Here is a 288,358-nt window from a genome sequence, read left to right as displayed (position 1 = left end):
TACATTTCTGTTATGTGTAAATCTTTGGCCGGCGTTTGCAAAGGGAACTGACAGGGCACGATGAAGCTGTTGGGTATCACAGTGTCTGAACCATGCACCTCTGCACACACAGGGAAATGGAGCACAGAGAGGTTCAGACACAGACACTGAGGTGGTCAGGTGAGCAGTTTCCCTTCAAGTCCAGTCACTGTTTGAGTATTGTGAAATGAAATAAATGGATTCTAATAAATGGCAAGGTAAATCCCTTTCAATCTCTTGTCCTGGGAAAGATGAACACTAGAGGTATATCTACACTGCTAAATAGAAGAGGACCAGGGTTCACACCCAGGCACCTGACCTCTGATCATCCTGCCTCGGTTTTGGCCATCCCCAACGAGCTCTCTCAAAGACACTTTTGCTCTAGAAGTGCCTGGCACCGAGAAGCAGGGGTGCAGGCTGGCTAGCACCACACAGCCTCTGCCATTGAATAGTATGGACCCAGTCTAGGTGTCCCATTGGGACCATATATATAGCATTTTGCAATTATGCATCAGCTACCTGCGGTACAAACTTCTGATTCTAGCTTTGAAATTTTCAGCAGCGAAGTAATAGAGGATGGGATCAAGGCAGCTGTTCATGGCAGCAAGGCAGAGAGTGACCACCAGTGCTTTGTGCATGGGCAGGTTGGTTTGGCTGCAGCTGCTGTGCATGAGGTGGACAGTTCGCAGTATGTGATATGGCAGGAAACAGAGGAGGAAGAGGATGAGAGTGATGATGATGGTTGACAGTGCCTTCTTGTGACAGACCGCCTTCTTGCGCTGTGGAGTCTTGGACTTGAGCAATGCTTTGATTGCAAAGACGTAGCAGACAATAATTGTGCAAAATGGCAGAATGAAGCCCACAATGAGGACAAAGTTGTTCATCATGAGGAGCCTGCGCGTGCTGGAGGGGTGGAGGTCCAAGCACTTCTCTGGGCTGCTGTACCCAGCGATTCCCTTGCTTAACAGAGGGCTGGAGGCTGCCAGCACGAAGACCCATATGGCTGCGCATGTTATCCTGGCATATTTTATGTTGGTTACGTTCCAGTGTTTGAACGGGTAGACGATGGCTATGAAACGAACCACGCTGAGCACGGTGAGGAAATAAATGCTGCAGTACATGTTCACATACAAGGTGTAAGTCATGATCCTGCAGACGATATCACCAAATATCCAATGTGATCCCAACAGGAAATATGTGGCCCGAAAGGGCAAAGTGGTCACAAACATGAGATCTGAAACAGCCAAGTTCTGCATGTAAATGTTTACTGAGGTCTTCCTCTGTGAAGGCTGGAAGAAAACATAAATGGAGAGGCCATTTCCAACAGCACCCAGGAAGAAGATAGAGAGATACATGATGGGATAAATGACTTGCTTGAAGCCGTCAATCGTACAGTTGAAGGAGCTGTTGGTGAAGTTGTTGTCTAGTGCCATCTTGCAAATATTCATAGTCTAGAGCCAGGCTCTCTGTCTTTCTGCCAAAGTAAAAAGAAGTGGTATGAGTGCTGGGTTACAAGCCAGGCAGGGAGTTCAGCTATTCAGGACTATTTCTCTGAGGGCAGAAACTGAAAGATGCAGAGAGCAGTGGAAAATAAAGGTTTGTTAATGAGTAATCACTTGTGATGTCCCAGTAAATACACATCTCAAGGCATAAAGACCCAAGTTATCTCTAAACAGTTTCAGTATTACAGCAGCTGGTTGTTGTCTCAACCTATGAAAGTGCTGCCTTTTAAAGATGAGTGCTATGTATGTGTTTTAATGGCAATTCTCTGATCTCCTTGCAAAACAAGCCAACTTGCTGTCAGCCATTTTGTAGCAGGAAGGTTTTGAGTCCCCAGTTACCTGCCATGGGAACATCAAAACCTGATCAGAAAAGACATCACTGTCTACTGGTAAGTCAGTGTTTCAGATTAGGATAAAAACCCAAAAGAACTGAATTTGCTGACTGGAACTAGTGAAATTTTTCTGGTACATTGTCTGTTGTTGGCAGCATGTCACTGAACTTTCCCAAGCAATACCACAGGTATAGTGCTATTCCTCAGAACCTATAAATTAAGGATATTTTGACCTTAAACACTGCATAAATACTGTGCTAGTTATGCATAGTTCCTTTTTTAACTTCCTCCTCCTTACACTGTATTTCTTCTTTCCTTTAAGTTTCTGATGGCTTTCTATGCCTCTTTTGTGGGGCCTTTGATTCATTTACAAATTTCTCAATCTTTTTTGTGCTCAACTGCTCTGCATCAGATAGATAGTCATCTGCATGCACTGCAGCTTCCAGGGCAGCCCACGTTTGCAGCCCTAATGAAAATGGTTGTGAGAAAATGGGCTGTGTTCACAGGAAGTGACATTTTTTCCTCCTATGAGGCTATAATTCAATCAAATCAAAACCACTCATCACTAAAACACTCTAAATAATAATTTTTTTTCTCATTAGAGTCTATTTCCTTGCTGAACTCCCGATTTCTTCTCTCAGCTGACCTGCAGCTAGTAGTATTTTGAAAGGAAGGTTTCAGTATTGTTGCTTGTTTAATAGTGGCAAGCAATTCCCTCTCTGCATCTGCCAACATATTCTAGAGATGGGGCATGGAAAATTTTAGCCTAAAAACTAGAACTACATGGCTTTTTTAGATGCACAAAAAAGAAGCTTTTAATTTGCCTCAGTGAGAGTGATAATAGGTCGATGGTACATGACTGCATCTTATCTCTTATTCTGGACCTCACTGTCTTCATGATTTCAAATTAATTTATTTGCACAGATGGAGTCTCCCTAGGGGGAAACATAGGCTCTAGATTTGGGTGCTCTGGACTCCCAGTTACCCAGTGCGGTATTCCCAGCGTGCTGTAAACGGGAACTAATTTGTGAATTCAAGCCATGGTGTGGGAGCCTGAGCTATGTTCAGAGCAGCCCATAGTATCTTCAGGGTGGTGACTCAGAGTCCGTCTGAATCCTTTAATATAGCAACCAGATGTGCCCCAGCAGTCGCCTTTTATCTGGCCCCACTGCGATGGGGAGCGTGGGAAGCGCAATCCCTGGGCTGGGCTCCCAAGGAGCAGGATTTACCCTCCTGTTGTGGATGGGAGCATGGCGGCTTGGGGAAGGGGGACATTTGCTCACACTGTCGTCATTCCCATCCCTGCAGTGCCTGAAATTATCCCTCCAGAAAATAAAGATAATATCTATTGAGCTTAGGAGTGCTGAAGACTGGAAGTGGGCAAACTGGGTATTGGGGCTCAGCAAAGCCCCAGACTCAGTAAACACGTGCTCCTAAAGGAAATCTCCTCCTCATTTGAGATCCTCTTTCCTCATGGAGGGGAAAGACAAGTTACACTTCCTAAGAACAAATCTTTTGCAATCAGAGGAGTTTTGAACGATTTTGGTTTTCTGTACAAAGCGACTGTCTGACATACACATTTTCTGTATAGGATCAAGGACCAGCTTTTCTCCTGATCTCCCCATTTTGCAGGGAAACATCGCAGATCGAGGTACTGCAAAGGGAAGAACCCTTTTGACTGTGTTTTGCAATGGCCCAAGCATCCTTGCCTTTAGAAACCCCAAAACACAAGAAAATATCAATGAAGAGGTCTGCCACCTGTTGAAGCATTCCATTGCGTGTGAAACCTGTGAGTTAGAGGAATCAAATGAGGATGAAGAACTTGGAGTGTGGGCAAATTCAAATACCTGCTGAGCACTACAAGTGATGTCTTCTGGTCCAATGCTATCTGCTGAAGGACGGGATTAGGGCAATGAAAATTCAGTTGATGAAAAGCCTTTGGGTCCCTGCACCCTGGGGAGACCACTACAAGTACAGAGGCTGAGGCACTTTGCTCAGGCTCTTCACATGAGGTTATCTAGCTAACAACTACCATTAAAGCTATTTTGTGCTCCTCATTTCTCCTTCCAGCTAAAGACCCTTAGGAAACTAAATGCACATGTGTAATGTGCTCATAATGCGTGCCAGCATCCTTGGACCTGGCAAGAAAGCCAGTACTTAGACTCCTCTCCAAATTATCCAAACAAAACTTTCAAGCTGTTATGGGATGTCTAAGAGAAAGGAAAGCTGTTAACCACCATGCTCCTATTAGTTGTAACACACAGATCAATGCAGAAAGGAAGATGCAGTGAAAGATATATATCACACAGGACTGCCTCAAGCAACCACAGAGGAGAAGGGGAGAATTTTATCCCTCCTTGAAGCCAAGAGCTGTTCATTAGCCAGCTAAGGTGAGGAGATGGCTCCTAGATAAACAGAAAGAATGACATATCTAAAGACAGGCAATAAACTTTGTTTTCAGCAAGAGCATCCAGACTGTCTCCTGGGTCAGGAAAAAACAGGGTGGGTTTCAGGTGGGATATTGGACCTACAGGGTCCCCTGAAAGACTTCAGAAGGGAGACTGGCAGTAAGATCTAACATCCCTCTGAGAAAAAAGAGGGAGAGGAAGGGACAATCTGAAATGGGAGTCTCTCTCAAGCGGTACTGCAAGAATTCTCTGATGGAAACTCCCTAGCAGGAGATTTTTTCTATATATGAGTTTCCCTGATGGAAGCTATCAAGTAGAAGCAGCTGACATGTGTCAAAGGCTCTGACAACCACCCTGGAAGGAGAGAGAGAGCACATCAGCTGAGCAAGGAAAAAGGAGGCTTTTCTGAAATAACTGCTGTGTAAGTAGATTAGATGTAGAGTTGGGGGGAGGGATTTCTTTTCTTTACCTCTGTGAAGCCTTTCAGAAACATTTACAGTTTGATTAGTATGGATTTTATAAATAAAAATTTACTTTTTATTATAAATTACATATATTATAAACTACATCTATTTATTATGAATAAATGTTTTGCCTTTTGTCTTAGCCTGGCTTGAGTGTGGTTTATGGTAAGGACATAACAGAAAGGCATTCCTTGCTTAAGGTGAATCTAACATCCTTAACAAATGGATGGGTGTGCAATCCAGGTGGGGAACTGATAGAGCAAAAGTAAGAGGATTTGTTCAATTGGAGGAGATACTAAACTAATAAAAGTCCCCCAAAATTATAAGATTTTAATCTCAGGATGCAGGTAGCAGTCTAGCAGCAAAGTGGGGGCTACCCCATAAACTGCCCAGCATGCGACATGTATGGCCGCCTGCAAGGGGCAGGTTTTGTGCATGTGTGCAGGGCAAGGGGCTGGGGACACAGAGGGCAAGGCTGGCTGTCTTGAGGCAAGATTGACTCAGCAGGAGCAGGGCGGGAGCAGATCTGCCCGTGGAGCAGACCTCATGAGATGTCTGTGCAGATGGTGGCTGTGGTCATTGTGGGCACCAGGGATGAAGGTGGGATCTTCAGGGCTCAGCTATGAGGCAAGAGAGAAGCTCAGGTCAGACCCAGTGTTTCAGTGCATGGATGAGACAGTCGAGAGGAGAAATTTAGGTATGTAAGGAACTGAGGGATCTTTTGGGATAAAGGCAAGCGATACAGAAATGACAGTCTGCGCCGTACCCAGAGTGGAGCCAGGCTGCTGGCACTGCAGAATGAAAGGTTTGCAGAGCAGTATTTCATTAGAAGTAACACAGGAGCTGATGGGCATGGGAGAGCAAGTGGGCTGGACTGATGAGACCTGCAAGGGCAGTGAACTGACATCCAGTGCACCTCTGACAAGGCCAACAGAGAAATAAAGCCTGACTGCAATAACTAGGGAAGGCAAATCCAACTGCCCATAAATCCAGTTGGCTGGCACGTGCTATCTTGAGTGACTGAGCAAAAGCAAATCTTACATGTAATTCTGCACTGATGCTCAAAGCCCAAAATGAGACGGCAGAGCTGCAAGGCTTGGCATGAAACAGCAACCCTGGTGCGAGGAGAACCTCAGAGACCTGCAAGAGGGAGGATAATCCATGGGAACCTGTGTTGCCATGCTACCAGCTTTATGGTAATGATAGTGTAGGAAGCACAGGTGGAGGAGTGGCACTGTGCATGAAGGACTATATAACTTGCAACAGCATAAAAACATTATGGCTAAAGAGGAGCACTACAGAGTCCTTGTAGGCAGATATCCCATACTCTAATAATAAAAATATAGTACTAGGAATGCACTACCAAACTCCTCATCATGATGATGATAGTCATCAGAAAATGCTAAGTGGGAGTAGGAAGCTGAAAGGCAGGTAACAATAGCAGGAGATTTTGGGTGCCTTTCTAAAGATGCAATGCTGCAGCAGAACGAGATATAATGTCTATATGCAACAAATGCCTGACCCCTAGAAAAATTAGTTCTGCAAACAAATCCACAACACAAGATACTATTCTACATTTCATCTTTAGTGCTACACAGGTCCTAGGTCAAGCAGTTTTTGGTGGAGGGAGCCCTGTACTGGCAATCACAGTAGAGCTAGGTTCGGCAGTGTTGTGGGACAGAGAAACAGTCCCAGAAGGAAGAAGCCTACATGATTTTGGGGACTGTTTAGAAAAACAAACAGAAAATTCAACAAAACCTGTGTTAGAAGCCTACATTCCAAAAGAAATAGATATTTTAATAAATATTGAGCCCTATGTCTACCAGTAGAAAAGTTAGCAGGACAATTATAGGGAAAAGATCACCATTTAGAAAGCAGAAGGCTTGTCCAAATGGGGAGAACAGGAAAGCCTGTATAATGGCAGGTCAAATATGGAGAGGAAACTAAGAGCATTAAAAATAAAAAATGTGAAAAGCACCCTGTAAAGGATGCTCAAGCTGATAGTAAGTTTTGTAAACCCACTGAAAGATGAAAGACTGCTAGGGAATTGGCAGGGCTGCCTGATGGCAAAAGATCTCTTTGGGACAAGAAGACCGTAGCAGAGAAACTCAGTGAATTCACTCTTCCCCGCCAAAGATGTTGGGGTATTTTCACACCTGATGCAGCAAACAGGTCAGAGAAGCAAGCTCCTCTCGAGGGATGTGCGCAGGAAGTATTAAACCAACCAGATAAGCGAGAGGCCAGTAAGTAATCAGGACCAGATGGCATTTACACGAGTATCCTGAAGGATCTCAACTGCCGGCCAAGGCACATAACCCACCATTACAATCAGGTGCTGTGCCAGGGGACTGGCGTGTCACCAGTGCAGCTCTCATCTACAAGAAGGGCTTGAGAGGGCAGCTCGAGGGCCACGAGTCAGTCGTCTCAGTCCTGGGAGCTACCGACCACTGAGACCGATTTCCACTTCTGGTACATGGGGGGGGGGGGGGGGGGGGCGCTCTGTAATGAAGAACAAAGGTGCTGAGCTCATTGAAACGCCAGTCTGCTGAGAAAGAGTCAGCACGTCTTCTGAAAAAGGAGATCCTGCCCCACTCACCTGCTGAAGGGCTGTGAGGATGATGGATAAAGGGGGCCCAGCGGTCATTTTATATGTATATATGGATATGTATGCATTTATAGGGTTGCATTTGTCAAAGCCTTTGACGAAGCTCTGCACCAAGGGTTTCTTAAGGAACTAAGTTGCCAGAGAGCTGGAAGGCATGTTCTTTTATGGACTGAAAGCTGGCTGAAGGTTAAGAAGCAAAGTGTGGGGCTTAACGAATCAGCAATGGGGTCCTCTGGGGTTTGGTACTCAGACCAGATTTATTCCATATCTTTATCAATAACCTGGAGAAGACAGTTATCCAGGCTGGCAGATGCCATGCTGAAAGGGTGGCAGATGAGCATTGGTGTATTTTAATGTGAGGTGATACGTGCTGGGAAAAATAACCTAAACCAAGCCTACATGATATGAACTTGAAACTGGCTGTTACATTCAGGAAAGGGCATTTGGCATTGGCATCACTGACCATTTACTGAAGTCATTTCTGTATTGTCTGCAGCAGCAGAAGCAACCAAAAAATGTCAGCAAAATGAAGGGCATAATCAAGAAGGCTATGGAGAACAAAGTAGGGTATCACTTTTATAAAACCTCCATGCATACCCATAGTGAGCAGTTCTGGTCTCTACACCCAAAAAAGAGATTATGAAGTTAGAGAAGGTGCAGAGAGGGGCAAGTGAAATGATCAAGGAGAGAGCAAGAACTAAAAAGCCTGAGACTCTTCAGTACAGACAGGAGGAGGCTGAAGAAGGATGTGGTCAACGTTTACAGAGTCACGAAGGTGTTGGATGGTATGAATGTGTACTGTTATTCATAGGGTTCTGCAGTACTGGGACTTGGGGTGCTCAGCAGAGTTGTTGAGAGTCTGCTTTCAAACAGATAAAAGAGGGTGCTCCTCTGTACAGCGAGGAGTGGGCAGCACCAGGAGCCTGCTGCCGCAGCAGGCAGTGAGGGCAGGCAGCTCAGCAGGGTCAAAACAGGATCAGACAAATGCAAGAACAATAAATGGGAAATAAAAGACTGGGCAGGGATGTACTCTCCAGCAGCCCTGGACAGCAGTCCAGATGCTGGGAAATGCAAAGGGAAAGCACTCTGGAAGGTGATCAGGCTCCCGTGTTGTCTCTCACCAGCCTCACTTATTGCCACCACCAGAGACTGAATATTGGGCCAGAAGGACATCGGTCTGAGCTGCCAGCACATTTCTTACAGTCACAATTTGCCCCTAGTTCCCGGCAGTGTAACAACCACAGTTGACTTCACTGTGTTACTCCTAATTTCTGCTGGTGAAGTGAGACCGATGCCTGTAGTGATATTACTACAGAGATTCCACCCTGTATGTCAAAAAGCTGTTACTGGGAAAGCGGAAATAGTCAGCAGCCACGGGCTATCCCCAGTTCTAGTGGAGGGCTAAACCAAGAGTGGTCAATCAAGTCATCCAGCATCTTAGCAGACAGTGGGATCGATTTCTATGCCATGCCTGGACAGAAGGACATGCTCCTTTTAGAGAGGTGTGGTGGAGGGGTGCTGCTGCTAAAGGTGTAAATATGAAACCTCTACTGTCACTAAAAGTGTAAACATTAAACTCTCCGTTTCCAAACTGCTGATCTCGGATCTGCTGCTCTGAAACACTCCATTCACTATAACATGAGGAACTACCAAAGAACCTATTTTTAATAAGGTGTTCTGCATATGCAAAGTTAAATAGGGAAATCAGGCTGTTCATTCAAAATAGAGTTCTTTGCTATGTTAAGCGATAAATATATAGATCCTTTCATGCCAGGAAAAAGAGATGGTCTGTGCAATAACACTCTGTCTGAAGAGGATCCCGGACACCAGTCTCATGTTCATTACCCAAATAGGAAGGCAGTCATGATATCGCTGCTATATAGGAGATCACTTGCATTTGCTGCTGCACTTCTGAGGAAAACAGAAGTTCTCATGTTTTTTTAAAGTTCCCATTGGCTTTCTTTCTAGCATTCACTTTGTGTTTCAGGAGCAGCGTTACCAAGAGTAAATGTAATAGAATGTAATACTTAGAATTAACACTGAATTCATCAAAACTTGGCATTGCATTAACCTTTCTACATGCACAATAATAATTTTAAAAAAATCAAGAGTCTGACTTTTAACATCTTTTAACAGTTTGCCATAAACCAAATCTATATTTTTCATCTAGTTAAAAAACGAGACTCACTTAATCAGATCCACAACTTGATTATTATCTTGCATCTGGCAAACATTCCTAGTTACATAAATTCACCCTTTTTTCTGCCAAAACAGATTCTCAAGACCAGCTTTGTCATAGAGAATTTTAGTCAATGATCACAGCTTCTGACAAATAAAAAGCTTACTGTGAGTAATAAGAAATAGAGGTAGGTTGTATTTAAATTATAGCAATCATTTTTATCTACATCAGAAAAAGCAGACAAATCTTGTCCTACCTCAGCTTGTGTGCCTTCTGGTGTGCTCGGTATTTCCTTCTTCTGCTTGCTGTAGCTCACAACTTTCAGTTTTGTTAGTGGAAAGGAAAAACACAAAAACTTGAAGCAAAACCCAAGTGCTATTTATGCAGAAGCCACAGAAAAGCAATGAGTAGTAGGAAAGGGAAGTAAATCCTGGTTAAAAGATCTTACATCTTCTTAAAAGAGAAATGTTCTCAGCTCAAGAAGTGGTGCTAGCAATCACATGGCAATCTTTCATAATTTTCACCCAATGAAAGAGGCTCTGCAGCTACGTGGCATGTTGGGAAGCTTTCTGGATTTCTGTATTGGGCCCACACTTCTATATATGTGCTTTCAATAATCAGGGTTGCTCAAAATATTAGAGGAGATCCCTGTATAAGCTTCACATGGATCATTAGAGATGTAGTCCTTGGAATTACGGAGAGGACACGTGTCGGGGCTACTTCCCAGTCTTCATGCAGAAATCACAGGAAGAACAAAATTATAAGCAGGCTGCTAGGAATCGATGCATAATCTCATTAGCTCATAGTTCGAGGGTGAGCTTACAGAGCTGAGGGACTAATTTTCCTTGAATTTTGATAGGAACGGAATACGTAGCTCTGTTAGGCCACAAACAAGTGGCTGCAGTGAATGCCTTACTCCCCCATAACATTTTACCACTTGTCAGTGGAGCAACACTGATTGCACAGATGGGTGCTCCTAGTCCACTGCAGTTGTGAAATAGGTATCCATACATACTATAGGTATAACAGCTTGGTTATTCCTCTTCTGTGCTGTCAGCACCTGCAGGCAGACCAGAAGCATACAAGTGCTTCCTGGCTGCTGTGCTGTATTTTGCATTGGCAGCAGGTTAGGAGTCCACACACGGCTGCTTACCACATCTCAGTGGATGGGGAGTCTCCCAAAAAACCTTCTGGCCACCCACATTTATAACTGTCTATGCCCCAAAGAGCTTTGGATAATAGCATTTGTAATCTCTCCTCCATTGGCCACTTGTGCCTGATTCTCATTTATCACAAGGGCTCTTCACTCTGGTTGTACACATGGACTTGAGAATGGGTGAAATAGTCCTCTGGGTGTGCTCCCCATGGGGGGTCATGGTGGCAACGTGCAGCGGCTGTGAAGACTCATGCCACCAGGGCTCACAAATCCCTACCCCCAGGGAGGAGCTACGTACAGTTTGCAAGCAGCTCCGTGGGTGTTTTTTTTAGCATGGGGCTAAAAAGGGACTTAGAAAACCAGCTTAGCTAGGAACTAGTCTAACATCTTCGGTCTCCGGGGTAAGCACAAAAATCCATGAATGGTGTTTTTGAACATTTGCCTACGTTTCCATTGACAGTGCAAAGTAAGCTTAAAAAGCTCCCTGGTAGGGACCCACATCAAGTGAATTTTCAAGGTGCAGCGTGATGGTGAATTAGGACCCTCCTGAGTCCACTCCACTGGTGCCAAACTTAAACATTGCCAGGTCTTGTGGCACCAAAGCCCATGGATAGGTGTCCTCTTCCAGCTGTGGTTGTGCTGGCTGCTTTGGTTACTGTCCCAGCTGTTTCCCTATCTGCCAAGGTCTGCCTGCAGAGCGGCTCATGTGCACATCCCTAACCCCGTTCAGTCACTGAGGCATCGTAGACACCTGAAACAGGAGGTCTCTGCTCACCCAGCCCATGTGAACTGAAGCAGGGTAGAAATGACCCCATGAGCAGCTTGGTGGGCAGACTAGGCCTTCGGGAGGAAACCGTGACGTGCAGCAGGGAGCAGCGCAGGGTGCAACTGTGTCAGCCAGGGAGACCACAGCCAGAGGACAGCTATGGCCTCGACATTCACTCGGGAGATGTCCCATTAACTCAGACTGCATCTTATCTGCAACTGGCAGAGACTAATTTAGGTATTGCAGTAGCAGTCTGATGACATCTCTATCACATGGCACGCTGCGATAATCACTCTGGGACTGATAGGCAGGCTGTTCTCAGATATGCAAGGTCAGAGACCGAAACATGTGGAAAAGTTAGACATTGATCACATTTTTTTTTCCTGAATGTGTTTTGAGAACATCTCTTTCACCATATGATACAATTATCTCCATTGCCTGGATAATTACCTACATTCACCTTCTTAAATGCCCTGCTTTCTGGAGAGTACCGTTTCCTCCCTTTTGTAAACTAATTCTGTATTTTGCTTTTAGCCTGGCTTTGAATAAATGGGGTTGGCTGCCAACTCACCCTGCACCTGACGAGCTAGATCCGGAGTGACTGCTTGGGATTTTTTAGAAACAGTCACTGGATGACTCAGCTTCCGAGGGGAGTTTATTATGTTTCTTACTAATAAAAACGTCAGTAATTCTGGAGAAGACATCTCAGAATATCATGAAGAATCTAAGACTTTCATTACAAGATGCTGTGCACATATCACACATTCAACATTTAACAGCCTAGATTATTTCTGGATTTTGAGTCCCATAACATGCATAGACAGTCCAGGATGCTGCAGAGTGCAAACCACCCCTCTAGGCTGTAGCTACTCTGTCCTGCCTCCATTTCTGTTTCCTTTTGCGTTTCTGGCTCCATGACAGCCCAGTTTCAAGACAGAAAAGCAGGAGGGGATGACTCATCCTTTTCCTTCCCCTTCCTCACAAACTCACCTCCCCTCCAGCCCTGTGCAGGGGCACTGCCCACGAAGGAGGGCTCCACTCCCTCCAGCCCACAGCAGCGAGCAAAGCCACCGCTGCAGGCTCTGAATCCTCATTGTGTGAAGAAGCTGAACTTCACACCTGAAATAAGCACTCCAGGCCAGGTAGAAGCAAAAATTTGGACTCTCCTTCCCCTGTTCAGCTTTTCCTATAGGCTAGTTCAAGTGTCCTTATGGGCTGAGCACTACCTGATGGGAGTGCCAGTCAAGGAGCCTGTCTCCCACACTCACTGCATAGGGCATCTTGGACATCCCAAGCACAGATCATGCTATCACGTGCTCCATAGGGCCAGGCTTCCCCCCACAGCAGTACTGTGTCACCCTGAAGTCAGGTGAGCTGCTGTCTGAGGACGGTCCATTGTCTGGTGCATCCCTCCGTTGTTGCAGTCTCTCCGCTTCGCACCGCAGCAGAGGGGGCTGAGAGCTGCTTGAAGCCCACCCGGGTCTTGATGCATGTGCACAGCCCAACAGACCTGTTCATCATCAGCCAGCACTCTCATGGGGCATGGAGGGAGGCATTTGCACGCCAGCTCGTGCAGCTTGGCAGCCCCACTGCCACAGGGGCAGTGCATGGGAGAGGTGACAATCCCCAGCACCAGGGGAGCTGGGGTGAGACACCAAGTGTCCCAGGCAACCCAGAAGGAGTCTGTATATTTTTCCCATCACTCAGTCAATGTTTTGCTGTCTGCAGGCGTGAACTTCCAGTGGCAGAGTTTCACTTTTTTCACGCCAAGAGATTTTTGGTAAAAATAGATCTGTGAAACAAACAGAGGGATTACCTCTATTGAAGATTTTAGCGCCGCATGCCTTCAACATGGCAGTTTAGCCTACTAACACATATCTATTTCCAGAGACTGAAATTACAAAGCCTACATTCCTTTTCTGTGCAGGCCAGAAAAAAAACAGCATCCAATGTTAGTAGCTCATCTGCTGTCAGCCATAAGGCTGGATAGATGGGAAGATGAAAGTGACGGCTGCATGAAGAAGGGGGAAGAAGCAAGGGCGATTTTAAGAGGAATTATTCAGAAAGGCAAAGCACAGAAGGTTTTCAAGCTGTTTCTTTTGCAACTTTAGTAATGACATCTTTTTTGATCACTTGTGGTCCTTAACTGTTTGCTCTTCCTCATTAATATACTGATGAGGGCAGAGGGACATTAATATATAGCTGGAATGAAAAAAGGCACCTAATGTTGTCTCTATGTAAAATAAACTGTTCTTTTTTAAGTATGTAAAAACTGGTTTTTTTGCCAGCCCCTCCAAAGTTGGCTGTGGGCCTTGGGAAGAACTGATTGTCTCCAAAAGCCATGGAGCCAATGGCAGCTGGGATCATTAATGCTCTTCCCAAAGAATAATCGATCCAATCCTCGACTCTGAAAAGACTGAACCGGAGCAGGACAAAACACCAAACACATTCCTAAGGCCTTCATCTAAAGCCCATTGAAGTCATTGGACAGAACAGTGCCTTTTTGGATTAAAACCTAAATAAGACAGCCTCAGAAACTGTGACTGGAAAAAAAAAGAGCTCCCTTTTATTCTTTTCAACTAGCTAAAAACATTTCAGATCTAACACGTGCAAGGTTGTCAGCGTGCCAGGTATATTCTCCTTCTCTGTGTAGCCTACCTTTCTAAGCCTTTCTCTCTCTACTTCTGCAGCCATTTCTCTACCTAGCAGTAACCACGATGATGCTGAAGTGACTTTCTGCTTGCATTATGCATTTTGAATAATTGCACAGTCTGCAATTTTAACCTTTCTTATTTCTGGTTTGTGTGTTAGACATTACAGGATCGTAAACTGAGGGGATAACAAAAATGCAGAATTTGAAGGATTTGGCAATGAATATAGTTAGTTCTATCTTAAGATATGGTCTCCTAAAGACTTGTCATTTATATATGTTGGCAAAAGTACGCAATTCTACAGTTTCGTATGCACACAGCGCTGTGTTTTGGTCTGTGTGTTTATCACATATTAAATGTTCTGTAAATCCTGTGTTACTCTGCTGAACTCTTCCTTCATACAAATATAGAAACTTGAAGCAAAACAAGCTTCCTTTCTTCTTTTTTTGCTGACTCTTTTACAATATCCTGACCCAGCAGCTGGATAAAAACCAACAACGTTTGAAAATCAGAATGAACAGATTAGGTGCTCTGCATCTCATATCCAATGGCTAAACACCACTGTAAGATACAACCTGCAAGACCTTCCACATAAACTCCAACTACCGCCAAATCTACTTTCATATTAATGTAATCATTGCTAGTACTTAGCAAAAACATTACCACAGACAGGACCATGCCTTGCTGCAGCTCCATTCCCCAACCCCAGCATCTTCACGCATCTTTTTTTATCGTAGTCCCTTTTCTTTCTCATCCAATGCATTTCCAGTGCTATTTCACGCTCTCTCTGTATGTGGGAGTGTTTGTGTATGTACACATACAACAGGTATATGTGCAGGTGCATGTATGCATTTATATGCATGCACACACAGAAGTGCATTCAGATGCAAGCACTTACAGAGAACCCATTTGTGTGCTTACGTATTTGTAATATAAATGCATATGTACATATACATGCTTGACAAAAAGGTTGAACTCGAGCGTCAAGGCTAAATTGTGTTGGCCAGAATTTAGGGAGCCATGGGAATAAGTGTGGGACACAAGTCCTCCGCTCTTTTCATCCAAGGCTGATGGCTTTCTTGTGCTGGAAGTCCCTCTCCCTGGAGTATGTGGGACGGTCTTCCTCCAGGCACTGGACGCAGCTGACATAAAAAATAAGTTTAGGTTTTAGTCCTCGGTCTGGATTTTAACAATCTTTCTTCAGATAAAACTCAGGTGCAGTTAGATCTCAGTGGCCGTATGTTCTATTCTATTGGCTTTGGGAAATGGTTTAGGGTACTGTGTGCTGTTTGATACTTTTTAAACTGTATTTTAAAATACCATATAAAAATAGTCTATATATGTGATTTTGAAGAAGGTAATAACACGACCTTTTGTCCTAGCTTTTTAACTCAGAATTTTAGGAAAATACCTAAGTGTCTATGATGGGTCATAAATACATTGTCATCGTGGTTTAACCTCAGATGGCAACTGAGCACCACACAGCTGCTCGCTCACTCCTCCCCTCCCTGGTGGGATGGGGGAGAGAATCGGAAGAGTAAAAGTGAGAAAACTTGTGGGTTGAGATAAAAACAGTTTAATAACTGAAATAAAATAAAATACTACTACTAATAATAATAGTAATAATAATAATAAGAAGAAGAATATACAAAGCAAGTGATGCACAATGCAATTGCTCACCACCCACCAACCAATGCCCAGCCAGTCCCTGAGCAGCGGCCCCCCCCGGCCAGCTTTCCCCAGTTTATGTACTGAGCATGACGTCACATGGTATGGAATGTCCCTTGGGCCAGTTTGGGTCAGCTGTCCTGGCTGTGCCCCCTCCCAGCTTCTTGTGCACCTCCAGCCTTCTCAGTCGGTAGAGCATGGGAAGCTGGAAAGTCCTTGACTAATGTAAGCATTACCTAGCAACAACTAAAACATCGGTGTGTTATCAGCATTATTCTCATACTGAATGCAAAACACAGCACTATACCAGCTACAAGGAAGAAAATTAACTCTATCCCAGCTGAAACCAGGACAATTGTGAAAAATGTCCATTTATAAATGAAATTTCCAGCTTTGAAAATTGCTTGGATTACATATTTCTTTTGCAATTAATTTGCAACCAGTGTCCCCCCAGATAAAAATGAGAACTAATTTAAGTTCATCTTTGTCACAGACTACATGCTTTTGTGACACGACTTAGTGAAATCCTCTTTACTGCCACATACTGAATACAAGACTGTCTGAGCGGGGCTGGATGTGGTGGTGACGAGGGCAGCAGCGGATTCCTCCACTGTTACAGGGTGGGGATTGTTCAGTGCTAAGGGAAGTCCATCACCCACACATGCCACCTTGCCACGCACTGGGAAGCTGCCATGCTGAGCTGATTAATGCAGACTTTGCCATCTACCTTAGGCATTTAAGTCTGAACACCGGGTTTCTTTGCAGAAGACAAGGGAAGCCCAGGGTGTGCTGTCACCCCACACATGCCTGAGCACCAAGCCCAGGGGCACCTCAGCACCTATCTTTGTGGTTGGTTGTCACCAGATGGCCTTGTTCACCAGCACAACTAGTGCTTGGGACCAGTCTGGAAAGGTCTGAGCAGCCTGACGTGGGCTGGCTACACAACCGGGTGACTGTCAGTCAACAGCTTGCATGGGGTTTTAGGAGAGGGAGATAGCTCACTCCGTCTTGATTAAACTGCGTCATGTTTTGCTTTCAGAGTCCTCAGTGCAATGAGGACAAGCTGGACAAAGGCTAACTGGTCTTTTTCTGCAGGAAGAAAAGAAAGGGAAATACACGGTTTAATTCAGTTTTGTTTGGCAGAGATGTTTCTTCCACTTTGTTGTTGTCGCTACAAGACCAGAGCTGTAATTCTCTTGAAATCCGGAGCATGCCACCAGAGAAGAATTAGCACAATGGTTTTAGTTTTATGTAACATTCCCAATACCCAGAAACTGAGTGCTTTGGAAAAGAATAAACAAAATGAAGTAAGCAAGCTGTTTGTTCAGCATGTTCCAACACTTATCCATCTGCCTCCCTTTGTACTCGCAGTCCCTCAGCCACAACTTTTCTTATCCGCTACTGTCAAAAATATGACTCATTTTTCACATAATAGACTGGGGGAAAAGTAGAGAAGTTTTTATACCTAATAAAGCTTTCTCTTGTCCAGGATCTCCTGCATCAGCTCTTTTACTTCTCATTAAAAAGAATGACACAATGAAAATGTACTTTTTCTAGCCCTAGTTAGCTGCAGTAGGACTCCCTGTCTATGCCACAATTAGCTCTGCTTGACTCTTCACAGAACCAGACAAATTAAGCTTTGGTATAGCTAATTTTAGGACAAGGAATTTGTCAAATTCCCAGGCCATGAGGGGACTAAGTGTTAGTACAGTTTATACCATTAGTGAATTTGGTGAATGGAAGAAAGTCTCCTCCCCTCTACCCAGGCATCTTACAAGCTCTGCTAACACGCTTTCATGGCTGCAAAGGAGAAGCCACTCCAAAGTGGGGACACTGGCCAAAATGTCTGCCCGTGTGGCTCCATCAGGTTTTGAATCTGTGTTGCGTCACCATAAAAAACATATTCCCAAGGAGATGAAGTGTTTCCCATGGTAAGGTTCTGTGTAGTCTGCCCTACTGGTGACACCTTCAGTAACCATCCCTTTTCCATGGCGTCGTGCTGCACTCTGCTAGCAACAAGGCTGATCCTGAATTCCCAGGTTAAGGCTGTGTTTTCCTAGCACAGAGCTCTCTGCTCTTGCTTTCCATATGCTAGACTGGTTTTAACAATGCCTCGCCTGGCTAATAGACAGGAGGCAAAACACACAGCAGGCCGTCAGCAGATTTCCAATTCAGATGAAATCTCACAGCTTTTTTCACACAAATTTCACGCTTTCCCACAATGAGACCCTCATATGCATCAGACAAGAATTGCTGCTGCAGGAATCTCTCATGTGTTAGACCAATTTCCCTACAATGAGAACATCACTTGCCAAGCAGGTGGGGGGAGTGATCCAGCAAACCCAGAGGTCCCCTCCCAAGTCTGCTGGAACCCCTGACCCACACGTGTGGTGAGTGCAGCATTGCGCTGGGGTGAGGAAGGCTCTTACCAGTGTAAATGATCTCTAGTCAGCTGGAGGATGCCTCTGACCAGAAAACTGATCTTTTGCATTTCTCAGTGCTGAGAAATGTAATTTTTCTTAGTTCCTACAATCACTAGTATCTGTCCACAGGACAGGAGTGGGACTGCAGCCCATCACATCTGATGGAGATGCTCATAAACTTTGCCAGGTTATTTTGTGATGCTTATTACAGAAAGTCACAGGCTTATGTAAAGAAGAAACAAGATAAAGTTAATATGCTTTAAAATCAAGGCAGCTATTTACCTTTTGGATCTTAACATGACTTGATAGAACTACATGATGCAATCTCTAAAAAACATCACTTCGAGGAAAGCTCCAAAGAACAACACCTTTAATATGTCTTTTGCACTTCATTTGCTCTATTCTACACTTTAATTTCCTAGGCACCTCTTAAGTGCATTCAGTAGGATAGTAAGTATAATTCCTATGAGCTAGCTAAATTACTTCTAGCAAATTTGTATCAGCACTTAATACTGTATTAGCATCATTACATTATAATTTAAACCTTTCATTTCACCACTAATCAAAGGCATTTCTAGCAAATAACCCAAACATTCTAATTTCACAACAGTATCATGTCTTACTTTCTTTTTTAATAATCAAGCATGGTCACTATAACCTCTATAGGTAATAGAGTAGTTTCTACATAACAGTATAGCAGCGTTGTTCCCTTTTGTCAAGCAAACTTCCTAGGTTTAAGTATCCTCTGCTTGCATCTCTGCAAAGCTTAAATACTTCTGCAGGGTCAGCAGTCTTATGTACAATATCCTCCAGATACATCCCTAGAAAATTCTGCTTCCCTTTGACAGGCAATCCTGAAAACATCTGCTAGTGTAAGCAAATTGGCTGTGGGAACTGCACGCTCCCACTTTAGGGATGTTTTCTGTTTTTCATTTTTCATCTCCCTAGTGCACAGATCCATCACCTGTACTGCTGAAACATATTAGAACTGGAATTGCGAGACTGAAGTGCTAAAATTAGCCAAAAGCTGAAAGCACAATTTTACTGTCAAGAGTTTGCAAACGGGTGATAGAGGCTCTTTTCTGTTTGATACGGCAAACTGTAGTAAAGCTAACACCATATTTTAAAATGAAAGCTTCCTTTGCTTCATCATAAGAAATCTTAGCCACAGCTAGGATTCACATCTATAAAGATACCATCCAGATTATGTTTGACTGTTTCTTGAGATAAAACACATAATGTTTGCAGGTCATAGCCATAGAAACGTAAATATTTTGCTTCCCTTTATGCAACTATTCAATGGAAGAAAAAAAAAAAAAGGAACTCGTGATGAAGAGCTGGCCAATATGTATCAATACACTGTTAGGTGACCGTCAGGTCATGCTTGTGTTCACCAGCAACATGCGAGACCGTAGCTAGAAAGTAGTGACCACCTTGGTAGTGCACAATGGTAGCCTTATTTATACTATGCAGAATGATAAGCTATACAATAAGAATTAGACTTGCATCTCAGCCACTTGTGTGTGCCTGGGTAAAAGCTCTTTCTGGTGTCAGAGATGAAAATGTAAGAGCTGATATATCCAATATACTGCTGTCAGTTGGCTGTTTTAAAGAAAATTTAAAAAAGCTTTATCCTGAAGGCCAGGTTGTGGAAGATCAAACCTACAGATGTACACACACATTCTTCACATCATTGCAAGAGAAAATCAGATGTCAAGAAAGGCCACGCAAAATCAGTCAAAATGCTCACTTTGCCTGGCACCCTGCCTGTGACAGGGACCAATCAAGGACGCCTGTGGAGCAGTTCAATAAAAAGTCAAGTATGTAGTGATGCTTCCCCAGAATAGTCTTTCAGCTGTCAACAATTCCTGCTTAAGGATTTGCTGCAGGAGAACTGCCTGGAGATTTAATAACCCTTGATGGGTTTTTCTTCAATAAATTTGCCCATGTCAACTTTGGCAACCACAACTTCTTGCACAGAAGAGTTCCTTTGCAGAAGTATGTATCATGGAAAATATTTGCTGCAGAATTAGCTCATGTACATTAGACATATGTACATTAGAACTACCTGCATGAAAATCATATCCTTTCATCTTTTTTGAACCTGCTGTCTGCTAGGTTTCTTTGGTACTCCTTACTTCTTGTACTGAAAAAGGGCAGGAAAAAATTGTTTCTTCCTACACACGAAGAAAAGGTGGGCTGATTCAGAATGAGGATATACCTAGAGCAGCATCCTATCTCCAACAGGGGCTGACAGAGAAGTGTAGGAACAAACTTACATGGTACTTTCCCTTAGTATTCTCCCACATTACAACTATTTTTAGCAGAGAGAGTTTATTTTGTTTATTTTGAATCTGGCTCCCACTGACTTCCTTTGATGGCCCCTCCTGTACAGAAAAAAGTGGTGCATTTGGAAGACAACATACAGCTTTCTGACATTACCATAGGTGAAAGGTTTCCTTTTATTTCCAAACTCGATGTGAGTACAGTCGATCCGTATTCACCCTTTCCAGGCCACGTGTGGTTTTGTGGACCTTTGCCACATCCCCATGTCATCTCTCTGCCAGGCTGAAGAGTCCCAGCCTACACACTCATTACGTGTACGGAAGCTGGCTTGCACACCTTGGTCATTTTTAAACCTAAACCTTATCCGATTTAATATCCACTGAGCAGGGGAGCTCAATGCTGCACAGAATGTTAAAAACACTGGTGCATTATAGATTTACACAGTGGTATAGTAACACGTTTTTTTTGTTTGCTCCTGAACATTAAGCTGAAGTCTTCATAGAATGAGCTCTCATTTTTGAGAGATAGCAGTCAGCTCAGAGTCCCCCCATCTTATTTATAAAGGTAAAACTGCTGGACAAGGAGGCTTCTGATGTGAGTCATTTTGCATCTGTCTCTACTAAATTTCATGTGTCATTTAATTGCTCTGTTATTCATACTCAAATGGTGCTTTTGCAGTTTTTCAAAGTCAACCCTCATCTTTGCTATTCTGCACAATAGCAAAGTATTCTGCATATCATCTTCAAATTTTATCTCCTCACTTTTTACCTTCTTTTCTAGATTATTTATTTATGTGGAACAATAAAGTCCCAGCAAAGACCTCTGAAACACGCTGGTAGCAACCTCTTTTCACTCTAAAAATTGATCATTTGCTTCTACCCTCTCTCTCCTGATTATTCATACAAGGATCTTCCCTTCTATCCAATAGCTGCTCAACTGCTTTAAAGGTCCCTTTAGATTTAGATTCTTTAATATCTTTTGAACATTGTCAGGTACACTCAATGCAAATCTCCTTTATTCTCATGACTTTTCATTCAGAGGACTCCAATATATTTGTGTGACACAATTTCCCATTGTAAAATTTCTTACTCACTATAAAAAAGTTCTTTCTCACGACAAAAAAGTTCTTCCTCACTATGTCTGGTTTACGTATCTGTCCACTAATTCTCAATGGTTCTTTAATAGCACTACTAGTAATTTGCCTAGTACACATGCCAGGTTTCCAAATTAGTGGTTCCATTTTTCATATTAACTATCTTTCATTCCTTTGGTACTAAGACAGCTGTAAGTGCAAAGTTATACATTACAGTGAGAACTTCAGTGGTTTCTACCTGGAGCTCCTTTGGTGCACTTTGGATAAAGACCATCAAGTAATGGGGACTCATTAATGTTAATTCTGTCTGTTTATTTCAAGACATTTTTTGTTACAATTGAGACATGTCCACTGATAAATCCTCTGCAAGAAGGGCTATCCAGGCTCTTCTTCAGTGGACAGATCCAAAAAGTATGAATACATTTGTTTTTTCTGTCTGTGGCTCTTTCTTCCCTGCATCTTTCACACTTTGATCATTGAGCTACCCTAACAATCCCATGACAGGCTTCCTGCTCCTGATGTGGTTTTAGGATTTGTTAATAGTTTTTAGTGAATAATTCCCTGGATTATTTGGATTTTGGGGGGGTTTGGAAGGGATTTTTTTGGCCTGCCTTGCTACATTTTTGCACTTAATTACAGCTTACAGATCTTTCAAGTCACCCTATTTGGGCAGGACTTCAGCTGTTCGAAGGAAACCTTGTTTTTAATAGCATTCCTTTCAATGATGTTTATCTATGCTGCCTTCCTTCTGTGCTTTCTCAAATCTTGTTCGATTAGCAGAAAGCATTTGCTTTGTTTCTCCGCTATAGTACCCTTAACTGGTCCTGAAGTTGTGTGCAGAGATTCAATGCCCTTGTAAACACCTTCTTAATAGACATCCTCACTTTTGTTTAGTTCCCCTTTGTAAAACTTAACAGCTGTAAGGGGTTTTTACTTGTTTCATTGGGCTTTCTTGCTTCTTTTGATCCTGAAAATGTTGTAAATCCAAGTGCATCATGGTCACGACTACAAAATGGCTTTTCCACGGTAACAGTCACTATATGCTATTATTGTTCCTTCATGAAGTTCTGGGCAACCTACTCCAGCTGACCCTGCCTCGAGCAGAGGGACTGGACTAGGCAATATCCAGAGGTGCCTGCCAGCCACAACTGTTCTGTGATTTTATAATATAATATTACGTAATAACAATAATATACTAGAAAATAATGTAATATGAGTATAATCACACTCATAATATGATCATATAATATTACATGCTAATACTATATTTTTCCTTCATAAAGCTGGATTTCAATCCACAAAGATTCCACGTTCCTTTGTGAACACTTAGTTAACGTGACTAAAGTTTTCTGTAACATAGAGCAGATCTCCTCCATTAGCATAGGTCTCCTCATCTTTCAGGAATACTTTGCGTCCCATATCATCATGAGTCTCATCAGGTTTCTGATATACCTTTTATACGGATATCCTCATTGAAATTTTCCACTCTAGTCTCTCTGTCCCATTTTCCAGACTTCAGCTGTTCTTCCACATTTCGTATTTGAATATTGCAATATTCTTCCTGTCCTTCACTCAGTAACACAGAGTTTCTATGACTTTTCCTCTACTGGATGCTACCTGTCAAACCACGTGCACTTCTGTTTAAATACTGATCTGTGACCTTCTTAAGTTCATAGAATCATAGAATAGTTTGGGTTGGAAAGGACCTCTAAAGGTCTATGCCATGGGCAGGGACATCTTCAACTAGATCAGGTTGCTCAGAGCCCCGGCCAAACTCACCTTGAAGGTTTCCAGGGATGGGGCATCCACCACCTCTCTGGGCAACCTGTGCCAGTGTTTCACCACCCTCAGCGTAAAAAATTGCTTCCTTATATCTAGTCTAAATCTACCCCCCTTTAGTTTAAAGCCATTCCCCCTTGTCCTGTTGCAACAGGCCCTGCTAAAAAGTTTGCCACCATCTTTTTAATAAGCCCCTTTAAGTACTGATAGGCTGCAATGAGGTCTCCCCGAAGCCTTCTCTTCTCCAGGCTGAACAACGCCAGCTCTCTCAGCCTTTCTTCACAGGAGAGGTGTTCCATCCCCCTGATCATTTTTGTGGCCCTCTCCTGGACCCGCTCCAACAGGTCCGTGTCTTTCTTATGCTGAGGGCTCCAGAGCTTAAGTGTCAACAGCATGATTACCTTATGGTTCAAATAAAGTTCATCTGTCTGCTATGTGCTCCGTTTACTCTATAAGTATCCTCTGTTCCCAAGGAATTTTTATGCCTCCCCGTTATACCATTTTCTCATGCAATTATTGGAATCACATCTCTGCCTCTTTCTGGTCTTGCACAACATGCCAGGAGCATTTTGGACAGTACAGCCAGAGAAATCCTGATACTCTGCTTCCTACCGAACACAGGTCACAAGTACCAACACCTCTCCAGTATTTCCTAGAAGCTGATTCAGATGCATTTTGAAGTTCACTTGGCAAACAAATCACTGCTATGAGCTCAGCTATTTATATGGGTGATGATCAAACTGACCACTGCTACAGCTTTTCCTCTTTACAGCAGGTATCTCTGCCTCCAGAGGGTTAACCTTATGCAAGCAGCCTAATTCTGAGATATACGACTTGGGGAGGGAAGGGGGAGGAAGGCAGCTACTTCCTTCTAATTAGGAAGGGAAATACAACAATATCAGGGCACCCCTGGGAAAAGATTCAACTTCTTGTGGTTTCCACCTTAAGGTAGAAATATTTCAGTATTAAGTTACTCCTGAAGGATTTATTTAAGGACTTAATAAAGGACTTAATTCCTTAACTTAAAGACCAGGGGATTAATTTTAACCTGAAAGATATATGTCTGATGCAGGAGAATCTGTTTTTATAGAAGCACTAGTAGGCCACACCTGGTCCATGCTGGAAGTGAAATGCCTTCCTAAGTGAGGTTAAAACTCCATGGGGAAAAAAAGGAAGATGATAGCCATAAGGAAATTTTAAGAGAGAAGAATTCTGAAAGGCTGCAAGGGGTCTTCATGAAGTGCAGGAAGAGACAAAAGGAATCAAGGGAAAAGGGTGGGTTTTTTTTAAATAGCACAAGATGATTAATTCAGACATGTTTAGTGCTTGTCAGACTGTAACTAGAAGGGCACAGGAGGTAGGCAGAAATGTCTTCCAGTGGCATCACTAATCAATAGATAAAGACAGGCTGAACAGCAAAGCACACAGATCAACACTAAGACCTGAACTGACAGAGACGAGGAATTCTCTTGTAGGAATTATGGCTTATTCATAACAATGATGCCCACTTACGTTTGGAAAAGTATTAATAAACCGCGGACAGCAATAGAAAGAGGTGGACTGCTGCTAACACAGCTACGAAAGAATACTGAGATTTCAAATGCTTGTTTCTTCTCCAGGGCCTAGGCTGGTAAAGCTGGGCTTGGTGAAACCCTTGGATACTGTCATTCAGAATAGTCCTGGGAGAGGATAAGGCCTCTGGTGTGCAGATTAATTCAGAAGGAGGAAGAGTCATGTCCTTTGAAGGTTGTCTTGGGTTTGAGCATCTGATTGCTGCCCCCAGGAGGACAAGACCCAAGGCATATAAATTGTTGTTGGTGAACTCTTAAATCAAGAAACAAAGGAAAGAATGGTTTTGTTAACAGATTTCATTCAGGTGTGGGAAGGGTATCAAAGGAAGTCTGCAACAGGTAGACAGAAGCAAGAAAATAGCAGGTAGGCAGAGACCAGCAGGGAAGGATAGTTGCTGTGCAGCAGGAGAAAGGAGGTCCTGACGGAACGTGATGCCCAGTGGGGAGAGAAGCAAAGACAGAGTCATTGGAGAGGTAAGGAAATCGTCCCCTGATGTCGACTCTACCACCACACGTTGGACGTTGGTGTTGGCTCCTGGCTCGTAGGGGGCGGCGCATGGAAACTGGACAGGATGGGGTACACTGGGGGAATCCAGTGAGAATAGAAATATCCTCAGCTTCTGAGACAGGGGATGACTGGCAACAGGGTCATCAGCATACTGTGCACTCTGAACGCCATCCCTGGGATCTCATCAAATATAGAGATGAGGAGGTTCTGACAGCAGTTACCAATGGCTCTGTGTATTTAAGATTTGAGATGAGTAGTAAACACTAGTAGTATTTACAGTAGAAAAAAAATGTAAACCTTAGATGTTATTTACTGGAAAAATCCCCATTGGGAAACCTGATATACCGAGATCCCTGGGAAGAGCAAGAGTCTATGAAACAGCTATTTTAAGAAATACAGGCTATAATTATAAGAGTGAAATAATGCATACCCGGAGATGTTCTCAGACACCAGAAATGTTCTCAGACGGTTTACAGTGTTAAATGGTTAAAACAATCTGGTACTGGGAGGGCCAACCTGTGCTCTCGCAATTTCCATGCATGATTTGGAAGTTACCAGGGTCATTGCAATAGGTCGTTTGGAAAAGACAGAGGGTCGGAAAGATTGAAGGGGTCAAAGCTTTGCAATATGGACCTGGGCTGTTCAGTTCAATGTAAAAGAATGGTTCAGCACACTTATTACTAGTATAGCTGTAGCCATGGGAATTGCAATAGATCCGGGAAATGAGCTGAAGAATAGGAATGACTAAAACCTATTATAGCAGACTCATCTTCTCTGGTAATACAAAGATTCAGGAGAACAGATGAAGCATGATCTGGTTGGTAAACAGAAGATTTCTGAGTAAATAAAAAATGAGTTTATGAGAAAACAGACAGATCTGAATTGAGGGAAAGGCTCCTTGGCCACAAAAACAGTTTAGGGTGGCTTCTGAAGCAGAGAAAAGATATTGAAACATATACTAACAATTGCCTACCAAGCACAGGTACCAACACTAATTGTAAGGAATTGAGCATTCCTATTTTTAGTATAAATACCTTGCCCAAGGAGTAGATTACAAAGAGATTTTACAAAACCAGTGCCACTTTGGCAGGGCATGCATACTGATTCAGCAGTAACAGGGGTTGAAATGTTTCCCATTAAAGGCAAAAGAGAGAAAAACTATGTGGAGATGTCCAGGAGAAGAGAGACTTTGCCGAAGGAGTTGCTTTTGTGGGAGACATTACTAAATTGTACCTCAAATCAATGGTGACGAATGAATTAGCCAATGAGTCCATATTCCCTTTTACCCTCAGTGCAACAAATGGGCAGAGAACACCATCAGGGCTATGATCTTGTTTGATTCCATTGCAGCAGAGAAAACAATATCAGAATACCAATAGACAATATTCCAGTTAATATAAAGCATGCCTGTTTACACTTCGTTTCTGGTCATGCACAAACACTTATCTGCTGGCATAGGGCACTGCTTGGAGTCTAGTTAAAGAATAATTTGCCTGAGCCAAGGTAACCTATGGAGCTGGGGTGAGTAAGGTATTCCAGAAGTACTAGCAAAAAGTACACAAAGGAAAGCGATGGCTAGTCTTACAACCCACCCATCTTTGGCTCTCCAGTCTGAAAGACCAGGTATTTTATTTATGTAAGCTTCATTTTGACTCCAGAGCAAGGCTTGAACTGACACTTCTGTGTCTCGTCTGTGTGACTGCACCTTTGTCAGGTAATGGATATTTCACTAATCAGGGTATGTGCACAAACCCAAGTATACAAGATGCAAATTGCTTTCTTACATAAATTATTATAAAACTCCCAAAAGAAGCTGAAGGACCAGCCGGAGTTATTTTAGAGTGCATCTGACTCTGAGGAGCTGGGCTACCTATGCTAAACCAAATCTTTACTGAAATCCACCTGGATGTTTTTTGTTTGAAGGCTGGTTGTCCTTAGCAACTTATTAGCAAAAGCAACAAAAAGCCTTCAGGAAATGGCTTAATGACTTTGATCTAAGCAATCAGAAAGCTAAAACTCTACAGATGTCTAGTGTATGCATGGCCGAATAGGAAAGGTTCTCTTTTTAAGGCAAAATTACTTACCTATGCAGTAACAGAGGTTCTTTGAAGTGAATCAATATTCATTCATTTCTGGTACACATGAACATCATGGCCTCGCCAGTGAGAAAATCATGAAAGTGAATAAAAGGTAAGGTTATTAATTTTGAAATAAGTTTGGGCTGTTGTGTCATTATGATCGTATGCCAGAAGAAAGTAATATTTGAGGCACTTTGTAGAGCTTGCCTTTCCGGTCTACTAGTGGAAAGAACTTCTACTAAGCAGTCATCTTCATAAAGGTATAGAAAACAAGTCTGGAAAATATCAAGAAATAGCTAAAATATATCTATTTAGGGAAGTATCTAGAAGAGTTTTCACTTAGAGCTCTTCCTTCCAACACTCTGGTGTATTGGTAGCAGCACTGCCTACCTGAAGTGTCCAGGGAGATGAAGATTGCAAAATACAGAAGTGTTAGTTAAGGTAAAGGGACACTGATTCTCAAATGCAGTATTTTCTTTTTAAATGTATGTGTTTCTGGTTATTAACTATGGGTAAATTATATGGCACCTTAAATAGTCCCTCCAGTACCATTCTATTGCAAGTAATTGTTATACTGCATCCAGCACGTCAGCTCCCAAGCCATCACAGCGAGACTTGAGGACAATGTCGCAAAGGTTCATTATGTGTTTGCTCTCTCTCCTTACCAGGTGCTAATGAAGAGTGATGGGCTTTGCTGGTTTTATTGTGGGTGAGATGATATATGTCAAGGATGATCTGAGAGGTGACAAGTCCCTGACTGTCAGAAGGGACAGAGTCTTCAAGCCAGTACTTTCTACTAGTGTCAGAAGGGAGCCCAGGAGTGCTGCAGCCCCCTGAACTGAATAGCCCAGCAGAGCTGGAGTGCTCCAATGGAACTAGACTATGGCATTTCGATTTTAAAGGGCCAAAAATGTGGGCGGTGGACTGTACCAGTCCACTGGAGAGAGAGGGGGAAAGTAAAAACTCTCTTAGTGACCGGCCGGGAAGAGCAGTCATGGGGACCCAGATGAGCATTCTCCTCTGGGTCTCCTATCTAGTGTGGTGGGTGGCAGAAGACAGTGTTCTTTGCATTTCAGGTCTCCAGTTCAATAAAATCTCCATGTAGACAGAGGAAAAAAATCTGAAAAGCAAGTCTCCATGCTGATTTGAGCGAAGAACTGGAAGCAGGGTTATGATTTCAGGAGATGCATCTTAGTGTATCTGCAGTTTTATGAACCAGCAAAATAAACATATGCAGAGACTGCATTAAGAAGTACTTCAACACCCTCTACAGGAACCAGAAATGAAAAAGAAAATAATCTATACCTGCAGTTAATTCTGATGAATTGAACAGACAGACTAAAATTATTTTGGATTACTCAGGTAGTCCTGAGAACTCTCATTTTCCTGACCTGGTCAATAAGTGCGTTTATACCCTAGCAGCTATTACACGTTTTGTTTTTGTTTCAGAAAAGGTGTTGACATGAATACAAACCTTCCTCACCTTTCCACTTGTCATTGTATATTTCTTCTTTCTCAGTTTTAAGAGTGGATTGTTACCATCATGCAGTTTCTGAAGAACTTTATAATGTCAATGTCTGAAAGTAAATTTAGTCCAAGCTGTCCATGCTATATCTAAAAGTCAAGTGTGCCTCTTGTCCAGCATCTACTAACACCATTGACAAAAAGTAGGTACAGCTCCCGAGTAAAATTCTAATCCCTGATTTATTTTAGAAGTGTTGGGAAGGGCTTACTCCATCCCCATTAGCTCATATTGTGCCTCAGCATATGAGATCATTGTTTTCACCGAGGTGGCTGCCTCCTGCCACAGAAGAAGAGACAACAAGAGCAGCTGGCCATGAGATAACGCAGACTTCACAGCCAAATCACCAGCACACTAAGGACTTCTTCTGGCATGGAGTAAAGGCCTGAATGCCTTCTTCCACAGGAGCTTATGAGCCTCAGACAAAAGCAGCACAACTCTGGAGCACCCACAGACACTACAGACCACTTGCCTAGGGTATGGGAGAGGGGGAACGATTGTCCTCAGGGATTTATACTTTGGTGTGAGGAAGGAGCGGGGTGGGATTTGGGAGCTCTAATGCAATGAGTCAGGATGCAAGGCACACGTAGTCAAGCAACACACATTTTATTTCTGCTTCTGCTGCCAGGTTTAACACCCCCGCTCTCCTTACTCACAGACACCGCGGGCAAAGCCGGAGCTCTCACAGACAGTCTCCGGAGAAAGCCCTACAGAAGCCACACAAGCCTTTGTGTGCAGTCTGTCATCCTCAGACACCGAGCACACAAGGGGTGTCTGCCCAGGGCAATTTGGCAGGAGACAGGTAATATCAAGAGAAGCTTTGATGGCTACCATTGCGGATGGAGTGAGACTGCACTTCACTCGTAAAAGAGAAGCAACAATACTTTATTGATAGAAAACAGTGAGTTAAAGCGTGAATTAACAAAGTTCAGTGGTAAATGCGACAGTGAACAAGATTCAATGGCAAGGTACACTTGATTATCTACTGCATAGAGGAAAGGGTCAGACAAAACTGTCAGGAAGACCCTCCCGTTGAGTCATGAGGTTCAGAAAGGACCCCCTTGCTTTCTAAACTTCTCAGAGAGGAGTTTAGGTGCGGCTGGATCCAATCCTAGTCCCAGTCTTGGTCAATGGTTTATGTCTAAAGGATTATATATGCACAATTAATCCTTTACATCACTTCGCTAAGATTTCAAAGTTTAGCATGTTATTAGTCACTTACCGAGTATCTGTTGCGGCAAGGAATCTCTCAACCTCAAGGAGTAACATTAAGAGGCGTCCCTACTCAAGGGGAGATCCCGCCGTGCAGCCTGCTGCCGTGCAGGAGAGCTCAAAGGGCTCTTGGGCTGCTCACTATTTATAGGGGTAAGATGATTCACTCATAGTCATATTTACATATGGATAACTGTGGTTAGGTGGGCGTATTTCTCACAATAACCAAGGGCTATTATGTTGTTATCTGGCTCCCCAATTCACTTCGTTAATGGATGAAGTATCACCGTCAGCATCCATTAACGCCTGCCCCTGGTAGTTATCGCTTAAGCAGGGTTACAGGAGATAAAGGTCAGGTTGGGCAGGGGAGCACTCCGTCCTCACAGACCTTGCTGTGCCCCTGGCCCATGGCCCATGGCACAACGAGGCTCCCCAAAGAGAGATGCACACTTCCCAGTGTGCCCAGATGGGACATGCAGGAGAAGTTGGACACCAGTACACCCAACCCACACTTCAGGGGAAATCACCAGGGCAAAATCAGGGTTTCTTGTTAAGATTGCTCTTGTTCAGGTGAAAACCTCCATGTGTTCTCTAAATCTGACCATGTGCTGCAGAACTCTGTGCCCCAAAGGCCTGTCCATCTGGGCTGCCCCTGCCAAGACACTGGGAGGGTGATGACACACGTTCAAGCCAGGACAAGCTGTGGCTGTGAACAGCAGCTGCTCAAGCATAAAATCTCTTCAGGCACATACCTGTTGTGAAGTAAATTTGAGTCCCTTGGCACTGAAGCAGCACTGAGGCAGGAGATGCCCAGGCAGGGTGGTGCAAGGTCTGAGCAAGGCCAGATATGCCAGATGTGTCCTGTCCGGGAAAGCCTGTTCTTGCCAGCAGCAGTGGGGAGCTCAGCCATCCTGGTGTGCGGCAGCACTGGGACAGCAGGGATGGAGCAGACTTTGGTCTGGGGTACTGCTGGCAGCGTGGTACCAGTGTAAATACAGCCAGAATGCCTGCACATGCATACACAAGCTTAAATACCTCACATAAAATTGGATAATTCATTAGCCACAAACCTCCTCCCCTTTCTTGTAGCTGGCTTTAATAGCTTTTCTTAACAGATTTCATGTAATGCAAGCCACGGGATGGCAAAGCCTCCATTAGACAGACCTGTTCATAGTGAAGCTTCAGTTCATCTTTGAAAAGGTCAGACTTCTCCCTTGTGTGTTTGGAAAAAAGAGCGATCGTGTTATAAAAATACTAAAAATACCTACAAACTGACTTGGAATTACTTCTCCAAGAGATGTCAATCCACTTGCAGAGTGAATTGGTCTTGTGTGAACAGGGAGAGCAGGATTTCAGGCATGCTGGTTCTTGCACTATCTCTTAATGAGTTCTTTGGATGCCTATTTGTCATATAATTTTGCCATTTCCTATTTGATTAAGGGTTTTTTAACCTTTCCAGTAATCTATTGAATTCTGTGTGACCTGTGGGTGTGAGCATTCTTTGATCTCCATTTATATGTACAGAGTTTGCTAAAGACCCTGCCAGTTCTTGTTAAAGGAAGAAAGCAAGTTGTTACCTGTAGAGTGGTTCATATGACACTTTGCAGTCATCTGGATTAAAACAATACCTTTTGTTTACTGAAGTGGCTTCAGGAATGAAATCCCTCAATGAAGCCGTTTTCAGTCTGAACTCAAAACTTCCTTTTATATACACATGTATTCTCTCTATATATAATATATGTGAAAAGAGAGACCAGGGAGTCTTGTTATGTCATATGATTGAAGCATGTGGGCTATTTTAGGGACACTGCAGTGTCACCGCAGGATGGCAGAAGACTGAATGTTCCCCATGTCCAGAGAGACGCACATGCAGTTTTATTTGCAGGGTCTGTAGCTGATGGCTTACATCGTCTCTAGTGCTGAAAGTTACTTTAGGAAGAAACAAAAAAAAAAAAGCCCACCACTGGAGAGAGAGGGGGAAAGTAAAAACTCTCTGAGTGACCGGCCAGGAAGAGCAGTCATGGGGACCCAGATAAGCATTCTCCTCTGGGTCTCCTATCTAGTGTGGTGGGTGGCAGCGATGATAATTGTGTTATTTCCCAACAGGTACACACACTTCGTTGGGACTCACTTGAACACCCTACTACTTGTTCCCGTTCATGATGCTCTTAGTGCTGATGGGAATATGCCCATTAGATGCAAGCATTGCACATTTACTTGTTGTTAAGTTTCTGTGCATGTATATTATTGGCCAATATTTATTGAGTATTTAAATGATTGCTACCTACTTTATTACAAACTATATTTTGGTTTTCTCTAATGTAAACTAAAAAATCTACAGAATGAGAGATAAGGAAGAGGGGAAATAAGGTGTTGGTCTCATGCCAGTGGTAGTTGTTTCCTGTGAAAACCCATCATAGCAATGCCTGGGTTTGCAGGTGCAAAGCCATGAAAAGACCATGAAAAATGACTAGAGCATGAGGCCAACAAGGGAAAACCACTGCTTTAGAAGCTCTGAAATATGCTGCCACAACAGCTTCAGTGAGAGGTTGCAGAACTGTGAGTAAAAGGTAGGCTGCAGGGCTGCAAATAGCAGGCCCTCAGCATTACCAAGGCTGTGGTATTGAGGTACTGAAGGTGCAGAGCAACACCCATCCTAGAAGCTGGGCAGAAAAGCATCAGGTCCGGGGCACTGACACCCCCTGCAGCAATGCCACCTCCTCCCTGTGCCACCCAGGCAGCTGCTTGCTGCTGAAACAAATCTCAGCATCAAAAGAGTGAGCCACAGACAAATGTTTTCAGTTCAAGGTTGCCAATGGGGAATGAGATCCTGAAGGAAATCACAATGATACAAACTCTGATTAACCTTCAGGTATGCTGCAAAATCCTCCTTCTTCTTTCAGCACTCCCACTTGAAAGGCCAGAAAATCCCACATATTTCATGTAAACGGGCATGTTCCATATAACAATAATAAAGCATAAAGCAGGTGTAAAAGACATACTAAAAAAAGGAACATCTGTAGAAAGCATCCTGTACCATAAAGTCAAGACTGTGTGAAATATAATAGCAGTTGGTGAAAGTTAGCAGAAAGGAATGCAAAGCTGGGTCTTGACAAATACCTATTTCAGGGGTTTACACAAGCAGTCATTAAAATAAAATTGTGAAAATAAGATCCATGAAGAGAAAGGAGTCGTCTTAGTAATGAAACACTGGCGCCATCTAGAAGAGGAATAAAACACGCACCAAACAAAAGTTAAGTGAACCATAAAAAGCAGCTCAGCCTAGTTTACAAAGCGTAAAAGGGCATTTCTCATCCACAGGATTTTTATGAATTACAAGGACACATTTCAATGAGGAGTGTTCTCCACTTTTCCAAGCCTCGGTGATACTAAAAATACTTTAAAGTGTTTTTATCCTGTTTTTATTCATATTTTTCATATGATTTAGTCCCTGAATGAGGTCCCCCCCATGAAGTGGGGATTCTTAGGGCTGACTTAGGCAGCTGCTGCTCACCCTTTCCCTGTCTGTGAGGGCCACAGTGAGGCTTTGCATGTGGCTGACAGAAGTGCCCCGAATTACAGTGGGGGGGGTGACTGTGGTTTGCTGCTGGGCAGGCTTTGGAGGGGGAAAATGATGGGGTTTTTCTTCCTATGCCACATGCAATAGGCCATTTAGGGCAGATGAGGAACCATTTCCAGGTGGGAGAGCAAAGGTGGGAGAACTGCACTGGTCTTGCTGGCATGTTGAGAAGTAACTCTTCATGATGCCCTCATTGCAGTCTGGGATTCATGAACATTTTGGACATTATGAAACCTTGTATTTCGACATGACAGTTACCACTCAGGTGCATATTGGACACGTGGAGTCTCTCCCCGTTACTTAGAAGGGAGATGCTGCATGGCATTGGTGTAACATGGAGATACAGCAGCTGCAGCTTGTCGTGTCTGCTAACAGAGCAATACAGGAGAAAGATCGGGCCAGGTGAGCCATAGCACTGCTCAAACTAGCCTGATCATCAGGAACCAGGGGATCAGGTATCCGGGATAACCTATTAGCTGGGAATTCCCACCTATGACTGCCATTTCTTGAAATTATCTACCCGAGCTGTGTTTCTACACACACATCCTTAATTTTGCAGTCTTCTCTTCTCCGTCATGTGTAGTTCTGTTAAAGACAGAAGAACTGACTGCTTTTCATAGCTTCACCTTCAATAAATGAACTATCCTGTCCTTCCACTAAAAAGGACTACTCAAGGGCATGAGACTTCAGCAGATGCCCTCTCTCAGGAAAGGATCTTCGCTAAGGTTTATACTCCATCTGATATCTTCTTGGGTTCAAATGACTTCTGGTTTGATTTTTTTCTTTTGTGTGCTTTAGTGGGCACGGTGTTTAGTTTTTAGTGGGCATGGTGGTCTTGGGTTGACGGTTGGACTCGATCTTAGAGGTCTTTTCCAACCTTAATGATTCTATGATTCTATGCTCGAGTCAACAGATTTCATACCTTTGGTAGAAATTGTCTAGCATGTTTCCACAGGACTAGACAGGCCATGATTTTTGAGCTCAAAACCTGCCTGCACATCCATGTTACTCTGAGAGCATTTGTTCCACCAAAATTAACTCAAAAATGGAAAGAGAAAACATAAGACACAAACGTTTTATAATCTATGGTTCCAATAGAGAACATCCAGACAAGATGGTCCTAAACAGGGAGAGCTTTCACATGCCTACTTAACAGAGGGCTTAGGTGTGATTTGTGTGCCTGATTCATTCATGGGGGGAGCCAGCAAAACTCATGGCGGAAGCCTTGAACGAGGTCATTTTATAGGTCATATCATAGAGTTAACTAGTAAAAACACCAGCGTCAGTTTTACCAGCAATATGGGAGAAGCTGAGTTAAAGTATGAAAGATGCATCTGCCTCTATGGTTGCCAAATTACTGACTTGATGAGGCTGTGGTTTTGAGCTGCATGCTGCTAGCCATGTCAGTTGGTCATTGCTGTGGTGCAAACAGTGCAGCTCGAGAGGTCAACGCAGCTGAGAAATTATTTCAGTTGTAAGGGAAGTATTAGCGATCTATCTTTGAAACAGATGAAGGCGTCTGTTGGATAAAAGGCAAGAAAATTTTGTGATGTATTGATTTCTCAGTGTGGAGGGATTTAGAGAGAGATCACAGTGTTTGATGCTGAGTGGTGCAGAGGCTGTGATAAGGCATTTGAGAGTTGGGGTGGCTGCTGCACCAGCAGCTCTGATGAGATATGTGTAAGGTCATCGGGACCTTTCAAGATCTTGGTATAGCAATGCTATAATGACATAGATATAAATGAACTGATGCTTGACCAGTGGGACACAGAAACAAAATGTACTGTAAATTAGATTATTTGGGCTTTAAAAGGCAATGACTGAGGAATGCTTTTGGAAACGCCCCCCAAGCTCATTGCCTCTACATCTGCTCTTTCTCTTCTTCTGGCCAGAAAAGCAGGTTGTGAGCATGAAAAACATACTAAGCTAATACAAAGTTGCTCTTTGTGTTGTTTTGGGTTTTTTTTAATATATTTTAGCAATTATAAACATTAACTCTACCTCCTGATTTCTGTTTAACTAAGCTTATGACTTCAGTGTTACACTCTTAGGGCGAGTGATCCAAATCATTCCTAGCTAAAATAAAATAACCAGTATTTATTGGGATGATGTCCAAACTCAGTCTAATCAGATGGAAATCTGTGTGTTTGATTCCAAGAGCAGTGGGATTAAATTAAAATCCAGAAGAGGACTCCCAACTTTCTGGCCTCTGAATTTTCAAAACATTCAGACTTGAGTCAAGATGTTGATATGGAAAACCTGAAATGTAGGAAAGTTGGCAGTCATGTTTGATTCTACCTCTGAACTTGGAAGGCTGGCATGCTTTTTTCCCTGTGGTAAGCGTAAGTAATAGCACTCATGGCATGACACAAAGCCCACAGGGCCAATATTTTAACAAGGTCAGGCTTTTCTTTGGATGAGAAACCTACAAGCAAAGCCAAAATGCTACAAGAAAAACTACTGCAAGTGGAAGGTAATTTATCTGAACCAGAGTTCCACCAAAGTGCTGGAGCTGACCTACACACTGCTGGATGCGCTACCTTTCAGCTGTAGCTTCAAACAGGAGCCAAGAGGGTTACTCACTCCCAAGATATCTTCCTTAAGGAGATTCCTGTAAAGAGCTATTCCTGGGAGACCCTTCCGCTGGACTGAGGTAGCTGAGCAAGGGAAGGTCCCTGATGTGGCTCAGGGGAATGAAAGCCCAGACTGAGGTAGCTGGGGAAGTGAAGCGGGCCAAGAGGAAGGGAGACCTGGAGCAGGAGCACCTGGACTAATAGAAATTGTAAGCCAGACTGATAAATGGGGCAAGGGAAGGAGAAGATGGCTGTACAGTTCAGCTGACTGAATGCTGCTGTGGAGAAGGAAACTCTGCCCTTCCAGGAGAGAGGATCCTGTGAGGTTCTGGGCTGGTCACCTACACCAGAACCCTCACAGGGGCTCACAAAGTGCATTTTTCTGGGCTTGTCCTGAATACTGTGAGCTGATCTGGAGCTCATGTATCTATACAGAGCTACAGCCAAAGGCAATGAGAGCTCCCTCTTAATCCATATATAATGCAAAGTACACCAAAATCAAAATTAGCAGATTTTTTTTTTCAGTGTTACTCAGGGTCTCAGCTCTCAACAGACAAATTAGAGTTGTGTTATCCCCTCATTTTAGAGGATCTTGAATTGAAAACAAGTTATAATTTGTGAAGCATTCAGGCACTGAAGTAACATGTATTGTGGCAAATCACGTAGGGAAATTAAGCATTGTTTTGAGAAGAGGAGCAGAACAAGGTGCTGTAAACAAGGCTTATGGACCGGCTTTGTTTCACCTAAATAAATACCCACTTAAAATGCATGATATAGGCACTTATTCACCTTAGGCTCCCTGCTGCAGAAAGGAGAGAAAGAAACACTTCCAGAAAGTAACTCAGATTTTACACTGAACTGAAAAACTCCGAGGAAGTGCTAATGTCTCTCCACTGACTTCAGAGGGAGCCTTGGACAACTGTCCCCTAATTTCAGTGCGAGTAAACCAGGCCAAAGGCTAAAGACTAAAGCAGGATAAAACAAACTGCTGAGGAGCAGCTCTTGAACAATCAGCGCTCTTCCTCTTTGTGCAGATTAAGGCAGAAATTCTTTGGAGTAAAAATAACTGGGGAACCGATAGCTAAAGACCGTATTAGAACATGTATGTACAAAGCTGAAAAAATAAGGTTGTCTTTGTAACTTTTCTCTGGCATTTCCTAACTTTTGAGAGCTTGGGTCCAAAGCCTTCATGCTCTTTTAGCATAGATTGCTGTGCAAGATGTGCAGATAGCTCTCATTTATTCAGGATATCTCTGTTGCTAGACTGAAATACATCAGTCTCAGCTTCTTGGCCAAAATGGTGATCAAAGACCAGGAATAGTACTTTGCCTTTTTTCTTTTTGTTACATTTCCAGTTTCCATTTTCAGTTTTGATTGGATACGTGATTTCTTTCACCTTCAGAAATGCTCAATGAACCTGTGAGTTAGTTTTTAGATGATGCAATCTCTTATTTAAAACATAGTATGCTTTTATATATATACACACACAAGTATATGATAGTACACAGTATATTTAGAAACTTTACGTAATCAAAACATACCTAAAGTGAACAGAATTTTTTAGGGGGAATAACAAGATGACTGCCATGTCTGGATTCTGGTTTTCCTTTAGGTTGTGTGAGAGGATGGGATGTGGCTCTGACAGCCCCCTTCCCCCCTGTTCTGCACCCATATTAAAGGCAACTCAGTTACTCCCTGTATGTGGCTGAAAAAGAGGTTACAGACAACCCCCCTAATTCAAGTGTAGGCTGTTTCTGGAGAGAATGTAGAGTACATCTCTAAAAGCTGGCACTGAGCAGCTTCAAAGGGAGCTTTTGCAGGAGCCACAGAAATGTCCAGCCTGCAGCAGCACCTCACAGCAAAATGCCTTCGGCCAGAGCTGCTGATGAGGTACCACTTCTCATCTTTCCTTTTTCCTGCAGCTCTGGGTGGAAAAGCCACATCACAGCATATCCAGAACATGCATAATTATATATGGAAACATTATTTATAGAGTATAATTATGTAAGTATCACTGTCTTTGGCATGAATTGCATACAGTATCATTCTTCCTATAGTCCTCTCTACTAAGGGAATTAGCTGCTGCAATGATTTACACACTTAAGTATGAACATTTGAGTTAAACCTTTGAGTTACTAACGTTATTTTAGGAAAACAGCCATGTTATACTAAGCTATTTTGGTGAAGTTTCACAGGAATAAAAGATACTCTAGGAAATGCTTTTGCTCCCATTTCCAATGTCTCCCATCATATATAAGTGAACAGAGTTACAAGTTATGGCTATTGACACCTGATGACACCCAGAGATTGGTATAGCAAACAGTGCCATGTTTCACAAAGCAAACACAACATGCACGGTGTCATGCAACCTACCTGTCTTATGTTCTTTCCTGTGCTCCTTCAGGAACACAATGGGGATTATCAAATTACATTCTCCATCACCACTACTGTGCCTCTTTTGCAAACTACAGGTAATTAATTACAGGCAATCTAGAATACAATCTAGAATCAATTATACACTTGAAGCTTTAGTAAAATTAAGGCTGCCTTCTTCCTTTACTTATTTTCTAAATCTACATCCACCCATGGTCTGTCAAAATTTGTCTCCACAGTTGAATTACTGAGTAGTTTGTGGCTAGAAGTCAAACTTTTAAACATTTTTCCTCCAACTCATAATTTCTTCCTCTGCAGTAGCTCTAAGCGTGGGCGCTGCTCTCTTGGTTTTAGTCATTTCAGAATGAATATCATATTACATCCATGACCTGATTCCATTTACACATACCGTTGACTAAGGTCACAGGAAATGTTCAATGTGTCTTTTAATTCTAAGTGGTAACTCCTACCTAAATGGTATCTTGGCACGAATTCCAAGAAAACTGGAAGACACTATTATAGTAATATTTAAAAATGATAATTTGGTAGTAAGGTGGCACTATTACTGAAATAGAATTCCTGCTAGTGCCAAATTGTACACAACTTACAACCTGTGTAGTTTTACTTACACTGCATGCTTTCTTTACAGTAAATGGAGGGAAGCAAGCATGTATAAGGCAGCGTATCTGACCTATTTTAGATATTTACATTAAGATGAAAGGAATCATCCTCCAACACTGCTGTCCCTCTCTAGTGACTATATCACAACTAGCTCAGACATAGACATTGACATGACACTAATTTGATCAGAAGGATCCAACCCAAAAGGTTTAGCTTAAAAGGTCACTATATTAAAAGCTTATACCTAAGTGAAAATAAAGGCTTGATTGTGCCTGTACAACCCGCTGAGAGCAAAGGTAGAGTGTGGGTGCAGAGCCCAAGGGACAGGAACTGGTTGCTGTTGACAGAACTGGTCCTGACACTATGAGCTCCCTCTTTTCTCCTAGGTGCCACAGCTGCTTAGATGTGTGATCGCATGAGATGTGTCTTTTCATCCCTCCCTGTGTGTTTCTTCAGGAGCACAAACAGCTTTATCGCAACACATTATGGCCTAAAATCCAGGAAATCCAGAAAGGCTATTATGGCCATGGTCTTATTTTTCTTTATGTTGGTTCACGGTCTTTCAGGAAGAAACCATCACCTCTCTTGGATTATTTGGAGGAGTTTTTAACAGCAAAAAATTATCACCATGTTCTTACATCTTATGTTGCTAAATTCAAACCAGGTATTGGTTTCAGAGCTTCTGAACATCATCAACAGTTCAGAAACTTTTCTTCACAAAGCAAATGTATCTGGTCTGATTTTTAGGACCAATTAAAAATTTAAAGAGGAGCAGCAGCCAAAATAAATCTTTCCCCTGTGACAACTCTTGCCTGCAACTAGTCAGCATTTGTTCCTAATCATATTTTCACACATTGCAGTATCTCTTCCTCTGGAGAAACATATGGAAACAGTGTCTAGTAATACTTTCCAACAACCCATATTTTTCCTGCATTATGGCGCACACAGTTTAATAGAGGCATCTCTGGCAGACAAAGAATCTATCAGTGAAATTGCTCACAGTAATAGTATGCCCTGCAAGCATGGTTATAGCTGCTGCTGTTTGACTTGCAGGTGGGCGTTTGGAGCTGATGTATGTTGATTAGGGAAGACAACAGAAGCAGAAGGTGGACAGCCACAGGGCAGATTCCCAACAGAACCCATCTGCTTTTCTACTTTCAGTCATCCAACGCAATCACAAAACAATCCTAATTGCACTGTTAAATTGGCCTAATGACATTTTGTCATTGGGATTAATAAAAGCATAAAGAGTCCTGGGTGTTGTCAGCATATGCCCATTATATTTGAAGTGACTGGGCCTAGCATCCTGGGCATAAATACCATCAAACACATTCTCTATAATTACTTTTCACTGGCAGGGGACCTGTGAGACCAGAGATGATGAAATACCATGTATCTGTTGTACTTTGCTATGAACAAATAAATGAATAAATAACATGTGATTCTCTTGCCTACCAAACCTGACATCCCTACGAGAGAACAGATTCACAACAAAATTGAAAGCAACAACTTCCTACTTCTTTGGTTCACTCTCAATGCATCTAAAATTAGTCTGCAGACTGCTTTAATTTGCAGTAATAAGCCCATGTCAGCTGTACATTGCAGGAGTGGGACACAATTCTGCCACTCCCTGAAATAAAACTGCCAGCACAAAGAGGTTTTGAATTAGGAAGTTTTCTCCAAAATCTTTCCACTATTTTAAACACACTAATCCACACTAACTCTTTCTTCTAATTTTGCCTTAGGCTCTCTTTTCTAATCCAGAAGACATAAGTTTTGAGGTCTGAAACCTATTCAGCAAGCGGGACACAGCACACTGTTTTCTTTGGTTCACTGCAACTTTGGGTCTCCATCAGTCCAAACACAACTATCTGCCTTACAATTTGTGGTTTAAAACATAAAAGGCTGTGATGACTGAAGTAATTACAATATATGAAACTGTCTGAAAAAAATAGATCATTTCCATTTATGAAAAAAAACCAACTAGTTTTTGTGTCTAAAACTATTCTAAGTGCACATAGAAAAGAACAATAGGAAAAAAGGTAGTTAACCTTCAAAGTTTAGCAGCACTTTATTGAAAGATTGTGTTGATGCTACCCAGCAAATAACTCGGTCCACCCCAATACTAGATTATGAATTTGTAAGAAATCAGTTTCATGGCTGTCTATGTGATGAGGATTAACAAATATTCTTTTTTAATATTATTTGTCTCTTCCAATTGCCGCAAGTTGTAACAAAGTGATAGTTTCAAAATATCTAATTTTCACTGCCAAGATGAGGTAAAGAATGTTCTATGGGCATATGAGCATTAATAACTTTTCTCCAGGAAAAGAGGTCAAAACATTGCTGTGATCATATTAAAGGAAGCACAAAGACAGACAAGTATCTGATAGGCCACAAACTCAATCATGGTATTGGGGGAGCACAGCTATATTGCTCCTCAGAAGATCAAATTCTTTTTAAGTGCAACTAGAAACTGGAAATGTCTGCATCAGGACACAACTTAGAAAACAGCATTACAGTATTCATGGAACCATAATATTCCATAATATGGTCCATAATATTGCCTCACTAAGAAAAAAGTATGGAATGATTTCATGGCTTTGAGGTTACAATCTGATTTAGATATTAGACTTGTTTAGAAACTGCAAAGCTTGAACAAGACTTCAGTTAAACATAAATATTTCATATGTGCTCTCACACCTCTAAATCTTCTTAATGCTTCTGAAGATAGATTTTAATCCTTCTAAATATAGGTTCTAAAGATATCGCAGAACACCTTATGTTATGATACCATGAGTGCCACAGGCTGTAGGGTTTGGAAAATGGTGCAGTTTATATATATTGCACACACTATATTAACAACAGGCTAATAACAAGTAGAGCCAAGTGGAAAACAAGAGCTCTACTAAGGGAAAAGACTCAAGTTTCATAGGATGAAGAAGATGATTTGGAGGTTTCTCTGACATTTTTTAACAAGTATCAGAGCTTTGCCTCTTCCAAATGGAGTCTGTTTGGGTAGAAAGAGTAATACTTGTGATGAGGGTTGCAAAACTCCATATAAGGAGCAAAGCATCTTCTAAAGACACACTGGCCTCAAATGTGGCCTATGGTAGAGCAAATCTCTCTTTGAAATCTTGCAGAGAGACCACAGACAGCTGTACTCCCAGACTTGCATGTTCTTACTGATGCTATCCTCCTCAGAATCAATGCCCTACACACAAAAAGCAGGGGGGTTCAAAAGCATGGAAAAGAGCAGGTCAAGCCATTTACTCAAGGAAAAAACACTTTCAAATTTATCGTAAGAACCAGATGAAACCCGGGACTGAATTACTGATGCCTTCCCAGAAGAATGCAGTTGCAGCCAGCCCCCTTCTAGAAAAAATAGTTACAGTTTTGAGAGGGGAACTGCTTACCCAGTTTGGGTTAGAGCCTGAGCATCTCACAGTTTGGGTTAGAGTCCAAGCCCTAGAGCGGAGGTGCAGGTGTGCCCATTTGAGGACCTGCGGGTAGCTCACCTCATGCTTTGCCACAGAGCAGCTCCCACGACCAGGCTCACATGGATCACCCCACAAGCAGGACATCCAGGCAGGGGGTCGTGATAAGGCTTTCAGGATTCACCATAAGAGCTTCAGCACCCGATATTTGAATTTTCAGAGAGGTTTTTACCCTGTGTATGGATGTGTGCCTGTGCCTGGTGCTTCTCCAGACAGCAACAGGTTTCTGCGCGGGGCAGACCAAGCCTGAGACTTCTTCCATCTCATACAAAAAATGTAGCTGAAATGACTGCATTTGTGCAAAAGGAGCTTTAATTTCAAATAATTGGCATTTTGTGATGACAGCCACTTTGGTGAAAAGTTCTTGGCTGTCTCTGTTCTTCATAGAAAACTTTATTGAATGTTTTTTTGCTTTTGGTTTGTGTTTCATTCTCTCTCTTGTTCATATACACTTGTACAACATCAGGCTCAAAGAGGCCACAATCCCACTTGGGGCTTCTACATGTGAAAAAATGTAACACTAATTGTGGTGCATACAAAGTGTGTGTCATTATCTGTCACAGAAATAGCAGCCTTGCTTCTGAGTTCACGGAGTTTGGATTAAAAGTCTTAGATCACTTTTCCTGGAATTTTACATACTTTTCTTAAAAATGCCCTGAAAAGCTTATTCTGAGGCAGTGAAGAAGGTCAAACAGACTTTGTTTTCAGTCTGTTTGCATATTTGGACAAGTTTAGAAAGCTCTTCTCAGTTCGTTCAAAGAGGGTAAAGCAAAGAAAAATGAACCAGGAAAAAAAAAAAAAAAGGCAGACAGACAAATTGCTTCATGAATGATACAACTAATAGGTAAATCAGACTTCTTGGTTTGGGTCCCCTCCTTTCATCTGCACCCTTATACTCATCCTACAGTAACCCAAATCCCCCCCAAGTCCCCTTGGGCTCCTCCAAGGACCACAAAAAGTGCACTCTGGGGCAGAAGCAATGTTTCATGACCCAGGTCTGCTTGTTCGTCCATCAGTAGAGGCATTTGTTCAGCTCTCTCCTCTATCTAGCTGTCAGTCTCCACAAATCTGGTAGAAGCATAATTAATTTGGAAACCTCTATTCCTCCATTTCATTTGGTTGAAACAGGACAATGAGTTTAAAAGTCATTTGCTGAGGGGATGTGAGGGGGAGAGGTCAACAAATGAAGTGATCATATGGACCTAATTTTTTTTAGAAAAGCTGGTTTAGGGAAGGCAGGGACAGGTGACATTACAGTGGGGGTCTGCTACAGGCCACCTGACCAGGAAGACCGAGCAGATGAGGCCCTCTATAGACAGACAGGAGCAGCCTCACGCTCACAAGCCCCGGTCCTCGTGGGGGACTTCAACCACCCCGACATCTGTTGGAGGGACAACATGGTAGGGCATAAGCAATCCGGGAGGTTCCTGGAATGTGTCGATGATAACTTCCTTCTCCAAGTGATAGAAGAGCCAACGAGGAGAGGTGCTATGCTGGACCTTGCTCTCACCAACAAGGAGGGGCTGGTGGGGAATGTGAAGCTCAAGGGCAGCCTGGGCTGCAGTGACCACGAAATGGTGGAGTTCAAGATCCTTAGGGCACCAAGGAGGGCGCACAGCAAGCTCACTATCCTGGACTTCAGGAGAGCAGACTTTGGCTTCTTCAGGGATCTGCTTGGCAGAGTGCCATGGGACAAAGCCCTGGAGGGAGGAGGGGCCCAAGAAAGCTGGGTAATATTCAAGGATCACCTCCTTCAAGCTCAGGAGCGATGCATCCCAACAAAGAGAAAGTCCGGCAAAAACGCCAGGAGGCCTGCATGGCTGAACAAGGAGCTCCTGGACAAACTCAAACACAAAAAGGAAGCCTACAGAGGGTGGAAGCAAGGACAGGTAGCCTGGGAGGAATACAGAGAAATTGTCCGAGCAGCCAGGGATCAGGTTAGGAAAGCTAAAGCCCTGATAGAATTAAATCTGGCCAGGGACGTCAAGGGCAACAAGAATAGCTTCTATAGGTACGTCGGGGATAAAAGGAAGACGAGGGAAAATGTGGGCCCTCTCCAGAATGAAACGGGAGACCTGGTTACCTGGGATATGGAGAAGGTGGAGGTACTCAATGACTTTTTTGCCTTGGTCTTCACTGGCAAGTGCTCGAGCCTCACTGCCCAAGCTGCAGAAGGCAAAGGCGGGGACTGGGAGAATGAAGAGCCGCCCACTGTGGGATAACATCAGGTTTGAGACCATCTAAGGCACCTGAAGGTGCACAAGTCCATGTGACCCCATGAGATCCATCCGTGGGTCCTGAAGGAACTGGCGGATGAAGTTGCTAAGCCACTATCCATTGTATTTGAGAAGTTGTGGCAGTCCAGAGAAGTTCCCACTGATGGGAAAAGGGGGAACATAACGCCCATTTTTAAAAAGGGAAGAAAGGAAGACCCGGGGAACTACAGGCCAGTCAGTCTCACCTCCGTGCCTGGGAAGATCATGGAACAGATCCTCCTGGAAACTATGCTAAGGCACATGGAGGACAGGGAGGTGATTCGAGACAGCCAGCATGGCTTCACCAAGGGCAAGTCCTGCCTGACTAACATAGTGGCCTTCTATGATGGAGTGACTACATCAGTGGACACGGGAAGGGCTACAGGTGTCATCTATCTGGACCTCTGTAAGGCCTTTGACGTGGTCCCCCACAACATCCTTCTCTCTCAACTGGAGAGGTATGGATTTGATGGGTGGACTGTCTGGTGGGTGAGGAATTGGTTGGATGGTCACATCCAGAGGGTAGTGGTCAATGGCTCAATGTCCAGATGGAGATTGGTGATGAGTGGCATCCCGCAGGGGTCTGTATTGGGACCAATACTGTTTAATATCTTCATCAATGACATAGACAGTGGGATCAAGTGCACCCTCAGCAAGTTTGCAGATGACACCAAGCTGAGTGGTGCGGTCAACACGCCAGAGGGACGGGATGCCATCCAGAGGGACCTGGACAAGCTCGAGAAGTGGGCCTGTGTGAACCTCATGAGGTTCAACAAGGCCAAGTGCAAGGTCCTGCACCTAGGTTGGGGCAACCCCTGGTACCAATACAGGCTGGGGGATGAAGGGATTGAGAGCAGCCCTGCCGAGAAGGACTTGGGGGTATTGGTGGATGAAAAGCTGGACATGAGCCAGCAATGTGTGCTCGCAGCCCAGAAGGCCAATCGTATCCTGGGCTGCATCAAAAGCAGCGTGGCCAGCAGGTCGAGGGAGGTGATTCTGCCCCTCTCCTCTGCTCTGGTGAGACCCCACCTGGAGTACTGCGTCCAGCTCTGGAGCCCTCAGCATAAGAAAGACACGGACTTGTTGGAGCGGGTCCAGGAGAGGGCCATGAAAATGATCAGGGGGATGGAACACCTCTCCTATGAGGAAAGGCTGAGAGAGTTGGGGTTGTTCAGCCTGGAGAAGAGAAGGCTCTGGGTAGATCTTACTGAGGCCTTTCAGTACTTAAAGGGGGCTTATGAGAAAGATGGGGACAAACTTTTTAGCAGGGCCTGTAGTGATAGGACAAGGGGGAATGGTTTTAAACTGAAAAAGGATAGGTTTAGACTAGATATAAGGAAACAATTTTTTACGCTGAGGGTGGTGAAACACTGGCACAGGTTGCCCAGAGAGGTGGTGGATGCCCCATCCCTGGAAACCTTCAAGGTCAGGTTGGACGGGGCTCTGAGCAACCTGATCTAGTTGAAGATGTCCCTGCCCACGGCAGGGGGGTTGGACTAGATGACCTTTAGAGGTCTCTTCCAACCCAAACTATTCTATGATTCTTTGATTCTATGGTTTAAAAACCCAGGAAAATGTAGACAGTGAAGAACTCCCAGGAAATAGGAACAGGGAGAAGTAGCACTAGGCTTATTGACCAGAAAAGAGAGAGCTAGTCAGTGACAAGGATAGATACCAATAATTAGACCTTCAGGTTTAGGATTTCAGAAAGCAATTTGCATTTTAAGTAACACAGTACATATTGAAACTAATAATATCCAATGACTTTACATTTTTATTTTTGATGCCACTGTTCTAAAGAGAGATCAAGATTTTTTTTTTAGTTACTTATGTTGTTTAATATCTTAATTGTAATTTACATGTCCAGAAAAGTTATTGACTTAAATTTAAACCTAAGTGCTCAAAGATTGTGTTCAGCTTTTCCTGACGGAGCTAGAGAAGAGACATTACTAATTCTTTGTACAAATCAGAGTAGAAAAAAAATTAAGTGTGAATGAAAGCTATTTGCTCTGATGAAAATCACCTGAAAACATCAGAGTTAATTTTTCCTGATATCATATGTAGTTCACTACCGTAATACAGTATTTCTACACACACCTCCAAATAGACAACCTCAAGTTATAATTATCAAAAAATCATCCAGTAGCTCAACCATTTCAGCAGGTTATCATGCTATTGCTTTGTAAGCAGCCATGTGCCCATGAAATCTGAGCAGTAGCCAGTGATGGATTTACTCCATCAAACAAGGATTTCTGTGCGAGTCACCATCCTAAATTCCTTCTGTAATCAGCAGAGAGGAAGAGACATTGCCCAGATTTAATTCATCTTGTCCTACAGCAGACATCTAAAATAAAATAATTCACCCCTCAAAATTATGATTATTCTCCACTGTCCATAAAGGATACGTGGGTGATTGTATAGGTCTAGCCTGTAGATACCTACAGGTAGGAAAGATGCTCCCACCTGTGATGCCTGCTTGTGTGGGGACTGGATCCGGCCTCACTGAGGAACACAGAAATTTCTCTTAGCTCACATCACTATAAACTCCAGTCCCTTCTTAAGAGGTCGTGGCTTTTCACAGCATGAAAGAAGGAATATTTTAGATTCATTATAAAGGGAAGATATCTGTACTTCTGTGAAGCCCCTAGCTTTTGGGGAATCGAGCCAGATTCCTCTTGATATCCCACATTATGAAAAGACTCACTTCTAGCCTGGCATTCTTCACATAGGTTTACTTCTACCCATATCTATTTGCTTATGCAATCTTTGTCTGTCTCTGAAATGTTTTCCTGTAGAGCAGATGGCAAAGCATGCATGTGCTGGGAAGATTAAGGTATGATTTGAACAGTACTTTCTGATTCATAATTTAATTCTTAATTATCTTGCTTCATAGAACTCCATCCTATCAAGGTTCCTGTTGCTCAAGAAGAGCAATGAACAAACTGAAGCTTCAAATATAATTTAAAACTTCCTTAATTTAGGCTCTGATACTGAAGTTCAACTGCATCCCTAATTTATTATCTCCAAAGGCAAACCAATATTAGTTTTGTTTTTTGCTTCACTGTAACTGATTTTTTTCAGTTAACTTATGGGTTTGATTAGCCATTTGGATTCAAAGAACCAGGAGGCAGAAGTAAAAAAAGGTTAAAGTTTTATTTTCAGAGGCTGAGTAGAGGGTAAAAAAGAACAGGGTTAGATAGGATTGTAACCGTATCTCCTCAGAAAGAAAGAAATTCCACTAAGAAGGAATAAAAGCCAAAGAAAGAGCTTCTGAAGAACAATTCTCTATATACAAAGCCCTTGCAGGGGACAAAAATGCACAAAGGTAATACTTTTGGTAAACTGGTGGCGGGAGAAACTCCTCTTGAAATTTTGAATAGTTCCACCCCAGCATTCACAATATGAAGCTTGCACCCAGAAGTCCAGATGGCTTCCAGATGAAAAAATATCTATTTTGACCACACCCCACTTAGCCCCGTTTTCCTTGTTTTTCTGTTCACTGAACCGTGCTAATCTGTACCCTTATCCCCGCTGCATGTTCTGTCACTTGTCAGGCAATACACTTAGAAGTCGCAAGCCTTGCTTCAGTCCCTTGGCAGCAAATCAACCAGTCAGCTGGCAAAGCTGGATAATTACTGCTTAGCCCTAAAGAGCTTAACATTTGTTTGCATACACTTGTGTCCTGGCAACACCAAGGCAATGAACCAGAGGGCAAACTTTCTTTTCCCTGAACATTTTCTATAAGGGACTTTAAGACAGACAGAAAATGGTGGTTACCAAGAAGGATTACCAGGGACTGAGATATGTGGACTATCCTCTATGGTTGACTTGCTGTCATTATAGTGTAGAAGAGACTGCTGGGCTTCATTCTTCCTTCTTTTATGCTTTTATAGAAAACTGTACATGGCTCCACTGGTCTAAAGGTTTTCTCGGAATTGCCTTTGCAGAGGTGCTTAGAAGAAGGCCTGACAAATAGGCTGTGGTAGAGACAAGAGAAAAAGCCAGCAAGGAGACATCAGGTTACACATTCTAAGTAAAGCTGAAGTTTTCTTTGTTTATTCAGTGCGACTTGCTTATGAGGACTTCTGGCTTTTGGGTTTCTCCTGATTGTTGTTGCTGTTCTTCATGACTGAAGCATCCTGACTGGCTCCATCTGGAAGAAATAACACTAATCAGGATAGTAAGGAAGGTGCTTAAGTAAGACTGAGCCACATTCAGCACTGTTTCTGTATTGAGCTGACTGCAGCCTTTCCATGACGTCGGTGTTCAGTGTGTAGGATGCTACATCGGAGCAACGACAGCAGCTGCAGAATGGCCACCCTACATGTCACACTCATGCATGAAGTAAGGTGGTCCTATGACCACAGAATGGAAGTCTTGAAGGACTTTCTTGGTCACTAAATCATCTTGAAAATGCTGGCAATACAATACAATCCTGTTCGTGGTCTGAAAGCTAAAGTATCAAAAGAAGCTTCAACCTAACTACCCTCATTCTTCACTGTTATGTTGCTTGTACTCCCATTTAACTCCAGTAGCACTTACGCAATTGCATTTGCATTGCAACCTGATAAGCACTAGGGTGATTTAAAGCTGTGTTAAACATGATGGATGCAGAGAGACAGAAGTAGCAGGACACTTCAGAGTCCAGTGTGAGCATCGTCAAAATAGTGAGGGAAGCTGCATCCTACCCCATTAGTCAGCACTGCTCTGCAAGAGCAAACATAAACCCAACTTGGGGCTGGATTTTTAGCCTGTTCATAATAATCTGTGGAAGTCTTTGGAGGCAGCCTAAATTGTATGTCCAGGGAAAACCATACCTACTTTCTCAGGGTGTTCTCAAGACATTTATCAACCCTATGAACCAGCCCTGCTATGCCTGATCTCTCCAAACCATCTCAGTTAGCTCACATGGCTGAGAGACAAACTAGTCCATGGTCTTTCCTGGAGGAACGCTGACCATGCCGTCGGCCAGGGCAGATGAGAAGCATAAGCAGCCTTAAATTAGGATGGAAGAAATGTGGATGTTCAGGCAGAGATTTCAGAAATGCTTTAAGCTTCAGGATTGCAGGAGAAACTTCAGAGATCTTTAGTGGTTTTTTAAGGCTTTGAGAGGCTGTGGTTTGGTGTGCACCCCTGAACCTTGAGACTTAGGTACCCTAACCTCTTAATCTAACCACTCCAGAGCCTAACCCTCTTAATCCAATGTCATTCTTCAAGTATATTCTACCTATGTCCCCTAAAATGTCAGTGAGGCCACAACTGTGAGGCGATCAGAACTTGATCTCTGGCAACCGATGGTACTCAACTTCTCATAGATCAGATTCATGACTTAGAGATACATTTTATTTAGCATTTTTATGTGACTGTAATGTGCACAACACTCGTTATGTGATATTCCAGTGCAAGCTTCTATTACAGTGACAATACCAATTGCAGCTTGCAATGTTACTGCGTTTCTCCATTAAGAGCATGTTCCTTTTTTCTATTTCAGGTGGGGGCTCTTTTTTTTTGAAAGGGGTGTGAGGGGCAGTTGTTGCTTTTTATGGATAAGTAGTACAACTTAAGCACCCCACAAATCACTCTTCCAAAACATAAAAAAACATTTTTTTAAAATGTGCTAAGGGTAGTTCTATTCTCTATGAATGGTGGATGATCTGCTCGGCCTGGTGGCAGAGCTGAAGGAGGAGGTGGAAAGGTTGAGGAGTATCCGGGAGTGTGAGAGGGAGATAGATTGGTGGAGCCGCACCCTACCGTCCCTGAGGCAGAGGCAGCAGATGGAGGCTCCGCGAGAAGCAGAGGATCCCCTGCCTTCTTGCCACCAGGTAGAAAGAGGGGACCTAAGCGACGGGGGGGAATGGAAACGGGTCCCTGCTCAGCGTGCCAGGTGAACCCCTGCCCGGCCTCCCTCACCTTCCCGGTTGCCTTTACACAACAGATATGGGACCCTCAAACTTGAGGGCGAGGCAAATGAGGATGTAGACGAAGGTCCATCCAGGGGGTCGCCTAGGGTGAGGCAGTCAGCCCCACGCATTATGACTGCTGCTGCTAAGAAAAAAAGGAGGGTAATTGTCATAGGCGATTCCCTTCTGAGGGGAACAGAGGGCCCGATATGCCAACCGGACCCGTCCCACAGGGAAGTCTGCTGCCTCCCTGGGGCCCGGGTCAGAGACATCACTAGGAAGCTCCCTGGTTTGGTACAGCCTTCTGATTACTACCCGCTGCTGGTTATACAGGCTGGCAGTGATGAGGTTGCAGAGAGAAGTCCTGCAGCGATCAAAAGGGACTTCAGGGCACTGGGGCGACTGGTTGAAGGATCGGGAGCACAGGTAGTGTTTTCCTCAATCCCTACGGTGGCAGGGAAGGATACTGAAAGGAGCAGGAAAACACACCTGATCAACGCGTGGCTCAGGGGCTGGTGCCATCGGAGGAATTTTGGCTTTTTTGATCATGGGGAGGTTTACATGGCACCGGGCCTGCTGGTGACAGACAGAGTTCAGCTGTCTCACAGGGGAAAAAGGATCATGGCTCATGAATTGGCAGGGCTCATTGAGAGGGCTTTAAACTAGGTTCGAAGGGGGAAGGGGATAAAACCAGGCTCACTAGAGATGAGCCTAGGGGTGGCGTGCCGATGCCGGGGGCGAAATCGATAGCCCAGCTCAAGTGCATATACACCAATGCACGCAGCATGGGCGGCAAGCAGGAGGAGCTGGAAGCCATTGTGCAGCGGGAGAGATATGACTTAGTCGCCATCACAGAAACATGGTGGGGTGACTCTCATGACTGGAGTGCTGCAATGGATGGCTATAGACTCTTCAGAAGGGACAGGTGAGGAAGGAGAGGCGGTGGGGTGGCCCTGTATGTTAGGGAGTGTTTCGATTGTATAGAGCTCAGCGATTGTGATGATGGTACGGTTGAGTGTTTATGGGTAAGGATGAGGGGGAAGGCCAACAAGGCAGATATCCTGCTGGGAGTCTGTTATAGACCACCCAACCAGGATGAAGGGGCGGATGAAGCGTTCTATAAGCGGCTGGCAGAAGTCTCTCAATCGCTAGCCCTTGTTCTCATGGGGGACTTCAGCTTCCCGGACGTCTGCTGGAAATACAACACGGCAGAGAGGAAGCAGTCTAGGAGGTTCCTGGAGTGTGTGGAAGACAACTTCCTGACCCAGCTGGTAAGTGAGCCTACCAGGGGAGGTGCCTCGCTTGACCTGCTGTTTACTAACAGAGAAGGACTGGTGGGACATGTGGTGGTCGGAGGCCGTCTTGGGCTTAGCGACCATGAAATGATAGAATTCTCGCTTCTTGGTGAAGTAAGGAGGCGGGGCAGCAAAACCGCAACCATGGACTTCCGGAGGGCGGACTTTGGCCTGTTCAGGACGTTGGTCGAGAGAGTCCCGTGGGAGACGGTCCTGAAGAGCAAAGGGGTCCAGGAAGGCTGGATGATCTTCAAGAAGGAAGTCTTAAAGGCGCAGGAGCAGGCTGTCCCTGTACGCCGTAAGAAGAACGGGCGGGGAAGACGACCGGCCTGGCTGAACGGGGAGCTCTTGCTGGGACTCAGGAAAAAAAGGAGAGTTTACCGCTTGTGGAAGAAGGGGCAGGCAACTCAAGAAGAGTACAGGGATCTCGTTAGGTCGTGCAGAGAAGAAATGAGAAAGGCAAAAGCCCAGCTAGAACGCAATCTGGCCGCTGTCATTAGAGACAACAAAAAAAGTTTTTACAAATGTATTAATGACAAGAAGAGAGCCAAGGAAAATCTCCATCCTTTATTGGATGCGGGGGGGAACATTGTCACCGAGGATGAGGAAAAGGCTGAGGTACTCAATGCCTTCTTTGCCTCAGTCTTTAACAGGCAGACCAGTTATCCTCAGGGTACTTGGCCCCCTGAGCTGGAAGACAGGGACGGCGAGCAGGATGAACCCCCCGTAATCCAAGAGGAAGCAGTCAATGACCTGCTACGCCACCTGGACGCTCACAAGTCTATGGGGCCGGATGGGATCCACCCGAGAGTGCTGAGGGAGCTGGCGGAGGAGCTCGCCAATCCACTTTCCATCATTTATCAGCGGTCCTGGTTAACGGGGGAGGTCCCGGACGACTGGAGGCTTGCCAATGTGACGCCCATCTACAAGAAGGGCTGGAAGGAGGATCCGGGGAACTACAGGTCTGCCAGTCTGACCTCGGTGCCGGGGAAGATTATGGAGCGGTTCATCTTGAGGGCACTCACAAGGCATGAGCGGGACAACCAGGGGATCCGGCCTAGCCAGCACGGATTCATGAAAGGCAGGTCCTGCCTGACCAACCTAATCTCCTTCTATGACCAGGTGACCCGCCTAGTGGATGAGGGAAAGGCTGTGGATGTGGTCTACCTGGACTTCAGCAAGGCCTTTGACACCGTCTCCCACAGCATTCTCTTAGAGAAGCTGGCGGCTCATGGCTTAGACAGGTGTACTCTGCGCTCGGTAAAAAACAGGCTGGACGGCCGGGCCCAGAGAGTTGTGGTGAATGGAGTTACATCCAGTTGGCGGCCGGTCACGAGCGGTGTTCCCCAGGGCTCAGTACTGGGGCCGGTCTTGTTCAATATCTTTACCAATGACCTGGATGAGGGGATCGAGTGCACCCTCAGTAAGTTTGCAGGCGACATCAAGTTGGGCGGGAGCGTTGATCTGCTCGAGGGTAGGAAGGCTCTGCAGAGGGACCTGGACAGGCTGGATCGATGGGCCCAGGCCAACTGTATGAGGTTCAACAAGGACAAGTGCCGGGTCCTGCACTTCGGCCACAACAACCCCAGGCAGTGCTACAGGCTTGGGGAAGAGGGGCTGGAAAGCTGCCCAGCAGAGAAGGACCTGGGGGTGCTGGTTGACAGCTGGCTGAACATGAGCCGGCAGTGTGCCCAGGCGGCCAAGAAGGCCAACAGCATCCTGGCCTGTATCAGAAACAGTGTGGCCAGTAGGAGTAGGGAAGTGATCGTGCCCCTGTACTCAGCACTGGTGAGGCCGCACCTCGAATACTGTGTTCAGTTTTGGGCCCCTCACTACAAGAAGGACGTTGAGGTGCTGGAGCGTGTCCAGAGAAGGGCAACGAGGCTGGTGAGGGGTCTGGAGAACAAGTCTTATGAGGAGCGGCTGAGGGAACTGGGACTGTTTAGCCTGGAGAAAAGGAGGCTGAGGGGAGACCTCATCGCTCTCTACAACTACCTGAAAGGAGGTTGTAGCGAGGTGGGTGTCGGTCTCTTCTCCCAAGTAACAAGCGATAGGACGAGAGGAAATGGCCTCAAGTTGCGGCAGGGGAGGTTTAGATTGGACGTGAGGAAAAATTTCTTTACTGAAAGAGTGGTGAAACATTGGAACAGGCTGCCCAGGGAAGTGGTGGAGTCCCCATCCCTGGAGGTATTTAAAAGACAAGTAGATGAGGCACTTAGGGACATGGTTTAGTGGACATGGTGGTGTTGGGTTGACGGTTGGACTCGATGATCTTAGAGGTCTTTTCCAACCTCAATGATTCTATGATTCTATGCTCCCTTAAATCTGTCTAGAAAAATAGATTGCATCTTAATAATTCTTTTGGTCATTTAGCAAATCCTGCAATGCTGATACAATCTTGTTTTATTCTCTTGGCTACTTAAACTATCGCAGGAAGAAACATAAAACTATAGTGCTTCCGTTAATGATGCGTGGGAACGAGTAATAAGCACTTAACTTTGAGAACCTCAGAGAACTTGTGTACTGAAACTAGGACCTGGGTGGAATGTAGGTTCCTGACTCTGAGTTGTTATGAAAATTGCCACAAAGCCACTGCCCAGCCTCAGACATGAGTGTCCTGGAAGAATGAGCTCAGGTAGATACACACCCTGTTGAAAGGCCCGGGTTCTCATTTGTTTTTTCATCCTGACCAGCACTCACAGGGACATGGACAGACTGGTGTCCTGTGCACACTTCCAGATGGTCATTTCAGGGGTTCTTTGGGTTTGCACGGTCCATCTCATCCCAAAAGGGAAGTAGCAATGGACATGAAAGATGGACAAAGTCTGGCTCCCTGATACGGGGAAAGAGGTCTCCAGCCTGTGCTGCCCTACACTGCTCACAAGCAGACCTCCTTCTCTCAGGTGCAAGCACAAAGCTTACGTCTGGCATCTGCTTTGGCCCAGGTGTCAGTGGACTGGGAGCCATTGGACCCACAGGCATACTGGTGATTTGGAAATGGCATCTGGATACAGGTTGAGAAACACAGTCAAGCCCTTGAGAAACTAGACCTTTGTGCACAGTCAGAGAAGTTACTGAGATGCAAAAAGTATTCTTCCCCTTGCCTGGGAACAGAGAAGGCTCCTCAGGGAAGAGCTGCTGGTCTCAGAGAGAGTGTCTCTAGCTGAACATGCAAAGAAGCCCCAGCATTTCCTGCCTAGTGGCCATTTTCCAAGTGAGCCTTTCTACTCAAACCCTTTCCATCCCCTACAAGGATGGAGCCCAGAAGAGCCTGGTTGCAGTGGCTAGAGCGCAGCAGCTGGAGTGGGGCACAGCTCTGTTGCTTATCCCCTTTCCTCCAAATGACAACTTTGCATTTCTTTTCCACTTGATCCTGCTGCAACTCATCCACCTAGACCCTGGGACTTGGCAGGAAGGAGCAAATCAAGATGTGCTCCATCTGTGTTCTATGTTCCTGGAGGGGACTGTTCCTATCTGATGGGCTTAAGTAACTTCAGGGCTAAGACAAAGCCATGAAGTTGCACCTGGTTGCCTGGCAGCTGGAGTCCTACCATCTGGTTGCACATACTAGCTTTTATACACATATATTTTTAGGGTACTTTTTTTTTTAATCTGTCCCCCTTAAAAATTATTTAATGAGCTGTGGGCTAAAAGGTTGTTCTGTCATAAAAGTCCTCCTTCACATGAACAGAATACCTTTAGTGATGGTACACCTGATTTACAGATAAGAAGGGTTTGGGCATGGAGCAGTGACAGAAGTTTGCCCTTTGAAAATGGAGTCAGTGGAATGCATATCTATGAAGTGAACTTCTGAATCTTATATATGCAGGAGATCTTAAGGATTTCTGTGCTAAGCTGATTGTATCCATTACCCAAAACTGTACTACTTTGCTAGCCTTCTTTACAAATTAATACGTAGAACCAACATCCACATAACCAAGCAGTGTGCCAGATGTTGATAACACTTTTCTGAAGTTAGAAAACAAGGGAAAGACTGAACAGTCTGTATTTAAGGCATTGAACTCTTTCTCAGAAGGCCTTTTTACATTTTTGGCTGTATCTGAAACCCTTTGTGATTTTGTCGAATACATTTTGTAGTTTAGTCTCTGTATCAGTTTTGAAAAAGAAGGGAGTGGAAATATTTCACAGTGAGGATGTCTAACATTGTGGGATCTAAATGTTTTAGATAACAAGAACTACTAATCCACCGATGGAAAATAAGTTACTTAACTTAGGGTGATTAGACTTCTTCCAGAGGATCCCAATTGAGATACAATTCTTGAACAGTCAGGACCAGTTGGGACCCTTCTGCCTTTATCTCAAAACCATTAAAGAGAGAACACCGCTAACCGCCAGTAAAGCTGTGATGTACACAAAGCTGTGTGACCTCTGGTACTGAAAGAAGTGGAATTGACCATCATATGGAAGTTACTTGTATTCCTTGAACATTGACTTAGGAGAGTTGTGTGCCCCAAATTTGATGTTTATACCACACAGCATGCTTACGCATGATGCTCAGACCAAGAGGAAGTACCAAAGAGGAGTGACACCTGAAATAGTAACTCTGTCTTGGTGCTTAATTACAGGTCTGGGCTAGGCACTCTACTGAAGAATGCTATTTACATATCAAAAGTGCTTCCTGGACTTCTGCATCTATTGTTTTTAAGAAGTGGTTTTTGTATTATAGTAGAGTGGTCAGAGCCCTGCTTTGGGTGTTTAATGCCTAGACTGCAGGCAAGATTGGGTTGAAGCAATTTCACCCCATCTGTGAGATTTTCAAGGAAGACATACAACACTTGAGAGGAAGGGGGCTGGGGGAAAAAGAAGGAAAGGAATACTGTAGAACATGTGGTGTATAAAATGTGTAGAAGTAATGAGAGAAAAAAAACCATAGCCCTGAAAGACAAACAAGTTAAAAGTGGAAAAACAAAAAAAGATGGAATTCACTTTTCATGCAAATCAAGAATTTCAGATGAACTATTCTGTCCCATTGCTAAACTTTAAAGCACAATTCATATCTACAACTCCAATAAATTAATTTTACTTAAATTAGGACAAAATGAGCATTTTGGCAAGGCTTCTTTATTCTTCCAACTTCTCTCCTGATAGCAAATGCTCCCCTGAATGGCAGAGCTTCCATCACACTTTTTAGAGTCATCTTCATTTTTCCATTGGAAGAGAAACTGACAGAGTGATTGATGAACTGTCACACACCATGACTTGCAGTTATTGAAACATATGAAAAAGCTATGAAGCGCAGTGTGAGCTATTCCCCAGTCTACGAAAAAGAACATTGAAAACCTTGTGGTGGTCCAGAGACCCTTGTCACTGGAAAAGATTGAGGATTTCAGGAATATTTCAAATGAAGCTGAGAACTCAGCGGCTGGGCTGAGGAACTCCAGTTTATAGTTCCAGCTTTTTCCCCTGAGCAACTTGTTTATTTTCCTTTCCCCATATATTGTGAGGACTAGTGGTTACACAGCACTTTGGGGAAAATATAACATGAGTTTAAAAGCAAATAATAAATTCTATTTCTATATCACATGTCCTCCAAAGAGTGCTAAATACTGTATAGAGACATTGACTCAACAGCCATCTGCTGACATTGGACTAGTTGAATTAACTAAATATTTTGAAGTCATTGATGGAAAGGATGAAAAGATTTTAACGCAAGTATACATTGGTATATTAAGATCCTGAAGCATAAACAGAAGGTGCATAACAAGGCACATGCTTAAGGTATACAAAATTAGAAAGGTAATAGAGCAGGTAAGTCTTCTTTGCCTGTTCACTTGTTCTCAAAATGCAGGTTAATAAGGCTATGAAGAAGCCGAAAAAACCCCAACTTTAAGATTGCTAATAAAGACAGATACTTCGGGGATGTTCACCTCCTCAAGTAGACCCAGACTTGTTGCTTAATTGATTCACCTTCATTTCAAATTCTTGCTTTATTTTTTTATATTGTCGTTTAATACATATGACCACCTATTCCTCTCATGTATAGCACTCTCTAAGTCATCTTTAGAGCTGATATATCACTGACTAGTGCAGCATTTTAAATGTATCAGTATCTATATATGGTGTACATACTCTATAATGTGTATATAGTATAATACTACAACATTTCTAATGGCAAGATAATAATTTACATTTATACAGAATACATTATATGCTTCCTTTTTTAAGCTATTAATTTCTGTATGTTTTAGTATAGTATATATAAAACACATTCAACGTTAGATTCAGTGTGCGTTTGGGCATGCCCGGCTGCCCAGCTAGTCTTGCATCACATTTCCTAGACTAGTCCAAAATCTTCAGCCCCTCTGACCTTAACAGAGAATAGTCCTCACATCAACAAACTGCAACAATGCTTCCGTTAAAAACAAAACACCAAAAAACCCCAATCCCAGAAAGCATTGAGCATTTCCTCACAGGAAGTAAAAAGTGCATATCAGTATTATCTCAAAAGCTAGACACATAATTAAACATCCTCTACATAAGGACACAGAATGAAAAAAGGGCCATAGAGGGTCAGGCCAAAGTTTTATCAAAGCGAGTGCTTTCTCCCCAGCACTAACAAAATCTGTTCCCTGGTAGAATGTTAGAAAAGAATGGGCTAAGTAAATATGAAACTTCGTTTAAGTATTCTCCTAATCTTTGAACATTTGTAGCTCAGAGACTTCCTGAGCTGGAGGCTCTCTGTTGAGCAATCTCAGCTGATTGCTCCCCCTTGACTTGTTCATGCAAACTTTTAACACTCACAGAATCTTGTAACAGGAAGTTCTGTGGGCTGAATTGCAAGAGGAAACCCTCTTTTTGTTTGAAATGTTAGGTCTAATTAAAAAAGTTTTCTGTTCTTCTGACAATTAGTTTTACAAGTTCACATTTTAACAGTAACGATAAATAATGTAATATTGCTCTTTGCTTCTGATAAAATGCTCCTATCATCTATATCGTTCTTTTTAGCACGTACTCAAAGAGCAATTGTGTGATTTTATGTAGCTTTTCAACAGCCTGTAGAGTGACTTGCAAATTACTGCCAGTGAAAAAATGCATACTGCTTTTAAGACATTTGTGTCAAGCAATATAAATCCCACAAAACCTGAGATATCAATGTCATTATCTGTTATAAGGTTACTGTATATATTCCTTGCCACAAAGTTATATAAGACCAATGCTAAAGCATTTGCTTAAAATTAGCAATTTAATAACACAGCTACAGATTTAAAGGCAATTTAATGAAAATTGTACACTATATCACATATATGCTACCATAATTTTTACATTTTTAGTATAGAACCTTAAAACTGCTTTATTCATTAGGGTCAAAGGAAATGTCTCTAAGATGTCTGCTCTGTAGAAAGCAGATGATGATAATGGATATGATATACTATCCATACATAGCTTTCACACTGCCTTACTTATTATTTATTGCTAGAGTCCAATAATGGAAAATCAATCTACTTTATCCTTGCCATTACTGGATTCAGTGTAACCAATTTTGTTTTGTTATGGAATTACAAATCAAGGATGCGAGTTCATTTTCCTGTTCCACAAACACTTCAAAATTTTTACACACATCCTCAGTGAGTGACACAGATAATTACATCAATGTCACCTTCTTTCAGATGCCTGAATAGCTTATGCAGTCAGCACTGGGTTGCATGACTTGAATCAACTCTTGGCAAGAATACTTTATTCACTCTCTTCCAGCCTAATTTGAAAAAAAAAACTTTCATTCTGTTTCAGATTATGTTTGCCTGGATATTTTTCTGAGGATACCTTCAGGATGTGCATGCAAAGTATACCTACCCACAGTACACCAGTAATCTTTTTTTTTTTCAAATTCAGGTCTACACATGTACCTTTGCCTAAAGCCTTGACCTCCACGTTCTTCTTTCCTCAGGCCTTTCCAATAGAGATAAAACTTAAGGCAAAGCCTTAGTTAGACTCCATAAACTCATCATAACCTGGACACACAGCCTGAACACTTCACCCCTGAACATTCAGACTGCTTGTTAGCTGACTTCCTGGCAGACTTGGCCTGTGTCAACTAGCACAGTTCAGGGATAGTGCACATCAAGCAGTTTCCAGTGGGCTCTATGGACAACACTGCTCCAAGTCTGCTCCCTACAAACCCCCTCAATGTTATCTCAGCAGGCTTTGCACCCTCAAATACTATGTGCGTTCAGTAACGTGCCTTAATTTTACTTTTTTTGAAAAACTGTGGGGAAGAAAACTGTGGAGTCAAAGCCTTTAAACAAAAGGCAATAAACAGTCACTTTCAAACACAATGAACTGAAAAAAACCCCACAGACATAAATAAGTATTATGTCTGAAGGCCACAGGATGTTAAACAGCACAGAGGATCTCCAGGGCCAAGAGCTATGTAGTGTCGATTGGCCAGTCTGATCTTAAGGGAAATACAGCCCTAAATAATACCAACATGAGTTAGGCTATGCCTCCAGGCTTCAGGGCCAGAGGCTGCATCCTGGCCATCTACTATTTAGTAGAAGCATAGTCAAATATGCCTCCGATCTTTGTGTGAATGAGAACCAGAATCAGCTGTATGTAAGTGATACCGCCTGTCTCTTATCACTAAAGTAAGTAGGTAACTCCAAAAATGACAAAAGTGGTTCTGTTAACTGAAAACATGACATTTCAATAAAGTAAAATTCTTGAACGCAGTCTCATTTTAATATTAGTTTGCAAGGACAATGCTTTAAAGCTCCTTAGAAAGTGCCAAGTTTCTTCTGACACCCTTCCAGGACAATTCAAGTCCAGGTTTGCACTGAACAATTAGATCCTACATGAAGTCCCACCTTCTCATCTAAAGCTATTTTAGAAGCTTACTGAAATCACTGAGACCACAGCAGACAATGTTCTAATTGAAATATTGAGGAACATGCACCCTTCTGGGAATTCCCAGTTCCCAGAATGCTGCACATGTATTGCTATTTCATTTACTGCTCCAGACAAAGTTTAAATGAAGGGAAATGGACAATATAAAATCTTGCATCACATTATAACCAAATGTCTGACTTGCTGAAACCTTTGTCTGACAGGATGAACACAGTTAGCCAGATCACACGTGTGTTAATTATAGCAAAAAAGACAACAAAATTATAATAGTTAAAACAAATCCTACCAACAGGAAATGGTTATCAAGCTGTGATAAAATGTTTATCAGGAAATGATGTTATGCTATCCAAAACATTTCCTGTCTGTAACGTTTTTTGTGAGAAAAAGAATGTCTGTGGTGCTAGAAATAGCATCTTTGCAAGGAATTAAATAACAGTACTTACAGAAAATGGTAATAGTCACAGTTCTAGTTTCTGTTCTGTTTTCTTCTTTGTACGTAGTATGAAATAACTGAAAAAGAAAACTGCTTTCAGAAGTTACATGGGCATTCATTAAAGTTTGAACTTCAATCATTAAAAAATAATTTAAAGCTAAATTTTCATATGTAGTATCTAAGTGATGTAATCATGCAGGTAGTGAAGCCCTGCTCCTTCTCTCACTGAGACTGATAGTGAAACGTTATTTCTGTTAGTATATCTTGAAAAGATCAAAAAGGATTGAAAACCAGTACTATTGAACATGTTAAAAGAGCTATACCCAAGGGGAAGGGGAGCCAGGGATTATCTATTGAAATGTTTACTCAAAACAAAAATTATGAAGAATTATATTTCCATAACCATGACTTTTCAAAATTAGGAAAAACCTGATTAGTTGTAAACATAATGGATAGTATCACAAAATCACAACAAAACTGACATTTTGATATAAACAAATATTTGCCAGGACCAACCTATAAGACATTACTGAAGATGGAAGCAAAATATATGATTCTTTCTAGACTTGTTTCTCTATCAGCTGTGTGAAGACTAACTTGTAGTCTGTTATTCCATTCTTAAAACATTCCATCCCAAAAAAAGAATAGTGACCTTCAATGGATTTTTGAAGGAAATTCAGCCACTAAAACTGCTTGAGTATTTTGAATAATTAGGTTATTGTGAAGTAACCTTATTAACATTTACATGAAAGACATTTTGCTGTGATTAAAAACTGCTATTTGTTCCTATTTTACCTACAAGTTGTATCACTTTTATTAAAAATACTTTGTAATTTCCTGTACAGTAAGTGGAAAAAATGACAGAACCCTAGAAGTGGAAAGGACCTCAAGAGATGTGGTTTAACCCGGCAGGCAGCTAAACACCACACAGCCATTTGCTCAGTTCCCCCCCCACCAGTGGGATGGGGGAGAGAATTGGAAAAAAAAAGGAAAATTTGTGGGTTGAGATAAAGACAGTTGAATAGGACAGAAAAGGAAGGGAAAATAATAATAATGATAAAAGAATATACAAAATAAGTGATGCACAATGCAATTGCTCACCACCCACCGATCGATGCCTGGTCAGTGCCCGAGCAGCAGTCGTTGCCCCTGGGCCAATTCCCCCCAGTTTATATCCTGAGCATGACGTCATATGGTATGGAATATCCCTTGGCCAGTTTGGGTCAGCTGTCCTGGCTGTGCACCCTCCCAGCTTCTCACTGGCAGGGCATGAGAAGCTGAAAAGTCCTTGATTTAGTGTAAGCACTGCTTAGCAACAACTAAAACATCAGTGTGTTTTCAGCATTATTCTCATCCTAAATCCAAAACACAGCACTGTACCAGCTACTAGGAAGAAAATTAACTCTATCCCAGCTGAAACCAGGACAGTATCCACCCCTGATTCTATACCATCTACATCATGCCCAGGTCCCCACACTTTCCAATACATTCCCATTAATCACCACCACTTTTCCTGTCTTTTGAGATATATATACACACAGATATCATTCCCTTAGTCTATGGGCCATCCCTGTAAAATGTTCATTGAGTTCATTTAGTCCGTGACTTTGGGCTCCATCTGTTGTAACAGTCCTTCAGAGCAGGAGAGATGGTGTGTGGTGTTGCATTGTTGCACGCTGAAGCCAGTTTTGGTCCCATCACCGCTGCACTTGTCCAGTTCTATCATCACTGCACTTTGCTCGGTTCCAACAAAGTTCATTCTTCATTAATCTAGGGGATTCTTACTGTAATACTGTTGATATGGGATATAGCCACCATGGAAGTGATGATATACAGTATTATGTAGCAATTAGCATCACACAATTCAAATCATTGGTTATTCTCACCCAAAATCAAATCCCCTTGAGGTACACATCGGACTTCCCCATCCTCCCGCATGACTCACCCAGTGCACCCAGGTCCTTGAGCAAAAGCAATCCCACAGATGGGTTTGCCTTTTTCCCAAGGCAGGAATAACCCAAACTGTTTTCCCCAGCCTATTTTTTATGGGCACTACAGGGACTTTATTCCCTTCTACAGTACGTAAAAGTTTTGACTGGGCAGGGCCAGCCCGATTGGCAGATACCCGAGTGTTGGCTAATCAGGTGGCTTTTGCTCAATGTGTGTCCCAATGTTTGAACGTCCCGCCACCCATTGCTCTCAGCGTAGTCTTTAACAGTCCATTGTATCGTTCGATTTTCCCGGAGGCTGGTGCATGATAGGGGATGTGATACACCCACTCAATGCCGTGCTCTTTGGCCCAGGTGTCTATGAGGTTGTTTCAGAAATGAGTCCCGTTGTCTGACTCAATTCTTTCTGGGGTGCCATGTCGCCATAGGACTTGCTTTTCAAGGCCCAGGACAGTGTTCCGGGCAGTGGCATGGGGCACGGGATATGTTTCCAGCCATCCGGTGGTTGCCTCCACCATTGCAAGCACATGGCGCTTGCCTTGGTGGGTTTGTGGGAGTGTGATATAATCAGTGTGCCAGGCCTCCCCATATTTGTATTTCAGCCATCGTCCTCCATACCAGAGAGGCTTTAACCGCCTGGCTTGCTTGATTGCAGCGCATGTTTCACATTCATGGATAACCTGCGCAATAGCATCCGTGGTCAAGTCCACCCCTCAATCACGAGCCCATCTATATGTTGCATCTCTTCCTTGATGGCCTGAGGTGTCATGGGCCCACCAAGCTACAAATAATTCACCCTTATGCTGGCAGTCCAGATCTGCCTGAGCCACTTCAATCTTGGCAGCCTGATCTACCTGCTGGCTGTTTTGATGTTCTTCAGTGGCCCGACTCTTGGGTACGTGAGCATCTACGTGACGGACTTTTACAACCAGGTTCTCTACCCGGGCAGCAATATCTGGCCACAGTGCGGCAGCCCAGATGGGTTTGCCTCTGCGCTGCCAGTTACTCTGCTTCCATTGCTGCAACCACCCCCACAGGGCATTTGCCACCATCCATGAGTCAGTAGAGAGATAGAGCACTGGCCGCTTTCTTCGATCAGCAATGTCTAAAGCCAGCTGGATGGCCTTTACTTCTGCAAATTGGCTCGATTCACCTTCTCCTTCAGCCGTTTCTGCAACTTGTCGCACAGGACTCCACACAGCAGCTTTCCACCTCCGATGCTTTCCCACAAGATGACAGGACCCATCAGTGAACAGGGCATATTGCTTCCCATTTTCCGGTAGTTGATTATACAGTGGGGGCTCTTCAGCACGTGTCACCTCGTCCTCTGGCAATATTCTGAAATCTTTGCCTTCTGGCCAGTCCATGATCACTTCCAAGATTCCTGGGTGACTGGGGCTTCCTATTTGAGCCCATTGTGTGATGAGTGCGACCCACTTACTCCACCTAGCATCGGTTGCATGACACGTAGAGGGGATCCTGCCTTTGAACATCCAACCCAGCACCAGCAGTCAGGGTGCCAGGAGGAGCTGTGCTTCAGTACCAATGACTTCCAAAGCAGCTCGAACCTCTTCATATGCTGCCAATATCTCTTTTTCAGCTGGAGTATAGCAGGCCTCGGATCCTCTGTATCCCCGACTCCAAAACCCTAGGGGTCGACCTTGAGGGTCCCCTGGTGCTTTCTGCCAGAGGCTCCAGGTGGGGCCATTCTCCCTGGCTGCTGTGTAGGGCACATTTTTTACATCTTGTCCTGCCTGGACTGGCCCAAGGGCTACTGCATGAACTGTCTCCTCTTTAGTTTGTTCAAAGGCTTGTCGTTACTCAGGGCCCCATTTGAAATCATTCTTCTTTTGGGTCACTTGATAGAGAGGGCTTACGATCAGACTCTAATTTGGAATATGCATTCTCTAAAAACCCACAACACCTAAGAAAGCTTGTGTTTCCTTTTTGCTAGTTGGTGGAGACATGGCTGTTATTTTGTTGACCACATCCATTGGGATTTGATGACGTCCATCTTGCCACTTTACTCCTAAAAACTGGATCTCCTGTGCAGGTCCCTTGACTTTACTTTGTTTTATGGCAAAACCGGCCTTCAGCAGGATTTGGACTGTTTTCTTCCCTTTCTCAGAAACTTCCTCTGCTGTGTTGCCCCACACGATGATGTCATCAATGTATTGCAGGTGTTCCGGAGCCTCACCCTGTTCCAGTGCAGTCTGGATCAGTCCATGGCAAATGGTGGGGCTGTGTTTCCAGCCCTGGGGCAGTCGGTTCCAGGTGTACTGGACACCCCTCCAAGTGAAAGCAAACTGTGGCCTGCACTCTGCTGCCAAAGGCATTGAGAATACAGCATTAGTGATATCAGTTGTGGCATACCACTTGGCTGCCTTTGACTCCAGTTCATATTGAAGTTCTAGTATATCTGGCACAGCAGCACTCAGCGGTGGCGTGACTTCATTCAGGCCACGATAGTCTACTGTTAGTCTCCACTCTCCATTAGACTTTTGCACTGGCCATATGGGACTGTTAAAGGGTGAGCGAGTCTTGCTGATCACTCCTTGGCTCTCCAGTTGACAAATCGGCTCATGGATGGGAATCAAGGAGTCTCGGTTGGTGCGATATTGCCGCCGGTGCACCGTGGTGGTGCGATCGGCACCTGTTGGTCTTTGACCTTCAGCAACCCCACAATGGAAGGGTCCTTTGAGAGACCAGGCAAGATAGACAGCTGTTTAATTTCCTCCGTCTCCAAGGCAGCTATACCAAAAGCCCACCGGTACCCTTTTGGGTCCTTGAAATACCCTCTCCTGAGGTAGTCTGTGCCAAGGATGCACGGAGCCTCTGGGCCAGTCATAATGGGGTGCTTCTGACACTCATTCCCAGTTAGGGTCACTTCAGCCTCCAATACAGTTAGCTGTTGGGATCCCCCCATCACTCCAGAAATACAGAGGTGTTCTGCCCCCTTATAGCTAGATGGCATTAGGGTACACTGTGCACCAGTGTCCACTAGAGCCTTATAGTCCTGTGGGTCTGCTGTGCCAGGCCACCAAATCCACACAGTCCAGTAAACCCAGTTGTCCCTTTCCTCCACCTGGCTGGAGGCAGGGCCCCTCTAGTCCTGGTCATAGTATTCATTACTCACTTCTTGTAAAGGTGAATCAAAAGTCCCTTTATTAAGATCAGAAGTAAAATCAGCCCTTCTACTCTGTCCGGGGAACCGCTCACTGGAAACTGGAGCAGCAATTTTCCTGGAAGAACCCCCTTTTGTGGTTGTTTTCCCTTGCAACTCACGTACCTGTGACTCTAGGGTCGAGGAGGATTTTCCATCCCACTTCCTCATGTCCTCTCTGTGGTCACGCAGGTAAAACCACAGGATGGCCTGTGGTGTGTATCCACTATATCCTCTCTCTTGAGCAGAGGGATGCTTACTCCTAATGGCTGAGATACTGGTCTGTACAGGTGGGGAGTAGGACCTATCCTCTTTGAATCGCTGGAACTCCCGGGACAGTTTCTTGGCTAACATGTCCAGCAGTTTCTCCACAGCTGAGACACAGGCCCGTAGGGAGGAAGAGAGACTTTCTTCATGTTGTCAGAGTTGACCAGCCAATTCATCCACCGTTTGTTCCTCTCTGTCTTTCCAGGTCATTACCGCCAATGAGTTGGCATATGATGATGCTGCGCTCCGTACAAACTTCCGCCACACGGGTCGTGTGCACTTGACTTCATCTGGATCTTTGGTTAACTGCTCGTTGTTCAGGTCACAATAAATCACCTCCAGCATGGCTAAATTCCCCCAGGTACTGGATACCTCTCTCCATGGTGGTCCACTTGCCTGGGTGACATATAACATCTTCCTTGAAGGGTTGCCTTTCCTTCACACCTGACAGGAGTCACCTCCAAAGGCTGAGGGCTTGTGCCCCTTTTCCAATCACTTTGTCAATGCCCCCTTCCCTGGAAAGGGATCCCAGCTGCTTGGCTTCCCTACCCTCCAATTCCAGGCTACTGGCCCCATTATCCCAGCATCGGAGCAGCCAGGTGACAATATGCTCTCCTGGACAACGACTGAAATCTTTTCGCATATCTCGCAGCTCACTCAGGGATAGGGATCGGGGGGTCACCATCTCATTTATGGGTTCTGCCTCTTCCTCCTCCTGTTCTTGTGATGGCCCTGGTTCATCTTCATCCCTTACTAAACGAGTTGATTTTCTTGTCTATAGGGGCGACTGATACCAGCATGGATTTGTTCTCTGGTTCAGCTGCAGTGCCTGTCATCAGGGTTTGAGTAGCTGCAGTGCCTGTCACTCGGGCTGGAGTAGTTGTGGTGCCTGTCGCTGGGGTTTGACTAGCCACAGTGCCTGTCAACAGGGTTGATCTCTGAATGGTATTCTTAAATAATTGTTTAATCTTAAACAAGACCTGAACCACATTCAGGAGACATAGCAATAGGACCATGCTGGTTTGAACATCCCAAGGATATTCAAAATTCTCAAGAGCTGTTGTAACTAGCCTGGAGGAGAAAGGGAAGGGGAAGGAGCAGGGGAAAGTGTCCCCCCCCATCTCCCCCATAGATTGGTTCCCTGAGGAGAAAAGGTAAAAGGTGTAATTATTAAGAGTTTCCAAAATGTGGCTCCCGAGGTACGGAGATGACAGCAATGCCGAGTACACATACAAAAGTACAAATACAAAAATTAGTCTCACCACCAAAAATTTTATCACATCATAAACCAGTAGTGTTACACAGTGCAGCAAAATGATATCCTTGATCCAGCTCCCAGAGGTGATAGACAGCACAACAGGGAACATATACAGCAAGTAAGGTGCTACATAACACAACTTTGAGAGCAAGCGTGACAACTTTGAGAGTAAATTAATCAACATTGTGACCAGCAACTATTAAACCAATATGGTGAATGCTTATAACAAATTTGCCTTAACACGTTCTGGTCAGATCTGTCGTTATCTCAACCCTTCATGTGCCACGTTGGGCACCAAAAGGACTGTTGCGATTTAACCCAGCAGACAGCTAAACACCACACAGCCGTTCACTCACTCCCCCCTCACCAGTGGGATGGGGGAGAGAATTGGAAAGAAAAAAAAAAGTAAAATTTGCGGGTTGAGATAAAGACAGTTGAATAGGACAGAAAAGGAAGGGAAAATAAAAATAATAATAATGATAAAAGAATATACAAAATAAGTAATGCACAATGCTATTGCTTACCACCCACCGACTGATGCCCAGCCAGTTCCCAAGCAGCAGTCACCGCCCCACCAACTCCCCCCAGTTTATATACTGAGCATGATGTCATATGGTATGGAATATCCCTTTGGCCAGTTTGGGTCAGCTGTCCTGGCTGTGCCCCCTCCCAGCTTCTCGCTGGCAGGGCATGAGAAGCTGAAAAGTCCTTGACTAGTGTAAGCACTACTTAGCAACAACTAAAACATCAGTGTGTTATCAGCATTATTCTCATACTAAATCCAAAACACAGCACTGTACCAGCTACAAGGAAGAAAATTAACTCTATCCCAGCTGAAACCAGGACAACAGGTCGTCTGATCAACTTCCATTACCTGAATTAGGATCGACAAAAGTTATTTTATTTCTGATATACAATCTCTAATGATGGAAGCTGCAATGTGAGCAGGCAATCTACTCCCAACTTCCTTATTATTACTGTGAGAGCAGTTTTCCCTATTGCCAAAGCTGAATCTCCTTTACTTCAATTTTTCTCCTGATCATGCAGGGGGGAAAAAAAATCCCCTTCCTCTTTGCAATAGCATTTTACATTCTTCAGAATGTTCTTTCCCTCAGTCCTTCACTCTAAGAAGCCCTATTCCTTCAGTCCTTCCCCAGGTCTGTTTTAATTATTTACTGAGTTTAAATTTCCTTGAACTACTCAGTTGCTTTACAATTTTCTTGAAACACAACTTTCCACCACTGTTCCACAACTTTCTGCAGCTCCCATAACTGGAAACAATATTCTGTTGAAAGTCTCTCAGTACCAAGAAAAGGGCAACGTTTCTTTTCTATCTTAAGATACTCCTTTTAAGCACCCTAATATGAAGTTTACCTGTTTTGCAATGACACGATGCTACCGTACTAGCTAAAACTGTTCTGTCTTCCAGTGCACTGCCAGTCCTTCCCAGCCAAACCATTCAACCAAAAATGTAATGAGTATCATCCAGGTCATTAATGAAAATATTGGAAAGAACTGGACCCAGACAGGCTTTACAGAGGTTTATTAAATACATCTATTTGGATAGAGAACCATTGCTAACTACTATGAAAAAAGTTGTCACCACATATGGCAATGAATTTTGCCCTTCTGTTAATTGAGTAAGATTCAGAGCTATGAGTGTCTGTAATGAAAGACATTCTGATGTGAAATGTCCTACATATTATCAGAAGCTACAGAAATATCTCCTCTCCTCTGTATTTGACTGGTGTAGCTGTCAAACCATATATATCTGTCAGTTAGAAGGTTAGAAACAAAAATAACTGAAGAAAGGCTAGCACTGCTAACTTTACACTATTAATATTTTTGCTAATTTTATTTTAGTTTATGGTAGTAGGCTATTAATAAAGCATAGATTAACAAGGCAAGTAGCAGGGAACAGGGCAGCACTAAGATAATATAATTAGTTTTAAGGATTGCTTGGATCTTGGTCAACTTGAGAATAAAAAACATATTAAAAGGCAAAACAGTCAAGATAAAGCTACTTAACCACAGTAAACCATTTCATTACAGCAAAATGACTTGATGTATTGATCCATAGTGACTATAAGGTACTTCATGCCCAGGTCTTCCCTTGAATTGAAGCAGGGACGTGGTCAGAACACAAAACCAGACTTTGAACCAGAGTTTGAAAACTCATGGATCCACCAGCGTAACTGAGGCTTCTCAGCCTTTATCTGCTAAGATTCTTTTTACTGCCGGGAATGTAACCAACCAACCTCAAAGCACACTAAAATGTTTCATTGCTTTTTTGGACCTTTGTCCAACAGAAGAAGACAACTCCTGTTAATTATCTGCTTCTTGGAAACTTCCCCCTTCTTTAACTTGCTCTGTCTGCTTCAGTTCTAACAACTTTATATAAACCCAGCTCTAAATCTCTTAAAGTTCCTCTCATCTCGCACCTGTTGACAGAACTTATCAGCCTACAGTTGCCTTCCACTTATATTATTTTGCTTCCACAAAGGTTAAAATGGGCTTCTTGTGCTGTCTATTAACTCTGCAGGCAACAGCAGTTTCCCCTGATGTTCATAACTGAAATGTCATCCCGCAAACCCACCACACAGGTAATGGGAACCCTGCTACTGAGGTCAGAAGCTGTTTTTATTTTGACCTGAATGGACTCCTATCTTTCTCACTTCCTTCCTGCTGACAGACTTTCTAAGAAACAACACAACACAACAAAAGGTTTACTCAGCACCTTTATTTTGCAACCAAGTTTAGCAAACTAAGTCTGTACCTCTGCCACCTCTGCCCAGCAGTGCAGTAGTTGGGCTCAAGTACAGAAGTTGTAACTACTGAATGAGAACTACAAAAGTCCATGTTTTTGTAGCAAACCCCAAAATTATTATGTCAGTCCAAAGCTTTCTTGCCATCTAGGAAGTACAGAAACCCTTCCCAATGGTTCAAATACTTCAGGGAGATCTGTTAATTAATGTGAGTTCAGTCTGCTTGTAACTATATTTGATGGAGCTGGAGGGATGGCAGGGGCAGCATTCAAGACAGTATGTTTTGACGTGCTCTGACCAGAATTCTGTAGCTGATTTTGAGCATCAGATTACCATGAGTTCAAGATGACAGGGGCAGTAGCTCTGGATGCTACTGTGGGAGGACAGTTTGCCTGTGAGAAGAGATGATGCTTCAGAAAATACAGAGCTACCATTTAGATGTTACAGACAATAATTTTATTAAATGATTTTGAAAAAAAATATTACTACCTCCAAATATCTCCACTTTTACCAACTGGGTCTCTAAAAAAAACTGCTCTGCTCTCTGTTTCCTCTTTGGCTTCCTCTGGTCCTTAGTAGTAATCCCTCCATCCTTCTCCTTGTGGTATGATGATTATACCAAGGTGTAGCAGACAGAGTACTATAAGCCAAGTGTTCGGATGCAAAATCTCTCCCTGCCTGAACTACATGGGCTAAGCCCTTCTTTGTGGTCCTGGAGAAGAACATGGCCATGCTCTGTGCTGCTTCTAGTTTTGTAGTCACAGAAGAGCACGATCTCCGAAAGCACCTGGGATGAATCTGTAGCCTCCCACATGGAGGAATTCCTGCTTCATTCTCATTTAATGTCTAATTATATTTTTACAGTGTACAAAATAATCCTGCCAAATTAAAGTAAAATAAACATCAATTAATCGGAAAAGAAAATCAGGTCAATTTCAATCAAGTTATTCTGAAGACCAAGGGGGAATGAAAAAATTCAAATGAAAAGTAAATTAAGAAAGAGATTTGAAGCTTAAACTGCAGAGGCCAACAATACATTGCTAGTAGAAAAAGAAGGAAAATACAATCCTGGTACATACTCACAAGAGTGTTTTTAAGACGAGAGAGGCACATATTCCCTTCCATTCAGTGCTGTTGAGTTCTAAATTTGGCATTACATTTAGGAAAGAAGAAAAACAAACTGGAGACAGCTTAAATGAAAGGAAGAAAATGAGACAGGTGTACAACAACTGGCATGTAAGGAAAGGCAGAAATAACTGGATCAGGTTTTTACTTGAAGGCATAAAAAATGAATACCACTTTTCACTTTCACTGTCAGAAATCTGTGCTCCATTTCTGATTTGAATTCCTGTGGCTTTAATTTCTCTCCATTGCTTCTTGTTATGGCTTTTTCCATTAAATTAAAATGCCACTCTGTACCTAGTATTTTCTCATTGTGAGGAACCTCCAAACTGTAATCACCTTTAAAATGTTTTAAACAAACTAAACAAATAATCTCTGAGTATCTCTTATTTTCAAACCATTGATCATCTTCATGCAGCCTATCCCATTTTCAACTTCTCTATCAAAATGTATAGTAGCATCATATGCAGTGTGCCACTAGTTGGCTTAAAATACTAATTACTGGAGGCAAATTACCTTTTAACTACTGTTGATTCCTCTCTTTATACATAGGAATGACATTAGCCTTTTTCACTTCTACATCCTCTGGCATTACACTTTCAGTTATTGTTCACTGACCTCAATCCTTTAGCTAAATGTTCCAGAACACAGTTTCTCTGCTTGTAGATCTACATCCATTGCTTCTAGATTTAAGGACTTCACTGTATTAAACTGCACTTTGTTTCAATGGGTCAAATACACCGTCTGTTCCACTGATTCTAAGTGTGACCTTCAGCCTAACACAGTACACAGCACTTCCTTCAGTTAAATAGAGCATAACTTTTAGAAAAGTATCCAATACTGTGTTAAAATGTGCACTGAAGAATCAATAAACAGCTCACAGGCCAAGATGAAACTTGTTTTAGGGGACAATTACTCCTTCCTTTACTGCCAGTCTGAAAACGAATAGCTTCAACTTCCATTGGGTCTTGCTACCACTATCTACTTGACTGAAATTATCAGGTATATTATATTTACACATGCATCTGAGATCCAGCAAGTTTTTTCCCCCTGAACTGTGTTCAGGAAAACAGAAAACTGGGAAGGGAACATGGTAACAGACAATAAGTTGCTTTGTGTTATTAAGTGATCATTTTATCCTATATAAAGAGAAAACAAAACTATCGGGCACCACATATAGTCCTTATTGAGCCCAGTGACCCAAAAATTCATTGCCTTCCATCCCATACTCTACACAAATCATTATGGATATCTCTTTCGAAGATAAGAGATATCTTCCTAGCAAAAAATATGCTCAATTTTATCTTGGAAGAACCAAAGTGACTGAGCCAACAAAACATAAAACAGATTTTGCAGATTACAATGCATTCAGTATGCATGCATAGAAGTTGAATGCATTCTGAAGTGTCAAAAATAATCGACAAACAAAAAGGAGATAGTGACTCGTGAACACTACAGTCAGTGGCAGAGAACATGCATGCATTAGGGGACCACATTAGGAAAGAGCATTGGTAGTCGGTACAGCAATACAGGTACTTAGAATCATAGAATCATAGAATCGTTTAGGTTGAAAAAGACTTTTAAGATCATCAAGTCCAACCATTAACCTAGCACTGCCAAGTCCACCACATCTACATGTCTTTTAAATACGTCCAGGGATGGTAATTCCACCACTTCCCTGGGCAGCCTGTTCCAATGCTTGGCAACCCTTTTGGTGAAGAAATTTTTCCTCATATCCAATCTAAACCTCCCCTGGTGCAACTTGAGGCCATTTCCTCTCGTCCTATCGCTTGTTACTTGGGAGAAGAGACCGACACCCACCTCGCTACAACCTCCTTTCAGGGAGTTGTAGAGCGCGATGAGGTCTCCCCTCAGCCTCCTTTTCTTCAGGCTAAACAACCCCAGTTCCCTCAGCCCCTCCTCATAAGACTTGTTCTCCAGACCCCTCACCAGCCTCGTTGCCCTTCTCTGGACACACTCCAGCACCTCAATGTCCTTCTTGTAGTGAGGGGCCCAAAACTGAACACAGCATTTGAGGTGCGGCCTCACCAGGGCCGAGTACAGGGGCACGATCACTTCCCTACTCCTGCTGGCCACACTATTTCTCATACAAGCCAGGATGCCATTGGCCTTCTTGGCCGCCTGGGCACACTGCCGGCTCATGTTCAGCCGGCTGTTGACCAACACCCCCAGGTCCTTTTCCAACAGGCAGCCTTCCAGCCACTCTTCCCCAAGCCTGTAGTGTTGCATGGGGTTGTTGTGACCCAAGTGCAAGACCCGGCACTTAGCCTTGTTGAACCTCATACAGTTGTCCTCAGCCCATCGATCGAGCCTGTCCAGGTCCCTCTGCAGAGCCTTCCTACCCTCGAGCAGATCAACACTCCCGCCCAACTTGGTGTCATCTGCAAACTGACTGAGGGTGCACTCGATCCCCTCATCCAGATCATTGATAAAGATATTGAACAAGACCGGCCCCAGTACTGAGCCCTGGGGAACACCGCTCGTGACCAGCCACCAACTGGAGTTAACTCCATTCACCACAACTCTCTGGGCCCAGCCATCCAGGCAGTTTTTTACCCAGCGAAGAGTACACCTGCCCAAGCCATGAGCAGCCAGTTTCTCCAGGAGAATGCTGTGGGAGACGGTGCCAAAGGCTTTACTAAAGTCTAGGTAGACCACATCCACAGCCTTTCCCTCATCCACTAAGCGGGTCACCTTGTCACAGTAGGAGATCAGGTTAGTCAAGCAGGACCTGCCTTTCATCAGTTCATGCTGACTGGGCCTGATCACCTGGTTGCCCTGTACATGCTGCGTGATGGCACTCAGGATGATCTGCTCCATAACCTTCCCCGGCACCGAGGTCAGACTGGCAGGCCTGTAGTTCCCTGGATCCTCCTTCCAGCCCTTCTTGTAGATGGGCGTCACATTTTCTAACCTCCAGTTCACTGGGACCTCCCTGGTTAGCCAGAACTGCTGATAAATGATGGAAAGTGGCTTGGTGAGCACTTCTGCCAGCTCCCTCCATACCCCTGGGTGGATCCCATCCATCCCCATAGACTTGTGTGTGTCTAAGTGCTTGTCGTGGTTTAATCTCAGTCGGCAACTAAGCACCACGCAGCCGCTCGCTCACTCCCCCCCACCCGGTGGGATGGGGGAGAGAATTGGAAGAGCACAAGTGAGAAAAACTCAAAGGTTGAGATAAAAACAGTTTAATAATTGAAATAAAATGATAATAATAATAATATGATAATAATAATAATACACAAAGCAAGTGATGCACAGTACAATTGCTCACTACCCGCCGACCGATGCCCAGCCAGTCCCCGAGCAGCGGCCCCCCCCGGCCAGCTTTCCCCCAGTTTATGTACTGAGCATGACGTCACATGGTATGGAATATCCCTTTGGCCAGTTTGGGTCAGCTGTCCTGGCTGTGCCCCCTCCCAGCTTCTTGTGCACCTCCAGCCTTCTCAGTCGGTAGAGCATGGGAAACTAAAAAGTCCTTGGCTAGTGTAAGCACTACCTAGCAACAACTAAAACATCAGTGTGTTATCAACATTGTTCTCATCCTAAATCCAAAACACAGCACTGTACCAGCTACTAGGAAGAAAATTAACTCTATCCCTGCCGAAACCAGGACAGTGCTGTAGCAGGTTGCTAACCATTTCCCCTTGGATTATGGGGGCTTCATTCTGCTCCCCATCCCTGTCTTCCAGCTCAGCGGCTGGGTACCCAGAGAACAACTGGTCTTACTACTAAAGACTGAGGCAAAGAAGGCATTAAGTACCTCAGCCTTTGCCTCATCCTTTGTCACTATGTTTCCCCCCACATCCAATAAAGGATGGAGATTCTCCTTAGCCCTCCTTCTGTTGCTAATGCATTTACAGAAACATTTTTTATTGTCTTTTACGGCAGGAGCCAGATTAAGTTCTAGTTGGGCTTTGGCCCTTCTGATTTTCTCCCTGCATAACCTCACGACATCCTTGTAGTCCTCCTGAGTTGCCTGCCCCTTCTTCCAAAGGTCATAAACTCTCCTTTTTTTCCTGAGTTCCAGCCAAAGCTCTCTGTTCAGCCAGGTCGGTCTTCTTCCCTGCCATCTCGTCTTTTGGCACATGGTGACGGCCTGCTCCTGGGCCTTTAAGATTTCCCTCTTGAAGAATGTCCAGCCTTCCTGGACTCCTTTGCCCTTCAGGACTGCCTCCCAAGGGACTCTCTCAACCAGTCTCCTAAACAGGCCAAAGTCCGCCCTCCGGAAGTCCAAGGGACCAGTTCTGCTGACCCCCCTCCTTACTTCTCCAAGAACCGAAAACTCTATCATTTTGTGATCGCTATGACCAAGACAGCCTCCAACCGTCACATCACCCACAAGTCCTTCTCTGTTCACAAACAACAGGTCTAGTGGGGCGCCTTCCCTCGTTGGCTCACTCACCAGCTGTGTCAGGAAGTTATCTTCCACACACTCCAGGAACTTCCTAGACTGTTTCCTCTCTGCTGTACTGTACTTCCAGCAGACATCTGGTAAGTTGAAGTCCCCCACAAGAACAAGGGCTAGCGATTGTGAGGCTTCTCCCAGCTGCTTATACAATATATCTTCTGGAATATTTCATCCTGGTTGGGTGGTTTATAACAGACTCCCAGCAGGATATCTGCCTTGTTGGCCTTCCCCCTGATTCTTACCCATAAACACTCAACCCTATCACCATCATCATTAAGCTCTAGACAATCAAAACACTCCCTAACATACAGTGCTACCCCACCGCCTCTCCTTCCTTGCCTATCCCTTCTGAAGAGTTTATAGCCATCCATTGCAGCACTCCAGTTGTGCAAGTCATCCCACCATGTTTCCATGATGGCAACTGTGTCATAGTTTTCCTGCTGCACAATGGCTTCCAGCTCCTCCTGTTTGTTGCCCATGCTGTGTGCATTGGTGTAGATGCACTTCAGTTGGGCTATTGATCCCGCCCCCTTTTTGAGTGGAGAAGCCCTAATTCCTGCATGACCATTCTCAGGCGCTTCCATGGTTTCTAACACATCCATAACCCTTGTGTCTTTGCTGCCGCATGGATCTCCATCCCCTACCTCCACTGAGATGGCAGACTGAAGGACCTTACTGGCACACCGTCTGTCAAACATTGGTGTGTCGCCCCCAGGCTTATTTCTAGCGAGCCTTGTTTTATCCCTTTACCCCTTCAAATCTAGTTTAAAGCTCTTTCAATGAGCTCTGCTAACTCCTGTGCAAAGATCCTTTTTCCTCTTTGAGACACGTGTACCCCGTCTCTTGCCAGCAGTCTTGGTGTCATGTAGACCGACCTGTGATCAAAAAGCCCAAAATTCTGCCAGTGACACCAGGCTCGGAGCCAGGTATTGATCTGCTGGCTCTTCCTGTTTCTTCCCTCATCGTTCCCTACAACTGGAAGGATAAAGGAGAACACTACTTGTGCTCCTGATCCCTTGACCAGTCGTCCCAAGGCCCTGAAGTCTCTCTTGATTGCCCTCACACTTCTTGTTGCAACTTCATCACTGCCTACCTGAAAAAACAATGATGGATAGTAATTGGAGGGCCGTACCAGGGTAGGAAGTTTTCTCTTCACATCTTTAACCCAGGTCCCAGGGAGGCAGCAGACTTCCCTAAGAAGTGGGTCCGCTCTGCATATTGGGCCTTCTGTTCCCTTCAGAAGGGAGTCCCTGATGACAATGACCCATCCTTTTTTCTTTATGGAAGCAGTTTTGATGCAGGGTGTAGGCTGACTTAACCTCGGTGACACCTCCAAGCTAGAGGAACCATCATCCTCGTTATTGTTCGGTTCCACTTGCAGAGCCTCGTACCTATTATGCAAGGGCACCTGGGAAGCTGGGGTAGTTGCAGAGGAGACGTGCCTGCTGCGTCGGGCAGGAACTTGTCACAATTGCCCCCTATCCCTTAAGTCACTGTCTTCAGCCAGGCAGAGAGAGGATAGGGAATCCTCCATATCATGCATCCTGTCTGCCTGTTGGCAGACTTCATGCATTATATATGTGAAGAACAGGATGCAAGGCACATGCATCCTGTCATACACGAGACTGTCATACAACGCAGCGAGTATGGAGAACATATTGTCTCTACTCCTTTGGTAACTATGAAGACAAGTTTTTGCTACTTTAGGTACTTACACAAACCTCATTTTTGGACATCCAAAGTCTTGTATCCAAGTACATCAATCTTTAAAATATCAAAACATCCTTATGAGCTTGTGATTCCCACAAGAAAAATTGAGACCTCCCCTAGGAGATAAAGGAATTTAGTTTTCAACAGAAAGTTAGTTCCTTATCCCCAGAGCAAACTTTCTCCTTCTGAGTAAGGTTTCCACAGCAATAACCTAACAATATCATTGAATACAACAGCAAAGCTCTCTGAACATGTACCACAACAAGATAGCAGGGTATTATCACACTCAAGGTAAGAGACATAACCAAGCATAACAGCCATGTTGTTGCTTTTAGGAAACCTTTTCAAGTCTATCCTTTCTGGGAGTGCTTAATTTTAAACATAAATCTTAGGAGAAATAGAAAAATACTTATACCCTCTCACTTCCCTTGGGAAAAAAATGATTGCACGTTGGAACAGCATAGTAATATTTGACATTCCCTTAACAGTCGTCTTTGATCATGTGTCTCTCACTATGTGGTGTTGTCATGTGTATTTAGGCCCAGGCAACAGCTTGAGGCTTGGTGGAAAGTGGTGTCATCTTCCTCAATGCTGTGCTTGCTCTGAGCACCTAAGTCTTCCCAAGGAGGCCATATCATCAAAAGAGATGGGCCTTGGCAGAGAAGGTACAGAAGGGGTTCTCTTGGCCTCTCTTCGCCTCAGCTCAGCAGAAGAGAAGCACTCTCTGGTAGAAAGCAAGCTACTCTGCAGTTAGGGCCAACCCCCGTGGGGCAGCCTTCTCAACAGCCGTGTCTACGCCGGGCTCGGAGGACAGAGGCCGCCGCTTTCCACCCTCCTGCTGCAGTAGGTGGATCCCTGGGAGGCGCTAACCCCCTTCCCTCCTCCCCCCCTCCCTCCCTTCGCAGTTGAGGAGGCGGCTGAGCGCGGCGGCATCTTCCCTTGTCTCATTGGAGGGAGGAGGAGCCGTCGCCGCCGCTTGCGGGGAAGGTAAGCTACGGAGGAAGGGCATCGCCGCCGCCGCCGCCACCTGCCCCCCCGCCCTTTCCGCGGGCAGAGCCCTGCCCGCCTCCCCGCTGAGGAGAGCGGAGGCGCCGCGCGCGACACCGCTGCTGTCGGCCGGGCGGCGGGTGAGACCGTTACGCTGGGCTCCGGCGGACGTTCCCGCCCCGCGCCAGCCGCTGGCGGGGGAAGGGGACGGGAGGGGCGGGAGGGGCGGGCGGTGCGCTCGAGCGCTTCCCGCCCAGCGGGCGCCACCGTTGGCTGTGCCCGTGCGGCGGGGCGGGCCGGGCCGCCGGCAGGCATCTGGGGTGTGCCGGGCCCACGGCCTGCGGGAGCCTCAGCTCGAAGCTCTTCTGTGTGGGGGCAAGGTGGCTTTCCTCCCCCAGGCTGCCGTTTAGCCACCCCGCTCGTGGGCATGGGTGGGGAGGGAGGGTTGGGGAAGGGTGCCGTCGCCTGTTCTGCGTGTGCTGGGCCGGTGTGGTATTGCATTCCCCTGGGTTATGTTTCCCAGGCACCTGGTTCGTAAATGGCTGGTGACAGATGGTTTACAACTTCTGTCGGGGGTTAAATTTGTATGGTGTTGGAGAGGTCTGCCCGCAAGCGTGCAGAGGAAGCGTGAAGCTCGCAGTACATTGGACAAGCTAAGCTTGATGGCCAGTTACAGTGTTAATGCAGAGAAAGAATACTTGGGAAACCAAGGATTGTTAATGTGTCAGAGATGGGAGGATTACGTTGTATTTCCTTGTGGAGACGAAAGTTCTAATATTGATGGATAAAAAGAGAGGGCACAATTAACAAAGGGATTTTACTCCAGGTTATGAACTGAGTAAGGTCTGCAGACAGTTGTGTTTGTGCACCGTCAGAAACCATTTGGGCTCAACTAGTGGTGAAGGATGTGAAAGCAGACATGGAGCAAGGGAAACATGGAGAAATAATGATGCTACTGAACGTGGGGTAGGAGAGCTAATACTGTCCAGGTATGAGAAATAAATGTGACAGAATGACACTAGATGTGAATGAAGTGATGGACTGTAAACTAACAGGAAGAGATTGTGTGGATTAAAAAAAGAGTCAAGTGTATCATTGCTTTGAGAAAAGAAAACTGTAAGAGCTTTTGATGGTGTCTGCCATAGACCACAAGCGTTGGATTTGGATATCGCTTACTGAGACATACTATCAGGAATTATGTCGCAGGTGGATTTCTTTCTTAGATACAGATAACAGCATCATTTGGGAAGGACATATAGCAATCCAGTTGTTCTTACATACAACTGCTGTAAGCTTACCAACTATGCACTGAATTGCTTTAGACTTGCTCTCAGTAAGTAGTGTGAAAAATTCTGAGAAGAGCTGGTTTATTAGTCAGCTTGTGATCTTGGATCACATTTTTAATTAGATTAAATAAATAGAAATAAAATAGAGGACTAAGCAGAGACAGGTTTGAAATTCTCAATATTAGAAGGGCAAACTTTGAAAAATCAGGAGGATTAATTAATGATGTTAGCTGCACTGGAGTCCTGAGGGCCCTGGAAGCAAAGAAGGTGTGAAGCTGTTTTATGCCAAAGGTAGAATCTATTTGGAATTTATATTAAAAGAATGAGAAAAGGTTTATTGAAAATCACTTTAACCCATCTCAGAAAGGATTTTAGGAATAAAGACTAGAAAAAGGGTGGATATATATAAAATATATATACAGGTATATAATACCTGGTGGGTGGGTGTGTATTTATATTTTTTTTAGATATGCATTTATATATATGTGTTTGATGTATATACCTAGGCAAATTCTGACTTTGTGTCAGGGAAAGATTGCACCATTCTCCGACCCGCCCAGGCGTTGCATGCTGGGTTCATGGGAAGTGCTCTGGCAAGTACCCAATGTTACAGGGAAGCGTAGCTACAGCCAGATTCATGCTGGAACCGTGCTAGACATCGTCTTGGAAAAACTCTTCTCTTGGTGACCCAACATGTAGCCCTCTTAGCTGTAGGCAGGAGCCCTTATCATGGACCAAGCCTCCAATGTGCAGAAAGACTGTGCTAAACTGAAGTAAGCAAGGAATGTAGAAAAGAAAGCCAGGTTTGGTTTAGTAGTGCCTATGGGCTTGTTTAGGTTTTTTATTAAGGCTTAGAATGTTGTAGAAGATACGTTTTATAAATTAAAGCTTTTAGTCTAAATGAGGCTAGAATGTCCTTCCTTGGACATCTAAGGAAGTGATTAAAGGTTAGAACTGTCGAAGCTGTGAATATTTCTTCTTCAACAGCTAGAGCAGACTGTGAGGTCAAAGATCCAACAGCTAGACCTGATATATAGCTCAATGTTTGGCTGGATCAGGTAATTGCAGACTGCTAAAAACTTAGGCTAGGTCAGATCTACTTAGAGGGGGCATAACAAAATGTGTGCATTTGTGTGCTGTTTTTCAGTGAATGCAGTATCGTATTTATGATTACATAATAACAAGAGTTCTTCCCTGACATGCTGTTCCTATGGCATTGAACTGATGTCCAGTCAGGCTCCCACATGCAGGTGCAATGCCACCTAACACCTAAAGCTTGTGCATGGTTTATCCTGAACAACTTGATGACCTGTTAGTGTTTCTTAAATTTTAAAGCTTTAACGTTTTCTGTACTAAGATTCTTTAAGTTTATAAAAATATAATAGCTGTTTCTTTTGCATATTTATTGCATTATTTTGAATTATTTTGCTCTCTTACATGGTTAATATTTTTAATAAAGTTCTTTTAAAACCAAATCTTTGGAATACTTTTGTTTCCCTAAAGCCGGTTCCTTGAACTCTTATGTCGGAAGGTCAAAATGAAGAACCAGTCAGTACAAGTTTCAATTCTACCAAATCAATTATACAGTAACTTAAATTTTATGTAACATTTAAAATAGGCAAGAGCTAACAATTGCATCAGTTGTATTTTATTATGTTTGTGTGTATGTACGGATTACAGGAACTGAAGTGTGTTTAGAGTTTGGCCAACAATTCAGCAAAGAGAAAGAGCTTTTCAAGTTAATTTTCTGAAAATCTCAGATCAGCCACATTAAAAAATGTCAACAAATGTTTTTCTTCAGCGTCTCAGGTTAGATTTAGGTTACATTAGATTACATTAGGTTATTAGGTTAGATTTAGATACAGGAATGACATCCTGTTCCCAAGAGACTGTCTAACAAAATGTTTGATTATTTTAATACAGTTCAAGGTCTAGAGATAATGCTCATTATATTTTTTTTCTTTTACTGCAGAAGTAAACCACTAATTATGTGAAAATGACTCCAGCATCCTCCTATAATGCTTTTCAGCCTTGAAAGTAGTTCTGGCATTGTTTCCATGATCTGAAACACTTGATTGCCCTCAAAAGGTATTTTTGCACTTGCAGAAAGAAGTGTAAATATTTTTAAGTGAAAATATTTTTTGATTGACACCTTCTTATCAGGCTTTTTTAGCTGCTGACCTTGACATTTCAGTAAGTCTTATTAGAGGCATAATTTTAGTATAAACTTCATTACTATTTTCTAGTCTTTGTATTTCTGGCTTTCATTGGTTTGTTATATAGTTTCTCTTTCTTATTAGTTGTTAGTCACTTTATTCAAATCTTCATTTTTTTTTCAGTCAAGTAGATGGATAGCCAAAGCTTGGAAATTATTTTTTCAGGGTGACTGTAGGGTTTGTAGAATGAGAAAAGAATTTGAGATTTTTTTTCTTCTGCTTTAAACATTTTCGCTCTGGTGGATGATGATGCATTTTTTTCAGTCACTTCCACTCTTGTTGCTTGCTGGTAAACAATACACCATTCTACATCAATGATGATGATAGACAGCAGTTCTAAGGGGAGGAAAAGTAATTGGAATAGGAATGGGAGAAATAAAGAAACTTAATATGAGCAGGGTGTCTTACCATCTTCTAGGACTTTTAAAAGTCCTAGATGATTTTATAAAAATCAAATTAGTCAAATTGTCTTGCTAGCCCAAAACCCCAAGGTGGGTTTTTTTGGAGGTGAGGGGAAGGTGTCCCAGGAATCTACATACAATTTTTCAAAGCAATTCTGTCACTTAGGGCAGAAATTTCGCACCAGACCCTAACACTTATTTTTAAACCATTGGAGAGTTGAAAAATCATGCCCTCTGTTTTCTTTCCTGTCTTCTCACTTCTTTCAAAACATTTTTCCCTGATACATTTGCTCTTTATCGCAGCAGTATTGAACCTGTATTGAAGGATGGTGCTAAGTGTGGGTAACAGAACAGTATTCCCATTATCTTCCTTGCATTTCATGTGCCCATGTTTTCTTTTTTGTGGTGTTTGCATCTTATCCTTCACTGCTTTCGTTCTTGGCAACCAATTTCTTTTTGGGGGCGATGATGTTACTGAAAAAAAGGCCTTTGCAAATAGGTTTCAAGCATCTAGCTCCAATACAGCATGCTGCATGTAGATGAACCTCTGGTAACTTCAGTGGGGTCATGCTGGATGTCCATCCCTGGAGCCGACAGGTGGAACTGGATGTCATGCCAAAAGAGAGGTGCCGTCTGACAAGATGTTTTTGGCTAAAGTTTTTTCTCTGGAGACTGAGACAATAAAGCTGTCTTATCTCAGATAATTTCCATTAGAAATTTCTGTAGCAGTTACCTACTTTGCAAGGTCAAGGATGTCAGTCTTTCAGACTGTAAATGCTCCAGTCCTTCAGAGTTTCTTGGATCTAGCCTCTAAACTGCATGTAGATTTGCTCTTGCAATTAGTAGGCAGCCAATGGAGCTTGCATCAGGAGCCGAGAAGTCACAGTCTGGTGTCAAGAAGCAAGAAGGGAACAAGAGAAGACTATGCTTTAGTTGGAGATAGCAGTTTTTCAAACAATCACTTACTGTTTCTCAAGGTCTGCAATTTCTTGGTAATGGAAAATGCTGCATCAATGGAAGAATGAATGACAAGCTGAGTTCTGTCAGTTTATTGTCAGCACTGGGTGGAGTAGTAATATTTCACTGTTTGGACATGAAGAAGAAAAATAATTTTGAAAATAGACTGATCCGTTCCTAGAAAGGGAATGTGACCTGTTCATTAGGAATAACTGACAATATTACTGGTCTGTTCTCTCCTGCAAGATCGCTTGGACAAGTTAGCATCATTTCATGACTACTCCGGTAGGAAACTGCTGAGAAATCAAGAATATCAGAGAAGGTTAGGTTCCTTTCCTAAAGATGTCAGCAAGTCCCGTTTTTCTGTGACTTTTTCCTCCTAATCTTTCCTACGCCTGTGGTTAGAGTCCATGGGGAAGAAGCTCCAGACAGACCTTTGATTCAGTAGCTGAGGTTCATAAATGCTCAAATTAAGTGGGAGGAAATACTAAGTGGAGTTCTGAAAATTTTTGTTTGCTTGCCAAGTTCCTAGAGAGAGAATCTACAAGAATGTTTACATTCAAATGAGTCAGTGAACCTGTTTAAATATTTAGGATTAAATGGTCTTAGACTGCTAATAGAACTTGGCTGTATTTGTGTTCCTTAACTCAATCTTACCTGTACCACAGAAGCATATGTACCTTACCCAAAGACCTATCATGGTTGGAGTGGAACCAAGGTCAGAACTTTCAAATTCCAAGACCTAAACTCAGACTGCCAGAGTATGCTGTCCAGATTCTTAAATTGCACTTGGATTCCAGATAAGAGATTTGTGAAAGTTTAATATAAATATTTTTGTATTAAAATGCTGTGCACTTCCTCAAGAAATGGATGTTTACAACAATGAAATTTTCTCCTTTAGATCTGCACTTCAGAATTTTTTTTGAAACACAGCTAGTGGAAATGTATATAAAGTTTTAATACATGAGAAGTATTTCTTGCTTACATTTTTATTTTCTAAAGTAAGTATTGAATTTTTTTTTTTTAAATGTAGTGGGTAGCTATTTTAAAGTAAAGTTTCTTAGCAATTATATGCATATTATAAGATTTAGTCGATGAACAACCCCAATAACTTGTCTGAAATAGCTAAGGTATGTTTTTCTTCTGTACCTGAAGTACTCAGATATACAGTTTTTTATCTTTTAATTTTTGATGAAAATACTGTCTTTTCTTTGCTTCACTCTGTATATACAATGGTTCTTTTTCTGGAGGGAAAATTCCTACAAGTAGGCAAATATGAATCATCACTAGTTTTTTAAAGGTATACAGATAAGAATGATTCTTAAACGGGCTTAATAATTCTTAGGCAGGCTTAATAATATTTTTTTTGTCTTTATTTTCAGGATCCCAGGGTGAATAGGTACTCTTAAATCAATTACAGGTTTTTAGAAAGACATGTGGCAATCAGTATGTACTTTTATTAGAATACATTAATTTGAATAAAAGAATAAACTGGTGTAATTTGAGCCATCCCATGTACTCCTATAGGGCTGCTCAGAAATAAGGTGTCTGTGTTTGCCGAACAGCTTGAAGAATGGAGTTGCAGGGTAATTTTCTCTTAGTTATATGTAAGATAAAACAGTTATAACTTTTGACTTGTGAGGACATGGAAGTGATCTTTGTTCTTGAAAAGTTAGTGCAAACTGTCAGCATGTTTGTGGGACTTTGAAATAGTAGTGGGCTGGAGAACCTTTTGTTAGGTATCTGAAACGGTCCATCCTAACGTATCTTTCTTTATACTAACAAACTGCTTTTCAGGTCAAACTATGCTTTTGTCTAAACAGAAGCAATTGAATTGAAATATTAGAACTTGAAGAATCCTGAATATCAGTTATGTATCAAATGGCTTGAGGAAGGAAATACAGAATTCTGCATTTATTTAAATTAGAAAATTCATAGTTAATAGTTATTCTCTTGGGGAACATGTCAGGCCTGTGGGCTGAATGTAGGCTAAAGATGGCCAAGAAGTGGGTAACATATATCAGCATTGCTAGGGAGTGCTGGAAATTGATGCTGCAAAATACTGGATAGCCTTGATGTTCAGTGTCACAGTAGGACTACTCACATACTTGAAATTAAATGTTTCAGAATCGCAGTTCGGTAATATAGTCCTGCTCAGGCTGTGGTAGTGCCAAAGGCCTTAATTAGGTGAGTTGTTTCTAGTTTAAATAGAGATCATGTACACAAAATCAACGGGTTGCATTCTTGTTTGAACAAGTATGTTGAAAAAATAAGAAAATAACGAATCACTTAGCAGCAAGAGCTTAACAAGTTACCCTGTACCCATTAAGTTGCAAGGCTTGGTAAATGGCCATGTGTACTTATTCAGGGCTCTTCAGCTGCACATGCGTAACTGTCTCGTGCCGTTTAGTTCTTAGCTTCTGCTCCAGCATGGCATGGATACCCTATAAGTCCTGTATGATATCTGCCAGCCCCGTTTGGTGTCAGGGATCCCCAAGGTCATCTCAAATAGCAGTAGGTGTTAATGTGTGGGCAACTGAATCAGCCCTTTAGTCTTCCCTAGTTGAAAGGGAATATGACTTAGCTTCAAGTTATTTCAGCTTGGTTGTGTGTTTGAGCCTTAAGCTTACAGTCAACATGGAGAAGAAAGTAGCCGGACTTTCACACGAGCTGAATTTATCATTTAATGTCTCAAACTAAATGTATAAAATACACTGTGTGTATGTAGATTTGTGAGTTTTGTTAAAGCATAAGCTTAACAGTGTGCATATTCAGTATAGTTGAGCTGCAGCAATTGTTTGGTTTTTTATTTGTTTCAAGTAAATAAAAAGAATTTTTGTTTAGTCAGTAAATTAAATCATATTTGTTAAATCATTAGCATTTATAATATTTAAATCTCATTAATTTCATGTATTCTGTGTCCTTGGCCTAGGTCTTATGGCACGAAGTCTTACATAACAGACATGTTTAGTAGTAAGTTAGGTAGTTTTATAAAGCTACATTTGATAATTCTTTTGAAGTGTGGTATGCCTCTGAAGAGTAACTAAGTAAAATGGTAAATTCTTGTTTGTTGGATGTTGTTCTGCCTGTAGTCAGAATTTTACAGACATTTAATTTTCAGTGAGAAGTGAACAGATGTTTAGCATTGGCTGAACCAGCGTACCTCAAAGAAAATTATGTGTACAACTTTCTCACTTGTTGAGTAGAAGAAGCTTGCACAGCTTCAGAGCTGCTTACTCATTTTTGCAATTTTACTAAAAATGGAGTTGCATGGCTTTATGCTAATATTGGAAATAATTCATATGTTAATATGGAAATAGTAATTAATATGTTAATATGGAAATAATTCAAGGATAGTAGATTTGTGCCTATTTATTTGGGAAGAAACATCTGGTCTGAAAATCTGTTTCTATTGATGATGCATGTCATAGAAATTATACAAGTCATTTACAGGGCTGGCAGTATTTTCTGAAACAGAGTGAATATTTTAAGAATTCTCAGTAAACCTGAAAAGATCCAAATGTTTTTCTAACATTGGTTTTCAGAATGGAACTGGAATATTTGAAGACCTAAGCCAGAAATGGAAAGCTCCAACCAGTGTACTTTTTCTTTGCTGAAAGAAATGTCTTGAAAAATTACATCAGCAAGGTTCTAAATTTATTTTTGCTGCAATAAAAAGACATTGGAGTATTGTGTTTAATAAAACTTCTTCCTTTCCAATCACAGTATGATTAATTTTACTACTTGTTTTCAAAAAATGTTTTGTCCAAGAATTATTTGTTTAGGTAAGAATACAGAAGAGCAGAGTCTGTCTAACTGATCACTGTACAGTTGAATATAAAAACAAAATTGACTGAGCTTCATGTTTCTTGTTTTCTCACCCCACAGAAGCAAATAGTTCTGGCTTAATATTAAGTGTGTATACTTCCATAAAGTATTGCTGCAGCAATATGATATGGTGATTTTAACCACAGTTCTCTCTCTGCAGGGGGACACAAGCACAAATCCATATGGAGGATGAATCTCCTCCTTCTCAAGGAGTCAGTGTCAAGGTCAGAGTGTGAATTTGTGTTGAGAATTCCGTACTGCTCTACTCAAAAGGAAGAAGCTTGGTTCCATTTATCAGTAGCTTAGTACATGCTAGTAGCTTTCAAAATAAACAAAAAACCAAAACTATAGGTAGGAAAATGATCCTAGCGAAAGAAATGTTGCTTATGTGATCCACAAAATATTAGAAGAACAAGATATTCATTTTAACTAGGTTGAATTGCTCCTTTGGCTTACAAGGCTGGTTTAATTTAATATTAAGTTCTAAAGTTACATGTTCCAGCCTAATGTTTCAACAACATAAACTTGTTAGAATTAACTTTTGTAGCATAATTTGATGTAAAAACTTCCTCCCATTTTTCTCTTCTATTTGCTTTGAACGCTCTGCATGTAAAACTTAATGAAACATCATACCGATTTTGAGCTTAATGATGATGCCTTTTAAGGTGATCTGTATGACAAATAAAACTGAATAACCAGCTTTCAAACTGATTGCTGAGGTCAAATGAAGTGTAGAAGTTTTAGGAATTCTTGAGGCATAACTGGTACACCTTTGGGATAGGTAGCTGGACCATATGAAATCTCAAATTCTGGTAGACCAGAAAGACTCTGTCTTTCATGACTTTGTGCAACATAATGAGGGAACTGATCACTTATGGGACATAAATATTGGCAGGCTGATAGTTCAAGCTGGTTTTTGTATTTTTGGGACAAAATATAATGGAGAGGTGTGGGAGAGGAGAAAATCTTGAAAGGTGAGAGAATATCTCTTACTGAGTTGAATGTAATAATTCCAGAGACAGGATTTAGATTATGGGTATTTTTTAGTCTGATAAAGTTTGTTGTTATTTCTATTGTAAAAAAAAAACCAAAACCACCAGTATCATAAGTGTTTCCTAGGGTGCTTTTTATAATAGTGGATTTTTTTCCTTCAGTGTATTATTTTAGTGTTAAGAAATGCTACAGTTTGGGGGTTTTTAACCTGTTAATTATGAGGGTAAAACGTCAGTCCTTTGTAGAAGGAGGTTACAGAAAAAAACCTGTTCTATTTAAGATGAATGCGTTCTGACCCACTGTGCACTTGGAATTTAGAGCCCACATTTTAAAGAAACCAGTATGTTATTCCAGTAAGGGAATCTGTGCAATTGAAGGGCATCCTGACTGTCCTTTTGAACCTCAGGCTCCATCAGTCTTGAGCAAAAGTGGGATGTAGGTTTGTTGATGCAATTGGAAGACTAGTCTGTGATGCTTTCAGTATTCATTGTCATATTTTAAAGTGCCCAAAATCCTCCTTAGAATTAATGCTAACTTCTTGACATAAAACAAATTGTTCTGTGAACAGCAGATGAATGATCCAATTCCATACAGATGCATGTCCTTCATCCATTACAACCCTGCTATGTGTCATGGAGGACAGCATTTGCTAGGACTAGTGTGGACCTACTTGCTTGCTGACTTATTTCATGACATACATGTCTGATTGTCCAGCTGCCTACTGCCAAATGGATTGTGTCAGCAGAATCTTACTTCCCTTTCACTTGCAAATTTGGCTGAAATTGGTCAGTTATTTGGTGTGAGGAGATGGGGAAAGAACTAGTGTGATCAAACCCACAGCTTTTCTTTAGGGAAGATGGCCAACCCTCCTTTTCCTTCCTCAGAAGTATACTATAAAGAAATGTGTGATTAACTGCTATTTGTGTAAAGATTTTAATTCAGGATTAATTTAAGGATCATATCTTTAGTTTCAAACATTATCTAGGTTTCTGTGTACATTTTTTCATAGTAAGTGATACTAATCAAAAAAGCAATATCCTTATGACTGACATAACATGCTTCAGACTCCCAACTAGAATTTATTCGCATCTTTATTTCAGTCAGAGGTATGAAAAATTATATTCTATAGCAGATCATTTTGTAAGTCTGCTACTTGCTAGAAATAAACTAATGATGCATTCCTCACTGTTACGTGGTGAACTACATAATGCCTGTGATAGGCAAAATCTGTTCTTGCTTACCTTCTGATCTGGCAAGTAATGCTGCTTTTCTTTCATGTCCAGAGCCTGTTTTAATTTCAGTAAAGAAAATTTGGTGCATGCTGCATGCAAAATTTCCTACTAAATTTTGATACTGCAACATTTTTCTGATTCATGCTATACTAAAGCAGTAGAAATATTGCATGAGATTCAGACATTAGCTTGACTAGTTTTAATGTGAGGAGAGATATCTGTTTTTCTTTTCCTTTAACTATAAACTTGTCATTTGTCCTTTGCTAAGATGGAAAATGCTCAATTATCTTTTTTTCTTTTATTATATGTCTATTTATATAAATGCAAATATTTTTAGGAAGTCCCAAAGATTCAATAATTGTTGAAACACAGAAGTAAATTTCAGAAGTAAAGGAGAAAGTAAAAATTTTCTCAACTTTTCTCAAGTTTCCATTTTCAATGCATGAAAACAAATGTGTATATTTTTCAAAGATAAGTATATTCTTGGGCAGATTTTTTATGGTTTCTTCTTTTAACAGTAATTTTAGCACCAGAGGAAAAGACACAAATTATTTTCAAGTTTTGAATGTATACTTTACACTTTGTATTAGAATCCTCTACATTGAATTATATAAGTTAGCAGTTATGTTGTATGAATATAGTGAAAATACGATCTCACCATTTAACTTCTTATATGATACTTTTCTCCATGCATATAGATCCTTTCTTTCCGGATCACGATATAGTTTATTTGTTTATTTTAATGGCTTCCTTCCAAGTGTTGTTCTAGAATTAAAATACTGATTTGTGGTTGAGAAAGGAGATGGTGGTGTTTCTCTAAATTTATCCTTTTTTACTGTGCAAAGGTATACATTTCTCTTTGTCTAGGTATTTGATATCATTTTTTATAATATCAGGTCTTGGAGGCAACATTATTGTCAGCCCTGAAGATGCTGGATGTTGGGAAATGGCCAATTTTTTCTCTCTGTTCCCAAGAGGAGCTCAAATTAATTCGTCAAGCCTGTGTATTTGGCAGTGCTGGTAATGAAGTGTTGTATGCAACTGAAAATGACGAGGTAATTGTCCAACAGTGTGTATGAACATGACATATTTAGTCATTTATGTATCAAGTTATTCTGAAAGCCAGTACTATGATAGTATACCTAGAAAAAGTTGCATGCAAAAATGCCTGATCATTTGGATTGCTACTAAAACATTTTCAATTCAAATTAATGGCTTCCTACCACAATTAGAGGATAAAGAGAAGATGGAGTTAGACATTTCTTGGAGGTGCATGGTGACAGGGTGAGAGGCAATGGACACAAAGTGGAAGATGGAAGATACTGATTCAGTATTAGGAAAAAAAATGACGATGAGAGTGGTTAAATCCTGGAGAGGTTGTGAGATCTTTTCCTTGGAGGTGTTCGAGATTTGGCTGGACATGGCCTTGAGTCAACTGATCTATTTAGATCCTTGTTGATCAGGGGGTTGGACTAGTTGACCTTTGGAGGTCCTCCATTCCAACCTAAATTATGATTCTGTGATTCTTTTATAACAGGTTTTTGTGCTTGGCATGAACTGCAGCGGGTGTTTGGGAACAGGTGACATGCAGAGCACTATTGAACCAAGGAGGTTAGATTCTCTATGTGGCAAAAAGATAGCCTGTCTGAGTTATGGAAGTGGCCCTCATGTTGTACTTGCTACAGAAGGTAAAGTATGATCTGAATACTGCTTTTTCAGATACATCCACTTTAATTAGTCCAGCAGGTGTGAAAGTTCTGTGCTGGTAACGTAAGAGAGGAATTGGGATAGACATTCTGTGCTGTCAAGTCCAACGTATTTTCATTGGTGAACATGACATGTCAGCTAGCTCTGTTCATAGCTAGTTCTTTTCAAAAGTTTTTCAAGCTCTGCTTTGATCTTGTTACTACTTCTGGAAGTTTTTTTTTTTTTACTTTGCAGTGAAGTTTTGAACTTCTGATTGCTTTTGAAATGCATTAGTGGCTACATTATACCCATATGTTCTTGTGCCAACATTTAGCTAAAATGCATCTTTTGCCTCCTGTACCTACTTTTGGATATGCTTTAAAGACCAGTTACATTGCCTCTCAGACTTTTGTTTTCTGTTGTCTCATTGACACTCTATTATCCACATCATGCTAGTGGCCCTTCTGTTCATAATCAAGTACGTTATTCTTGAAGACAAATGACTAATATCATGTTCCCAGTGAGGTTCTGTTAGAGCCTGATTGATGATGTTAAAATTTGTCTCTCTTTCTCCATTAATGAGATGAAATCTTTTTGAGTGGTCTAGATTAGATGACTAAGGGTAGATGAGGGGAATTGTATTGTAAATGTGTGACTGTTCTTTATATTTAATTACATTCCACCACTTTCTCCAGTCTTCAGGGTAAACCATTCTGGATGCTTTTTATATATGTATTTGTATTCTTCTGAGCTTTGTTGCTGGCAGATCTCACTGACACACTCATACTCCATACACATGAACTGAAGTATTGCAAAAGAACAGGTCCAGCACTGATCCTTAATGATTTTTACTTATAATTTCATTTGCATGAATAACTTCCATTCAGCACAGCCTCTTTTAACCTACCTTTCAGACAGCCCTTACGTATTTCACAATTCTTGTGTTAATTACTATCATTTCCAGTTTATATTGTATGTTTCTCTGTGGCTGTTTCACCTGTTTACTGAAATTTGTATTCTCATGTTGGTGAAAGGAAGAGAAGGTTGTTTGCTTTTGACAGGTTAAAGTAATTAGATTTAACCTGTTATTGTAGAGAAATACTGGTTTAGTGTAGCACATTTTGCCTTTGTAGTTCTAAGGGAGCCCTTCTTAGGGGTAAGGAGTTTGGTGATATTTTTAGAAATCTGATGGAGTTGTATGTCAAACCTAGCTCTCCTGCAATAATGGTGTAATTTAGGTTTAGCAAATGATGATGATGATAGACCAGATTAATGTAGGACAGCTATTTTTCAAGTCCTGCACTACTGTAACTAGAGGACACTTGATTTAAAACAGATGAAAGAAAGTGAGTATGAAAGGGTGTTAGCTTCATGGATAATGGGCCAATATATGTACATTAAAGAGAATCAAAAGTACCTGGTAATATCTGTACTCTAGCGATTGTAAATGCTTGGGAACTGCAAAAAGTGACCAGGCTCATGTTTCCCTTAAAGAGCAGCTTTTTTCTATTGTCCACTGGAGACAGAATTTTGCACTAGGTGGACCATCAGTCTAAACCAGTCAGACATTTCTTGCATTCTTAATTTTACTAGCATGTTTCTCAAAATACAGGACATGAATAGTATGTTTAAATAATAAGTAAATAATAGTATGTTTATTAATAAGTAATAATGAGTTTTTCTTACAAGCATCTTCATGTATACTGTAAAGGAATGAAAGCTTGTTATTTGAATTTTCCAAAGTGGGAAACAGTGCCAAGGCATAGACAAGAAATTTTGATTGATTGTCAGTAACAAAGAAATTGAAATGGGGACTCCTGACTGTCATTTCATCCTTTTCTTTTCTGCATTGCACTATGTCCTTTCTTTTAGCTACGTGATTTCCTTTACCAAGATTATGGTGGTACTATCCTTTTGATCAACACTATGTGAAGGTAGCATTGGTATGTCCATAGGCTTAAGAGCCCCAAAGGGCATATATGTTTATACACACTTAAATATGTATATTGTTACTCAATTTGACTTTTCAGTTTGTAATTTTGTGTTGTGTACTCATTGGAAAAACAGAGACTTTAAACCAGCTTTTTACATTTTTATTATAGAAGGAGAAGTGTATACGTGGGGTCACAATGCTTATAGTCAGTTGGGCAATGGTACAACAAATCATGGTTTCATTCCCTGTCAAGTCTCTACTAACTTGGTGAACAAGAAAGTCATTGAAGTTGCCTGTGGCTCTCATCATTCTATGGTGTTAACATCTGATGGAGAGGTGAGAATAGCTGAAATAAATCTCTCTTTTCTCTTAATGAAATTCACTTATGTGAGAAACAGGAAAACATTCTGCACCTAGAGCATTAGACCTTTCTTCTTGCTATCCTCACAGTGCTGATGCAATGCAAATGTTTGATAAAAATGGAAAACCTGTTAGGGTCCAACTGCTTTGAAGTGCATGCAGAACATTGATTTTTGTACCATATCTGCTTGTAATAAGAAATTATAATTTCTTTCTAGAGGGCAGCCAGTTCCTTCCTATGCTATACTCTACTGTAAATGCTTAATGGTGTTAAAGCCGGTATTAATATAAATCATGTTCATGTAAGGAGTTCTACCCACCAAAGTAAAATGTTTTCTGTCATTTACTTTGAGGTGCCATTTGTGTCCAGTTAGCCATTCTACTTTGGGTTCTGAAAAACTAGCAGTGAATTCTTCCAGCATTAATGCAACTGTCATGTTGCCTCTTACCTTTGATTGGAGGAACGTAAAAGAATGGAATATGTAAATATTATGAGTGGCATATTTTTGATAGAAACAATTAAATTGTAAACCTATGTATCTGCCTAGATCTTTAAAAGAATACATCCACTTGAACTCAAAATGTAATTTTTTATGCATATAACTTTTTTCTCTCTTGAATATGTACTTTGAACTGTATGTTATATAGCCTTCTTTTATGACAATTTTCTTGCAACAGGTATACACGTGGGGTTATAATAACTCAGGCCAAGTTGGATCTGGTTCAACAGCTAATCAACCAATTCCTCGAAGAGTTACCAGCTGCCTACAAAATAAAATAGTAGTTAATATAGCTTGTGGACAGATGTGCTCTATGGCTGTGGTGGAAAATGGAGAGGTAAGAAACTTTAAGTGAATTTTCTGACTGAATTTTGTTTTATGTAATATCATGGGATGTAGATAATTTCAAACCTGTCAATAATGAGCTGCTACTCAGAAAACAAGTATACCTTTCCAGACTCCCTCAAATCCACTTGCTCATACTGCTTATAAAAACCTTTGTCATAAGTTGTCTTGCACATTCTGACATACGTAAGCACATCTTCCTATCCATGCTGATTATGGTTTCTTCTTTAGAAAGGAGGTGGAGTGAAACAGGGAAAATTGTTCCCTAATATTTTGTTTATGGCTTTTTGGTTTATGAGATTACTCATAAAATTTAGCAGCTATTACTTTGTATCAGCTATTGAAGTTGGCTTTGAATTGAAAGAATTCAAGTATCAAATGTCAAATTTACTTGAAAAAACAGTTCTGAAGTAAAAATAGCATTGTGAAGGTCAGGAGATTTTTACAAATTTTGGGATTAAATCAGGTTCCAGAGAGAAGTCCTGCAGTGATCAAAAGGGACTTCAGGGCACTGGGGCAACTGGTTGAAGGATCAGGAGCACAGGTAGTGTTTTCCTCAATCCCTACAGTGGCAGGGAAGAATACTGAAAGGAACAGGAAAACACACCTGATCAACACGTGGCTCAGGGGCTGGTGCCATCGGAGGAATTTTGGCTTTTTTGATCATGGGGAGGTTTACACGGCACCGGGCCTGCTGGCGGCAGATGGAGTCCAGCTGTCTCACAGGGGGAAAAGGATCATTGCTCGTTTGGGCCCTCATTGAGAGGGCTTTAAACTAGGTTTGAAGGGGGAAGGGGATAAAACCAGGCTCACTAGAGATGAGCCTAGGGGTGGCATGCCGATGCCGAGGGCGAAATCGATAGCCCAGCTCAAGTGCATCTACACCAAGGCACGCAGCATGGGTGGCAAACAGGAGGAGCTGGAAGCCATTGTGCAGCGGGAGAGATATGACTTAGTCGCCATCACAGAAACATGGTGGAGTGACTCTCATGATTGGAGTGCTGCAATGGATGGCTATAAACTCTTCAGAAGGGACAGGTGAGGAAGGAGAGGCGGTGGGGTGGCCCTGTATGTTAGGGAGTGTTTCGATTGTATAGAGCTCAACGATTGTGATGATGATACGGTTGAGTGTTTATGGGTAAGGATGAGGGGGAAGGCCAACAAGGCAGATATCCTGCTGGGAGTCTGTTATAGACCACCCAACCAGGATGAAGGGGCGGATGAAGTGTTCTACAAGTGGCTGGCAGAAGTCTCTCAATCGCTAGCCCTTGTTCTCATGGGGGACTTCAGCTTCCCGGACGTCTGCTGGAAATACAACACGGCAGAGAGGAAACAGTCTAGGAGGTTCCTGGAGTGTGTGGAAGACAACTTCCTGACCCAGCTGGTAAGCGAGCCTACCAGGGGAGGTGCCTCTCTTGACCTGCTGTTTACAGAGAAGGACTGGTGGGAGATGTGGTGGTCGGAGGCTGCCTTGGGCTTAGCGACCATGAAATGATAGAATTCTCGCTTCTTGGTGAAGTAAGGAGGCGGGGCAGCAAAACCGCAACCATGGACTTCCGGAGGGCGGACTTTGGCCTGTTCAGGACGTTGGTCGAGAGAGTCCCTTGGGAGACAGTCCTGAAGGGCAAAGAGGTCCAGGAAGGCTGGACAATCTTCAAGAAGGAAGTCTTAATGGAGCAGGAGCAGGCTGTCCCCATGTGCTGTAAGAAGAACGGGCGGGGAAGACGACTGGCCTGGCTGAACGGGGAGCTCTTGCTGGGACTCAGGAAAAAAAGGAGAGTTTACCGCTTGTGGAAGAAGGGGCAGACAACTCAAGAAGAGTACAGGGATCTCGTTAGGTCGTGCAGAGAGGAAATGAGAAAGGCAAAAGCCCAGCTAGAACGCAATCTGGCTGCTGTTGTTAAAGACAACAAAAAAAGTTTTTACAAATATATTAATGACAAGAAGAGAGCCAAGGAGAATCTCCATCCTTTATTGGATGCAGGGGGGAACATTGTCACTGAGGATGAGGAAAAGGCTGAGGTACTCAATGCCTTCTTTGCCTCAGTCTTTAACAGGCAGACCAGTTATCCTCAGGGTACTTGGCCCCCTGAGCTGGAAGACGGGGACGGCGAGCAGGATGAACCCCCCGTAATCCAAGAGGAAGCAGTCAATGACCTGCTACAGCACCTGGATGCTCACAAGTCTATGGGGCCGGATGGGATCCACCCGAGAGTGCTGAGGGAGCTGGCGGAGGAGCTCGCCAAGCCACTCTCCATCATTTATCAGCAGTCCTGGTTAACGGGGGAGGTCCCGGATGACTGGAGGCTTGCCAATGTGACGCCCATCTACAAGAAGGGCCGGAAGGAGGATCCAGGGAACTACAGGCCTGTCAGCCTGACCTCGGTGCCGGGGAAGGTTATGGAGCGGTTCATCTCGAGGGTGCTCACAAGGCATGAGCGGGACAACCAGGGGATCAGGCCCAGCCAGCACGGGTTCATGAGAGGCCGGTCCTGCTTGACCAACCTGATCTCCTTCTGTGACCAGGTGACCCGCCTAGTGGATGAGGGAAAGGCTGTGGATGTGGTCTACCTGGACTTCAGTAAGGCCTTTGACACCGTCTCCCACAGCATTCTCTTAGAGAAGCTGGCGGCTCACGGCTTAGACAGGTGTACTCTGTGCTGGGTCAAAAACAGGCTGGACGGCCGGGCCCAGAGAGTTGTGGTGAATGGAGTTACATCCAGTTGGCGGCCGGTCATGAGCGGTGTTCCCCAGGGCTCAGTACTGGGGCCGGTCTTGTTCAATATCTTTATCAATGATCTGGATGAGGGGATCGAGTGCACCCTCAGTCAGTTTGCAGATGACACCAAGTTGGGCGGGAGTGTTGATCTGCTCGAGGGTAGGAAGGCTCTGCAGAGGGACCTGGACAGGCTCGATCGATGGGCTGAGGACAACTGTATGAGGTTCAACAAGGCTAAGTGCCGGGTCTTGCACTTGGGTCACAACAACCCCATGCAACACTACAGGCTTGGGGAAGAGTGGCTGGAAGGCTGCCTGTTGGAAAAGGACCTGGGGGTGTTGGTCAACAGCCGGCTGAACATGAGCCGGCAGTGTGCCCAGGCGGCCAAGAAGGCCAATGGCATCCTGGCTTGTATGAGAAATAGTGTGGCCAGCAGGAGTAGGGAAGTGATCGTGCCCCTGTACTCGGCCCTGGTGAGGCCGCACCTCAAATGCTGTGTTCAGTTTTGGGCCCCTCACTACAAGAAGGACATTGAGGTGCTGGAGTGTGTCCAGAGAAGGGCAACGAGGCTGGTGAGGGGTCTGGAGAACAAGTCTTATGAGGAGGGGCTGAGGGAACTGGGGTTGTTTAGCCTGAAGAAAAGGAGGCTGAGGGGAGACCTCATCGCGCTCTACAACTCCCTGAAAGGAGGTTGTAGCGAGGTGGGTGTCGGTCTCTTCTCCCAAGTAACAAGCGATAGGACGAGAGGAAATGGCCTCAAGTTGCACCAGGGGAGGTTTAGATTGGATATGAGGAAAAATTTCTTCACCAAAAGGGTTGCCAAGCATTGGAACAGGCTGCCCAGGGAAGTGGTGGAATTACCATCCCTGGACGTATTTAAAAGACATGTAGATGTGGTGGACTTGGCAGTGCTAGGTTAATGGTTGGACTTGATGATCTTAAAAGTCTTTTTCAACCTAAACGATTCTATGATTCTATGATTCTAAGTACCTGTATTGCTGTACCGACTACCAATGCTCTTTCCTAATGTGGTCCCCTAATGCATGCATGTTCTCTGCCACTGACTGTAGTGTTCACGAGTCACTATCTCCTTTTTGTTTGTCGATTATTTTTGACACTTCAGAATGCATTCAACTTCTATGCATGCATACTGAATGCATTGTAATCTGCAAAATCTGTTTTATGTTTTGTTGGCTCAGTCACTTTGGTTCTTCCAAGATAAAATTGAGCATATTTTTTGCTAGGAAGATATCTCTTATCTTCGAAAGAGATATCCATAATGATTTGTGTAGAGTATGGGATGGAAGGCAATGAATTTTTGGGTCACTGGGCTCAATAAGGACTATATGTGGTGCCCGATAGTTTTGTTTTCTCTTTATATAGGATAAAATGATCACTTAATAACACAAAGCAACTTATTGTCTGTTACCATGTTCCCTTCCCAGTTTTCTGTTTTCCTGAACACAGTTCAGGGGGAAAAAACTTGCTGGATCTCAGATGCATGTGTAAATATAATATACCTGATAATTTCAGTCAAGTAGATAGTGGTAGCAAGACCCAATGGAAGTTGAAGCTATTCGTTTTCAGACTGGCAGTAAAGGAAGGAGTAATTGTCCCCTAAAACAAGTTTCATCTTGGCCTGTGAGCTGTTTATTGATTCTTCAGTGCACATTTTAACACAGTATTGGATACTTTTCTAAAAGTTATGCTCTATTTAACTGAAGGAAGTGCTGTGTACTGTGTTAGGCTGAAGGTCACACTTAGAATCAGTGGAACAGACGGTGTATTTGACCCATTGAAACAAAGTGCAGTTTAATACAGTGAAGTCCTTAAATCTAGAAGCAATGGATGTAGATCTACAAGCAGAGAAACTGTGTTCTGGAACATTTAGCTAAAGGATTGAGGTCAGTGAACAATAACTGAAAGTGTAATGCCAGAGGATGTAGAAGTGAAAAAGGCTAATGTCATTCCTATGTATAAAGAGAGGAATCAACAGTAGTTAAAAGGTAATTTGCCTCCAGTAATTAGTATTTTAAGCCAACTAGTGGCACACTGCATATGATGCTACTATACATTTTGATAGAGAAGTTGAAAATGGGATAGGCTGCATGAAGATGATCAATGGTTTGAAAATAAGAGATACTCAGAGATTATTTGTTTAGTTTGTTTAAAACATTTTAAAGGTGATTACAGTTTGGAGGTTCCTCACAATGAGAAAATACTAGGTACAGAGTGGCATTTTAATTTAATGGAAAAAGCCATAACAAGAAGCAATGGAGAGAAATTAAAGCCACAGGAATTCAAATCAGAAATGGAGCACAGATTTCTGACAGTGAAAGTGAAAAGTGGTATTCATTTTTTATGCCTTCAAGTAAAAACCTGATCCAGTTATTTCTGCCTTTCCTTACATGCCAGTTGTTGTACACCTGTCTCATTTTCTTCCTTTCATTTAAGCTGTCTCCAGTTTGTTTTTCTTCTTTCCTAAATGTAATGCCAAATTTAGAACTCAACAGCACTGAATGGAAGGGAATATGTGCCTCTCTCGTCTTAAAAACACTCTTGTGAGTATGTACCAGGATTGTATTTTCCTTCTTTTTCTACTAGCAATGTATTGTTGGCCTCTGCAGTTTAAGCTTCAAATCTCTTTCTTAATTTACTTTTCATTTGAATTTTTTCATTCCCCCTTGGTCTTCAGAATAACTTGATTGAAATTGACCTGATTTTCTTTTCCGATTAATTGATGTTTATTTTACTTTAATTTGGCAGGATTATTTTGTACACTGTAAAAATATAATTAGACATTAAATGAGAATGAAGCAGGAATTCCTCCATGTGGGAGGCTACAGATTCATCCCAGGTGCTTTCGGAGATCGTGCTCTTCTGTGACTACAAAACTAGAAGCAGCACAGAGCATGGCCATGTTCTTCTCCAGGACCACAAAGAAGGGCTTAGCCCATGTAGTTCAGGCAGGGAGAGATTTTGCATCCGAACACTTGGCTTATAGTACTCTGTCTGCTACACCTTGGTATAATCATCATACCACAAGGAGAAGGATGGAGGGATTACTACTAAGGACCAGAGGAAGCCAAAGAGGAAACAGAGAGCAGAGCAGTTTTTTTTAGAGACCCAGTTGGTAAAAGTGGAGATATTTGGAGGTAGTAATATTTTTTTTCAAAATCATTTAATAAAATTATTGTCTGTAACATCTAAATGGTAGCTCTGTATTTTCTGAAGCATCATCTCTTCTCACAGGCAAACTGTCCTCCCACAGTAGCATCCAGAGCTACTGCCCCTGTCATCTTGAACTCATGGTAATCTGATGCTCAAAATCAGCTACAGAATTCTGGTCAGAGCACGTCAAAACATACTGTCTTGAATGCTGCCCCTGCCATCCCTCCAGCTCCATCAAATATAGTTACAAGCAGACTGAACTCACATTAATTAACAGATCTCCCTGAAGTATTTGAACCATTGGGAAGGGTTTCTGTACTTCCTAGATGGCAAGAAAGCTTTGGACTGACATAATAATTTTGGGGTTTGCTACAAAAACATGGACTTTTGTAGTTCTCATTCAGTAGTTACAACTTCTGTACTTGAGCCCAACTACTGCACTGCTGGGCAGAGGTGGCAGAGGTACAGACTTAGTTTGCTAAACTTGGTTGCAAAATAAAGGTGCTGAGTAAACCTTTTGTTGTGTTGTGTTGTTTCTTAGAAAGTCTGTCAGCAGGAAGGAAGTGAGAAAGATAGGAGTCCATTCAGGTCAAAATAAAAACAGCTTCTGACCTCAGTAGCAGGGTTCCCATTACCTGTGTGGTGGGTTTGCGGGATGACATTTCAGTTATGAACATCAGGGGAAACTGCTGTTGCCTGCAGAGTTAATAGACAGCACAAGAAGCCCATTTTAACCTTTGTGGAAGCAAAATAATATAAGTGGAAGGCAACTGTAGGCTGATAAGTTCTGTCAACAGGTGCGAGATGAGAGGAACTTTAAGAGATTTAGAGCTGGGTTTATATAAAGTTGTTAGAACTGAAGCAGACAGAGCAAGTTAAAGAAGGGGGAAGTTTCCAAGAAGCAGATAATTAACAGGAGTTGTCTTCTTCTGTTGGACAAAGGTCCAAAAAAGCAATGAAACATTTTAGTGTGCTTTGAGGTTGGTTGGTTACATTCCCGGCAGTAAAAAGAATCTTAGCAGATAAAGGCTGAGAAGCCTCAGTTACGCTGGTGGATCCATGAGTTTTCAAACTCTGGTTCAAAGTCTGGTTTTGTGTTCTGACCACGTCCCTGCTTCAATTCAAGGGAAGACCTGGGCATGAAGTACCTTATAGTCACTATGGATCAATACATCAAGTCATTTTGCTGTAATGAAATGGTTTACTGTGGTTAAGTAGCTTTATCTTGACTGTTTTGCCTTTTAATATGTTTTTTATTCTCAAGTTGACCAAGATCCAAGCAATCCTTAAAACTAATTATATTATCTTAGTGCTGCCCTGTTCCCTGCTACTTGCCTTGTTAATCTATGCTTTATTAATAGCCTACTACCATAAACTAAAATAAAATTAGCAAAAATATTAATAGTGTAAAGTTAGCAGTGCTAGCCTTTCTTCAGTTATTTTTGTTTCTAACCTTCTAACTGACAGATATATATGGTTTGACAGCTACACCAGTCAAATACAGAGGAGAGGAGATATTTCTGTAGCTTCTGATAATATGTAGGACATTTCACATCAGAATGTCTTTCATTACAGACACTCATAGCTCTGAATCTTACTCAATTAACAGAAGGGCAAAATTCATTGCCATATGTGGTGACAACTTTTTTCATAGTAGTTAGCAATGGTTCTCTATCCAAATAGATGTATTTAATAAACCTCTGTAAAGCCTGTCTGGGTCCAGTTCTTTCCAATATTTTCATTAATGACCTGGATGATACTCATTACATTTTTGGTTGAATGGTTTGGCTGGGAAGGACTGGCAGTGCACTGGAAGACAGAACAGTTTTAGCTAGTACGGTAGCATCGTGTCATTGCAAAACAGGTAAACTTCATATTAGGGTGCTTAAAAGGAGTATCTTAAGATAGAAAAGAAACGTTGCCCTTTTCTTGGTACTGAGAGACTTTCAACAGAATATTGTTTCCAGTTATGGGAGCTGCAGAAAGTTGTGGAACAGTGGTGGAAAGTTGTGTTTCAAGAAAATTGTAAAGCAACTGAGTAGTTCAAGGAAATTTAAACTCAGTAAATAATTAAAACAGACCTGGGGAAGGACTGAAGGAATAGGGCTTCTTAGAGTGAAGGACTGAGGGAAAGAACATTCTGAAGAATGTAAAATGCTATTGCAAAGAGGAAGGGGATTTTTTTTCCCCCCTGCATGATCAGGAGAAAAATTGAAGTAAAGGAGATTCAGCTTTGGCAATAGGGAAAACTGCTCTCACAGTAATAATAAGGAAGTTGGGAGTAGATTGCCTGCTCACATTGCAGCTTCCATCATTAGAGATTGTATATCAGAAATAAAATAACTTTTGTCGATCCTAATTCAGGTAATGGAAGTTGATCAGACGACCTGTTGTCCTGGTTTCAGCTGGGATAGAGTTAATTTTCTTCCTTGTAGCTGGTACAGTGCTGTGTTTTGGATTTAGTATGAGAATAATGCTGATAACACACTGATGTTTTAGTTGTTGCTAAGTAGTGCTTACACTAGTCAAGGACTTTTCAGCTTCTCATGCCCTGCCAGCGAGAAGCTGGGAGGGGGCACAGCCAGGACAGCTGACCCAAACTGGCCAAAGGGATATTCCATACCATATGACATCATGCTCAGTATATAAACTGGGGGGAGTTGGTGGGGCGGTGACTGCTGCTTGGGAACTGGCTGGGCATCAGTCGGTGGGTGGTAAGCAATAGCATTGTGCATTACTTATTTTGTATATTCTTTTATCATTATTATTATTTTTATTTTCCCTTCCTTTTCTGTCCTATTCAACTGTCTTTATCTCAACCCGCAAATTTTACTTTTTTTTTTCTTTCCAATTCTCTCCCCCATCCCACTGGTGAGGGGGGAGTGAGTGAACGGCTGTGTGGTGTTTAGCTGTCTGCTGGGTTAAATCGCAACAGTCCTTTTGGTGCCCAACGTGGCACATGAAGGGTTGAGATAACGACAGATCTGACCAGAACGTGTTAAGGCAAATTTGTTATAAGCATTCACCATATTGGTTTAATAGTTGCTGGTCACAATGTTGATTAATTTACTCTCAAAGTTGTCACGCTTGCTCTCAAAGTTGTGTTATGTAGCACCTTACTTGCTGTATATGTTCCCTGTTGTGCTGTCTATCACCTCTGGGAGCTGGATCAAGGATATCATTTTGCTGCACTGTGTAACACTACTGGTTTATGATGTGATAAAATTTTTGGTGGTGAGACTAATTTTTGTATTTGTACTTTTGTATGTGTACTCGGCATTGCTGTCATCTCCGTACCTCGGGAGCCACATTTTGGAAACTCTTAATAATTACACCTTTTACCTTTTCTCCTCAGGGAACCAATCTATGGGGGAGATGGGGGGGGACACTTTCCCCTGCTCCTTCCCCTTCCCTTTCTCCTCCAGGCTAGTTACAACAGCTCTTGAGAATTTTGAATATCCTTGGGATGTTCAAACCAGCATGGTCCTATTGCTATGTCTCCTGAATGTGGTTCAGGTCTTGTTTAAGATTAAACAATTATTTAAGAATACCATTCAGAGATCAACCCTGTTGACAGGCACTGTGGCTAGTCAAACCCCAGCGACAGGCACCACAACTACTCCAGCCCGAGTGACAGGCACTGCAGCTACTCAAACCCTGATGACAGGCACTGCAGCTGAACCAGATCAATCAATGGGCCGAGGACAACTGTATGAGATTCAACAAGGCCAAGTGCCGGGTCCTGCACTTTGGCCACAACAACCCCATGCAGCGCTACAGGCTTGGGGAAGAGTAGCTGGAAAGCTGCCTGTCGGAAAAGGACCTGGGGGTGCTGGTTGACAGCCGGCTGAACATGAGCCGGCAGTGTGCCCAGGCGGCCAAGAAGGCCAATGGCATCCTGGCCTGTATCAGAAATAGTGTGGCCAGCAGGAGTAGGGAAGTGATCGTGCCCCTGTACTCGGCACTGGTGAGGCCGCACCTCGAATACTGTGTTCAGTTTTGGGCCCCTCACTACAAGAAGGACATTAAGGTGTTAGAGCATGTCCAGAGAAGGGCAATGAGGCTGGTGAGGGGTCTGGAGAACAAGTCTTATGAGGAGCGGCTGAGGGAACTGGGACTGTTTAGCCTGGAGAAAAGGAGGCTGAGGGGAGACCTCATCGCGCTCTACAACTCCCTGAAAGGAGGTTGTAGGGAGGTGGGTGTCGGTCTCTTCTCCCAAGTAACAAGCGATAGGACGAGAGGAAATGGCCTCAAGTTGTGGCAGGGGAGGTTTAGATTGGACGTGAGGAAAAATTTCTTTACTGGAAGAGTGGTTAAACATTGGAACAGGCTGCCCAGGGAAGTGGTTGAGTCACCATCCCTGGCAGTATTTAAAAGACGAGTAGATGAGGCACTTAGGGACATGGTTTAGTGGGCATGGTGGTGTTGGGTCAACGGTCGGACTCGATGATCTTAGAGGTCTTTTCCAACCTTAATGATTCTATATTGAATCTATATATGTATACTTAGCATTTCATACTAGCTTCATTTTCTCTATGTAAAAAAAATTAAGTTTGTATCACTGTTTTACTGATTTTTAAAGCCGGTATTACATTCTAGCAAAAATGAAAGTGCTGATTAATACATTATCCCACTGCTGTCTTTAGCATTCATAGAAAAATAAATTATTGTCTATACTAGAGTCTTAAGTATCAAGAATGTGAGAATAATCACTGAACGCTATTTTATTTTTCAGTGCTCATATATGCACACTTCATCTCAAGAGAAAACAGAAAATAAAAGTACATTGCACATATTTGTTCTACTGAAGTACCCCTTGAATCCCTCTCATATTTTTTATCCTCATTGCAAAGACACAAAGAAGTTGTAGTGTTCTTGTTGTTTTAGTTCATATGAACTGAAGATTTTGGGCAGCCTACATCCTCTCTAGCTCCATCGCTCCAAGCGTTTCAGTTTAGACCTAAGTAGGTATTGACTCTTCGCAGTAGAATGCACATCACTGAAATTATCAGAGCTCAGTGTTTTCCCTTTTTCTTATGTTCTGCATAAAGCTGTTAACAGCCTACTCAAATTATTGTGCATAGCTTCCAGTTTATACTTGTTTTAGTGTGTTTTCTTTTCTGTTAGAGGATTTTTGAATGAGAAATTAGCTCATTGAAAAAGGGAAGTATTCATGCTGAATTTGCTCTGTGCTGGGAAACAGCCATATGAATCGCTTATTTTCTATTATTCGTATTAAAATATTGTAGTCTTACAAAATCTAACTCTTAAAGAGCAACATGAATATGGAGGTTTAGAATTTTAGTTGAGCATGCTGTTGGTATTTTAAACAGAAGCAGCATCCAAAATTTCTGGTACAGAAAAACATATACTTGTGTGTGTATGTATATTTATGTATATATGTGTGTGTGTTTGTGTGTATCTACATAGAAAGTACAGATCCTGTGGTGTGGGGACAGGAAATATTGAAGAAAATTATTATTGTAACTCTGAAGAAGCTATGTTGCTTTCAAAAGAAGTAGATAGTAGCAAACAGTTAAAATCCCTGTCTTTGTTTTTAAGGTCTATGTCTGGGGTTACAATGGTAACGGCCAGCTTGGACTGGGCAGCAGCGGCAATCAGCCAACACCATGCCGAATAGCAGCTTTGCAAGGCATTCGTGTACAGCGGGTATGTGTGTGATGCTCCATGTCAAACCCTTTATGAACAACTGAAAATATGCTAAGGCATATTCTACATTTATCTCTTTGTTTAAAGTGCCATTTATCAGAATAAAAACATGTATCTTAAAATGGACCTCTGTCAATCAGGGAGAAACTGACCCTGTGGAGTTCAGTGGGAATTTTGCCATTGATTTCAGTGAGGTCAGGTTTGTACTTAAAGAGGACTAGGGCATTAGAAATGTTTGGTCTTTTTTTCCTGTGAAACTTAATAAAAAAAAATTCCTGTTATTTTAGTAAATAAGAAAGTCTTCTTAGGCTACCCCATTCTTCATTAACCCCTGTCTTCTTTTCTGGGGCAATGCTGCAGTTTAGCATTTTGTCTTTCTGCAGACTGAATATCACTTTTAGAATTGCAGTCCAGTCACAGGGGTGTTTGGAGTCTGAACAAATAGTCTCCAACTGCTTTTGGTCAACAGTTGGTATGATTCCATGGTTGGCCTTGATCTTGGGTGGTTATTACACTTTACCAAATAACTGGGCTGCCATCAGTGTAACTAGCAAACTGATAACTTCCTTTGACTGATAAGAAATATTTTAAGTAACTGCAGAACTGATACTGAAAGCTTTTAATTGATTTATCCAAAATAGAGGATACTGTCAGGAAAATGGCACATTCTGTTAGAAAACAGAATTGTTTTTGTAACCCAGTGAAAATTTACAAGAGTGTTTTGCACTTTGGATCCTATTTATTACATTTACTCTGGGAAGTTACAGATTTTTTAAAGCTTTTAAAATAAACTCATTTAATTACATAGTTTTACATTCAGTTCCTAGGATGTAGACAGTAGCTTTGCTGGTAACAATTGCTGTTGGAGAATAATGTAATAAGTAAATATTTTTTTCCCCTGTATTTGTTCTCCTGTTTAGAGGGTATGAGTGCTCCAGTAAGTTTGACTTAGATCCTATTTCCATCCACTTCATTTGCTTGATATCGATTAATACCAAGTTGTAGACCTCCAATCAGTAAATAACTTAAGGATTTATTTCATTTAAAGCACATCACATGCTTCACGGATGTCAGTGATCTACATGTACTATGGTATATCTGTTTTGCAGATTATATAAAGATACCTGAGCTAGTTTTGAACAAGGTTAAGTTGGTAATTGATAGCCATCTAGCTATAATAGGTTACATTAACTCATGCAGAGCAAGACTGTTGCTGGTAATTTTGCCACTGTGTATCTGTATGTGGGGCGTGTGCTGCATATATAGATTGTAAAGTGGATATTCAAGCAACCGTATGCAGGGTACCTGAGGAGGCAGCTCAGCAGGACCAAGTGGGTTTTCCACAAGAGGGTATGAGCTGACACAGTTGTGTGCTGCCACCAAGTTGGAGGGTTTCATCTCTTCACTCTCTTTCCTGGCTGGCTGCTCCTGTTGCTTACCTTGTGTGGGCACTGGTGGTCCTCAGGCACAGCTGTGGAGAGTTTCTTTCCAGAGGTGTAAGTTACCTTGGCAGAGGGTCCGGTGAGCTCTAGAACTGGCATAGGGAGGGGGCAGTTTTTTGTGGCTGGCAGCTGGGGAGGAGAGGAGCAGACAGGGAGACCTCGCCTGTTTTTACAGTGGTAAGCTGTTCATGTTAGAGCAGTTGCCCATAGAGCAAGGTCAGTGCAAGACAATCTGCCTTTTTCTGCATTTTTTCTGCATACTGTTTATATTTGTCATATAGCTTTCCTTCTTTCTCAATTTCTAGCTATTCTTTTGTTGTACTCTTGAGATTATCTGGCAGGGTTCCTCACTGACACATTTTTTCCTCAAAGTCACCTCATCTACTTTGCTTCCCTTTTTAATAAACTTATGTGTATTTGTAATTTCTGTAATTTTTACACTGGTATGGAATCAATAACATTAACATATAGCATAATATGTATCTGTCTGTATTAACTTACTGTTACATAAAAATGAGATTTTTCTTTTTATTATTCCTTATAGGTTGCCTGTGGCTATGCACATACGTTAGTGCTAACAGATGAAGGTCAGATTTATGCCTGGGGAGCCAATTCATATGGCCAGTTAGGTACTGGGAATAAAAGTAACCAGTCTTACCCTACAACAGTTATTGTGGATAAGGACAGGTAATACTTGTAATCTAGCAGTCAGACATTAGTTGGCGTACTCTCAGAAGAGCTACAGAAAATTATGGCATTTTTAATCTGTTTTTTGGAAGAAATAGTCTATAATTTTTTGCAATGGTTCTTCTGCTAAATGTGAACAGAATTTTCACTGAAAGTGCTTGAATCTGCCCCATAACCATCCTTGTGAAAGAGAAACTGAATGTTCTGAGTAGCCCGAATGTGCTATTTTCTGCTTTGGCTCACACTTCATAGGCCTTAATTGCGGTTTCTCTTCAGTGGTGTAGTTGCATTGTTTGAAGTCAATGATAAAAGCTTTATTGTCTCTGAATATAAATTGTATTTTAATATGCTACTTTTGACAAGAAGTACACACAGAAAAAGTGAAGAGTGGACATCTGCAATTTGTGTTATTCCTGCTATTAAATCCAGCTTATAACCCAGGAGAGAGAAAGGGAGGAATTCTTTCTTGGTATTGTTGCCTGAAAATTAAGCTTAGATTTTTATAAGTTAAATATTTTCCTGTAAGTCCTTGGTGGGTAGTGGGGCAGTTATTTCTATTGCTAATGTAAAGCCATGTATATATGCAGCCAGAAATTTGAATCTATTCCTTACTACTGAGGTCTTGATTTTGGCCTCCTATTGTGAAAAATAAGAAAAGTGAGACGTCCCTCTTAAACTTGTGTCTGTTTACATTATTGTAAGGAAGAGGCAACTCCTCCCTGGTGATGAGATCTGTCCTGTTTTTGAACATTGCTATTTCTTTATGTGTGTTTGTGCTTTTGCTTAAAATGTAACTGAATTTTTTCCAGACACTTTGGCTGCAGTTAAAATATTACCACATTTTAACAAACATTTTAATGTTGTATGCTGCCTTTCCCTTTTGTTGGCCAGAATATGCATTCCTGGTGTCAGTGAGAATATTACCTCACTAGAGCCTGCAAGATTTGTATGTAGAACTTTAAACAAGTTGTTTCCCAGCTATTTTCCCCAGGCAGCTGGGAAAACAAGTAAACAAGCAGTAGTTCAGACTGCAAAACAGTGGATTGTGTAATGTTGTACACAGTGAGAGTTTTGAAATCCTAAATCAACTTTAGGATTAGTGAGATAGCCTAACATAGCTAAAATCAAAGCTTAGAAACAGCTTTTAGTGCTGTTTGGTTCTAATTTTTAATTTTCAAAATGAAAGTCCATTAAATGTAAGTAATAATAATTGTATGAGTAATGACACTTCATTATTTTAATTAAAAGAAGTATGTTTAAATTGTTGGTTTATAACTGTTACCAATAAGTAAGCAGGAAAAATTTTTTTTTTTTTTTTTTTAAATTTTTTTTTTAAACGCCTCCTCATTTGTTTCTTCATCTTCTCCAAATACCCCTTCTCTACAGCTTAATGCAGCCACTCACCTCACTGCCTAGCACCAGCGAGGACATTCAGAGGCTTGAAACTCATCATGGCTTTGTTTGAGGGAGCCGAGGGGGTCAGTAGAGCATGTGCTTGCAGCTGCTCTGCTGCAACAGTGTCTCCTCACTCCCAAGATGCTTTTTCACTGAGAAACTTTCTGAGTGCACACTATTTGAAGAAACATTGATAGCTCTTTTAATTTTGCTATGTATGATAGGGAAACATTCTTGCAATTGGAAGTGCATGCATGCTTACAAATATGTTTTGCACCAGAGAAAGACAGGAGGTAGTGAGCTTCTTCACTGCATTTTGTTCTTATGAGAGTGACTTGCTTGTTTTCTTTGTTTGCTTGTAAATTCAGAGTTATAGAGATTGCAGCCTGCCACTCTGCTCACACGTCGGCTGCCAAGACCCAGAGCGGCCAGGTGTACATGTGGGGCCAGTGCCGTGGGCAGTCAGTGATCCTTCCCCACCTCACGCACTTTGCCTGCACTGACGATGTGTTTGCTTGCTTTGCTACCCCTGCCGTTATGTGGCGTCTTCTATCAGTAGGTGAGCTTAAATATTTTTTGTTTTGACATCTTCTGAATAGAATCATTAGTGCATAAAACAGTTGCATGTATTTGAAGCCTAAACTTAGTTTCTGGCAAAAATTTATACTGGCAAGCATAATCATATATTACATATGTGTAAATGGTAATATGAATCGTAAAAAATTGCTAAGGCCTGATGGCAGTGCTAAATGATTGTCTGTTTTATTGACGTGGTTTATTTCTGTGGGGAAATGCCAAATTCCCATGTTCAGAATTGGCCACAGGCACTTAGAGTCTCATCACAAGTGATCATGACCTGGGCTTCTGAAGAGACAAGTTGCTGGATCTCGGATATTTGATTAACATTAAGGTCTGTCTTGCTGACCTTGACTAGAAAGAGTTAAGCGTATAGCATTGTTTAACAGAGAGTTCATTCTTCAGCTACAAATTCAATCCCGTATAGGTTGCTAATGAAGTTACTGGCTTTGCTGACCTAATCAAAGATGAGACACTTGGGGTTGTCTGTAGGTGTCATCTGGGAGCTTAAGCTAAAAGCTAGAATGCAGCAACTTGTTAATTTGTAATTTGAACTGTATTGAGTCCATCATGCTTCCATTCCACTTCCGCACTGCCTTTGTAATTGCTTTTGTGTTGCTGTATGCTTTTGTCTGGCAATTGTAGAACACTCTTTGCTCCCTTGGTACCTTCTGGATGCCAAGGTAAGGAAATTACATTAACAGTACTCAAATTTCAGCTTTGAGAGACTAGGGGATTAAATGGAGAATCCTGTTCTCAGGAAACTGCTTTGCCAAAATTCATGTTTTAGGGCACAGTCCAAAGACCCCATTTGCTCTACGTTGAGGCAATTGTGCTTTCTAAGGTGGCTTGTTCAGAACCGTAAGATATATGCTTAATTACTGTGGAAATTCTTAATATTCTTAATATTTGCCTACTACCAATTAGATGTAAATTGTGTTGCTGCACTAAAATCCCAGGCAATGGGGTGGTTCATTGCATGTAAATATGTGTTTGTCAGTTGTAAGTTCTACATAAAAGTATCTGTAGTTTGTTCAGATTTTTCTTTCATAAGAATCAGTTATTTTATGAAGGAAAGGGGACATTATTAGTATATGTAGCTTAATCATAAATTCAGTTATATGTATCTCCTTATGTACATTAGCAGGGTTCTGGGGCTCTTCAGCTTCCATTTCTTCTTGCTCAGTTAAAATATTATTTCATGCTATCAGAATTTCCCCTTGTCGTGGTTTAACTTCAGTCGGCAACTAAGCACCACGCAGCCGCTCGCTCACTCCCCCCCACCCGGTGGGATGGGGGAGAGAATTGGAAGAGCACAAGTTAGAAAAACTCGTGGGTTGAGATAAAAACAGTTTAATAATTGAAATAAAATGATAATAATAATAATATGATAATAATAATAATAATACACAAAGCAAGTGATGCACAGTACAATTGCTCACCACCCGCCGACCGATGCCCAGCCAGTCCCCGAGCAGCGGCCCTCCCGGCCAGCTTTCCCCAGTTTATGTACTGAGCATGACGTCACATGGTATGGAATGTCCCTCTGGCCAGTTTGGCTGTGCCCCCTCCCAGCTTCTTGTGCACCTTCAGCCTTCTCAGTCGGTAGAACATGGGAAGCTGAAAAGTCCTTGGCTAGTGTAAGCATTACCTAGCAACAACTAAAACATCGGTGCGTTATCAACTTTGTTCTCATCCTAAATCCAAAACACTGTACCAGCTACTAGAAAAGAAATTAACTCTATCCCTGCTGAAACCAGGACAATATCCACCCCTTATTCTATACCATCTGCGTCATGCTCAAGTCTCATATTTTCCAGTACATTTTCATTAATCACCACCCCTTTATATATATATATATACACACACACACACACACACAGAGAGAGATATCATTCCCTTCGTCTGTGGGCCATCCCTCTAAAATGTTCGGTGAGTTCATTTAGTCCATGACTTCGGGCTCCATCTGTCATAATAATCTTTCAGGGCAGGAAAAATGGAGATGGTATGTGGTGTTGGATTGTTTCATGTTGAAGTCAGTTCTGGTACCATCATCACTGTGCTTTGCTTGGTTTCACTGAAGTTATTCTTCATTAGTCTGGGTGATTCTTATTGTAATAACATTAGTATGGCATATAATATTATTAGTATTATTAGTATATCTGTGTATTATTAGTATAACTATTATAACTATAATTAGTACTTAACATCACATAATTCAGATCATTGGCTATTCTCACCCAAAATCAAATCCCCTTGAGGTACACATCGGACTTCCCCATCCTCCCGCGTTATCCATCAAGTGCACCCAGGTCCTTGAGCAAAAGCAATCCCATGGATGGGTCTGCCTCTGCCTGAGGCAGGAATAACCCAGACTGTCTTCCCCAGCATATTTTTATGTGCACTACAGGAACTTTATTCCCATCTACAGTACGTAAAAGTTCTGACTGGGCAGGGCCAGCTCGATTGGCAGATCCCCGAGTGTTGACTAACCAGGTGGCCTTTGCTAAATGCGTATCCCAATGTTTGAACGTCCCGCCACCCATTGCTCTCAGTGTAGTCTTTAACAGTCCATTGTATCGTTCGATTTTCCGGGAGGCTGGTGCATGATAGGGGATGTGATACACCCACTCAATGCCGTGCTCTTTGGCCCAGGTGTCTATGAGGTTGTTTCGGAAATGAGTCCCATTGTCTGACTCGATTCTTTCTGGGGTGCCATGTCGCCATAGGACTTGCTTTTCAAGGCCCAGGACAGTGTTCCGGGCAGTGGCATGGGGCACGGGATATGTTTCCAGCCATCCGGTGGTTGCCTCCACCATTGTAAGCACGTGGCGCTTGCCTTGGTGGGTTTGTGGGAGTGTGATATAATCGATCTGCCAGGCCTCCCCATATTTATATTTCAACCATCGTCCTCCATACCAAAAAGGCTTTAACCGCTTGGCTTGTTTGATTGCAGCACATGTTTCGCATTCATGGATAACCTGGGCTATAGTGTCCATGGTCAAGTCCACCCCTCGATCACGAGCCCATCTATATGTTGCATCTCTTCCTTGATGGCCTGAGGTGTCATGGGCCCACCGAGCTAGAAATAATTCACCCTTATGTTGCCAGTCCAGATCCACCTGAGCCACTTCAATCTTAGCAGCCTGATCCACCTGCTGGTTGTTTTGATGTTCTTCAGTGGCCCGACTCTTGGGTACGTGAGCATCTACGTGATGGACTTTTACAACCAGGTTCTCCACCCGGGCAGCAATATCTTGCCACAATGCGGCAGCCCAGATGGGTTTGCCTCTGCGCTGCCAGTTGCTCTGCTTCCATTGCTGCAACCACCCCCACAGGGCATTTGCCACCATCCATGAGTCAGTATAGAGATAGAGCACTGGCCGCTTTTCTCGGTCAGCAATGTCTAAAGCCAGCTGGATGGCCTTTACTTCTGCAAATTGGCTCGATTCACCTTCTCCTTCAGCCGTTTCTACAACTTGTCGCATAGGACTCCATACAGCAGCTTTCCACCTCCGATGTTTTCCCACAAGACGACAGGACCCATCAGTGAACAGAGCATATTGCTTCTCATTTTCTGGTAGTTCATTATACATTGGGGCCTCTTCAGCACGCGTTACCTCCTCCTCTGGCAATATTCCAAAATCTTTGCCCTCTGGCCAATCCATGATCACTTCCAGGATTCCTGGGTGACTGGGGTTTCCTATTTGAGCCCGTTGTGTGATCAGTGTGACCCACTTACTCCATGTAGCATCAGTTGCATGATGTGTACAGGGGACCCTCCCTCTGAACATCCAGCCTAGCACCGGCAGTCGGGGTGCCAGGAGGAGCTGTGCTTCAGTGCCGATCACTTCTGAAGCAGCTCGAACCCCTTCATATGCTGCTAATATCTCTTTTTCAGTTGGAGTATAGCAGGCCTCGGATCCTCTGTATCCCCGACTCCAAAACCCTAGGGGTCGACCTCGAGTCTCCCCTGGTGCTTTCTGCCAGAGGCTCCAGGTAGGGCCATTCTCCCCGGCTGCGGTATAGAGCACATTTTTTACCTCTTGCCCTGCCCGGACTGGCCCCAGGGCTACTGCATGAACTATCTCCCGTTTAATTTGTTCAAAAGCTTGTCGTTGCTCAGGGCCCCATTTGAAATCGTTCTTCTTCCGGGTCACTTGATAGAGAGGGTTTACAATCAGACTGTAATTTGGAATGTGCATTCTCCAAAAACCCACGACGCCTAAGAAAGCTTGTGTTTCCTTTTTGCTAGTTGGTGGAGACATGGCTGTTGTTTTGTTGATCACATCCATTGGGATCTGACGACGTCCATCTTGCCATTTTATTCCTAAAAATTGGATCTCCTGTGCAGGTCCCTTGACCTTACTTTGTTTTATGGCAAAACCGGCCTTCAGCAGGATTTGGACTATTTCCTTCCCTTTTTCAAAAACTTCTCCTGCTGTGTTGCCCCACACGATGATATCATCAATGTATTGCAGGTGTTCTGGAGCTCCACCCTGTTCTAATGCAGTCTGGATTAGTCCATGGCAAATGGTAGGGCTGTGTTTCCACCCCTGGGGCAGTCGGTTCCAGGTGTACTGGACACCCCTCCAAGTGAAAGCAAACTGTGGCCTGCACTCCGCTGCCAAAGGGATTGAGAAAAACGCATTAGCAATATCAACTGTGGCATACCACTTGGCTGCCTTTGACTCCAGTTCGTATTGAAGTTCTAGCATGTCTGGCACAGCAGCACTCAGCGGTGGCGTGACTTCATTCAGGCCACGATAGTCTACTGTTAGTCTCCACTCTCCATTAGACTTCCGCACTGGCCATATGGGACTGTTAAAGGGTGAGCGGGTCTTGCTGATCACTCCTTGGCTCTCCAGTCGACAAATCAGCTTATGGATGGGAATCAGGGAGTCTCGGTTGGTGCGATATTGCCGCCAGTGCACTGTGGTGGTAGCAATTGGCACTTGTTGGTCTTCAACCTTCAGCAACCCCACAACAGAGGGGTCCTCCGAAAGACCAGGCAAGGTGGACAGCTGTTTAATTTCCTCCATCTCCAAGGCAGCTATACCAAAAGCCCACCGGTACCCTTTTGGGTCCTTGAAATACCCTCTCCTGAGGTAGTCTGTGCCAAGGATGCACGGAGCCTCTGGGCCAGTCACAATGGGGTGCTTCTGCCACCCGTTCCCAGTTAAACTCACTTCGGCTTCCAATACAGTTAGCTGTTGGGATCCCCCCGTCACCCCAGAAATACAGATGGGTTCTGCCCCTATATAGCTTGATGGCATTAGGGTACACTGTGCACCGGTGTCTACCAGAGCCTTATACTTCTGTGGGTCTGACGTGCCAGGCCACCGAATCCACACAGTCCAGTAAACCCGGTTGTCCCTTTCCTCCCCCTGGCTGGAGGCAGGGCCCCTCTAATCCTCATCACAATACTCATTTCTCATTTCTTGTACGTACGAGTCAGAAGTTTCTTCATTAAGATCAAGAGTAAGATCAGCCCTTCTACTCTCTCTGGGGAACTGCCCGCTGGAAACTGGAGCAGCAATTTTCCTGGAAGAACCTCTTTCTGTGATTGTTTTCCCTTGCAATTCGCGTACCCGTGCCCCTAGGGCTGCGGTAGGTTTCCCATCCCACTTCCTCATGTCCTCTCCGTGGTCACGCAGATAAAACCATAGGGTGCCCCGTGGTGTGTACCCTTTATATTCTCTCTCTTGAGCAAAAGAACGCTTACTTCTAATAGCCGAGATACTGGTCCGTACAGGTGAGGAGTAGGACCTATCCTCTCTGAGTTGCTGGATCTCCCGGGACAGTTTTTCGGACAGTTTCTCCACAGCCGAGACGATGGAGGAAGAAAGACTTTCCTCGTATTGCCGGAGTTGACTAGCCAATTCATCCACTGTTTGTTCCTCTCCATCTTTCCAGGTCATCACTGCCAATGAATTGGCGTATGACGATGGTGAGCTCCTTATAAACTTCCGCCACATGGGTCGTGTGCACTTGACTTCGTCTGGATCTTTGGATAGTTGTTCATTGTTCAGGTCATCATAAATCACCTCCAGCACAGCTAATTCTCTCAGAAACTGGATACCCTTCTCCATGGTGGCCCACTTGCTTGGGCGACATATGACATCTTCCTTAAAGGGATACCTTTCCTTCACGCTTGACAAGAGTCGCCTCCAAAGGCTGAGGATACGTGTCCCTTTTCCAATTGCTTTATCAATGCCCCCTTCCCTAGAAAGGGATCCCAGCTGCTTGGCTTCCCTACCCTCTAATTCCAGGCTACTGGCCCCATTATCCCAGCATCGGAGCAGCCAGGTGACAATATGCTCACCTGGACGGCGGCTGAAATCTTTTCGTATATCTCGCAGCTCACTCAGGGATAGAGATCGGGTGGTCACTGCCTCGTTTATGAGTTCTTCCTCTTCCTCCTCCCCGATCAGCGGCCGGCTCTCCTCCTCCCGTTCTCGTGATGGCCCTTCTCCAGGGTAGTCGTACAGTTCTTCCTCCGGTTCCCTTTTAGAAGAAGCTTCTTCCTCCCTTACTAAACGAGCCGACTTCCGCTTCCAAAATTTCTTCTTGTGTACAGGGGCGACTGATACCGGCACAGGCTGGTTCTTTGGTTCAGCCACAGGGCCTGTTGCCGGGGTTGGAGTGGTCGCAGTGCATGTCGCCGGGGTTGGAGTGGCCGCTGTGCAAGTGCATGTCACCGGAGTCCGAGTAGCCGCAGGGCCTGTTGCTGGGGTTGGAGTGACCGCAGTGCAAGTGCATGTCACCGGAGTCTGAGTGGCCGCAGGGCCTGTTGCCGGGGTTGGAGTGGCCACAGTGCAAGTGCATGTCACCGGAGTCTGAGTGGCCGCAGGGCCTGTTGCTGGGGTCTGAGTGGCCGCAGTGCATGTCGCCGGGGTCTGAGTGGCTGCAGTGCATGTCGCCGGGATTGGAGTGGCCGCAGTGCATGTCGCTGGGGTCTGAGTGGCCGCAGTGCATGTCGCCAGGGTCTGAGTGGCTGCAGTGCATGTCACCGGGATTGGAGTGGCCGCAGTGCATGTCGCTGGGGTCTGAGTGGCTGCAGTGCATGTCACCGGGATTGGAGTGGCCGCAGTGCATGTCGCTGGGGTCTGAGTGGCCGCAGTGCATGTCGCCGGGGTCTGAGTGGCTGCAGTGCATGTCGCCGGGATTGGAGTGGCCGCAGTGCATGTCGCCGGGGTCTGAGTGGCTGCAGTGCATGTCGCCGGGATTGGAGTGGCCGCAGTGCATGTCGCTGGGGTCTGAGTGGCCGCAGTGCATGTCGCCGGGGTCTGAGTGGCTGCAGTGCATGTCGCTGGGGTTGGAGTGGCCGTAGTGCGTGTTGCCCGGGTTTGAGTGGCCACAGGGCCTGTTGCCGGTGTCTGAGTGGCTGCAGGGCCTGTTGCCGGGGTCTGAGTGGCTGCACGGCCTGTTGCTGGGGTCGGAGTGGCCGCAGGGCGCGTTGCCCGGGTCTGAGTGGCCGTAGTGCGTGTCGTTTTACTGTCAGAGCCGGAGACCTTCCCTTCCCTTTGAGGGCACTGAATGGTGTTGAACAGGGCTCGGTAGGCATGGGCCAGGCCCCAGCACGTTGCAATGATCTGCATCTCTCTGGAGTTGCCAGGGTGACAGCATACTTTTTCCAAATATTCTACTAACTTTTCAGGATTCTGCACTTGCTCAGGGGTGAAGTTCCAAAACACTGGGGGTGCCCATTGGCCTAGGTACTTGCCCATCTTGTCCCACACACCCTGCCACTCATAATTATTCAGCCTTGGGGCAGATCTCTGGATGATATTCTTAAATTGCTTACCAACTTTAGACAAAACCGAAACAGTATTCCCAAGAAGTATTAATAGAAGTATCTTAACTGCCCAAGGATGTTCAAAATACTGAAAAATTACTGTAATGAAGGAGGAAACATTATAGAAGAAGGTAGTGACCCTGCCATTCTGTATTTCCTCCGTAAAAAAACTCTCAGAAAAGTTACTGCAATTGCTAGTTGTCTCCACGAAATGGTCTCCATGGTACAGTAACGGCTTCATTGCGAAGTTTACATACCACACTAACGTCAAGGTCAATGTTCTAAAAACAAACCTCACAAGCGAGACATTACTATTCACTGCAGACCACAGCAAACTGCAAAACCCAACACCAATCTTTAACATGTACAGCAGGAAAAAGAGCGCGATGCAGATTATACAAATCAATATCGAGAACAGAGAAAACAACATTGTGACCCACAACTACTAACAGATATAAGTTCTTTAATACATTCCGGTTAACCTGTTATTATCTCAAACCCTTCGAGCCCCACGTTGGGCGCCAAAAAGGACTGTCGTGGTTTAACTTCAGTCGGCAACTAAGCACCACGCAGCCGCTCGCTCACTCCCCCCCACCCGGTGGGATGGGGGAGAGAATTGGAAGAGCACAAGTTAGAAAAACTCGTGGGTTGAGATAAAAACAGTTTAATAATTGAAATAAAATGATAATAATAATAATATGATAATAATAATAATAATACACAAAGCAAGTGATGCACAGTACAATTGCTCACCACCCGCCGACCGATGCCCAGCCAGTCCCCGAGCAGTGGCCCCCCCGGCCAGCTTTCCCCAGTTTATGTACTGAGCATGACGTCACATGGTATGGAATGTCCCTCTGGCCAGTTTGGCTGTGCCCCCTCCCAGCTTCTTGTGCACCTCCAGCCTTCTCAGTCGGTAGAACATGGGAAGCTGAAAAGTCCTTGGCTAGTGTAAGCATTACCTAGCAACAACTAAAACATCGGTGCGTTATCAACTTTGTTCTCATCCTAAATCCAAAACACTGTACCAGCTACTAGAAAAGAAATTAACTCTATCCCTGCCGAAACCAGGACACCCCTCCACTTTTTCTCTTGCCTTTTCTTCTCAGTTTAGTGCAGAGTATTGAGGAATTTTTCAGAGGGTGGAGGAAGGCAAGAAGCAAAAACTGCCTCTTTCCTTATTTCATTCCTCACGGAGAAGACAACTGCTTGAGCGAGAGTGAAACTGTCCGTTACAGTTTTTCAGTGCTCCTTTCTGCAAATGCACCTTTTCTTACCTTCTTTTACAAATGCTGTTTTAGGTCAGAAATGCTGTTTTAGGTCAGCTAAAGGAGTCCTGAGTGGGATTATGTATGATCATTCATGTAATTATCACCTTTATACTGAAGACTTCCAAGTAACCCATTTATTAATAAGCATATTGCTCATTAATACTCATAGATATTCACTCTCTTTAACACAGTGTGGTTAAGACTACATTCGTAACTATTTCCCAACCCATCTTTTATCACCACCTTCATTGTCACCATGAACAATACACCCAGGCTCCTTGCACTGCTTCACACCTCGGGAGTAATTTTGGACTATAGCAGCTCCTTTTATTATTTTTTGACCTTGACTTCTTGGTCCCTTTGGAAATAATATGTTGCTACAGCATTGCAACATTGTACCAAAGCACAAGGTGAAACCTTACGGGAGGAAAAGGTTATTTTATTTTTAAACAAAACTAATTTCAGATGCACTTTCAAACCCACATTCTCATATGTGCCAAGTGGTCTGTCCAGCATCCTGGCACTAAAATGTGTATTCAGGTGGTGTGAGCAGGGTTCCTTGTGATGATACAAGATAAAGTATGCTAGCTATCAGGCCGTCATCATGTGTCCTGGATTCCTTTTAGTTAGGTGACCATGTGCTTGTTTCAGATGTGCCTTTTTGCATGCTCTAGGAGCTGAGAGTGACTAGTCTCTCCATCACGTCCCACCTTGGCGAGTCATCAGGACTGACTCATGTTGTTTGTCTCCTGATCTAAGTGTGGTGAGAATCATCAGGCAGCTGCATCCTAGGATCTTAACATCTGCTGAACTAGGTGCCGTGGACAGCTGCCACACTTACAGCCCTTTTCCATCTTGTATTCTGGTGCTTCCGCACCCAGGCATTCCCCTGCATTCCCCATTCGTGGCAGTTCTAACATTTCTATTACAATTCTTAGCACTGACTGCTGAAGTTTTCTTGGCTTTGTGCCTCCTCAGTGTGAACTGCCTCTTCATCTCCTTCCTCTGGTTGCCCCTTCACTGCTGTAACAAATAAAAGCACCTATTTTCCCTCTAAGAATTTCATAACTGAACCCCGCTGTATTCAGCTTACCTCTGCTGGCTGTAGAAGTTATCTGGAGATGCATATTGATGGACATCTGAATTGCCAGTTAACTTTGAAGATGATAGGCTTCACAACAGGATAGTGCAGGATCCTTTGAACTATTACAGTAGAGCTTCAGCTTTGCATTGGTTGTTAAAATCACTATACTTATTCGGATAGCAGAGGTCTGAATAAATAAACCACATTCTACAAAATAAGAACTAACAAAGTATTTTACAGTATCATTATTTCAGAAGGATTTTTTATTATCATTACATTGACTTCTCCCCCTCCCCCCAATCCTTTTACCTGTAATCCAATGCACTTCCATAATTATTGCCTTAATTGGGTATACCTGAACGTAAGTGATATCCTCTGAATGAAATGGAAAATAATTGTGCTAAACAAGGTGTAACAGGATCAAATTGTGTGTGTTAAGTTTTTTTCTAGAGCTTGTGGTGAAGGTCTTTCTATTTCCAGCGGAATACTGTTCTTATTTCTAGCTTGGTAGGTTACAGGACCTAGCATTTATGTAACTTTCTGTAGAGAACAGCTTGTTACTGACCCACAAAATTTGTATAAACCAATAATGTGTACTTATATGGTAAGAAGACAAAATTTTTTCTGGGTTAAGAATGAGGTTTCAGGGGGTTAATTACTTAGTAGTATTAAAGAAGATAGTTCTCTGAGGCTATCAAATATGATGGAGATTTGGAAACAGTTCAGGAGATAAAAATTTGTATGCGGACAATGGATGACTTTTCAAGGCTGTCTGGTAACTTTATAATGCAAGTGTCACATGCACATACATACATATGACACAAACAGGAATATGCAGACATTCACACCAAGAGTGCTTCTAACACCATAAGTCTACGGAAAACACTTTTTGAATAGACTTGTAACTGTTGGTATTCACCTTTAGGGATATTGTACTGGGCAGTTTCACTGCAACCAATATGTTGGTTATGTAATAGCTTTATTTCTGCTGTAAGAGAATGTCTTCTCATAGGAGTATTCTAGACAATCTTACTGTGATTTTTATTGACCTTTTGAGTATCTTATAATAACTAACACTTTTCATTTAGAATAATTTACTCAGTAATGACTGATAGCATTTGCTATCAGAATCAGCATTAAACTTCTGAGACTATGTTAATTTTCTTTTTTTGGCCTTATATAGATGAGTTAGAGGAGTGGGACTTTTTTTTTTAATAGGGATATTTGTTTGGAGCAGGAAACTAGTAAGGACTGAAGAAATCTGGCCTTTATTTGCTTTTCTGGGAGTTCATACTGAACACATAGTCTGCTGGGTTTTTTTACTAGCCTTAAAGAGATGTCGTATTTATTAAGTGTTAATTGCTGACAGATACCCAGGATGTTATCACGAGACATACTTGTATTACTTACTACTTACTATTAATTCCCCTTTTTATTCTAGAGCCTGATGACCATCTAACAGTAGCCCAGTCACTAAAGAAGGAATTTGACAACCCTGAAACTGCAGACCTGAAGTTTCTAGTGGATGGAAAATACATTCACGTTCATAAAGTTCTTCTCAAAATTAGGTAAGGCACAAACTGTATAGTTTAATATAAACTGTATCGTGTAGTCCACTGTGCTGAGTAATTACTGCTCAAAATTCTTGACTTATTCTTACAAACTCCTTTTTCCCTCAGCCATGTGATTCACCTGCTATTCTTCATTGTTACTTTCTTTTCCTTATTTCCTCGCTGCTTGGAATTACCAAACATGCTGCTTACTACCAGCTTTTTCATCACGTTCCTCCATCTGACCTGTATCCTCCTTCATGCCACCTAAATGGCCTTGACCCTGATTTCTAATAGGAAATTAGAAATTCCTCAGCAGGAAAAGGCTCACTTCTTTCTGCTGCGTTCACAGTAGTTTGAATCAGTTTTTCCTCCTTTATATGCTTGGCTTCCTCCACTGGGATGATTTGAGGGTTTTGTGTTTATTCTTGCCTGCCTTTCTTTCTTTCCTTCCACAGGACCCTTCACTTGTTTCAGCAACTTCTGTAGATGCTCTTCAGATTATCTTTTTTTTACTTTTTTATCAGATTTCTTATCCTGCTTGTTTTAAACCCTCTTATCAGTGAATTTGAATTTTAAGCTGGCTTCTCTTTTCGTTTTTACAGCTTTTTGCAAATTAACACCACTTTACAGTGAGATTTGACATATGCAGATCTACAGAGTAATCACAGTGTTATTAACATGCAGAGATTAGTTTGTCATTGCTAACACAGTTTCTACTAGGATATTCTAGAGACACTGCTTTAGATCTCTTCTGTCTTGCTAACTGCTTCTGCTCCATCCTTCTCATTGTTACAATAGTTTTTTCTCTTTGCTATTTTCTTTCTCAAAATGCTTGGCTATCTCATCCTGCTTATCACCACTTTCATCTTCCTACTTTTGCTCCTGAGTCCCGTTAGTGATTTCTTGTATATTACTGCATAAAATTAAAGTTCCTTGTTAATTCGTGCCTGCCCTTTTTTGGGTCTTTTCTGCTCTCCTCTTACTATTCCAATTACCTGTATTACTATTTTCTTCCCTTTACTGGTTTCATTACTTGTACATTATACTCGTGCCTATAGTCCCCCCTCTTTGTGTGGAATGCCACATGTCCTTCATCAGATACACAAGATTTGAAGTGGTATCCCCAAAATGTTTCTGAGGTTCTTTTTCCTGATAATCAGACTATACGTAACTTTTCCGTATTTCTTTTTTCTTGCTCTACTTTTCTCAGATTATATGGCATTCTGGGAAGGAAATGTGTCTAATTCTAAAATGGATTTAAATGTGTGGCATTATCAAAATAATATGCAGGAATAATAAAGCATCAGGCACAGTCTGTAGAATTAATATTTTCTTTAAGCCTTATAGTTTCATGATGCAACTGGATCAGAGGATAATGTATTTAACATGGTATTTTGCAGCATTCAGCCTGTTCCAGAGCATTGTCATGAATGCAGTGCTGGTAAAAGTTCCTTTTCATCATCCAGTCATTTCTTTACCACTTATGAAGACTTTTTTCCATCTTGTTCTATGCCTACTGTTGAACTAGATCATTTTGGTGGTGGTTATTAGCTTGCAATGGTGGTGAAATGGCAGGGCAATGCCCAGCTCAGTGAGGGGCTGGCCAAGCAACATGCTGCCTGCAGAAACAGATACATACGGATATGTGGGTGGGATTCGTTTGCCTCTGCATTTAGCCAGCCAAAATTAGGTGTCTGGTCTGTCTCTACTGAGAGAGAGAGAGAGAGGGAGAGAGGCACTCCAAAGGATGAGTCACTCCAAGGTACTTTGGAGGCTGAAGGATGAGTACTGACTGATTTTTATTCATTTACTTATTTATTTTTAAGGGAGCAATGTGCACCACCTTCTCTTTCGTGTGGTGCCATTGGGGCAACAGACCATTCCCAAGGTCTGTTCCACAGCTGGATGGATAGCATGGTCACCACCACTTAACATGAGGCACAGCGGAACAAAGCAAGGGGTTTGGTCTGCCTCTTCCAATGCCAGAATGTGGTACAAGATGTGGCGGAAGCTACATAATGACTTTTTAATTATTTATTAATTTGACTTGATGTTTATTTATTTTATTAAAAAAATAAAATACTAAGAAAAAAAAATCTTTAAATAACCAGCAAAATAAAATGTGGAAAAGGTAAATTAGGTGATAAAATAAATAATTATTTTTCATTTGTATCTAAGTTACGCTGTCTTTACAATGTAGACTTGTCCCAGTGTCATTAAAAGGAAACCAACCTACCTTTTACATAAAAGTTTTAGTAAAAAAAAAGCAAATTCTGATGTGGGAGAGTTAGAAAGTAAAAGTAGTATAGTATAAAAGAGTCCAATTAAATTGTGGCTCTTAGAGGAAGAGTTACCTGAGGCGGTGGTGTTCATTTCCATCAGCAAAAATTTTGAAAACAATTCAAATGTTACAGGATGTTTTTTAGGGAGCGGTAAGTTACAGTGAGTTTTAAGTTACTGTGAACTGTAAGTTGCAGAGTTCAGCTATCAAAGGCAGTGCTTTTTCCTTGTTTGTGTCTTGTCCGTCACAAAAGTAGTCAGATTTATAAGAAAAAGGTGATGAAAGATCTGGGTGAGAGTGTCTTCACTTTAAATATTTTAATCCCCGAGTATAGCGTTAGATTGAATCATTAAATTATGTATGGACTCTGACACTGGAATGAATGTTATCTGAAATATTAATAATTTCCCTCCTCATTAGGTCATGTTGGAGAAAGCAGGTTGAAGCGTGAGAGTTGTCTAACTTAATTGTAAACTTTATCTGTTACAAGCCAGGTAATAAAATTCATAGTTAATGTATAACGTATTTAAGAAAATGACATCAAAAACACATGGATCATCCTTAAAGCTATTGTAAGTAGAAATGGAGCCTAGTATAAAATATTAATAACAGAAATAAAGGAAAATTCTGAATTATATTTATAAGGCTTATAAGCCTCAGAAGGCTTAAAGAAATTAACGTGTTCAAACCAAGAAATCGTGTAGCTAGAGTTTATGGTTGTGTATTTAGTCTGTTATGACTGATTTTTTTTACCAATTGCTTGCTGCAGCTCATCTTTCAAACTTAACTCTTTACAGTATACAATCTTTGTTCACCTTTTGTAGGTGTGAACATTTTCGTTCCATACTGAATAATGATGATGAAATTATAGAAATGAGTGAATTTTCTTATCCTGTTTACCGAGCCTTCCTGGAATACCTGTATACAGACAACATTAGGCTCCCTCCTGAAGATGCAATAGGTATTTGCCGTAAATGGAAATAACTCTAGGTTGCTGTTTCTGAAAAGTTGGATTTGTGTGTCATAACAGGGTGAGGAAAGCAGGGCTTGTTAATTTTAGTTTTATTAGCACTTAAATCTTGAGTTTGGCAGGTGTCAGGAAGAAGGGATGTAGTAGCAGGAAACATGCCCAAGGAGAATGAGTGGTGGGGATGCAATAAGATCAAAGATGCAAAGTGTTCAAAAAGAAATTGTTTCTCATATTAAAACCTTTTTTTTCCTTAAAAAGGCGCTAATGCCATACTAAAACGTTTCTGTTTGAGTAGCTGTGACAATTTGATCATGAGTGAAAAGGGAGCTGTTCCCTGCATGAATTTAAGAGGATGTAAGTCACTAATTGATGCCTTGAATAAGATAGAATCATAGAATCATAGAATCATAGAATCATTGAGGTTGGAAAAGACCTCTAAGATCATCGAGTCCAACCGTCAACCCAACACCACCATGCCCACATGTATTATATACATGTGAATACAGTGAACAAGAAGACAGAACACTTGCATAGTAATAAAAGGGTCCCTTTTTGATATGTCTTTTGAGGACCTTTAAAAATGCACACATCATCTAGGGGAAAAAAGTAAAACAAGTCTTGGATTAATTCAGCCTAAAACAATAGGGCAATTGATTAATTTGAAAAGAAATATATATGTTTTTCACCAGGATAGTTAAAGCTGTATGAATTTTCACAGGACTGCTAGATTTGGCAACACTGTATAGAGAAAACAGACTGAAAAAGCTTTGCCAGCAAACGATCAAACAAGGCATTTGTGAAGAGAATGCCATTGCTCTTCTTTCCGCCGCTGTCAAATATGAAGCTCAGGTAAGGAGAACTTCTCTTCAGGCAAACAGTTGTTTTCTGAGAAATGAAACTGATTAATATAAACATAACTGCATTTAACTGATGAGGCATGATTACTGCAATGTCCCTTTCTGGCTTCCCAGAAGTTTGTTTTCCCCTTTTTAAGCTGTACAAAAATGCAGCTACTAGTGTTTTCTTCCTGGCCTTTTGGCTTGCACCTGTGAGTCAGGATTCTTAATCTGCTTCCTGCCTTGTCATCTGGCACGGCATGGCATGCAAATTTCTCACTGCCGTTTACTTCTCCACCTTTGGATTTTGCTTTGCCTGTTCATTTCCTGAGCTCTCCACCTGATCATTTTGTCTGCCGGTGTCTGGTACAGTCATTCTGGTACAGCTTTTAACAGGCAGTGGGAGAATTTATTTACACTTGTGCTTATATCAAAAATCCACTTTCACCATGTTGTTTACAGTGAATCGTGCTGACATGCAACGAATTACCTATTGTTATTCCTCTCCCCATATCCTGTCATCTGGTCTGCCCTTGGCTCTGGAATGTTTCGCTAACACTCAACCTGTTATCAGCAGTACTGCAAGTGCTGTTTTTGTAAACGGACAAATACTTTCAAAGACATTTTCCTTTTCCTAACCTCTTAGTGCTATGCTGATTGTGGAAATAATGATGTGGTGGTTTTTATTATTCAAGAAGTCTGTGTATGTATTTTAGACTTAGTAGCCGTTGTTACAACTGAGCATCTTAGTTGAGAAGTCCTCATCTTACTATTCAAGATTTCTTCTGCTTTATAAGAATGAAATTAATACAGCCGGAGAAGATTACCTATTAGAAGAGCCAAAATAAGTAGCTGGTAACAATGTTTTTTAAAAATAATTGTTCTGTGCTTTTGCCTGGCTGTGAAATATAGGATGATGTTTTAAAGCAGGAGAGGCTAGAAGTGTAATACGATGGATTGATAAACACTTCCGGGTGTAGGAAGCAAGTAGAAAGAAAGGACGGAAACAAAAACTGAGTTAAAAATGTTGCAGTAGCCTGTGCTGTATGGAGGCAGCGTACTAGATGAGATGAATTTGTGTAGGAGTCGCAAAGAGGAGGCCGGAAGTCAGTGAGTTTTGTAAATCGAAAGAGGGGATAACATCAGATTAGTAGATAATAAGATTATCAGCTGCTGGTTACAAGGCAGTTGTAACCGAAGTGTCAGTAAGGGAAGGCATGAACAGCTGAGGCAAAGAGGAATTGGACTTTCAATGTGTTGTGGTGGTAGAAGCCCAGCTTATCAGGGAAGACTGGACAGGAAGGGAGGACCAAATGATTTGATTCTCCTAACAGCAGAAGTTTTCATTAAAAGTTTATGCTGGAGTTTCTCCTCTTACAAGCTTTTCAACAGTTTTGAACATTTCCAAAGCAGAAGTACCTTTAGTTGACCTGTCTCAGCGGAAGTAGTTAAAGAGTAGTTAAAGATACATGTAGGTGTATTGTGAAGTAGTAAAACTAGCCTGGACAAAGTACTAGTTTGTAATGGCTAAAACACAATAAAAGGGATTGGCTAGATGACTAAATATATGTTGTCCTCCTCTTCCTTCTATGATTCAGTGTTTTATTCTGTACACCTAGTATTCTTTCAAAACATGTAATATTTTAACACGATCATCAGATGATGAAGTGGTTCACCTGCCCCAGGTGCAGCATGTGCCAAACTCAGGAGTGCATTGTTGCCCTCCTCCCTACATCGACAGCTCAGAAAGGGATATAGTAGAACTGCTTCAGAGAAGCGCAGCAAAGACTTCTTTATCAAAGACATGGGATAGTCTCTGTCTAAGGAATCGTGAAGTAAGCCAGGATCTTTTAGCGTACTACATTAACATAGCAAAAATTGGTTTGAGAACCACGTGCAGTGTATCAGCACTTCAGTAGAAAACTGTCCAAAGAAGGATTATGAAAGAGGCCTGATATTTTGGAAGTTTGAAAAGATAGAATTAAGTCAATTTTTTGTCATTAAATGTGAATATTGCAAGTGAAAGATTATAATGCTGTGTCATCTGCCATTAACATATCAAATTAACTGAAGACTGGTTTAGCTACTGTGTGCATCTCTTGGGATTAAAAATGCTTGAAAATATTTTGTCCTATCCTCAGAAAACACAAAAAGTTGCTGCTACAAATTATTTTAAAGCACATTTCTAATACACACTGTAGCAAATATTAGGTTAATCATCTTCTATATAACAGAATTAAAAGCCAGCATTTCTTGAAACTGCAAAATTAGTGATCAGAATTCTATGATATCTATGGTCCTCTTCATAGATCAGTACCAGAAAAGGCAGCCGCTGTTCATTTTATTTAAAGTAAAAGTTTGCACATTGACTGTAAAGCAACCCAGGTTCTGGCAGTAGCATTTCAGAGGTCTGCTGAAACTTAAGCTGTCAGTGTCTTTGATTTTCTACATTTTTTATGTCCTTTACGTTTTTTTATTTCTTCTACTACTACTCTCATTCATTTTCTTGCTTTTCCAGCACTTTTTGATGAGAGATACAATTTACTTCTGTGCATTGTTGCTACCTTATTTCTTTTTAAAGGACATTTTATGCCGCTTGGCCTCTTGTTAAAGCTTTAGGTAAATCTTGACAGGGGCAATAGACTTGAAACATTCAATCTAAGGAAAAGGTTTCAAAGGGAAATGCACAGGTATTCTGCTAAATTTCTTTCTACTACTAAGCCCTGGCTGCAATGTTTGTGTAGTTAACATAGAATAAAACTTGAATGGATTAAGAGACCTCCTTTTGCTGTGACCCTTGAAGAGTTTATAGATCATGGATCATACTGCCAATTTAGGCTTGCCTCGCTCCTGCCTCCAGCTCTGCTTGCTGCAGAAGGTAATAAATTTTCTTTCAACAGCAAGTTGTTGCATAGGAACCAGCTAAAGGGGATTGACCCAGTGCATGGAGAGAAGGATGGCCACTGTTGTGAGGAGTTCGAGTGTGCGAAATTTGCTGTGTGAAATCATGGTTGTATGGCCTAATGGCTTGTACCTATCCCGTGCTGAACATCTGAACATCCTGTTACAGCAAGACCAGGACAAGACAGAACCATTTTTGCTATCTAGGAATCCCAGTTCCTAGATAGGGACATACAATTCCTAGGTTCGCCACAAAAGACACAGGTATCCTAACATCCGGTTTGTGTTCAGTGAGCATCATCGAATATTACATCACATTTTGCTTTTATTTTCAACAAGACTAGGATATCTGCTGTTCTTCAGAGGACCACTACTGAATTCAGTACAGGGAGGAAAAGAAAGGAGTTACTGATGCTCTAGTAGTTGTATGTGGGGAAAGTTGATGGTTTCACTTATTAATAACTTTTCTAATGAGCTCAGTAAATGTGATGGAGTTCTAGAGTTGATTTAGGTGGCTACTCCTGTTTTCTCGGGGGGGTGTTTATTGAATAGTTTGTATGAACAAATTTCATCCTATCATTTGTGATCTAGTCAAGCTGATCAGAAAAAGGACTGGTAATGTGAACAATCTGGTATATTCTCTGCTAATTAAATGACAGATTTGAAACAGAAAAATAATAATAATTTTGCTATCAGTCATTCATATTACAAATTATCTCAATTTGTTCCTAGGACTTGGAAGAATTTTGCTTCAGATTTTGCATAAACCATTTAACTGTTGTTACACAAACTCAAGGCTTTGCAGAAATGGACCACGACCTCCTGAAAAACTTCATTAGCAAAGCAAGCAGAGTGGGAGCATTCCGAAATTGAGGTCTACCACCAAGCTGAAGAGCACGTCCTCTTCCCTCCCGGAAATACTTCTCCCTTGGAGAACTTATCCATGGTCAGAATGTGCAAAGGTTTGGAAAGAGAGACTCAGTGGCCATCAGCTTAGGAAATGTGTAAAAGTCTGCTAACATATAGGTTTCGTAAAGATGGCTACAGTGTAGATGTATGGTGTGAGTTCATGGCCAGCAGTCAGAATTTAACAACAAAAATCTAATGCCGTAACTACCCTTTCCCACTTAAAGTCAAGCAAACTAAGCTGTCATTATCTCTTCTGTCTGTTTTGAGCTTTTTCTTTTTTTTCTTTTTTTTTAAACAACCTGCATTTGGATTTTATGGGACAGTGACCTGTTTGCTGCTAAAACTTTCATAGTATACTTTTAGCACCAAACTAAGTTAATATGCCATAGTGGGCTTCTTTTTGCCTGGTTTATCATCTGGTAAAGATACAAACTTGTTTTTCTGAACATATGGTAAAGTAATATAAATTCTTTAGGATGAGAGGCTTTCTGATTCCGGTAGGAGGATATGTCTCACCTGGTGTTTATTTGGAGTGTAAATACGTAAGCCATGAAGAGCTTCAGCTGGATATTACAGTTTTGAGTTCCTGGCACTTATGTCCATTGTTCTAGACAGAATTAAAAGAATCTTCCTTTCCATTACACCAAGCACATTCCCTGGCACCCCAATGGGCCAGGAAGCAGTCACAGCATTTGTCTGGACGTGAATTATTGTGCTGTTTTGGTACTGAGAAAACCATCTGGTTTCTTGTTACCAAGAAAAAGAAACCCAAACAAAATCTCAAGGAAAGGGAAGTTCCACTTGAGGTTTGTTTATTCCTGTCTTACTACCTATCCCCAGATAGATCACCTTAAGAAAAACAGAGAAAAAGATAGTTTTGAAGTGATAAAATGGGTCTTACAATTAAATCGTAAAACTCACATTATTTTCCATGTGGCAATAAGGACACCTTGTCCACATACATTGTTTCAGGTTCTCCTTTGGTCAGTGCTGCGAGGTGACCATACCACTTACTTTACATGCCTGTTTTAGGTGAGAGGAGTTGCTCTCTAGACATGTCCCTCTCTCTCATCACTGACCATCGGGGGGACCGGATGGCTATGGTAGAGTAGATGCTTAATTTCTAACTGGCTGAAGTGAGTTAGGATGAAACCCCACTCAGTGCTGCACGGAGGGAGGTTTGCCCCATTACAGAAGATGCTGAGCTCGTGAAGCATTTACTGGAATTTTGTAGTAGGCAACTGTGAATTGACCCTGAGAAATTATTTCTCTTAAAATTTTGACTGGGTGAAATGGCTTTAAGTGCCTTTTGTAGTATTTTACAAATGGAGAAGGCAAGAAGCTGGATAACCAGGCTCAGTACACTAATATAATTAGTCATGTGACCTTCCTTCAGATCCTTGCTATGCCACAGAATCCTTCGATGACTTTTTCTAATCCTCAAATGTGGTTTCTAAGAACCTAATTCCCTTAAATGATCACAGCCTCATTTCCTCATTTCTAAAGTAGAAATAACTGTGCTTTATTATATTGGAGGATCATTTCTCAAACAATCCTGTTCCGTGAGGAGGAGGAGGAAAAGGAGACGCATATCCTCAGAGAAGAAGATGAGAAGAAGATGAGAAGTAGTGAGTAGTGCCTCTCGACATCAGTCCCTGCGGGTGTGAGTGGAAGGCTGAGGCATGCAGACAGCAGAATTTACTTAGGAAGAGGGCCATAAGCACGTTATTTTGGAAAATGCTGTAGTAAAAAATTACTTGTGTTTGAGACTTTTGCCTCAGACTCTCACTAGAAATATAGTGGATCATCTATTGCTAGCAAGTGTGTTCTGCCACCCTCTCAGTGATTAGTACAACTTCCTCCAGCAGCGTAAGTTGTGTCAGTATTTCATATTCAAACAGAACTGGTCAAAAACTTTCCAGTACATAATGCAGTTTCATCAAAACCACAACTTCCCTGGGGGATAAGATCAGTTTTGACAAGTTTGTGCTGAAAAGCACTTGACTCAGGCACACAGACAGCGGTTAATGCAGGCAGTAAAACAGTATCGTGGTAGGGCACAACTTTACTGCAAACCTTGTATGATATAGCCCAGCACAAATCATACCAAAGCACAGACACGGGCAATTCTACGTAAGCCAAGGCTGGGTAATTCCAGATGTTTTGATTAAGCCAGGGATGGCTGGAGTGAAGTCTGCCCCTTTCAGTCCTGGGCTCAAGAACTGCCAGATTCACCTGCCAGCATTGTCTTAGCCGTAGCAGCACACAGAAAGAGGGTGTACCGCCACAGCCCGACCTTTGGGTAGCAGCTTGTACTGGATCCTGCCCCACATACACAGCACTGCGCTGGCACGCAGCCAGCCGCACTAGGAGATGGAACCAGCTGGGCACCCGTGCCACCTGCAACGGCCTTTCGGTCACTGGCCTCCGCAAGAAACGTGCAAAGAGAAAGGTCTCTCCAAATGTTTCTGTTGTTCTACTTAAAGAACCAAACCAAAACTGTAAATGTGAAATGGGTGTTTTTAACTCAACATCTGATCAAAAACATTCTCTGCTCAATGAAGAGCCTGGTTCCCTGGAGACACCACTCCCTGGAGTGATAGCACTGGAGCGTGATGCCACTCTCCTTAAGCTGGCTCGAGTTCATAACACAGTGGTTCGACAACTACTGTCGTCAAAATGGCATGCTTTCTTAGCAAGGCATTTTGGGCTTAATATAACCAATAGTGCCATTTTTTTTCAATTTATTTCCTTCCTGCTCATAATTGCCAACCTACTGTACACGTTGAAGCCTAGCTGCAATTTCAGAGTAATTGAAAAAGCCTGTAATTTTGAGAAAAAGCATCTCTGGAGTGAATGAGGGCGATTCTAAAGATCCAATGTGTCAGCGTTGGCTTTTATTCACACAATATGTATCATCTGACCTGGATGTGATAGCATTACGTCCCTAGAGACATTTATTTATTTAATTTTTTTAACTTTCATTTGCATGCACTTTCCTTGGCACTTAAAGGTCAATGTTTAAAAAAACATACTGGCTTAGGTGGTTAAATGTTGATGCATGTATATAAATATGTGCTTGAAAACCCAATCATGGGATGTTTTAGAAGAAATTAGGGGTGCATTTTACCATTGTGAGATGGTCTGCAACAAACTTAAGTTAGTGGATCTTGTAGGTTAAATACTTTACTAAGTATTAAGTATGCAAGTATTGTTCTGTTTTAGGACACCACAGACAATAAGGTATTTGCTAAAAAGTGAAAATAAGGTCAAGCATAAACTGTATCTGGGGTTTACATAGAGAGGGATGTCCCACTTTGCAGAAGGGGAACCAGGTGGCTAACTTTGTGAATCAAATGGAATTTGAAAGAAAAAAGACATGACAGGGATTAGGGTCATTTAAAGGTTAAGTTACTGAAGCTAAGAGCCAGCACGGCATTGTCATCTAGTACCCACCTCTGGAGTTTTGTTACAATGCCTGATGATAACTATGTAAACTGCTGGCTTTATATGATCTGAACAATTTCCATGGGCTTTCCTTGTAGAGCAAAGCTTTTAATTACCCCATAGAGACAGGCCTCATTGGCTACCACCTAATGATGTAGAAAGCTTACAGCCTGAACATAAAATTATGTTTTGATTTCTTGTTTCTTTATAAACTTGCCTGGTTTTAATAGACCATTAATAAAAATGTAATATTTAAAAGTATGAGTGGGATTTTTTTCCTTTCTCTTCAGTAAAAGTGAAGAAAGTCTGACACGTGTAATCTGAGTTGACTATGTAGTTAGTAGTGTGGGAAAAAAAGAAATAAAACAGAGATAGTATTTCAAAGAGATATTTTAAAGACTATTTGTGTTCTTCAGGAAATAACTGCCATTAGATAAAGTATCTGTACGCAGAACGAAAACCGAGTCTGCAATAAAAGAGCTGGAGAATTTGTGTAAGTGTATTTCCACCTTTCAAATAAATTAATGCCCTAGTGACTTAATGATTAATAAAACTGTCCTCAAAACTCCAAGAATTGTTTCTGAAGCAAATGTACATTATGACCAGCTTATTTGTTACATTTTACAATATATATTTCAACTTGTACTTTGCACCAGCATCACACAGCTGTAATCTTCTCCAGCTCTTTCACGTTTGACACAGGGATCTTCCTGCAGCCACTCCTGTACCTGAAAACGTGCAGGGTACACATCCTGTGACATGTAAGAACAAGCAGCGTTTGGAAACAGGGGACAGCAGCCCGAGATTAAGGTATAAAACTGCAAATAAAGAGGCTGGGAGTCAGCTCATCCGTCTCGAGATGGCTACACAGCCAAGCCAGTAGATTAAATTCCCCTTAGCGTCAATGGAGAGAAACAGGCCTCTCCGAGATGCGTTTCACATGACCTCATTTTACCCATACAAGTTTTACAAGACAAGTTTTCTCCACAAATGTACGTTTCTCCACTGTGACTACAAGAGTTTGATCAGTGGTGCGATCTTTACCATTAGGCACCTGAAACGCCCATCCCATTTTCTGTCCAACTCTTCTGCTCTGAATTCCAATTCTCTTTTTTCCTGAAACAGTATCAATATTCCAGCCCATTTTGAATACAAGGTCTCGCTATAAGAAAGGTACTCTCAAACACAGTAAGATTTTCAAAGCTGATTAAAAGCCGTTAGTTTCAACACACATTTATTTGCATATGTATCTGCTTAAAAATAAGACTCTGAAAATGTGTTTTCAGAGGGGGCGGGGACTGGCAAGTCAGCCGGTGCACTTTGTGCTCTAAGCATTGTCACGAACGCCGATACTATAAATAGCACTGCAAGTTCAGCAGTCATGAGTCACAAGGCACCTATGGACTCTAATAAAGCAATGACAGGGAGCCTGCGAGGCTGACGTGCCTACAGCCAGATACCCGGCCCAGAAAGCCACGGCAGCTTACACCGGAGTTTTGACATCCTGGGCTGTTTTCAGCAGCTCCGAAAGCAAAAGAATCGATTACGAAAAGCAGGGTGGTGAAATGATGGGGACGCTTCTAAATGCTTCTCTGCAGGACTGCCTCAAGCACCTCTACAAGGGCTGTGACAGCATCCCAGACCACGATACGGGCCTGCGTCTGCCAGAAGTGTTACCAACGGTGACCCTGGAACAAAAGGGCGGGCGAGAACATTTCCAGAACGTCCTACGGAAACTTCTGAAGGTAACGCCAAGCCCAACAGCGCAACTATTTGGACCTCTGCACCAGTGGGGAATCACTGGAGGTGGAGTGACCTCTGCTTGTACCAGCTGCAGAATCATGCTGGAGGCGTGATACAGCAGGACATCATTACCGTATGAAGTCGCCTTCTCATCTAATAAAAGAAAATTACCAACTATAAATCTTTTAAAAGCTATTTTATTTATCTTGAAAGGAGAGAAACTGATTAGTTGTATAAAATATTATCATACATTTGATGTAAAGCCTTCAGTCTGTCTGAACAAAAAAATACGTTGTCACAGTAAAGAAATAATACAACTGCTTAGGTCCTGGACTCTGTAACGTCACCCCTCTAGCCAAAGGGTCGTGGAAGAACCTCAACAGCTGTAACAGAGCTTACAGTCGGTGTACCCCAATGTTAACCTACCTTCTGTCTGTAAAACTGCAAAAGGTGAGAAAATAAACATAAGGTACTCTAACACTTCTGTACATTTTTCAGGAAGAAAGTTCAAGCCATATTGAGACTAAAAAAATAACTCAATTTTATTTTAAAATTCATTGACAAATCAGTGTGCTGCTCGTAGAATTTTTAGTAGCTCTAGGATTAGCATCCGTTCAAGGCAAGAACTGATCTTTAAAATGTACTAGTGTAAGTATTCTAGGTTCAGCTAAACAATTTCTAAATAAGCTACCTGGAGAAGATGTTTTAAAATGTTTGCATAATGAATAGCAGGCTTGTCTACTATAACTGTTTTAATTTAAGTAGCTGCGAAAGCTAAATTTCATAAAAATGGGTAATTTTAAAGCAGGACTTCATTTATTTACTTACATTTTAATCCACTGGAAGTAAAATGTGCTTTCCTTAACTGACTATTTTGCAAACCCTTTATCATTGCAAGAAAAATGCCAGTATCTGAATCGGTAACTTACAAACATGTAAGCTGAAAAAAAGTTGTGGGGTTTGGGTGGGGGGTTTTTTTTGCTAGTTGTGAACAGTTCACAAGTTGCCTATTAAACTCTGCCTTTTCAGTAAAAGAAGGCAGACTGATTTTCCCAACATGGGCTCATCAAGTTCGGCTTTTGTGCAGTCGCTGCAGTAAGGCCAACGGGAGATGCCCTGTGCTTTTAGAGACCAGGCTACTCTTACCTGGAACCCAACTGGAGACACTCAGCTTTCAGCTAGAGGAAGCAGGTTTGGTGCCTGTTTCTCAAGCTGTTTGGCTTGGCTACAGCTAGGTGGAAACTTGAAGAAATCAGGAAAATTCTACATCATTAGAATTTTGAAATCTTACGTGTACCAGGTGGGATGCAGGTTTGGGGTTCTTTCTTCTTTTTAATAATTGAGATTTTCCAAAATACGAAAGTGCACATCGAGTACTCTGCATACGGGAAGAAGCTTCGGCTTCTGGGAGGAATCTCTGCGGGATTCATATTCCATGAAATTCAAACCGATGGACAGCGTACCTGCCCTCTGAAGTTACACTGAGGCGAGAGCTGGGGAAGGAAAACTACAAAACGCTAAATATCGGTTTCAGTAGTACGGCTCCATAATGAGTTCACTTGGAATTCAGGTTGTACTGCTAATGCGAGGCCCTGACTCTGCGAGGTCTATGACTGCTGTGCAGTTTAAGTTAATGGGAATTTGATGTGCTAATTATATACAGAGACAGAAAGCTTTGCAGTATCTGGCCCCTCATTTTCAAAATTTGCAAGTACTGAAAATCTAAAAAATGAAATCTAAGAAACAAAATTAGTGCATTTCAAATCATTCTAGCTAACATTTTGTCTTTAGACAGAAAAATTCAATCCAAGCAGACTGAATTGGCTTAAATCAGTAATGTTGCAATAGGAAACTAAGACACCTTCCAAGTCTGTTTTTAAAATCCTCAAAAAAATATATAAATTAAATTCAGTGGCTTACATTGTATATATGCTACATCATAAGGCAAAGTATCATGAAAAACATGTAAAAATTTAAAAAGTCCAAATGCTTTCAACTAGCAGTTCGGAATAAAAAGCAACTAAAAAGGCAACTCAATTAATGAAGGCTGTAAAACAAAAACAAGCTAAGAGGGCCTGCAGTGCAGCCCCTGGTCCTGAGAAGAATCTCACTTTTCTTCACTGGCTGAGGTATCGCTTCCATCATTCAGCTTCTGCTTTTGCATTCTTGTTCGAGTAGATGCTAAAAAGAAATTAAATGCTTTCTTCAGAATTACTTCGGACATGATTATTTGTCGTAAAAATTGGTAATGACACAAGGAATTGAATTACACTATTCTAAATAAAACAAATCCCACATTTTAAAAGTAAACACGTAATTCTGAGTTGCTTCAGCAATTCCTGCTCAATCTCACACATCTTGAATTCGTTCCACCCATTCACTGAAGTTCTCACTGCTTCTGTACCCTCACTTGGCCTGTTTCCATCCTCAGGGCGGGCAGATGGACCGCTCCACGCAGGGATCTCGTCTTGTTGCCAGGCAGATGCAATGGGCTGAGCAGTCCCCAACGTCCCACAGCCAGCCTGCAGAGGAAATGCCTTTCCCCCCGCAGCGACACACACTAACACAACTGGACATGAGATAGAACATCCCTTCTCAACCTCTGCCACAAGCAAACACGGGAACACTTCCCCTATCCTAAAATAAACAAGAGGTGCCTAGGTCTGCCCTCATACCTATCTTGATGAGCAAACACTCGCTAGGTAAGAATTTTTAATGGACAAATCTGCTCGGCTACAGAGCTCAGATTCCACCAGAGAGTGAGAATGCCTGGTCAGACCAAGTGTGTTCCTTCTCAGGAGTGGAAAATACAACCCAGATGTGGGGACGGGGCCGTTTTGCTTTTCGTGAGCTAGATTTGAGTTTCATTTGACAAACAGAAAAGTGATCCCATAAAATCCAAAAGAAATGCTGATCCGCGGTAGAAGAAAAAGCAGTCTCAGGCATGTTAGTATAGAAGACAGCAAAGCAACATACAAAATTACATACAATTTTCCTGTGTATATAATTTTCCTTTACTATACTGTAATCGCCTAAAACGGTGTTCTGGTCAACTAAATGCTGCTGCAATTACTACTGATTTCTACCTGCAAGCTCTCAGCTAAGGCTCTGTCACTGGAACAAATGGGAAAGCCTTGGCAAGCATTTAATACCATTTCAAGAATTCTAGCGTTTAGGAAGAATGTGTCATCCTCATTTTCTTATTCACACGTAATACAGCATCTTCTATGCTGCTGTGCCATTTAATATCCTCAAAACGGCTTTTGAGGATTTCCATTTTATAATCTGCATTTTCAAGATTAAATGGAGCAAGTACAAAAAACTAAGCAAGTTACTGAAATGACATCTATGTTGAGCAATGTTTTTATCTGAGTGGGCATAAACTGTTTTATCCAAGGCACTCATTGCTGTGCAATTAATGAAAAAATAATACTCACTCATTTCTGCAAGCTTTTGTTGGAACTTGGACTCCTGGGGTAGGTGTTTGCTGCAGACAGAAAGCATATGATTAAGCGGAAGTTAAAAAAAATAAGTTTTTATCCTCATAACCTAACTTTAAATCAATGTTAGTTCATTTCAGTGTTCTTGCCTTCTCTTACAAAGATGCAAGCTCTTTTTTCCTCCACACTAAACAATCAAGAGTTGCTTGATTTCTCATAGGTCTAAAAAATTTGGGTTTTGTTTTTTAAAAGACTGACTAAAGACGACAGCATGGTTTAGCACTCAGCAGTAACACTGGATCGCTGGATGTACAGGCACCACATAAATCCTTGCTTGTGACATCAAAGCATCTAATGGAGAAGTATTATGTTACCATCTCTCATTTAATATACTTAATAAAGTTCACAAATTAACAGAAGTTAGGATGTCAGGAAGAAGTTAGGATGGAAGGCCCCGAGAACCAAATGTACGCGAGTTTACTGAAAAGCAGAGAACTATCTCTTACCTTCCATCTGCTTCGTCCTGCCCTTCTATATCAAAGCGCAGCCTCTTCAGTGGCTTAGGAGCAGCGCTTACTTCTGCGCTGCGTTTTAGCTGGCAGTCACTGTTGCACACCATCTGGTTTATTTTTTGAAACTTTTCAGAAGTCTGAATTTACAAGAAAATAAGGAAAGAATTGCCAATAAATCCTGAAACTACTCAAACTTTCCAGATTATCCACTAAAAAAAATTAGGAGTTCTAAAACTCTGCAGTTTAAGAACTCTATTTTCTTTCAAAGCAACTAAAATAAAATGCAAAACATTTTATAAGTGAAGTCTGGGTATTTGAAAGGAGTTAACAGGACACCCCTCTAATCTTTGTGCTTACAGATTCCATAAAACGCTACGTTAAATTAGAGACACTCTGGCCAGTTCTACAGGTGTCAGCAGGCTACCCCATTCCTCCAAAAGTTACATGCATTCAAGACCAGACATTAAAAATGTTAAAACTCACCCCAAATGATTCACCAATCGACACCAAAATTCTGTCAAATGAAGAAGAGAAGTGTTTAAGATTACGCTACATTTAACAATGATAGATGCATCCACTAATTTGCACAGCTTAGCGTAAGACATTAACAAAGTCTCTTCCCTTCTCTCCGCATTAACAGTGCAAACCCAGACTGCATTTCACTATGTTGAGACCGTCCACGTTTCCATTCGGGCCAGTGAATGCTGAATTGCCCAATCAACCGTACCATGCAGATGGAAAAGAAACTGTGGCGTGAAAGAATCAGAGGCCCCCACAGTCCGTCCCGTATCAGCAGGAAGACACTTCAGTGCTGGGTACCCAGATAATCATCCTTTTATCATTACCTTTAGGTGTTTGGTAATCAAAACCATGCAGGACTTCAACCTAAAATGCACACAGTGGGCCAGGTGCAATGGGACTCACTTGATCCTAGTTTGAAAAACCCACTGGAGACTTGCACATTTGCCGTCATCCTCGTCTGCTAAGAACTAGTGACCAACGGTTTGAAATCTTCTGCTCAGTCAACTGAACACTCTGAACCATTTTGTTCCAAAAAAGTATTTTCTCTTTAAACAAGTGTACAAAGCTCATCTATGTTTTTCAGGAGTGTGATCCAGAGTCAAGCCAACAACATTTAAGCAACTAGGTCAGAAAACCCCTCTTGGATGTGACTATTCTGAAAAAAAAAAAAAAGAAAAAAAAGAAAAAAAAACCCCAAACTCCTTGAGCACGCTGACTCAACTGAAACAGAAAAGCGCTCAAAGATGAATAAAGATTCCAAATACAGGACAAAAACTTTTAACCAGAAAAGATATAATAACCACAGACTACTGACAAACTAGACTGCGCCGTTTTCTAATTTGCTTCCACTAAAACCCCCAAAATACCTTTAATTTAGTCAACAAAATGCTTGTCAGCAACCTACCTAGACCTTGGAGTCATCTTTGTGGGTGACTGAAACCCATCGGAGAATTTGTATGGGCTCTTCAAGGGTGAGATGTAGATGTTATTGCCAGCAGGGACACGCCGAGGAGAGTTGGAAAACTGGTACGGGCTGCGAGGAATGTGTGGGATAGGTGACAGAGTGGGAGGCTATAAAAATAATAAAAGAATAGTAAGGTTTTATTGTCTATCTATTCCTGTTCTATTATATAATTAATACTGAACACAACTAGCAGCTTACCCTGTTGGAGGCATACTGCAAAATGTTCGTTTTCAGCTTCTGCATAAACACCAAGTTGTAGAAGACTATAATGGAGTCATACTGTTCTTCCCTGATAAGAACACGTTTGAAAGTCTACATAGAGTGAGAAAATCATACACAGTAAAAAAAAAAAAAAAAGACAATTTTACATTTGACAAACTCATAAAGCCATTCAAAAAATCTGTGTTAGATACAAGCTAGGATGGCATATGTATTGTATGCAAGCCATTGTAATTACTATTTAGAACTGTTTTAAATTGTTTCTTTTTTCCAAACGTGTGAACATCAGTAGAGGCACCTACTTAATTAACTGGCACAGCCCCTTAGTGCGAATGCAGTTCATCAGTACTTTAACAACGTTTTCCAAATTTAAGCTCCATTTACTTTCACACACACAATTGTCAAAAAAAGGCTTCGCCACTGTGCACACCTTGCAAGGCTAAAAAAGTCATTACTGACCTGATGTTCAAGTGTAGTTTGGTTTTTTTTTGTTTTAGACAAACAGAGAGAAACAATTAGTTTATAGCATTTTTATGGAAGGATGACATTAAAGAATTTCCATACCTCTTGGTTTGTGTTGGGAAGCTCCTTGTATGCCGAAACTATTATTTTAAATCTAAGATCTACATTCTTTACTTTGCATATGCCATACATGGAACACATCATAATCTATTAAAGAAACAAGAAAAGACAACCGGAAATGCAGAAAATGAATTCAGCTTCTTCATTTCAAGTTAAGAAATCAATTGATAAGCTTTCTATTACTGATTGTGCTCTGCAAACTAGCATGCAACTCAACTACATAAGAACTTCCAGAATGTAAGTCAACTACTGTTCCCTCCATTTCTGTATGACAATCAACTAATTGGATCTGATATCTTCTCAAACTCATTTCACATGCTGCAATTTTAGGGTAGAATAACAAAACATTTATCAGCCACACGTATTGTCTTCCCAAAGAAAATCAGTATTTTCTATTTTCTTATGCAAATTATTAGAAAATTTGGTGTGTCTTCATTATTTTGAAAATAGCTGTAAATGGTATTTGAAGATCCCACAGTAACTGCCAGTACTTAAGAAAACTGAGATGATAGACTTCACTCTAAATTAATTTCTCCTTTGAGTGATCAGTAGAGAAATAAAAACTCAGATTACAATTTCTAATGGCTAAAGAATGTATAAGGAACATTTTGTTAAGGAGAGTCTTTTTAAACGTTTTAAAACTTTTTTGTCAATGTTACCTGGTCCAAGTGCCTGTCTCTCATAAGTTCATACTCATTTTGCAGGGTGTGCTGGAAGAGGGTCCAGATCAAGGGTTCCAGGTCAGGATGTTCAGAGAGAAGCCGAAAGAACAGGGTATGTAGTCGAAGATAGGCCAGTAGATACACTTGAGAAAGAGAGAAGAAAAATAAACTGAAATGGTAATAATAGGGGTATACAAAATAAAAGGAGCATGATGGAGGATGGACAGCAATTAAACGTTCAGCGTCTCCCACTACAAGAATTACGAGCCATCAAATAAAGGTAGTGGAAGCCAGGTTCCAAATAAATGGGAAAGATTCTTCAAACAACAGGTAGTGGACACACGGAAGTCCACACCAAACAATGCTGCACACGTATGTCTATGTTGATTCAAGAAGAGTCTGAACAAGCATTTGGAACACAAATCTACTGAGAGTTACTAAGTGCACATCACAAAAGGCTCAGGAAAACCCCTGAGCTGGAGAAAGTCAAAGCTTGGGAAAGCATTCAGGGGAAGCACCATATATGCTTGCCCATTTCTTAAGCTTCCTGTGACATCTATTTATGGTCACTGCTGGAAAAAGGATACTATGACAGAAGAACCCTCCATCTGAGCCCATATGGCCATTCTCACAATCAGTAGATAAGTGTTCAGTTCAATCTTGCAGCGTGCAGAACGCGTGCGTTAACCTGCTGGCATCGTTTTACTATTTCTTCCAACGGCAGCTGAGGGTTTGCATGGTGTTCACTACAGATTCTATTATAATCTTTTAAGAAATGTTGAGCTCCAAAACCCAAAAAGGATAAACAACGAGAGGTAACTTTGCAATTTCAGCACGTACAGAAGCAACAAACCTTTTTTGTAGAACAGAGAGAGGGAGGTAGATTTCTGTGGTTTCTGTGTTTGGGGGGTCGCAGCTGGCTGACCATCTGGAGTGGAAGTAGCACTTAGAGGAGGTGCTTTCTTCTTAGGAGATCTCACAGGAGAAAGATAGCTGGAGATTCAGCATATATTAAGCATTTCAACATCACAGGATAAAGGAACAATTTTATATGAATAATACTTGCAGGAACTCTTCCCCCATTAGAAGAAATTAATTGCTACAGTAACCTGTTATTCCCCTATCAGGAATTAAAAAATCAAGTTATTGATTAAATACCTGATAAAGGGACTTAATTATTCCTAGACAAGTAAGAAAACAGTTTGCAACTACAAGTTTGATAGGGCTTGGAAAAAAAAATTTCAGAATTTGATTTAGCTAAATTTACATGTATAATAAGCAGCGGCAAATACAACAGTTCAACAAAACCTAAGTACCAAGCCTAACAAGTAGGAAAACAGAATACAAGTGGATTTAAATATTAAGGGCAGTATTAACTTCACATTTTACTAGACCTCAAGCACGCATGTCACTTACAGGTCTGCTGCAGTGTGATTATGTTGGAGAGGCAGATTGAGAGTGGAAGGGGGCTCAGGCTGATCAGTTTGGCCTTCTCGTTCTTTTGACTGCTTGATAAGATGGAACAGAGGTGACCCCTAGAAAAATGACAGTAACAGTACATTATACTGAGAATAGACAACCACACTGGATGGATTTTGTTCCTTCTTCTCTAAAAACAACCCCCAAACTATGATCCTAAACAGAAGATTAATCCTTTGAAATACTTCAGAACACTCATATTTTGCCAGATAAATTTGAACTATTTAACTGACCAATTTTACCTATTAAATACCAAACACTTTTTCTGTTTCAATAGCAGTCCATTAGATATAGGCTAACTGCAGAGTTGAGACACAGTTGTATTCTAGAGTCTCTTATTAATTCCTATTAAACAACCATTCCTGAAAAGAAGAGCAAACAATACAAGAAAATACATAAAAGGTCACATTTCCAGAAAAAAAACCACATTGGTGACTAAAAGTTACTGCTGTATCTACTGTCAATCCATTTCTGCTACAACATCTACCCAATATTTTACACATGATAATATACAAACACGGTCATAACTCATCTAACTGCACTGGGGACTATTCAGAGCTCTACAGTATCACGTTCCAGAGCTACCTCTGGCAAGAGTTATAGTCACTCACATTAAGTCTCTGCCCTCATGCCCAAAAACAAAAAACATTTTTATTTTAGGTCAATTATCAGTATTTTAGGCAAGGCAGCTGGAATACATCTGAACCTACTAAGAGCTTGAGGTAGGAGGCGATGCAGGGAGGATGTAAGTGGAATGGAGAAGGTTCTGGCTGAAGCAACATTAGTACTACTGCTGACATTAGTAATAAACAGCAGCCTTACAGAAACAAAATGTCAGGCTTTTGCTGCCTGTGTGTGATGTACAGAGTAGAATTATGCTGAAACAGCAAGACTGCATGGGAAGATATTTTGGTACCGTATTTATAATTAATTTTGAAAACACAGGGTTGCTGGCTTCTAGTTTTTTATTTTCTTTAGACAGGAGACTCAACCTAGAGCATAAAGTTGCCTTCCAATAGTGCAGCATCAGAACTCCAGAAGCAACAGAAGAACATCCAATTAGCAAATATCTGCCTTCTCGGGGGGAAAGCAGTGTCCATAAGACTGGGAATGAAGTGGGCAAAACCAGACATGCAGGATTTTCCTCCAAATGATCCCCTCAAAGACAGCAGTAAAATCAATGAGCTCAACACTTTGTACATAATGCATCGTCTGATTGTCCAAGGTCTATTTGATCCTACAAATGCATGTTACTAATATTAAGATATGATGGCACAGATGACAAATCTGTAGCTGCAATAACAAACAGGAGCATAGCATGCATGTAAAGCAAGCTGCATCACCTGGCTAAGGCAATAAGAAAAGGCCTAGTAAAACTCGACTAGATTTACTAGAATTAAAACTAGCATTAAGACTTTCCCCATTTAGCCTTATTTCTAAAAAAAGAACACTTTTCTTCTGAAGTGCAACAACTAAAAATTCAGAGCAACAAGATGAGAGTGACTTGAGATTTACAATTTTTCACACTGTGTAATTTTTAAATTATGATTTTGGCAATACTGGAGCTGTTTCATCCATAACAGAAAAACATCAGTTACTGACTCATAACCACATAGTTATTTCTCCATCATTTCTGAACCAGATCAGCTCTTGGGCTGGTTTGCATCATCTTTCCCTGGACTTCGGAGTGCACGCACTTCCCACTTGTTTCTTTCAGCACTGCCCTTGCTGGAAATGCAGAGACATGGCCTTCCCCATTTCTCATTCTTCCAGCCACTTGGCCTCTTCCTTTTTATTATTCCCATCAGCGTTTCACTATGCTCTGAAGAATCCAAGTTTCTTTCCCAGAGCAATCACTAATTCATTGCTGAAACGTCTCTTGATTCCTTGACTAAGAGTGAATTCCGCGTCATTCATTTCACATTTTAGCTATTAATGACTGAGGAAGTATTGTTTTCAGTGAAGCATCAGTAGGAGGAAAAGGGGTTGATAAAGAGGAATGAGAGGTCAAGAAACAGAAGCAAAAGTTACTATTTTTGAAGCCAGCACTTAAGACCAGCAGTTCCAGGTCCTCTCTCAACCCTGCTCCAATTTTCACTACACAGAGTTTGATTTCATTAGATAAGGTGAGGCGACACAGCAGCTTGCTACCTATGGAAGAGACCTGCCTACTTTTGCATCATTTCCACTCCTCCTCTTCCACTTGCCAGCCTTGACAATCAGTCAACCTCCGCATAAGTCGATTCAATGCACTAAACCAGCAGAAAGTTAACAGAAAAACCAAAACCAGATTCAAGCCAGCTCTGCAGAGAATCACAAGCAAAGCCAGACAGGCATTAAGAAAAGGCAGGGCAGCAACGCCACGAAGGTTGGGAGCAAAGCAGGAAAGAGCAGAAAACAGGGAGTATGAGATGTCCCGCATTTACTGACAACAACCTGTTCAATCAGCTGATTGGCATGCAAAACTTGACCCTACAGGAATTTATGAAACCTACCGCTGCTTTCCATCAGTTAGATGAACTACAGTTAGCAAGAGGATATTCTTTGTATAGAAACATCTACTTATAGAGACCGAGTAGCAATGTGTAGCGAGTCCAATGCATCTTTTTTTGGCTCCTACAAATACTAATTGACACTGTGGTTAAAAATGTGTCAAGATAAACAGGGTGTTGTCACCCAGCTGGTCCCCAGAAGCACAGACCAGCCAGCATCAGCAACAGTGAGATGTGAGAAAGCACTGACTCAGTGCGTGCCCTTGGGCAAACCACAGGCAGGTCGCCTACCCTGACTGCACAAACTTTGTTAGCGCTGAGGTTGCATGAGCAGGAAAAGGTTGTTTAGTTTTCAGACTTGGTGAAATTTAAGGTGGGAGTTCTGCCAATCACAATTGCCATCTTACAGCTGATAGGACTTTAGACGAAGCCCTCTGTGCTCTTTCCCCAGGGACCACTACCACTCTCGCTAGTAGCTTTCCAAATGCAAAGCCATGTAGTTGAAGAAAAGTAGGTGCTACACTGACGAGACTGGTGCCTCACAAAAAAAACAGACTATGCCATAATGTAGAAATATGCAGAGGCGAGCTTTCTCAAATGCAGCTACCCCCCACCCTGCAAAACTGATGGGTTTAATTACAACCTTGCCTCCTTTCTTTATATTTAAACATGAAAAAGACTTCTATTTAGTGAATCTGAAGCGCATTCTGCAGCTTGCAGGGAGTTTTCAAGCTTATCAGGGCAAACTCTGTTCAGCTTCAGTCCCACTACTTGGTATTCAACAATCTACCTCTCACTCTAATGAGCGAAATATGTCATTAACCAGACAATTACCAGTCCTCTAAGTAATAGTCACAGAAGAACTTTAACCCCCGGGTCCAGCTTTATCGAACAGGAATGTTTATCAGTAACTTGTTTCTAAAGCAACATTATTCACACTCTCTTTTACAAATTTTATATTGCTTTTTAAAGCTTTTAAGCAGCATTTCAGGTTAACAGGTCACCTCCACTGCATTCCTTTCACATGAAAGGAGTTTTGCACAGCTTTTACTTTAATTTAATGCTCAGTAAGTGATTAATGTTACTAGATGCAGCCACAGAATAAATTTTACCAATTAAGCGAAATGCTGCTTTTCACTTGAGACTTCCCTGCAATGGCTAGAGAAGCCCCATTTTATTAGTGCAAAAAGGGAGAAAGCAATTAAGGCCTAAAATTTCTCAGGGTCAAACGGCCACTGTTGAAGAATGAAGAATAAGACTGAAATTTGACCCAGTCCCCTCTCATACTACCCAGGGCTAACTATAACTCTGCAATGCTAAACTCTGTGAATTGAGCAGGACTTCATCAAGTGAGCCTCTGCAGGATGCTTCCCTGCAGCAACACCTGCATCGCAAGTGTCTGTGGTGATTTTTTCCCCAATCTGAAAGCTCCTTTTATGGACAAAACAGGCAGAATTTCTTGTTGGCTAATCTTTATTTGGCTATGGTGAAACTACAGGACACACAGGTGCTTCCCAGCATCCTGATCTTTACATCAGCTCTGTCCCAACAACATGTTTAACTGGACTTTGGTTTCCATGAAAAGATTGAACGAAAGACCTAAATCCTTAAATACGGAAAACAGCTACCCTGGGGTTTGGGTGTAGTCCACTGACTACAGAGGAAGTCCCTGAGCAGCTTTACTCTCAGCAGTGCTAATGAGCAGTTCGCAGTATTTTAAAAGCTGCTTTTGTCTTTGTTTTCCATTGCTTTATGTTTTTATTCTTTATAATAATTTCCTAACAGATTTTCAGGTTCTAGTTATCTGTCCACAATAAATTTTAATGCAGCTCCCTTGGGGTTATTTTTGGGGGTTTTTTTTGTTTGGGTTTTCTTTTTTTATAATCAACACCACCTCAAATTATTGAATCAGTCAATACGATACATAACGTTCAGAAATGTTCTTCGTAATATGCTAAAAGGTGGCTGTGAGTTTGCAAGGCAAAACAAAGCCAATTTAGACTTGACAGCTTTGGAATGGAAGTGCAAGGGCTGGATTGGCGTGAGCTATTTCCACTCCTCTTTCCCATGACAGAATTACACACCCACATAGTTGACTTTTGCTTGCAATTGTATTTTCAGAAGCTTCACATGAAAATTAGTATTCAGATTTCTGAAATAAGTTAGGCCTGCCAAAACAAAATATACTTCACAGTCTAAATTTAAATAGTATTTACCATGAAAAAACAGTACGATTAAGGACCATGTTTTAATTTCAAACATATGAGTTGTGTTATATAAATTATGATCGTATTAGGGCTTGTTCTTACAAAATTTATAAAGAAAAACATTAGCAACTGCGGCGTTAATGGTTTAATTCATATAAGAATACTGTCAGATCTGCTTTTAACTCCTTAGAGCAAATACATGTTTAATACAAGTCCTATTCCTACCTTACTGATCACCATCATTTAAACTCAAGTAATACTGTCATCAAGCTTTGTGAGGATTTCCTTTTATCTAAATGCGTAGTATGCAGAGGAAAAAAAAAAGCAGAAAAGAAACAATGACTGTTAATTAGTTCTGGTCATTTGAGAGTGATACTTTGATGGGTTTCTCCTCCTCACACAAGAGGCTTAGAAAGTCATAAACTACGGAGGAAGCACATACTGATACACATACAAATCATGAAAACTCTTGACTATTTGAAGTCCTTGACATGAAGCACGTGAGCAGCTGACCTGAAAGCAGGTGTCCTAGTCTCAAGCGTGTTAGGAGTTTTCAAGTTCAGTTCTCTCATGTTCCAGTTTCTTAGAAAATAAAATAGCTATTGCACCAAAAAAAGAATAACTGCTCTGCTTTGGCACGTAGGACCCACTGTGGAAATGTGGAACTGATTTAGGAGGTCTCTAGTTTATATACATACATATTAATATGAAATCAAGCATGTCTAATGGGAGAAATAGAGATTTCCTATCGAAAGTTATTTGAAGGCCTAGTAAAAAAGGAGTTCAAATCTCTTCAGTCAGAGAAAGAAAGCCAGGTCACCACAGCATGGATATGCATCTTAAACTTGTGTTGCTCTAAATAATGCTGCAAATCCATTGTCTATGCAGTTTTGCAATAATCTAGTCTCCCTCAAAAGCCTCTGGAGAGACCTGGCAAGTCTTGGTAGAATTCAGAAGTCATTTCAGAACAACCAATACCACAATTTTCAACCCCTCTACTCCCAAAACTCCTCTTCACCAGATGGTTTTATATCAAGCAATTATCTACGTTTTACAGGGTCTCTCAGCAAAGGTCCATGGGGCCACCTCACTGCAGGGTACAAGAGCATCATCAAAATATGCTTCCTAGCAATGGAGAAGGATGCATGTGAAAATAGCCATCAAACTTCTGAGAGGCCCACCACATACGTGTCTTCCCCAGAAATTACAGGAAGGTGTGGGGACAGATGAAAAAAAAACTCAAGCAGCATATCACAGCAAGACAAACAGTTGACAGGCACAATGAGATATTTGGGGTGACAGCTGCTTTTGAAAACAGCAGCAACAAAGTCAAGCTAAATTAAAAAGTAAAGCAAATTTAAAGATGACCCAGGGATTCCAGCAACTTCAATTTTTTTCTCCAGTTTTTAAATTATAACCATAAAGATGATAGACCTTCTGTGTTAAGATCGTCCCTAATACTGCTGGTATGTTCAAAAATATGACACAGACTGATGATAATGCTCTAAATAGGGAAACTACTGACACAGTTATTGCTTTGTAGCTCTGCAAACCAATTACCATTTGAATATTGAAAAGAAAAATGAACCACGGTCCTCAGGACTGCTCCTATTTGCCAAGCCTGTGAGACTAACTTTTTAAAAATCGCTTTGAAAGGAGTTTTAGAAGACAGTCTACAAGCAGAACTACATTTTTATTCAACTATTTTCTTTAAACTACTCAGGATGACCCTGGGAAGACTGCTACTACACAGCTTCCAGCAGGCTCTTGCACCACTTCCTTCAGCAGTTTTTCTGCTCAAGACTCACACAAATTACAGGGCTTTTTATAAAGGAAAAACAAAGGCTCACTGAGTAACCAAGGAGTTAATATTCAGCACATTAAAGCCTTAACTACACAAATACTCTAAGTCAGTACAAGGCAGTATTCCACCAAAAGACACAGTCCCAAACTTCTCCATCTACCTGTGGCCCCCCCTCCCTCCCTCCCACATCCCCAATCCCTCCTGTGTCAGCAGAGTCGGAGATCTGGTCCAGGGAACTGAGGTTTTGTCGCCGTTGTTGTTTTTATTTAGTTGGAGGGTTTTTGTTGTTTTATTGGCAGGGGAGGCCTTAGCTTTCCACTCAGAGCAGCTGCCCTATCCAGTTCAACTTATGGCAATGCAAGTGTTTGCGTTTTGTCAAATGAAGAGACAGAAACGAGCAGCTGGAGGATGACATGAGACACCATCTTTCAGTGGCAGTACCAGGGCAGAGAAAGGGAAGTCATGCCTCACAAATTCCCAGGTTTCTCCTCTAAAGCGGTCAACACATCTTTGAATGGGGTGATCCTGCAGAAGACCTCCAGATCTTCAGATCAGAGGCTCTGACAAGCTCCTTCAGGTAAGGCTCTTTAAAAAAAGTGCTGCCATAGGGCAGATGGGAATGCAGTTATTGGCTAAACAACAGATATTGAAAGTATGACTAAATGGTCAATTTTCACAGTGGAGAGAGGTTATCAGTGAAGTCTCATGCTCTCTGCTGGGACTGCTGCTGTTTAACATTCACAAATGACAGGAGAATGTGGCAGGGGCAGGGAAGAGAAGGCTGCCAGAAGCACAAAATTATTCAGTTTTAGGAAAAATAAACTCACTGCAAAAAGATCTCATGACTTTCAATGACTGAATGAAAAAATAGCTATTATAGTCAATGATGATAAAAGCAAAAATAACGAACAGGGGAAAATTACCTTAACTTTACATTTTAATAAGGGCTCTAACGTTATCATTATTTAAAAAAAAAAAAGATATTTAGAGTTAGTGTAATTCTGAAAACACCAACTCAATGCTCAAAAGTCAAAACTTAAAGAGTTATTAGCAAAATAATAAAACAGAGTTATCATTATGCCAGTACAGTAGCCCATGGATTATCAGAGTCACCAAACTAAATTACCAGGCAATAGGACCAAAAGCCAAACCCAACTACTTTATCGTACAGCCCGAGTGTTCAGCTGTGGAAGTAACTACTACAAAATCTGAATGTGAAAAACCCACTTTGCTTCAAAAGACAACTGCACACGTAGGTCCACAAGGCACTACAGAATACAATAATCCTTACTATGTACTTTTTGCTGAACATTATCCAAGAGAATAGCATTGTAGGCTCATCCTCCACATGTTTTTTTCCTCAAAGCAATTGCTACGAGCCTCTTCCAGATACATCGGTGGTCTGCACTGGCAGTGATGCTATAGAAACAATCTGTATCTGAAGTAATTACCATGTTTATACCTAGCTCCCCAGTGTAACCAGGCTTCAGTATGACTAATTCTTGGACGATCTTGCTTCTCAAGATTTTTAGGCAAAAGCCAAAGGTCTCAAAGACAAACTGAACTGATACCAGTTTTCCCCCCTCTCCACACAAGAAATTGTGTACAATACATAAACTAAAACCCACCCAATGTGAACCATTTGACTGTTGGAAATGATAATATATCAGTCAGCAACAAAATGTCCTGCCAAAAATCTTGAGGCTGAGAATTGTATCAACAACCTTCAACTGTGAAAACACTACAGAGTGTGAAGACTTTATCAGTAAAGGAGGTAGAGAAGAGATGCTTTAAAGGACCATTACGTTAACTGTCATCACACAGTATTAAGAACGACACTTCTATAGTTATTTCCATACATGAAAAATTACTACACTCGGGAGAAAAACAGCACTCAAGCACTTACTTTCTTCAGAAGAACTTTTAGGTCACAAAATGCCTCTCTCAGTAAAGAGAATTTATTTATGTAATTACTATGGTAACAGTCAAACAGATTGTCACAGTACCGCACCATGCTTTCTAGCAGTTTCATTTCTAATTGACTTACACGGTCCCGGTTCCCAGAACAACAATGAAGAGCAGTTCCTGGAATTTTTTTTCCAAGTACAAGTGGAGACATGACAATGAAGCGCCTCTTTGAGATTTTCAGTTAAAGCCAGTAATTCAGTTTCAAGTCTCGTGTTCTTTCCGGTTTCTCATTAGCTGGACAAATTTAGGTACAAGGTACCACCAACAATTCTCTTAACCCAGCTAAAACTGGTCAGTGTGCCAGGCAACTCTGTAGACAGCAGTTTTTGAAAGAGCAGGACAGTATCTTTTACCAACATAACCAAGGAGTCAACAAATTATGAACTGAACAAAAAAGGATACAACGGATAACATGCAGAGGATGAGGATGAGCACGTACAGAAAGACCAATTCTCTAGAAAAAGCAGTATTAGCTAGGAGATGGTACATGTCCTGAAACCATTAAGAGCAGACTGCTCTGATATTTAAGAGCAAAAAGGACTATAAGTGTCTTGCAATGTGTTTCGTATAATCTAAGAGAGAAAAACAGGACAAAGAAATTGGAGTTCCAAAAACAATATGCCATGTTTCATAACAAAATATGGCAACGTGAGCATGAAAACTGTTTTATGTGATGGATTTATCAACCACTTCTACAAAACGTTTCAATCTGAAGAAAATTACACATGACAAAGAGAAGAAAGAAAAAACTAAAGTTGTAACAAAACGATCAGTGTAACAACATTTTGGGCACAAACCCATCCCTTAAGAAGAGTTTTGATCTTAATTTGAGTCAATACTTCTGTGACTTCCATTACAGAATATCTGAAGCCCAGTTGCCTCGGCCTATACCTAGTATTTGCTCAAGGCAGACAAAACCTGGCAGTCATCGTGTTGTGCTTAGCTTTCAAAGCAGAAGCATATGCAGAGCTTCTGAGTGCTCAGCTGACAGAATTTAACAAGACATCTCCAGTTAAACATTTCTGCCTTACAAGTGGTTATCTAACAATCAGACAAAATACAGTATAATAGAGGTAAGGAGTAGTGCACTGGAAATCAGATTAACAAGAGAAGATTAAAAAAGTCTTGGGCTATTATTTAAGTCTTCATTAAAAATACATTCTTCCCAATCTGAAAATAAATAATTGAATTTTGACAGCGTGATACAGAACAGTATAAAAATCACCCAAAACACCCCAAACTTTTCAATAACTTGTCTGAGCAGATCTGAAACAAAAACTTGGAAGACGCTGGTATTTATATTTTTTGATGCTACACCCATTTCATACCTATACTTTTTAGTAATTTTACAAATCTAGTATTTTAACATTTACTAAGTGTTTTTCCCACTGTTTTCTCTCAAAGTTTTGCCACTAGCTCTGAGGCAGATATTACAGTGCTTTCTACTAAAAAAAGTTCTGATCTCCTTACCACCCCGACTTTTTTCTGGTTATCACTTCACTACCCCCCCTCCTCTTGAGGGCAATTTCACTGATCTACAGCATTAGTTGGTTTCCTGAACTACAAATTGTGAATTTGTATAACCATACCAGAAACAATTCTAAAATCAGTATGTCAGCATTAGCTTTTCATCGATCTGAGACGGAAAAAATGTACTAATACTGTCAAACACTTGAATATCCCTCAGTAAATGATGGAGTCAGAAGTGTCTTACACTAAAACATGGGGAGTAACCATGGAGTTCCTCTAGGATCCTCAAAAAGGCTAAAGAAACCTTAATACAATGCAGGTTTTGTATTGTATTATTTTCCTTTTTTTCTAACACCAAAAGATGTAGCTGAGCTAGCAAAGAAGGGCAAAAACATTAAAAAGGGGCAAAAAAAATCTAAACAATCTACATAAGATCTAAGTGAGTGTGTCTATGTGGTAAACTATAGTTACAGCTATGGTCACTTGGACCTCAGCAACACCTGCAAGAAGCTTGAGCTAACATTTCCCCAAATTAAGCCAGTATTATTTTTCAGAAAATAATATGATATTCAGTGCCTTTCCTCACGGCCACCCACAAAAATCTTTTTTGAAGACTGATCACTGAAGGCTAGCTCAGGCTCTGGAAAAACATGCTGGAAGGCAGAACATTTCCCCTTAGATATTTAGAGCAAAATGATGCAGGTAATTACTGATTTATAGTGCTTTAAAACACTTTGTTTCCAGTTTACACCATAAGGTCAAGCCTAAATGATTTTCTGTGTAAATACAACGGCCTAATATACAATGTATGATTACTGGATGTCATAGAGGACAACTGCTGGTCACTACTTCATATAAAATGAGCTACTTCAATTCACCTTGCCAGTTTGGGGGATAGTAGAAAGAATGGATGGAAATAATGGCACGCTGTCATTCTGAATTACTTGACTAACAAATAACAGATATGTAGAGAGTTGCAATATAGCCAGGTGACAGCACCGTAAAATTTTTGTTGCCAACTCAACCTTCTCATTTTTAGCTTCCTTCAAGCTTGTTAAAAATTGGACCGAGTTATTTTTTTTTTCTTAGCTGTCTGAATTACGTAAACTACCAGAGTAGAGCATAAAGGTAAGCGACTTTAGAGAAAACATGGTTTTGGACAAAAATGCCTGAGTGCTGAAGTACAAAAGCAAGTTAGATCCTGCTGATGCCCAGGGAAATGACACAAATTTGTGTTTAAAACTCAGAGCACTTCTATTTGGATCTAGGAAAGCAATGTTAATCTTCAAGTTTTAAAATCAACAGTTATAAAAAGACAAAGATCATGGGGGGTTTCTTCTGAAATACCACATACCAGATCCTCCACTTCACTCTGGGGAGGGGGAGAGTGATGAGTGGCTGAGCAGTGCTCAGTTGCCAGCTGAGGTTTAACCACGACAGTCCTTTCTGGCACCCAACGTGGGGCACGAAGGGTTTGAGATAACAACAGATTAACCAGAGCTCATTAAGGAACTTATATCTGTTAACAGTTGCAGGTCACAATATTTATTCATCTGTTCTCAATATTAGTTTATCTGATCTGCACCATTATCTTTTTTTTGCTGTATGTGTTAAAGATTGGTGTTGGTTTTTGCCATTTGCCATGCTCTGCAGTGATTAGTGATGTTTTGCCTGGGAGGTTTGTTATTAAAACACTGGCCTTGAGCTTAATCTGGTATTTGAGCTTTGTACTGAAGCCAGTACTGTACTTCAGGTACTACCTCGTGGAGACAATTAGCAATTATAGTCCTTCCTCTGAGAGGTTTTTTATGGAGGAAATACAGAACAGCACCTTCGCTACCTTCTTCTATGATGTTTCCTCCTTCATGACAGTAACTTTGCAGTATTTTGAACATCCTTGGGTAGTTAAGATACTTCTATTGGTATCTCTTGGGAATATTGTTTCGGTTTTGTCTAAGGTTAATAAGCAATTTAAGAACATCCTCCAGAGATCTGCCCCAAGGCTGGATAGCTATGAGTGGCAGGGTGTGGGATAGCATGGGCAAGTACCTAGGGTTTTGGAACTTCACCCCTGAACAAGTGCAGCATCCTGAAAAATTAGTAGAATATTTGGAAAAAGTATGCTGTCACCCTGGCAACTCCAGAGAGACACAGATCACTGCAATGTGCTGGGGCCTGGCCCATGCCTACCGAGCCCTGTTCAACACCATTCAGTACACTCAAGGGGAAGAGAATGTCTCTGGATCTGACGGTAAATCAACAGGCCCTGTGACCACTCCGAACCCGGCGACAGGCCCTGCGGCTGAACCAAAGAACCAACCTGTGCCAGTATCAGTCGCCCCTGTACACAAGAAGAAATCTTGGAAGCAGAAGTTGGCGCGTTTAGTAAGGGAGGAAGAAACTTCTTCTAAACGGGAGCCGGAGGAAGAAGTGTACGAGGCAGACTACCCCGGAGTAGGGCTATCACAAGAACAGGAGGAGAGTCAGCTGCTGCCCAGGGAGGAAGAAGAGGAAGAAATCATAAACGAGGCGGTGACCCCCCGATCCCTATCCCTGAGTGAGCTGCGAGATATGCGAAAAGATTTCAGTCGTTGTCCAGGAGAGCATATTGTCACCTGGCTGCTCCGATGCTGGGATAATGGGGCCAGTAGCCTGGAATTAGAGGGTAGGGAAGCCAAGCAGCTGGGATCCCTTTCCAGGGAAGGGGGCATTGACAAAGTGATTGGAAAAGGGGCACAAGCCCTCAGCCTCTGGAGGCGACTCCTGTCAGGTGTGAAGGAAAGGCAACCCTTCAAGGAAGATGTTATATGTCACCCAGGCAAGTGGACCACCATGGAGAGAGGTATCCAGTACCTGGGGGAATTTAGCCATGCTGGAGGTGATTTATCGTGACCTGAACAACGAGCAGTTAACCAAAGATCCAGATGAAGTCAAGTGCACACCACCCATGTGGCGGAAGTTTGTATGGAGTGCACAATTGTCATATGCCAACTCATTGGCAGTAATGACCTGGAAAGACAGAGAGGAAAAAACGGTGGATGAATTGGCTGGTCAACTCTGACAACATGAAGAAAGTCTCTCTTCCTCCCTCATCTTGGCTGTGGAGAAACTGTCCCGGGAGGTCCAGCAACTCAGAGAGGATAGGTCCTACTCCCCACCTGTACAGACCAGTATCTCAGCCATTAGGAGTAAGCATCCCTCTGCTCAAGAGAGAGGATATAGTGGATACACACCACAGGCCATCCTGTGGTTTTACCTGCGTGACCACGGAGAGGACATGAGGAAGTGGGATGGAAAATCCTCCTCGACCCTAGAGTCACAGGTACGCGAGTTGCAAGGGAAAACAACCACAAAAGGGGGTTCTTCCAGGAAAACTGCTGCTCCAGTTTCCAGTGAGCGGTTCCCCGGACAGAGTAGAAGGGCTGATTTTACTTCTGATCTTAATAAAGGGACTTTTGATTCACATTTACAAGAAGTGAGTAATGGATACTATGACCAGAACTAGAGGGGCCCTGCCTCCAGCCAGGTGGAGGAAAGGGACAGCCGAGTTTACTGGACTGTGTGGATTTGGTGGCCTGGCACAGCAGACCCACAGGACTATAAGGCTCTAGTGGACACCGGTGCACAGTGTACCCTAATGCCATCAAGCTATAAGGGGGCAGAACCCCTCTGTATTTCTGGGGTGACGGGGGGATCCCAACAGCTAACTGTATTGGAAGCCGAAGTAAGTCTAACTGGGAATGAGTGCCAAAAGCACCCCATTATGACTGGCCCAGAGGCTCCGTGCATCCTTGGCACAGACTACCTCAGGAGAGGGTATTTCAAGGACCCAAAAGGGTACCGGTGGGCTTTTGGTATAGCTGCCTTGGAGACGGAGGAAATTAAACAGCTGTCTATCTTGCCTGGTCTCTCAAAGGACCCTTCCATTGTGGGGTTGCTGAAGGTCAAAGACCAACAGGTGCCGATCGCACCACAACGGTGCACCGGCGGCAATATCGCACCAACCGAGACTCCCTGATTCCCATCCATGAGCCGATTTGTCAACCGGAGAGCCAAGGAGTGATCAGCAAGACTCGCTCACCCTTTAACAGTCCCATATGGCCAGTGCAAAAGTCTAATGGAGAGTGGAGACTAACAGTAGACTATCGTGGCCTGAATGAAGTCACACCACCACTGAGTGCTGCTGTGCCAGACATACTAGAACTTCAATACGAACTAGAGTCAAAGGCAGCCAAGTGGTATGCCACAACTGATATCGCTAATGCTGTTTTCTCAATGCCTTTGGCAGCAGACTGCAGGCCACAGTTTGCTTTCACTTGGAGGGGTGTCCAATACACCTGGAACCGACTGCCCCAGGGCTGGAAACACAGCCCCACCATTTGCCATGGACTGATCCAGACTGCACTGGAACAGGGTGAGGCTCCGGAACACCTGCAATACATTGATGACATCATTGTGTGGGGCAACACAGCAGAGGAAGTTTCTGAGAAAGGAAAGAAAACAGTCCAAATCCTGCTGAAGGCCGGTTTTGCCATAAAACAAAGTAAGGTCAAGGGACCTGCACAGGAGATCCAGTTTTTAGGAATAAAATGGCAAGATGGACATCGTCAAATCCCAATGGATGTGATCAACAAAACAACAGCCATGTCTCCACCAACTAGCAAAAAGGAAACACAAGCTTTCTTAGGTGTTGTGGGTTTTTGGAGAATGCATATTCCAAATTACAGTCTGACCGTAAGCCCTCTCTATCAAGTGACCCGGAAGAAGAACGATTTCAAATGGGGCCCTGAGCAACGACAAGCTTTTGAACAAATTAAAGAGGAGACAGTTCATGCAGTAGCCCTTGGGCCAGTCCGGGCAGGACAAGATGTAAAAAATGTGCCCTACACAGCAGCCAGGGAGAATGGCCCCACCTGGAGCCTCTGGCAGAAAGCACCAGGGGAGCCTCAAGGTCGACCCCTAAGGTTTTGCAGTCGGGGATACAGAGGATCCGAGGCCCGCTATACTCCAGCTGAAAAAGAGATATTGGCAGCATATGAAGGGGTTCAAGCTGCTTCAGAAGTGATCGGCACTGAAGCACAGCTCCTCCTGGCACCCCGACTGCCGGTGCTGGGTTGGATGTTCAAAGGCAGGATCCCCTCTACGTGTCATGCAACTGATGCTAGGTGGAGTAAGTGGGTCGCACTGATCACACAATGGGCTCAAATAGGAAGCCCCAGTCACCCAGGAACCTTGGAAGTGATCATGGACTGGCCAGAAGGCAAAGATTTCAGAATATTGCCAGAGGACGAGGTGACACGTGCTGAAGAGGCCCCACTGTATAATCAACTACCAGAAAATGGGAAGCAATATGCCCTGTTCACTGATGGGTCCTGTCATCTTGTGGGAAAGCATCAGAGGTGGAAAGGTGCTGTGTGGAGTCCTGTGCGACAAGTTGCAGAAACTGCTGAAGGAGAAGGTGAATCAAGCCAATTTGCAGAAGTGAAGGCCATCCAGCTGGCTTTAGACATTGCTGATCGAAGAAAGCGGCCAGTGCTCTATCTCTATACTGACTCATGGATGGTGGCAAATGCCCTGTGGGGGTGGTTGCAGCAATGGAAGCAGAGCAACTGGCAGCGCAGAGGCAAACCCATCTGGGCTGCCGCACTGTGGCCAGATATTGCTGCCCGGATAGAGAACCTGGTTGTAAAAGTCCGTCACGTAGATGCTCACGTACCCAAGAGTCGGGCCACTGAAGAACATCAAAACAACCAGCAGGTGGATCAGGCTGCCAAGATTGAAGTGGCTCAGGCGGATCTGGACTGCCAGCATAAGGGTGAATTATTTATAGCTGTCCTGGGCTATATATATAAACACCGTGCTGGGCCTTGAAAAGCAAGTCTTATGGCGACATGGGACCCCAGAAAGAATTGAGTCAGACAATGGGACTCATTTCCGAAACAACCTCATAGACACCTGGGCCAAAGAGCATGGCATTGAGTGGGTATATCACATCCCCTATCATGCACCAGCCTCTGGGAAAATAGAACGATACAATGGACTGTTAAAGACTACGCTGAGAGCAATGGGTGGTGGGACGTTCAAACATTGGGACACACATTGAGCAAAAGCCACCTGATTAGCCAACACTCGGGGATCTGCCAATCGGGCTGGCCCTGCCCAGTCAGAACTTTTACGTACTGTAGATGGGAATAAAGTCCCTGTAGTGCACATAAAAAATACGCTGGGGAAAACAGTTTGGGTTATTCCTGCCTCGGGCAAAGGCAAACTCATCCGTGGGATTGCTTTTGCTCAAGGACCTGGGTGCACTTGGTGGATAATACGGAAGGATGGGGAAGTCTGATGTGTACCTCAAGGGGATTTGATTTTGGGTGAGAATAGCCAATGATTTGAACTGTATGATGTTAATTGCTACATAATATTATATGCCATACCAATGGTATTACAGTAAGAATCACCCAGATTAATGAAGAATGAACTTTGATGAAACCAAGCAAAGCCCAGTGATGATGGAACCAGAACTGACTTCAACATGAAACAATCCAACACTGCATACCATCTCCACCTTTCCTGCCCTGAAAGATTATTATGACAGATGGAGCCCAAAGTCATGGACTAAATGAACTCAACAAATATTTTATAGGGGTGGCCCATAGACTAAGGGAATGATATCTGTGTGTATATATATCTCAAAAGACAGGAAAAGTGGTGGTGATTAATGGGAATGTATTGGAAAGTGTGGGGACCTGGGCATGACGTAGATGGTATAGAATAAGGGGTGGATACTGTCTTGGTTTCGGCTGGGATAGAGTTAATTTTCTTCCTAGTAGCTGGTACAGTGCTGTGTTTTGCATTCAGTATGAGAACAATGTTGGTAACACACCGATGTTTTAGTTGTTGCTAGGTAATGCTCACACTAGTCAAGGACTTTGCAGCTTCCCATGCTCTACCGACTGAGAAGGCTGGAGGTGCGCAAGGAGCTGGGAGGGGGCACAGCCAGGACAGCTGACCCAAACTGGCCAGAGGGACATTCCATACCATGTGACGTCATGCTCAGTACATAAACTGGGGGAAAGCTGGCCGGGGGGGCCGCTGCTTGGGGACTGGCTGGGCATCGGTCGGTGGGTGGTGAGCAATTGCATTGTGCATCACTTGCTTTGTATATTCTATTGTTATTATTATTATTATATTTCAATTATTAAACTGTTCTTACCTCAACCCACGAGTTTTCTCACTTCTACTGTTCCGATTCTCTCCCCCATCCTACTGGGGGAGGGGAGAGTGAGCAAGCAGCTGTGTGATGCTCAGTTGCCGGCTGAGGTTAAACCACAACACATTTGAATAGCACCAATGCAAAAACTTCCCTCCCTATGGGAAGGCCTTGTGCTACACATATATGCAGTGAAGGATCCATACTCAGCATCCAGTCTTCCCATCTGCAGCCCCTTTGCCCACCCATTCCAGAACCTGAAGCCAGAACTGGGTTTGGAGGCTCCTTGCAAGACCCATGAGGACAACCAGCTGCCTCAGAAGTGCTTCACAAAAGCCGTGCTGGCCGAGAAGCATGCACCCAACTGGGGACTTAAAAGCAAGGTTGCCCAGCTGAGACATGGGCGTGTGGGTCTTGGGTCTTCATAAGGATAATGAGGAAGCCAACCCTCTTTTTAAAATGACAAAATTTAAAAAGTAACATATCCTAAAAGAATGTCAAAATTTTGAGAACGCTTTTGATGGTTTCGGGGTTTTTTGGTGCTCAGATATTCCTGAGTGTAGGGAATAGATGTGTTTCTGAAAATCAAGAAATTTGCACGGCCTCTGCTGTCTCCTTCCTCTGTGTAACACTTGCTCCTTCACCACTTATCTTTTGGTTGTATTTCTGTTGGCATATAATTAAAAACTGCAACACATACAGAAAAGAATGTACGTGACTCTCCCTGAAGTAATAAATCAGTGACATTAGGCAATACAGGAAGAACACCTATCAACAAAGCAGTAAAACTGATTTAGCTGACAAGGTACATTAAATTACCAAATGATCAAAACCTATGCTTCCCTTGATCTCATTAAATTACAAATATCCTGCTGTTTCCACAAGAAAAAATGTGAAATCCTTCAGTAACAAAGTGCTTGTCTATTCAAGCTCTCTGAATTTTTATTGTGAGAGAGTCTCAGTCATTTGTAAACAGAGGAAAAACAAAGTCCCAGTGTTTCTGATGAAACCACTGTTTTACATCCTATTTTGAGAAAATTTAAGTCTTTTCCTCCTAGTTTTACTTCCTGAAATTTAAGGAAAATGAAATTAGCTTCTAAAGATTTTTTTTTTTTTTAATTCAGTTGGCCTTTTTGGAAGAAATTTCACAGAAACCTTACATTTTGCCAGTATGTTTTCCAACAAAAAGCATTTCAAACTCTTCCTGCTAGTCCTACAATCAAATTGTGGTATCTCTTTCAGCAATTGCAAAATAGAAGCTCACTGATCAGTGTTTTAAAAGGCATCACACTAATTTAAAAACTTGATCATGCCATGAACTAACATTGTGCATGATTTAATTGAAATATTTGAACACTGTTTTACTGAAGTTGCATACAACCATGTCGAACTTGGTACTGTTTACTTTCTATGGCTTGAGCAAATGCAGGAGGGTTGGGATGACTTGGAAGCTTTCCTCTCCCTCCAAGGAATCTTAAACCACCAGGCTTATAGTAGCCCCCCAAAATGTTTCCCTTTAGCTCTCAGACTCCAGAGTGTGTAAAGGTCGCACATTACGTAGAGCATGATGTAATTTGAAGTCTGTTGAATTTTACAGCTTCTCCTATTATTTGCACTAGAAAAACAAACCTGAACTGCAGCTCAGCCATTTCTCCTAAAACTACCTTTCACATACTTTCTACTTTGATCATTTCCTGCCATCAGAACACGGTGCAATACTGAAACTTAGCATGCTCGAACTGTATAGAGATGGAGTAAGACATATCTCTCACAGCCATGAAGACTTAAGCTACACCTACAGCCTTAAGCACAGCTAGCACAGCTATAGCAAAAGCAACTAAAAGTGCATTTTGATTGACAGGTCTGTGCAGGAAGAATAGTGCAGATGCACGACACGGTCAGATGGATTAAATAAACAGTTTCCAATCCCAGTTATACAGATCTCCCAACACCGTTCTCCCTCCCACCAGAACCTGAAAATCATTTTTAAGAAAGGCTGAGGGACAGAAACAAAGGGTTCACTTAAAAAAAAAAAAAAAAAAATCAGTTTTATCAACTTTACTATAAAAGTGAGCTCTAAAAGGATTATCTTAAAAGTAGTAAAATTTCCATGAAATTAAAGTCATAGCTACTACAGACTTTTGTTGTCCTTTAATAAGGAAAAACTGCCTGCTTCAGAACATTTAGAGAATAAAAAGAAGACTTAAAAACACAAGTTGAACTTGAAATTTCAACATATTGCTTCTGGCAAGGAAACATACTATTTTCACACTGATTCACTCTTAGGTATGTACATTTAAGTTGTTCTGTGCATCTATACATTCCAGTTTTTTGCTATCTCAGAGGAAGATAGATAAAGAACACATGGAAATAGCTGTCAAATGTAAAGGAGTTACTTTGTTTTGCATGTAATATTACTCTGTCTTCACTTTCACTGTAGAGAAAAATGCCCATTTAGTGTGGTATCTGTTATGGGCAGCTCCACTGACTTCACTACAAATACACCGATATAAAACTTGCATAGAAACCAAAGCAAATACGTAAAGTATTACTGTCCAACGTGCGCCCACAAGTACAGAAAAACAGCAGACAGAAGCCTTTCATATAAACGTCCCTGTTTAAGAAAAGCTCATACAAGGCACCTCAACTTAGGTGCAACAATCCATCAGTAGGAGTTCTGCTAAGTAGACTTCTCTATTATTTTTTAACTTAAGTATCTTGCAAATTCCTCATCTGTCATTCAGTGGGCATTTTCCAGAGCTATTCTGAAGCACATACATCAATGACTAAGCCATAGCAAAAACAAGACAGGTTTTACCATTCACTTCCACTGAAACAAGAGGCTGCAAATTAAGGCATTTCTAAAGTTAGACCCACAAATGACAATCTCAAAGAACCTGAATTTCTCTCTCTGCTACCCAACTCTATTCTTTCTGTTTTAACTGCAGATGACATGAGGTACCTGTAGCATATTTGTCTGTGATTTTCTGACTCTCTAGACTGGTTGACATGAGTCTTTAGACAGTAAAATAACAAGGAAAATGGAAACCAATACCAATACTGAAGACAGTTGGCCCAAAGCATCCACCACCCTGAAGTCAGTAAGAAAACTTATAGCATCTTCAATGGAGTCCAGATCGGATATTTGCCTTACAAAGCTGTCATCCTGCATCATCCCTATTCATCTCAAACAGAAGCATGACTATGCACAGTATGTCTGTATTACTCCTCATTTTTATCCTCCTTTGCGGAAAAATTAATCAGGCTTACATAGCTCTTTTTTATTATGTTATAAATATCACTATTCCAAACCGTTTACGTGAAAAGAAATTATAGGGTGGTAGACCAGAAGCATAGACCTCACTCTTGAGCTTTGCAGAGGCTTTTAAACTTCACATGGTTTAACCAACACTAAGTTAATGTCTGGCCAAGAGTCAAAACAATAAAGATTTGAAAGCCTCGAAGTTGAACATTCTGTCACAACACTTACCACACAGTTTCACAATTGGCTTAAACCAGCTTAAGTGCACTGGTGCTTCCCTAAGTTACACATCTGCACTTTCTGCTCCATCCCTTGCTTTAGCGTTAGCAAAGCTATGACTGTGGAAATTATATATTTATTAGGATTAGTTTTAAACCAAATAGTTCTCCTTATTCAGCTGAGTGCATACATACACACAGCACAAGGGAAGAAGCAGAGAGAGAGGCCTGAAGGGATGGCAGTAGGATTACTTCGAGCCACCGCCTGCATTTAAACTGTTTAAGTCAATCATAAAAACCATATCGGAACCCAATGAATTCAAGAAGTACAGAGAGAGTTAAGGTAATATTTGTAAGCAGAAGTAGGGCCTTTGTGGTCTTTCCTAAATAGCGGGTACCTAATCCGCTCACTCTTGTCCCCTGCCCCCATATCAACCAACATTTTCTTTCAAAGATGATGTAACCGATAACTACTGAAACTTAGAGCTAATGACTTTCAATACTACTGCTTCTACCTCAGATTTGAGGGACTTGCGTAGCCAAAAGCTGTTTCCATCTATACCGCTGAACCACTAAACCACCACAGACAGCAGCTGAGAGAGTTTGACAAAACCCAGAAACTTGAGTAAGGGGTGTGCAGGACAGCATATGCTGCACACCACTACCTGGATCTCACTCTAACACCACCACCGGAGGTACCTGGAGGAACCAAACCCTACTGCGTGGACGGCTCACTGGGAAGTGCAGGGAAAAGCTTCTGTTCTCAATGTAGCGCCTTTTTCTGAGGCTAAACACCTTGTTTCAGAGGACTCACTCTCTTACAACAAAGGATGAGAAATCCCTCATAATAAGAGCACTTGCTCGGAGAGTGAGACATGGGTTCCAGCCTCCCCTCTCCTGCCAGGGTCAAACTGACGTCTCCCAAACGCCTTGCCCCTTCCAGGAAGATTAACAGCACAGATTCAAGTGAAAATGGTTCATTTGTGACAAATGTTCTTTCGACCAACCTTCAGACCTCTGTAGAAGCTTAACTAATGAAAAAATGGCTTTTCCTTTTCTAATGTACACTATGTACATTAGAGGAGCCTCACTCCATTCCTTCCAAGATTTCAGCAGAAAATTTTAAAATATCACGTGAGAAGCGTGTCCTTTGTCCCTCCTCCAAAGTTTTGACTTTTCCTTTCTTACCTTCTAGGTACGAGCTGATTGCCACACTGAAAATACAACTGCTAAATGTGGTCAACAATGTAATAAAAAAGTTCGTAAAGTACTGAATTTGTTTCGTAAAACTTCAGGACGTGGGCTAGAAGGAAAGAGCAGTTGTATGTGGGGGGGAAGTCAGCTGAAGTACTTGTAATTAATGTTTACCAGTACTAATGATACGCTAAATAATCAATTAAGTGATCTTACAATGTGGTATTTAAGGAGGTTATTTGCTGACTTACACATTTAGAAAGTAATAGTTCTTCACATTAATCAAGTCCAAGTTCTGCTTTTTGGCAGCAGTTCTCCCCGGACAAGCATTTTCATGTCAGTATTTATCTATACTAATTAGCTTACCAGCTTGAACAACTCTTATGAAACCTTTTTTTTCCCCCTAACTTCTTACATTCCAGTTTTGTGAAAGAAATCAAATTAATACCATAGGTTTTTTGTAAACTATATGAATTCACATAAATCTTACTGAATGACTGGTAAATTCTTTCAATAGCTTCGTAATGTTATCCTTTATAAAAAAGAGAATAGGAATGTGACTGCGGGCTTTGTACTGTCTCTGACAAGTAGAGGTTAAAATCCTCTCGTACGAAGTCAGAGGCCTCCGTTCGGCCAAAACTGCAAGAGGCTGCAAGCACTTAATGCGGTGGTTGCAAGTAATTTGGCATGAAAGTGCAATACATCCTCAAGAACTACGTGGATAAACACCAGTAATCCTGACACGGAACCAGCCTACCTCAATCCTGGCCAGAGAATACATGTTGGGCAAAAACTTACACTAAAGATCTAAAAAATAAAAAGTAATTGCCTTAGAACTAAACAAATTACAAATGTCCTTCTACAAGTTCTGTTCCCCTGACACATTGCATCCTGTATGTTTGGAATAGCTTCCAAAATAATTCATGAAGCTTTTCCATTTCCTTCCTATCATTCCCAGTATTTGCTTAGTATAGCAGCTGTTTGGTATTTTTTTTTTTCATAAAACAGTCATGTTTTGCACTTGCGAAGTATTTTGAATAAGAATTTCTAGTCACGGAACATTTGGCAAATTTTTGCCAACTTCAGTTAAACTTTGAATTTCTAATCCTATGATTCAGAAAGTATAAGCTTAAGTAGAGCCAGAATTTGCCACAGTGTTAGGGAAAGCCATTTAACTTATTTCCTGCATACAAGGTGGAGAGAAATTTCAAATACTGACATTATTTCAATCATGTTTGCTGAGTGATTCAATAAACACGTATTTTTTTAAAGTTCAAAAAAATGCAAATGAGAGTTCAGGAACTCATTAAGGTATTTTGTTCTAATTATAAAATTTCCCTTAAAGTGAGACTACAGAAAGGGTCAGAGGCTTAAATCAGCAACCCCTGGCACACATACACACACACCATTCGTAACTACAGAAAATGAAGAATTTAAAGTTGAGGCTGCAGGGAGGGATAAGTAGGTGTGGCATTTCTTACCTGCGCTTGCTGCATATATTACAGGGAGGTGGGGGCCACCATTTTAAATGTATCAGATAACAAATGGACATGTTGATAATATCTTATCTAATTATTGCTTGCTCCCTCTGGATATCTTTATAATTGCGTTCTCAGAAAAATTTACTTTGCACATCAAAACATTTGAGAATGTTATGCTGCTGGGACTTTCCATGAGTTACACAAAAAATGCAACTCAAGAACCTTCATGCAAGTATTTATCAGTCATCTGTTAGTGGCCTAAAACACTGCTGTAACTGCTCATGTGTATTTACAATGCAAACAACCAATCTGCATATTCCATGATACCATTTACATAATTCCAGGTAAGCCTAATGTGTTCATTAGCATTAACTGGGCCTTTGAGATAACAAAGCTTCTTTTACCGTTAGTCACTGCACATTTCTATTAGTGCTATCACAAAAATTACTATCAAACTTGCAGAATTGTGCCTTAAAAAATTAATCCCGTATTTTCAATCTCTGTCTCAACTATTGTGGTCAACAAACCAAATAATGCAAAGAACAAGCTCTAAAATGTAAGCAGAGGGAGTACATACAATATTTTCTGAAATGAAATATTCTAAAAATATCTTCAGAACTTGTATGACAAACTCCAGGACACAGTTCTGCACTTTTCTCCATCACTGTGCATGGGGAGCTTTTCCCAATACCCTGCTCCAAAACACTTTTATGCAAAATCAAAATGAAACAAGAAAAAGAATGTCAAATTAGTAGCATTTTTAAAGATACTCCCATTTTCTCATTCTCTTAGGAAGTTCCCCCATAAGTTAGAGTAATTAGAAAGCCTCAAATAGACTTGTAAGTATTCTGAAGGACTATGTTACGCTAAGGGATACAACTGAACACTAAGTGTTCTAACACTAACTGAACTGATACAACTAAGGTGACAACTGAACACAGTCCCAACAGCAGCACTTTAGATCCGAAATTCCACTTCACAGGAGAGGCTTCCAGCTAGGAAAGCAACAGAATATACTTATTTGCCTCTTAGTTGCTTAAAAATTGTTAATCAACACACCTTGGTTTTCCTTTCTGGCTATATCAGCTTTTACATAGTATTCCTTAAGTAAAAAGACATTCTCTGTAGTCCACTTCTCTTTATAATACTAGGTATATAAAGGACAGTATAGGAAACAGCAAGGAAGGGACTTCATATAACTAATTGAAGTGGTTCAAAGAAACTGCTTACTCACACAGGACATAAACAAATACTCTGAAGTGTTTCAGAACTAGAATTTGACTAAAAGTTGCATTTCTTAAAGTATGATTGTCATTCATTGCACATATTTTTAAGAACAAAGAACCAAAGCAATCCATTGTTCTCAAGTTATTTAGAGAGATTGCAGGAACAAAATACCTTTGCTATACATATATTTGGGTTTTAAAAGCCCTCCTTTCCGCAAATCCAAAAGTAGAGGGGAAAAAAAAGGACTCTAGCAGCCTGAATTTATACAAAAGGAGAGAAATTGTTTCCTCTTTCTGCAAGCAGGAGAGGAACAGTTGTGTTTCCTATGAAGGAAATTTAAACAATTCTAAAGAAAAAAGAGAAGCATTTCAAATGCACAGGAATGAAGAATGCTCGTTTTATTCCAAGCTTCCTTTTCCCTTTTTAAGCAATTGCACACATAGAGAAATTATTTTAACTTAGACAACCTAATAGACTCACAGCCCAAATACTTTAGCTTCTCTTGCCCTTTTTTTTTTGAATAGTTGAAAGATTTTTGGCAGCTATGTATTAGAACATAGCTAGTAAAAAAAAAACCCAATTAGGAAAACTGGTTCTAGAAGGTCAGTCAAACTTTCAGTGGAAAATTTTTACAGTTTGCTTTTAACTTTTACTTGTAGTTTGTATGTGTAGTTTCATTTGCATTAAGCTAACAAATTTCCTGATACGGAGGAGTCTTTAACTGGCTATGCAGTAGTCACGCAGGATTAGTCTGGCTAGATAAAAATAGTCTTTTCACCATAAGTCTTATAATGCTCATTTAAAGACTTGCCTATTACACTGGAAAATTTTTAAGGGGAGGGGAAGGGAATTTTCAGTATGCTAACTACTTCACATTGTCTCCATAGGTGGACACCATCATTGCATTTTAAGAAGGCAGTAAGCCACTTAGCAGAAGCAGTGTTAAAGCGAGTTATGAGTGTCTGAGCAGGCAGCTCCTGAAAGGTAGCTGAGAAGGTCAAAGTTCCCAGCCCTGCTTTCCCTGCACCTACTTCCCCATAGACTTATGGCGTTGAATCAAGTGAAGTATTTTAATACATCCTTTTGCTTGGCAGGAATCTAATCTAAAAATACAAAATTTTAATCTTCCTACATTTTTATCACATTCACTAGCCACTGTAATTATCCCAAAATCATAGTTAATAATCGGTTCTCCATCCAAGGACTTCAAACTATATTTAACAATTAAGATGGCCTCGCATCCCAGTGAGGAAGTGAACAAGCTCTTACACGGAAGGAAGCTAAAGCACAAAGTCATAGAAAACTTAGCCAGGATTGGAACAGAAAAACTGTGGCACAGCCAGAAACAGACTTCCTGGCTCCCAGCCCTATGTCTCAACCATAATAAACTCCTTCCTGTACATACACACGCTCAAAGAGAAACTCCAGTAAATAGACTAAAAATGCTAAAACCCTTGAAAACGATTGGATAAATAACAACACTTAGGGCAAAGAAAATACTGTCCTGCCAGGGTTTGTCTTCACTGCAACAGATAGCACAAGTTCTTTTGCATAAGCTTGCTTAACCAAAGTAAGAACAAATGCCTGCACCATGATACAGTCATGCCTCTAAAAGCAGTAACGTTAGTTATAGAATAATGGAGTTACATACACATTTTGTGCATCTCAGAACCTTCATTTAACAGTGCTTTGGAAGCACTGTAAGAATTTATTACAACGTTATTAATGTTGAAGTTTTTTTTTTCCTCTAAAGTAAGAAAGAGCTTTTAGTAATAGCATCAGCACCAGACTAAATGCGGTACACAAGACAAGTTCAAAATTCATTTCACCTTTGACTAGAACTTCTGTTTGATTCCAGCACTGAAGACTAGGGTAACACCAGAGGAACACACAACACTGGCCAAAACAACTCCTAAGGCTTGGAAAGCCTTCCAGTACTTGTTTTATTTCAGTGAAATACTTCTTTACCACTCAACTTGGACTTCTGAATTTAAGAGATCCTGCCCCTGTATCCTAGAAGAGAGCAAGTATCCAACTCTATGGCATGTAGGGGTAGCAGGAAGCAGCAGCTGTTGGTGGCAGAGTGTCCTACAGCCGCTCTACTAGCACACTGCTAGGGTTATAAGGACTTTTCCTTCTGACCCCCTGTTCAACACTGGAATAGGTTTGCCACACAAATCCAAGATCACTCAAGGGTGTAAAGAGTCCTAGATATCTAAACTCAGGTATCTAAACTCTCATAAGCAGAGTTAAGTGGCAACTGACTGAAGGAGTGTACGAAATCTGTTCACTGCTGAAGTGAGAGATGATTTCAAGCATCTCATCAGTTCTTAGCTTCAAGAAGCCCATGCTCACTCTGCCTTCAATGCCTCTTCAACAGCCACAGGAAGCCTGTTGATGGAAATGCAGTCTTTGCTCATCTAGCAATAAATGACAGGTCCTAACTCATTCCCGTCTCTGATGCAGAAAGGCAGACAGACTTACATATGCATCTCCCTGCAGTGGCAGCATCGTTTCCTTTGGAGAAAAAAAAACCTCAGCGTACAGGGCCCTCCCTGCAGCTGCTTCCTCCTGCCTACCCTCCCTCCCTATCACAAAGGAAAATTTGCCCATGGTGAAGGAGCATAAGTAAGGTCATTACCATGTCAATTCTTCCTCCATAATAACTGATAAACTGTTTTTTTTATTTTTTAAAGCATTGGGGCTTACTGAAGGCTTTTCCAAATCTGACGGTACAGAGCCCAATATCTTGAAATGTGATCCAACGAAAGGAAAGCGCGCGATGAATTTTCCTCCCCGCTCATGCTGGAGCCCGGCCAGAAGGGAGGCTGCTCTTGACTCCCACGGCTCGCGGTGCACTAACACAGGTTCTTCAGCTCGGAGAAGCTCACACAAATTAAATCACTGCTTGATAACAATCAACCACGTCTAAATTAAGAGAATGGGTATGCAATTCACCTTTGCCATTCACACTTTTACACTAAAATGACTGAGACTGCCCGCTCAGTCATACACCTCCTCACTGAAACATGATACGAAGTAAAAACCTGTCAACTCGAGATTTTCAAATTTTCTTCTGCAGGTGAAGAAACCTGCAGCTGAATGCTATTTCTGGAAGTATACAAATATCACTTAGTTCTTCAATTAGTGTAAAGTGCATGTACTGTTCTGCACCAAAAAGGTGCAGAGGCAAGAGAAAGTCCCAAAGACAACAGAAGCATATACCCAAGCCCCTAAAATACAGTTCTGAGTAGTGCTCATGTTTGTAACAGGAGCAACAACACAGGCCACAGCAAGGCAGGGGCTCCGATGGACGAATTGAAGGCTGAGGATGCACCTTCATGATTGCTCTAAAGCACATTTACCGTGATAAAATGGACAGTGCCCCTGGTCAGACAGCCCCACCCCGTCTCTGTGCACCCACACCTTTGCCCAAACGGAAAATCAAGTACTAATGAATAAGAGAGACATACTCATTTCCATTAGTTTCTCTCTCTAAACGTGAATTATTGCTTGAGGTTTTGACACGTCATGTCCAATTTCTATACTTCGGGGATTTTTACTCCAGTAACTGAGCCTGCCCCACACAGTTTTCCTGTGCAAACTAAGCCGGAGCAGGAAAAGCGAGCTCAGAGCTCCCACAGCCCGATGCAGAACTCGGGGACTCTTGCAGGAAAACTCCCCTTTCACCATGCAAGTCTGCTGGCAATAGAAACAAAATTTAACCACGTGTGATGACTGCTTTTGTGAGGAAAGCCAAGTAAGGCAACTTTATGCTAAGGTACAAGTTAAAGTGGATACACAAGAGACTCTGCCAAGCTCACATTTTCATTTCTTGCTCACTTAGAAATGGAAAATGCACTACGCTTTACGGTTAAGTATAAATTTCAAAAATAGTCAAAAAGGTTTCTTGTGGTTATAGCCTATTGAAGCGAAACTGCTTGATTTCACCTCAAAATCAAGGTGAAAGAGTTTCACAGAAGAAACTTATCAAGAAAACGTGAAATAAAATAAGCAAGACCCATTTTTGCATGTTTCTAAATTTTGTCTGACATACCTTACATTAAGAAACTATGCCAAAACCCTGTGAAGTGCTATTATTTACTCTCCTTTACAGCAGACTAGAAAGGTTTTGCCCAAAGCCTTGCTTAGGTACAACTGATTAAAATCTAGTTCAAAAGAACCATGCCACCCAGCCAGATATGAAGAGATTTGTTATTCTAAGACTTAGAAATAGACAGGTTTTGATGCCAGAACTGAGTCTATCCAAGCTGTTGTTAAATGAATGAATCTGTCTAAACTGAGATTTATCTCATATCTGCCCCAAAGGCAGTAAGAGCTGCTTTTTTTATATTTACTTAACAATTTAATTAGTTACAACATGTTTTCATTTCATTAATCAGTGACTAATGGGAGTATTTTGTGCATGTGCAATAACTGTCCTCCTTTAAATTATTAGAAACAATTGCATAGCGCAGTATTTACTTTGGTATATTAATTCTGTGCTTACATATTGAATAAAATGCTTTCTGTACCACAAAATTTTTTAAAAAAATGAAGGTTTTTTTGTAAAAAGAACCATCTTTCTGATTAGAACTAGAGCTTGGGTTATGCTTTCTCATATGGAACAAGTTAAAAATTTCTCCTCCCACTGCAACACATCTCAGTCCTGGGAATATCCAAGAGCAACCCACAGGTTCATAATCTTTATGCCTCTCTCTTTCAGTAAATATTTAGTGAAATTCTTTAATTACCTATCGATGTTACTTTGTCCCTCCTGCAGTTTGTACTGGTGTATTGAGGGAATCAAGATAGAACTACTCAGCTGATTCGTGGTGATTAATGTGTTATCTATCACAAACAAAGGTATCTATAGAAAAAAGTAACGTTAGTTCAATCCTACATAAAATATAAAATCCCACAATTACTACTATCTCCAAAGAAAAACAGGAATCTTAAGGCGCGAGAGTTATTCAGACACTGAAAAGTCTCCTCATAACCAAAGAAAAAGATTTTGCGATGAAGCTTTTGGACTCCAGCAACGTTGACAAAGGACCTTTCAGGGAGTACGGAAAGAGTTAACAGGAGGCTGCAGCTGCAGCAGCAGCACTCTGCTGGTGACCATTTGCACGCCTGCAAGGTACAGTCCCAGCAGACACATTATCAGATTAGGGGAAGGCAAACAAACTGAATTGAAACCATTCCTCAGCGAGTCCAACCTCTTCTTCCTGTGATGTCATGCTACAAATTGCCTGAGCTCTTTTCTCTCCTCTCCAGAAGGAGCCGGGCTGGCGAGAGGCTGCCGGAGCGCAGGACGTGAGGGCCGTGCTCTGCAGGAACAAACACGCTCTGGAATTTCATTTCTGCCCTCGCAAGCAGCTTGCTTCCCGCCCGTGGGGCGAGCGAGCGAGCAAGCGCTCCGAGGAGCCGAAAGAGCTCATTTTACAGAAAGAAGGCTGAGGGAGAAATGCAAGTGCCGACACTTTGCGGTGTCCAGGAAATTGTTTTCTAAAGCATATGTTCCCAGTAAATTTGGATGGACAAGACTTTGCCATCATGATCAGCAGCCAAGAATAAGGCAGAAAGTTCTACAACAGCTTCATCGACTCGAGGGGGAAAATGGAACTAAGCAAGCTTTGGGATGACCTCATCTGCCACAAACTATATGTTTTTTGACTTTCGAAGACTGGCTATGTGATTACAAATAGCACTTGGAAGAGAAGAGTGACCTGCTGGTGATTACTGCTGGCGATGCACTCCCCTGCTACAGAGCTTGTGTTTCTTCTCTGAAGCTTTACAGTGCAACAAACTTACAAAGCACACAGTTCAAATACATCTGCAAGTTCTTCTGGAATTTAAAAAAAATTGCAATAAAAATACCAGAGAAACCTCCAAATCACAGGAATTTTAAATATACCATTATAATGGTAAGCTCTAATTGTTCCACTGAGGACTCCTTTAAATATACTTTATATGGGTGTATCTTTAGTATGGTGTTTGTTCTTGGCCTCATAGCAAACTGTGTTGCTATCTACATTTTTACTTGTACATTAAAAGTGCGAAATGAGACTACAACTTACATGCTTAATTTAGCAATATCGGATCTGCTTTTTGTGTTTACATTACCCTTCAGGATTTATTACTTTGTAGCGAGAAACTGGCCATTTGGAGACATTCTCTGCAAGATTTCTGTCACCCTCTTTTATACAAATATGTATGGGAGCATTTTATTTCTGACCTGCATAAGCGTAGATCGCTTTTTAGCTATAGTACACCCCTTTCAATCTAAGACTCTCCGAACCAAAAGGAACGCAAAAATTGTCTGCGCTGCAGTATGGATAACCGTGTTAGCAGGCAGCACACCAGCAAGCTTTTTCCAGTCTACTAACCGCCGTAATAATACTGAACAAAGAACGTGTTTTGAAAACTTTTCAGAGGACACATGGAAAACCTACCTATCCCGGATTGTTATCTTCATTGAAATAGTTGGGTTTTTTATTCCACTCATCTTGAACATGACCTGCTCTACTATGGTCTTACGGACTTTGAATAAACCGCTTACATTAAGTCGGAATAAATTAAGCAAGAAAAAGGTACTCAAAATGATTTTTGTCCATTTGGTGATATTCTGCTTCTGCTTTGTGCCTTATAACGTTACCTTAATACTTTACTCCCTTATGAGAACACAGACCTGGATTAATTGTTCAGTGGTAACTGCAGTCAGGACTATGTACCCCATCACTCTGTGCATTGCCGTTTCAAACTGCTGTTTTGACCCTATAGTCTATTACTTTACGTCAGATACAATTCAAAATTCAATAAAAAAGAACCGGTCCACTAGACCACGGGACATCAGATTCTCCGAAAGGCCAGTTTCGGAAAACTTCATTCAACACAGCCTTCAGACCATAAAAATGAAAATATTTGACAGTGACTCTACAATATAAGCTGTATTAAAAGACTACTGGGACTAAACTGGAATTAGAAGCCTGCACATTTCTTCAGCTGTGGAAATATATTCTGATATGTAAAAGTAACACTTCCTTCACATCAGAAAAGTTTATAAGACTGTAAAAGTGTTAAGCATAATAGTACACAGAAAAAGTATTTTAAGAATTTATTATGTCAGATGTCTGTTCTGACAGGTTGTATGTTAGAAACGAACTTTTGGTTTCAGATTAGGTTAACCGAAGTCCAAAGACTGTCTGTCAAGTCAAAAACAAAGGAAAAAGTAGGTGGGTTTTTTTCTGAAGTTAAAACAATTGCTCATTTTTTATAATGATATAGGTTTCCAAGTTGCTGAGGACGGGGGTGAGACTGACTGGTCTACACTGCAGGACCCAGTTGCCGCGGAAAACAGCACCATGTTGATCATACCACTTCAGCTACTATGCCTGCTCCGGAGCTTCTGCTTCTCTATCTTACTCCTCCCTCCTGTCTCTCTCCCTGCACCTTCCTTCTTAGGGACCATTACATTCATAGGAAGCTTCAGTCAATGGGCTGCAAGAACTTCATTTCTCCCAGGTTTATCTGATAAAATATATGCTCTCTCCACAAGCCTGGCCCCCATAAAGCAATTAAATCTTCTGGTAGTTTAGAGCATCTGGAAACAACTCAGACAAACTGGTTTTTCTTCTCACCTCTGTCTCAGATGTCTGTGTAATTATAACAAAATAACCTCTGATGACTGAGTTAGTGCTTTAGGTACAGTACCACTTCATTAAACTCTTTTCTGAGAAGTTCTTCAACTCAACATGACTTTTGAGCAAAACAACATCCTCCAAATAAGGTAATTCAATCTCAAGGTAGTAGTCTCTTAGAAAAACATGACCTTTGCTAACTAGAAATGAGCATGTGCACCAACCCAAATATTTCTTCTAGGAAACTATTTGGTGTCCCATAAAGAAATTCAAGACATGGTAGTTTTTAGAGTGAAACTTCCTCTCAGTCTTTGATTCCTAGAAGTATTTTTAACATGAGCATTTAAAATTCCAAATGCTATTTTCTTGCAAACTTTATAAAGTATAAAAATAAATTACTTGGGGCTACGTGCTGGCAAAATTAATCGAGACACTTTGAAAAGTTAAAGCCGTGTAAAAGGAGAAATCTACATACATTACTGTTACAAACAGAAATATATAGACAAGAGTGCTTTAAGACGTCCTGCTATGTATGTTTCCCAGCTATTAGAACATTGTGTACATTTTTCTCAAAATTAATTTAACATCGCTGTAAAATTAAATAAATATTTAAAAAGTAAAAATAAGTAGTAAGTGTTGGTTTTTCCTCCCCAAAAACAATGGAGTCAAGAATAAGAACTGAGTTAAAATGAATTTGCACTTTAGATTTTGGGCAGTGAGTTGCAACACAGCTATAGCACTGAGGCATTTTTACTTCAGGGCAGTATACGGAAGCGCAAATCAATGTTGGAGAAAATGCATATTGAGCTGTCAGAGTATGTATGTTATCCGATTGAATTTACTTCCCTTTGCGAAGCTTTTGCTTAATTGTTATAAATCAACTGTACATTGCCTAGTACTACTGGAAAACTGAGTTACTCAAAGACTGCTAGAAACTAATGCCGACTGAATTTTAAATTTAACAGCATTTTAAATCTTTATCCACACAACTTATGAAAGGAAAATTCAAATAGTATGAGCTTAAGCTACAAAGATAGCATAGATATAAATGTCTGCATAATATCTGAAAATAGGCAGTTATCTTAGTCGGGAATCCTAAACTCCTCTGATTCATATACAACTTCAGAAAAATGCACGAAACCCCCAGCATGAGTAGAAATTCTGTACGTTTTCCATATGCCACTGACTGACAAATCCAAAGGTCAAAAGCCGGATAGGCATCTCTAATGTCTCAATGCATCTCTCTCTAAAGAGCCTGTTTAATATTAGACTGCCTCCAAAGACTTTGAGACTAAAGCCCTTCATGTCACTGCTGGGCTATGTTCCTAGGCTACTACTCTCCCCAAGCTTGCCAAAGCTGTTACTTGGTTGAGTGACAACTTGTTCAGCAACAGCAGCCAACACCCCGGAGCCTCACCCTGGTAAAGAGAAGCTGCTCTTTCTGAGATCATGAAACTGCAGGGGGAAGGAGAAAAAAAAAAAAAAAAAAAAAAAAAAAATCACTGACTTAAAAGCAGAACAAGCAGATAAAGTCGCATGTAGGGGTACTCCCCTTTAAACCAGTCTTTCCTTGGTGTATTAGCTCAAAGAGCCTGGGGAAGCATGCAGAGTAGCTCTTTCTGCCTTGCACTCACTCTCCAGGGCAGTAGCTTCTGCTTTTTTGCGATAGCGTAGCGCAACACAGTACAATAGCTTTCTGACCAGTTAACAGCTTGATATCTCGAAACTGTTTGAGGAAGCTTTATATTCTTTGTAATCAGACACACTTCACTCTTTCCCGGGGGGGGAGGGGGGGGAATGGGGGGGGACGACGGGGATGACACACACAAAACAAACCAAAAAAGAACACAGTCAAAAAAGCTACATCTGTAATTTAGAGAATCTGACCATTACTTGAGAAATTCCTGGTCTGACTGATTCAGAAGAGGGGGAGTGAACCTGTACCTCCCACACAAGCTGATATAAAGCCAAGCTACCAGCTATTCAGGACTGGACAAGGTTTTCTCCACCTTTTCTGGTTCTGCAACACGATCATCCTGAACAGCTGTGGATGGAGCAATGTTTTCACTGGTACATTTCTGAATAGCCGCACTCCTTCCCTCTGCTCCTGCCTTTGATACCGACTCTTCTGTCCCTCTGGTAAGAGCTTATGCCAAAATTTCAATCTAGATGAGAATTTATGCTCCTAAGTCATGCCTAGGCATCTCAAATAAAAATGGTTTATATTGTCAGAGCTCCTGAGCATCTGAATGTGTGGCATCCAGTACTTCCTAAAAGTACATTATTTTTACTCATATGCCTATGCAGGGGGGGTTAGAAGTTCAGTTTTAGCATCAAAACTTATAAATTTGTTCTCTGTAGCCTGGTTTCTTCATCTACAGAGTGATGGTTTTGATCTAAACCAGGGTAGGCAGCCATTGATAACTAGATAATTAACCAGCAGTTTCAAAAGACAAGGAAAAAGAAACAAACTTTCTATCAACACTTCTGATTTTCCTCAACATACCATTACTTTAAAAGCAAAAGATTTTCTATTTTATACTTTTTATATTCAGCTTGAAATTTTAATTTCTGGCTTTCTCAGGAACAGAACACAAGTCAATATACATGTCTCTGACATTTAAAGAAATACCAAGTCAAATACTTCTTTATATTTTTCATCTAAAGGTGCTTAAAAAAAAATAGAGAGGATACTTCACACAGGTAAGAAATCCTTAACTGGAGTCAACCTCCAAACTTTTATTTCTTAAGAAAGTAACCTCAGTCATAGAAATGCAAAGGTTGAAAAAGAGCTCGCGAGATCAGGTAGAAGATACAAATGCCTGTACTGGATCAGACCCCAGACATTCAGCTAATCTACAGTCCTGCCTCCAACATTTGGCCAAGGCTGGATGCCTGGGGAAGAAGATAACAGTAGGCAAGGCATACAAGGCTTTCTCTCCTCCAAGTGCTGTCCCACTTCACCAGCTGTATCTCAGGACTTTCTGGGTCAGATGTGTTTGTGTGTTCAGCAACACTGAAATTTTTTCTTCTGTGAGCTTGTCCTGCCTCCCTTTGAATTCGTGTAAACTTTTTAACATCCACAGCATTCTGCAGTAAAAAGTTCACGGGGGGTTGGGGGACAAAACTAAAAAAAACAAACCTCCTTTTGTTTCAAATCCACTAGTTTCATTACTGCCTCCTCATTTCTTTTGGAAGAGGCAAGGAGTACTTGATTGCCATTCAGCCTTTTCATATCGCTCCTGATTACACAGTCTTCCGTCCTCTCTAGCAAATGAGAAAGCAATTTTCATTTGTAATTTCAACCAGCATCATCACCAAAGATGAGATTTTCAGAGTTACATAAAGAACTCAGCTAAAACTACAGTGAACCCAAAGTGGTTTACTGAGATTGGTAATTTTGAAAATCCCACTTGAGCACAGTATCCTCTAGCATTATTTATTCTTCCAAGTTATCTTCTAGGAGTTTTATCAATAAAGAGCAATTTGTTCATACTTTTCCAGCAGTAGATGTAGTATTATAAGGTTCTTGCACTTGGGCAGACCTGTAAATCCTGACAAGTTCCCTTTTTTGCTAGACTATTATCATTTATACCTCAGGGTTACTGGCATTTGAGCACCACTGACAAATGAAAGGATAGATTTCAAAAGCTAAGGCAAAATGTAAATCAGAACGATTCTAAATCTGGAAGTTGTAAGTGCCTGGACTACATTTGTTATCCAATTATCAGAGTGCTGAAAAAATTGTGTAAATACAACTGACAATCACTGAATTAGCACGTTTTCAGAATGTACTCAACGGAGCTCATTTAAGATGAACGCAAATTCAGAAAGCCACGCTTGCACAGTCTAATACTTCTGCAAGAAGTTGGATGGAGAAGTTTGTTCTAATCCTCTAATTCTGCTTTGACACTGAAGCAATCTTTCACATTTATCACCTCCCCCCATCCAGTTCCTGTTATACAACTGCTTATAAAGTAAGCCCAGTTTTTCCAGTAAGAAAACTGAACTTATCACAAAATTAAGAGAAGCAAAAAGAACCTTGCAAACATCATCTGGTCTTCTGCAAAACCTACCATTTTATTGGAAAACTAAGAATTCCAGAACTGAGAATTTAGATTTAAAGTTACTTTTTCTATTTAACAAGCAGTCTGTCCACTCTAGTTAAAACAAAACTGAAAGCTGTCCTGCACTAACGAAGGGATAAGTTTTCTACAGTTTAAACATGAGAATCAAACCACAAGCAATGACAAAAGAAGTTCCTATCTTTTTATGAAGAGATAAAAGAATACTTTTCCACACACATAGCTTTAAGATTTGCCCTAACTCCAGTTTTTTAAACAGTGAGTTGCTGCCTTAAAGAAAAAAATTCTTAAGTAACAATGCTAGTAACAGGAGGCACCAAAAATTAATGTCATTATCTTGGGAATAATATTAAGTCTATCTCGCATGAAAACAACTGTGGCTGTGTTAAGTCTTCTGCTTTTCAGATGAATTCTGCAGAAATTGCTGCTTTATGAAAGGAAGTCAATTATACACATTAGTTCCAAGTCTTCACCCTTCTGTAAAATTATGCAACATTAGATCTACTAATTTTTGGAAGTTAATCCTGGTAAGCACTTTCTAAAAGCAATTATTCATGTAATAAAAACTGAAGACACTCCTGGTCACTAAGGAGAGATATTGGATTAGAAAAATTTACCATTCATCACAGCATCAAGAACTACACTTGACTAAAGTTGGGAGCATCTATAGTAAAACTTTGATGCTTTTATGAAGAAATGAAAAAAGTACCCACGGCATGCAGATATTTCTTAATGGAGAAATTTGTTAAGTATATAGCAAAACATGGCAAAAAAATGAGAATACAGATGGCGAAGCAAGTACCAAAATATCCGCCTTTTCAGCCCAAACAAAAATATCCTTCATTAATGAAACCAAATCAAAAACTCTTGGTCTATTTGTTTATTTAAGTTATTTAACATTTTTTAAGCATGAAAGAAACTTTACCATTTATACTGCATGCTCATATTGTGTTTCACATGCTCCTGTGGGTGGGTAAGTGAAAAAAAAAAAAAAAGAAAAAGAAAAACTGCAGCTATTTCTGTCCAAATAAGATCTGTGAGTTCCTCTGAGCTGCTGGAAGGTGCAACAGGCACAGACAGAGCATGCCAAGCACAGGCTCTGTTCTGGGCAGGCTAACTCCCGAATGGGAAGGACAGGGTGATGACAGTTCAGGTGCTGTCAATTCTCATACTAAATCCAAAACACAGCATTATACCAGCTACTAGGAAGAAAATTAACTCTATCCCAGCCAAAACCAGGACAAGTGCTTACCCAAGCCAAGTTCAGACTAGGTACAGTCTAACTGGGTAAGCCTGAAGTCTCTGCTCAGGGGTTCAGGAGAAGACCACGCACACAAGTCCAGCCGTTAGTGGCACAGCACTCAGCTGTACCACGGGCACTCTGACAAGCAAACCCAACCCAAATGAAGAGCTTTGACAAAACCTAGAGGGATTACCTTTCTGGAGGATGGTGAACACTATGCCCACTCAACAGTTGTAAACAGGGGGAACCTTCATCCCTGACAAGGACTTTTTATTACTGGAAAGTTACTGTAAGACATACAGTCAGTGATACAAACATATAACTGAAATACCATACATTTATACAGTATAAAAGCAGGCACAAAAGCACTTATTTGGCCTACAAAAACCCAACCAACCAAACAAAACAAAACCCATGCATTTATGCCTGCAATAACTTAAAGGAAATGCAGCAAGCAGAGAGACAAAAACCCACTTCCAATGACATAATTTGGCAGTTTGAGTTTGACAAGATACTGTTATCCCCTTAAGAGCTTGAAAATTGAGCATTTAGCTGAAAAAAAAGCCCCACATTAGAATGTTTGTTTGGCATCTACTTTGCTTCCTAACAGAAGCTAATTCTATCTTGCATAGAAAAGTTAAGTACGGAAAGGCTCAAATAACACAGCAATAAGGATAGAAAGAGCAATAAAAGCATATGACAGCTATTCAGGACTGTGGCTCAGATAAAATAAACAAGACAAAAAACAAAACAAAACAAAACAAAACAAAACTTCATTCTACCCATTTCACCAGTTTTGTTTCACTACAAAGATTCACAAAACTACAAAGTTAGAAAGCATAATCCCATCCAAGGAAGCAGCAGCAGGGATACGGCCGCAGAATTTAACCCAAGCATTATTTACTTTTGTATTTAAGGAGACAGCCACGTCAAATTTGCCCCAATTCAGCGACATTTTACAAAATTAAAGAACTGCAAGTGTATCTCCCTGAATTCTAATATATTTTTTCCTCATGGGCAACCTTTAAAAATTCCTACGAAGTATTTGCAATGCAGATATTGCAATGCTGCAGGATGGAAAGCTGAAGTTCAAACCATCTAGAAACAGAGTAGGACTAAAATGAAAGTCCTACAGCCGTGGTATGACCACCAAAACATTGGACAATATAAAAAAAACTTGAAAAGCAAGGATTCCCAGAGAATGATTGCACTATTTTTTGTTAAAATGTTACTAATAATCAGGGCAACCTTAAGAAAAAAGACTAAAAGTATGTCATGCTAACCAAGTCTTATTTCTGTGGCTAACTCTGTACTTGGAACCAGTGTAGACACAGGGAAAATATCTTTATACTGCACCAACAGAGCTGCAAGCTCCACTGAGCAGAGTCTATAAAACCCAGCTCCCTGTTACAGCTGTAAATCTACAGCCAGAGAGATCATAACACATCCTCTGCTTCTGTAGCCACACTGGTAACAGTACATGATCTCTGCAGGAACAGAAACCACAACAGTGATGATAGGTGAGATCTATAGCACAAATAGTCACCTAAAGCAAAACTAGGTGTAATTAATTACCTCTTGTTAATATCCCCTTAATGCTGAAAGGAAGGGGGAAACGCAGTTATGAAGACTAGTATTAAGCATAAGATTCATTTCTACTAACCTTAACAGACAAACATCTAGTTTAGGTTTGTCATTGAGACAGATGCTCTCCACAGTCGGTGGAGAGAGGTACCTTCAAAAAGTGAATAATTCCATCGTAAAATACTTGTTTAAGATAAACAGAATGATTTGCTTTCTGGAAGCGCAGCTCTGTCTCAAGTGTAGAGGGAGCCTAAATACCTAAGTTATAGAAGTCTAACAATGTAGAGAAACTCTATACTTTAAAGCAGTAGATGAAGTACAGAAAAACTTAAATCCTTAATCAAGAATGGCATCCAAATTTCACAGAATGAAAACTCCGCAAAGCTGCTGTGTCTTAGGTAATCCCTTTGGTCGTGTTTGTACTTGAATCAAAATAGCATCTTAAGGGTTGGGCTGACTTGGTATACCTGCAACAGATAAATCCGTTAATACTGTGCTAACATAACCAGTATCTTACAACCCCAGTGGGTGTTTTGTACACTTAGTGAGTGCCTACCAAGAAATGAACACATTGCCAACACAGACAAAAGCAGGAAATGCAGGACCTCAGCATTAAGTGTTGTCTTCCAGTAGCCTAGAGGATTTGCTCAGGTGGTAACACCCAAGCATGAATAACAGCTTGAGTCATTTTCATGATAAATAGGAGTGGCAGGGAAGACTTTCAAAGCAATGGTGCAGACAGTGGAGACTATCATTCAGTATCTTTCCTGGTTTTTCAACTTGCCTTCAGCTGTTAAGGCAGATAAAAGTTTCAAGCCTCAAAAAGCACAGCACAATTTCTATAAAAGGAAACTCTTCAGGAGTACTAGAAAGGCATGGGAGAAACACTCTTACATACTTTATTTATGCATTTATTAAAAAAAGTGTGTGTGTGTATATGCTCAAACTAAAAAAGCATATAAACATATATATATGATACTCTCTGATATACCCACAAATACCCAAAAAGCAACTACCTTACAGACTTCTAAGAATGTGCCTTGTATCATAAAGGCAAAATCATAGAAGGCTTTCCAGCCACAGCTCTGACAGCTGAAGTGTCAGAGCTAATTCATGACCTTAAAAAAAAAAAAAAGAGCACATGCAGCAGAACCAGTATGATCCTTTAGCACTATCACGCCAAGCAGTAGCAGTGGCAGCGACCTCTCTCTCATCACACACGCTTCTGGAACACGCTCATGATGCAAGCAGAAATATATTTAGTATGTACAGACAGAAAACCTCAAAACCAATTCTCAGTTCCTTCTTTAAGGTTAAAGCTGCACCCTCCTAACGTAACTTTTTCAAAAGGACCATGGCGAGCACATGAAATGGCATAGTTTGGTGACCCTTGGCACACTTTTTCCCCTGTAAGAAAAACCCTAGAAAATTCCACATTAGGAATCATTGTCCATAGCAACCTCCACGCTGAGGCAGGATACTAGGTGCCTAAAATCCAGAAGATCACAGGAGATGGGTGATGTCTGCAAGAGCAATCTGATGCCTGCAATTCCTGAGGTGCCTGTCTTTACACCAGTGAATTTCCCTAGGTGCTTCCTATCCTGCCAGTGAGTGTGCTTGCAAATGCTGTCATTCTGGGTAAGCCAAGCATTTTTTTGTGCCCAAGGCTGTCCCTCATTCACAAATTAGATACTCCTATATCTAAGGAAAGGCAAAATTTAGTAGGCATGAAAGGAGCGAGTCTGACATACACTAGCTTTTCTAAGAGAAACTGGCTGCTGTGCAGAAACATGTATGACTCCCGGAGCCTAGAGGAGAGACAGCAAGGGAATGCATGATTCATTTGCCAGCGCTGAAGTCACTCATGTGATTGAACCCACGACTATGGCTGTAGTCAGTAACACAACGAGCCACGGCCTGCCCTAAGGCCTTGAGGGCAAGTGACAAAGCACAGCTTGCACCCACACAGCTAAACTTTCTCCACCTCTAATCCACACCAGCAGTTGAAAATAGTCCCTGAGCTGCATCATGCCCCAAATCTTACCTAGGCATTGTCCAGAGAAGTGCTGACAAAGGCCAAAACATGCCAGGGAACACATTACCGACGAAACACCACCGATGACTGTGGGGCAATACTGAAGCCCAAACTATTGTCCCTTTGACGCTGGTAGTACCAACGCAACCCCAATACCCGGTCCTTGCTGCCTGGCCTTACTTGGCTGCCTATCAACAAGGTTTTAGAGCCATTCTTCTAATACAGAAGTAAGCAATTTATCTAGTAACCTACTGTATAAAAAGTTGACGGTATGACCATTCCTACTTCTTCCAGTTTTAAAAGGAATGACTTAAGACGTCAAAATCAAAGAGAACCTCAAACTGCATGTAGACACCTACCTCCAGAAGAGGTGTAGGACTTCAGACATAAACCTAATAGAAAACACTACTGAGAAGGATACATACCACAAGAAAATATACTAACTCCCATTCCTAGATGCTCAATTCCTCCTTACAAGCACAGAAACCCAATTTTAAATTGTACACTGCATCCAAGGAAACAGGCACTAAGCACTCCAGTATGGTGAGCTCCACAATAACTCTGACCTTGTACAATCAAAGACTAGGAGCCTGCATAGTTAAGCTTGTACTATACCAAATACTTAGGAGTACTTGCTTACATGTAACTTCTTACAGCTTTACCCTGACCTAGATTTGTCTAACACTTTTTAAGCAAATCTTAAACATACCTATTTAATATTTTTCTCCTTACTGCATGATCAAAGTAGGTCTGCTGTTATTCCAGCTCAGTGAGTTTGTCATATTAATGCAATAAAATATATTCTTTGGTAATACATGGTTTTCCTCAGGAATGCATTTCTGCCACAATGAGCTGCATAATTTAAAACCAACAGAAGTCTTTGGTGTGGGATGAGGTATCTGAGTATAAACATTAACTACATAGTTAGTTGACAAATACTTATTGCAAACATTGAGTTATGTTAAATCAATGATACATGATAAAACAGTACTGTAGACTTCACTGCAAATGTTTAATTGACAATAGAGATGACCAAGAAGAAGGAGCTGATAAAGGAGAAGCATTATGGAGCACAGTTTAGGCAATGCTACATGGAAGGAGTTATAGACACAGCAAAGTACACTTGCCTACTTTTGATCATATTTTAACCATTAAGAGAAGTAACCTTTTAGAGCCATCTTTATCTTGCATCAGTCATCAAAACTCTGAACCGCATTAAAAGTCTAAATAACAACATGTATCAATACTGGTGTTCCTTCTTCCTTTGAAAAATACAAACACCAATTAGGATAGAAAGTGCTGAAGAGCAATACAGCCAAAGAAGGCTACAGTGCCAACAGCTGTAGCACAATGCACTGCTTTGGTTCAACATCTGTTTGTCCCTCACACATAAACAAACACCAAAAAAACCAGTTGAAGCTAGCAGACCAAATCAGACTGCGAATGAACTCCCTTTAGCCTGCCGTAGTGCACCTTCCCATTCTGTTCTGGGCTGTTGTAGGGTTGTAGAAGGCAATGCAGCTGCCTCTCATCCCTGTTAACAGCAAAAGTTACCAGGCAACCTTTAAAAACTGCAGTCCTACAAGGAATACCCTTTGGACTCCTAGTGCTCATGTGGATGAGTTAACAAGTTAACAACAGAACATTTTGCCATCTGTAGAGCTTTCCAGGAAACCGTGGCCATGCTTCTTTCTCTAGCCCGCCTTACTGGGCTGGCATGAATTACCTTATCTTTGGACAAGGTTGCGGTTGGTCTGCAACTCCAGTGCAGAAGAACAAGACCCTTTCACCACCCCAGTACTGGGCAGCTGAAGCTTGACAGAGCAGAAGGGCTTCACACATCTCATCTCTGGCCCACCAAAGGCTGCCTTGCAGAAAAAGTATTTTGTAGCATGGCCCAAACTATTTTAAGTATGCCAAATGTGATGATTTAGAACATGTGTACGCTCCACACTCTTCACCTACTGTACATGTGAAAAGGCATTTGCAGGAAGTACATTCCCTAAGCAGCAGTATGGAAGAAATCTAATACCAGCCTGTTCCTCCCTGTTCACAGCTTATGAGCAAAGTGCAAGCTGAGAGGCAGGGAAATACAACTGGATTGCTTTGCAGATACAGATAACAAAGATGGATACCCCATAGGTGTTTACTTTTTTGAATGACACAGGAAAAAAAGAAACAAACAAAAAACGAAACAAAAAAACAAACCCAAGTCATGCTGTTCCCAGAAATAAATGCATTTCAGGTATTACAGAAGTTTCACTCTTAAAATTGATCATGAAAATTGACAGACTTTGTATTTGATTTACGTGCACTGAAAACCTGCTCTTCCCTGCTTCTTCCTAATGCACTGTAGCAAGCAGTGACACGAGTCAAATATGTGACATGGCAGCTGACAGGGCTTTCTCTAAGGGAAATTCAGAGATTCTGAGATTTGTTCACACAACCTTAATCTGAGATATTCGAAACAATTACTACTTTGACTGGCCACAAGAGAGATCCATTTGACAGAATTATGAAAAAGGCTGAGCATGAACTCCCAGGCTGGCAGGTAACAAGCTATCCCATTTCACAGGAAACAGATTTTAACTATGTCAGGGTTTAAATCATATTTATATAAATATGATAAAAAATAATCAAAGGCTATAGGCACCTTTATTTTTGAGTCTAAGTAATTTCAGTTCCCTTTATTTAAAGTTACGAAATTAAAACAGTGCCCAAAATACTACAGTGAGATGAAGCACAAATGTTCTACAGTAAAGAAGGAATGTCATACAGTATAGTTCTATTTTGCCAATACAAATTATGCAGCATTATTACCATATTCTAAACTGACCTCCACACAGTCTGCACCTGGAAGTATCATAACCTCACTGGTAGATAATATTTGAGTGGATAAAAGGGGCTTCTTCCTTCAGGGTTCAATAAAGATTTAAGGAAAAGGAAGTATTTTCCACATGATTTAGTCAGTATGGACACTTGCCATTTTTCAAAATTAAGAATTATTGAGAAGAAACCAACTTTTTTCCACCCTTTATTTTGTCTGGCTATGCTTTTTTTGTTAAAAGAAAGGATGACCTAGAAAAGTTACATCTCCTTCCTAAAGTACAGATGACTAAATCAGCTAGCTACGCAAAAGCAATAAACATATTCACAATGACTAGCAAAGGAGTGATATATTATCTTCAAATACCAGTAAGAAACAGAATCCTTCACACTCATTTGATACAGCTTCCAAAGTCAAATAAAGGTCAGATGCACTTAAGATTTTTTTCTTCAGAGAAATTATGCAAGGCGTTTTTCCTCACAAAAGCCCTGTGACAAGTAAAACTACAATAAATTCAAGCTATTCTGTATTCAGTTGCTCAGTCCCTTTAAATCTCTCATTGAAGTCCTGCTTCCTAAAGCACTCAGGAGAATGAGGAAAGACTGGATAAATACAGACCTGACTTTCCAAAGAGCAGACAAGCCTTGTAATGAAATGTACTACCTGTGGGGGAAGATAAGAACTAAACAAAAATATATGGCAAATAATTGGGGGAATCAGAGTTGGATTATGCAAATATTTGTAAATAAATGTATTACAAATGTTTCTATTCTTATTTACCAAGCTAGAATTTTTTGCATAAGCTTTACTCATTCCATGCTTTTCTTCATTTTAACAATTTTTTTTGGGAAAAAAAAACCAACAACATTCTCTAACCATATTAGGAAACTTGAATCTCCTTGAGATTCCATCTTTTTTTGGATTATCAGGTAATTTGTTTAAAATTAACCCAAAGCAATCACTTATGGCGAGATATTCTTTATAACTAAAGCAATAGTCATCTGGCTTTTCTCTCCTCCTTTTTAGAGTGTTTGGAGGTAAGAGACATTTACTGGTATCAATTACACTTCTCCAATTACCTACCCTTTCTTGAGGGAATTGCTAATTAAGCAGACACATTGTAAATCTTGTAAACCATTACATGCTGACAATATCCAGGTAGTGAGACAATATCCAGGTAAGGAACTGCAGAAGAATATGGTAAACCACTCCTTCGTTCACTAGCTGAACCTTTCTGGGGCACCTGACCTCAAGAGCCTTGCAAGTCAGCCATGGAAGCATTTTCTCCTGTTGCTAAGTTGCACTTTTCAGACAAAACCAGCCGATACTTAGATGTGAAGCATGGGTGGATTTTCTGCCCTAGAGGACTCACGGCTTTATGTTTCTATGTGCAGCCTTACAAAGTACAGGCCTCAGGTCCTTCACTGCAGTGACCCAAAGACTCAGCAAGACATTTTAGCATTAGATAATGTTTCACTACTTCTTGTCTCCTGAGCCGCCACTATGCAGTCTGCCGCTTACAACTCGCAGCCTTTCCCTTACGGGCAGCTGGAGGAGGCAATGGAGGCCAGTGCAGAATCACAGGGTGCTCGCACACTGGCTCCAACTGCCGCAGCTGGCTGCCACAGCTTCCCTCAGCTTTTGAGGGAACCCTGCTGTGCCCTCTAGTGACAAACCTCCTGCAACAGGAGACTGCAGACTGTCCTGTGCTTGGGGAGATCCAGGGGAGACACGACGCACAGGTCAATGAAGTAGAAGGGCCCTTGGATACGTGTACTGCACATTTCTTTTTATCCCCTCCACTGTGCTCCACTCCACATATCTTACTGCCAGTAGACAATCATTGTAGGTCCCCTGCAACCGAACTATTCTATTAACACTCAAATCGGCTATATAAGCTACCCCAAAACAGTACCAAACATACACCGCTGGCAACTCAAGCAGACAGATTCAATACGTTAAAGTACAAACAGAGCACTCCGAAAACTTGAAATAATCCTGCGCTTGTTGTTGTTATAATTTGTTTCACAAAAGCCTGCAGCTATACCCATAATTTTTGAAAACACAATGCTTTGGATTTTCCACTCTGAAAGCACTAGTCCTAATCAGACATCTGCATGTGGAGCTCGAATTACTGTGTAGAAACTGGTAGATACGGCTTATTGCTGATCAGTAAGCTGACTTCAAACTGGTTTGCAGAAGGTAACAGGAGCCACTTTTTGCTTGTAGAGAGTCAAACTTGGGTATCTGTACCTCTGCCTTTTGTCCTCTGAATGTTACAATTCTCAAATAAGCACTTTTTATATGCCTGCAAGCTTCTTAAAATACTGCCTGCCTCTTGAAACACTGCCTCATTTTCCCTGTTTCTGTAGGCTCTGGTAAAAGGCTCTCAACCTCAAGTGCTTTCAGGCAGTCTTATTCAAAAAATGGCAAAACCATGAAGAAATTCATACAGCAATGGAGAGGCCATGTGCGCTTCCCAAGACACCAAAGAAACATGCAAAAGCATTACAGGGGGAAAAATTTACGCTCTGACACAGCAGCTATAGCACTGCACCAGAAATCCTGGAGCACAGAGTGCCGTGCTGATGAGCGTGGAGCTGGATACACAAGTCTTGGCTCCCCCAATGGAAAGGTCACCTTCATAACAGGGCATATTCAGGGAGCCGCCTGACATGTGCCCATTGACTGTGTTGGCAAAGGAAACCGAGTGGCAAGGGTTGGTTGGCATAAGGCAGTCCACCAGATTCAATCTGAAGCATGGCAATTGCTTCCATGCACCCCTGAGGCCAGCATGCTTCTGAGCTAGAAACCTGAACATGGATGGGGCTCTTGCTGCTCAGGCACAACAGTATTCCCCAAATCCAGGAGTATAACCCCGCAGCCTGGTAAAGTATTACCCATACTAGAAAAATGTTGACTTTTCACTCTGAAGTCATACACAAACCAAACGCAGATTACCCTGAAAAGAAAATTTGCTTCATGATTAAACTATCCCATTAGCTATGGCGCACTGTGTTTTTTAAACTTCCTAGAACTGTAAGATTCAGGATGGGTTCTTAAATGGTTGCTTTATGTGTCTCTGGTCAAAGTTAACAGTCTTTATAGTCTCCTATTTTGTGGCATTAATAGCATATTTTTGGTTTATAAGTAACATACAATATAAAGAAACAATGTTTGATTTACTGAGATCCAGCCTAAAAAAACAACCCAACCTCCCAGCATTTATTTTAATGGCATCCAAAAATACTAAAGTGACTGAAGCGCAAAGGACAATGCAAATCAATATTTTCAGTAGTATTAACAAACATATCAGATGCACAGAACTAAGGCCCTGTTGCCAAGTGGGAATAGCAACTGGATAAAAATTAACTTACAAATAAAAGCATAGAATTTATTGCCTTGTCTTTGGCACCAAAATACCGTTTAAGGGAATTATTACCCTTAAGATTCATGCCAGACTAGTAAGATGATGCTGGCTTACAATCACGTAAATCAGCAGAGCTATGTTGACTTCTTCCCCCGATATACTCTTTTTCAAAACCTGAAGACATGCCAAAACTAATCTTGCTTTGCTCTTGTAATTTATTTTGCTAGAAATAAATCTCAGCAAGACCACAACTTATTTTATAAAGTTGGGTGTGATTTCCTTTTTCTAGATATGCCCGTTACACAAGGACAAATGCTACTTTAAAGCATTACTTACAGATTGCCAAGCAAGAGACTCCATAATTCGATGTTCACAGCGTTCTAGATGCTTTATCATTTCCCTTGTTAGGCTTGGCTCTGCTTTAATAAAGCTTTCAATCACCTTGTAGAAGTCAAAAGCTTTTAAATCAAATACATTGAGGATCCATGGGAAAGACAAGTCTGTTTCAGCACTGGTACCATCACTTTGTGAGGCATTTCCTGCAGGGAAAACAGACTAAAATTATCAAGAGTACTACATTCTTTCACTTCTGATGTTTTTCCCTTTTTGTATTTATTGAATCATTGCTAGTTCAGAAATTTCAATGAGCACTTTTTTTTTTTTTTGCTGTTTACTGTATTTTATGTATTAGAACAAATGGCAATAATTATCAATAAATAACAATGCTATTTAGGACTTTAGATTCAACTTACTGCCATATGTAGCCATGACAACCTCAACAGCACATGCCAGAAGAGATGTGTGGAAGACGTTATCATTCAGAAGTTTGCTAAGGAGAAAGAAAGTTATTAATACTTGTCCTAACACTAAAATAGCACATTTAGATAACAAGTTAGGGGCACATACCTGAAATTCTGCACTGAGAGGCGCTCTTCCTCCTGAAATATATAAATCAAACCAAACTTGTGAATATTCTTAGTATTTGTAAATGCAATGCCAGTATTAAGCTACCAGTACTAAACTTACCGACTTTAGCATAGACTCCATTACTCTGTAATATAGACGTACTCCAAGCTTATATCTCTGTTAAAAAATAAGAAATTAAAGAATATTACAAGAAGTTTTAACAGACTACAACAGGCAGACTCTCATGTTTTAACAATTCAGAACACTTCTGTTTTTTGGAAGAGCCACTAAAAAGAAGTCATTGTCCTCAGTTCCATTTGCCAATAGCACTGGGGAGGCCTCAAAGGCTACCAAAGTTTGTGACTACCCCAACCACATGAAGACTTAATCGAGTGTTTATGTTGATTCACAGCTAACAGGATAAAAAGCAGGGCTGACTGACAGGAGATTGTAGAGTACAAACTTGGTTGGATTTGTTTTCCAAAAGTCCTTGTTGAAAGCACAGCCGGCCTACTGATTTTGTAAGGAAGTGAGTCACCTTTTGCAGTTTTAGGTTGTTACCTTAATGAATGCAAATATATATTTCACTAAATGTATTGTGCTCAGCAATTTTCCCATTCTTCGTAAAAGTATTCCCAACATATTTCCATACCGTTCCTATTGCTCCTTTTATATTAAGAATAATTTGTTGAATACTATCTTTACAGCACTTCAGAAAAAAATACCTGTCCATTCCTCAAGTTGAAAAGAATATAGTTACTTTTTACCATTATTGATCTGCACTGAAGGAGGACAGCCAGCAAGTCAGGTCTCATATTAGCTAGCACCAACAGAGTTCAAATGAGTAATACTCAACAAAAATTACCTGTGAGCCAATTTCAGCCCATCCCTGTCCAACCGCTTCAGCAAATTTCTTTTTGAAGATGTGGTCAAGACTTTCCACTCTTTTCAGGATACTATCCTTAGGGTTCACTGTGCAATTCTAAAAGTACAGGAGGGAGGGCAGGGGAAGGAAAGGCAAAGAAAGGACATTTTACTTCAAAAACATTTTAATGATTTAATCACATTAGTCCTGCTTCATTTTATAACATCTCTCAATCAGCTCATCAGCATAAATAAAAGTGGAGAATTTAAAAAAAGATAGAATCATTGTAGACATTCAACAATTTCCAGCAACTACAACTTCATGTCTCACATGCAACAAGCTACAACTAACCCAACTAACGTGCGAGTAGTATCACCGACGTTAATGTCTTCAAAGTTAGAAATATGCTTAAGTTGCTGAATGTGGACATCCTCCTCCTCTTCTTTATCTCCCTTTTATATCCCCTTCTTTTTCCATCTGATACATACATAAATAAATCTTACTATTTAGCACAGTAACAAAAATATTTAAGAACTTGTAGGTTCCAGTACACATCAGTTAGATAGAAGTGCTTTCTAAAATAAGTAATTACATTTAAACCATCCCAATTAAAATGCACTTCTTCAAAAAATGGTTGTTAATAAAGGAGTTTCCCAGAACATGTGCATCAGATCTACAGGTGTATATTTTACTTGAGTGATAATTCCAAGAATCTTTCACAAATCTTCCTTCTCGTCACTTACATTGAAATATATGATAAGAGTATCTGATGGTTTATCAGTTGCTGAGTTTAAAATCATAATCAATTGCTGAATGTTATTCATTGCAGCTCTGGAAAAATACAACAAAATGCATAATAAACATTAAGGTTGGCTTGACAGTTTCCAGAAACTGAACAGCAATTCTACAAACAAAAAAAAAAAATATATTATTTTAGTTCTCATCCCAGTTATCAAACAACCTGCTGGGAAAAACTGTTGCACTGTGTTAACCATTGTGAATTCTAATAATCTAATTTATCTAATCATCTAATTATTAGAATGATTACAATCCATAAGTAAATAACCAAAAGAACATAAATTAAGTAATAAACACTAAAGAGCACTTTTAAAAGCAATAAAACGGTGGAACGGCAATCCTTGTATGTGAAAATACTCAGTTAAATCAAGCAACTCCCTAACAAAAAACCTCTTTGGCTTTTGTACAAAAATAATACAAAAGAATGGTGAATGAAGACAACTTTTATGTTTCAAGTCACCTGTTCACAAGTGTAATAAGTAAGATGTATTAAAATATGGCAGTCACAAGAAAATACAGCCTTTTTAACACAGATGCTTTGAAAAAACCACATTTTTCAGAGGCAGAGCTGTGAACATTCCTATTGGCAATAGCATGAGAATAGTCTTCTCCCTTGCTGGATCTGAACCCAAAAGTCACATTAAAACTTAAATTCTTACTTTAACTCCAATTCCTTCTATTTCCAATAGAAAGGCTACAATTTCTGTAATCCTTATTCCACCTGCTATATCTGTAGCTAGGTTAGAAGGATCTTAAATATAAAATCTTCTTAACTTTTAAAGTATTATGGGTAGGGAAAGGGATGTAGACATTAAAGAAATTTTTCAGTGTTCCCAAGAAATACAAACAATATCTTCTTAAAAAGTAGAACAAAAATTCTTTATTGTCTAGATGAAAAGTAGATAAAAAATATGAATAACATTTTATTAACTTGGATATATTGAAGTATTGAAGTATGCCTCCATATACGATCTTATTGGCATTATTTTACAGGTACAGAGTAAAAAAAAAAAAAAAACAAACAAAAAACACTGACATCAAAACTATTTGTATCTCTACTTAATGCCTAGAATTTTCTTGCTAAAAATAGATTCAAAACCACAAGTAATATCCATTGATTCATATCCAATGTCTTAATGCAGAAAACTACTAAAGCTAACCCAAGTAACAGCAGTATTTCAGAAAAGCTGTAATAATTTAAAGAATTAAGAATACTGTGAAGACAAGTGCATAGGATCCTGTTGTTTATTCCACAGACAGTTAAATGCCTTATTAGGGTGAGTGTATCTCTCTCTGAAGAAAGCATTTTTCAGTTTCTCTTCTAGAACTGAAATCCTGATGACAAACATTTTTTATGACTTTCAGAAAGATCATTATTTTAAGATAACAGAACATGGCCTCTTCTCAAATAGCATGTATTATCCAGGAGGTGACTGAAATATCTATAGGTGGGAAAATAAGAACAATAATGATCTTGTCATACAAGACAAGAAGGTATGTGCATGAGCTAGCATCTAAACAGCCCACATTTCCAACTTTTGGGGATATCATGTATTGTTCTGCCTTTATTATTTGCACGTGCATACAGAACTAATAATATATCCAGTGCGTCCATAAGTACTAATGTGACCCGGCTTTTTTTAAAACATGTTTCAAGTTGTGTATTAAGCAATAGCATTAAGTTTCTGTTCTTTTAGAAAGGTTAGTGTGTTAATTTCTCTCCTAACATCTAAGAAACAGTTTGATTCTTCCAGTGGTATTGTTACTTTCTGAATTTTTCATTGTGGTTTTTTGTTTTTTGGTGGGGTTTTCTTTGTTTGCTTATTTCAAATTTCTGTGCTGTTTAACCTCAATTTGGCTCATATTACTCAGAAAATAAGCGGAGAAAGAAGAAAAATATGTTCAATCATTATAACTGTAGTAGTGCAAAGATGCATTTTTCTTTAATCTACTTTTTAGGAGGTTTTGGTAAAATCACTTCTGCCAAAACTCTACTAGTGATAAGGAAAAGCATAAAGACAGTGGAAAAAACTAAAACAAAAACACACAACCCATTCTCATTATGCTCTGACCTAGTACTTACATCCACTTTATCTACTGCTTTCTATATAAATGACCAGATACAAATCCACTGATGAAAATTATTAGATTCTCACCAATTTCAGGGGGCTTTAGAGCAGATTCTAAGTGTCTAGGTCCAGAAAGAAGGCATTATAAAAAGATTCAAAGAAATAAGTATGGTGCTTTCAACATAACCTATAAGGGGTTCTACTTAATGCAGGAAGAGTTAATGAGAGACCTTCCACTCTATGCTGGTGATCAAAGGTTTACTGCCATCTAGTGACAGTTCTGTGGCTTTATGAAAAACAGTTACTACAGCCCAAATCACTGCTGGTGAATGAGCCTTCACTTCAACTGTCTTAAATGGCATCAGTTTTGGAAAACTCAGAGAAAAGCCCAAGTGGATGGAGAGAATCTAAATATATCACTAGACCTCCTCTCAAGATCAAAATTGGTTTAGCACATTTCAAATTTTTAGCAATGCAGAAACTTGGTACTCCTGGACTTTCTTAACAGGACTTCCATGACAAGAACTTTAATGAAGCATCTTTCACAGTGTTAGAGGGCTTTTTTTAATGCTAGTATAACTGAAAAGCGTCAATACCAAGCTCTCTACATTTGTCAAAAATGGGCTTTGTTGTCAATGGCCTTCTTGTTAAATACACCGCATGTTATAGATGGTCTAGTTCCTGATACCGCACATTCAGTCTGGGAACCGATACACAAGCTGATGCCTTTATGGATAAAAAAGCATTGCTGTTTTAGTTAAAGATGAGAAGCATAAGACTAAAAGGGACCACTAAGGCAATCAAATACCTTTTGCAGTCACAGGTGATCAAAAGTTCTTTCATATACTGATCAATATCTCAGTTGCATGTCTCATTATTTTTATGAAGAAGCTTTTCAGAACCTTACTGTTGGCTAGAAAACAATTGGTTTCTGCAGAGGGCATTTAGTAGATTTATAGTGGATGCACAAACCCAGAGTCTAATTCATTCTTCCACACACATAAAAACACTGTAGAAGTATTTTTAATAAAAACAAAAATAATTTTACTCATTTGAGAAAACTGATGTAATAATTAAGCGTACAATATTTTATCTTCTCTCAACAGCATGCTAAAATGAAAGGCATTTATACAGCAAGCATGGAACAAGAACTTCACTGTCCGATTTTATTAAACCTGACACCTTAAGAATGAGTGCCTGTGTGAACACTTCTCTGTCTGTCCACATAGCACATGGCATTGCAGTGACACAGCTGGTTAGTTCTTGAGTGTCCAGGAATTTTCAAGCACCATCAGGCAAAAACACACTGATTTTTTTCAAAAAACTGTGTGGCACAAGGGAAAAATGGTACATGCAAATCTCCTTTCCTTTGGTTAACTGAATTCAAGCTCGCAGTTTTTCTGCATTTGATTGTAGATCAAACAATCTCCAATTAATACCACATTTCTACCATATCTGTCCATTTTCCCGATAGACAAAAATATATTGGAACTCTATTGGAACTCTGAAATGTTCATCTTCCCAATACAGGAAAAAAAAAATGTTGGCACTCTGAAATGTTAATCTTCCCATACAGAAAGAAAACAATACTAAGAAGAAAAAGATCATGGGAGAAGAAATGTGTGTGCATATACAATTTGGTATCAGGAAAGGAAGCCAGAAGATACAGAGCTAGAGTAAAGACGGGAAAGGAAGATGAAAGTATAGCAGACAAAAGTACTACCATGGAAGTGTAAAGTGCATTCTCACAAGAACAAATACAGCAATCTATTTTACAGACATCTTGCACTTCTTAGACAACTCAGTAAAAAGCTTTCCCTGTTTTCCAGCAACTTCACCAGGAACTGAGGGCACTCAGCACCCCTCAGGACATGCTCACTGCTCATTAGTGACCAGAACCACATCTGTTTTATGAAAAACAAAACAGTTCCTTTAAAATTGAAACAACTACTCTAAAGATGAATATTTCTACTTAGGGTATTAAGCTGTGTTCTTTTGTTTAAAAGAAAAACTCATACCGAACAGGAGTCTGTGGAAGTATAAGATTAAGTTCCTCATCTGGATTGTTTTTTAGTGGTGTCCTCTCCAACTGTGAGCTACAGAAATGGAAAACAAACTTATGAAGAACTAATGTAATTCAAAAAAAACTGTTTTCTATAAAGACTTATTAATCTGAAGAGAAGACTGTAGAACAGTTTTTTACAAGATCTAGATGTCCAACCACTCCAGTTGTTAGAACAATGTAATTTAAATTCCCAAGTAGATCTGCTTTGAGCAGGATGTTGGACTAGATGACCTCCAAAGTTCCCTTCCAACTTCTGGGATTTTTTTTCCCCCAGAATTCTATTTATAAACAGCTTAATTTATATGTACAGCTGGTATTAGCTCCATTTTGATCCAATTTCAAATGAATGTATTTTTCTAGCATAGATGAAGTCACAGACTCACATCATGAGCTCACATCAAGTTATGGAAACGTTTAATTGTCAGGAACCACTGAATTTTAAGTGTATGACAAAAAAAATCAAAGAGAATCATAGAATAGTTTGCGTTGGAAGGGACCTTTAAAGGTCATCAATTCCTAACCCCCTGCAATGAGCAGGGACATCTTCAACTAGATCAGGTTGCTCAGAGCCCCGGCCAACCTGACCCTGAAGGTTTCCAGGGATGGGGCATCCACCACCTCTCTGGGCAATCTGTGCCAGTGTTTCACCACCCTCAGCGTACAAAATGTCTTCCTTATATCTAGCCTAAATCTACCCCCCTTTATTTTAAAGCCATTCCCCCTTGTCCTGTTGCAACAGGCCCTGCTAAAATAAAAAGTTTGCCCCCATCTTTCTTATAAGCCCCCTTTAAGTACTGATAGGCTGCAATGAGGTCTCCCCGAAGCCTTCTCTTCTCCAGGCTGAACAACCCCAACTCTCTCAGCCTTTCTTCATAGGAGAGGTGTTCCATCCTTCCAATCATTTTTGTGGTCCTCCTCTGGACCTGCTCCAACAGGTCCATGACATCTGTATTACTGAACAGCACCAGGGAATGTGCCTAGGCACTGGTACTCAACTGTTTATTCTGCTAAAACATCCATGGCACATTTCTGTCCCGTGCAAACCACCATTCCCCAAACAATTTGTGGGTACAGGTCAGAAGTCAGAATGGGCTGAGGACCACTCCCAGCAGGCCACCAGCTTCCAAATGCCACCATCTGGTTTTAGGAAGGAGGATCTGGACAGTGAGGACGCAAGCCATTCCATGCCAGCTGGCCCCCCAGCACTGTAACACCGCCTCAGGCATATCTAGTCAACTAGCGTGACATGGCCTTGGCCGCCTCCTCCTCCTGATTCCTCAGCTTCCCCTGGACGACAGGGGCTTGCACAGAGTAAGAATTAGAGTAGAGCTTCCAAATCATTTTAGGTAGAGTCACAGTCATATGTTTTCTAATTATTTAAGCAATAATGTAAAGCAAGGCTGGCGATGCCAGAAATACCTTAGCTGAACTACAAACCTAAGAGGTCAACAGGATACAGAGAAGGGGCGGAAAACAACGCAAGTTCACATTTTCTATTATAAAATGAAAGCAGTAAATGGAAATATTACCATGCTGTGACATCAGGCTGTAGAGTTTCATCATGATCCAGAAATAATCTTGCGTCTATATCTTTGTTTTTGAGATAGAGCTCGTCATACTGTTTCGAGAGAACATCAACCTCAGAAAACAATGGAAAAAAAAAAACAACTTTATTTTATAGGAACAAGTTTCACAGTTTACTGAATAATATAAGCTGGTCCTACCTCATGAATACAATGCTGAAATGCTAAGAGAATGACCTTGGAGCTCACAAAGTCACTTCTTACACAACAGCTGAAACATACCAAGGAAAATTATCATTCCCACACGCAAACAAAGATAATCTTTTATAAGAGAAAACAATCCAAGATCATGAGACCTTTTTGAAGAAATGTAGGTCTTGACACTGTAAAAGAGCTAAAAATAGCTACAGTGGGAGACACAGACCTGCAAATCAAACTAACATTTCCAGGCTTTTAAATCTTTCCTTACAGAAAAAAGAGGTGTCTCCAGGAGCAGGAAATGTAAAATAATTGCCCTTAGAACAGCTGTCGGACAATCGGCTTGGTCCCTGTCTCTTCTGGTTTGGAGATGAAGACCAAGACCCAAACTCAAACCTTCTTGTTGTGAGTATAAGAACAGTTTCCCCATTTCATATTAATATTTGTACTGATGTAGTTCTTAAGAGACATACCTATTTCTACAAAAACACAGACCATTATTTCATATCCACATTGTTGTTTTTTAAATTACTGGTAAAAGTTTCTTAGTTGATTAGATCCCATATTGATATGACTTCATTTCGCATGGAAAAGTTTGTTGGGTTTTGGTTGGGTTTTTTTTGTTTTGAGTGACTAACATTAACTAGAAGTCTGGAATTTTTTTATCAGTGCCAGATACTAGCCTCCACTTCAAATCTGCTGCTGTGCTCCCACAGAAGTAGGCAGTCACCTCAATTATCTGTTCCCTGAGCCCTTAAACATACTAAATGATGCTGTGCTCTGGCAAATTCCTGCCAGAAAAACAGGCAACAGTGCATACGAACCCAAATTAGTCTCCCCTCCAGTCCCAAGAAAAAGCAAGCTGCAAATACCTCCTACACAGCTTTGCTCCTCATCCTCTCCTTTTACCTTTGCCAAATGCATTTGCTCCAAACTGATCTCATGGTTAAAACTTTGAGATTAGGACTATTAAATCAAAGATTATCTTTCAATTCCTATTATCACTATTTTTTAAATTTAAAAAGTTCATTATCTTTTCATTTTTCATTATCTTCCTAATGGCTTATGTGTTCTTTTTGTCTGAAATATTTCAGTATTTCATAAACTTCTAGAAAATTCAGATTCTCACTGCAAAAAACAGCAGCTCTTAGACAAAATGGCTGTACTGGGCTAACTGGGAAGAAACCTTCAGCCAAAAATAAGAATTCTGAATCAATCTATTCATCAGTTCATAAAGCCTGACCATCAAACACACAGTGAAGACAAATGAAATACCAACATTAAGCCTCAAAAGCTTTTCTTGTTTTGGAAATAACATTAAAATTTATCAAAATCTCAGTGGTTTTTTATGAAAATTAAAGTAAATTTAAGTGTCCCATATTACTAGCTATTGTACTGATGATCTTGGCTACAATTGGTTAGTTGGAGTACATATATAAACTGACTACCTCTGAAATACAGCTGTAACTTTCTGCTTTGTTTTAAAACATCCCCTCAGGCACTCAAGTTTCAGGAGCAAGGATCATGTGACTGGATTTTTCTTCAAATGCATCATTTTACAGAGTTTTCACCAGCAGAGTCTTAGACTGGTAATTTTGATACTGCGCTTCAATTGAGCAGCCTTGGATGAGAACCCTCATTGATTTGAGAATAGGCTGTATAAGGACCTTTGCCTGGAAGTTCATACAGGGCTTCCCAACTATATATACCCATAAATTAAAAAGTCTAAACAGACTGCTGATACCCTGAAATTAATTTTGGAAGAGATTAAGATCTTTAGTGGGTCTTGTATTTTGTCCCCCACGCAACAGATTATGAAACTAAACAGAACATATACTTGGCTGAATCTTGTAGACCTTCAATCTGATAAGCTTCAGAGCGGCTTATTTTCAGGTGACCACATCTATCAGTGACCCACAGCTAAACCTACTCTTTTAAGAACGATGGATGTAAATACATTGCAAGAAGTTACCTACTGAGGCGCTCTCTTGCATGTGATTGCATAGAGGTAGTCTGCTGCATCCAGGCTACAACTCAGTAAGATAAAAGTAATTCTGCATGGACACAGAAGTCCAAACTCTGCCAGTTGTGAAACTGAGCCTAATCTTTTGGATATCTCTCCAACATGACTACCGTAACATGTCTCAATTACATTTAAATTAAGGTGTGTAATTTAAGACTGTATGCATTCATAGCCTGACTTCAGACACCTGATATTGTAATAGCTGTATTTTAGATTAATGGCCTCACCAAGATCATGGATATGCAACTCCTATGTCATGTTTTGCTTTGAGCAAAAGCACTGGTTCAGCCTCAGGAAATTAATTTATTAAATTCAAATGTAAAAGCTAAATATACTCCATGAATACTGGAATCCCTGCTAAGGCACACTCCTGAAGAGCAATGCATTTTGCTAGATGATTTTAAAAGAACCTATTAGAACTTCATCAATGTGTAAAGGGAATCTTAAGCAATTTGGCATGAAGTAAAGCACTGTTGTTGAACTGTCTTAAATTCCTCCAATTACCTCTGGTAGTCCATTTGACGCTGCAATACCAATAGAATTCAAGAAAGGAATAAAGCTTGTGAAATACACATTTTTGACCTAAAAAAAAGAAAAAAGGTAACATTAGCAATGTACACAGGCAGCCATGCATACACTGCTTTCATGTCGTTATATAAAGAAACTGAGGCACTTTTGTAATGCACTGTGCTTTGTTTTCAATAAAGCAAAAATGAAATTGCTTACATATCCAAAACAGTGATACGCAAGCATGCAGTATGTAATCCATTGCTGGAACATTAAATGACTAAACTGGGAAAGAACTGCACTCTTCCCAGCCCTCTTATATTTCTGCTTCCATCACCTGCTTGGATATTCAAAAAACAGTTCTTTTTACACAGGAATAGATTTATCAGCAAAGGAAAAGGGGAATGGGGTCTTTAAGATCCCACACAGAAGCAATGTGCTGCTTGTGTACATTTCCCCATCATGGGATGCAGCTGTGAAACCCCATCAGAGCAGCCCTGCATCCACATGCTACATGCTGTGATCAGCCTATAACTTCGTACTGCATTCTTCACAGTTCAGTTTCCCTGGCAAAGTTATCACCCATACCAAAGGGCTTGTTTTTTGTTTTGGGGTTTTTTGTGTTTTTTTTTTTTTTAACTACCTACTAGAGAAACTACAGAATGGTAGAATGCCTTCACTATTGAACTTGACAGAATAGTTAAGCAGGCACAAGTATTGAGATTTAAAAAGACCACTGAAATAAATGCATATTCCAGATGGGGTTTAGCAGCAAGATCTAACAGACTTTAAAACACAGGCATTACCTCATCTAAATTACAATCATGCTCTTTACAAAGGACTTCAATGACTTTTGTATCGGTATCAGTTTGCTTTGAAGTACGTGTACTCCTGTTCTGACCTCTTCTTGGAGTTCGAGCTGAACCATTAACAGTCACTGCAGTCACAGCAGACTCTGCAAAGATAGTCAGAACCATCATAAGGTTAGAGTCGTCTTAAGAAAAAAGAGATTTAAAATTTTAAACCTAAGAGATTTAAATTTTTATACGATTTTTCAGGTCCTCTTCTTAAATATTTCCCTTTTCATCTGTTCAGCTGGGTAAGAAACCTTCATTACAGAAAACCTATACAAAAAGAAAACTAATTTTTAAATTCCTATATCAGTATTTGGATATTTTGCTTTTAAAAAGCTATTTAACACAGAATGTAATACCACTTTTTGTACATAGCTTTGAATAAGCATCTGTTTTGCAAAGCTAGGAAATCTTATCTTTTCACAGATGAGTAACTGTGTTTTCTATTTTTACAGAAGTGTAAAACAAGGAGCTGAAAGAGTAACTTCACTCTACATGTCTGAAGGTTAATAAAGTAATGCAGGACTTGAGTGCTGGTGGGAACCTGGAATATGGTTCTGCAGGGAATTCCTCCTTTCCCCAAATACCCCCAGGCAAACAAGTAGGAACAAACAAGTTCACCTTGAAGAAGATATCAAAAAAACTTAATTCAGTGAGGTAAATATATTTAATTTTGTTAAGCGCAAAGTAGATGGCATCAATATTGTCAGCTTCAAATATGTGAATTATATTAATAATGTACGTTAATATCATTAAATATTGTTGGTTTAAAACTGACACTCTGATCAGCATGCTGTTCTCATCTGTAACTACATTTGTATTTGATAACTGTTCTGAGAAAATCTGACAAACTACACTGCTCGGGTGGTTGCATCTTAATCCCCCTCAGCCTTAGTCAGATCATAAAGCTTGACATCATTTAGCACAACGTGAAGCCTCTTGGTCACGAGGATTTGAACAATACATTGTGTTACTTGCTAAAAGAATGAAGCGCTGTTTGACAGTTTACACAGCATCCTCACGTATCACACAGCTTGAAGTTAGAGATCTAATGCTTTACACTTATGACAGTGACACCCATATTTGCAATTTAGTCTGAAGTGGCAGCGTTTCTTTTCAAGATACAATGCACAGAACCAAACTGTTTCTAATAATGAGCTCCTAGTCTCCATAGTTTCACTAAAAAAAAAAAAAAAAATCAGTGTGAACAGAGAGTTCAAAACCAGGTAGGTTCAATTCCGTGTTCTTTGAAAGAGATCTGCTTTATAACCTCTGAAATAAGCAGTAGCATATGTCTGTCCCACTATTAAGGACAAGTTTAAATTCAAAATAATACTGGAGGAGGGCAGGGATTTGCTTGCCACAAGTCCATCCTTTCCCATCCTTTATTTGTATTGGCATTAGAATAAAAGCAAGGTTATTTGTTCTTACCTGCAACAAATAATTACTAGGTCAGATAAATATCCTCCAAAACACGGAATTTAAAGAATATAGCAGTGAATATAGCATCTATTCTATGACATTATAACCCAAGTGGATATTTAGTTGTGAAACAAAGAAATAAAGCAAGTCGATTTAGGCTGTAAGTACTAGTGTCGCATCCAAACCCAGCAGAGGATAAACTAATTAGTATCAAAAAATTGTTTTCTACATACTGTGGCTCCAAATACTTCAGTATATAATTCCATAGCTTGCAGAAGAAAATATTCAACAAAAATAGAATTCTATCTTTGAAAGCTAACATAAATGCTTACTTTCTCTTTTTAGTGAGGTTTTCCCAGGTTTTAGGTATAAAAATTGAATGTACAAAAAGTTACTGCTGAACAGAAGTTTCTATAGTGAAGACCCATTATATTTTTACTTAAAATAAAGAAGAGACACTTGCTAATAACAAAGGGGATGTAATAAAAGCGAAGCTATCTACATTTTACCGCTACCGTTTTATTTTGAGCTACCAGTGCAATTAGGTTTTCTATCCACCATACATTTCTTTTAGATGTCTGTATAGTCCAGTATCTTGCACATTTCTGTTGTCATCATACTGTTACGTGTCAATGAAATAACAGTCATAGCACCATCTCTTTGGTTTGTAACTCAAAGCAAACCTAAATAATAGTTCTCAGGCATCATCTACCCAGACCTTGAATTCTTTTAGCTAAGTAAAACTGCTGTTTTAACAAGCCCCTGAACAACTTGTATGGGCAGAGGACATAGCAAACGGATGGTACAAACAGAAAAAAACCCGAATGATATTAAATATGCTGCCACATTCAGATAATTTAATTCAAGTTCACTATCATCTAAATTGAACTAAAACATCAAAAAATCCATTTCAATAAGCTTAAGAAGTTTTTCTATATTAATTATGTTAGCATTACTCTTAATAGAAATTTAACCAATTTACTTTCTACTTTAGTGAACAAAAAACTAAAATCCTTACTGTATGGTTCCTTGAGCATAGCAGGAGGTGACAGTTTGATAAAATAATCTAAGACACACAGCAACAACTGGAAAGAAATCACCAAGTCATCTTCCACTTGCAACACTTTACCTGCAAACGTTTAAAAAGGTAGAGAAAGCCTCTGTGAGATGTTTGACTTAATTTTAAAAGTAATTTTGAAAAAATAAAGATTTGGAAGGTCATTTAATAAAAACTACAATTAGAATTCAGAAAGCATCATACAGGATGCCAGTGTTCTTTAAAGGCTATTGATTTTAAAACTCACAGTTCTTAAGAGGTTTGTTGCTTTAGAGATAGCATACATATAAATAAATTTACTGTGCATAAAATTCCTACCTCTCAGTGCTCCTTCCTTATTTCTTTTTCATTTTACAGTGCAGTAACTGTGTAGACTATTTTACCTACGTGTACCTCTTATTTCTGTGCAATTCTTCCTCACTTTCTTTTCTGTGGTCTTACGCAAGCTTTGTCAAAGCTGCTAAGTATTCAGAAAGCAGGAGTTGCTAGTATATAGTGAAGAGAAATTCAAAACATGCTCACACACTGTATGCTTAGTCTGTCAGATTCATATGAAAAGACTTAAAAGTCACACAAATATTAGCATGAAGAGCTAATTCAAAAACTACATTATTCTAGCTGTTCCCAAATTATGATTCATATGCCAGAGAAGATCTACAGGGCCATTCCAAGATGGCGTGCATCACCACGAAACATTTGGAAAGCCAATAGCGATTCAGAACAGCTACAGACAACTACTTGTGCTCTATTTACACGTGCAATTTTTGTATTTATTTTCTATCAAAATTAGCAAGCATCACCCAGGCGCTCCTGTGACTTCATCTACTTGCTGCTAAATTTTAGCTTTCCTTATTCTCAATGAAAAGGCAGGCTAGAAAAACTCTGTGGGTTTTGCTTTATGCTTATGCTTAGAGAATCCTAGTGAAAAAGCTCCACGAAGCTCAGCTGATCCAAGACCGATTTCGACGGCAGAGATGTGTACACTTCGTTGATAACACAGACCTGGAGTAAGCAGCAATTAAGATGCATGATTCATTCCTTTTTGTAGGAATAGTACAATGAGACGGGACTCCATGGACTACTATAATTGTTTCATTACTCAGCTTTAACTGGAACTTCAGCCTTTTCAAGGAAGAATTGTAGTACATATAACTTCAGGGACTTCTCTTATAGTGATATCTTACTATTATTAAATTTTATTTATTTGTATATTTATATATATTTATAATATATATAAGCCTATTTAAAAAATTCTGCCAGTCTTTTCAGGTAATCATCCATTATTAAAATATTGGCAGATTATAAAGCACATCAGAATAAACTCAAATACAGAATACCAACCTTCAAAGTACAAAAAAAAAATCTTATAAAGCTTGAAAAAATATATTTATATACATAGGAAGTAACAGAAGTTAAAAGAATAGCCAAATTGTATAGAAAGAAATATTACTGAGTAGTTATAAAAGCCACACAACAAAAACATTCTGGGCCTGTACTACGGACATTTGTAATAAGGATGCCAGACTCATACCGGACACGTAAAACAAACCCATAAACTCACTTCAACAATATTCATTAAAATAACTGTCTTTTAATCAAAACTCACCTTTTGCCAGCAAAAAAGTAATCCAGTAATTTTTTAGGACTAATACAGAACTGAGTTCAGCAGAAATCCTGTAGAGACACAAAAATAAAGCCTTCGCATTAACAGCTCTGTAATAATTTAAACTATAATGTCTGAAAACACGCTTCAGTCTATGGAACAATTTAAGACAACATGCAACATTTCCCATATAGTTAATTTTATTAGTGATCTCATTGCATTCCCTACGTAATTATGACTACACATTTGAAGAACTTAAGTCTCTGTAAAGCCATTCAAGAATCAGGAAGTATCTGTATCACCCTTGGAAAAGAAAGTGAATGTGGATAATTCACTTAACTGTTACGAGCTGTTTTCTCTCTTGTGCCTTTGACTAATGCCCTATTCTCCAGTCACAGCATGAACGCAAGCTCATTTGGGAGTTGCTAAGGCATCTTTTCATCCATTCATTTGTTGCTATGATTAGGAAGCTCACTCTCCAAATGTTCGTTTCCACCATGCCGAGACACCCGCCCATTGGGTGGCGATCCTTCATGGAGGAAGTGATCAAATATATATATATCACTTCTGCAGCTTTCATCATCTCTCACTGAAATTCAAAGTCCCCACTAAATCTAAATTAAACACATGACATAGTATGACTTAGGTCAATCTTAATGGGTTAAAAAATAAAATCCTGACACATTTTTCATCTTATCTTGACAAACACAATTTAGGAAAGTCAAACTTACTCACTACTAGGTTGTTCCAGATAAATAAGGCCACAAGTCCTAGAAAATAAATTATTATATTTAAACACTTTTCTAAAAGCAAACTGTGTAATATCTTTTACTTCAATGTAGTAAAAAAATATGTCAGTTCACAAAACATTATTCTAACTTTAAAAAAATGCCAACTCTTGAAGAACAGATTAACAACAGACCAACTAAAGCCCTGCCAGAGCTGAAATAATGCTATTGGCTTGCATGCTTATGTCAAAGCTTGCATAGCAGAACAATTTTAATTTGGTATAATAAAATTTGTTATTGTTTTCTTCCGGAAAGACAGGATTTGTATGTACATTGTTACTCAGTGGCTTGTAAAACACACCAAAGTATACACTACAGCTGCACAGAACACTCTATAAAAGGGCATTTTAAAACCTTTACTCTTTCTGCAGTGTCACTGCAAGCCTTGCAGTATAATGTTTCTTCCTAATTATTCTAGGTACATGTCATTTCAGTAAGTTCAGCTTATTCAAAAAGAAAATGGGAAAAACGCAAATTTCAAATCCTTCTGTTTGAAAAAACTGTTACTGCAATTCAAGTTTTGAAAAAGTAAGCAAGTGAAGAAGAGTTAGAGGAGGGACAAAGACCAAAACATGCCTGTGTAAATCTGCAATGACACTTTTATAGCCCAGAAAAGGCTTGTAATGGGTAAAAACAAATTATTTACAACTTTCATAGAACTTTATAGCTTTAAGGCAACAATAAACTTTACAAAAATGTTGTGATAGACACATTATCCAAGCTAATGGTAAGCGTGATTGATTGGACTTTGAAAAGACAAATAAAACTTATATCACATTTGTGTCTTGATTCTATAAACTACCAAGGGGTGACCTGCTAACCCCTTTCAAGGATCATTTAAGGGATATTTGAGAGCCTTTTGTGGTTTGGGAGGAAAAAGTTACAGTGACTCGAACTCCTGTAAGTGAAAAATACCACAGCGCTCTGAAGCAACGGGATCAAGTAATGCGAGGATCGTGGAATGATGCTTCAATGTTTAATAACATGAAACAGTTTTCTACTGGTATATGCTATAGAGAATTCCACAGACTGATTAATAATTGCCTCAGAGGATACCAGATCTTGCCAATACACATCTATGCTAGCACACATTAGCCTGTAAAAGGATCTAAAGCCTTTATCATCTCTGTCTTCACATTAAAGCATAGAGTGCAGCAACTTACCACCTTGGAGTAACAGCAACTCAAAAAAAGCATCCATTTGAGAATCTCCTGATTTTCAAGTTACACACAGAAAGCTCTTAGCACTCTGCCGTAAGCACATTCAGTTTATTCTGTGCAAAGAGAATTCCCCTCGATTTTCATTGTATGGTCAGCTAAACCACTTGGGAAGGTTTACCTTGCTTACAAGTGAGAACAGCTAACAGAGCAGGCTCTGCAACACCCTCAGATGCTGGAACAAACAGCCGTCAGTTCCAGATCTGGGAGAGAGACACTATCTTATTTGTGCTTTTTTTCTTTCCAGAACTCCCTAGAAAGAAACTCTTGGATCAGGATTTGCAGAGGGGTGGGCAGGTAGAAATGGAAAGCCCCTTAAATAAAAAAAGTATTAGGCAGTAAACCAATCCTTATATTTGTAAAAAGCTTAACAAAGGGACTAGCAACCAGTTGTCATGCTGCCCTTCTATTGTTTGTTCTGCAACAAGGGGATTGCTTAACAAAGCATTGTAATAGTTATGGAGTAAAATGTAAGATGTGTTTATTAATGCATGTAAACAGTTCCATTTCACTGTTCTGTAAATACTAGCACACAGAGTTTAAATGGGCTCTTCTAATACACAGTTTGAAAAATCTAAATACTTAAATGTTGACAGCCATAAATCATTCATAATTTTGAAATTAAAAATATATACTACCTTTCAAACTTGTGGTACAGTGCAAGTAATACATCATATTTCTTTTTCAGCCTTGATACAGTGCTATCAACTTTAGTGCTTACAGTATCCATGTTAACATCCACCTCTTTCAGAAACTGAAAAAATGTGCATACACTGAAAAAAAGGAAAAAAGATGCCAGATTATCTGAGAATGACCATTCTGCAATAACTCTTTAAAAACCCCACCAAAGCTCATTGCCTTACTTCACCTGACTCCAGCATGTTCTTATTACAACTAGCAGTGACTGAGAACCTTGCTTTGGAAAACACTACTTGCTTACCTTGAGCCCCATATACCACCTTTAAATTTTCCAGATGTAGGAAAACTGTTCAACTAGGTAGCACAGGCCTCTCGCGATATGGGCTCTACTACAGAAAGAGAATTTTCTTGGCTAGCACAGATATTATCTTTGGAAGTCAGAATTTGCTAACTAGACACATCTTTCTTCCTTGCTCTGCCAGTAAAACCACAAATATCCAACACAGACATCTTAACTCTTCTGTTCTAGCTAAAAGTTCTACTTCAGAAACGTTCTTACTACTCTAAGAACATGAACCTTGGCTCCATCCATGCTAAAGAGAGACCTAGGAATGAAAACTGAGATGAATGCATTGAATTATATGGTATTCCAAGTCTTTCAACAGACACTGGGGGCAAGGACAGCCTCACCCTTTGGAAATACTATTACACAGGGGACCAAAGTTTTCCCTACTCATCCATGTAATATTATGGCCATCAAGAAAGCATTTTGTTGTTTTGTTCATAACCAAAATGAGCAGATTACTAAAAATTAAGGAGGAGGAAGCTATCAAGTATATTCAACTATTTCAACTATATCAAGTATATTTTGATCCTTTATCAGAATATTGGATTCTGAGAGATTTTTCTGATCTTTGTCAGATTAAAAAACAGAATATAAAAACAGTCAGAAGTTCATTTGGGAATTCTTATACCTTGGAATGAAAAATCTTTCCAATATATCTGTGTGGCTCTAGAGGATAAGATGGTAGAAGTCTCTGCCAGATTGACCATATAGCTGACAAAAAGCCCATGGCTAACATGCAACTGAGTATTGCTAAAATAAAAATCGGCAGAGTAATAGCTTACTCTTTGAAACCCCAAGCTAAAAAAGTCTCTTTCAGTTTGCAGCACAAGTTGGTCTGTACTCAGGTGGAACATGCTGAACATCACTGCACAAATGCAATTAGATTTCATCCACATGGTTCCAATTCAGTCAAGACTGAAGAGATTAAGTCAAAACACGGGACCTGACCGCTGCTCTGGGGGACAATGCAAGGTAGGAGCGGCATGGAGAAGTCCAATTATAACTGATGACTTCCAAGAAAAGGATATTTAACCCCAAGCCTGGGGTTACCACCACAACGTGCCCGGTGTTCTGCCCTAGAGCATCTGAAGGCTCTGCTCCTGCACATGCTTTCAACACACAGCACCGTTACTAGGCAGACGGCACTGGAATCCTTTCCTTAGATGAATCTAACACAAGGGTATGCCTATTGCTGTTGCCACTTAAATTTACCTTAAAAGCAGATATTGTCCTATAATCTTAATTTCTGTATTATGAACTTAGTGAATATACAATATAACAGTAACAATCCCCTAGCAAAAAGCATGTACAAAACTACAAAATTTAGACTGGCATTAAAATGTTTGAAAAAGAGCGGCATGCTGGCAAACTATCTGAAGAGTAACTTTTTTTTCCACTTCTTGATTTAGCCTAAGCCTAATGTTGGAAAAAAGGTTTTATAGTAAATCTTGATACAGGGAACGGAAAATATTTTAAGTGTAGTTTAGACCAAGTTAAATTGATGAAGACTTTAGGTTGAACAAGAAAAAGAATCAGCTGTGTGATACAATCAAAGCCAATCACAGTTGAATCAAAGACGTATCATTGCTCCCTCAACTAAAATAGTTGACACCTAGTTTACCAAAATGTTCAAAATTCCCATAAGGAACCTTCACTTTAAAATCAACTAGCCTGATACGCACAAAGATTCACAATGCTTTAAAAACATTCTCTTTATAAAAATGTTGACTAGTTAATTGTTGAAATCTAAATTCACACACTTAAATTCACTTACCTTATGCTTATACTTTTCAGAAGCTCTGTGAAAGTGAATGTCATTTCATCCAGATCAATTGCTACAATAAAGATACAGACTCCCCATGTTTCCTTTTTCTTTTTGTTATAAGCCTTTTAGAAAAAGAGAAAATCGGTTTTATTATGCAGTAAAAGAGGGTAATATATGGAAAGTATTAATTTGTCCAAACTAGATTAGAAATGGTAAAACAAAACACCGTCAAGCAAATATTTGACTATGATAGCCAATTATTTGGTAACTGAGAACCACTACAAGTTTTACATTACAGATGAAAGACCAGGCACTTCAACTGTTATTCCTAGAATACAAGATCAATTTTACCCATACAATTCAGCAAAGCTTCAAAACAGCTTTCGTTCCATGGAATGTTTATGCAAAGCAGAAACCATAATTATTATTTTTTTCAAAGTTACTATATTTAACCACAACAAGACACTGAAGGTTAAGGAATTGGGAGACAAGCCATAAGAAAGAAATATAAAATCATTAAAAGGACAGGCAATAAATACTCACGAACTTTATTCTCCAGCTAGGTCTCAACCACTTATCACAGCTGAACCACAAACCCACCTCTTTGTTTAGTAAAGCATGATCGTAACGAGCACGTTCAGGCATTTTCCTACCACACATCTACACTTCAGGTCTGTCTTCTGCTGCTTAGAAGTAAGGTACAAGCCGATCATCCTTCACCAAAGAAAAGCCATCCCACAATGACAGACGTGCCATCCACATGGAGTTCACTCCTGATGGTTCACAAGCCAGTCACTTGGAGCATCAGCCGGGCATCCATTACGATTCCAGTAACCTTCCACCAAAACAGCATCTCAGTGGAAAACCTCTAAAGAGGGATGTTTTGTAGAAGCATGGAGGGAAAAACCTAAGCAGGTATACCACAGGTTTTGGGAAAAAAGCTATTTTGAAGACAGAACTAGGCATGGGTGCAGCCCTGCAAGACTCCTAAAACAGCAAACTCGTAAAATACTCTTTGGACATTTGGCATCCTTACAAATAAATCTCCAACGCCACCCAGGCCCACAGCCACTTCAGCAAAGGAGCAGAGTTTGAGCGTGTCTCTCAGCAGCTCTAGGTCGGATGTGACATCTGTTAGAGGACGCAGGTGAAACAGACCCCTGGGAGCTAGTGAGCTGAAATACTGAACTCCTGCTCTTCTACGCTGCTTAGTTTTAGCCCACTCCCTGGCCTACTTTCTTATCCTTTCCCCGATCACTCCACCTAGCTGCCTCCCAGACAACACCAATGCAAGACACAGGGGCCAGTTCACTCTAGAAAATACTCCCAAAAGGCAAGAGGAATAAGACTGCACCAGACCTGGCTCCCTCCATCTTATGGGGTCTTCCAAAACTACCCTGAAAAAGGCTCTGCATCCTCAGCACCCACTCATGTCCTCGCTTACTCAGCAGTGTAACCATGACAAATAGCTTGCCATGCCCATAAATGATACAACAACAGTTTCACTAACGCTGCCAATAATGATATACATTTTTTTTGCAATTGCTCTGCTTCTTTCTTGGGACCAGTCTTTATACATCCATGAAGACTGGCTGGGGCCTCCTCCAAAGAATGAGAAGTTTCATTGGTTTGTACAATTGATAACAGTTATAGTACAGGCTTGAATGCTAAAGTAACCAGCCACCTTCAACAACGTGGTAACTGTCCATTATTTAAGTTACTACTTTCTTCCTGCATTCCTATTTGAGCACTTCTATGAATCGTGACACCTTGTACAACAGAAAATTATTTTGAAAGAAGCTATTAACAGACTGAGATGCATTTGATGATACATAAAGGAATGGATATTAATATCAAACAGTCACTGTCTCTTTGTTTATTGGAAACCCTCACTTTTTAGATATTTTATGTACCATCGTATACCACCAGCAACCTAAAGATGAGGCAAAAAAATTGCTCTCGAGGGGTTTTGCACAGAAGAAAGGCTTTGCTAAGAGACGCGCTCCCACCGCCTCAGCCAGTCTCGGCAATCCTTTGCTGACATGTACAACAAGCTACCAGGCACATAAGAACAAAAAATGTCCTGTAGGATGGGAATGTCTATTTTCCTGCATTAATATGTCTGTGAGGCATTGTAAAAAATCTTGAAGGTTAAGGCTAGCTAGTGACCTACCAAGAAGAAGGATAACTACTCACTTACCGAGGACACCACTGCCACTGGGGTCAGTTGACCTTGTTTAATAAAGAAATTCCCCTCACTTCATGCTCCTGCAAACTCAGACCATGACACTGTTCTGTAAATGTAACATCTCGTAGGGCAGGAGGACTGAATGCTAGGAGGTGGTGAAATTGTTCCTAGTTTGCTGCCTATCCAAACAAGCCTAGCTCTCCTAGGCAGCTTAGCTCTACCCTGGGAGGATGAATGCTTGATGGCTATGGCAATGGTTTGTTTGGTAAGAGTGAGGTCTGGTTTTGCAAGAACAATCTTTAAACTCCTTATCCAGTATGGTTTGGGCTAATAACTCATTTATTTCTACCATTAAACAAGACGGCAGTCTCAGAGGCAGCCTGTCAATCCACTAGATTCAAACCATTATGGTGAGTCAAACTCTAGTATCAGGACTACCCCCTTATCCGCTCCTGGTGTTACAGGATACTTTGGGCACCTCCTCCTCAACCAGACAGATGTTGGATGACTGCTGGCCTAACAAAAAACATTACACAGAACCCAAGATAAACTAATAAGATTATGATTGTGTTCTAGTAGCAAAGAAAAGGTTAGCAGCTCTTGAGTGTGCCCACCTCTTAACATCAGCTGCGTGAGGGAGGAGGGGAAAGCATGCAAGAACACCAGACTGGTCCTATCCCACCAGCTGCTGCTGGTTAAAACACCCAGAGACGCAGGTAAACTGCAGTTTCCTCAGAAAATAAGACTATCTGCACATACCCATGCATGAAGATTTTAGTGATTTTAATACATAAAATATAAACATCATGAGGTAGGAGAAGGGGAGAAGACATAAGGAGAGGTCTTCCTGGCAAGTCAGACTCCTGAGTATTCTCCTCTTCATACCCCTTCCCTCCCAAAGCTCACAGACATTTTTCAAGTCCTTTCCTACACAAATGAGTTAAAGCTGACTGCAGAACAACAATGCAGCAGCATCACTCCGTTCGACTATTTTGCCAGTGTCGTAACTCCAGGGGAGCCAATCCTATGACACAAATTAACAGTTTGTTTACAGCCAAAGCCAGACAATTCATCCCAGATGGACTTGAGGGCATGGGAATGGACGCAAGACAAATTCACAGCCAGAAATTCATTTCTGAGGGTTTTCTTCTTGACCACAGTCTGACTCAAGATCTTCGTTGATACAGTACCACTACAGAAAACAGGCAGGACAACGGCTCAGCATTTGTCCTTGGCTGTCAGTTCCAATGACTTCCAGTGACCTTATTTCAACTCATCCTGAATCAAAGCCTACCAATCACTAACTCAAAGATTATTTAGCATCTAGTAGTCTACATAGGTTTTTTTTATTTAGGATTCTGGGGAACCAATGCTATGACTTTGGGCAAGGTAGGTCAGTTCTGTTGAATCAATATAGTTTTCTGTAGGAAAAGATCTAAAACTCTTACAAACTCTTTCAAAATACTTATTTCTCATTCTGGACTTAACTATTGCTACTATTTAATCTATTTTTAGCAAATCAACAGCTTGCCTAAATCTAGTGAAAACAACCTGGAGGAGTCATAGGCTTAAAATGCTCATCAAACTGAACTATTGTGAAATGGGATTCTCGCCTCTCTTCTTTCCAGATAGTGTTGCAAGGTGTTAAAGGCACTAACAGAAATAACTTCTGTTCTCTACCTCAAGAGGTTCTCCAGTGCTAAACCAGTCACAAGGAGGAGATGGTCACAGGAAGTCTCAGTTCTAGTTTGGAGTTAGAGATGTTTATTATTCTGCCAACGCTGGTAACAGTTTTGATGACAGCCTACAAAAGTGATCCAGGAATAGAAACTTCAAATGATGTTGTGTAAAAGAAGGTCAAGAGAAATGTACATGAGAAATATGCAAACGGAGATGGGTATTTGAATCAAATGGCATATAGGATGTCACACTGCAAATACCAAAAACCTAATTTTTGAAGGGGAAGATGTGGAACTTGTTGGCTTACCAAAACCCCAGCCACCACGTCCTAATCAATATAGAGAACTAGCTAGATGGTACAAGAAACATTCACAGATATGTTTAAGATTACAGGTGGGGAAGGTGGCAGGGAAAAAGAATCAAGAAGCATTCACAATAGAAAACTGATCAGAATTAAGACTTGTAGGAAAAATTTCCTAGAAAAAAAAATTCTGAAAGGGAATACTGTACCCACTGTCTGCATAGAAGTTCTGTGTAAAGACAGTTAGATCCCCCATTTTTCAGCAATAACGATTTTAAATTTTCTATTGAACATTGTCTGGAATGGAAGATTACTATTAGTTCTCAACAGATTAAATCAAACTCAAACATAATACTAGCTAAAAGTAATGGAAGTCAATGGAAAGTACTGAACTGATGAAAATAGTTCTTCTGGTATGAAAACTTCCCATTACATTTTTCTTGCATGTAGCAAGACTGGAAGGGTCATCGGTCTTTCCCCAGGATGGGCAGATGATGAGTAAAAAAAAGAAACTGTATGCCAGTTAGCTATGCTTTTAAAGTGCAAGGGCACAACACATACATGCAATGCATCTGCTACTAAGGCACTGAATTATCACCAGCAAGAGGCCAAGGTGGTAATTTATGTTTGCTTCGGGACTTTCAGTAGCTCTGTTTTTTGTTTAATAACAGAGGATCCTAAAACATCTGTAATTTTGCTCATCCACTCAAAGCTTCAGTGGATTCAGGTTCAGTTTAGCTGCAGTTCTATAAATAAGAGACAAAGCTCTAGACAGAAAAGACTTCATTAGCTCATATGTGTTTCATGCTTTTGCCAAAAGCAAGAAGCCTCTGCGTGCCTTTTAGCATGAGGATGAGGTGGTTTACCAACTACAATGTTTTCTTTTTCATAAGAAACTACAACCAAAGGAACTGATTTAATTTAAATGTGAAATTTTATGGATTGGGAACATTCGACCTGCTGACCGCTAACTTTTTGGTCTATATAGAGCAACCTTGCTACATTTAAGAACTCATTATTTCATTCCTCCACTTAAGCTACAGTTCATCTTTTAAGTTTTCTTCACTAAGAACATAGTTCAACTCTTGTGCGAATCAAGTGCTCTGCAGTATCTGCATACCAGTGTAAGTCACCAGTTGGAGATAATTTCGGAAGGTAAGATGAGCAATTAGAAACAAGGAAAGATGACAGAAACATCTTCAGATGCTAGAGACTTTCTGGGGGAAAAAAAATAAGGCAGCAATAATACATTCTCATGTCCATGGGGTACAGAATAATCACCACTGGCTTGAATTATAACACAGAAACAGATTAGTGTAGTACTTGGGGGGGAAAAAAGCATGGGCAAAGAAAGTTAAACTAGGAAGGACTAACTATGCAGACTGCAGATCTTTCATCATCAGAATTTTTTAATAGTGGGCTAGACAGACACTTGATAAAAATGACTCAGGAATTCATGAGTCTGAACCGCTGAGCAGCAGCAGGAGAACAGTGGGCCACATTTCCCAGACAGTGCTATGAAGAGCAAACAAAAAATAAAGCTGTCACCCACGCACCACATACTACAGCAAGTTGGGCTAATGAGGTTGAAGCACACCAGACCCTATGCCTCAAGGTTCTTGGCAGACTCCAATTTCTATCGATTTCCTAAACCACTTCAATTTTCTTTGCAGAAGTTTGGTTCCAATTTAGTCATCATGTCATCTGTTCCTCACGTTGGTTCTTTCCAATATACTAAGCAACAATTCACTCAAGTTTCTTTTTCCTGCTTACATCACCCAATATTCTACTTCAGATTCTCATTTTGTTGTTCTTTACCAAAACAAACAGTAGCAGAACATAACAAATGCCCTGAACTTTTTCCTAGCAGGATTAATATGCCTTCCTGGACCTCTCCTAGTCTTTCTTACACCAACAATCACATGCTGCTCACCAAAGTACATTAGTAAGTCCACTAAATCTATTTACTCCATCTAGAGTTTACAGGCACTATTGATTCATAATACAGATTTCAGGACAGTTACAAAAAAATTAAGAGTACAAGAGAAGCAAGCATCAGAGCCAATTTTTAAACCAACAACTGCCAGTCTGTAAGAGTTTTGAAATTAAGACAGTAAAAACTATAACTCTAAACCAAACATTTTGTTTACCTAGGCAGCTTGGTTTGGTAACTGAGAGAAATGATAGAAAGAACAAAAGTCTTTGTATGACACTAATGCAAAAGCTCTTATTTATATATACACTTCCATGTTTACAATAAACTTGTACGGGAGTTCACCAGATATAAAAAGAATTTTAAAATAAAACATCTTTCTGGTCATGCATCAGGTACCTTCCTTCACACCGTACACCAACAGGGCTGATTCAGTATGACATTTCTGGAAGCAGCATTTGGGGTTTTGTCTCAGAGATTTCAAGTTATGCTTTTATTGTAGAAGAGTGTAATTAAACTCTGGCTGTCATAGAGGAAAACTTTACCACCACATTTAACAGAGAGCTATAGTGGTTTGAACAATCTCTCTCTGCAGGTCTAGTTTTTCCAACTACAAGTCAGCCTCAATTTTCCAGAAAGATCATGTAACCATCTCTCTCCTGTCACCTTCCTCCTCCACACCTCTGACAAGGATTCAGCTGTTTCAAGGATTCAAGGCCCAGCTGTGATAGGGTGCAGCTGTATATCCTTTACTCAAATTGCCGCGGAAACAGATAAGTTGAGAGCACTGTAAGAAAAGCTGCAGTGCAGAGCTATACCAGAGAAGAAAGGTGAAATTTCAGAGAGAAGTAGGATCATTAGTAGCTCAAAGATTCAAAACAAAAAATATCAGTGTGGAAAGGTGTGACATTCTGAAGGAAAAAAAGCAGCGAATCAGACAGTTTTGGTGGTGCCAGTGGCTTCAGCGGGTAACAGCACAGAGGATTCATTCCAGGGAGCAGCAGATACCAACCTTTCTCCTCCTGACTGATGCCTGCCTGGCCAGCAAAGACTCTTTAGGTGTCTCACTGAAGTGCAGGCACACTTAGGCTGATAGGTCACTACATCCTAGTAATCTTTTGTGTGCATGTGCCAAGAATAATTGCTTTATACTTTTAAGCTGCATATACCTTGTTTGCAGAGTCTCTTTGCACATGATTACACATACCCTAAGTGACCCAAAAAGGACAGTACTAATAGATGTTTTCACTTTAAGTCACTAAATATTCATCGAGCAAGGATACAGCGGGTGTTCAGACTAGGTCCAAGCCCACATTTGCACCTTGAATCTCTGCCAGTTACCACAGCACCTTACGTCTGGACCACGCCGCTTCCTAGCTAGCACTACAAGTCCCCTCCACATCCTCAGAGGTTTGGCAGGCACAATTCTGAGATCAACCACAAAGAACAAGGCCAGCGTGCCAGGGAAAGTAAGGTTGCAGGTCTTTATGCTCTGTAAATGGCTTGAGAGTGAGATCATTGGATGCTACCTCTGTTTCCATCAATGGTCTGATGATTCAACCTTCCTCAAGTCAAACCAACTACAGGGTTAAACAGAAGTGTTCTAGTAGGTATTTGCCTCAACTGGTGTCCTGCTATTTCCTTTTTGCTCGAGAACAGAAAGCCACTACATAAGCACTTTCTGTTCAGTTGAGAATTGAACAGGTTAGCACTGAACCACATTGATCAAAACACAGGCAGCTGGTGCTTGCAGGACAAACCTTGGACAGCCCCTCTAACACGTTACCTTTACCACAGGGGAGAAAGGAGTGGGCATTTAAATACAGCCTCCTCCTGAATCCCTGCAACCTGAACCAGTCAGCCTGAGAAGCCCTGCTCCCCATGATAACAGCTTGACTCGGAAAGAGAAGCAGCAATCAGCCAGGCTGTTAATTTGCTTGACTTCACACTCAAATGAAGCCTGCGCTGGTCTCAGCTAGAAGAAGCAACTCCAGTGCCTGCCAGGTCCCCGTGGAGGCACACGCTTGCCAGCTTCCTCACTTCAACACCTTGCTGATACATCAGAAAGTTTGAGGAAGAGGCCTTGGACTGAACCACAATGTAATGTAGACTTTTTCCTATACATTGAAAGGCTCTTAGCATAGGCCTTAATTGCAAGGCAATAAATATTAGCTGTATGTCATAATGAAGATCTAGTCATTGCCCTCTTCTGAATAGGTAAAGGAGGTCATCTTCAGCTGCTGAAAAGAAGGGTTGCAAATGCCCTGTGTCTTATCTGGCCACTGCTAGGTAATGATCAGTGAAAAGAAAATTTCACCTGTAGGTGAAATTTGCAGAATTATACTCAAACCTGCCTTGTTTTTGTCACTCAGTAGACCTGACCACTCCTGTTTAAGTTCATATAAAGGAGCTCAACTATGCTTTTAAGTAAATATTCCCTGGGAACATCCAGGGCCGGAAATTGTATCTGTTACTAAAAGACCTGTACACAGTCTCCCTCCCATGCTGTTACTGTATTGTGAAACTCAAATGCATCAAGAGCTAGTATACCCATCCTGTGGTTTAAAAACCACAGACAACAAGGTATTACTAGTGACAGCACAGCTGTGGCAGGTCAGCTCAAGTCACAGAAGAAAAAGCAGAAGTCACAACAAATACATGGATGCTAGCCCACACAGTGGGAATAATACCCCAGAGCTAAGTATTTTGCATCTAATTCAGGTCTGTATAACAAAGCTTCAATCATGATTTAATTGTATTGTAGCTGTTCTCTGAGTCAGCTTGTTGAGACAGCAGTAATACACTGAGAAGAAGGGGAAAAAAATAATCAGGAAAGGGCATAACATTTTAATCTGTTTACACATGCCCAATGACTAACTTTGAACGGAAATACCTCAACGATAAGTACATACAGATTAACATTAGGCAGTAGAAAAAGAGTTTAACATACAAACATCCCTTTCTCTGCAACAGTCTTCTCCAGACCCTTTCTGCAGCCTCATAAAGAAGGATGGAGCGGGAAGAGATAGAGGTCATCTCATTGTGTGTTTCTGTGTATAAAGCTGACTCGGACATATTTGAAATAACTTGCGGTTTGAAGAATTAGCTGATCACATGGTGTTGTTTTCTACTGTCATTTATTAGTAATCTAAAAGAATTTTTGAGTCCATACCTTTATTGGAAAACAGTAACAAAAAAAGGGAGATATATAGAAACCAGTTTATACAGACACGCACATGGCAACATCCAACTTCAGTCCAACTGCACTTGGAAAAAAACAAAGTCATACCACACAAGCCCGGGCCGCAAGACACTTGGCCCCCAGGCCAGCAAAGTTACAGTTCAATATTTCAACCCGGGCACAGGGCAGACACCACAACAGAGGTTTGAGGTACGAGCAGCGGGTACTCACTAGAGCTCCATCCACGGCCGATAAGCTCTCATACGTCTTCCACGCTTTCTCCCTCACGCTCTCCGACACTTTCAGGGCATCACAGAGGACAACGAAGTCAGCTTCGCCGATTTCGAGCCTAGGGAAAGCGGAAGACTTCACTAGCGGGGGCTCCGCGCAGCACACCGGCTACGTACCGGACCACGGAGCTACGAGGGAACGCCAGCTGCCGAAGGGCGCCCCGTGGTGACGCCGCCCCGCCCCGCAGAAGGGCCCGGGAAGAGGCACAACCCGGACCCCCGGGCGCAGAGAGCCCCGGCAGCGCAGCCCGGGCCCGCCACCTCCGAAAGCAGCCCGACCGCTTCCCCAGCCCGCCCCGCCGCGGCGCCTCCCGGCCCGCGAAAGACGGTCCCGGCCCGGGCGGCGCTTACCGGGGGGCGGCGGGCGGCGGCGCGGAGCCGCTGTCGGGGCTGGCGCGCTGGCTCCTGGCGGCGGCGCCCGCCCTGCGGGGGGGCTTGGGCGGCATGGCGGCCCGCGCGCGGGCGGCCGTTGGGCCCCGCCGTTCAAGCGCCCGCCGCGGGCGGCAGTAACGACGGGCCGCCGGCTACCGCTCCCCTCCCTCTCCCCCTGGCCCAAACCGCGGGAAAACTGCGTCACCGCCAGCCGCTCTGCCGTCACTTCCGGGCCGGCTGCCGCTCCCCCACCCCACCCGCCGGCGAGGAGCGGCGACCGCGCCCCCTAAACACAGACCGGCCCGGCGCGTCTCGGAACCCGGAAGGAGAAGGTGCCCGCGCCAGCCGCTCAGCCAATGAACGCGCTCCTTTCTCCCCGCTAGCCAATAGGAGCCGGCTCCGCTTCGTGCGTCCCGGCAACTGGAGCGAGGGCGCGCCCCGCGGCTGGAGGGCGGTGGCTCGCGGGCGGGGCGGGGCGGGGCGGGGCGAGGCTCCCTGAGGTAGCGGCGGGATGGCGCCGGGGCCTCGCCCCGTGGCCTCGCCCCGTGCCCGGCGGCGCCTCTCGCCCTCCCGGACTCGGTTTTACAGCTGAAGCGAGTCAAAGCTGAGGACGCAGCAAGAGAAGGAGCGGCGGCGTCCGACTGTCTCAGCCGTAGGTGGCAGGTGACTGAGGGAGAGAGGACGACTCGGTGAGGTGGTCAGCGCCCCTTCCTCACAAAATGAGCACTTGCAGTCCTCGGCGTGGGAGATCCCCCAGCGTCCTTCAGTCACTCCGGAGACGATAGCCTAGCTATTTCTGGTATTTCAGGTACTCAACAGGCTGGAGGCAGCCGATACATCTTTTCTGTGACGTGGGAAGAACCATCGACCTGTATATAAAAATAAATAACTATACAGATGTCGAGCAGGACAGAAATTGCAAATCCTTTATGACCATCTCTCAGTCTGACATTCGTCCGAGTCCTAACTAAAACATTACTTTTAACACTGTGCATTACAATTACATTTAATGTAAGAAATTCTCCAGGCTTTAAGCCCATGAGATTCAAATCCCCAGTGCCCTGATTGACAGATCTTAAAAATCTACTCTGTTGTCTGCAATTGCATACCCGCATTTAGAAGGCAGATCACTGCTGCAAACGAGCACATTTTTTTCAGATTTTTATGATGACAACTTCTTAGAAAAAGCAAAAATAGATGTATGTAAGGACTCTTACTACATGCACATATTTATCATTCTGTCTGTAAAGCAACTAGTTTTAGTGAGATTGCTGTCAAACCTCTGGATTTAAAAAAAAAAAGTACAACTATGGTATACAATAAAAATTCACTAGTATTTTTAAGATTCACACACTTTATTAATTTGTTCAGGCTTTTTCTTTATATTCATTAACTTATTTAAAAACAGGAGAACAGCCTATTTTTCTCGTTCATAATTGGAATTAAGCCAATTACAGTAGAGTGAATACAGAACAAATGGGATTTCTGAGGCAAATCAAAGCACGTAAACTCCAAATGAAATGTTTGAGTTGTAGACTGTAGTGGGATTTAGACATTCCTTATTATGATTCTAGTAAAACTGTGACAGTAACTTTACCGTGCTTCTAAGCATGTTTAAATACTTCTTGTAATCGGATGACACCAGATGCTGTGGAAGGTTTGGAGTCTAGGACTGCGTGTTGTCTACAGTTGAACCACAGACAACTAGGCAGATCTACCGGCTTGTAAAAGTAAGCTAAAACCCTAAACCACAGATGAGTCCATTGCCCTCTCCTCCCAACTGGCTTTAAGAGCACAGAAGAATTTAAAATGAGAGCAAAGCATCTCAGAAAACTTGATCACAGCCAGTGGAGACCCTCCCAGCTGTCAGCAAGAAGGAAACACACCCTCCTGGGTAGCTTTCCTCACAGCTGCTTTAACATGCTTCTAGAGCCAGGCCCTAGATCATTCAAATGACAGGGAAAGAATTTGTGTTGCTCTCATAACCCCCTGTGCATTAGTGCTTAGGGAACATCATATCCTTTTAAAGAGATGACAGCTTCAGTGTGAATACTAATTTTCTAAAATTGTTAGTGTGCCAAGCACCTTCTCGGGTCAAATTTTATGCACATTTTCATCAAGCAAGGCACTTGGGGCTCCCCTCCATAAGCAGGTACAACCAAAAAATAATCTCAGAATGCTTCAAGTTACAACTGGAGGGAGAAGGAGGAAGGCAGCAGATGAATTGAGCTACAATAATTTTTAATCCTCCATCCTGGAGCCTCAGATGTAGTAACTATGTCTAAACTGCAGTAAGAAGACTTAACGTGTGTGTATGTACTTCCAAAGAAAGGCACATGCATGTGTAAAACTATGTGTAAATCGCTGCGCCTTTTTTTCCCCATCGTTAGATACACCGATTTGAATGTTGTAATCCTGTAGTTTTAAAAAAATTCTTTTAAATGGAGCCTTTGGGCTTTTGGAATAAAATGACAAAGGAAAGAAGAAAAGCAGCTCTTACTGGGAAGAAAAAAAAAAAGGAAACACTGCAAGGTCAAATAGTATTAATGATAATTTCTCATCTGGCTTGACAATATCTTTATTCTAAACATCTTGCTACAACAGCTTTTAAAGTGTAGGTCATAGACAGATGGCAGTCTGTGAAACATTGCCCAGTCAGGCAGTCCTGACTCATTGTTTCCAGCTGCTAAACAGTCTTAAGTAATTTTATTATCTTAATTTTTTCACTTAAAACTGTTGCTATAGTTTCATGGTAATTGCCGGTGGGAATAGAAGTCACGCTTTCATCGCAAATGAAACCAAGCCTTTTTATTTTGACTTACTGCTCAGATACAGAAGCTTGCTACTTTTTTAGTTTTCATAAAAATGAAATTTTTGTGATGGGGAAACTTGATTTAAGTGCACCTCATGGTCTACCAAGGCTAGCTTCTTATTTTGACATTATCACAGACCTCTAACCACTTAAGTTACAATTATAATAAAATCAGTTCTTCTGGAGATGCATGGTGGAAATGTATATACTAAAACCACTAAATTGGGAGCTTCTGGATATTAGTCCAAGTACTAAATATTGGCAGAATTTTTGCTTGAATAAAGCCCATAGGATGTAAAATTCACGGATTATAAAAACATCTGCCCAAATCACACCCCATTTCCCTGCCTGTAACAGGCAGAATTTACCAGGGCAAGTGACGGGAGGGCATAACCTCCCCCGGCCAGCCTTTTCTGTGCATGGACATCCCTTGCACTGCGCAGGAGCCACCAGCCCCCTGCCATCAGTGTCACCTGGAGCTCAGCTGTCCCTCTCAAAGCCCCAGGAGAAGTGCTAACAGGAGCGAGGAGGCGACGGACCTGTCCCCGGCTCCCTGCGGGCCAGCTCTTCTCCAGCTGCTGCCCTACAGGCCCCAGGCCTTAAGAAGGACTTCTCTGGAGCACCACCTGGAGCAACAGACGGACTTAAGCGACGGTCCCGCTTCAGGAGTGCTTCAGGGACACTACGGGCATGGTTGGAACCAGGCTTTTTCCACTCCCCAGCGTGACCACGCCTGGTAACTCTGCCTTCCAATTGCACTGGCATCAGCTCTGCCTTTGAAGCTGGAAATGATTTACAGGCATGATGGAGTGAAACTGGCTGGTTATACCCCTTGTTGGTGAGCCTGGCCCCTAATATCATTGTATCCTACATAAAGACTCAGTTCAAAATATGAAGGATAAAAAACATTTCTAAAAGTTAATATTTCTACAGTGATGTAAAATCCATAGGGACCATGACAAACCCCAAGCCATTTCTCTCTAAACAGAGAGGTATTTGTTAGATGTTGCCTCCTCTAACATCAAAGCCTCTGTACATACACATTATTAATAATATTTTCACTGCACATTTATACAGATCTGTGACTTGCTCTTCTCAGAGCAGTACACAGTGCACTGCTGGAGTCTCAGATACTGCAGTGATGAGTTTAAGGCAGGAATCTCTATCAATAAAGTGTCTGACCAAATTGTTAGTGGGATCTGAAAGGACACTATGACTGTTGTTACTGGGTGGAGAAACGTCTACACGTATATGATGCCTATATGCAAACCCCCAGATTTGTGCTAGCGTTGAGGGCCAGGGTACTAAAAAAATAAAATCCCTGACTGATGCAATTTATCAAATGAAGCCTTAGTGCAAGGGCAATTACATCAGAAAAAACTAATCATTCCCAGTACAGCTTTCCTTGTTTGTGGAAGGTGTCCGGACATGAGTATAAAACATGCCTTTGCATGCACAGCTGCATCAGACCATGTGCTTTGTCACACAGGTACCGTCCTGTGTGTCCCCAGCAGGCAAAGTGCTTCTAACCCCAGACACATTCTGCCCCTGGGGTGCGCAGGGCAGTTCATTTTGGTTGGCACTGCCAACTAATAATGAAATAAAGGTCAACAAACAAACAAACCACAACCCTCTTGTTGCTTGCAATCACATGGCCACATTAATAACCCCATTGCAATCCCTCCCTTCCCGTCCTGCTCAGTCCCAGGTTCTGCTTCCTCTCCCCGTGTGAGAAAGCGTGCTCCAGGCACGGGCAACACCCTGTCCTGCTGCTGGCCGTCTCCCCAGCGAGGATGTTTCCCATGCTTCCTCTTCCAAGATTTCCTAAGCACACGAGAAGCAGAATATGTTCTACTGGAATTAGTTCTCAGGAATCAAATTAATTTTGACCGACAACCTGAAAAGCGATTGAAAATTAGCAATCGTAGCCTATAGTGAACAGACAGAAATTTGTCTGAATTAAATCTGCCTGTGATCTTGCTTTTTTCCTTTTGTTAAGTGAGCCTAAGATGATGACATTCTTTACCAAGGCATGGCAGTGAAACACCCTGATTAGGTGAAAACATCTGTGTATAGTATTCCAGCAAAACTCATAGCATGAAAACACCACTATAGGCTCTTCTATGTTGCTTCCCTCAGTAAAATATCCTCCTATAACTGGAAAAAACAATGCCAGTAAGAGTACAGCTCTGCTAATATTTCTAAACCACAGGCTTCCGATAAGACAGCCGTGTCAGACTTCCATCCTCCCACGCAACTCATACCAACAAAACCTTTCCAGAGGACAACGCTACTCTCAGTTGATGGCTTTGTTAAACGTCTGTTGGCTTCCACAGTACTGATTCAGCTGGAAACAATCTTCTTCAAACAAATGAATCCAGCCCCTACTTTTTGTCTCTGCAAGTGCAACGCATCTGTGCACGTTGCTTCAGGTAACCCTGCAACTTCTCCTTGCACCAGGTAACCAAACTTGCATTTTCTGTCCTGCAGGCCTTCAGTATTTTCTTCATGCCAAAACTTGCCCCGCGGCTCTTTACTAAAGCTGCAAGACTTTGGTTAGAGAAGGAGGGAAGACTTGGAGCTTTTATCATGCTTTGCAAGCCCAGATCATACACATCAACTGGTGACAATACCCTTACACATGCAAAGACCAACTGAACATCAGAGGCTGTTTGGGACCCATGAGAGAGCAACGCAGCCCCCTCACCAAATAAACACGGTGGCATAGGATAGTGGCATCTCTTTGATTTTGCTACTTCAGTGACAAAGTGTGTCTCAGCATTAGGATTCATTTTCTTTCTTACAAGGAGTTTAAAAATATTTGCAAAGATAATTGTCCACTGAGGTAATTTTTATACTAACCCTTTTCTGGAATTCATTGGGCTAGAAATGTGGTTTTCTTCAGTATAGCACAACTATGTTTCTTTATTATACTCTTAATTTAAAAAATAAAAAAGCCCAAGCAGCTCCTAGAGCTAGTTTTTTCCACAGATTTGTGTCCCGTGCTTCATCGACTTTGTCTAAGAGGGCAGAAGTTCCAATGGGAGCTTTTCCTGCACTCAGGGTGTTTTAGGTCTTCTTCCCATACAAACTGCCTGGCATTTAATAAGATGCGAGCGCATGCTGGGAGCTTTCCCTCAGTGCACGCGAGTTTCTCCCTCCTTCCCCCCACTTATTTTCACACTACCGATAGAAATAAATTTCCTTCTGCCATCCAACGGGCTCAAAAGTTATTAGGGACACAGGCATGCAGCATGAGCATATAGACCTCCTGCCTGTAAGAACAAATCTATTTCTCCCTCCCCTTCCCTCCTCTCTGCCCCCCCTTCAGCAGCCTCATTTGCTGGTGTCTCCATTAAAGGACACACCACAGGTTTCTTACTGAGTTTTATTTTGAAAACAAGTTAAAGATGATGCGAGGCTCACTTAAAAATTAGCAAGTTGCATGTTAACTTACGGAAAACAGGAATGGTACACTCATGAAAAGGTAGGAAACATGCTTAAAAGTACTTCAGCGTGAATCTCACGTCACACAGGGTTCCAAAGAACGCACCAGTAACCCTTTCCTGACATATATTTGACCTTTACTGCAAGCGCGCAATTGCAACATCCTGAATGTTTGTAGCTGAAGTTTTCCCAACGGATTTTCCAGCTTGCTTACATCCACACCAAAGCGTAGCTATATAAATATAATTTATACATGAGCATCTAACCTATATCTACGTGAGGCTTTATGTGATGTTCATGACTGCCATGCACCATCAAGAATGGATTAAAAATGTCCAACTTTCGGGAAGTAACAATTACACTTTTCATTTTATATATAATGCACCTACACTAAGACTAAACTGTAAATTAAGCCAAATGCAGATGAGGGGAAAAAAAAGTATTGTGTATTTAAGAAACTTCCTTTAAAACAAATTATTTTATCTCGATCCAAACATTCACAATAGCAGGAAGCTGGATGATAGCATGTTTACAACCATATAATAGCTCCAAAACCAGTCGAGCATCCTCCCACTATATTAAGAAAAGATCCTTTAAAAGATGAAAAATAAGATTAGTCCAAAGCTTCTTGACCAAATTAACCTAAGACAAAAGATTTGGACACCTATGGTGCGTATTATTTAAAAATGGGTTTAAGCAGTATTTTTTTGCAAACAAATATGCAAATATTCTATTAAACATTCCTACTGTCCTGATAAATCAACGGTCAAAATTTGTTCAGAAAGACAAGTCAGTTCCCATATTATGGAAGCTTAGAAGTGGATTTTGGGAGAGATTTTCCAGCCTTGTTTTTGAGTGTTAGTCCCTTTTTTTCTGTCCTGTAATTTTTCTTGCAACCAGCTTCAAAACAGCAGGTACTATGGTACATCTTACCCTGCACCCTCCCCTACAAAAGTTGCCGTTACAAAGATACCAATCATATAAATAAATTCAAACTTGCTTTAAGAATAGCAGTTTTAAGTGTAAATGGCACGATACAGAATGGTATTGGCGATATTTGAGCTAGCTCCAGATGAACTGGCAAAGCTGGATGGCACAGGCTAACAGAAACGCCACGAAGTTGAACAAAGGGAAATGCCGAGTCCTGCATGTAGTGAACACTCCTGGCTCTCAGCTGGGTCAGCCTGACTCACGGCACGCTCTAGCTTACGTACGTCGTTTGACAAATACTCAGGAGAGGGATTTCAGACATTAACAACATGTTAAGTCAGCTTTGGATCTCCACTCCGATTGTATGTATTGTGGAAATACCAACCCAGAATTTAAGCAAGCAGTGTAACATTGCCTTTAAACGAAAAAGGAACAGAAAAACATGCTTCTCTGTTCAGAATTCATTTCTCAGCCATCACCTATTCCGTTTTATCTTCTCGCTTTTAAAAATAGCACTGCAAGTAAAAAGCATTAATTTTAACTTTAAATTTAAACTGTAGTCCCCTCCTCCAAAAAAACCCCAGTAATAGCAAAAGAAAACACTAGACTTTTAGACAAACAGGTTTATAAGGTTTATTTTCCATTGCACATACATGGATTATATACAAGTTAGTAACATAAGTTACTTCTTAATTTTCTAAAAGATTGTTACAGCAAACACTTGCCATTTTAAAACATCAAGTCAGAAATCAATCTAAAAAGGTAAATATGACAATATTTTAAAAATGAAACAAATTGCACTTTGTTAGGAAGAGTCAAATACAGGTTTGTCTATGTGCTGTAATAAACTATATAGCAGGTAATATTACAGTTAGAAGTAGCTCTTGCAGTCCATTTGTACATTAATAATTCTTTTCAATTTTACTTAATTAAAAACTGGTGGATATTTCAAAGACTTTCTCTCCTTCCTAGTATTCAAGATTCATCACATGAAATGCACTAGCAACTAAGTCTTTATACAATTGCTATTCAAATATAAGAACACCACCACACCTGAAAATAAGGAAAAAACTAAACCATACTGATTTTACATGTTTCATGAGATGAAGAGTATGGAAGGTGTTCAGCAATAAAGCCCTGTCTACTACTTACATAAAAGAAGATTTTAAAAAATAATCACTGCACACAATACAAAGGGTGGGGTCATACTGTAGTTTTTAAGTCTCCTGTAACAGTAATATTCCTCATTACTGTTCGCAGATGAGTGTTTCCATAGCAAACCTGTTCTCAAAGTGTCGAATCTTTCGGCAATTGACGGCTTCACGCTTCTGAATTCCTGTTTGTATTGGTAAAGAACAATGGAGGGTGAAGAGAAGAGGGGATGAGGTACATCAGAGACGTAATAGTTTTACATTTGCTATAATGTCACCAGAAGTCAGAACTACCCCCCTTTGATCCCCATCTCAGAGGAAACACACATAGGCACACATTCATACTTACAAAATCAATAAGCAGGCAATGATCCTGAAGGTGTGGTGAACCAAATCGCAGAACTGGTTTAGTTAAAACCAACCTGCCAAAACCCCCCACTGGCTAGTTTTAACCCAGATCAGTTCCCAATCTCCCTCTCTGTGCGTCTGTAAAAACGCTTGTGTGGATGTGAGAGAGGGAACAGCAAAGGAATAAACCGCTATAGGCAAAAAAGAGTGGACTAGTAGGATTTAAACAACATCTTGGAATCGGAGAAAGACAGAATTTAACCAAATTTTAGCCAAACTAATGCTCACTGCCAACCTATGCTCATCATTTACTACCACAGGATCAACATACTGAATTTTGAACTGGATTTTGCTATTGAGATCTTTTCATTTTTAAACACTGTTCTAAACTATTTTTATAAAATGTATTTCTTTTCCTTGTTTTCCCAAGCAGTCAGGTCCAACATATGACTAAAGCAATTAAACTGCTTCAGTGTGCACTTGCACATCACATACAGTTTAAAAAAAAAAAAAAAAAAAAGAAGCAAGTCTGAGTAAAATCTGAGTGAAAATTTTAAGGCAGTATTTAATAGCTTGTCAAGACTCTTCCAAATGTTGTTTTTCGAACACCTTCCACGAAGGAGTACCAAGCACTACAATTCTCCTGAGACGACAACTCTTACTAACATTTCACTGATGCAAATAGGAAGACGTGGACTAATTTATAGATGTCTTTAACAACAAGAAGAACCTGCAATTCTGTACTTGGACTACAAGGCTATGGCTTCTCATATATTAAAGGTTTTTTTGGTTGGGGGGGGTGTGTGTGTGTGTGTGTCAAGAAACAAGATTAAAGAAAAGCATCAATGAAAGCCTGAACCCCAGAAAACATACCCATGCATATACACACATTTCAGCTGCTCCCAGCTCACTGGGGCCTTGAGCACTTTTGCACAATAAAATGACTTATTTCCATACCTACACAGAAAATATCAGACGTACTTAAGCCCACAGAGCCGGTTACTGCAATAAGCAACCCTTGCTTTAGTTAAGAGTCATTCCTTTCAACACAATTAAGCCTATTTATTGAACTCAAGCGGCATTGAACTTTCTGCCAACACAAAAGATTGCAGGAGGAACATTTACCTTTCATGGCTTCTTTGCGCTGTAGTTTATAGGTTTCCTTGCCACGGCAGAGGCGGTAAATAAAGAATCCCAGCTGATCCACATTTTCAATGCGATCAGTAACAATCATCTGTTCATGAATCAAATAGGACTGAGGCAAATACGTTCCAGCCTGTTGAACAAAAATGTAACAGCTCTGTCAAAAGCCATCTCTCCATGGTCTAAGTACACAAGAAACTTTGCAATGTGTTTCTTTAACATGGCTGTGACGTATCTTCTTTGAATTCTTTCAAAATATGTATTACCCACAGAATTTTATTCTAAATGTGCAAACATGACTGCACTGCACTCAAGAAATAAATAATGATTCTATTCAAAAAGGTCACAAAACTTCCACTGATACATACGTCCACCGCCCTCCTGCTACAGTAACGTCAGTCTTCAGCAGAAAAGAAATGTTTCCTTCCAGGGGCACCCACTGTCACAGATCAGTCCTGCACTAATCATCCAAAGTTTTCACTTAATTAACAACAGCCCAACAGACCTCAGTGGGAACTACTCCCAAACAGGAGTTGGAAGAAGCACGCTTTACATGGAGATACTCTTGCTGATGAAGCACGCCAGCTGAGGTATACTCCAGCTGCAGTCCACGGGGTTTGGGAAGCCTTGAACATATTCACGGCGTGGGTCACAACTCTCAAGCCAAATGCAAGACGAGACCATCTAGCCCCGTAAGTTATTATGGTGACTCCCGCAATTGTGTATATGGAAAGGTATTAGAAAGCCATGGTGGTATATCAGGTGGTTTAAGGCAATACACTGAATACGGGGAGAGCCATGACAACACGCAAAGGCTTCCCAAGCCTTTTCTAGTCCCTTCAGTGTTATTCTGCCACAGCTGCAATGATGGAGGAATCCAGCTCTGTGCACACCTCACTGTACACAGCTGAAAACGCACATGCTTAGCTATCAGCCAATTTCCTAATACTGCCACTGGTAAATAATCATCAACTTTTTTTAAACATTACTTCATTTAAGAAATCCTGTTAGTGTGATTCTAATGTATGGCAGTAGAGAAGGTGTTGCTTGCTTTCTAAAAATAAAATGATCACTTGTTATGGAAACAAATTCAGCTTCTGAGGCGAAAGATCACTATATTTTTTGTTGACAATACACAACTTGAAATTTCCATTGCAAAAGACGACTGTCTTTTCAGTCCAAGTGACATGTTGCGAAGAAGCTGATTAAATGCTATTCTCTTCAGTAAAGAAAGAAAGGACTGTATAAAATTCACTTGAAATTATGAAAATTTCCTTCAGCACATACTATGAGGAAAACAACACCAATTTTTTTTCTTTAAATAAGAGCTCGGAAGACTTCACAGTCCCAAATTATCCCACTCATTATTTGGTAATTAAATCACTGTAAATTACTGCGTCTTAAACCCCTGGTCTCTCGAATTTCAGGGGAGCCCCCCGAGGGAGCCCCAGAGCGGAGCAGCAGTGCAGGGCACTCGCAGGGTGGTCAGCAGTGCCGAGGACTTGGGGCAGCCCACGAGGACACTCCTGGGCTTGTGCCCTCCAAACCGCAGGACCTCCCGGACCACCCCCCGGGCCCGGCCTTCTCGGCCCTCCCGGGGGGCGCAAGAGGAGGAGGAGCTCAGTGCAGGAATCTCCTCTGCCCAGCTGCTGCAGGACCAATTACGCAGCACTGTGATCCAGCATAGCCGCAAATATTGTCATCTTTGAGACGTCCTGTGCATCGCACACCATTAAAATCAGCCAGTTGGCTCAACAACGGGAACGAGGCGGATGAACAAATATACCTGGGTTTCAGCCTTGTTTCCCAAGGAAAGGAGGCCTTTCACTGTCTGCATATTCAAGCAAACTGTATCAATTTATAGAAATGTGGTTCTTCAGGCTAAAATTACGGCTTTTTTTTAAAAACAAAACAGCCCAGAGCACCTCCATTTTCATAAAATGCCCTCTGCGTATATTCAGAGCTCATTTTAATGAAATGAGCACTTTAATTTCATACATTTTTTTCTTTGTGCAACCAGTGTGACTGCAGGATAGTGAACAGAAATTTACTCACTTTGTGCATCTGCAGAATAGCTTCCCAAATTTCAGTTACAAAACATTTAGCCTGATTTTCTGAGACATCAAATGCCCACAGCTTTTTGTTAATACAAAGAGAATTAAACAGATGTCTCATAAAATTAGGGCACTCACTATTGGGGACAATGATCAAAACAGTTTGCTTTTGCACAGATTTTCAATTAAATGCGTGATACCTGGTTATCGTCTTACTTGTAAACCAAGCATATTTGATTTAGTACTAATGACAAACTAGGAAATTAACAGATTTTAATAGTGGAATTTGTGTGAACTAAAAATGGAAACAAAACAGCATACACAAAGTAAAAAAATACGGGGTCACTGAGTTTTACAGACACTACCTCAGCCTTATGTACAAGAAATGAATGTGTGGTTAAATAGCCAGTCTCAAAATGGGCAGCAAAAAAGCAGCAGAGGACTTACTTGTGAAGTCATTTTTCACATGAAATTTATTTATATACATGAACCACTCAGAAATGACTAAAATGGTTTCTGGAGTCCTAATTCCAAAGCCTTGTTTGAAAGATGCAAACCCAAAGATGATATTAACAATTCTGAAGTTACAAAAGCCCAGTAAAATAAGAATGAAAACACTCTCCCCAAATCTTAGACACAAGTTAGCTTATCAGCTCTCTTCCCCACCCAGAGTGTTTTGCTGTTCTATAAAGAAAACAGAAGACTGAAAACCAAGGTAAATACTATTTAAATCTGCATTAAAAGCATACATATGTAGGAGTTAAAAAAAAGATAAAGATTATTCATATTAAATTATTAAAAGACCCCATTACTTTGGCCTCCTCAATTTCACAGGCCATTACATTTCACCCAGTTACTACTACTAACAGAAAGCGTGTCCCGGTGGTGGCAACAAGCCAGCCAGCACCAGCACCGCGAGCCCGGCAGTAGTGTTCAATTATTAAACCCTGCTGGGAAGCGATGAGGAGCTCCCACAGCATTATACCAAAAACTCACGTTTCGTTGTTCAGCGATTGTGGTATCTCAGTCCTTTCCACGGTCCTTGTTTTTAAGGACAACAAATCTTGTTCTGAAGGTCTGGTGCTCGCAGAACCAGCAATCTGGCTATATTAAAAACCCTCTTGCTTAAATGGGCTTTGCTAACCATACAGTCTAAGTCCTGATCACGCCTACAAAACCTCCTTGGAAACAGGAAGGTCCATCGTAAGGCTGCTGGAAGCCTCACGAACTCGCATGCAGCGGTAGTCCATCACATGTAGTGCCACGTCTAATTGCCCTGAGCACGCACAGCGGATCTAACACACCGCACATACATCACCCTCAAGCCACTGGATCAGTTCAAAGTAGGGGCCAACCCTAGGGACCTACACTTTAAACAGTGCCCACGTTAAAAGGATTTCCCAGTATATCTACTTCAAGCCTCTCAGCTAACCAGTCTTAGTCCAGCGTATACATGCTTTATGGAAACTTTAGTCACAACGGGTTATAAATTAAAAAACACATAGACTACTATCAAAGAGTCTAGGTATACCACATTTACACCATTTTGTCAGCCAAATTTGGAGCATTGAAGAACAAAATCAGGTTTGTTTGCCTTCCTCTGAATTAATAATTTGTTCATAATTGTAGTTAATTAACTAAGAAGGTTATAGACTTTTTTCTCTCTTTGCAAAGATCTCTAGTGATCAGTTAACTTTCTAACACATGCCCCTTGCGTAAGTGTCAGAGTCCGGGGTGGGGGAGAAAAAAAATCTCCATTTTCCCTGTCTTAAGAACAAATTACTTACGATTTAACCATACCTTGATGTTGATGAGCAGCTCCAGGAAATTTTTTGGCGGCATAACAACTGAAGTGTTCAGAGGAATCACATAGCATTTATCCAGGCTAAGGTCAAGATAGGCAGTGAGCCTCTGTTGAGGAAATATTTATTTTAATCAAAATAACAAGAACATCAGAAAATTCACATATAGACTTTACTAAACTGCTATTGCCTTGTGTTGTTCTTCAAATTATTTTGTTCACTATAAAGTCTGTCTAACAAACTCCAATTTGAGGGAAGGTAAATGCAGAAATAAAAGGCAGTCTTGATGAGAGTTTAAATCTATGACAGGGATTTGTGCAAGGCAGCAGGCGGTAAGTTGCTCAAATGCACTACAGTAACGAAATTACAAAGGTTTATCTGAGCTGTTAGGGAATCAAGTACAGTATTCATTGATTCCTAAGTGCCTGCATTTTGAAACAACAGGGCAAAAACCTTGCTTTAAACTCTGCACTTTTATATTTTATTGTAGTGTAAAGGGGAAAAGTTGCTGGTGAGAACAAAATACAGAAGGAAAAAAATACTTACGTTACAGATAACACAAAAATCCTTTTATTTTCAAAAATACTACTGACTTGAACTGTTAATGATTATTCATAGCTGAATTATTATCTTTATAGTACCTAAACTGCAATATTTGCCATTATTTGGTAAAAACAGAGATATAAAAGCCCAGGGAATTATCCTGATGAATCCTATGGCTCTGTTCACTGAGCTGTGTTTTACTGCATCTGTTCTTGCTAAAGACGACGCTATTGCAAACTGCTGAAAGCTCTAAGGCTGCAGACGTATATAAAATACTGAGCACCAAGAGCCCAACAGTCAAAATAGTACCAGGACAGCAATCATCAGTGCAACTAATCTCATTACATGGGAGTAAGTGCTGTGCCTATGGCAAATGATCCTTGCACTGACCTTTAGAGCAACGCCTTTAACCCATTAAATCAAAAAGTAATTTTCTCATATTATATTGTTCCTATTCACTTCTTACATACTGCTTTTTTTTTTTCTGGTTTTCCCTCTTTAGAGGCTTTGCTCTAACTCTTTACAAAAGCTCCCTAAATATATTCAGGAATATTTTTAAATTACATAGCTCAAGCAAGCAATGTTTTCCTCAGAAAAAACTGGTTATGAATATTTGATAGATAGCACTCATTTTGCCTGGAAAACTTGAAACTCTGAAGTTTGCATAAAAAAAATAGGATGCTTCCTTATTCTTCTTTTTCAGCCTCACTTAAAAAAGCTGTCCAGCGAAGTCTTCAAATGTTCATAGAAATTTAGCTTCCTGAAAACCAGCTGTAGAACATTTCATCACCATCAGACAGCTTCCATCAGGCCAATACGGAAAGGAAGGGCTTCTAATTGTTTTACAGCTCTGTCGTTAATACCGAGAGCTGCAGCCCTGTCAACTGCCTTACCAAAAATTTATTACCACAATTCCTATCAATCAAAGTTGTTTCTACAAAAAAGGAAGAAAACAGCTGTAAGTGCCTTGATACCCCGGATCAGTGCCTTTAGGAGTCACAGTAGCCTGTGGTGCACAAGGAAAATTTAGCTTCTAGGCTTCCTACAGCATCCGGAAAACAAGCTCTCTTCCATGGTCGGTCAGCTGGTCGCTTCCTTCCCTTTCTGCTGCTGCTTTGGGCTTTTTGAGCTATGCTACGAGAGCAACCTCTGGGGGTCTTTGAACATACCTAGTGACGTCAGACGCAATCAGCCCCTGTAAGTTGAGGTTAAAGCTATGGCAGCCCTTTCTAAACTTCCCTCGGCACCACAGCAGTTGGTCAAATTCTGGCTCGGTGGACTTAGCACAGCAAGAACTATATTCTCTTTACTTCCTCATACGAAGGAAAGGAAATAGCTCTAAGAATTCTCCCTTTTCTAAAAACAGAACCGTGTTTGCAAATGGTGGTTTACAGACTACCTCATGATGATTGTATAACGCTGTACTTTGTATGACCGGTTAATAATTGCTTGCAGCCTGCTGCTGATCAAAACGTTTCTGCTGCCTCCTCCACCCTTCGCTTTCCCCCACCATAATAATTAGGGAGTACATTTATCAGGATGACTGAGGGGGAACATTTTTCAAGTTTTAAATGCTTTCAGCTTCTTCAGAAATATTTCTTACCCGGTGGAAGTCATGGACGATATCAGCAGGATCACTATCAGCAAACTCAGGGACTGGCACACTGATAAACTCAACATCTTCCTCCTCCAGGATCTGAATATTTTGCTCAATCGTGTGGTAGCGAGCACTCTGAGCCTCTGCCCCAGGCTCAGGTAAACTTAAGCCATCTTCAATGTACTTTATTCCACAGAAATACACACCACCCTGCTAAAAATAGTAAACAACCCAGCAACAAAAACATGAGTAGCCTTGTTAGAAGTTTAAAACTAATATTCTCAAGGCACTGTGGTGAAGAAAAACTTGTCAGACTAGATGAAATGTTTTCCCTTTAATTTGACTCGTACACCAAAGTAGGAGCCAGTTGCTATCTACAATAGGACCATGGCTAAAACCTTGATTGTACTGAACCCAGAGGGAGTCCTTCCCTTGAATTCAAGGCAAACAGGATCCCAAAAGCAGGTTCTTAAAATCTAGTCTTCTATTTTGCATCCATTATCTGTGGCACATTGCATCTTATTTTTAGAAGGGCAATGAAGTTCCTACGCCTATATGCATGAATATTATTATTATTATTAAATTATGATTTAACTAGAGTCAATAATTACAATTTAAGGCATTGAAATTGATCATCCAAATCACCTTTAAAAAGCAAGTCTAACTCTGAATTTGGTCCTCCTTGCAGCAGGGGTTGGACCAGATGACTTCAAGAGTTTCCTTCCAACCTCAATTATTCTGTGAAGTTGCTTAGTTTTGCAAGGCTTCAGAAGTTTTGAAAGTCAGTTTCTAAATAAATTATTTTTTGTTTTGAACAGTTTTAAAAGACAAAAGGGTAATAAAAAGAATTTAAAACAACCAATTTGTGTCCTTCTGTCACAGTACACGTGGCAGGTTACCTAAGTGAAGTGTAAAATAAAGTCCTGAGTCAGAGGAAGTCATATACCAAATTTATAGGCCAGACAGTTTTAGAAACATACAACTTATGCACAGGGACATGTCATCAATTTAAAGTTTTACATTGAAAACGTCTTCAGTGCAATGTTAGCTCAATTCCTGAATGTTTCCTTCAACCCAGATCTGACTCATGAACAAGTACCACAGGTTTGAATTAAACGGCACTTTCAATTTCAGCTAGCTGGCATGTGAAATGTGGAGCACCGCGGTGCTAAGCACAGATGAAACGTGTTGGTAATACAGCAGGCCTTCAGCTACTCTGAGCTTGTTAATCCACCAAGATACGCTACGCTGTTTAAGCATTGTTTGCAACACTACTGCTCCCCTGTAAATTAGGTTAACATGATAGCCAAAGAGACTATAAACTGCAAGTTCAGCTAGAATTTTTCCTGTTTAATTACTTTGCCTTCTACGTTAGTAGCTACTAAAATGGGGGAAAAAAATAATCCTGGTAGCAGGGACAAGAACACAGAATTTATACCTTATAATTAGGTGCACTAACCAGTGGGCTAGAGGGATTCATGTTTTGTTTATACTCTCCCTTTCTGATCCTGTGAATCTTGCAACGCCGGCAGTTTCTGAGGGAGGGAGGGTGTGCTCACACCACTTGGGCAACAGCCCAGCACATCCAGCACTGCCCAGTGACAATTCCCCCCGAGGAAGACAATATTTAACTGGGATCTCCCATGTTTCAGGTAAATGCTCCACCCTGGCACCACTGCCTTCACAGGGCTCTTCTTGCAGCTGTGCCATTTGTTAAAGACTGAAAATATATTTTGTCAGAGGTCTAATCTTGTCAGCGTGGATTAGACTTGACAGAGCATGTTTAACCACATTGACTGTGCTTCTCCCAAGTCCCCTGTAGGGCCTGTATTTCTTAACCCTGTGGAGGCTAGGAAGGAGGAGAGTCACTGCACTGCCTTGACAAGCAGTCCCTTTCCTGTGTATTAGCAGTACCGCATGCATCTAGGAAATCTGGGGTCAAACAAGGAGGCTTTCAAGGGATTAATCCACCTCTAGTATTCGGCACTGCAAAACAGGAGAGAGAGCAGGTGAAAATCTGGGACACCACTGGGGTTCCTAAACCCAAGTCCTATTTAGATATAATCCTTCTTCTGCAAAGTAAGGTTTTCAAAAGTGTTGCTCTCTTATTTGCCAGCTTCGTTCCTGCCCTCCTCTGCCAACAGGTAACTTCAGAGCAGGCAATACACTTTGCCTTTAGAAAAGCTGAAGTTTTAGAAAGATAAAAATGAGAGTAGCAAGGCTATTGGGTTTAGTCTGTTGCTCCTCTTCCCTCTTCTAAACGTAAGGCGTAACAGAGAAGAACGCAACCCTCCCGTAACAAAATGTATTTGACTTACCTGGAATGCAAAATATTTGTACAGATAGGCACCACCCAGGATCACACCAGCCAGCATGAAGGCCAATCCAAAGCACATGCACCAGCACCAGGCCCTCCTCTGCCCAACAGGCACAGCATCCTCAGGGTCCTGCAACGCATCAGAGAAAGACCTTCAACACACTGTTCCCCAGACACGTATGACAGCAGATAGTTCAGGCCCAGCAAGTACAAACATTGCATCCATCAGAAAAGGCTATACGCACTTTATCACAATTGTTTGGAAACATATTTTATTTGGTGAAGTTTAAAACAGATCTATTTAAGTTGAGGTTCAGGAAAACTTGTACTAACACTCACTTTTAATGCCATTGTCACTGACTAAATCAGCAGACTTAAGACTTAAGGAAGACAAAAATGAAACAAAATCTTCCGAGATACCTAATAATACACAGTGAGCCACTTTACAGATTGCAGACAGAAAAATATCCGTTCTCAGGCAACCTCCATGCAACAACAGCAGAGCGAGGAAGTCAATTCAGAAAGGTCAGATTCTTTTTTATCTTAGTATATGCAATTTAAGTGAACCTGAAGAACCAACAAAAGATCAAAGGTAATAAGAACAGCAAAATATATCCTTTCCTATGTTGTTCCATCAGGAAGAAAGAGACTTTACAACCTCTTTGCTGGCAGAATAATAAGAGTGGGTATTAAAAAAAGATGCTTTTTAAGTTGTAGTTAAGGAAGTTTTCTGCTCTAAGACAGCGTTGGCCATGCCTCACTCTATCTGCTGTGCATGTTATGCTAAAGGAATGACAGGATGTTTCCCCTTTGGGGCACTAGTTTGCATAACCATGCAGTCCCCACAGGCATCCTAAGCAATAAACTGCTGCTTGCAAAATCTTTTCTCTATCAGCCACATCACAATGCTCTTTCCTCCCCCAAGTGTTTGCATAACTCACATCCAAAAAAAAAGAAAAAAAAACAAAAAAAAATCCAACCAAAAAAAACCCCCATCTTTGAGTCATCCCCTTCCAAGCCATGATAATCCTGGGAAAATATCAGAATTCAAATAAATACAAAGCAATTCATCACCCTTTTGCAACCAAAAAAACAATAGGGTAGCATGATGACCAAGGTGAAATCATTATGGCCAAATAAACAAAAAAACCCAAACCAGAAAATGGAGGAAGAGCATGAGGGAAGTGCTTGAGAAGGCATCGATAGCTATGGTTGTCAGTCGATGTTCTGCCTCATGTGGGTTTTTTTTCAGTATTTGCTAATTACAATGATTTCCACTTGAACAAAATTGTGGGTGTAGTCCCCATGCTGCCTTGGTCCAGTGGGGAAGGAATGCCCCTCATCTGGCCGAAGCCATCTAAGCAAGTCTGACACCAAATGGAAACGGGACCCTCCCTGTAAACGGTGGGGAAAAAGAGGCACTTCCTGAGAGTGACTCATCCCAACCATCCCTGAGAGGGAGAAGTAGTCTTTTGGAGGGACTTCTTTACACTGATTATAGAGGGAGATTCCTTGGTTAACGAACTAGGTACCTAATTCATATGTAGGTAAAATTAGGTGATGTGAAACCCACCTTTACAGTACACTGCAATTATCTTTCATACAGAAGTGGCAATGCAGCTTCTTTGCCAGGCAACGGCTGCCAAAATCTGATTCAGAAATATTCAGAGTCAAACTCCAAAGATATTTCACAGATTTTGTTTTACGTTACCTTGCAAATTACTGCAGTAAATCAGGTTGTGAAATCTCCATCTTCGGAGGTTTTCAAGACTCAACTAGACAAAGCCACGGCTGATCTTGCTTTGGCAACCGTCCTGCTCCTAAAGGGAGGTTGGACTAGATGACTTCCAGAGGCCCCTTCCAACCAATATTTGTGGGATACATTACAAGGCAAAGTGAGAGGGGCTAGAAAACAGTTGCTATGGACTGAAAAAGCAGAATGAAAAGACAAGTAACAACTTTTAAAAGTTTTTACATTACTAATCAGTTAAGGAATTCAGTGTAAAGAATTACAGGATTACTAGCTGCGTGCTTTTTAACCTGGCTGTTTGCAAAGACTGAGAATAGAATATAATACCCATGGTAATCTAATTAACTTTCAGGTCAGGTTAAGATTCACTGTGGATTCTTCTATAAATCATCTCAATTATAAATCTAAACCAGGTAAAACAAGGATTTTTATTTTTATGTTGCCCCGTATCATTAGGTAACTATTTCCCTAGATATTTCCACGCATAAAGGACACCCAATTGAAACTTTTTAAAATAGCTGTCATTTAAACTGTTGTAAGTTAATGTCAGAAAAACGGATAGCAAACTGTCTCTGGGATACAATGCCAAAATATTCCCTAGAGAAGAATATAAAGAGTATCTTCATTCCTTCCCAGTGCTGCTTTTATTTCCTCCTCTTTTTTTAACTTCAAGCAGAATTATCCATTAGTGGAATAACTGCCTCTTCCATTTTTACATCAGAAAGACTTACAAAATATGCATCTGGGAAATGGTGCAGAAAGCATACACAGTGTGAACACCTACCTGGAGATGGGAATTAATGTCAAATCAATTTTGCATAGGCCACAAAAATAATCAGAAAAAGGAAAGTAACTTTTACACTTTTACCATGCTAGGAGGAACCTGAAGGACAAGTTTATCAGTATTCCACCCTAAATAATTTTGCTTTGATATACAAGATGACAGATGTAAACAATACGTTTAATACAACTCTTTAATCCTCTACCAGCAGCTAAATTTTATCACTATTATTTCTGAAGGCATCCCTAATGGTGGCACAGTAACACATTTTGTATTTGTAGTTGCCTGTTGCATTCATTTGTCCATAGCCTACTGAAAACAGCACAGTAAACTTAGAGCAAGAGTTCAAGCCCAGTTTAGCCTCTTGCTTAGGACAGTGCATGAAAGTATTGCATCTCAGTACAGAGGAACCACAAGCGTTAGGTAACACTGAAAACATTTTATGCTGTTGAAGAACACAGAATTGATTTCCTCTTCTGAATCTGAAAACTAAGTACACTATCAAGCAGTTTAAAAACACCTTAAATTAAAATATTATAAATAACCTACTGAAGCTAAATTATACTCATATTAGTAGCTGTCCCATGGCTAAGCTGGCTAAGCTTTTGTATTGTTGCCATGACAGCTTAGTTCGGGCTGAATTGACCTAAAAGAATAATTCATCCCTCGCTATATAAATCTGACCCTCTGCACTGCAAGAGAAGAAAGTGCGACGGATGCTCACCCTCCTTCCAGGTGACACATGTTCTGAAAGAAAAACCATTAAGTGAAAGCGGATCCCCACTAAGAGGGACAGTGCTGAATTAGCACCTCTCCCCACATAGTTACAACCACACTTTGGTCCCAGATAGCAGCGCCAGCTTCTGAAGCCAGAGCACAACATGAGATTGCAGCCTCACTGACAAATTTTTCTCTAGGTCAGCTTTCCACTGCCAGAGGTACCTGACAAAAGAAAGCATCATGCACTCAAGGTGAAGATTGACCTCTAAAACTATGCCTCTCTACTTTTGTGAGCAGCAATAATTAATCATTGCTGTTCCCAGTCCTTTTCTTTCCCCTCTTCTGCTTCATCCCTGCCCTGTGTACTTCCAACTCCCTGGTGAATCCTCAACCTTAAGATGATGCCACAGAACTAATCTTCTCTGATGTAAAATGCCTCAGGAGGAACTGGATGCAAGCCCAATACTGGCTTGTTTCCCTTGATGAGCTGATTGTTCTAATTGGAAAACATTTGATTAGCCTATTTCCCATGGACAAGACATGAAACAGAAGCATCTCTCTGCCACTTGTACACTAAATCCTACAGTGTTAAAATTAAATGGCTCAGAACTTCCCAACCTGAATAGCTTCAAGCTCTACAGGAACAATTTTCCTGTAGATAGAAAATGAGAAGTATTAAATTCTCTCTTATTTGAGATATAAAGAAGTTGGCAAGATTCTCTCAAACTGGTCGTCTTCTCACAAAGAAGTTGCAAGGTGACTGCAGTTTTGAGTAAGGATCCCTTCATCAGCGACTGCAGCAGCTAATGTAAAGCTGCACTCTGTCTTGTTACTGGAACCATGAAACACTTTGGAGATGGACAAATGATACCACAAACTATTTACCAAAGCACCTCTCAGTTACAGAGAGATCTTCACAAGAACATATTTACAACAATTAGCATTAACTGTTCTGGAGTGGATTAAAAAAAAAAGTTAATAGCCCCTAAACCTGCAAACATTAGCAGTTATTAATGGCTACTGGCCACATATTCTCTCATTCTTTTGAGTTCAATTTTAATGCTACTTTTTTTTTTTTCTTTAAATAAATGCTGAATTTCAGAAGGACCAAATTCATGTTTGGGGTAACATCAGAAAATTCTTCTAAGAAACTCCAATACTGAGCCACAAATGTGTATAATTAGAATTGGTAATTACTTAGATTTTCCCCTTGTGGCTTTTTGTACATAGTGGAATATAATTGCTTTAACATTAAGTGAAGCAGTCTGAAAACTTACAAGGCGTATGTCTAGTTCATATTAAAATGCGCGAGAAGATTATCAGACCTTGTGCCTTTGCAGAAATTAAGGACACATCAATTATATGATTAAAAAAAAAAATTTTCATACAAATCAATTAGGTAAGAATCCACCTAAACCAGATACGATGGATATGCTGTGGGGAATCCAGAATATTGTATGACCGTTGTGCACCTATGCAAAAGATAATGGTCCAAATTTAAAAATAGATACGATAGTGATAAAAATAACTTTGAGAGGGGGAAGTGTCTTTCAGAACCGACACGCAGTCTTTGATCCACAAAGAAACCAGAGTATTACTGAGTATTACAAATATTACTAAAAATGTCTGCAGCATAATACACAAACCATCCATAACTATGCATCTGAGAATAACATCTTTTATATATATACACACATACACAAAAGCTTACAATTAGTGTGGGTAGAACTGTCTGGAAGCTGTTCAGAACAGTTTTCTTCCGACGTCCTTTGCGTGCCAGTTAGCTGACATGGATGGACAGAATGCAGTGGGGCAGACTGAGCTTCCTAAAGGCAAATATTGACCAACCACAGCTTTAATTAGTGGAATGGGGAGAAGAGAAGTTAATGATGACTCCCTAAAAGTGTTTTTTAATGAGGGAGGCTAAAAAGTCTTGAAATAAAATACTGACCAATGGCAGTATAAACGGAATTCTGTTGGTCAGGCTCGCCCGCTCTGACTTGTAAATCTGACATCTGTAGAAAATCCTCTCAAAAGACAGTCAATTTAAAATGAACTTAATTTAGAAAGAGCTCTGCATTCCTCCCATGGTATTCCTGCCTGAAGACTGTTCCAAGCCTGGTATTCTATTTATTACTTGTTGCAGATGGGAAATTAAGGCAGGCTTTTGCAAGACTCCTCACTTGGCAGATGCTGCGAATCTGGAAGGCCATCATACTGATCTGCCTCTCAAGCAGAAATTTTATGCTTCCTAATAAAATTAAATTTAAAATTTAAGTACAATGATCTTTTAACTTGGTAGTTGGAAAAGCAGACTCTATATACAATAGACGCCTCAGAGATCTCTCGCTTATCACAAGGAGTGACGTATTCTTTCTACCCAGATGATGAAGCTTGAAAACAAGCTATGGTTGTTTATGTGCAGTTGATATCTGAACACTACAACCCTTCTGTGGCAGCACTGCCAGTTCCTTTTCTGTCAAGATGGACAGGGACTTGTCCATCTGGCCAAAGACTCTCTGCCTAAAGAACAGCATAAAAACCAGACCTTAGTTCTGGTGTTGCTTGCTGTAGTCACGTAGCCTGGCTAACCAAGGAGATTAATTAATTAGAATTACCTATTAGGCAGTTGGTACTATTAACCTCTTCCTGTATTTCTAATATCTGTATATGTTCTATAAAATAATATTGTAAATACCAAATCTGTTATACAGCACTAGGAACTCCAGCAGTGAGAAGAAAATACATTCCAAGAGCTTTCCAAAGTTCAAAGTCCAAGGTCATTTTTATATTAGTTGAATGCTACCTTTCACCAAATAATGAGGGTGTTTTAATAAAAAACGAGGTGTCTGTCAAATGACTCATTTCATGGTTCAAACGTCATAACCATCATGGAACAAAAACATTAATGTAAGCAGCCAGCTCAAGATCATCTTAAAAAGGGAATCAGTGCTGGTGGGTAGGAAGGTAGCCGCACGTATTGGGAAAGATGGAGGTGAAGGGAGAACAAAAACAATCAGAAAACAGGCAAGAAAAGAGGAGCAGGAAATAAAACCAGAGATAAACATGGTGGAACAAGTTCAATTTCTCTGCAGGAAGTCAAGGAAAATTACAGCTGTAAAGTGAATGCAAAGGATGTGAATCAGCAGTTCACCTGCAGCTACATGACAGAGGGACAATCAAAGAAGCGTGTCTTGGAAGAGTAATCCTGCAACTCTTAATGTTAAGTAATCCCGATTTACCTAAACACTGCCTTCAACTTCTGAGATAAGAGATTACAAAACTTGGTAGCAGCCAACAATTAAAAAGGACGGGTAAAGAAGGAAGAAGCCTGTAACTATTTAGTCTGCTGCTTTGATTAAATTTGGGAGCAGTATCGTTAAGAGTGGTTATTTTTATTGTTAGCTTTGGTCTTACATGGACTAGAAAGTAGAAAAAAGAAAAAAAAAACCAAACACACTTATTTAAATGGCCTGAAAGTTCTGTTCTTGTAGAACAGGCAAGGACTTTCTTCAGGTGATTCACACGCACAGCTTTTGGCTGTATCCTCATCCCAGGCCGTCTACAGCAATTGTACAACTAACCACACACTATATTTTACTCCGTTTTCTTCAAACTGTGTTTCCCAATTGTTCCTCTTTTCTCTGTCCAGTTCCAAGATCCCCCAACTCCCTTCTCTCACCACCAAACCCAGTGGTTTCAAGTCTTCCTATAATTTCCTTCTTATCCTGTGTCTACACCCCCCGTATCTTTCCCCATCCCAAAGCAGAGTTCTCCAGTCTCTGCCACATGCAGAGAGCACTGGCACACCTTATTTCCATTTCCTCCCTTCATTACTGCTACAAGATAAACCATTCACCGCACCAGTGTGCTACACTCTCGGGAAGAGGAGCTGGGCTATGGCCACAGAAGTGCTGTATCTTTAGTCTGCCCAACCAACCAACACTGACTGTGCCTCTTGTCCTGCATTTTCACTGTAAACACTCAGGGCCAAGGACTGCCCTCCTTTCTTTTTCTGTACAGCAATTAGCGCAACAGGATCTTAATACCATCTTATATTCCTTCTGAACATCAGGAAATACTTTTTTTACTGTGAGGGTGACTGAGCACTGGCGCAAGTTTCCCAGGGAGGTTGTGGAGTCTCCATCCTTGGAGATATTCAAAAGCTGTCTGGACACAGTCCTGGGCAACTGGCTCTAGGTGGCCCTGCTTGAGCAGGGGGGTTGGACCAGATGACCTCCAGAGGTCCCTTCTAACCTCAACCATTCTGTGATTCTGTGACACACATCTACTGTTTTTAAGTAACACTAACACTATGCAGGGAGAGGATTAATGAATCATTAAAAAAAAAAAAAAAAATCCAGGAGTGCTGGGTCTGTGCTAGACAAGTAATAAAGCTCCACACATCCTCTATTTCCTTTGCAGCTTTACAATTCTTCTGCCTTCTCCCCCCTCCCTTGCCCCCAACATGAAACTTCAACAAAACCTACACCACTTGGAAAATGTGTTGTCTTTAAATGTCTGGACGCTGAATTCAAAAGTTCTTCTGCTGCTGACAGCCACAGAGATCCGCAATTGCCACCGTACTGTACTGAATACAAAAAGTTTTCATAAGCTTGGCTAGTGAAGAGGTGGCGGAAGTCAGGTTTTTTTACATTCTATATAAATGTTGATGAATTTACCTACACATTTTCATAAATTAGAAGGATGGCAATTTGTTCTGCATTCCACACCTATTTTTCTCAAGTATTTTAAGAAAAGAGAAGTGTTCTGGTGCAACAGTTTGCAAGTCATACACCAAAACACACAGATGAAAGCTTGCACGAGTATCTGGCAAGAGGTGCCTGAGGGATGTTTATTTTTTTAAAACAAGTAACCCTGAACCTAAGAGGTTATATGGGACATTTTTCAGAACACATTTTGCTGTCAGAAAACAAAATCACTACACCCTTTATGGTTACAGCATGTCAAACACGACATTCCATTAAACTGTCCAATTTTGAAAAATACTTCATTTTTACACATTGCCAAAATAAACCCTTTTCCCTACCTGCATTCTTTGACCTATAATTGACTTGCATTTACCATACTTACAAATACTACACCAAATAAATCTGTAACTTTAAATTCAGTATTTCTCTCGACTTTATCCTGAATTAGATCCATGTTTGAAAACAGGAACTGAGAAGGTTCCTATTCCACTTAAAATGGATCAATACTAAATTACCCTTTTGACCTTGATTGTTCCAGTTCCTGTCTCTTCCTTACCCTGCTTGCTTCTTATGTCTGAAATTTCTCTGCTTTTTTCCTATGACTGCCTGAATCTCAGACATCAGTATGATGGAACACTATGTAGATTTAACCTAGATTTCTCTCAAGGCTATTTTCCCAAGCGGTGATGGCTCTTTCACCCAAGAGATCTCATTAGCATGCACATATGCACCACTGAGCCTCAGGATTTAATAGCTTTATTCCCAGTTCAGCCACAGATGGTACACCATCTCAAGCAAGTTACAAACACTATGTCTCAGTTTCTCTCAAAAGTAGAATCTAGTATCACAGAAACCACTCGGGAGGTCTCTAGTCCACTTCTTGCTCAAAAGGAAGGTGGACTCTGAAGCCTGACCAGGCTGCTCAGGGCTCTTGTGCAGTCAGGTTTTGAAAACCTCCAAGGACTGACACTTCAAAGCTTCTCTGGGCAACTTGCTCAGCATTCAGCTCTCAGATTGAAAAATATTTTGCTTATACCCGGTTGGAAGCTCTCCTTTTTCAATTTATGGTCACTGTCTTTCCAGTCACCTCTCCAGGTGCTGGGAGGCTGCTGTGAAGTCCCCCCACATCTCCAGGCTGAACAAGCCCCACTCCCTTGGCCACTCCTCACAGGGCATGTGCTCCAGCCCCCGACCATCGTGCTGGCCCCTGCTGGACTCACACCAGTCTGCCGATGTCTTTTGGATCGGAAAGCTCTCAGCCTTCAGCGATGCCAGTGACTTGTGCCCAGCTGACTGTCCACCAGGAGCCCCAAGTCTTTCCCAAGCAGAGCGGCTTCCCAGCCAGGTGGTCCCCAGCTTGTCCTGACGGAGGGGTGAGTCTGTTCCAGGTACAGGACTTTGCATTTGTTATTTCTGAAACTCATGAGGTTTTCTTCAGCCCGTTACTGTAGCCTGTTGGGGTCCCTCTGGACAGCAGCCCTGTCCTCAAAAAAACCTACCTTGCTAATACATGTATTAGTGAATTAAGATGCATAGTACCTGTACAGCAAGCAGAGTTCTCTGAGTGGAAGCCATTCTACATGCAAATACAGAATAGCATTTAATTGTAGCACTTATGAGTATCAGCACAGAAGAGCTGACCTTGAAAGGCTTACATTTAATTATATCCTCTTTCTAGAAGAAACTGTTGTAACAATCTGAAGGGCTTCACTGCAATTAGACCATTCAAAGCCTGAAGTGGAGCACGCACTCCAGTACCCAGCACCTGGCTGCATCACTCCCTGCAGAAACACAGACGCTGGCCAGTGTTCAAACTGGCAGCAAGAGAACTTCCCAAAACTGCAAACCTTAGGCAAGGCAACTCACCACACTGGGCAGCAGCCTTGAAAAGCCATGTTCAGCCTCCCTACCCTACCCTGCAAAGGGTAGTGCATTTTCAAATGTGTAAATGCAAGGGTTTTCTATGTAGACTGTATCTTTTAAAATAAATAAATAAATAAATAGACCTTCGTGATTCTGCAATCATGTAAGAACCATCCCAGAAATCACAGCCCCCTCCCAATATGATCTCCCCAGCATACTCTTTTTCCACAGTCATTCCACAGTCTCATTCTACCCTCAAAACAGCAGAAAGCTGCCATCAAAAGCAGGAGTTTGCTGAACCCTAGGAGGAAGACAACCACAAATTATCCAAGGATTTGCATTCAAAGAACTCTACTCCTAAAATGCCTGTGGGTTTTATTTTATGCGTGTATATATATATATTATATACTTAATAATACATAAACTTCATAAAAATATTTGTACACACCCTGACACTATATGGAAAGGGCAAACAAGATATCAACTTATTTTTTCCATGACCTCTATAACAACTGTTGGGCAAATATTACTTTGCTAGTTTTTTCACGGTGAATTTTGTATGGCTGTTGCACAAAGGACCCTTGCTTGTAGATGACATATGGATCACTCAGATAGGAGCTGGAGTCTCTCTGTATGTCCACTGTGGTCCAAACCCTAGGCCATGTGATGTCTGCTGCAAAACCATTTCTAACTTTATTGCAGAGTTCAACCTTATTAATTATCTCATTCCTTTGGTTTACCACATCTGTAAAATTAGGACAGATAATCTGAGTTCTATAAATTAGCATGCTTTTCATCTGTAGATTCAAAGTAATTTCCACTGAGGATAAAAAGCAGTACATAAATAGTAAGAAAATGAATGTTGTATTATTCATATGGATCAGGAGACTAAAAACAGATAATGCTAACCTTTGTCAATCACAGCATAAATGGTGGGGGGAGAAAAACAGGAGAAAAAAAAAGGAATCTATGCAATAGCTAACAGAACACACCATTACTTATCCCAGCTGTAGTTCTTACATTTGAAATATGCCACAATGTTTTTGGAAGCACAGAATAAGAAACATTTAAAATGACTAGGACTTAAAAATGCAATATTTGCTTTCGAAGATATTTCCTGAGAGTCACAGAGAGAACTATTTTCTTTGTATGTAAGCTATTTGGTGCCTGTAGCTAGTGGCTACTGGATAGAAAATATGTATAATGCTGACAAATATTCCAAAACCGCAACTGCAGAAGAGTTAACTGGAAACATTACTGGAGGTAAGTATGCTTACCATTCTTATAACCCCCCCCTCTAATAACTATTAGTATCAAATTTTATTAAATTGCTGATAAGAAAAAGATGGAAAACACCACACAAATAACAAAGAAAATCGATTTATTTGAGTCTATAAAAACACAACTGTTAGATTACATTTGCAACTGTAAACATTTCATTAAAATACTTAACAGGAAAAACCTCGCATATGTACACATTATAGTTTGAAATTAAACTTTTATTGAAATAGACATTCATATGTTGGATTAAATATTCATTATAATGGAAGGAGTCTAAACCATTTCCCTTGAAAATATTGTTGATTCCAAGAGCATTTTCTTTCAAATGCCTGTTTTTACAGGGAAGTTCAGCATTTCATCTTGATCCGTGTCTTCAGAAATGAACTAATTTAACTTTAGCTTTTCCCAGTGAACAGAACTTTTGGTTCCAACAGCCTCTGTTTAAGTGGCATTTTCATACCACTATGCAACGTTAATATCCAAACTAGTTTCTTGAAGCTTATCAGAAAGAAAAGAGTATTGTATCACAGAAAGACAGGAGTGAACATGAGAGAAGTATTTATGGCATTAACTATAACAATACATTACAGCGCAGGATAGTTTTTCTAGATATTGCACTATATAAAGCTTCATCTAATTATGGACTTTGCCACATGACAATGTTAAGCAAAAAAAAAAAAATTCTCTACATACATTTTTAGGGCAAGGGGCCTCAGCCAAGTGTAAATTTGTTAATCTGAAAAGAGAAACTATTTAGAACCATCTAAAGTATTTCCATTGTCTCTATGCTCATCCCTGCACTGAATTCATATAAGCTGTAATGATATGTACAGACATCAGCTCTTGCTCAGACAGCCAAAAACGTAAATGATAGAAACAACTGACGAAGCAGTTACCACAAAGGTCTGGTAGAATACATCCTGTTTGAAATATTAAATATCATTCTTCTGGGAAATGGTTGTATTTCCAAACCAAAGCTTTGTATTTGTTATTCAGGTCGGGAAGTGATGAGAAACAGAAAAGGAAGTGAGATATGGACCACTGACAGAACCCCTCTGTCCCACAGGTTCATTTCCATCGCTGGGGGGATGGGAATGACACAAGCTCTTACAGATCACTTTTTGAACTTTCTCACCACTCCAAAATAGCGAGAGATTTTCAGGGGAGCACCACAAACTTTTAAAGATCTTGGCTTTTTAGTATTGTTCTCTCAGTTGCTGGCAACCACTACGGAACAGCTTTAGGAGCCAAACGGCTCAAGACCACAGCGATCTTATTTTCAGGAAGCTGCGCTACTCAACCAGTAGCACAGATTCACCATGTAAAAGGATGCAGGGAACAACATCAGCCACAAGGCTTCTTTTCTTAGGAAGTTCCTCGTGAACAACCCCTGCTGCAAATTTTGTTTACGTAAACTCAATTTCCCTGAATTTATGCTTGCAGGTACCCATAAAGCTACATAAGTGACAGAATCCTGGGTACCCTTTGTGCCTGAAACTGGAGGGTTTTCATCTGAGGTTTGGTGGCTTTTCATTAAAATCTTAGCAAAGTCAGGGAGGAGAAGGGGGTGAGAATTCCGTTTGCTAGGATTTTTTTTACTTCTGGTCCTTTTTTAAATAACCATGCCTTAATCCAGAATGCTCTGACAGACAGCAGAAGCTGGTTGGTTTAATGACCTAGTTGCATCATGGAAAATACAGGAAAATACAAAGACTGCTCTTTCCCCAACGGTAACTGGTGAAAGACCTATAGAAAATTTGCTGGAGGAAGGCTATGAAGAGAATAAGGACGCTTTTCCAAGAAAAAAGAAACCAAAATCAAACAAAACAAACCCAAAACATCCATCTACAGACACGTCCCATAAAGTAGGAAAACCTGTTTTCCTGACAGCAAAACAATAAGCAAATGACTATTTATTAGTGTGTATACTTATAGTATATAAATACATTATATAGTATTTTTTTATATATATATACACATGTGTGCACACACACAGTATAGCAACTGTAAAGCTAACACATTTATTTCAGAAACATCTAGCACCAATTACACAAAATCTAAGGTGTTTTCTACATGGAAAAATAGTGCTCATTAGTTGCTCAACAGTATTTCTGAGGTGAAACCTCTTGCTCTGTGTTAAAAGTGCCTATTTTAGTTTGCTTTAGAAAAGATTATGCTAAACTGAAAAAAAAGATTAATTTTAGAGTGCAGAGTAATAATGTGCTCATAAGGAACAAATGCAGAAAGCTGCTGCTTTTAAAATTCTTAACATTTACACTTTCACATTGAACTCTCTGCAGATACAGCTATCCAAAGGTCAGCTATGATACATATGTGTGATTCCACAGCTTCCACACACAAAGCTGTATTTGGTAAAGATGTGCTGAGTTGAGCGCCCCAAGGGGAAAAGAAAAAAAAAAAAAAAAGGTTGCCACCTATCCCAGCAGAAGGGAGCAGCTGCCTGAGAGTTACTGAGGGCCCAAAGAGCTTTGGGGAGGACTTAATCTATCGAACGGACTCTGCAAAATGTCCAAAGACTTCAACTATGCTCAGAATTATCTTTGGCTCTCCAAAGATCTATTGTAGGGAGAAATGTTAAAATACCACACATTGTTTGTTTGTTGGGAAACTGGGTCATAAAATACCCTATTGTACTGACAATGAGCAAAGTGGTAAATTAAATGTGGCCTGAGAACCTTCACTAAGAGTATTCTGTATTTTGGCCAAGAATTATGGCATAGAAGTATCATCCCAACAGCAGTAACAGAGTTGTAACGGTTGCCTACAGTAAGTATGGAGCCACTTTCACAACATGCAATAATACTGACAGGTGATTTATGCAGAGACAGGATTAGCACTCCTGATTTTTAAACTCCTTTTTAAGTAGCACACTCCAATGCCTAAGACCATTGCCTTCTGCAAAAGCTTTTTTTAAGCTGTTGTTCCCGTGATACATCCCCTACTCTTCTCACATCTTCCTCTCCTCCCTTCCCCAATTACTTTCCTGTTAGTGTCTGCATCAGAGGTTACTGGCCAAATTTTGGTGAGATCAGAGTATTTCTATGCCACAACATCAGCATATTTTGGCCACAAACACTCTTTAATAAGCCCTAGGAAGATTATCTACTTGAAAGTAATCCTGCAATGGCAGACAGAGTGGCAGTCTTCATGACACCGTACCGGGAAAAGCAGCAGAACGAGACCATCAAAGAATTAGCCCAAAAGCTCATTCCACAAATCTTTATTTTCTGGACATTTCAGAGTATTTGGCTTTATTCATTAGTATCAACTGGTTTACTAATATCTCTTGCTCAAATCTTTGGAAGTTCTTCATAATAAAATTCTGAATGTGCAATTCTGCCGATCCTCTTCCATTCTTAAGGTTTTCCATTTACTTCAGTCCAGAACTCCTCCCAGGACTTTCTTCATAAAAGAAAACTTCATAAAATGTTGTAGTATTTTTCACGTTCACACTTGTGATCCAGACCTATTTATTGTCCTACAGAAACAATGTCTGTAAAGATACCGGAGAGGGGAAAACAAATGTCCCATGTACGCTGTTTTGGAGATGTGACCTTTTTTCAATCTACCGGAATTCACTCTTCTATATACATTCTAATATTGCCTTCAAACCTCACTTGAAGCTAAGGGTTTTCCAGCAATGAAGTGATACGAATAATACATTTGTCAGATGTGGTTTATTTTTCCCCTTCCCTCCAAAGAACTGCATAGGCAGTAGGAGTTCCTTGTGGAGGGGGGGGAAAAGATTCATTTCTAATGCATTTGTATTAGAGGAGGCAAAGTTCAAAGACTGTATCTTGCACTTACCTCAAAGGTATCAAGTTTTACAATGGCCCTCAGTTCCTTTTTTTGTCCGAGGTCTGAGAATAAACTCGCACACTCGAAGACCCAAATACCTCTACAGCTACATGACATAATTTGTTTCAATATTGTTAATCCTGCATGGATTGCATAGCCTTTTCTACTAAAACTACAGATGACGCTACGGTACTCAGATCTGCTTTTATTTATGCTCTAAAACACGCAAGCTCAAAAAAAGCTTATTCAAGAGAATTTTGCACACTGGTAGGTGTAGGTCTGCAGTTCTGCTGAGAAAAGATGGAAATGTGTCAAGGAGAATGTCAAAGGCTCTACGTCCCTTAAGAGCGCTCATTTGCTTTTGGAATTTTCATCTGTACAGAGCATCCGCTCCTAGCGGAGAGCATGCTATTTTAGGACTGTTTTAAGCCTTGTTCAGGCATGTTCATCCCCTGATAACAGTGCAAGAACTTATAAGTAGCTACTGTGAGGCCAGACCACCTTTTGACCTGGTTAATAAACGTTTGCAAGTCTCATTTCTAGGCAAGGAAAGCAGTACTAAGACCTGAGCAAAGTCAAGGCAGATCCTGTACCTCATCCTCAGCTGCAAGAATTTACAGCTCTGCATTAAGGAAATCATAGTCAAATAACACGCTTCCATCAGTATCTGGACAGGGTCAGCAGGATTTGATCCCCAGTGTACAATTAGCCAGATGTATTTTGTTTGTTTAGCAGTAGGAATGACAAGCACAAATTGGTAGGCTATCTGGAAACAAACATCATCCAGGACAGATCTAGATTCTAAGGTAGTATGAAAAACCCATTTTCTGGAACTTGTAGTTTGTGTCTTGCCTATGTGCTCGGTGTCAAACCAATCACCAAACCTGGGGTCAGGAAGAAACTCCACAGCTTAAGCTGGGCTCGGGGAATCCATTACCTTCCAGAGAACGGCACTCCCGCTAGGAACAACTAGGCTCACAGATCACCTAACGGATTTCCTGTAATTGCAGGCAATTTGAGTAATGATACTGTCTCATTTGTTGTGGCACACTGTTCTAAGGGCTTAAATACTTTGGTCCGACTTTTATAAATGCAGTACGTTCAGTAGATGTGTGAAGTTTCACCTCTTGCTGTACCAGGAAGATGTCACTAGAAAATATCTTGTGGTCCCCCCCTTGGCTTTGAAATGACAGTGGATTCTGTTGGTGAAGAACCTGGCCCCATCAAAATCACAGTGAAACCTACACTGGGGCACAACTACATGCTAAAAATTCAACAGATACTGTCTTCCCAGGCAGAATTTCATCACAAAGATTTAGGAAATTAATAAACACTATCTCTTTTGCAGATCCAATCTGGTAATTCATAGGCCTGATGCACAAAAGATTGTGAAAGCAAATGAAAACAGCAAGGCATGCTGTTTACGTGCAGCTGGCCATTTTTCAAGTTTTCATTCTCTTTTCAAAAAGCTTAGAGCAAATTACGCTACTCCTAATTAAAAACTGGTTTTGATTACGGGAGCACAGAAATTGCAACCAAAAACCTTTATATTCTGGGCAGTTTTGCACTTCAAAAACTTTAAAGGCCGTTGCTGTTTTGTTCTTTGTTGCTGTTTGGAGACGCGGAGGTTAGGCGACAGCGGCTGGAGTTTGGGTGCTGTTTTGGGGCGGGGGGAAGCAGCTCTTTGTTCCTTTATTTAAACCGGCCCAAGTTTCAAAGCGATGTTCGCTGTAACACACGATCACCAGGCTCTGCAAACACGCTGCGGCACAAGCACGGCCAAACCTCCAACTTCACCCTCGCCAAGCGCTCCCTGCCCTGAAGCATTTTAGGTTTGCGAGCTCGCTAGCAGCTTGCCGGACTTATCCGTGCGGAGGGGATTAAACGCGGTGTGAAGACCAGACGCGATCCGCCTTCTCCACGCAAACCAACTTCCGCGACCGACCCAAACACACCGTGGGGACGCCCCGACCTCCCCACCGCAGGCAGCGGCCGGGGACAGGCTGCGGGACCGGGAGGGCAGCCGGGCTCGGCGCCGCCGGCCCGTCCCCGCGCCCCCGCCTAAGCGCGGTGGGCCGGCGAGGGGCAACCCCTTGCCGGGCCGGCCCCTCAGGCTCGCCGCGACTCGCGGGTCCGGACGGGACGCCGCAAAGGAGACGAAAGCGCCTTAAAAGCCGAGCTGGACGCGGTCCAAGCGCTGTCGGGCTAAAAAAAAAAATAAATAAATAAAAAGCAAACCACCACAAAAATCCCCAAAGTAGGGAGAAGCGGAGCTTCAAAGCTCGTTCTCCTGTCAGCCATTTTAGAAGCGTGAGCTGAGAGGGGCGGCGGGGCACACCGCTGCGCAGCTTTCCCTGCTGGCCCGCCCGCGATTTATCGCCGGGGGGTGAAGAGCATATAAAGCATAAAATCGTTCCCAGCGCGTTTTCCTCTCCTCGGCAGCACCTCGCCGCCGAGCGGAGCGGAGCGGAGCGGAGCGAAGCGCCCGCCGCCGCGCAGCCGGACCAGCCCCAGCGGCTCGGTCCCCCTCCGCCCTCACCTTGGCGTCCGGCGGCAGGATCAGCACCTGGCTGTTCTCCTCCTCCTTCTTCGCTGCCTCCTTCTGCGCCAACGCAGAGTTGAACGACACCTTCACCATGACCGCTCCTCAACGCCCCGCACACAGAAGAGAGAGGACGAGAAGAGCCCGGGCCGGCGGAGCTTCGACTGCTGCCTCCTGCCTTGTCACCCCCCCCGCCCCTCGCTGCCGCCTCGCCGCGACTGCCGCCCCCGTCCCCTTGTCAGGCGGCGGCGGAGGAGGAGAGGCGGGCCGCGGCCTGCGGCGGGGCGGGGAGAGGAGGAGGCGGTACCTGACGGGGCGGGCGGGAAGAGGGGAGGTGGGGGCGGCGGGGCCTCGCTCTCCGCCCGCTGGACCCGGCGCGGTGCCGTGTGGTGTGGTGAGGGGGCCGCGGGTCGGGACAGTCCCCCGCTCAGCTTACCTCTCGGCGACCGAGCGCTGCGTGTCCCATGGGCCGCCTCTCTGCCGGTGCGTGGCTGTGCCCCCGGGCGGCTTCGCCTGCAGCGGCCTGGTCCCCCCCCCGCGGCCTCGGCGGGGAGCCCCGCGGGGGCCCGTCCCCTTCAGCCCCGGGCTCGGTTCCTTTGCCCGGCTCCTCGGGCTCTGCGGCGGCCTGGCGGGCCCTGGCATGCCGCTGGCCCTGCTGTTGGGTTGTGGCCTTGCATGGGGGTGGCACAAGTGGTTTCGTTCACCCGGTGCAGTGTCTGCATTTCTTGGGTTGCCATTTTAAATACATTTTTATTCAAAGGACATTTATGGGTGTTACAGTTGGGAAGAAAATAAAAAAAATGCTGTGTAGGCAACATGAAGGTGAAGTCCACCAGCTGTTAAACCTCTCGGGAAGGATACGAGGAGTACTGGGAAAGTGGAGGTGTGACCTCCCCCCTTCCTCTCCGACACAGTGAGTGTAAGAAGTCAAGTGAACCCAACACACTATCCCGAGTAGGGTGCTCTTCAGTAAAACTGAGATGCATGCAGTCGTGTTGTGGATATGGTTATAGTCTGCTCCGAGAAGGATTTCATTTTGGTGACTCGCCTGGGTAGAGTTGATTTCCTGGCAAGAGCTTAGCAGGGTGATGTTTATGTCGCTCTCGGTAAGATACCTGGCAAGCAAAATGCAGTCCTTGAGTTCAGCGGGTGCTCTGCTGCTGACTTCGGCAAAATCTGGTCTTTAGGGCATTAGATGGCACCACGACTGAATTGTCCTTATGCTATGTGCCTGGTCATCTGTGTCCTTGAAAATTGTTGACCTAAAATGGCTGACAGAAAAGCTAACTTAACCTGGTTCATGCTATCATCCTACAGTATTTTCACCTAAAGTATTATAGATAATATAAGGATCTTTTTTTCTGATAAAGATATAAAATCCACAAAGCAAACCATGATAACTTTACGTGATCTCAAGATAAAACAGCCGATGGTACTGCTTGCACCCAAGACTGCAAATTGCCTCGGGTATTCCAAGAATTCAGTCTAACTACCTTAAAATTCAACAGAGGTTAACTGAATCATTTGCAGACATTTCACTGAAGTATAAAAAGCCATGGGTGCCAAGGAAGACAGAATACAGAGATTTCTCTAGGCACTTTCCGACCATATTTGGTATGATCCTGGAGGTTTTGCTTTAGTAGGAACTTTCATTAAAAAGTATTTGAGCATTCTACATGAAAACCATAAAGTACTTCAATAAGGCTATCATATGCTACAGTTTCTCAGGCTACTACTATGGATTTTTAATTTTTTTTTTATGAGTGGGACTTTATTGTCCCACTCCCAGATTGAGAAATGCACCGGGTGACACCTCTGCTCCCATTTCAATGGGAATCCATGCAGGCGCATTGTGTATTCAGGACAATATTTAGCATGCAAAGGCTGCAGTTCTGAGTTTTGCTTTGCTTTGTTGTCCTTAATGACATCTTCAGATATTCCCCACAGAAAGATGGGTATGCAAAAGACAGTCAAGGCTAAGGCATGGCATTTTATGATCCATGTCAAAGTATATCTAACTCTTTCCACAGGCACCATACACTCTTATCTTTCCAGATCAAATATACTCTGTCTGCTTCTTGAATTGTGTTTACAAATCATGGCAGCTTGCCACAGCTGGATTAGAGCAGCACGGTGTTGCCGCTTTTGATTAGTGAGAATTTAGGATATTTGAGGTTCTTTCTATTAGGGAACAGAGTAAGAGTAAAGCACCAGGAGAACCTCTCGGCTTACTTCCAAACTGTGCTTTACTTCTACGTGCTTGCTTTCAGGCTGTGGTTTTGCAGGCAGCTGAGCTGAACGGATGGCTCCGTTCCTCCAAAAGGAAATCTTGCCTCACCTTCTTCCTCCTCTTGCCCTTCATCTTCCCCCTCATCTCACCCTTCATACTCCCTTCCTTCTGCCAGCAATCCCACTCAGTGCCTGTGCTACGTGTGTGACCCGTGTGTGAGCCAATTCAATTAATAAATCCAGCAGAAAATTATCCAAGTTTTTCTAGGTTAGTTTTCTGCTGGGTTGGTGAGTTATGTCAGTTCAGAGGGGTATAAAGACCAGCACCAGCATAAACAGTGGGCCTGCGAGGCCAAGAACGAGGAGGGGGGGAAGTGGGGAGGAAGGCCTCCCACTTCTGCATAGATGCAAGTATTACATCTCTCAAAACCACAGCCTCGGTTTTTCTCAGGCAAGTAGGTGTATCTTAGTTTATATCCGGACGGCTTTCTTGTTCTGTCTCACATTTCTGCCCCCTCTCTCTCACATACAAGGCTTCTGTTCCTTCAGTCCTCTGCCCCATCGTTTATCAGATCTCGGGACCTGCCCTAGGAACAGGTGACCTACGCTGTTTAGATCTCTGTGTTTGTGTCCTTGGGCAGAGGTTTTCCATTGTTTCAGCTGACAATAAAAAGGGGGCGTCTCATTGATTCCTTGTTTACCCTGAGTGGAAAATGGCTATTACATCCATCAGGACTGGGAGTAGCTTTCTCTTTCCGATGCCTCTCTTAAAATGCCACGATGCTCCAAGCCGTACCTCTGCTTGCCCATCTACAATTCAAAATCAGCCTACGTGCTATCTCTTACACTGGGATCATAAGTTTCTAATGCCTGTAGTAGACAATCTCTGGATTCAAACACGTAAAACTATGGGGGTTTTAAATAACAATATTGTCTTCCAACAAAGGACACTATTTTGAGGTGAGGAGAATGTCGTTGTTTTTAAAGTTTCTTTTATAAAGCTTTTAAATGCAACTGAATGTGGAAAGTTCCATATGGTGTCACGGTATTTTTTAATTGTTTCTTCTACTCCTCGTTTCTCGATAACAGCATGACATTTTGATATGGTGTGTCTTACTTTTCCCACAACCACTCTTCCCAGTTTTATGTCTATTATCTATCTATCTGTCTCTGCCTGACTATGTATATCAGTCTCGTTTCTTGGGGCAGGGGGAGGGAGGAGACAAGCAAAAGTTGCTTCTGTGACAGACATTTCTTCAGCTTGCTTTCTTAGCCAGAAGTTGAAATCCATTTACACTGTTTTAGGGCTTTTCACACCATGGCTCTTCCTCTCTGCCCTGTTCTACCTTCCACCCCCCTTCTTCTCCGCACAGCCCCCTCACCTCCACCTGAGAGAAGTCTCATCTGCCAGATTCTTACCCAAATGGCCTGCAAAAAACTTGCTGTCACACAGTCCCTTTTGCGCGATCCCTGAATTCATTCACAAGGACTTGTACTAAGAGTAGACTTAATCTTAGATACGTTACTACACAGGTAAGTCTAGTAGTTTTAGTTGTATAATTCCAGTGACAAAACCCTGTACTGGGAATGCCACTTTATCAGCAAAAGGAATTTTTGTTGCCATTGCTTGACGTGTTGATCTGGGAAATTTTTTCCAGATTGTTTGTTTTGGTTAGATGGGGGAATATGGCCATGGCAGCATTTTTTTAGTTTTGTCCTGAGTTAAATCTGCTGCCACCTCCAAATCTACCTTTCCTGTAACAACTCAAAACAAAAAGACCAACGTAAATTCCTGATGGGTAAAGCAGAAGGGAAAAGAGGGCACTTACTATTGTAAATAGAATAGGAAAGAAAACATATCAAAAGGCATATGAGTCTATTTATCAACCTCTATATTCTTAATATCCCAGCACCCACTGAAGTCGGCAAACCAAATGGTACATAAATCTTCGCCATTCTTTAGCTTGCAGATGGTTGGGATTGCAGACTGTTGGTGTTCTCACACATTTTGGGACCCAACCATTAGAGCAGAATCCCCAATTTTTATTAGTCTCTAGGCAGTATTGTAATCTAAATCTTCAAAATAACATAATTTTCACAATCTGTCTAAAATGTAGCCACTACAACAAAGCACAAAATAAGCTTAAGAAATCTATTTCAACTTGGCTTGTGCCTCCCGGCACCTCAGTCATCCCTGCTATGAATAAAGCCCATTAGAGTGCGTAAGTGGCACCACAGCAATGAATTATGCCATAATCCAGCAAGCTGCTTTGCATGGCCAGCTTCTGCACCCACGTGGAACCCCAGGGTCCACCAAGACACAGCAGCTTGCCTGGCTGGGTCTGTAGTTTGTCTGGTGGGAAATTACCATATGCAATATGCAGAAATGTACCTGCATGTACAGCACCCAGTTGCATGCTCTTAATTTCAAAGAATTGTTTGCAACGTGAGCCACATCTTCCCTCGTTTAAAGGCAGTGGAAGGACTCTCATGTTCTTCTCTTAAAGCTGATCCTGTGCTCAGGTTCAATACAAATGTTTTTACTTCAATTCTAACTGGGTGTCATCTATTAAGTGCCAGACTGCAGGAAGGCAACCTTTATATTAATTTATCAACATTTTATTTGTTCATTAAGCATCAGTGATTTGGCCAGTACTGAAGACGACTCAAATTAAAGACTGTTGCTGCCCCAGGGATTTTATAATCTAAATCAGATACAGAAAGAAAAAATTCTCAGGGAAGCTAAGGACACAGAATAACTTTGAAGGCTCACTCTCTTTCCCCTTAAGCTCTTTTCCTTCTTTCATTTCCGTTCACAGAAATAAAAATTATGTGCAAGCCCTTGTCCTCTAGTATCCTAGCAGCTGCTACCTTCTCCTTGCCCAACAAATGCCATTTCCCCCCTTTTTAAACATCAAATACACACTGCAAATATCTTTTGTCTTTTAAGCTTTATTAAGCTTTATCACTCCTTTTTGCTTTGTCCATTACCACCCAAGACCGCCAGAACTGTTGGGTGCAGGTGGTTAATTTACCCCAGGACACCTGCTTTAGGAGGTTAAAGACGAATTCAGCTTGCTCCATTAAAATATATCCTAGCATAGAGTGTCATAGTCTCAATTTTCTGTTTGGGCCTCAGGAGTTTTTTGTACCTGTCCTCTCGTCTCCTTTTCTGCTGCATCAAATGCAAACTTCCTCACTTGGCCTTCCAGGCCTTCCCTGGCTGGCATGTGTCCCTGTCCATATTGGTCGTTAGATCTCATGGCTGGTCCTACAGATCATTACTGGTGCAAACTTTCTTTTCTTTGGCCCTGGGTCACCCACACGTGGAATGAACTGTCCTGTCCATCAAAAACCATAATACTCTGTTCATAGCCCGACAGAAGAATCACATTTGTGGCAGCTGGGTCACCACAGATTTGTAAAGTTGCCCTTATCTCACACTTCCCAGCCAGATCACTAAGATCTCGCAAATTTGCACTTAACGCTGTAGTTTCTCTCTTCCTTGGGGCAAACGGTGTCTCTACAGAGGAGAAGATGAAGCCACGCCAGAAGCACTGGGTCTGCCGGATGGACCCACACTCTGTAAGGCTCTACTACTACTGTTCCTCTGCAGTCCTGGGACTAAGGATACAGCCTCCCGTGCACCGATGTGCAGATAAGACGAGAGCTCTGCCGAGGCAAAGCGATAGGCTGCTCACCTCACTAGTCCAAATCATCTTACCATTGCTCTGCACCCTTGTTTTCTCCCCCCAATTTGTTGTATATCGCTATGTTTCTGTGGCTTTTCTGGACCTGTGAGTGTCTTTTCATCAACCCTGTGTAAGTGTGAGCATGCGCCCGGTGCTTTCTGCAACTAGCTCACTAGCCAGTGCCCCTAGGCACTCTTGTGATACATACCGTTCAGATAGCATCCTCTCTGTGCCTTTGGGGCTTTGAAGTAAGCAGGGGGGTAGAATGTCAGGGGTGTGGGATTGGAACAAAATTCGCATTTACAAAATTTGTGAAAACTTCTATTAGTCAAGTTCTTGTTCCCTTTTTTTTTTTTTTTGTTACCTAAAGCTTTTTTTTTGTTTTGTTCATTTTCAGATCTCTTCTGTGCTTACCAGCATTTGGCAAAAAAGTAAGGAACTGACCTTTCCAGCCTGATGCTGTAAGATTAATTCTATGTAGCAACTGTTGGTTTTTAGGATAAACTTCTGCAAAGCTGCATGACTTACACAATAGAAAGCATGCACGGCTCTATCCTGTTTAAACAGGTTTCAACGTGGTTGGCTCACAACCCTGCTCAGAGAACAGCAAACCCAATGTCTTGTGTTGAAGGGTTAATTTCTCTGCTAGCTGCTCCGCCACACCTAAGACAAACCACCTTCCCAAACAGCAGGAGTCAGGGGCTGCACCCAGATGTGCCTGTTGAAAGCATCACCTGGTATTTTCAGAAGTTTCATGTTACACCAAATTTTGGACAACTGCGTGTATCTGCTACAGTGGCACCCCCATTGCTTCCTATGAGTCAGGCCTTGGTGTGGTCATAGATAAACTGGATCCAAGAGTAAAATAATTCTTTTTTTTATTACTGCGCTTGCTTGGTGGATGAGCTTGCACTGGATCAGCTCTGAGCCGCTCACCGTTCAGCTGCACAATCCCTAGAGTTGCCTCCAGGGAAGCGGCCAGAGCTCGCTGGTGGGGGAGGAAGGGGAAGGAGCAGTGAAAGGGTTCCTTGTAGGCAGCAGCCCACAGTCGCTTTGCTTTAGATGTAATACGATACCTCTCTTAATGTCGGAACAACTGACATTGTCATCCTGGTAATGAAGCTGTTGGCGGGGGGTGGGGTGGGGGGGAGGTGTAAAATGGCCCAGATGCCGAGATCTCTGTGTTCATCAGTTCTTTCTCTCCCTTCTTTTCCTGACAGGCAGGGCATCCTGGAAAGACAGGAGCAGCAACATAAATTAAGAGGGGCTGCAGGAAAATGCTGGTAACAGAGGATGGGATCCACCAGTTGTCCCACGGCAGTAGTCAGAGGTATCCCTACATTTGCATTTAAGATAAAATATGTTTTTAAGATGCTTGGACATTTAGTTCCCTTTCTACTCAATTTACAGACTTGTAAAATAGCCCACCCCATTTTATATATTTTTAAAAACATCTGTTAGTTCAATAAGATCACCTGGCTTAATAAGAACAAAGAAGGATTTCCCCAGGAATGCTCTAGCATGAGGGAAGTTTCCTTCGTGATATGGTAATTCTAGTAAAGCAGAGCAATAAACATGCGTCCCCAGCCTGTGACTTGTTTGCATCATACAGCCCAGACTTTCCAGTATTGCTCACAATTTCAAGAAAGGAAAAGAAAGGAAAAGAAAGAAGAGAGGAGAGGAGAGGAGAGGAGAGGAGAGGAGAGGAGAGGAGAGGAGAGGAGAGGAGAGGAGAGGAGAGGAGAGGAGAGGAGAGGAGAGGAGAGGAGAGGAGAGGAGAGGAGAGGAGAGGAGAGGAGAGGAGAGGAGAGGAGAGGAGAGGAGAGGAGAGGAGAGGAGAGGAGAGGAGAGGAGAGGAGAGGAGAGGAGTTAAAACCATGTGTTATAATGAGAGCAGAATTGGAGTGGGCTGCAGCATACTGCTTGTTAAGTATTGTCCCTAGGCCGAAGAGAGTTAGGTATCTGGCAATAATTTAAACCTGTCTTAAAACTTCCTTCAGGAAAGTTTACTAAAAGACCACCTTCTCAAATCCTGAATGGGTATGTGGAAAGATGTTTACTCCCCAGAAAGCCTCATCTTTTGCCTGATCATAGAGAAAAAGAAATCAATAACATGCAATCTGTCCCCAACATTTTTCTCTTCAGGATTATTTAAAGCTATAGAGCTAACACATCGAGTTTCCTTTACATTTTTGAGGCTGGTTAGTGGGGTAGTGATATGATTATGAGGATGAAACACTGAAGAAGCTGAAAGAAATGTAAGAAGTATTTCCTAGTTTCTCAGGAAATCCCTGTGGTCTGCTGTTATGAACTTCTCTGTATCCAACATAATACAGCATTGGCTGCACCAGCATAGGGTATAACAAGCTGTGGCAAGGTGACTACCTACTTGTTCAGGATGGCTCAGACTCTGCACTAGGGAGATAAATTATGCAGGAAAAATAAAGGTAATGGTAATTTGTAAGGAAATGCCAAGACTCAGAGAGAAAATCGTAGTCTCAATCTAAGAAAAATTCTCAACTGTCTCTGGGGAGGGTTAGACAAAAAAAAAAATCTGTCTTCCTGCCTATGACTTTGTTCTGTAGTTACTGAAATCAAGAGCAATATTCCCATTGACTGAAGATGTGCAATTATGAGTTTTGACTGTCTTAGAGATAAATCATCCATCTTCACTCTGCTACAAAAGGAGCTTACAATCCCCTTTCAAGATTAATAAAATTTATGTATCAAGAAACACCTGGCCATTTCTGGAAGCAACAGAGAATAATACAAAGGTTTTTGCACAAATTGCATCACTCAGATGATTTGACAAGAAGCCATCATCAGTCAAAGGCATGGGTCAATGTTTTTACTTATGTACCTTGCCAGCAAACCAGTTAGTTTTCCTTCAGTCTTAAATAATTCATAGCACAAGAATTAGATTCCTAAATAACACTGCCCCTTCTGAGTGGAAACCATTTTAAAAATAGGTTAAAAATAGAAAACTTTATAAACAATAAATTCCTTATATTGATTGTAAATGGAAACATAGTATTTATCCGGTCATCTGCAATCAAATCTGAGACTACTTGTATATTGGTGAATATCTCCACTAGCATGCAGCTTGCCACAGATGCAAGATCCTAATATGAAAACCATGGATCATTTCCGTTGCCTTTTCTCCAGTAAGACTGCCATTTGCTTTCAATAAAGAATTGTCTGAGTAAAGACAATAGAAGCAGGTCCCATATTTGAAAAACAAGAACAAACACAAATAAATACAAACAAGGAATGATGGAGAAGGACCCAAACATAAATAAACTGGAGGAAAAAGAGCAAGAGAAATAGTTTAATGAGACTAGGAGTGTGGAGATTAAGACAATTTTCATGCTGGTTTTAAAACCAAATTAAGAAGAAAGTGATAAGTATTGTATAAAAAAAAATGGGTAGACATGTTTTGGCATATCATGCTTTCCTCAGTATGCATGGGGGCTGTTGCCTTGTTTTGGTTTAGGAGGCCTAAAGAGATGTTCTTCAGTGTGAAAACATCTTTGAATAAATCACATTATCATATTTGCTAGACTCTGTTTTCTCCTCTGTTTTGTACAAGTTACGGGCTGAGTTTGTGAGCCCTATAATCAGCCACATGATACCTCTGTCTTCTCTAAAGCAGTAACTTCTGAACACAGTTTCCATTTATTTCTCGAGTTTCAGGGAGTATTCTTGGCATGAGTGGGCAGAACTCTCTTGACTTTTGTAAATATTTAATAATGAAAAAGGAAGAAAACATGAAGCGGGTACAGAGCCTTTTCCCTATGTTTATCAGAACTACAGTCTCGGGTACTTTTCTAAGTGTATACTGAACCAAAAATCCATTAAGGACACACATTAACACCTTCCAAGATAACAGTGCCCATCCATCCTCTCTGTTTGTCCTTTCAATGCAGCTGGGTCACACCCACACTGCATAATTCCTCTCCCGGACAGAAAAAAAAACCCATAACAATAGTGGAGGAATGGGTATGAACCCAGCCCTGGAGGTAGGGAGGGAAAGAGGTGAGGGGAGCCTGGACTGAAAAGAAAAAAAAGAGCATAAAGTCCTCAGCACAGAAAGAAAGAGCATAAAGTCCTTAGCATAAGGAAACTAGGGTCAACTGAGCCATCAGTGGGAAAAATGAGACGAAGGCAAAATCCTTGCACTGGCTAAGAGGGTAGACGGCAAGGGAAACTGGTATGGACAGAGAGCTTTTGGTGTGGGAAGAGAATTGAGATCCTAGCAGAAAAATTGGTCTACACTGGTGTGTGTCTCTGTGGAGGATGGGAGGTGGGCGTGATTATGGTACTTTTTAAGTAGGGAGCAGGTAAAGAGGGACACTGAGCCACCAGCAAGGTAGTAAAATAATGACTGCGTGATGAAACATGACACTGAGGGAACCCTGAAACTGAAATGGGAGGTGTCACATAGGGAGGTTTTTTGTGTACAGTATGAAAGGTGGCTTTAAAAAGAGCAAATCTTACAGATTCATAGAGTGAGGCAAGACAAACAGGGATTTCAGTTGAGCTGGGTGCTTCCAGGAACCAGCTCCTCTGAGGCCCCTTTGCTTTGTCAGAATTCCCCCACATTACCTTAAGGTGACTGGGGACAGGAACCTGCCATCCTCAAAGGGCTCTTCAGTCACTGGGGTGGGAAGAGTTTTCAGGCAGACCCTCATGGAGGACTGTTAACCCGCAGCCACCACAAACATGAACTTGCCTCCTGGCTGTCCATCTCCTCAGGGAATGTTTTACTTTGGAAAAGGGTGAGCAAGGATGTGCTCTGCTGGGGCAGTGCGTCCTGATGGCCTGAACAGCAATTTTTTATGAGTGATGGCAAGTTGTGTTCAGTCTGTGCAGCACTTCAGGAGTGCATTCATGCAACAACAGAATGAACAAGTGCTGAAAAGACAGTTTACAGGGAGCAATTTCTCAGTACTCCACCAAACCAGTAACACTGCACATATGGCCTGTCCATCCATACTCCAGTATGCTCCATTTTTCTCTCTCTGACAATGTAGAGGCATTAGTATCTTTTCAAGTTTCTTTTGCAATGTTACATTGTTGTTACACAACGGTTTGTATATTTTTCTAATGTAACACATTCACTTTGGGTCTATACTTGCACTGTTACTAAACCACGTCCCGAACTGCACAGCTTCAGACAGCTTTCTCTCCGCTACAGGGCAACCACCAAATACTCAGCGACACAGGACCTTTTTTTAACACTGTGGTTCTAACCACTGACTTCATCTAACAGGTTCATATCTGCCTCGGGAAGCACCAGCACAGGAGCAAGGCTATGCTCTCAGTACCATCTCAAGCTGGCTGTTTTGTGCTTGGGGAGAGACATAGAGAAGGCAGATGTGGCTGGGAATTTTTACTACCTGTATGTGCTACAGGCAGAGGCTGCCCATTTGGGGGTGAAGCTGTAGAAATCTTTAGGGGTGGTAGGTTTGGGAGGCCTGTTACAGTGTGGCTATAGCACTTTCATAGGCCTAAGGCACAAAAGTCCTGTGTAGGAGCCCTTGAGAAGGAGACACACTATAGTCCCAAAAATTAACGAGAAGTCAAGAAAATAGTTCTCATTCCCCATCCCTGCAGATTTTGCTGCTCTGAGTATCATTTCATACTCATTTAGGCAGGGGGAGTAGGATTACACAAAATATGATTAAACATTAGAAATGGAGAATAGCAATTAGAATCAATCAGATTGCATGCATTTTTAGAAACCTGAAGCGATGGACACAGGACACCATAGTGCGATGTGCTGTGCGGACACAAGACAGAAGGTTCCTACTTCTCAGAACTGAGCAGTTAAGCTTAAAACTGGAGATAACAGACCAGAACAGACAAACCAGACAGGACAACAACTCAGGCATCATGACAGACCTGCATGACAGTCTAAGCACTGTTGTAAGCTCTTCTCAAAAAGGATAGTTTTGAGGAATGTAATGAAGTACTTGAGGGACAGTGGAAGATGACAAGCTTACTGATGTTTCTGGAGAAAGTCTTCCCAGGAGAAAGATGTGGGGTGCAGAAAGCATGGAAATCTCTGTCTAACTGGGCCATGTTATTAGCAGATTCAGTGCATACATTTGTTATGGCTGTGTAGCCTCTTTGAAGGACACCTGAACTAGCTTTTTGTTGGCCTAATCAGTTCAACTGATAAAAAAAGTGGTTGGATGGAGGGAAAAGCGAGGAAAGAGAAAGAAGAAAAGCCACATCTGCTATGTAATGCAAGCCATGCCATGGGCTGGTTGGAAATGTGGCAGTGTATTGCAAGTACACACTACTCCCTACTTTGAAGCAATCCCATTTTTTTCCTCTCGGGCTGAGATCAAGGCTGGATGGGGAGAGGGAAATGGACCTTTGCAGAAATGCAGTGTTTTGCCTGTCTTGTGACCAGGCACATATGTAGCTCTGAATCTGAATAGTGTCAGTCAACAAAGTAGGATGTGTCAGTAAATTCCCCCCTGGAACTGCTTTTATTCATAGAATCATAGAATCATAGAATAGTTCGGGTTGGAAGGGACCTTTAAAGGTCATCTAGTCCAACCCCCCTGCAATGAGCAGGGACATCTTCAACTAGATCAGGTTGCTCAGAGCCCCGGCCAACCTCACCTTGAAGGTTTCCAGGAATGGGGCATCCACCACCTCTCCGGGCAACCTGTGCCAGTGTTTCACCACCCTCAGCGTAAAAAATTGCTTCCTTATATCTAGCCAAAAACTACCCCCCTTTAGTTTAAAGCCATTCCCCCTTGTCCTATCACTACAGGCCCTGCTAAAAAGTTTGCTCCCATCTTTCTTATAAGCCCCCTTTAAGTACTGATAGGCTGCAATAAGGTCTCCCCAAAGCCTTCTCTTCTCCAGGCTGAACAACCCCAACTCTCTCAGCCTTTCCTCATAGGAGAGGTGTTCCATCCCCCTGATTATTTTTGTGGCCCTCTTCTGGATCCGCTCCAACAGGTCCATGTCTGTCTTATGCTGAGGGCTCCAGAGCTGGACGCAGTACTCCAGGTGGGGTCTCACCAGAGCAGAGGAGAGGGGCAGAATCACCTCCCTCGACCTGCTGGCCACGCTGCTTTTGATGCAGCCCAGGATACGATTGGCCTTCTGGGCTGCGAGCGCACGTTGCTGGCTCATGTCCAGCTTTTCATCCACCAGTACCCCCAAGTCCTTCTCGGCAGGGCTGCTCTCAATCCCTTCATCCCCCAGGCTGTATTGATACCGGGGGTTGCCCCGACCCAGGTGCAGAACCTTGCACTTGGCCTTGTTGAACCTCATGAGGTTCACACAGGCCCACTTCTCGAGCTTGTCCAGGTCCCTCTGGATGGCATCCTGTCCCTCTGGCGTGTTGACCGCACCACTCAGCTTGGTGTCATCTGCAAACTTGCTGAGGGTGCACTCGATCCCACTGTCTATGTCATTGATGAAGATATTCAACAGTACCGGTCCCAACACAGACCCCTGCAGGATGCCTCTCGTCACCAACCTCCATCTGGACATTGAGCTGTTGACCACTACCCTCTGGATGTGACCATCCAACCAATTCCTCACCCACCGGACAGTCCACCCATCAAATCCATACCTCTCCAGTTGAGAGAGAAGGATGTTGTGGGGGACCACGTCAAAGCCCTTACAGAGGTCCAGATAGATGACACCTGTAGCCCTTCCCATGTCCACGGATGTAGTCACTCCATCACAGAAGGCCACTAGGTTGGTCAGGCAGGACTTGCCCTTGGTGAAGCCATGCTGGCTGTCTCGAATCACCTCCCTGTCCTCCATGTGCCTTAGCATAGCTTCCAGGAGGATCTGTTCCATGATCTTCCCAGGCACAGAGGTGAGACTGACTGGCCTGTAGTTCCCCGGGTCTTCCTTTTTTCCCTTTTTAAAAATGGGGGTTATGTTTCCCCTTTTCCCATCAGTGGGAACTTCTCCAGACTGCCACGACTTCTCAAATACGATGGATAGTGGCTTAGCAACTTCATCCGCCAGTTCCTTCAGGACCCGCGGATGGATCTCATGGGGTCCCATGGACTTGTGCACCTTCAGGTACCTTAGATGGTCTCGAACCTGATCGTCTCCCACAGTGGGCAGCTCTTCATTCTCCCAGTCCCCGCCTTTGCCTTCTGCAGCTTGGGCAGTGAGGCTCGAGCACTTGCCAGTGAAGACCGAGGCAAAAAAGTCATTGAGTACCTCCACCTTCTCCATATCCCGGGTAACCAGGTCTCCTGTTTCGTTCCAGAGAGGGCCCACATTTTCCCTCATCTTCCTTTTATCCCCGACGTACCTATAGAAGCTATTCTTGTTGCCCTTGATGTCCCTGGCCAGATTTAATTCTGTCAGGGCTTTAGCTTTCCTAACTTGATCCCTGGCTGCTCGGACAATTTCTCTGTATTCCTCCCAGGCTCCCTGTCCTTGCTTCCACCCTCTGTAGGCTTCCTTTTTGTGTTTGAGTTTGTCCAGGAGCTCCTTGTTCAGCCATGCAGGCCTCCTGGCATTTTTGCCGGACTTCCTCTTTGTTGGGATGCATCGCTCCTGAGCTTGAAGGAGGTAATTCTTGAATATTACCCAGCTTTCTTGGGCCCCTCTTCCCTCCAGGGCTTTGTCCCATGGCACTCTGCCAAGCAGATCCCTAAAGAGGCCAAAGTCTGCTCTCCTGAAGTCCAGGATAGTGAGCTTGCTGTGCGTCCTCCTTGGTGCCCTAAGGATCTTGAACTCCACCATTTCGTGGTCACTGCAGCCAAGGCTGCCCTTGAGCTTCACATTCCCCACCAGCCCCTCCTTGTTGGTGAGAGCAAGGTCCAGCATAGCACCTCTCCTCTTTGGCTTCCTTCACCACTTGGAGAAGGAATTTATCATCGACACATTCCAGGAACCTCCCGGATTGCTTATGCCCTGCCATGTTGTCCCTCCAACAGATATCGGGGTGGCTGAAGTCCCCCATGAGGACCAGGGCTTGTGAGCGTGAGGCTGCTCCTATCTGTCTATAGAGGGCCTCATCTGCTCGTTCTTCCTGGTCGGGTGGCCTGGATGTCCGTAATGTCACCTGCCCCTGCCCTCCCTTTAATCCTGACCCATAAGCTCTCAGTTGGCTCCTCATCCATCCCCAGGCAGAGCTCCATGCACTCCAGCTGGTCATTGACATAGAGGGCGACATCCCCTCCTTGTCTCCCCTGCCCATCCTTCCTAAAGAGCCTGTATCCCTCCATCCCAACGCTCCAATCATAGGAGTCATCCCACCATGTCTCCATGATGCCAATAAGGTCATAGCTCTGCAGGCGTGCGCATGTCTCTGACTCCTCTTGTTTATTCCCCATGCTACATGTGTTTGCATAGAGGCATTTAAGTTGGGCCCCCAGTGAAGCTGTCTTACTGGCTGGAGTTCATTTGTACTGCCTGTTCAAGTTCTTGCATGGCACCCATTGACGTGATGCTGAGTGGCTCTGTGGTAAATGAAGCATTTTGCATTTCCAACTTGGGACATGGCAGAAAATAAACAGGTTTTCTACTTAGAAAAAAATTTAACCTTGTGCAGGAAGGAAGGACATTCTGAGCAGTCCCTTCACGGTATCTCCAGGCAAAGAAGGGACTTGTTTTTGTCCCTTAGCACTTCTCCCCTCAGAGCTGGAAGCCAGCCTTGACCTATGGGAGCCCCTTTTAGTCTGCAGCTGTTGATTAAGCTTGGATGGACTTTTCCCTCCCCGTTTTTTTGGGATGCCATCATTGGCAACCACGTGTTTATTGCCCACTTACTATGAAAAGGGCAAAGACTGGTTACAGTGGGGAGATGCTTGTGAGCCAGGGGTGATATGTTAAGTGCAAAAGACATAACAAAATATGCCTACATAGCACATACAGAGTATGCAAACTTTTTGATTGTCTCAGATGGATGACCTTGAAGCAATTTCCTCATGTAAATTAGCTCCCCTTGAAACATCCCAGAAAAAATGCCAGTTTCAGTCTGCTGCAGGGAAACTGAAATTCTTCTCATAGATGAAGAGTAATAACGGAAATACAAACTGAAAAAAACTGTGATCTATAGGTGAGTATCAGGGACAGGAAAAATGTGGCTGTAGAGAGAGATTATAGATGAAGTGATCATAGGAAGGAAATTTGTTGGTTTCTCAGATTTACTATCACAAGTTGCTTTCTAAAAAGGAGAGTTTAAATTGCACATGGTATTATTTTGCAACTTTAATATGAATATGTAATATCATAGTATCCAGAGTGGTTCTGTAGCAGCAAACAAACAGAAATGAGGGAAATAATGATTCTGGAATAAGATCAAAGCCCTGAGTCAAAAAAAAGGGGCCCTAGTCCCATATTTGCCAGGAAGTTCCTTTATCTGGGCCCCAGCACTAATGGGAGTTTTTCACCCTACATCTCTACTACAGCTGGTAACAGGCAATGTGTGGGGTACTGTGGGTTTCATGGTGTGTCCCTCCTCTGTCCTTCCCCTTCCCTGTCCTCACTCCTGTTGTGATCCTGTGCCTGTCCAGATGGAGACCAGTTGGAGCACACTGTAGATCCTTCTTTTCCCATACACTTGAATTTCCTTCCAGTGGAAACCGGGATGCAGGAAGGGGTAAAAAATGTACATCAGAATCTTATCCCCATGTGCAGTTACAATGTGGCCAGGGTACATTTTGGGAACTGAAAAGTCTCTGGTCCCACAGTTTTGGACACACCCAGAGGGTACAAGTTGCCTGATAACAGCTTTCAAAAATTAGGGCTTAAACTGTGTTTCTTACTGCCCTCCTCTGTAAAACAGGAATAATACTTAGAGCAAAGCAAGGAATGCTGACAACGTCAGCTCTTTTCATGATCAGACAAGTGCACCGAGAGAATAATTATTTGTCTGTAAGCACCTGATTCGCAGGTGGCTTCAAAATTATCAACGAAAGATTGTGTTAATATAGATATTCTGCACACCTAAATGTTAAATGGCTGCTGTTACAATTAAAAGGGCAAAGGAAGCCTATGGAAAATTGATAGGTAAATGTCTGGCTGAGATTTCTGTTAATTAAAGCATGTAATTTATTAAAACACAGTGAACTGATTCAAGACCATCTGTCCATGGTAATTATAAGTATATATTCCTAATATTGCATCATTTGAGTAATAACCATAGTTGAACAAGCAATTTGAAAGAAAGATAAACCCATCAAGCATAAGTTCTTTGTGTGAGCAAAATGAGGACCCCAGTCCTCAGTCAGGAATAGGCCTCTAGATGCTTTGACAATATAAAAAAATATCAATAAGGAAAGGGAATGAAAAGTAATTGAGGACTAAATAGCAGGTTTTAACATGTTTAAAACTGATGACTAATATGCATCTATGACTAAGAAAAACAATATATTGACTTCTCAATTACTCAAGTTTTGACCTTTTTAAACAGTATTTTATTATTTTTACTCTTCCTCCATAGACTTTTATCAGAAGCAGAATAAACAATGATCAAAATATGCATTGGAATGTTTTCCTTGGGGGGGGGGGAGGAAGAAAAGCCTCTTTTTCCCATGACAGTGTCTGAATTTTAATGTAAAATGCATTCTGAGCTAATCCTCTCTTACACAGGCTTGTTCTTGCACTGAGAGATGACAGGCTTTTAAATCTGCCAAAGATGAGTTCAGGCCTTTCTTTCCGGCTCTGCATTGCTTCTGCAATACTTGCTGACATTACTGCTACTTAGGGGAGCATAAGGAGTCTACCTTAGTTTAAGGGTGAGCTGTGGAAACGGGAAATGCTGACAGCTGGGCCTCAAAGGTGAAGGAGGACTGATGTTAAAACCATCTTTAAAAGAACAAAATGGATAAGCAAGAGTAGCAACTAATTAGTCAGACTTTAAAGCAGATTCTTTCTATGCTGTAAACCTCACAAATTCACATTAGCTGTATCCATGTTAGTAATTGCAAGACACTAAGGCTATGCCTGTGCTAGTAAATTACATGTGCTCATGATCCCACTGAGGCACACTGTGACTACCCATTTTGTTAAACTCTCTTATCTACCAAAACAGGGTGGCTGCTTCCAAATTGCTTATTGTGAATGGTCCCTGACTGATTACCACACAGCATCTAGGAACTGTGTGGGTAAGGGTTGCACACCCTAGGTCAAGTGTCCGAAGATCCTTCTGACAGGATCCCTTGCCAGGGATCCTTCTCCAGTTTAATAGTTTGGATGCTCAACTTCCAGTTCCAAGGAATGTTCACTGTTTACTTCACCAGTATAGGGAGGGCAGTGCATTTGTCTACTAATATGAATAAATGTGCTGAAGTCAACAGAGTAACTCATAATAATGAATGTATAGCGCTAGTACGTTGTACTATATATGTAAAACTACAATATGATTAGTAATTATTATAACATCAGTCTCTGCATACTCGTATGTATTTGTTCTGTGAAGCCACAGACCTCCAAACACTTGAGAAGATCTGGTGGCTATTTATATGCATAGAGTTCCTTGAGTACTTAAGGGTTTGACATACTGTGGCCGAGACAAAGAGAGACAGTAAAAGCCATCAGGAATGCACATAAAAACATTTAGTTTATTTCTTTTGGCAACTGAAATTTATATTGTATTTCTGTTAGTACTTTACTATGTCCTGCTTCAGAAAATTGGTAGTATGAATCATTCAGTTTTGGGAAGGTAAGGTCCTCACCACAAGATAGGAGATGTGTGGATTGTTGAAAGTAGCTAGAAGCTCACCAGAATTTTAAAGCTAGCACAGTTTTATTGTGTTTTTCTCCAATAAAGCCTTTTAATTCATCTATGGGGATAGTATATTTTATAGTTTCAGTGATGGACACCAAACGTGCAGTGACCTGCTAAGACCTAACCAGTGTGGGGTTAAGGAAAAGATGTACAAGACTATGAGAAGTAAAATCTTCCTTGTTCAAATTCAGAGGATATGTTTCATGAAGATTCTCTTAAAATTAAGCACTCTATCCATAGTTATCAACACTTACTTCCTGGTCACACAGGATCTGGTTCTATAATACAGGCCTGCAGAAAAGGAAGCAAAGCAAGCGAGCAGGCAAGAGTGGGAGACAAAATTAGGATTTATTTTTTACTCTCCTAAGTAATCAAGTATTTCCATATGCCACACAGCAAATGAAACCTGGTTTCCAACTCGTTTTCATCTGATGGTGGGATCCTCTGGTGGTGTCACCTCTGATTAAAACTTTTCATGAGGTTGGGACATACAATATTGCTCCCCTGTGTAGATTCTTTTATGCCTAACATGGCTTGGGTTGATGGTATACATTTTCTTCCATATAAGGCTGTAGGCTTTCCCTCTGCTATATTCAACTGTTTTCAGGAAACACATAGAGAACCAGTATGTTTGAAACCACTAGCTTTAAGTGAAACTGGGCTGAAATGGCTAGGAGTTATTTGCAAAGGGAGGACAGACAGACAGACAAGAGCACACATATGCTCAGAGCATGACTGCATCATTGTAATTTCCATAGAAGCTATAAATAAATAAACACAAAAGTCTGATCTCGCTGCACAATGTCTTCCTTAATTGTAAAAGTTCAGCTGGGCTAGAAACCGAGTTAACCACATTTTAATGCTAAACATATCTGAAGACTCATGCTGCAAGCCCAAGTCAAGCAAGTTTGCAGAAAGTAGGCTCCACACCAGGCACTGAATGCAGCCACAACAAATCATCTTCCTTTGCACAACTAGATCCTGAAATGGGGTGCAAAGACCATGCACACTGTGGTGTAAGTGTGGAGAAGCAGAAAATGCAACCACCATCCTGAATGAAAATACGGAAGCTCTGCTGCACCACCGGTGACTCAGACCTGCTTCTTTCACCCCTGCCAAGAAACTCAGGACACCTCCTCTTCAGAAATCCCTGGCCACATTACTGAAATACATGTGCTTCCCAAATTCTGTCAGAAAGCGCACACATCTCTTTCCAGATCTTGGCAGCCTGAAAACACAGAAGTTGAATGATTCTGTGAGGAATAATCTGGAGTCCAGGGTTCCTATGGCTCCATTATATACTCAACAATAGCCCAGCAAAAGATGCTGTTGGTAGGAACTCAGCATATATACTGCACAGAGGAATTTCACTGGGGCCAACTGACTTCAGTGTGAAGGATGATGGAAACCTCATGTTGCGCATGTGTGGTAGGGGAAGAAAGGTTCCCATGTCTCCACTGCAGCTTCTACGAAACCTGTGGGTCTCAACTGCTCTGAGTGGATCCTGTTGCCTGGGTGTCTCGGTTCAGGGACAGAGTTGATTGTTTTTCTGTCCGAGGAACGTGGATGACTTTGCAGATTGTAATCACTCAAACTGGATTGTGCTGCTCCTCAGGGGCGAAAGAGGTTTCCTTTCTGCCTGACTATTGGCCAACTGAAATCACTTTTGTTTGGGAACAGGGAAGGGCCGGAGCTGTGACCTATGAAACAGATCTGTGAATCTCATGGCTTATAAATGCCAGCAGGGAGAGGCTGGGCCCATTCTGACAGCTGCCTGTAAAAACTATGATCTGATGGCGAACAAAATGTCAACTCCTCTTAACAAAGGAATCACTAGACTGCTGCTCAAAGAGAGGAAGTTCTCAAGTAGGTATTTTGTCATTTAAGTGATACTCTTCCCTACTGAATGCAGGCTTCATCACAGCATTTCCTACTATTGTTGCCTAGCATCTGGATTACTGCAGCTCCCCTCCAGGGGACTAGCATTACAGATTCTGCAAAAGCTTCAAGCACGTAATTAGATTGCTCCCCTAGCAAGCAGAATTTCCTGGAGGGGAAGCACATTGCACCACTGTTCCACAACTTGCCTGAGCTGCCAGCAAGAGCCAAGAACAAAGCTGGTCCTTGAATCTACAAGGATCTGCAAATTCATTTGGCCCATAATGCGTAGCAGTAAAACTTTGGCAGGGCTCTGACGCAGGAGTTGCATGCATTTAATAATGTGCTTTGGACAGCAAAGTCCAAGAAGAGCTGGGCTGCAATTTGGCAGGAAACTGAGCCAACCTAGCAGCTTGGTGTTGCCAACAGACTGTGATCCTGCTTCCGCCTTCCCCTGCACCCTCCTGCTCGCAGCTGGGCCTCCTGCCCCTTCCCTGGAATCGCTCGGTGTGGTGCTCATCTGACCAAGCCAGGTGACCAAGAAAGCTGACTCAGCTCCTAAGCCCAGTAGACCACTCACTTTTTTGCTGGCTTTGTTTTCTGATGCCGTTAGCAAGACAAACTGACCCACTCACAAACTAACTGCAAGATGAATGCTGTAGCTGGTGCAAAGCAAGCATTAATGGCATGTGCCTGTGGGAGAGGAAATGCAGGAGAAAAAAAGATGAGCAGCCCCCTTTCAGCAGCAGCAAGCTGTTAAATTGCATTCAGCATCACATGAAACCCCACCCTTGGGCCTTGCTCATTGCCAAGTCTTTTTTTTTTTTTTGAATCACAAAACCCTACAGTGGGTGATATCTAATCTATTTTGGGACTCAGTATGCAGTTCAAACAGATTTATTTTACAGGAGGTATGGATGATGGCAACCCACTGGGCATATAACAGCCCAAACCGTACCTTGGAGTATGATTCCAACACAGCATAAGCTGCTCTGAATTTGGGCTACTGCTGCCTGATTCCCCTCCCTCCTCACTCACACGTTTCTTCCTTTCCCGCATGTTTTGGCCGCGTGTCTTGCACGGCATTGGTGCCAGTGGAACCAGAAGACAAACCAAGCTCAGGGAGCTGATCTAGCTAGAATCTAACCTGTCAGAAAGTGGTTTGTTTCCTCAGGAATCTGTTTTCTGAATCGGACCACTGCACAAGTCCATCTCATGCAAAGGAATGGGTACAAACATTTAGCTGATGGCATAAACGAAGGAGAGGAAGATACTTTGCCTTTTTAACAACCTATTAGTTTTTTAATATGCATGGTAGGCATGTTTTCAAGCTTAGGCACTAGGAACAAAAGGGGGCGATTCACAAGGGACTCAGGCTGAGTATTTTATCTCTAGGCAGGTACTCAAGGATTGTAATTCATGAGCTTGATTTAGGCATCTCTCTCCCCTTCCAGGAACAGAGGGAGTTAGGCAGCGGTGCATCCTTTTCCTAGCAACAAAACCTCTGAATAAGGGACAGCAGCATCTGTTGAAACCAGCCAGTGGGAAATGAGAAGGCAGAGGAGAGCTGAGATTCTTCCTCTTCTCAGATTTAGACTTCTGCATGTGTGAGACTGGAACATATTTTGAGCCCTCCTTCCTTTCATTTGCTTCTAGATTTAGGTAACTAGCTCTTGCCCTGGGGAACAAATGTATCTTGCTGAAAAATGGCCTCCAAGGAGAAATACGTAATGGTTTGAATATCCACCCAAAGTTAAAAGAGATGGGGGTTCTCCTCAGAGGGATGGTGTTCAAACCTGCAGCTCCCTTCTTCTCAAAGGGGAGCTTCTTACGCCAGAGCTAGGAGGCTAAGCTGCATGAGCCTTCCCTCCCACAGTAGAGACCACTGGACAAAAAAGCACTGAGGAATCACAAAGCCAGGAAAAGCACAAGCAGTAATAGGAAGCCCAATGCTGTACCTTAATCATAGAGGTGCTCCCCTGAGAGATGGAGGTCTTGGGCGCCAGTCCTTGATTCCAGCATAGATTACACTTTTTTATCCAGTGACTCCTTAAAGCAAAATGCATAAGCAAATCCAGGGGCAGGGCTATAGGGAAGGTATTAATTCTCCTTACTCACTAATTCCTTTGATTTTTCAAAACACAAGACATTTGTGCAGTTGCTAGTAACACGCTGTAAATGCCCACAGCTCCAAGCAGGAGAGAGAATGAACGCTTTGTTACTTTAGGAAAATAGATGTGTATTTTTACTGTAGTCATAACAAAGGAGGCTTCAAGCATTCCTCTACATGCCAGTTGGGTTGTCTTTCCCATCACAGATATTCATCTCACTGCAGTCTGTAATGTCTTTCTGTGATCATATGTGATGCATTCTGACAGTGTTTTTACAGTTAAAATTTAATACTTCAAGAAATCCATTCACAGTCTGGCTTTGAATATAGCACGTGAAGTTACTTTAGCTTCCGCATCACTTTCCATTTTATTTTCAGCAAACTTTGGTTAGCATATTCCTGTAAATGTGTGAAACTTCAAATTGGAAAGGACTTGTTTCAATTCTCCTTCTGTTAATAGAAGTTTGTCATCTCTCCAAAAGATAGAGGCAATGGGGTTTGACTGAGGGTTATATGCCCTTCCTACATACTGCTACTTCTGGAAAATTAGCGCATGTCAGGTGTTTGGAAGTGAACACGTGGTGTTGTTATTCCACCAGGAGGTAGGATTGCCAGAGGTCAGTCTGGAACTAGGGACATCGCATGGCTTCTCCAGCAACCTACCTCTGATGTTCAGGTGTTGAAACAAACCACAGCATTTTGTTTTGATAAAAACAAGCCTTGAGGTAATCGGGCACATGGGATTAACAGCAAATACTTGCATGAGGACTGCAACAAACAGACACTAAAATCATGTGAAAAAGCAAAACTAAAGTCTCTCTGCAAAAGTTTTAAGTTTTAAAGATTTTTAAGTTTTAAGGGAAGGATTTATCCAAGTCTGAAACCTTTTTCTAACTGCTTATGTCAGAACAGGATTTCTGTATTATTTCCTTGCATAAATAATCTTAAAAACCTGTATTGAGTCCTCCTCTTGTTTACAAAACTCTGTAGCATTAGGCTATTACTTATAAAAGCTCTGTTCCCTCCTTCAAATTCTGCATGTCTTGTTTTCTTGGCACCTGTGTTCAGGCCAGGAGGAGGAGCTGGGTGAGAAGGAGAGTGTGGCTCTCTTGTGAGGCCACACCTTGGTACCTGGATTGTGTGTTTTCATGAGAGAGAGACAACTGTTTTTCTGGGAAGATGATGGAACCAAAGGCACGTGTGAATTCACATGACGGGAGTTTTATGTGCGTCCCTAACAAGCAAGGGACACCTTTGCAAGGTCTCTGATAGCCTGAGAGAAGTAGAAATCTCATAGGGACAGGATAGCCTTTTCACAGAGACAAAAGCAAGCTTGTTTATGAAATACCTATCTTTCATGAAAAATAAATTTTAAACCTGTATTCCAAGAGAGGTGGTGTGAGTTAACAGAAAGAGAAGGCCTTATGTCCCTAAAACAGCACAGGACATGTGGCTACATGCAGAATGCAGACCTGGAATATCTGACAGTATGTTCCTTGCTTGGGGGTCTGGAAGAATGTGTCATGGTTGTCTTTTGGCCTGAGTTTATTTCCCACAAAACAAAGGTGTGAAGAAGTGGGTGAGGCAAAAGGATAGGTTGGTGCACACCCAAGGCTCACCCCGACATACCAGAGACATGTGTCTGGACTCGGGACTACCATGGAGGCACTCCTGGGTTCTGGAGTTTAGACATACCCCATGAGATTCTTTGATTTTGCTTGCAGCTGCACGTAACAGAAAGGTACAGTCCGTGCTGGCAGGGAGAGTACAGTATAGTGCCATCTGCAGCACTAACATCTTAATCTATACTGGTCGTGTAGGGAGTTTGAGCTGTTGGGTGAATGTGGAAGGATACTCTCCTGTGACAGTGGAGTGGTCCTATGAGAAGGAATGCAGTTAGTCGATACAACTGCCCACAATTCTATAAGCATCCTGCCCGCATCCATGCTGGATGCAATTCCATGCTTGTGGAAATGCTCCAGGAACAGTAGAACTGTACTGTATTTTACAGGACAAAATGTCACGGCTTAGAAGGCAGGGTATATGGAAGCACTTGGCAGAGTTATCAGCATCTAGAATAAATGTACTTGTGCAGCCCTAGCACAAATGCATCCCCGAGTACTCTGTCCTGCAAGACTGGAATCTGCCAGGTACTGTACACTCAGGCCACAGTCTACCAAAGAGCTTAAGTATGTGCTTAATTGCGAGCAATGAGTCCAAAGCTTAAAGCTAAACACAGGGAGAGACGTGCTATTGAATGGAGGGCAAAAAAGCTCAGCACTTCACAAGATCAACCCTTGGCAAAATTGAACCTTAATTTCTTGAAGTACTATGATTGTTCATGTGCCTTTGAGGCTTGCATTTGGAAATGGGGGTGACTGTTATTTCAAGGTGTATGACTCAGGCCCTGAGTAATCAGAACAAAATCAGAGACAAGGGAGAATTAGAAGCACAAGGGATACTGTGAGGGAAAAAGCAGACGACTGAGTAAAAGGGTTCCCTGGGGTGAACTCCTTGCCGCACTACATGCAAATGCCTGTAACTCACTGCTACGGCATCCTTTTCATTGCCAACTTTATTACAGATCATCTAAGTGTGATTTATGAAGCACCTGGGGACACGAATTACATGCGATCCCAGCCTTGCCACCTTCCCTCCTATTGTAATGACTACCTTTTACTGGGGTGGGGGCAGGGCAGGTGAGGGATGATGAAAGAAATTTGGTGAGGTTAAGAGAAACAACAACATGTAAATTATCCTCCTATCATGACACTTGGTGAGGTTAAGAGAAACAACAACATGTAAATTATTCTCCTGTCATGACACTTTTCAGGGTCTGTAAAAACGTGACAGATTGTGCTGGTTGCTTTTCTTAATCTGTATTCCACAGTGCATTTTGCATATATGCTTTATGTGCCCAAGCTCATGCCTACAAAGCGGCTCTTAACGAAGCATTTTCCAATGCTAGCGTTGCCATATATATAACGTATGAAATTCCGACAAGCAGCTTGGATCTGAGCAAGATTCTGTATCCTTACAAGGCACAAGAGACAATTCCTGGCACAAGAAGCTTCGATTAAACAGGAAAAACACCCAGGATCATTTCAAAATGCCCTGGATATCAGTGATACATTTATTTTATGTATGAACTCTTGGCAGATTATTTTCATTGACTGCCACCTCTCTAGCACAAGGTGGCATGATAAGACTGCAGGGCTTTTGATGACCTCATGTGAATACTATGTTGCAGTTTGAGCTAAAAAGGAGACATGACATGAGTAAATATGAACTGTAGTTAGGATTTGTCTACTGGAGGGAGGTTTGGTGTGAATTTGAGATGCGGTCTCTGATTCTGCATTGACAATGCTGCTGAATGGCTTCCTCCATTTTGGAAGCAGATGAGGTGACTCTCTAAAGGCCTCCCTTGGCCACCTGAAAGCATTCACGTAAGTCACTAATGAGGAATGACTGTTGAATGTGCTTTCAGTATCTATATTTGTGGATGATCAAAACTGTGGAAATAACTTCTCACCTGGTCCTACCACTACCCTTGAACAACTCATCTACAGGCATAATAAATCTGCCAGCACTTAAATGAAGAGCGGGGTTCCTTTCTGTGTGGTATGTTAATGTCCAAATCAATGGCACAGTCCTGAAGGACTGTGCATCCATGCATGTAATTGTATGGCCTGCTTCACACGGAACAGACTACTACTGATTGTAATAGTCTTTCCCAGGCTTAACAGCTATGAACTCTCCCCTCATTTCACATGGAACCAGTGTTATTAGTAGTTTGTTAGATTTCAGAATCTCCCATAGGATCCTGTTTGGCTGCTGAGTACAAGCCATTCTGTAATTGCTTTTGGAATAGTTTATCATACTGTTTTCTCAGCTGCCAATAAAAGCTTGCCTCACTTCTCCCAAGACTCATCTTTCACAAGTTTTACCTCTACCCATCTCCAACTGCTAGGAGAGAAACCACTTTTTTCGTTTTTGCTCTTGTAGGTTTCTAAATAAATCTTCCTTTTTATCTTCACCCTAGAACTCAGTCCTCGCAGCTAATTTAAGCCAGCTACCTCTATTTCTGGCTGGTGTCTGCTCTTTCTGAATCTCATGGGCAGAAGCTGATGTCAGTTGCAGGCATTTGAAAACCTGTCTGGAAGTTGCATTACCGTGAAGCAGGTGAAAATCTGAGTGGCATCTTGGAGATCAGAAGATGAACTCCCCCAGTTAAAAGACAGGTGACCTAGTCTAAATGGGAAGAGATGACAGCTTTATCTTTAACAGGCAATGGGGCACAATAAAAGGATGAGGGAGGTGTGGGAAGAGATTCATCCTAAGTAAGTTACAGCTCCTATCAGCCTAGCTGGAATTCAGCATGTGGGAGAGCAGGGACTGCTGCTGTCATTGCTGCCCTTGGATTTTTTTGTGAGGGGAAGTAAACAACTCTAAATTTCAGCCTGGCTTCTATAGAACTTGTGTGGGTGTCCCAGTAGTTTGGTAAACAGGTTACAGAAGGAGCCACAAAGAAAATAAGATTTTTTTTCCAAATAAACAAATCTAGCTTAATGAAGACTCAAAATTAATATGTGTTGGGGGGTTACCCCAGGAGTCTCATTATCCCTAATTGGATGATTTATTTCATGAAGTAGTCAGCGTTAACTTTTAGCTTGGTGAGGGAAAAGATCTCATATTTAATTGCCCCAAAATTTTCCTTTATTCCTGGGAACACTTGGCAGGATTGTGAATATCTCTAGTGGCCAAGCTGTCAAACAAGCTTTCCCTTTTCAAAGGACATTCTATTATTTGTTTTTGTTTTTGTTTTTTCCTCCCCCCACTATCCAGGGCCAGTTTTGATTCTCTCTCCCACTCAACACCTCCTACTTCATAGGCAGCACCGGTCCCAACAAGCCCTCCAGCAGACTGAAAGCCACGACTGCTTTCTGCCTGGGTGACTTCCTGTCTTGAGGGCTCTGTGCCCAAATTTACACCAGCAGAAATTGTGTAACTCAGGTTTAATGTAGCTCAAAGCAGAGCTAATTTTGTGCTCGAACACTCTGGAATGGCGTACCAAACTCTGGTTTTGGCCGTATGTACTAGTGTTTCACACTCCCTCCACAAAAAAAAAAAGCTTTGGCTTGTAGTATTATCTATTTTTACCTCATCTTTAACCTATTCTAGAATTACACCGGCTAAGCAAAACCACCTTTTTTTTTTTCCTTTCTCATCTCATCGGTCTAAAATCGCTATCCAACGTAAGTGAGCAAGGAAATAAAGATTTCTTTTTAAATAGCAGTAAGAAATGGATGATTTATCAGAGGCATTTAAAAATATTAATGGTGTAAAGACAGCTTGACAAATAAAGGATGATTATTATCATCTCCACAGGCCAAAGTACAGCTGTGGCATCCTTCCAAGCAGTGCTCAAGATGGTTGATTTCTATTTTAGTTGATATTTGACAGAAAGGATTTTATTTTTACATTATCTAGGGGAAGTGGAAATGAGTATTTGTTCTGTCCTTTTTCCTACTTGCTCTCCTTGCTTATCCTCCTGCCTTTTATTTGTACTGTTTGCAATGTTTTATTACACATGGTCAGACACCTGAGAGCCTTCAGGCGTTACATATCTTCTGTAGTCAGTATTTTCCATTATTATTTTAAGGTGTGGTATACTGAACACTTACCAACTGAACACTTGATGTTTAGTGTCTGGAACATATAAATAAGAAGACCGCTGAAAAGCACTGTAGCCTGGAAAAGATACAGACTGAAACTGAAACACATATCTGCTTTGGGCTTCTTGGGTTCTCTACAGCTCAACTTCCAAGTTCCAAAGTGATCCTCTAGTTCATGAAAAGTAAGGTAGGAACACCAGGGATTAAGAAATCACAATAGTATGTTGGAAGAAAAGGCTTTGCACCAGAGGAATCCTAGGCCTGAATTTCACTTAACAAGGAATAAGAGTAGCATCCCTCGTTCCCTCCCCTGGCCACGTATTCCCTTCTGTCTAGTGACCTAGCAATGGCTAGCCCTGAAGTCAACTGCTTCAACAAGCTCATCGGACAGAAAACAAATCCATCAGAAAAACTCGTTTGCTCACCTGATTCATTCTGCAGTCTCACAGTCACTGGACCTCACGTAAGGGGGAGCGAGACGGAATACATGGCTGAAGAGAGATGGAGAAGACTGAACTTTTCAGCATTAGCCCACAGTCATACTAAATTAGTTGTAACATAAAACCACGCTCTGAAGGCATGGTTCCATATGATGAGGTTAGGTTTCACTCACTAACCCAAAAGGAAATGAACACCCCCTCCCAAATTAAATGTTCCTCAGTCTTGTTACTGAGTTGAAGTGGCTCATGGAAGCATATGGCAAACACCAAGGAGGAGCTAAGGGAGGGTGAAAATCTGCAGTTGGGAGATGAGGAGTCAGCAACATCTCAGCTTCTCAGCGTTGGCAAACTATTAGATCAGCTCAGCTGCTCATGGATCTGTCTAAAGGAATAAGTTTGCCCTGCAGATCATCACTTAAAGGCCCATTCTGGAAGAGACAAGATTCAACTGAACAGGATAAAATAAGCTATTTTTGCTTGTGCTAACAGGTTCTGAATAATACATTCTGTATGCCATTGAAAAGACAATCTGAAATGAAAGAGCTCTGAAATGTCTAATAGTCTCACTGTGGATGGAAGGATACATTCATGGCCACACAACCTAAAATGTTCTTAGACTACTGAAAAAAATCTGTAACAATGCTTACTTATTCAGGAGGGGCATGAGCTTTAAAGAAGCAGATCTGGCTCAAAACCAACACAACTATGAAAAAAGTTTACTTAGGGGAAAGAAGGCCAAAAGCACTGAAGAACTGAGGAAACAGAGGAACCAACACTGGGGAAACAGAGGCTCTGTTGTTCTGTACGGGCAAGTGTTTTAGAAGTCTATTCAGCAAATTATCCACTCAGTCTTAAAGCAATGGGCCCACGGGGCAAGTTTGGGGTGCGAGCCCATTTCACCCAGCCTTTCCCTTTGTCCTGAAAGAGACGGCCCCTCTGACATGGTCTGAATGACTTTCTGTGTCTTGGCACAGGCAGGCATTCCCTGATGCCTCTGGTCTCACTCTGTCCTCCCACATAGAGACAGGAGCACAAGTAAGTCTCTGCCTATGAACCTGCACTTCCCAGCCACTGCTGCATCCCCTGAGCAAGGAGAGGGCTAGGACTGGACAGTAGAAAGCAGATAGATGTCCATGTTGCCTGGAAGAGGGGTGGCAGTTTGAAAAGTGGGGAGAGAAGGGTGGCTGCTCCAGTGAAAGACTGACGGCATTGGCCTGGTTGGGTGGGAGTAGTACTGCTGTCAAAAGGAAGAGGGGGAACAGGCTCCTGGACACAAGGAGAGGGAAAGATCAGCCTACAGGAACCTCCTATAACCGATGTTCACTCCTTGGCCTGTCAAGTTTGGGTGTCCTCTTAACGCCCCAAGCTTTTAGCTCTAGTGAAACTAGTATTATGGCCCTGAAATATATCAGAAGTACTTCAGGTCCAAATAATTCAGATATCAAAATGAATATGAGGAAGAAAATGATTTAGCGGAAGGATTGCTTTGTTTTTGAAGTTGCTATTTCTTTCTGTTTATGCACCCATCAGACACTAACAAATCAGTGAACTGGATGCACAACTAGACAGCATCACTGATTACATCTTTCCCTGAACAAAATCAGGGAAATACTGGGGGAAAAAAAAGCAAGCAAAAGTTATTTAAAAGGCAGAACTATTTGATGAGATTTTATCTACTATGCAGTTTAAAGAGAATTCCCAAACTATCTACAATCAGAACATTGAGGGTTGTTGTATATTGTAAATGAATTTTAAATTACTCCTGTTGGCAGAGTTGTCTTCTTCTCAGGGTTGCCAAATCTCATTGCTTTATCACAAATCTCATAATGCTGAATCACTTATTTAAACCACAATTCAAAGAATCACTGACGAATGAGTTTCTTGCCTTTTTTTTTTTTAAAGTAAGTGTAAATTTCTCAGGGACATACTTATTGCAGAAGGTAAAAAGATAATCAGAGTAAATACCAGAAGAGTCAGGGATGTTGTCATTCATCTAGTGCTTTCTCTAATCAGGAGAGAAGAGAATCGCTGTTTGCTGGCAGGTTTTGCAGCTGCCTGCTGACAGCAGGACGTGGGGTCTGGGGACTCCCTGCTCTCCCGTGGAAGTGCTTGCCCCAGTTATAAACCCTGGCCCCAGATTAGCTTTCACTCCGTGCTCCCTCATCTGCCCTCCACCCCGGCTTCTCTCTCAGTCCCTTCACATTACTGAAAGTTTCATGAATATAAAAAATTCCACTGGCTTCCCTGTG

The 288,358-nt window shown here is 41.6% G+C and overlaps 5 protein-coding genes and 1 long non-coding RNA gene across 9 annotated transcripts; 3 read left to right on the top strand and 3 right to left on the bottom strand.

Annotated features, from left to right (window-relative positions):
• Nucleotides 1–533: 533 nt before the first annotated feature.
• CYSLTR2 (cysteinyl leukotriene receptor 2) lies at nucleotides 534–1,466 on the bottom strand. Its single transcript, XM_076345972.1, has one exon. It carries the CDS (start codon nucleotides 1,464–1,466, stop codon nucleotides 534–536), a length of 933 nt encoding a protein of 310 aa, XP_076202087.1.
• A 77,759-nt stretch (nucleotides 1,467–79,225) lies between these two features.
• On the top strand, nucleotides 79,226–134,312 carry LOC143173659 (RCC1 and BTB domain-containing protein 2). 3 transcript variants are annotated; one of them, XM_076363868.1, is made up of 13 exons: nucleotides 79,226–79,263; nucleotides 88,112–88,175; nucleotides 91,073–91,231; nucleotides 91,714–91,864; nucleotides 93,965–94,131; nucleotides 94,834–94,992; nucleotides 106,453–106,560; nucleotides 108,547–108,689; nucleotides 110,453–110,643; nucleotides 122,255–122,381; nucleotides 125,472–125,608; nucleotides 126,336–126,466; nucleotides 130,087–134,312. In XM_076363868.1, exons 2-13 carry the CDS (start codon nucleotides 88,134–88,136, stop codon nucleotides 130,225–130,227), a joined length of 1,656 nt encoding a protein of 551 aa, XP_076219983.1. In that variant the 5' UTR covers nucleotides 79,226–79,263; nucleotides 88,112–88,133; the 3' UTR covers nucleotides 130,228–134,312. The 3 variants fall into 3 exon arrangements, with proteins under 3 accessions (XP_076219983.1, XP_076219987.1, XP_076219984.1); XM_076363869.1 differs by lacking the exon at nucleotides 79,226–79,263 and adding an exon at nucleotides 80,191–80,252; XM_076363872.1 differs by lacking the exon at nucleotides 110,453–110,643 and having other exon boundaries at nucleotides 108,547–108,589.
• A 1,320-nt stretch (nucleotides 134,313–135,632) lies between these two features.
• On the bottom strand, nucleotides 135,633–221,814 carry RB1 (RB transcriptional corepressor 1). The gene is made up of 27 exons (XM_076363867.1): nucleotides 221,720–221,814; nucleotides 221,310–221,427; nucleotides 211,805–211,917; nucleotides 209,684–209,818; nucleotides 207,772–207,810; nucleotides 207,044–207,111; nucleotides 205,399–205,509; nucleotides 202,911–203,059; nucleotides 202,102–202,179; nucleotides 199,383–199,492; nucleotides 197,807–197,884; nucleotides 193,665–193,752; nucleotides 192,922–193,038; nucleotides 192,177–192,233; nucleotides 192,057–192,088; nucleotides 191,903–191,979; nucleotides 191,487–191,689; nucleotides 143,771–143,889; nucleotides 143,208–143,347; nucleotides 142,352–142,497; nucleotides 141,675–141,779; nucleotides 141,090–141,203; nucleotides 140,832–140,998; nucleotides 139,889–139,919; nucleotides 139,400–139,542; nucleotides 138,891–138,940; nucleotides 135,633–137,634 (listed from the first exon to the last, which is right to left on the bottom strand). The coding sequence occupies exons 1-27, from the start codon at nucleotides 221,812–221,814 to the stop codon at nucleotides 137,561–137,563; spliced, it is 2,757 nt and encodes a 918-aa protein (XP_076219982.1). The 3' UTR covers nucleotides 135,633–137,560.
• On the top strand, nucleotides 173,665–175,733 carry LPAR6 (lysophosphatidic acid receptor 6). The gene has a single exon (XM_076363865.1). It carries the CDS (start codon nucleotides 174,291–174,293, stop codon nucleotides 175,311–175,313), a length of 1,023 nt encoding a protein of 340 aa, XP_076219980.1. The 5' UTR covers nucleotides 173,665–174,290; the 3' UTR covers nucleotides 175,314–175,733.
• LOC143173648 (uncharacterized) lies at nucleotides 178,014–203,932 on the top strand. Its single transcript, XR_012997665.1, has 3 exons — nucleotides 178,014–178,145; nucleotides 199,848–199,979; nucleotides 203,414–203,932. It is a non-coding gene; the product is annotated as an uncharacterized LOC143173648 (long non-coding RNA).
• Nucleotides 221,815–229,548: 7,734 nt separating the features above from the next.
• ITM2B (integral membrane protein 2B) lies at nucleotides 229,549–257,589 on the bottom strand. 2 transcript variants are annotated; one of them, XM_076363864.1, is made up of 6 exons: nucleotides 257,350–257,589; nucleotides 239,886–240,014; nucleotides 237,574–237,777; nucleotides 235,426–235,536; nucleotides 231,554–231,704; nucleotides 229,549–230,265 (listed from the first exon to the last, which is right to left on the bottom strand). In XM_076363864.1, exons 1-6 carry the CDS (start codon nucleotides 257,446–257,448, stop codon nucleotides 230,177–230,179), a joined length of 783 nt encoding a protein of 260 aa, XP_076219979.1. In that variant the 5' UTR covers nucleotides 257,449–257,589; the 3' UTR covers nucleotides 229,549–230,176. The 2 variants fall into 2 exon arrangements, with proteins under 2 accessions (XP_076219979.1, XP_076219975.1); XM_076363860.1 differs by having other exon boundaries at nucleotides 237,574–237,780; nucleotides 257,350–257,586.
• Nucleotides 257,590–288,358: the final 30,769 nt, after the last annotated feature.

This window comes from Aptenodytes patagonicus, chromosome 1 (genome assembly GCF_965638725.1).
Source record: "Aptenodytes patagonicus chromosome 1, bAptPat1.pri.cur, whole genome shotgun sequence".
Lineage (NCBI taxonomy): Eukaryota > Metazoa > Chordata > Aves > Sphenisciformes > Spheniscidae > Aptenodytes > Aptenodytes patagonicus.
Note: the sequence above shows the minus strand (reverse complement) of the source record. Positions and strands in the feature narration are given on the sequence as shown.

Excerpts from the sequence above, each read along its gene's own strand:
- ITM2B (XM_076363860.1), bottom strand. The coding sequence starts at position 257,448 with ATGGTGAAGGTGTCGTTCAACTCTGCGTTGGCGCAGAAGGAGGCAGCG. Across the intron at positions 237,781-239,885 it reads ACAAATATTTTGCATTCCAG|CAGGGTGGTGTGTATTTCTG; the intron begins GTAAGTCAAATA and ends TACTATTTTTAG. Across the intron at positions 231,705-235,425 it reads AGCTGCTCATCAACATCAAG|GCTGGAACGTATTTGCCTCA; the intron begins GTATGGTTAAAT and ends TTTGTTCAACAG.
- CYSLTR2 (XM_076345972.1), bottom strand. The coding sequence starts at position 1,466 with ATGAATATTTGCAAGATGGCACTAGACAACAACTTCACCAACAGCTCC.
- LOC143173659 (XM_076363868.1), top strand. The coding sequence starts at position 88,134 with ATGGAGGATGAATCTCCTCCTTCTCAAGGAGTCAGTGTCAAG. Across the intron at positions 91,865-93,964 it reads TGTTGTACTTGCTACAGAAG|AAGGAGAAGTGTATACGTGG; the intron begins GTAAAGTATGAT and ends TTTTTATTATAG. Across the intron at positions 110,644-122,254 it reads GTGGCGTCTTCTATCAGTAG|AGCCTGATGACCATCTAACA; the intron begins GTGAGCTTAAAT and ends TTTTTATTCTAG.
- LPAR6 (XM_076363865.1), top strand. The coding sequence starts at position 174,291 with ATGGTAAGCTCTAATTGTTCCACTGAGGACTCCTTTAAATATACTTTA.
- RB1 (XM_076363867.1), bottom strand. The coding sequence starts at position 221,814 with ATGCCGCCCAAGCCCCCCCGCAGGGCGGGCGCCGCCGCCAGGAGCCAG. Across the intron at positions 192,234-192,921 it reads GGGCTGAAATTGGCTCACAG|AGATATAAGCTTGGAGTACG; the intron begins GTAATTTTTGTT and ends ATTTTTTAACAG. Across the intron at positions 192,089-192,176 it reads TGGAGTCTATGCTAAAGTCG|GAGGAAGAGCGCCTCTCAGT; the intron begins GTAAGTTTAGTA and ends TATATATTTCAG.